The 269,579-nt window shown below is 49.3% G+C and overlaps 8 protein-coding genes across 20 annotated transcripts; 6 read left to right on the forward strand and 2 right to left on the reverse strand.

Annotated features, from left to right (window-relative positions):
• Positions 1–9,201: 9,201 nt before the first annotated feature.
• ADRB3 (adrenoceptor beta 3) lies at positions 9,202–13,140 on the forward strand. Its single transcript, XM_073325221.1, has 2 exons — positions 9,202–10,502; positions 13,107–13,140. Exons 1-2 carry the CDS (start codon positions 9,202–9,204, stop codon positions 13,138–13,140), a joined length of 1,335 nt encoding a protein of 444 aa, XP_073181322.1.
• A 9,138-nt stretch (positions 13,141–22,278) lies between these two features.
• Positions 22,279–28,231, forward strand: LOC140903444 (nucleoplasmin). Its single transcript, XM_073324743.1, has 5 exons — positions 22,279–22,345; positions 24,903–24,985; positions 25,575–25,694; positions 27,414–27,507; positions 28,125–28,231. The coding sequence occupies exons 1-5, from the start codon at positions 22,279–22,281 to the stop codon at positions 28,229–28,231; spliced, it is 471 nt and encodes a 156-aa protein (XP_073180844.1).
• Positions 28,232–30,520: 2,289 nt separating this feature from the next.
• GOT1L1 (glutamic-oxaloacetic transaminase 1 like 1) lies at positions 30,521–39,875 on the forward strand. The gene is made up of 9 exons (XM_073324745.1): positions 30,521–30,632; positions 31,953–32,134; positions 33,726–33,849; positions 34,499–34,611; positions 34,756–34,848; positions 34,955–35,105; positions 35,730–35,895; positions 36,757–36,899; positions 39,700–39,875. Exons 1-9 carry the CDS (start codon positions 30,521–30,523, stop codon positions 39,873–39,875), a joined length of 1,260 nt encoding a protein of 419 aa, XP_073180846.1.
• Positions 39,876–71,038: 31,163 nt separating this feature from the next.
• LOC140903595 (prolactin-releasing peptide receptor) lies at positions 71,039–85,912 on the forward strand. The gene is made up of 3 exons (XM_073325120.2): positions 71,039–71,149; positions 73,116–73,559; positions 83,899–85,912. Exons 2-3 carry the CDS (start codon positions 73,141–73,143, stop codon positions 84,530–84,532), a joined length of 1,053 nt encoding a protein of 350 aa, XP_073181221.1. The 5' UTR covers positions 71,039–71,149; positions 73,116–73,140; the 3' UTR covers positions 84,533–85,912.
• Positions 85,913–96,364: 10,452 nt separating this feature from the next.
• On the forward strand, positions 96,365–119,080 carry RAB11FIP1 (RAB11 family interacting protein 1). 3 transcript variants are annotated; one of them, XM_073324766.2, is made up of 6 exons: positions 96,365–96,784; positions 105,113–105,558; positions 106,792–107,632; positions 108,642–110,921; positions 112,325–112,430; positions 114,905–119,077. In XM_073324766.2, the coding sequence occupies exons 1-6, from the start codon at positions 96,420–96,422 to the stop codon at positions 115,118–115,120; spliced, it is 4,254 nt and encodes a 1,417-aa protein (XP_073180867.2). In that variant the 5' UTR covers positions 96,365–96,419; the 3' UTR covers positions 115,121–119,077. The 3 variants fall into 3 exon arrangements, with proteins under 3 accessions (XP_073180867.2, XP_073180869.2, XP_073180868.2); XM_073324768.2 differs by lacking the exon at positions 108,642–110,921 and having other exon boundaries at positions 114,905–119,041; XM_073324767.2 differs by lacking the exons at positions 96,365–96,784; positions 105,113–105,558 and adding an exon at positions 105,817–105,897 and having other exon boundaries at positions 114,905–119,080.
• Positions 119,081–123,160: 4,080 nt separating this feature from the next.
• On the forward strand, positions 123,161–143,460 carry BRF2 (BRF2 general transcription factor IIIB subunit). Of its 10 annotated transcripts, XM_073325428.2 has the most exons (10): positions 123,161–123,258; positions 123,534–123,696; positions 126,815–126,874; positions 127,234–127,555; positions 134,128–135,281; positions 136,559–136,631; positions 137,176–137,236; positions 138,322–139,874; positions 141,086–141,292; positions 142,660–143,460. In XM_073325428.2, the coding sequence occupies exons 2-5, from the start codon at positions 123,543–123,545 to the stop codon at positions 134,837–134,839; spliced, it is 1,248 nt and encodes a 415-aa protein (XP_073181529.1). In that variant the 5' UTR covers positions 123,161–123,258; positions 123,534–123,542; the 3' UTR covers positions 134,840–135,281; positions 136,559–136,631; positions 137,176–137,236; positions 138,322–139,874; positions 141,086–141,292; positions 142,660–143,460. The 10 variants fall into 10 exon arrangements, with proteins under 10 accessions (XP_073181529.1, XP_073181525.1, XP_073181526.1 ...); XM_073325424.2 differs by having other exon boundaries at positions 134,128–136,635; XM_073325425.2 differs by having other exon boundaries at positions 134,128–136,631.
• ADGRA2 (adhesion G protein-coupled receptor A2) lies at positions 136,235–240,802 on the reverse strand. 2 transcript variants are annotated; one of them, XM_073325421.2, is made up of 19 exons: positions 240,129–240,802; positions 194,613–194,684; positions 160,658–160,729; positions 160,188–160,259; positions 157,486–157,557; positions 156,864–157,027; positions 156,292–156,505; positions 155,499–155,663; positions 151,378–151,579; positions 150,465–150,614; positions 149,823–149,984; positions 149,439–149,639; positions 149,151–149,352; positions 148,427–148,635; positions 143,755–143,882; positions 141,611–141,734; positions 141,117–141,262; positions 140,450–140,539; positions 136,235–139,758 (listed from the first exon to the last, which is right to left on the reverse strand). In XM_073325421.2, the coding sequence occupies exons 1-19, from the start codon at positions 240,365–240,367 to the stop codon at positions 138,546–138,548; spliced, it is 3,897 nt and encodes a 1,298-aa protein (XP_073181522.2). In that variant the 5' UTR covers positions 240,368–240,802; the 3' UTR covers positions 136,235–138,545. The 2 variants fall into 2 exon arrangements, with proteins under 2 accessions (XP_073181522.2, XP_073181523.2); XM_073325422.2 differs by lacking the exon at positions 194,613–194,684 and having other exon boundaries at positions 240,129–240,801.
• A 10,945-nt stretch (positions 240,803–251,747) lies between these two features.
• PLPBP (pyridoxal phosphate binding protein) lies at positions 251,748–264,605 on the reverse strand. The gene is made up of 8 exons (XM_073324817.2): positions 264,478–264,605; positions 262,350–262,457; positions 261,270–261,305; positions 260,675–260,750; positions 257,963–258,097; positions 256,652–256,794; positions 254,351–254,449; positions 251,748–253,473 (listed from the first exon to the last, which is right to left on the reverse strand). Exons 1-8 carry the CDS (start codon positions 264,574–264,576, stop codon positions 253,336–253,338), a joined length of 834 nt encoding a protein of 277 aa, XP_073180918.2. The 5' UTR covers positions 264,577–264,605; the 3' UTR covers positions 251,748–253,335.
• Positions 264,606–269,579: the final 4,974 nt, after the last annotated feature.

A 269,579-nucleotide genomic window follows, 5' to 3' on the forward strand; every position in this document is an offset into this window, starting at 1 on the left:
GGTCTGTGGCTTTGTGCTGATGAAGTGGTTCTCAAAGGGTGAATGGCACGGCTACAGAAAGTCAAAGGTCAGCTGAAGGAATGACCTGCTCTGGTGTGCACAGCAAAATGCGCAGAGAGGAAAATACTAGTAGAGGTGGGCTGGTCTTGTGAATGACACTGTGCTGGGACTCAGGAGATCTGGGTTCAATTCTTCATTCCCCCACAGCTGCTTAGCTGCCTGTGAGCAAGTCACTTATTCTGTCTGCACCTTGCTTCCTGGGGATAACCATCCTTCGTCTCTATCACTTACTTAGCTTGTCGGCTCTTCAAGCACTGTCTCCTACAATGTGTTTGTACAGCACCACGCACAACGGGGTCCTGATCTCAGTTGGGTCCTCTGGGCGCTACTGTCATACAAACAAATGATGATAACTGGCCAGAACTGGCAGTGTGGATTTGAAGCGAGATCAGAGAACGTACAGTGGGGAAAAGACAGTCCCACCCTGCTGTGATGTGCCGGAGAAAACAAACTCTGGAAAGACCATGGCCAAGGCATTCTTGGGAGACTCAGACACAAGGGCTTGATCCGCTTTTGACCAATGCCTGGAAAAGAAAAACTCCTCAGATGCGAGATGTTTTGGGAGACATGGGAGAACTGCAGACTGAACTCTGAGGCTCTGTAATGGGGATGCTGGCAGCCCCTCAGCCAGCTGGCCCCACACCGTGGAATCTTTGGCTCCCATCTCAGCAAAATAGGAAACAAGTTTGGCTGAAATGCCTGTGGAGACGGTCGGTGTGATAAATGGGGCTATGAAGTGGAAGCATGTGGGAAGCTGCTTTCCGGGTACTTTTCAGCGCAGTCCCAGTGTAAAGCTCCCAGCTGAGGAACAGGACTTCCCTGTCCAACTATACAGGGCGATGCAGCTTTCTATACAGGTTTTGCTTTCAAATTGTTTGTAGTGAATTTTATGGAGCAGGGTGGATGGCCCTGGAGATAGAAGACCCTTGTATTCATAAAACAACATCAGCCAGGCAAGCTTGCCCCACTGTGCCCTGCTAATGTGCCTCCGTCCTGATATAGGGCATGTCTCCAAACACGGCAGTCACAGGGTGTGACTCAGCATGAGCAGACATAGCTAGCTTTGATCCATAGCATGGGTGCCGACAGCTGGGGAGCCAGGGTAGCTTAGGCTACCTGCCTGAGTATTTACCCAGGGTCCTAGGCGGCTTGGACAACCTTCACTTGTAGCCCATGTGGCCTCATCTTCTCAGCTGTTGGTGTACACGCTCCCTAGATCCAACGAGCTCAGGTACATCTACCCAGGCTGCAATCACCTATCTGATGGCAGTGTAGACAGACCCTTAGAGATGCCACCTCTGGAGTGAGAAGGGACTTCAGTCTCCATGGCCTGTTCAGTTCTCGGTCTCTTTGCAGTGACTGAAGAAAGGGTCCACTGTGGTGGAGTTGGACCCAGATCGCAAAGACGTTTCACGTAAGCCACTGAGTAGCATCAGACAGCAACATGGCTTGGGCACTGCCAACTGACCTGAACCGGTCACCGTCTCATGCTCAGTCCCCAGGGCCATGCAGCATCCTCTGCAGCTCATATGCATTGCTACTAGCAGGACAATGCCTTCTGTTCATTTCAGCCTATGGATTTTAGTGTCAATCATCAGCTGCAGCCTTAAAAGCATAAAATCACTAGACACTAAGTGGAACTTACAGACCTCTCATTATTCATTATAAGCCCCATTTTTTCAGAATTTCAGGTACATGCTTCTCACTAGCTCCAAGGCAGGTCTGTGCTAGCTAGTAACATACTTTATTGTGAAATTTCCAAGTATGCAGCTAGATGACTTCATCAAAGTGCTTTTATTAAATACAGAAAAGAAATTCCAAGTGATTATCTAGTCTAATCAGCCAAAACAGCAATGCTCTGTCAGTCCACTTCCATCTCTAAATGACAGGTTTCAGAGTAACAGCCGTGTTAGTCTGTATCCGCAAAAAGAACAGGAGTACTTGTGGCACCTTAGAGACTAACCAATTTATTTGAGCATGAGCTTTCGTGAGCTACAGCTCACTTCATCGGATGCATACCGTGGACGCAGTTTCCACGGTATGCATCCAATGAAGTGAGCTGTAGCTCACGAAAGCTCATGCTCAAATAAATTGGTTAGTCTCTAAGGTGCCACAAGTACTCCTGTTCTTTTTCCATCTCTAAAGTAATTTATGAAATGCGGGTACAAGGTAGAACTTTAGTTGCAACATTGATTGCTGTTTTTCAGCTATTTCTAGCCAAAAGGAACTTTGCAATGCATTTGGATGGCATCTTAGCCCATGAACATGCAATGTGAGCTACTTAGCTATGTAGCGACTGGATAATGATATCTAACAGTATTATCTCTTACACAGCCTGAGAGTCCCTGTGGGGAGCTTGGTAGAAACCCCTGTGGAGTGGAGCTCAGACCGCTAGTTAAGGGGAACCAGCTTCTACACTTTGGATATTATTTATACCTCTAGGCTCACATTAGTTTATTTCCAAAGATGGCAGGAGAGGCTGGGTTTCATGTGTACCTTCAGTATTTGCCTGAGCCTCTCAGACCAAGCATCTGCCTCTGCTTTTATCTCATGATTTACACTAAGATGAATGTCAAGCTCAAGATTGTTTTCCTGGATCCCATTTCATTGCTGGGTGGACACTCTCTGCCCAGAAGCACTCATTAAACTGTAAAATGAGCTGTGAATCCATTGCAGCCTCTCTTCCGTCTGACCTCTGAGATTCCTCTGTTAGCCCTGCAGAGGCAGTGTGTGGGGGAAGGCCCTTCAGACTCTAGTAACTGCACGGGACAGAGAATCCAAACTCAGGGCAGTGATTTGTTTGGAAAAACATTTCCAAAAGCATGGCACAAGATGTACCCCCCTCCACCACCCGCACCCGCTTCCACAGGCAGAGGGGAGCAAAGATTGGAGGGAGTGGGCAGCCGGGGCTCAGACACATACTCTCTCATCCCTAGATGCATGTCATGTAAGGTCAGGAGTTAAAATAGCAGGGCCCTGTAAACGAGGGCAGATTTCTGGGTGGAAATACACGTGGGAGTTAATGGTGCTTCCCACTGCTGTGAGGCCCTCTCTGCACCTTCTGAGAGCCTGGAAGGTCCAGAGGCAGCAGGGCTCAGCAAGGCAGCAACAGGAAAGGGCTGGGATCACAACACAGCCAGGGTTCAGCTCTACAAGCGGATGGAAACCCCTTCGTAGAGGGGAGAATGAGAAGGGGGCTCTGCAGGTGACCTTGTGGTACTGCTTCATTCGGTGCTGTGGCTCAAGCAACTTCTTTGCTTTCATAACTGACATGCCAAGCCCAGAGGTGCCGGGGCTATGAACTGCCAAGCTCAGAGGTGCCAGAGCTGAGCCCTGGCAAGTCCTGGCACAAATTAAGCACTGCCCTGTGGACCTTTTCCCTCTTGGGGGTGGGTTTCCCCAGGGTTGGGGTGACCAGACTCTGGGCTCTGTATTGCCAGGAGCTACTTTGATTATTTTCTTTTCCCCTCTGCCTCTCAAACCAAAAAAATAGAGTCTTTTACACTGTTTTTTCACTCCAGACAGGCCTACAAGGGTATTAAATGTTTATAAATCTGCCTGGATGGCAGCCAGTCCTGCACTGTGCCAAAGTCGCACATATGGGAGCATTCCTGACAATTGCAACAGAATTGAAATGTTGCATTAGTAAGTTACCAGGCTAAGCTATGAAACCAAGCATCGTCATTACGGGGTATAGGACGTGCCTGCCAGCCATCAGGCTACAGTCAGATGTGGCACATATGTTCTGATCAGCTTCATTTCTGATACATCCTCTCCCTGGGGGCTGAGAGAGAGTGGGATTCAAGGGGACAGGGAATCTGGGTTCTGCTTCTTGCTCTCCCATGCATTCTGTATGTGACCTTGGGCAAGTCATTCTTTTGTAGTGCATCAGGTTCTCCAGCTACAAGTCTGAGATGAAGATACCGACCCACCTGGGTAAAGTGGGTGAGACCCATTAGTGACAGGTGTTCCAGAAGCAGCAGTAGGATTCTGATTTCTCATGCAAATTATTTTATCTCTGTGAAGGATAAGGACAAATACACATTTTAAGTGGTAAAGATGAGCCACAGACTGTGCAGTTTGCATCTTTCTCTGCAGCTTGGAAAATATTATTTAACTGCTTCTCCCACACAGTATTTATACAGCCTACCTGAGAAAACCAATTCCATTTCATGACAACTTTTGAGGTTCCAAAACTTGTTTTTGTTTTGCACTGGAATGAGATGAGATCTTTAAAACGCTTTGCAAAATGGAATTGTGTTGACAAGGCCAGGTATTGGATTCGGGTCTCTCTCTTTCTCTCTCTCTCTGGCAGTGACTTGAGACTTCAGAAATCTTCTTGATGAAGAACTTTATGGAAACTGATACATCCTTCTGAAACATTTCAGCTTTGACAAAACAATATTTTTTTCTATGAAGAAATGTTTAGCCAGAAATGGTCCAACCAGCTCTAGTGTGTGCGTGCGTGCGTGTGTGTTTAAGAGGCTAACTGCTGTCATATTACAATGCTGAGATTATTATAATTAGTTGATTTGTATTACTGTGGTTCGCAGGAGCACCAGTCATGGATCAGGACCCCACTGTGCTGGGTGCTGTACCAACACAGAACAAAAACGGTCCCTGCCCCAAAGACTGTCCAATCTAAACATAAGACAAGAAACAACAACTGGATACAGACAGACAGGGGAGTGCAAGGAAGCCATGAGACAACAGCGATAGTACCCCTGTGTTGCATAGCAGATGGAGAAAGATTACACTGCAAGACATTAGGATCCAAAGCTTTTGTTCAGACTGAAACATCTGGTATTGAATACATACATACAAGAATACAGCCCAGACACACTCCATTTATCATGCGCTAATATTGCTAAAGAGGATCCACAATGAAGTCAGCATGCAGGCAGTTCCTGGGTTGATTTGTAGCTGGCTTTGGTCTCAAGTACCCCCAAGAGCTTTCGTGAGGATGCGTGTGCAACCCTCAAGGCAGCAATGTGCAAATGATGAGCTTATCTGGGTTCAGTGGGACTGGGGTTAGACCAGCCACAGATATTTGCTGACACCACAAGAAACAGTTTCCTTAATCCCATCCAAGCGGGGCCATCTCAAAGGGGACTGAAGAGCTCTGTGCAAAGAGACGTGGCTCAGCTACTAAAACGGAGCACAGGAGAAGGTGACCGTTTTAATGATACCGGGGGATGTTAACTCAAAGCGTGTGGGACCTGAGTCTGAAATCAGGACTAAGGATAGCTTTTATTATAGAGCACTCAAAATGTACCAGCATCTATGTTTTGCTGCTGTTGGGCTAAACAGAGGGAGGGTGAAATCACTGGCAGCAGGAAGTCACAGGAGAAAGCAAGCAGCCAGCATTAGCGCTGTGAGAATATGTCTGGGAACGTTTGTACAGATACAAAACGAGGGTTCCCTTTTGCAAACATTTTTTATTATTTAAATTACAGCACTAGTGCCTAGTGGCCACCACGTGAGAATAGGGCCCAGTTGTGTTGGGTGCTGCACAAACATGTAGTGACAAACAGTCCCTGCCCTGACGAACTCACCACACTCCAGATAGACACAGAATGGGAGGTGAAACAGAGGCACGGAGCCATAAAGTGAGTTGTCCCCAGTCACCCAGGTCAAATCCAGGAGTCAAATCCAAATCATAGACAATTAGGGTTGGAAGAGACCTCAGGAGGTCATCTAGTCCAACCCCCTGCTCAAAGCCGGACCAACCTCAACTAAATCTCCTGACTCCCATTCCAGTGTCTCATCCACTATACCAGATGCCTTCAGGTTTATTTCCAACAGGCATTCCTACAAGTGCTTTTGGTTTGCAGAGAGTAAACGTCTTCTGAACTTGTTCACCAGAATTGTTTGCACGTCTTCTTTGAAAATGCTTTGATTTCTCTCCTCCTATGTACATTTCATTTATCCAATCAGAAAGCAGAAGCAACTTGCTATGACTTAACTGGCCAAGCACAGCATGAATAATAAATCCAAGATTCAACTGAAGCAAATAATTTGAGAAAAAAACCCAAGGACTGACCAGTCAACCACACACCTCATTTGGAACTGCAAGGATGCAATCAAGCAGCAGCAGAGACCAAAAAAAAAAAGCAAATACAATACAGTACAGTACCGTGTTAAACATAAACTACTAAAACACAAGGTGAAAGTAGCATTTTTCTTCTGCATAGTGAAGTTTCAAAGCTGTATGAAGTCAACGTTCAGTTGTAAACTTTTGAAAGAAGAACTGTAACGTTGTGTGAACATTTCAGAGTTATGAACAACCTCCATTCCCAAGGGGTTTGTAACTCTGAGGTTCTACTGTACTTGTCCCAGCTGCCAAAGCATGAGCCCAGCAAGGGGCTTGCTTTGAGCAGCTCAGGCAGGCAAACAGAGCAATGTTCCTAGCAAATTAATACCCAAGTAAGTAATCTGTACCTGATAACAGCACTGAGATGCAGCATCCTTCAGCACAGGTCTTGTCAGAGAAGTCTGACATTTGGTGAGAGAAAACTCTCCAGATCCCCTGCTGGTGTAAGTCTCCAAGCCAGGGGTGCTCCATCAAAGTACAATGGCCATGGATCTAGCCCAGAGTGCCCGCAAACGGACTAGACCCTGGAGTGTCTGGTATCAGAAACAACAAAACTGAGAGAAATTCTGAGGCCAGGGACCAGATCCTCAGCTAATATAAATTATAGAACTACACCAATTTACCCCAGCTGGGGATCTGATAACATTCAGTTCTCTGAACTACACCCCAAAACCAGCCTCCGAAGGCTGGGTAGAATGCACCTTGCTGGGAGAAGAATCCAGGGGCTAGTGGGCCTCAGATGTTTCTTGCTTCTTATTTTTGGGTCTTTCCTGTTTTTGTGCTTCTGTTTCATTGAGTAGCTGGAGGTGCCAAGTAGCCAGCTCCTGCCCTGGTTGCAGTGGAGGTTTGGGGGTACAGCCTATGATGTCCATATCTTTGTCCCATCATAGTTACTGTGCACAGACTATGTGGGTAAGGGGATGGTTCCCAGCATCACAAGGTGAGCGCTCTCATACATCTGGGCCAGTATGGACCTGTGCTGAGATGGGAGATCCTGGGTTAGCAGGCCAGGGTAGGGTGGAGCCTGGAAAGGGATTGTGGAGAAGGGGGAGGGAAGCTCCAAAATGGCCCCAAAGCACTCACATAACTTTGGTACCGTCTCCATCAGCAGATGCTGTCTTTGGGTACACTATGGAGGGGAGGGATGCAGGATGCTCCTGATCCAAAGCACATTGGACTCAATGGAAAGCCCCTCCCCCATTGACTTGGTTGGGCTTTACATGAGAGCCAGAGAGTGCACAGTGGGGAAGACAAGGGTCCAGTCCTGCCGCCCTTGACTCAGGACCCCTGGTGACCTGCATCCCTGACTGCCAGGGGCACAGAGCTCCTGACCCTGCATGGGAACATCTGCACCAGAGGGAGCAGGTCTGCCGCGGGAACACATGGACACATTCCCGGGGGCGGTGGCCTCTGTACCCAGGGCCAGTCCCTGTGCGGGGAAGCGCCCGGGACAGGACATTTCCCGGGGCTGAGCAGTGTAGGAGCCGCCGCTGCCCGTCATGGAAATGAAGGAGCGTTTCGTGTCCTGCAAGGATAAAATATAAACGCAGACGCGTCTCTACCAGCCAGGGTCCCCCTTTATAACGCGGCCTGTGGGCTGGGAATACATCTCAGCGCAACTCGTGGAATAGTTTCATTCCTGCCAAGTGAAAAGCCCCCCACCCCTAGCAGAGAACCAAACGGCCCCCGCCCCGAGCCGGCCTCTGCCCCCTTCCCTTTACACACCTCGGAGGAACAACTCGCTCGCCCGCAGCGCCTCAGACGTGCGTAACGGGTGTAGTTTTGTCCCTGTCTCAGACCTTCCCCGCGAAGTTCTAGCTCCCGGCCAAGTCGGCAGAGGAAAGAGACTAATGGGCCCGTGTGTCCGCCAGTGGAGCTGGCAGTGCGTACCGGAGACCGTGTCCGTGTCCAAACGCCTTGTAAAGTGGGACGAGAGATGAGGCGCGATGCCATCTCTGTGCCCACAAGGCTATGTGTGAGAGTAGCTCCCTGGCTGCAGGGGAGACGGGAGAAAGAAAGAAAGACAAGGTTTCTTCCCATGCAATGAGAGAAGTGTCGCTCCTCGGGGAGCATTTGATGTCCCTGACTCCCACCTTTTCGAACCGATTTGTGTTCGATGGAGCGGGGAAGGAAATTGACACTTTCCGCGGACTGGAGGGGAATAAACGCCTCGAGCCAAATGCAGAAAAGTGTCGTTCTCGCTGGAGGCAAACGCGTCACCTCCATCCCAGTGTCTGTGCCTGGCATCCTTGGGTTGTTCCCTCTTCTCCACACGTGCTAATTGGGCGGACAAGGGGGAGCGTTCGTGTGTGTGTGTGTGTGTGGGGGGGGTGCGCCTGTGTGTTTGACCGGCAGACGGCTGCAGTTTATGTGATGGGCTTCAGCTTCAGGGGTAACCCCCCAGGAAGAGGGAGTTTGCTGTTTTGCAGCTGTTGTGCCGCTGGGCAGATCTGCCAGGCGCAAAGTGCCCGAGGGGAGAGCCTGCTCTTGTGCTGGGACACGGGTTCTTCTCCTGCCGGAAAGTGCCCTCTCTGCAATGGGCAAATAGCAGGGGGCTGTGGAGAGATGAAGGGACGCAGGAGAGTTAAATTCTCGGCCCCAGGAGAAGGTGCAGGGGAGCGGGAGGGGGAAATGTTGGGATCCAAGTATTTAAAATCCCCGCGGGGGCGGCAGAGAAAGGAGGGAAGGGAACAGACCCGGAAAGAGAGATGCAAAGGGGCGTGTTCCAGGCTGCTTTTCTTTTTTTCAGCGATCCTACGAGTGGGGCAGCTCAGCTGCGTCCTGTGCCTTTAAGGGCTCCTCCTCTGAGCAGTGCCACCGGGGTGTGTGTAGGGGGGGAGCCCATCCCCTGCGGCAGCCTTTCCAGGGCTCCCGGGGAGATGGCACAGGCTCAAGAAGCCGCTCACACGCCCTGTATGGAGCCGAAACTCCGAGCGCTGCGGGGAGTTTGCCCTTAAAAGCTGGCGCCCCGCGGAGCGCGCAAGGCGCGGAGACAGGGGCGCACGGAGAGGCGCGGGGAGAAGGGCGCACGGAGCTCCCCCGCCGAGATGGCTCCTTGGCCCCAGGGCAACGCCACCTCCTGGGGGGACGCCGCCACCAACTGCACGGGGGCCGCCAGCCTGAGCCAGCAGTGGGCCGTCGGGGCGGCCCTGAGCCTCACGGTGCTGGTGATCGCGGCCGGCAACCTGCTGGTGATCCTGGCCATCGCCAAGACGCCGCGCCTGCAGACCATGACCAACGTGTTCGTCACCTCGCTGGCCTGCGCCGACCTGATCATGGGCCTGCTGGTGGTGCCGCCGGGGGCCACCATTGTGCTGAGCGGCCACTGGCCCTACGGCACCACGGTGTGCGAGCTGTGGACCTCGCTGGACGTGCTGTGCGTCACGGCCAGCATCGAGACCCTGTGCGCCATCGCCGTGGACCGGTACCTGGCCATCACCTCGCCGCTGCAGTACGAGGCGCTGGTGACCAAGGGCCGGGCGCGGGCCGTGGTGTGCCTGGTCTGGGCCATCTCCGCCTTCGTCTCCTTCCTGCCCATCATGAACCACTGGTGGCGGGACGGGGCGGACGAGGACGCGCTGCGCTGCTACCAGAATCCGCGCTGCTGCGACTTCGTCACCAACATGCCCTACGCCATCCTCTCCTCCATCATCTCCTTCTACGTGCCGCTGCTGGTCATGCTCTTCGTCTACGCGCGGGTCTTCGCCGTGGCCAGCCGGCAGATCCGCCTCATCCAGCGGGACAAGGACCGCTTCCTCCCGGGGGCCCCCGGCGCCAAGGGCCCCCGCCGGAGGAGACCCTCCCGCCTCCTGGCCATGAGGGAGCACAAGGCGCTCAAGACCCTGGGCATCATCATGGGCACCTTCACCCTCTGCTGGCTGCCCTTCTTCGTGGCCAACATCGTCAAGGTCTTCTACAGGTCCCTCATCCCCGGCCAGGTCTTCCTCCTCCTCAACTGGCTGGGCTACGTCAACTCCGCCTTCAACCCCATCATCTACTGCCGCAGCCCCGACTTCAGGAGCGCCTTCAAGAGGCTGCTCTGCTGCCCCCGGAGCGCGGACCGCCGGCTGCACGCCGTCTCCAGGGACCTCCGCCGGTGCCCCTGCGCCTTCGCCTCCCAGGGGGCCGCCCCGGCGGGCAGCAAGCCGGTGGCGCAGGGGCAGCAGCCCGGGCAGGCGGGGGAGGAGGACGGGGGGACCAGCAGCAGCAGCAGCAGCCGCTCCAGTTGCAGGACTGAGGAGACCAACCTCTCCTACCGCCAAAGCAATGGGCATGGCAGCGCCCCGCGTCCCCTTAGGGAGGCCCAGCTGCAGGGCACCCAGACCACGCTCTGTCCGCAGCTGGAAGAGTAGGTACCAGAGCCTGCAAGGCGGGGAGGGGTTAGAGCTGGGCCAGGGCGAGCCCCTGGGTTCGCAGGAGGTCAGTGCAAAGTACTGGGGGCTGATACCTGGAGAAGGGCAGAAGGGTGGGGTTCAGCCAGAACGGGCTCCACTCCTGGAAGAGTTTAAGCCAGGGGTAGTCAGTGATTTTTTGTTACGGTCCAAATTTCTTGGTCAAGGTATAGTCAAGGTCCGGACTCCAGAGAAAATAAAAATAAACCCCAATGATAATACCTAAATAAAAAGATTCCGGCCTGTTCAAAAGCATCTGGTGGGTCCAGATTTGGCCTGTTGTCTGCCTGTTGCCTACCCCTGGTATAAGCAGTCACTCTGGCTGCAAAGCTGTGGTTGCAGAGGCTCCCCCCCTCCCAGACCAGTGCAGTGTCACTGGCTGATTTAAAGCAGGCTAAGATTTCCATTTCACACTGGGGATGCTTTTCCCTAGCTAATCCAAGTGTCTGCTCAGACAATGCAAACTGCAGGCTATCCAGGAGATTGTTTATCCATCGGTGGGGAAAGGGTGTTTTCTGCCAGCAATAGATGAGCTGGCAGAGATGCCTGGGCCAGCAACTGGTGCAGTTATAGTGACCTGGCTCTTTGGAAAGAGACATCTTGGGAAAACCACAGCTAAGTCCAGTTAGTCACTTCCAAATTTAATTTGGTATGGGAAATCCCTGACATTGGCTAATATCTGGAAGGGAATGAAGGCCAGATTTGTAAAGTTTTTAAAGGCATATGGTACCTAGTGGGCTTTTCAAAAGTACGTGTCTTTAAAAACTCAGCATTTAATCTATATTTCCCTGCTTCCAGTTTGATTTGCTTAGTCATTGTTTTTCAATCTAATATAATCTAATGTAGCCTAATTGTTTTGAGATTTCAAATGCCCTCATCCTATCTTAAAATTAGAGCTTTTGGGAGATTTATCAGGTAAATAAAATATCAGTGATAAACAGAAAAATGTGATGTTTTGTGTGTTTTCTAACAAGCTTTACTCAAAGTGAAGTTAGCTGTGTAAACATACAAAAATCAGAATTTTCCTTCATAAAGAACAGAAGAAATTGGAGTTTGGTTACTTTTATACATAAATAACATCCAGTAACATCTTGCGGAGAACAGGAACTTCGATTGTATCTTTGCTCAGTTCTGGAGCTGTCGCTGGAATAAGCTTTTAGTTTCACTCTGGTGTGATGGTTGTTTCTCACGTGTTTTCCAAAGCACCATGTTTTCTGGGGGTGCACTGCCAACCTAAGCTTGAATCCTGAATACCTCAGTCAGTCCATAAACATGGAGATCTCCCATTACAGCCGACTGGAGTCAGTAAGGACTATATAGAGTAATCAAAATCTACCTGTTTCTACCTACTAACATAATCCCATCACCACAGTATTTAAACTCTATTCACAGGCTAGCTATCCATTTCTGATCAGTGGTCTAAAAAGCCCAGGTGTTTTGAAAACATAAGCTCATAGGGATTGCTGACAATTAATAATTACTTCTATTATTTTTTATTATTAATACACTATTTATTTCCAGAACAAACCACGAAGTCCCAATTGAGTCCTAGAACTGGTTTAAAATACTTCCATGGGATTTTCTGGGAAACTTTTACTGGATTTGCAACATTTTGAAATTTCATCAAAATGTTTCAATTGTCAAATGTTTTCAAGCAGCTCTATGGACAGTCAACCTGCTCCCCACACACGCACACAACACTTGTCAATGAATTTTTTAATTAAAAAAAAATAGGGGAGAAGAGGGTTGTCGATCAGCAACAGAACTTTCAATGACATGTTTTGCCTGACTCAAAATTCAGGAAAAGTTGATTCCGCTATTTAGTCCTTAGTGAAGCAGAACTGCAGTTGGAGATCTCCCTGTGTAGGGACTGACTGAGGGCTTCAGGATTCTGTCTTGTCTTGGCACTGCACCATCAGAGAACGCAGCGCTTTGGGAAACACCTGAGAAATACAAGGCACCTGCTGGAAGACTTTGCACTGTGAATCAGACAACTGAAGTACACAAGGCAGCATTTCAAGGGCACAAAGGCATAGAGACACTGTGAGTGAAGAGATGAGTGAAGCCATAATGTACAGTCCTCCCAGAAGAAGTGAGTGTTAAGGAGGGATCAACCCATTACATACTCCCTGATTAATTTCTCATAGAAGCAGTCAGTTTCATGCATGGTACATGTGAGTAAAGCAGAGAGACTGTAGCTGTGATAGATTTAATAGGTGAGAGGAAGCTGAATGCTTGTTGGTGTGTCTGTTTTGGAGCACAAATCTGCGCAAAATGAAGCAGAGTTACTTTGAAGAACACATCACACCAGACACAATTTCTCAGGGTCTTCAAGACAGGGGTGAAGTCTTGGTCCCATTAAAATCAGTGGCTAAACTCCCACTGACTTCAGGATTCCACTCAGGTTCTTTTGCATCTTTAAGCAAATGACACGATGCATCATACTTGTTTGTCTGGCTATTCCCTTGTCGTGGCCATTATAAATATGTGCAAGTAAATAATAGAAATTAGCTGTATATGATCTCAATTATTAATTCATTGTCTTTTTTTTTTAAAAAAAGATTTACCTGCAATGAAGCAAAAGCAGGTCCTTGAGTGTGCTTGAAAGGGAAGGAAAAAGAGAAGAATGTAAGTATAGATTTTTAATCACCTGGAAAATTTTGTGATATTCCAGCTACTAACAGTGTCAAATTTTCCAAAGAGCTCAGAGCCAGATATCCAGGTGCTCAGCACCCGCACTCAGCATCAGGTTTTCAATAGAGCTCAGTACCAGACATACACCCAATGTGCTGAGTTCCTCTGAAAATCCAGTCACCAATTTAAGCTTTGTGAATGGAATTTTGCATCTTTAAACATGACTTAGACAAGGAAGCCACAGCCCTGAATTTCCTTTTGAAGTTGTTTATCCTAGTGAGGTATCATTCTAATCCACGATCACTGCTTTACACTTTCATGTGGAATTATCACACCATTATCTAATAATGCTTAGTACATAAAGATAAGGTGGGAGGGATATCTTAGTAGTTTGAGCATTGGCCTGCTAAACCCAGGGTTATGAGTTCAATCCTTGAGGGGGCCATTTAAGGATGGGGCAAAAATTGGGGATTGATCCTGCTTTGAGCAGGGGGTTAGACTAGATGATCTCCTGAGGTCCCTTCCTATCCTGATATTCTATGATAAGAGAGAAAATAAGAAAGGAGGGGAAAAAGCCTAGATGCTCAAAGGTATTTGGCTTCTTAACTTCACTGAAATCTGTGGAAGTTAGGAGCCTTAATACCTTCAAGGCTCTGGGCCAAAATTCTTTGGCACCCATTGGGATGGGAGGCACTGTAGAAGTGTTTGTTTCTGTAAATCAGTTTGGATGAAATGAGCACCGGGGATGGGGGAATATCTGGAGTTAACAGTTTGGGTATAGATAATGTCAAAAAATTACGATGCTTCTTTCTCCAAACTGCCTGAGTGTGTAAAATGGGGCTTCAGAACAGAATTCCCCAGGAGAGTGCTGGGACCTCTGCTTGTATTCCTGGCTGGAAACTAGGAAAAAACATCAGATCCAAACAATTCAGAACCTTTAAGATCATTCAGTCCAAATGTTACACTAATAGTTAAAGGTTCAGAGGGCTACTTATTTGATCATTATTGATTCCCTTGGCTCTCAGGAAAACCACCCCAAACTTTGCCCCAAAAGTGACCTGGAGGAGAAACTTTTCTGAGACTTGAAGAAATTTTCTTCCCTTTTTTGGTTGATTTGTTTGTGCTGCCCACTGTGTCTCCTGGTGTGTGTCTGGCCTGAGAGCAGAGATAGTGAAATGTCACCAGAATATAGAAAGGTATCTTGGCCCATCTGAAGTTGGGAAGTACCAGGAAGCTTTCAGGAAAAACCTGCTCCCATGACATTTCCAGAACAGAAGTGCAGAAACCAAGGTGCCAAGCCATTTGCAGTTTGCCCATCCCATCTTAGCAGCAGCTACAAGCCACCTCGGCTCACTGGAAGTGCAGGTTCCCATTGTGTCCGTACAGCTCTGCATGTTCCTGTCTATGGTATGGATCCTGATCCAACGAAGCACTTAAGCGCATGCTTAACTTTAAGCTTGTGAGTACTCCCAGTGATTGCTATGTTACTCTATGCATTACTAACACGCTCGCGTTACTATATTGTATATGCTTTTGCTTCCCCATGATGGATTTATTTGAACTTCAATGGGACTTAAGCATGGGCTTAAAGTCAAGCATGTGTTTAAGAGCTTTGTTATGTCAGGGCCTAGGATGCTGGCATCTTGAGAGTGGCTTTGATTATAGGTCATTTCTGTTCAGAATTCATTCACTATTTTCCTTTCTTCCAGGAATATGTCAAAGCCCTCAGCTGGGTTGTTGCTCTTGGCTTGTGTGCCAGCTACTATCCACCTGAAAAAAAGGAATCAGACATGTAAGGCCATAGTCTTTGAACTTTTGATGCTGACTCAGGTATTTTGAACGCACATACCTTCATTTCCTGCCTGTTTCTCCAGACTTGGACATAGCATAGAGGAAACTGTGCCTTGAAGAAAAGTGTTACACAGGGGAGGCAGCTCTTAAAACAATTTTTCCTGTATACACAGCAAATGTGTAGGAAAGAGGTGGCCTTTTGCTGTCATTAGTTGTTTTCAGTAAGAGCCCTTGACAAATGCTGGAATTATACCAGGGTCCCAGAGGGCTAAGCCTAGATCGCTTACTATGGTTTCAATATCTCTTGTGAGGGCTGGCTAGAGTCAGGTCTAGAAACAGCCCCAGCGCCTCTTGTGATGTGAAGTTGGACCCAGTGTAAGAGACCTCCCTCTCCAGGGCTAGGTAGCTGAATTCCAGTACTGCTCAGGACACTGGTTAGATGAAGAACTGACCGACCTAGATGTGAACAGTATGTGTAATCTCCAAAGATGCTACAAGGGAAGAAGGCATGAAGATGTTTCCTGTATAGATTGCAAGAGAAACTACTACCTCAGAAGCAGTACTTCAGAATGCAGCTGGAGTTTGACTTTGGTAGCCAGCCATGGATTCACATCGAACATGGCACTGAAAGTGCTGGGGTTTGGATACACTGGACCTGATTCTCCCCTGTGCTTTGTGCTGTCATTTACAACTATGTACCCTGGATGTAAAATGCTACCAAAGAAGAAGACACAGGTGTAAATGACTACACAAGGTGTAAGGCTGGGCAGAACCGGGCCCGGGATGCTGAGGTAATGGACTGTGTGAACATTTATTTGCCTAGATGCATTAACTTTGTGCATCAAATATGATTGAACCATTGATGGAACTTTTATTTTCCTTTCCTGATGCAAATGTTGCTGAAGATGCATGCACAGAACATAGCTGAATCCACTGCAGGGCCCAGGCGGAAGGGAAGAAAGGCCTGTCACAAACAAGAGACCTTTCCATAGTCTTCTCTCCAATTTCAATCTCCGAATCGCTGCCAGTTTGGGCAGAGTCAGAGCTGGAGCTGGGGAAACACATAGGGTCTGTCTACACAGCAATTACAAACCCACCGCTGACCCAGCCCAGCTGACCCAGCTCATGGGGCTTGGGCTAAGGGCTGTTTAATTGCTGTGTAGAAGATCAGGCTCAGACCAGAGCCCAGGCTCTAGGACCCTGCAAGGTGGGAGGGTCCCCGAACTAAGGCTGCAGCCAGAGCCCGAACGTCTACACCACAATTAAACAGCCCCTTAACCCAAGTCAGCTGGCACAGGCCAGCCAGGAGTTTTTAATTGCAGTGTAGACAGACCTTTTAAAGGCCTCAGTGCTACAGAGTGAGCCTGCAGTAATACGTTTAACAAATAGTAATGCAAACGAGAAAATTAGAGGAGGGGATGCGGGAAGTCATTGAATATTTAACCCCAGCTCCTCAAAGGTATTTAGGAGCCTAACTCCCAATAATTTCAATGGGAGTTGGGCACCTAAATATAGGATCTGTCCCTTAGCATCAGGAGAAAATAAGTTCTGAATGGGTGGGGATGCTGTGAGCACAGGAAGGATGTGGACAAAAATGCGAATTCAAGTATTTTAAACCATATTCTTATGTCACAAAGGAAACCGATTAGTAAATCAGATCGACTGTAGATGGTTAAAAAACACCAGCACTTTGCTACAACCAGCGCTGGAGGGGAAAGCAGCGTGGCGTTAGCATCAGGTTCGAAATGCCCAGACTTCCCAGAATGTCATGTGTGAATCTTGCAAGGGAGGTCTAGCCCTTCGCCTGCCAAAGGGGATACATAGAATTCCATGGAGGTCTTTTTAGATGACCCCTTACAAGACAAGATTCTCTTTGCTCTGCCTGGGCATAAAACTTCCCTTGGCACTTTTTGTGAGAGTCAGAGGTTGGCCAGACTCCCCCACCTCCTCCACCTGTGCAGTGTGATATGTACCTGTTGGCTATAGCCCTCCACCCCAGAGGCAGCTGCACTTGAGCTGTGTTGTGTATATACGGTTAGAAAAACATTTTAGGATTCTCCAGAATGAAAGGTATTATTCTTGCTAGTACACACTCAGCAATGGAGATAAACTTGGACAGGGAACAGCAGTCCAGCTAATCTCTGGACCCCTGAAACAACCCCACAATAAAGTGGTAACTACATTATGTTCTGTGCACCTGGGGCTGGACCCGGCCAGGCATGGAGCACCTGGGAGAGAGCACCTTGTAGGATTGGGCCAATAGGGCTCCACATATTACTCTTGGTTTCTGAGATGGGTCCTGCAATCTCTAAGGCTCAGATCCCCAAAGGGATTTAGTCACCTAACTTCTACTGAAACCAATGGGAGTTAGGAGCCTAAATACCTTTGTGGAGCTGGGCCTAAGGGCCTTTCTTTAGAGGCTTTGAGTGCCCACAACTCCCAGCCAGTTGAGTGGGAACTGCAGATACTCAGCACCTTTGAAAATCAGGGCAGCGGGGCCTATTCCAGCTCCCATGGAGGCCAACAGGTGCAGGCCCCGAGGCAGAAAAGCTGCACCCAAGCTCTATCTTCAGGCCCAAGCCCCAAACTGTGAGGGCAGATCTCTGAGAATAGCTGTACATATGCCAGCTGTGCCCCTGGATGTAAATCCAGTAGAACCTCAGAGTTATGAGCTCACTGGCCAACCACACACCCTCTTTGGAACTGATAGGACACAATCAGGGAGCAGCAGAGACAAAAAAAGCAAATACAGCACAGTACAGTGCTGTGTTAAATGTAAACTAAATGTTAAATGTAAAGCAGCATTTTACTTCTGCATAGTAAAGTTTCAAAGCTGTATGAAATCACTGTTCAGTTGTAAACTTTTGAAAGAACCACCATAACCTCCATTCCCGAGGTGTTCGTAACTCTGAGGTTCTACTGTACATGCCAAAATCACGGCGCTGAAAGGTCTGTAGTTCCTTGAAGCAGTAGCAGGGTATGCATTTGGGGTCTGAGTCTCACTCTGGCCATGGTACAACGCTGTAATCATGGAAAGGAGCCGGAGAGTGGCTAATTTATTCTCACTTGAAGGCTCCTTTACACTGCTGGAGTGGGGAAAAGTGGTCTTAGTGTAAATGAGAATCAAACCCTTGGAGTCCAGGCTGCATGATAGCTACATAGACACTGTACACATTATCCAGTGTAAATAGCATTATGTACAAATGTGCCCTTGTAGTTATGGTGGTGTGCATATACCCTGCTAGCTTGTTATATCTTTCTCCGGGATGTTTTTTGTTGTAAATATGATGGTGATTGTCATTTTCCCCCCATGTGAAATAAGCCTTCAAAAGTTCCCAACAGTCACTTGTAAATAAATATATATACACCTAAAACCCTGTGAGTATTGAGGTGTTTCTTTTGTACAGAAAGAACCGTCTGCGGTTCTTCTCAGAGCTGGCTTTGGAGCGGTCTACGCTTTGGGAACAATGTGGCTCCAATGGTTAGATTCCACTGAAGTAGCCCTATTTCTGTCTCCTAGGGTGGCTTCGCTGATACCAGATATGGGATTCAACAGGTAAGCAGAGAGATGGTGAGTACAGCGGTCCAGTGCAGAGGACACAAGTGCCAGCCCTGGAAAAGGGAGATTTTCCAAGGCACAAAGGGCAGTTCAACACCCAATTCTCAGGGCTGGTTTACACTGGGAATTGACAGTGGCATAACCACATCGTTCTGAGGTGAGAATTCATCCGTTGACCTAGCTACCACCTCTTGGGGAGGTGGAGTACCTATGCCAAGGGGAGAACCCCTCCAGTAGATAGTGTCTACACTGAAGCGTGACAGCAGTCCTGCTGTAGCATTTCAAGTGTAGACAAGCTTTCAGTGGGAACTGGGCACCTAATTCATTTATACCTTTGAAACCAGCTCCCCATTTTGCAGTAAAGGAGGGGCTTTCTCCAGGAACTCAGTGTTATTCAATGGAATTCACCCTTCAGGGCAGGCAGCCCCTTTTGGCCCAGAGAAATTTCCATGAGCAGTGGTTGCAACCCCAGGAGGCTCCGTAGTAAAGCAGTCTAGAGAGTTCCATGCTTTGCACTAGAGTGCAGCATGCTTGGGCTCATGTGAAATCAACAGAGCTGTGTGCATGGATGTACTTCCAGGCCATCCCATTTCCCATTTCCGTTTCCCATCAGGCTTTAAGATTTTGACAAGTGCTTAAACGTGTGCTGGAGACCCCAGATTAATACTTACTTTGCCTTCGTTAGCCAGGGTTGGTAGCGCAGACCCATAGAGCACGTGTGATCAGCACAACTTTAACAAACTGCTGGGCCAGGCCTGATGCTCTGGGTTTGACATCAGAGTTTTCCTTCTCCTGGGACCTCAGATCAGCCCAGGAACAATAAACACTTCCTATAGCTAGGAGAGAACAGGCAGTTATAACGATTTCCACAGCAACTGGAAGCAATGCCACAAACAAAAGATTATTTGAGACGTTAGATGGGGGGGAAAGCCTAAGGAGCAGATGTTGAATAGGCAAAAGAAACCTTGGCCAATGTGCATGGAAGTGGGGTAATAAGCTCGCTCCTACTGCTGGGGCCAAGATGAAAGGAGACCCTTATAAACAAAACTTGCCAAAAATCCTACAGCCTCCAACAATCAAAGCATGGAGAATTTGGAGTTACTGTGGGATTTGCTGTGGGATGAGCCTGCCCTGAAAAGCAATGAGCTTGTTAGCAGTAAAAATCCTCTTGCCATACAAATGTTCATAGCAATGAATAAAAAAGGGGAGAGAAATCCAAAGCAGAGGTGGGTACGGGTCAGTTCAGCAGGGAGGTTCTTTAGCATGCTGCTTCTAGCAAGCGTTCCGAAGGTATTAGCTGGACAATGCTGGTCATTCATGACATTGTTGGTAGCTTCCATGGGGCTGTATTTCACCTGGTCTCCATGTCCACCAAGGGTAGGTCAAGTAGCAATCGGCGTAATCTGCAGCAAAGGAGATTCAGGTTAGAGTTTAGGAAAAACTTGCTAACTCCAAAGATAATGAAGTGCTGGAATCAGTTACTGAGGGAGGTTGTGGAATCCCCATCACTGGAGGTTTTTAAGAACAGGTGAGACAGACACCTGTCAGGGATGGGCTAGGTATACTTGGTCCTGCCTCCATGCCGGAGGATGGATTAGGTAATCTCTTGAGGTCCCAGCCCTTCATCTTTATGCTTCTATAGTTAGTGCAGGCAGCTCAAAAAGCAACGTCTCCCCTTTTAAGAAAGCAATGCGGAGATTCCCAGCACCACCTACTGGCACAAGGGAAGAACACCACCACACCAAACCTGGGAGTTTTACTAGAGAACCAGCTGGACTGATCTGTGAATTTTAATGTGGATAATGAGCAGTGTTTGTTTTTAACTGTAATTGTTTGTTTCTTGGCATATTTTATTTTTAATATTTTGCAAGTGTGAAATTGGCAAACAACAAATACAAAGAATGGGAACAACAGGTTCAATTTTATTTTTAGTTTTAAGTTCAAACATTCAAATTCATCTGCTTTTCCCCCTTCAGTCAATTCAGTGCTTCTGCAGAGTTCCTGGGGTGTTATTCAGAATCACCTTTACTGACTCATTTAGAAACAGCTTCTAATAATTCATCCCAAAAACCTGATCATGAACTTCAGAATGTAAGAAACCTTACCACCTCTCTAAGGGCCTAATCCTCAGCTGGTGTCACTCCACTGAAACCAATGGAGTGATGCTGATTGACACCAGCTGAGGATCTGAACCTACCACAACTGCAACAATAAAACTTCTTAGCAAGCCCCAAGGATCAAACCAATGTCTCTGAGTTTCTGACCTCAGTATGGGGAGACTGAGGAAGCTCTTTAGAGACATGGGTGAAATCAATCACCCTGCAATGTGTGTCAGTTCTGTTTATTATTTATTATAATAGAGACATTCTAGATGTTTTAGAAGCTACTGCTATTGGGACCTGATCCCAAGCCCAAGGAAGTCAGTGGAAAGATTACCATTGACTTCAGTGGGTTTTGTGTCAGGCCCCTGTGTCATTGCAAACATTTATGCATATGCTTAACTTTATGTACTCTGAGAAGTTCCATTGACTTCAGTGGCTTTATGGGGGCAGCAGGGCTCGGGCAGGGGGCAGGCAAGATTCAGGCAAGCAACAATGCCAGATGTGGTGAGAGGTGCAGGCCCTAAGGCCCTCCCTGCTGCACTAGAGCAAGGAATGCTGGCGAGCGATGTATGATTAATTTCACCCACAGACAGGTGTGCTCACAGGGCGTGTGCCTTTCATCTGTATTTCCTGTCACTCTTCTACTTAGCTAGCTCCCCATCTCATCCACCCTTCATTTGTAATTGGCCCAGGACAGCCCAGTTCTTTTCCCCCCTTAGCTTAGGAGGGAGCTAATCTTGATTGCCACAAGTACTCCTTTTCTTTTTGCAAATCTTGATTGTGAGCATATTCATGGAGCAAGCTTTTTACAAACTTAGGGTTTAGAGAATGCTTTCCATCCTAATTCTGACTTAATGTCAGGGGATGAAATCCATGTGGTTATCTGTGTCTGATATTCTCAAATTGTCCTAGATTGTCTCTTCCTTTGGTAGTTGAACTCCCAGCACCTGACCTGGGCTCCCCCCCACCCCCCGGGTCAGTTAGAGTAATGTAGATTCAGTAGCTATGGCTAGCTCCATGCTGGGAGGGTATAAAGTCCAGTGTAAGTGCTGAGCCGTATTCTCGAGGCTTCAGAAATACTGGTAGGTTCTGGGCAGTTCAAATGAGTCCATGTTGAGAGAGTGATCCCAACCTCTTCTGTTAAATCTGTTGTCTTTAGTTCCCCTGAAGATCTCAATTACCAGTCTGGCCTGCGAAAGGGAGGAGTTGTTCTCTTCAGTGTCCTGACTTTTCAGATCTCCCTGCTTAATTCAGGTTTGTAAAATCATCATGAAAACTTTACTAGCCCAGGCAGAGCAAACTACTTGTTCCACCTGACCAAGGTGATTGGCGTGGGGAGAGGGAGGGATTTTGTTATTCGAAAAATATAAAATGGCAAGAATAGCATCTCAAGCTGAGTCTTTATTACAGACGCATGAGCAAACTACTCTTTAAAAACCCTCTAATATGGAAAAAATATCTCTGTAACGCTCCTCACTGGCTCAGTGACTTCAGTGCAATACAGGAAACTTGAAGAGCTTCAGTCGCTTATTTTTCTTCCTGCTCCTGCTCTTGGTTTGGTAACAAAAAGATGCATTTTGCCCGATCTGCCATGTTCATTCCTGTAGGTGCTATTTGGTGCCCAGGTGGAGTCCATTCTAGAGCAGAATGAGTTCATCTCTCCTGCTCCTGAGTCCGCGCTCTGAAGAAGAGAAACCCGTTGCTGTCTTGTGGGGTAAGGGTACAACTGCGAAGGGGTGAGCAAGATGACGTGTTCCCTGGGTTCACAGAGCTGTTTGTGTGCTGGTATCTGCCAGCAAAACGGGGGAGGAGTTGATGGGCAGCAGGTGGGGTCCCTTGTGAAGAGGTTGCAGAAATACTGCCACAGGATGATTTAATAAAAGGGGTGGGTGTGAATTTTCCCCGCCCTAAGGGCAGTGGATAATTTCCATCCAATGGCGTAGACTGCATTTCCCCCTTACCTCTTCCAAGTGGGGCCTGGGCCCTACCATGCCGCATTGTGATCAGAGCAGGACGTGCCTTCCCTGCTAGCCTCTGAGCAAACTACCCATCTGTGCTGAAGGAGAGCACCAGCCCCTGTGATTAGGCGTGAGCATTGCATATGCAGTCATGCTACAAATATAAGTTTCCCCCACCCCCGCATTTCCTTTCTTCAAGTCTCCAAGCAGTGCGCAATATTGGCTTGGTGGCTCTTGTTGACTTACTGCCTAAGTACGTGCTTAGCTGCTCCTTGAACTCTACTGGCCTCCTGAGGATTCAGTTTTAGCCCTGCCTTTAGCTGCTGTACAGTGCTTCTGGCATCTGCAGCACTTAGCTTCCCAGGATCAGTGCTGCTAACTTCATTCCAGCTTCTTAAATCCAGCCTTAAATCCTACTTGTTTTCTTTGGCTTGGGCTGAATGAAATGACAAAAACCAAAGCACTGGATACATGGTGTCCTCATTAAGGCACTGGATACATGGTGTCCTGCATGAGAGGAAAGTGATCAGGAACAGCCAGCATGGATTCACCAAGGGAAGGTCATGCCTGACTAATCTAATCGCCTTTTATGATGAGATTACTGGTTCTGTGGATGAAGGGAAAGCAGTGGATGTATTGTTTCTTGACTTTAGCAAAGCTTTTGACACGGTCTCCCATAGTATTCTTGTCAGCAAGTTAAGGAAGTATGGGCTGGATGAATGCACCATAAGGTGGGTAGAAAGCTGGCTAAATTGTCGGGCTCAACGGGTAGTGATCAATGGCTCCATGTCTAGTTGGCAGCCGGTATCAAGTGGAGTGCCCCAGGGGTCGGTCCTGGGGCCGGTTTTATTCAATATCTTCATAAATGATCTGGAGGATGGTGTGGATTGCACTCTCAGCAAATTTGCGGATGATACTAAACTGGGAGGAGTGGTAGATACGCTGGAGGGGAGGGATAGGATACAGAAGGACCTAGACCAATTGGAAGATTGGGCCAAAAGGAATCTGATGAGGTTCAATAAGGATAAGTGCAGGGTCCTGCACTTAGGACGGAAGAACCCAATGCACAGCTACAGACTAGGGACCGAATGGCTAGGCAGCAGTTCTGCAGAAAAGGACCTAGGGGTGACAGTGGACGAGAAGCTGGATATGAGTCAGCAGTGTGCCCTTGTTGCCAAGAAGGCCAATGGCATTTTGGGATGTATAAGTAGGGGCATAGCGAGCAGATCGAGGGACGTGATCGTTCCCCTCTATTCGACATTGGTGAGGCCTCATCTGGAGTACTGTGTCCAGTTTTGGGCCCCACACTTCAAGAAGGATGTGGATAAATTGGAGAGAGTCCAGCGAAGGGCAACAAAAATGATTAGGGGACTGGAACACATGAGTTATGAGGAGAGGCTGAGGGAGCTGGGATTGTTTAGCCTGCAGAAGAGAAGAATGAGGGGGGATTTGATAGCTGCTTTCAACTACCTGAAAGGGGGTTCCAAAGAGGATGGCTCTAGACTGTTCTCAATGGTAGCAGATGACAGAACGAGGAGTAATGGTCTCAAGTTGCAGTGGGGGAGGTTTAGATTGGATATTAGGAAAAACTTTTTCACTAAGAGGGTGGTGAAACACTGGAATGCGTTACCTAGGGAGGTGGTAGAATCTCCTTCCTTAGAGGTTTTTAAGGTCAGGCTTGACAAAGCCCTGGCTGGGATGATTTAACTGGGAATTGGTCCTGCTTTGAGCAGGGGGTTGGACTAGATGACCTTCTGGGGTCCCTTCCAACCCTGATATTCTATGATTCTATGATTCTATGATTAAGCTCTTGACTGGCGTATCTATGTATGAAGGTCCGTTAGGATTGCAACTGCTAGGGAGGGGAATACAAAGAGCTATTGACTCTTTCCAATACTCCAGCTTGTATTTTGCAAGTTGGGGTGTTGGGAATACAGCCCATAAGGAGTCAATAACCTTTCAGAGCAGAGTTAGAGGCGAACCTCACTCCGCACAACAAACCGTATTATGATAGGCTCCAGTCCAGCCAATCCACTGTGCTGGATGCAGGGATTCCTGGATGGATTTCTCTGGTCTGTGTTCTCTGGGAGGTCAGACTAGATTATCACAATTGTTCCTTCTGGCCTTAAAGTTTCTGCCCATGGGAAATGCCTGTCTATGTCTCTGACCTGTGGCATGTGTGTGTTCTGGGACTAGAGGGATTTCTTTGCTCTAGAATTTCCATTAGCAGCTGCAGTTTTTCTTCCTGTATCTTGCAGGGTTTGTTTGGGGGCAGTGATGCTCCCACAAATCCAGCTGTGTTTTTCCCAATAGGCTGTGAACTGAACACCAGCACCAGGAGGTGTGTGGTGATGGAAGAAGATGACTTCTTGGAACACCTGGTCTTACTGAAAACTGTAAGCCACGTAACTTGTCGGGGATCCCCTCTGACATTGGTTGAAATTCTCACCTTGGGTTACACTGGTGCCACTCTCTCATGCAGACGAGGCTTGAGGGTCAGTCTGAGAGGAGCAGTGCTGGGTGGGGAGCTCTGCTGATCTCTCAAGCATTCATGGCCTTGACCCCAAGCCCAGCAAAGGTGCCATGCTCTGAACACAGACTATGTTTTCCTTTCCTGGGTCTCTTCAGGTCAGGGTGAAAGCACTCTGGGGAGGGAGCAATCCTGGGGGAGACTTGCTCCCCCTGCCCAGGCAGAAGAGAGGGTTTCAGCCCCCAGGACTTTAATCAGCTCCGAAATCCCAAGCAAACATTTAAATAACACCTTTAAACGCTGCCTGGGTGTGGCCTGTGCTGTGGCATGTTGGAGGGGAACTGGCTCAGTGAATGTGGGGATTGCTGCCGGTTTTTGCTAGCTGGCAATGAGGGATGGCACTGACGCTGCTCAGGGCACACTGGACGGGCAGGGAGGCAGGCTGGCTGGCTGCATGGGGATTAGTCCACAGCAAACCCAGCTTCATGAGGATCCATTTCATTCCACTGCTGCAGATCTGTCTCAGTGCAGAGGCCGAGGATGAACCGCACGTGGTGGCAGTAGCTTCAAAAAACACCTACGGTGGCAACAGGCCAGTGCCCATCGCTTCACTGAGACTCTCTGTCCTACCCATGGTAACTCCTGGGGGAAACCTGCTGCATGAAGCCAAGAGATTGACACGACAATCCCCAGAACAATCTCTGCCCAGCAAGCAACTAATCTGGGGGAATTACAGTGTATGCACATGCCCTCTCGGATGAACGAGCGGATTGTTTCTCTCTCCTTTGCCTGGCATAGCATTCCACTGTACACATTATGGTCCGTTCAACCTCAGATGAAATGTTAACACCCCAGCTATAGTGACTGAGAGCCAGTGGGGCAGGTTAGCACTCAGGCTAGGAACCAGGTGCATCTCAGCTCTAATGGTGATTCTCTGTAGCCCTGGTCAAGTCACTTAGTCCACATTTGGGACAGAGCATCCTATGGGAGCTGCCACCTCTGAAAGTCAGCTCTCAGCAAGCTTTCCACATGTACAACACACAGAAGTTACTTGTCCCACAAAGTTGCTGTGCAGGTTAATTTGTGAATGCTCCTCTCCCATTGTGCAGACCAACATGCATGGCAGAGACGATCTATTATTGTTATGCAGGAGGTCAGACTAGAGGATCACAAATAGTCTCTTCTGGCCTTAGGATCTAAAACTGACCAGAGAGTAGAAAGACAGAAGTCCAGAGACAAATCAAAGCTTAAAATTAAAAAGCGCATCCCTGTAAATAGGACACAATCCGATCTTGACTAGAAACATCTGTTTTTGTTTTACTCAAGGACTCATTGATAGCGCTCGTCCTGATTTAACAAAGGACTGGGCTAACTTTCAAAAAGAGCAACTGTGCTCTTCTTTGGGGCTACCTCCCATCCCCTGGCCTGCTTCGCTTTTCTGGTCAGCCACTGAAATTGGATGTATTGTCTTTGGCTGGCTGGGTTGTATTTGTAAATTGCTAGAGATCTTCCCAGCTCATGATGGGAGTAAGGACCTATATACATTTTGCTGTCTAATGAGACCCATGTATGAAGCAGATGCTTGGAGCTAAGCACGGAGTTCAGTGAAAGGTAATACTGTCTTTGGAATTAAAACATCTCTGTGCGATAAGTTACTTGATTGTTTAGGAACTGCTCTGAACACACACCTGCTGCAAGCTGCCACCCATGGACCGGAGTCCTTATGCTAACGATTAGCTGAGACATGCACTGGAATTCAGAGAACACCTTCTAGTGCAGCTCCCCCTGCCAGGAGAAAAAGCAGGTCAGAAATCCCACGTCTTCCTGCTCTGCTCTCCATATCCGCCAGTGGCGAGTCAAATAAGTGTAACTTATCTGTCTTCTTATGAAGACAAAATTTAACACATCTACTAACTCAGCCAGGAAAACAAACTCTGAGCCTGATCCAGTCACCTGGCCATATCTGCAGGGTGCTGAAAGCATAGTCTCTGTGCTGTGCAGTTTGGCTGTGACTTGGCTGTGGCATCTGTGCATCCGCCGCATGCCATCCACACCTACTGTACTGTGTGTGTGTGTGGGGGGTGTCTGCCTCCAAACTTTGCCCTCGGTTACACCTGTGGGACCCCACTGATGTCAGTGCAGTTGTGGGTGTAACTGAGGGCAGAGCTTGGCTTGAGCATCAGCAGGTGCTTCTTAAAGAATGTGTAGTGACCGGGGGGTCCATGTAAAGTCCATCTGCTCTGGAATGCCCCCACCAGCTGGCTTTGCTTCAAGTTCACTGAGTCGCTCCCAAGCCAGATTTTCTTCTCAATATTTCAGTGATTCTGGATTTTTTTTTAATTGTTTTGTTTCAGATCAGTCTTGATGGCTTTGAATTTATCCCTCCTGTTGCCTTTGAATTAAAGTCTGGAACTGGGCCGGTTTATCTCAATGGACAACATCTGATCTGTGAGTAAAATTGGTCCTCCAAGTGCCGGCACTGCTTAAATGGAGGGAGTGTTTGTTTGTTTGGGGGGTCAAATCACAGCACTGGGAGCCAGGCCTCCTGGAATCTATTCGCACCTCTGACACTGACTTGTCTGTGGCCTTGAGCAAGTCACTGTGTCTCCCTGAGCTTCGCAATCTGCGACGAAGAGTGAAGAATGGCCTAGCAGAGGTGTTGAGACTTGATCTGTTCATCTTTATGAAGTGCTCTGGAGGTATTATAAAAGAGAAATGATCCATAAAAGTCTGCAGCTCTCCCCACTCCTCTGCTGCTATCCTCTTTCACTGGCTGTAGCTTTCCCTTTTCCTCTTCCTCCGCTGTCCATCTTCCTGGCACAGAAGTCTCGGTGTAGTTCCCTACAGGGGTGTGTGTGTGTGTGTGTTTACACAATGTATTTCTTGAGCTGCAAATTTGCAACCAAACCTAAGGCCTCCTTGTGTGCAAAATAGGGGATCCTCTACAATCACCTGCTTTTTGTGAATGACCTGAAGTAATTTGGCACAGCACCCTAAAGAAACAACGGACATTGGTGGTGGAGGTTTTTGTTGCCTGTAACGTTGCAATTCTCCCTTCTTTCCAGTGGAAGATGATGCCAAATGCGAAGCCAGAGGAGGATGGCTAGCAGAGGAGTCGTTATCTTTGGCGGTAGTGGAAGAAGATACAGTAACTAAATTTAATTCTAGCTGACTTCAATATGGTTTGTTTTGTATTTGGTGTAAATAAGAGGAAAAAATTAACAATCTCCCAGCTTTTCAAAGTAGTTTTAACCTCTTTCCAAGAACTTTCTTTTTGTTCTCATTCCAATCTGAGATACTCTGATCAACACTTTTTCTTTCTTTTTTTCATGCGACACTAAGGAGAAGCTGTAAATATCTTTGATTCCATGGACAGGTAATGAAAATGACACACCTCTGCTCCAGCAACAGCTTCTAATGTTGGGCAACAACATTGCTTTTAGATGGCTAACCTCTTTGGTCTCTTTCCTGTTAGGTCTCTGAAATGTTTGCTCCAGGTATAATGGTCCAGTCAAGCCCCTCTCCAGTGTGTTTAATGCCTTTCTACTATGGCAGCAATAGATCCATGGGTCAGGATGTGCCAGTGATTCGTGGAAATCTAGGACTGGGGAAGGGCCAACTAGGTTCCATCTAATACAGGATTATTCCTACAACACAGCTTCTCGTGCTGCGTCCAGTCCACTTCTTAACTATCCCAAATGACTGGGCTTCCAGCACTGGGCTTAGGAGGCATCTCGTTGTGGGGGGAACACTCTGCATTTCCCTTTAGTTTCATTTCCTTGCCTCCTAGTTGTTGCCCCTTCCTATGCCTTCGTACGCTCTAAACAGTGGGCCGCTGCTAGTCCCACCACTGGAACAGCTCCCCGGTTTGGAACGCTCCAGCTACTTTGTCCTACCAGTTGCAGGCTTCCTTTGGATGCTGGTTGGAATGTTAGACTCTCCAAAGCTCCCATTTATTCCTCAAAATAAGTGGCCGTCTTTCCAAAAGGACGCGGCAAAGCCAGCGTGTGTTGGGTGCTGAGCTCCTTCAGAAAATCTGGCCCTTCAATCAGGGCAGGTTCCAGGAGGAGGTGCGACAGGGTTAGGGAGGGTTAAAGAGCCCGGCATGACAGGAGGAACTCCTGCATTGGTCTGGGCAGGCACCTAATCCAATGGTCCTCTTCTGGCTCTCCCATTTTGGAGGGTGTGCAGCTGGAGGCATCATTGTCCTTCGCCTGCCTTGCTTCTGAGCTGGCTCGTGGCCCTGCTGCAGAGTGAGTTCTGCCTTAATGCTCTGCTTTCCTCCCAGGACAGGTCTGCTGAAGCTGTCCAGCCCCCTCCCGCAGTGTGTGTGGATTGTACCAGCAGGACTCTGCCCCTGGAAAACTTCAGACTCTAAGCCAGGCTGTACCGCCCTGGGATGGTTTATCTCTGCTGCGGTAAAACTGCTGCATCTCCTCCCCTCCAGTGGCCTCTTCTTTTACTCATTAAACTTCCTTTGTTCCCTAAATGGCTCTGTTCTGGAATGTGTCCAGCTGTGCACCCACCCAGCAACCTTTGCCTAGACCTTCCTTAATCAGCAGCGAGGAGACTGCCCCCTTCCACGACCCAGTGAGGAGGATGTGGGGACTGCGAGGAGGATGTGGGCACTAGGTGTGGTGGGGGTGGGGTAGAATCCTCCCTAAACTGCAAGAACTTCATATTGCATCTCCGCTAGGGTAGCAGGGGAAGCTGGGTCTAGCATTGTGACTTAAATGCAATGTCAATACTTCAGCTGCCTAATGCCTCTCCTCCAAGCTTGCGCTTTCTTTAATGTCTGCTTCCCCGTTCAGAATAGTCCCGAGGCCAGTGTGTGGCTGCTCACTTGAAAGGTGACAGAGCCTGTTCAAATCCCTTCTCCCCCACAGGAGAAGAGGGGACTTGAACTGGGGGGTCTCCCATTGCATGGGGGAGTGCCCTATTCACCATTCTAACAGTTATAGAGAGCCGTGCCTCCTCCCTCCCCTGGCTGTTTTGTGTGAACTTGTCTGAGGGCCCCAATGCGTGGGCCTCAGGTGGTCTCTGAGCTTGCCTGCTGGATTGGGCCCCTGCATGCCACATAGGCAGACGAACTCCCATCTTTCCTGGCTTGTGACTTGGGCTGGGGCTGGGGTGGGAGGCAGGAGTCTGGCGCCTAGCAGGCTGCAGCAGCGTGCATGCCCCAAGGAAAAAACACAGGTGCTGAGTGAGCTGAGGCAGCAGCTGAGCAGATCAGTGGATCACAGAGGTACCTAACGATGGGACTTCGGCACCAAGGCACCTTCCTGGATCGCACCCATTCTGCCTGGGCCCACTCGGAACAGCTGTTTCCTGGGCAACTCCTGTCCCAACATTCCATTGCCGGGCAGAGCCTGGGGTTCTCCTGGGGGCAGCTGAGTGACCCTTTGGGTGCAAGCGAAGGACCAGCGTGAAACCTGCAGGGTCCTCTTGCCGATGTTGGGCCATGGCCGCTCTCTCTCTCTTCCTTGATGTCCCGCTCATGAGGGAAGCGGACCGGCTCCTGGATGCCTACCAGGAGGATCCATCTCCAGACAAGGTGTACCTTGACCACTGGGGTAGGTCCTGCTGGTTGGCTGCCACACACTCTGGGCTGCAATCTTTTCCCCACTGGGCACAGAATGTCATCTGACTGCAGGGGAGCCTAAAACATGGGTCTGTGGTCAGCATTCACAGCACCACGCCTCTTCTAAGGGCATTGTAAATTCCGGCTTAAGGAGGCATAACCATGCTAGCTCTGATCAAGCTGCCATGCACAGCAGTGTGACTGGCAGCAGGGGTGAGCTGCCCCTCATCTCAGCTGGGGACATGCTTGGGGCAGCTAGTTCCTCATGCTGCTGTGGCCACATTCTCTTTTTAACACGTTAGCTTGAGAGCTAGGAATTACACCCCCAGCTTGCAGTGTAGACAGACCCTGAGTAAGATTTCTGGCTCTAACGGGCTGGAGCTAAGTCCTGCCATGGGAGTCTGGGTTTCTTTTCTCTCTGCTGTGGCTGGATCACATTTGCTTGCTTTACCGAACAGAGGGGTGAAATCCTGGCCCTGTTGAAATCAATGGGAGTTTTGCTGTTGACTTTAATGGGGTTCAGGATTTCATGCACAGTATATTAACAACCAAGGTGACAAAACCTCCCTGGGGGTGTCACCCTTCTGCCTGTGACACCATCACCAGCCATAATGACAATCAGGAGGAGGCATGAATTAAAATAGGCCCCAACTCATGCTCCTGCAGCTGTGCAGTACAGAGTGAAGTCAGCAGTGATGAAGCCCATGTACAGATGGGGCAGAGAGGCAGTGTAGGAAGGTGACTTCTTGTACAGCCCCTTGTCTGATTCCGGCCATGCTGTAAGGATTGCAAATGTCTCTGGCAGGTAGGGCAGTCACAAGTGGTTTTCTCTTGTTAAAGAAAAAGCCCCCTTAAAAATGCAATGAAATAAGTTATTGCTTGTAGACCTGCGGAGTCCTGCTAGTGAGGACCTGCTGCTGGTCATGTCTTTGGCTGTGGGTACCTTGTCCTGCTATCTCTGCAGTCACTGCCGGTTGCCACTAGTGCGATCAGGCATTAACCATTGTCCGAGGAGCCATGGATGCCTGTGCTCACAAACCCTGGTACCTGTGGGTTGGGGGTTGAGATTCTCTAGTGCATATGTGGGAAAAGGAGAAGCTGGAACTGCTGCTGTCTGGGTACCTTCTCGGCGGCTAAGCAAAGGCCACAAGTCTGCAGTGCTGCAGACATGCACCTCCCAGCAGCAGTCGGGTCATGTACAATTTTACTTAAAGGAAAGGATTTTTTAAAAAAAACTAGCAAACCGTGTGTGTCTGGGACAGTGAGGCACCTGTCACCCATGGACAGCTTGGCCCGCTCTTTCTTCTTGCAGACTGCCAGACTGAAACTGGCAAAGTATGGGTCTGCCCAACCGTGAGACAGATCCTGCTGCAGATCGCCAATGACCCAACCCTGGACCACGAGTACCTCCCAGTGCTTGGGTTCCCTGAGTTCACCAGGGCAGCTACCGAGCTGGCGCTTGGCAGGGAGAGCCGTGCTGTGATTGAGAACAGGGTATGGACTCTGCAAGCTGCTGCTGGATGCTGAAATCTTTGAGTTTGGAAAGACCCCCCACCCCACCCGCAAGAGAAACCACCCAGCTCTCCCCCACCCTCTACAGACAGGCAAACCCCATGGACCCCATGCCTTAAATCTTCTGAGCCCCTGCTCAGTACTTCTCATGGTAACTTATGATGACTTCATCAAGCCTCTCAGAAGCAGCCTGCCCCATCTAGCCCCATCCCCCCTCTGCTAGGGCCAGTCCACACACAGGTTTTTGTACCACTCTAAGTGTCAGTGAGTAACCACTATGGTTACAACCATACAGATCCCTAGAGTGGGTGCGGTTATACTGGGCAATGGCAGATCTGGCTGGAGCTACCATAGACCAGGGCAACAACTCCACCAGGGAGCATAGCCAGTTCCCGCCATTAGCTGCGTGCCTGTCTCTCAGACACCAGCCCCGGTAACCCAGATGCAATCCCTTTAATTCAACTGTTGGTTTCCTGATTCCTAAGCCCTTAGTCTAACCAACAGTCAAGTTGCCTCCAGGAAAATATCCACTGTGCTGTCATCTCCAGGCAGCTTTGCATGGACTTTAAAGACCCTGGGACTCTTTTTGTAAGACCTGGGGAGAGAGGAGTGCCAGTGTGCAGTTGGACAGAATGTCCACTATCTAACTGTGGTCTAGTTAGTTATTGTCCTGGAAGGCTGGCCTTCTGGTGGTGGTGCTGGCCTGGCCCTCGGGAGACCTGGGTTTGATTCCCAGCTCTGTTACAGACTACCTGTGAAAAGTTATTGCATCATTCTGTGCCTTAATTCCCCATCTGTAAAATAGGCCAATAATCCTTCGGTATCTGTGTTGACTGTAAGGTCTGCAGAGGCGGGTCTCTATCTCACGGTTTCTTGGTGTGTCACCTAGCACAATGGGGCTTTCAGGCACAACCAGACCAACATTGCTAAGGAAAAGGTCTCTGTGTTTCAATGGTGGGTAAAAATGATTATTCTGAGTTATCTACAGTTTTAAAAACACCTCTCCTAGACTCTAGGCTCATTGACACAACTGGAAAACCACAGTTTCCTACAAAACCAGTTCTGATTGGAAAATCTTCCTCCAACTGAGATGAAAAACAACATTGAAAATCATGGCAATTTTTGTGAAACTATTTCTCCCCCCCTCCTTTCTGCTGTCTGCATCCTTTGTGAGGGGTCCTCAGTGCAAGAGATGCTCTAAGGACAGAAGCTGCCAGCCAGGGTAGGGCTTTTCTGTCTAGTTTGGCTTCCTGGCGGAGGATGTACATTGTCCCTGTCGAATTGCAGAAGCATGGTCTATGTCCTGCATGAGGCGGTGGTAGGGTCCAGAGTAGGCTAGTTTGAATGCGTGGGACGGGGGCCCGTGTACAAAGGGATATTCTTCAAAGCCCTGCGCAGCACTGCATGCCCTCAGGTGGTGTCATTATAGCTTGTCTCTCGCAGATATTTCCAGTAATGCCTTGTTCTGGGGGGATCGTGTTCTAGTTTACTAGAGATGCAGCAGCCCTGAGACATTTGGTCTAACAGGCCGGTGATGTAATAGATGATGCTCTCTTGTCTCCATGTAAGTCAGGCAGGTGGTGTTCACACAGTAGGAGGGACGGGAGCTGTTCGAATTGGAGCCGAATTCCTCCAGCGCTGGTACAATAGAAGTAGCCCGAGTCCCATAGCAGTTTATATTGCCTTGCCGCAGTGGGGTAAGTCATGTATGCTTGAGCCCTGGTTCCAGTATTGCTCTATATGTGATACGTGGGACAGGCCAGTTCGGTAACAGGGTGAGCACAGGGTGGTCGTGTTACAAAGGAAAACCAAACGGCGTTTAACTGTGCAACAGCAGCTCTGAAACTCAACAGAAACTCTCAGCGTGTCTAACGATCTAACGACCAGGTGCAGCGAGGACAGTCCCATGCCTCGTTTAATGCTCGGCCTCTCTGCTGAGCCTGCTGGTGGTTGTAACCCCTGAGACACGGTGTGTAGCTCGGATGATCCCCAAGGGGCACTCCTCTCCCATCTGTTTTAAGCCTGGGAGCAGGCGATATTTTGGTGCGTACAGGAATCCTGCTCAGCACTAGGAATTTGGTTTGGGTTCCCCGCACTTTTCCCACAGCTATTGCTTTTCTCCGCCTTGCTCACCAGCAGTTTGAATGAAGTCCCTGGGGGTGTTAGCTCTTCACATGAGAACGACACTATGAAGAAATCACAGGGGCACCGCTGGGTCCCGGATAACAGCTTCTAACTCTTGGACTACAGTGAGCACCACGAGAGAGCTCATAAACTATTTCCAGGGCTAGTACCCAATCCTGTCCTCTACACCCCTGCTCACCTGCCCGGTTTATGTCCCCACAGACAGCCTCCGGTGTATATTCCAAGATGCCGGCTTTACAGAGATCCGGCCATACCATTACTGGGACACTGTGAGGCTGGCTGTAGCCATAGACGACTTCCTGGAGGTGCTGGAGGTATGAAGCTGGCTGGAGCTTTGCAGGTGCCTCTCGCCCTAAACCCAAGTCTAGTCACATCTCGCAGCTGCTCAGTGGCCGCCTGGCCTGACTACCAACAGCAGGCAGCCCATGCTGGCAGCTCAGGCTCTCTCTTGCTTTTAGAGTGCCCCGGACTGCTCCATAGTTTTGCTGCATGCTCCCGAGGAAACTGGCCTGACTCCCAAGCAGTGGGAAGAAGTTGCCAGGGTCATGCGGGTAAGTCTGAGAGCAGGGGCTTTTCTCCAGCTCCTGTTGCCACTGGCCCTGCCTACCACGCTGGACAAAGTCTCACTGTGTGCTCCGTTCCCCACTGTGTCCCCAGAGGAAGCGCCTCTTCCCCTTCTTTGACGTCCCAGCTCAGGGGCTGGCCTCCGGAGACCTGGACAGAGATGCCTGGGCTTTGCGACACTTTGTGGCCCAAGGGTTTGAGCTCTTCTGTGCCCAATCCTTCTCGAAAACCTTCGGCTTATACAGTGAGTCCTGGGCTCACAGCCGCACACGGGGGAGAGCCGGGATGGGAGGCGGAGGGGAAGCCTTGACTTTCTGAAGCAGGGTGTTTAATTTGGGCGGCTTCTCCCCGCCACTCTCCCCGTGTGGCCTCAGGTGCCTGCTAAGAGCTCTCTGAGGCCGGAGCTCAGGAATACAGGATGGTCCCGGCTGGCTCGCGTCTCCAGCCCCTCAGGGTGATGCCAGCAGGGGCTCCTGTGAGACAAGGGCCAGCCTGGTTCGGTTCTAAGGATGTGTCTACAATGCAGCCGGGAGGGTGAATGGCAGCGGATGGCGACATACCCCGGCTGGCTGAAGCCCGGGTAGTTGGGTACCTGCCCTAAGACAATGCTGGACCCCCGAACAGGCACTAGGGGTCGCTGCAGACAGTGGAAAGGACACCTGGAGTCTCAGAGAGCAAAACTGAATGAACGGGCCCCCTTCCCACAGCAGGGGTGGTGTGTGTGGGCTGGGGGACGGTCCACGGGCTGGAGGGGGCTGGGGCTGAGAAGGGCAGAGCCTAGGGTAGGGCTGGCTCTGGGGACAGGGAGGGGCCCTTTGCATGGGGGGGGCACGTCCTACCTGCCACGCTGCTCTTGTCACCTGGGCAGATGAGCGGGTGGGGAACCTGATCGTGGTGGTGAGGGACAAGGAGACGCTGCTGGGAATCCGCTCCCAGCTGCAGAAGCTAGTGATGGGGATGTGGTACACTCCTGCTAATTTGGGAGCCCGGGTCATCGCCACGGTGCTGAACAACCCAGCCCTGCTGAGCAAGTGGTAAGGGGGGGAGGGGGCGACTGCTGCACCAGGCCAGATAATCCACACGCAGTCCATGCTTTCCAGCAGGACACTAGGGTTACAGCCTTAGGCAGGCCCAGGGCCCCTTTCATTCTGGAGCAGCCTAAGGTGCTTTGCAAATTGCAGCCAGCTCTGGGGTGCGGGGGGAGGAGACACTGGGGGGAAAACCCCTCTAAGGGAATTCCTGACCTATATCATCCCCTCTGGCCAAGTATGGTGCTGATGAAATCTGCCTCAGTTTCCCCTTCACTCAGGCTCCCTTAAAAAGCCCACATAGTTCAGATATCCTGGGGTCCAGTTTATTACATCCTGCACAAAGTCTTTCAAAATAGAACTCATACTTTCATCCCAGTGCCCACCTGGGCAGCCCCTCCGCCCGGAGCGTCTGCCTTCCTTCCACCATCTCGTGCCTCAAGCCCGGCCTTCCCTGCTGGCACCTTCTCCCTGCTGCCACAAGGCCCTCCAGGGCCCTTCTTACTTCCTGCAGGGTCTGCAGGCAGATGCCCCCTCCTCTGCAGCTGTCTCTCCCTTTATAAGACCCAGGTGCCTTCCTTAAGCCCCATTGGGCTGCAGGTGATCAGTCTGGGTGCACTGAACCCTGCTTCCTTTCTTGCAGGGGCCAGTCACCCTGTGACAAACCCCTTCTGTGACTGAAAGGGCCAGTCTGCTGTCTACCCAGAGCAGCCAGGACCTGCCTCACCAGACCCGGACAGGTCGTGTGAGCTGGGGTTGGGGAATTCAGGAAGACACACACCCCCCGCCCCCGCCCAGCCCAGTGAAGCCATTAGCCCCTTGGAAGGGGAAGTCAGATCCCTGTAACCCTCCTGCTGCACCCTGCAGGAAGCAGAGTCTCCAGACACTGGCGGAGAGGATCATGCTGATCCGGGAGAAGCTGAAGGAGAAGCTGCGGATTCTGGGTACGCCTGGCTGCTGGGAGCACCTCACGGCCCAGTCAGGGACACGCAGCTTCACTGGGCTGCTCCGTAAGTACCCGCCTGCCCCTCCTCCCTGCCGCCAGAGTCCTGGGCAACTGGGTGAACCTTGCGCTCCTCCATTCCCTGCTGTGGCAGTGAGCCAGGGCGCTGGGAACGGCCTTTCATCCTCAGAGGCTGGGCAGCAGCCTGTCCTTGCTCCTGGTGGGGCATGAGTCAGTCCATCCTTTGCTCTTCTGTCACCTTTTCATTGCGGGTGTATGGGAGAGGTAGCACCTTTGAGTGATTTGAACTGCCGCACTCCCTGAGTGGTTCTTTTCCTCACTGGACACCCGGCTCTCACCTGTGGCTCCGAGGAGTTGTAAGCATGCGACAGCGGCCAGACCCCGGTAAACTGCCTTGGCGGGTGGGCTAAACCAGGGGAGGGTAACCAGCAGTGTGGAAACTGACAGTGATTTAGGGATTGCCCTCCCAAGCATACAAAGACTGTTCTGGTAGCCAAGGTGAAGGAGATTATATATTGGTCCAACGGCTTGAAAAGCAACATCCTGTGGAGGGCGAAATGGGGCACTGCAGAAGTCCTGGCTATCCACTGCAGCTAAAGCAGCCTCCAGCTCTAACAGTCTTTGTCCACTGAGCCACGCTTCATCAGCCGAGAGAATGGGATGGTCCCAGTGCAATGACTCTCCCATTTTAATTCACCTCACGTACACGTCATTCCTGCACATCTCTCTCCAAGAACAGCAATAAAACCAGATGATCTTGAGAAGGCTGCATTAAGTAGATCAGCCTGGCCACACACAGCACTCAGAGCTTTCCAAGCCTTTGAAGAGGACAGAAGTCACCAATTGTTAGCTGCAAGGGGAAAGCGTCTCACTTACGGCTACAGCTACCAAGACGCTCACCAATGACTTTGTCTGCCCGATCTGCTCACAAGCACGCGCGTCACGCTTTGGACTCCAGAATCCACAAAAAGAGAGAGCATGAAAACGTCGTCGTCGAACTGACGGACTACACAGATCCCTTCTGAGCTGAGCCCTTGGCTCTGCAGGGCTGGTATGAGCTGGGTGTGGGGATCCATGTTCATCATAGCCAGGCTTCAAATGTTGGGAGCTTCGGCATCCTGCTGTGGTCACTTGTCAGAGGCTCGTCAGGCTGGGGCCAGGAGTCCTGTGCTGGGCAGGGCAGGAGTCCAGGCACAAGAGCCTTTCTCGTGCTGGTACAATATTCCAAAGCCAGCTGGAAGCACGCAGCAGAGTTTAAAAGCCCTCCTCTCTCCAGGCACTTGTATGACCCCATCACCACAGTATCTGAGTGCCTCCCAACCTGTCATGTGTTTGTCCTCCCAGCCCCTCTGGGAGGCAAGGCAGTGCTGCCATCCCTATTACAGAAGGGAGCTGAGGCCCAGAGAGACTAAGTGACTTGCCCAGGGTCAAACATGAAATCTGTGGCAGAGCGGATAATTGGATCTGTGTCTTCTAAGTCCTAGGCTAATGCCCTAATCACTGGACAATCCTTCCCCATCTCTTCCCTCCAGGGCAGGACTAATGCATACCGGCAGGTGAGGGTCTGTGTGTGGGCGGGATTGTGCCTATGCTATGGTGCTCTTTGGGTAGAAGACTTCAACGCCCAGGGCTGTCTCCTCTTTTTGCTGCTGCTTATACTTAGTATTTCCCAAATACCTTCCAAAAGGAAACCTGCCTTCCTCAGTGTCCCCATCCGTAAACATGGGATAATACCACTGAACACCTGCCTTTGTAAAGCAGCCATCACCTCTCATCCAGCAGGGATGGGAGACTTCAGCATTCATTAATATTTGCAAAGCACTCCAAGGAAATGCGCTGCTGTTAGAGTGTGAGATCAGCCTGGCAGGGACTGTGTCTCTCCGTGTGTCTGGACAGCACCCAGCACCGGTGGGGCCTGATCCTGACAGGGGCAGGTGGGCACCCCTGCAGGACAAATGAATAACAAGCAAACATATGTGCTCACCATTATCATTGCTGTGTCGAAAAATCTTTGCTGTAGCCAGGAGGGCTTGCAGGGAGGGCCCTGCAGCCGGGGGGAAGCTGGGGAGAGGAGGGCTTTGGCCAAACCTCTACCCAGCCTTGGCTCTGGGTTTCAGCTGGCGCGAGTTCTTCAGGACAATGCCTGGTCTTGGTGGCTTCTCCCTACTCATGGCAGTGAGACCATGGCCGCTGCAGGGGGGCCTGGTGGAGACCAACCAAAACCCTCCCTAAGCAGGAAGAGACCCTCCAAAACATGGACCCTTCCAAACTGGTGCACATGGGAGACGTTTGGGGGTGGTGGCAGGGTAAAGCAGTGGTGTTACGCGATCCCTGGTGATACATAGCCAGGGCGTTTCGCCTGGCCTTTTCCCCCAGTAGAGATGACTGCTGGCTCAGCTGTCAGAGTGATGTTCCTTACTTGCTTATTGGCCGGGGACGCTTGCCAAAGGCTTCCAGCCCCCAAGGGGAGCGAAATCCCTAGGCTGGGATGGCTAGTGGCTAGGAAATACCTACGGAATGATTGGAGGGATGTGGCAGCATTGTTCCCTATTAGGTATATTGATTTCTCTACGTTTATTTCTCGCAGCTGACAGATAACACCGCTCAGAACTGATAGTGCGGCTAGTGCCTCGCATCTGCAATGACCCTGCCCAGACCCTCTCTCCATGACCTGGGAGGGAGGGCAGTATTTCTAGTCCCATTTAACGGAAAGGGAAACTGAGGCACTGGGACTTGCCTAGAACCCCTTGACTCCTGTCTCCCGGCCTGTTCTTAGATCACTCGGCCATACCCCAGCTCTGGGCTCGGGATCGTAGGTGACTAATGAGGCTTGTGTCTTCTGCTAGCGTCCCAGGTGGCTTTCCTAGAGAGGCACAAACACATCTATCTTCTCGGGAACGGCCAGGTCAGTGTCTGCAGCATCAACTCGCACAACCTGGATTACGTGGCCCAGGGCATCAACGAGGCCGTAAGCGGCAGGGCGGGCAGGGCGCAAGGCCTGAGCTGGGCAGAGATGGAGTGAGAGCGTCGTGCCTCACACAACCACGGTGGTTTTCGGTACTGTGGGTATTGAAGGCGCTTGGTGCACAGACAGCCCCGGGAGCACAGAGCGCTGACTGAATAAAGACAATAGGGAGAATATCGGCTCTTTGCCTTGTTCCAACCCTTCTGCCCCCGCCCCTCAGAGCACTTCCCAGGCATGAATACAGTGAGCGGCACGGGGGGACCAGAGGCACTGAGACGGGAAGTGACTTACCCAGCAGCTCAGTCCCAGGCCTGAGAAGAGAGCCCGGGCCCTGCACGCTGGGTCGGTGTGCGGGTGTAATGAGGGGCTGGTTTGTTACGACATCCCTCCTCTTGTGCTCGGGCTCCCTGGGCGGCTCTGCCCACCCGCACCTGAATAATTTTCTCCCTTCGTTCACTGCAGCCCCCCATGCTAATCCCCAAATCAAAAGGAATCTCTGCTTCCCCTGCCCAGTCAGCTGGCGAAGAGCACGGAGCCAGCCCTGTGATGAAAAGGTGGATGCACAGGAGAGGAGAGGGAATTCAGGCACTTCCAGCCACACTCCAAAGGGTAGCAATCCCTGCTGGACAGGGTTATTAGCCTTGAGGAATGTCTTTCTGGGAAGTGCCGATGCCTTGTGATTAGTGCAGGCAGCAGAGAGACCGGCTCCTCAGGAAGCTGCCTGGCCTCCCACCCAGGCCCCAGCTGTTCAGAGAGTGCGGCTGGATGGGTCCTCTTCCCTCGCTGAGGACTTGCGGGTGAGACCAGATGAGCCCTGAGAGCTGGCCTTTTCTGCAGACTCCTCAGCTGTACCCATGCCCTGCAGCAGGCGTTTTCATTAGCCCCCTCATCCAGCCTAAAGAGCGTCCCAGCGAGGGGGACAAACTCTCGCTGTAGGTGGGGTTTCTGATGACCCACTTGGCCAGGAGGTTGCTCTGTGAAAGAGTGCTCTCTGTCCCTTGCTAGCTAATGGTTGTGTCTCCCACCCATCGTCATAGAGCACGGCTCCAAGGAGGCTGAATGCCCCTCAGAGCCCGCCCTGAGCCATGGGTCCTCCAGCTCAGTGCTCAATAACCTCTCACCTTGGCGGGGCAAAGGCCCACGCTCCCCTAGCATGGATTATACCTGCTCTTCCTCTGCCTGTGTTCTGTGGCTTCAGCCTCCAGGAGCTGCTAGCCCAGCTCCCTCCACCAGCACAGAGCGTCTCTCACAAGCCCTGGGCAGAATATGCCACAAGAGAGATCAGTAGATTCAGATCGACCCCCTGAGCAGCAATCGAGAATTACCAGGCGCTGCTAATCAGGAAGCACCACTTGGAGAACGAAAAGCAAAGGATGCTCTGCTCCTCCCTGCTGTGTTTGCAATTAGACAAAACTGTCACTCAGCTTTTCAGGTTTCCAAAGCACCAGGCATCCCACCGGGAGCTGGTGTGCTGTGGGCATTCCCAGCCTGGCTCGGGGGCCCAGCCAGCTGCGTTGTTACTGTGGGTCTGTAACCATTCCCTGCACAGCTTCCCTCCCTCCACCCCAGAGCCCGGGGGTGAGGAATCCCGTCTGAGGCTGATTACATAGCCCTGCCTTTGGTTGTAATGGCTTCCGCTGAAGGTAATTTCAAGGCAACAAATTGCTTTGGCCTGAAGCCAGAGGATAAGTGGGGGAGAGACAGGGCAAGAGTGAGTGGCCCTGCCACCACACTGCACAAAGGCAAAGCCGGAGCCTCAAGTTGCTGCAATCTGCCTCCTGCTGAGGCGCAGGTCACTGGAGACTCCATCTGAGGAAAGGGAGGGCAGGAGTCACTCTAACTCCACAGTAAACTTCAGGGAACGCCTGGCTGGAATAGAGGTAAGGTCCTGTCGACATGAGAGGTAGAACCATGTTTCCAGCGTGCTCTGTAGCCCTTGGTGTGGCTGTATTTGTCAGGCAAGGGGACCACACGCTTCAGGTGCTGATGATCCAGAGCAGGTTAGGAGATGTCACGTCCTGCATCCCAGATCCGTTCTGTACTGAGGGCCATGGCTCTGTTCCTGTGTTCAGGACCCTATAGATCAAACACCAGCTGCTGCCTTTCCCCAGCTCCCATAAGAATAGCGGTTCTTTATGGGAAACATTTACATAATACAGGCTGAAATGCTCACTCAGCTGATGGGCCACAGCAAGACAACAGGAGCCCAAACAATGAAAAAGCCAGGAGGAGAGGGGAGAGATGAGGAATTAAAATTCATGAGTCCTGTGGCTGCCCAGAGCTGGACACGAAGAGGAGGATGAATGCCCCCTTGTGCCTCTGTTCTGGTTATGTCTATGCACAAGGACCATTACACCCCATTTCCCCCTAGCTTGTTATAGTATCAGTCCATCAGCCTTTATTGTGTGATGCACAGAGGAACGATACTTTCACCTTGGTTTCAGAAGCCTCCCTCCCAGATCTCTGCTCTGTCAGAGCCTTCCCGTCTGTACAGTCCTCAGCCTGCCCCCTTTGATCCATTAGGAGAAAAATATGTGCGATGAGTCACTTCGTTTGGATACGTGCAGGTGCATTAATGATCTGCCATGAGTAAGGTGAAGGTTTTGTTAGGGATAGTTTTAGTAACAGTCACGGACAGGGCACGGGCAATAATGAAAATTCATGGAAGCCCGTGACCTGTCTGTGACTTTTACTAAAAATACCCATGACAAAATGGGTAGCCTGGGGAGGGGGGAGCTCCAGGGTCCCCCTCTGCTGGTGGCTCCAAGCTTTGGGGGTCCCCCCACTTCCTGCAGCGGCCAGGAGCTCTGGGAATCCCCCCCCTGTGGTGGCCGGGAGCTGCAGGCGGCAGGGCACCCTGTAGCTCCCAGCCTGCGCTGGCTGAAGTCACGGATTCCATGACTTCCGTGACCTCTGGGACTAAATCGCAGCCTTAGCTATGATAACCCCTTGGGAGATGCTTTAGCTGATCTAGTTTCTCTTCTCTGCACTTGATGACTTCATAGGGGGAGGGACAGGCAGGACATAGTGGCCTTTAGAAACTGCATTCTGTGCCAGCAGGAGTCGTGTTGGTGCTTTAATTGCTGCCTGACAGATGTGCTGGGAAAAACTGCATCTCCAGTGCTGGCCCCTGACCCATGCTCATGCCCCAGTGGAATGGCCCGTGGTAGCTATTTATGCTCTGCTGATTGCTGGACTACCCAGCAGCCTGCTTGGTAGAGATGCAGTGGGAGCTCAGCCCCTCTGCAAGCCAGCTGCAAGGTGCCAGAGGATGCTGGCGCTGCCAAGTCAAAGGGGACAGCAGAACGAGGAAGCAAGATCATGGGGTTGCAGTACCAGCATGCTACTCAGAGATCTGCATCCAGTCCCCTGCACTGCTGCAGACTCCCCATGTGATCTCATGTCACCTCTCTGTGTCACTTTCTCCATCTGTACAATGGGGCTAATACTCCTAGTCTCTTGGGAGTGTTTGTGAGGCCAAAACCATATGTAGTTGAGAGTTGCCCAGATACTACAGTGATGGGGCTTCATCAGTCCTTAAAAGCCACAGCAGCTGCAGAGTTAATCAGAATGGGGCCACTTTAAAATGTTGTATCTACTATAAACTCATTTCAGCAATTAGGCTACAAACAATCCTGTTGACAATAATTTTGTTCCGAGACTAATTGCACTGACAATTTCGTGTTTATCTGAGCAAAATTAAGTTATGTTTCAGCACCATATGACAGGCAAGGGAAAAATATAGCGAAGGGGTCTTCCGAATGAGCAGTGACAAAAATAATGTAATTAAAGCTCCTACTTTAGAATAATTGCCTGAATCCATTAGACACATGATATTAGCAGCAACCCTTTAAAGAGGCACACTGAGTCCCCAGGCAGAGTGGGGATGGGATGAGGGCAGAGAGGCACTGAATATATTTTCTTGTAATCTCAGACTAAAATAAACTAAAACAAGCTAAATTCTCCTTTCATTTTCCAGTAATCCCTAATGAAAGGCAGGAGATGGAATCAGATCAACCTCATAATGGGTTCCTAATGGGCCAGAGTTGTGTACCGAGCACATGCAGGCCATAAATAGCCAGTGGTTGTGTTTGCTTTTCACAACTGCACGAAAGCAAGATCTGGGCATGCACTTTGCTCAAAGGGAAGACCCTCAACTACGCTACTCTGAGATTGAGTCCCTGGCTTCAGCACCTCTACTGCTCACCAGGGCTCCTTCGGCTGGATGCAAAGGAGCTGGGACCCCTGTTGGAGAATTCTCCTCTTGGCAGCTCTGCAACTAGCCGATGTTTGCAGAGATGCAGGGCAGTCTCTTAAAAACTAGGCAGCATTTATTAGGGATGCAGGATTTCGGGCCATTTTTTGGTTGGAATGGGAAAGCAAAGGCTACATATACATTTCTCACCTAACTCATCAGCATCGCACCCAGTGGGTAACAATGGAAAAGTGAATGGGGAAACTGAGTCACGTGTATACATTTCTTAAAAATAATACAGACATTTCCCATGTTCCCCACACACCCATGTGGTCTTATCACCCAGAATGCACCACAGCAATTTTGCAGCACTGCTTATGAGGGAGGGAGGGAGGGAATTCCTGCCTGATACCTGCAGTGAGGAGTGGATGCTGTGAAGTATGAGCTTTGACTGAATTTGAATGTTACTCATGGGTATTACACTATATATCCTGGTCTTGGGAGAGTATTAATACTTTGTCCTTCGAGCATGTCTTTCATCCTAGCATCAGAAATCACTTTACTAATGTTAATTACAAGTCTTGCAATCCGCCCTGCACTCCCTCTCCTCTTACTGAAGGTATCTATCCCCATCCACCCCATCTATCTATCTATCTATCTATCTATCTATCTATCTATCTATCTATCTATCCCCATCCACCCCATCTATCTATCTATCTATCCCCATCCACCCCCTCTATCTATCTATCTATCTATCTATCTATCTATCTATCTATCTATCTATCCCCATCCACCCCCTCTATCTATCTATCTATCTATCTATCTATCTATCTATCCCCATCCACCCCCTCTATCTATCTATCTATCTATCTATCTATCTATCTATCTATCTATCTATCTATCTATCTATCTATCTATCTATCTATCTATCTATCTATCCCCACTCACGCCCCTCGATCTACGGGTCTGTCAGTACAGGTATCACCCACCACTGAAATGCCACCGGAAAGCAACAGCCTTTTCGTACTGTTGTGTCCAGATAGACCCGCAGGGTGTATGTCGGGAGGTCGAATGTCGTTGCCAAAGATGGAATTTTGGAACGACCCAGTTCCTACGAACAGGGCTACCACCAGCTCTTTAAAGTGCTCCCCGGGCATCCATTTTACATTTCATCTGAGAGATGATCCCTATTCCGTCACAAGGCTTGTCTCAGTGGTTTCTCTTGGCACTAGTGTACACAGGATGTGTAGGTGCTGCCGAATATGGGTCCTTTCGTTACTCAGAGCCGCCTTTAACATCCTTGACTGGGCTTTAACAAAGCCTTGGAACAGTCAGTACTGGAGCTCATTAGAAGGCAAATAACAGTGTGCACAAACTGGCACATGGATGAAGTTACAGGGGTAAAAATAAAAATGAAAGGAGGAGGAAACTGGTAGCAACATTGCAACAAATAATTCATGTTGTGTTTGCCTCTGAGGCTGCTTCGCTGGTAACTAACCAGAGATGTGACTGGTTTTCCTCCACTGCGTATGCTGCCTTTCACCGAGGGTCAAACAACGCCCCTGTCCCAAGGGCACCTTCCCTGCCGCCCACATCATATGGAGATTCTGCTTTGGAGATGTGTCTGGGGGGAGAAATGGGGGCTTTCTCATCTCTCTGCAAATGAACCCATCTGAAATGCCTCCCCGGAGTGCTATGAATGAATACTAATATTTCAGCTGAAAGTTTCGGGAAACCAGAGCAAGCAACTTTCCATGTGAACTCGCTCCCGCTGTCCCCACTTCATTCCTGACGCCGCCAGCTGCATGTGGCTAAGGCAGGAGCGGGCAGAGGGCCCCTAGAGTCCTCCCCTGCGGCCTATGGACAGCCTTCACTTCAGAGACACAGCCCATGAGCCTACCCTCCTGCATGCGGGACCCCATCCGGACCCACTCGGCCGACTGCACAGCATGCGGGGACCTGCATGGCGCAGAGGCTGCTTCGAGCGCTAAGCTGCTCCCTGTTACGGCAATCACGCACTGACCACCCCACCCACCCCCCAGCGAGCTCACAGCACAGCCTGCCGTAGGGGGAAGGTCAGGTGGCCCTGGGCTGTGTCTGGTCCTCCCCCCCTCCCCCCGCCGCATCATGGTGAGCTCTGAACATCCTCGCTGTCTGTCTAGTGCCATCAGTGTGCACAAAGCCACAGAGAAGGGGTCTGTGTCCCTGCCCCAGAGCTGGCTGGCGAAATGCACCACTGTTTCAGTGCATCAGGCCCAGGACAGAAAACCAGAGGCACATGCTTTCCCAGCTGGATCTGGGTGCAGATGGAGGAGAAGGGCTCACTGGGGGCATGCCAGCTGGGCTAAGAAGGCACAAGGAGCGGGCAGAAGAGAAGCAGGGGTGGGTGCCGAGGGGGCCGGGGGTGAGGGCAGAGGGCAGTGCGTATGGTGAGTGTAGGAACTAAGCGGGTAGGGGCTTGAACCGGGCATGGGAGGAGCGAAGGGATCAGAGCAGGAGGGAGGATCACTGAGAAAGGCAGCAGCAAGGGGAGGGTCTGAACTCACGTGTCAATGCCAGGCAGTAGAAAGCTGTCTGTGGCCTTCTGAAAACAGAGCCCCCAACCCACGCCAGTCAGGCTTTTTCCTGCTGGCGGGGCTCCCTCCCCCCAGCCCCGTTTTGTTTTAACAGCTGGGAGAAAGCTGAAACGCCCGAAGAAGGAAGTCCCATAAGAACGGGCACACTGGGTCAGACCAAAGGTCCATCTAGCCCAAGATCCTGTCTTCCAACAGTGGCCAGTGCCAGGTGCCCCAGAGGGAAGGAACAGAACAGGGAATCGTCAAGTGATCCATCCCCTGTCGCCCATTCCCAGCTTCTGGCAAACAGGCTAGGGACACCATCCCTGCCCATCCTGGCTAATAGCCATTTATGGACCTATCCTCCATGAACTTAACTAGTTCTTTTTTTAACCCTGTTATAGTCTTGGCCTTCACAACCTCCTCTGGCAAGGAGTTCCACAGGTTGACTGTGCATTGTGTGAAAAAATACTTCCTTTTGTTTGTTTTAAACCTGCTGCCTATTCATTTCATTTGGTGACCCCTAGTTCTTGTGTTATGAGAAGGAGTAAATAACACTTCCTTATTTACTTTCTCCACTCCAGTCATGATTTTATAGATTCAGTTATATCCCCCCTTATTTGTCTGTTTTCCAACTGAAAAGTCCCAGTCTCATTAATCTCTCCTCATATGGAAGCCGTTCCATACCCCTAATAATTTTTCCCCTTTTCTGAAGCTTTTCCAATTCCAATATATCCTTTTTGAGATGAGGCGACCACATATGCATGCAGTATTCAAGATATGGGCATACCATGGATTTATACAGAGGCAATGTGATATTTTCTGTCTTATTCTCTATCCCTTTCTTGATGATTCCCAACATTCTGTTCACTTTTTTGATGGCCGCTGCACATTGAGTGGATGTTTTCACAGACATATACACAGTGACTCCAAGTTCTCTTTCTTGAGTGGCAACAGCTAATTAGACCCAATCATTTTATATCTATAGTTGGGATTTTGTTTTCCAATGAGCATTACTTTGCATTTATCAACACTGAATTTCATCTGCCATTTTGTTGCCCAGTAACTCAGTTCTGAGGGATCCTTTTGTAGCTCCTTGCAGTCTGTCTGGGACTTAACTGTCTTGAGTAGTTTTGTATCATCTGCAAATTTTTCCATCTCACTGTTTACTCCTTTTCCCAGATCATATATGGATATGTTGAAAAGGACTGGTCCCAGTACAGACCCCTTGGGGACACCACTATTTACCTCTCTCCATTCTGAAAATGGACCATTTATTTCTACCCTTTGCTTCCTAACTTTTAACCAGTTACCAATCCATGAGAGGACCTTCCTTCTTATCTCATAAAAGCTTATTTTGCTTAAAAGCCTTTGGTGAGGGACCTTGTCAAAGGCTTTCTGAAAATCTAAGTACACTTTATCCACTGGATCTCCCTTGTCCACATGCTTCTTGACCCCCTCAAAGAATTCTAGTAGATTGGTGAGGCATGATTTCCTTTTACAAAAACCATGTTGACTGTTCCTCAACAAATTATGTTAATCTATGTGTCTGACAATTGTGTTCTTTACTATAGGTTCAACCAGTTTGCTCGGTACTGAAGTCAGGCTTACCAGCCTGTAATTGCCAGGGTCACTTCTGGAGCCCTTTTAAAAAGTTGGTGTCACATTAGCTATCCTCCACTCATTGGGTACAGAAGCTGATTTAAATGATAGGTTACAGACGACAGTTAGTAGTCCTGCAATTCCACATTTGAGTTCCTTCAGAACTCTTGGGTGATACCATCTGGTCCTGGTGACTTATTACTGTTGAGTTTATCAATTTGTTCCAAAACCTCCTTTAATGACCTCCTCACAATATTAGGACAACTGATGCCTGGAAGGGTTCATCCAATGCAGCCCTTTGTGCTGGAAGATGAAATCACCCCCAGTCTCAGGAAGCACAGAGTGGGGAAATCCTGGAGGTAAAACTGTACAGACATGCATGCAAATGATATCTGTGAGATTTCAGTTACCTTGCTTGTGGCATTATCTATTTTCATTCCCTTAGCTAGTCTGTCTGGCTCTGGCTAACCTCTCCTCTCAATTGCCCTGGTAACCCAGAGGAGAGGCTAGTCTATCAAGTCCAATTCTGTTTTCACACCTGAGTAAATCAGGAGTAGCTCCATTAGAAACAGGGCATAAAACAGGAGACGTCCCACTGGCTGCACCTGGAGGGACTCCACATAGACACTGGCGTCAATGAGATTGGGATCTGACCCCAGGTCCCTGGCAGCTTGCCCATGATTGCTGGGCAAGGCAATACATTGGAGTTCCCCCTGCAACATTCTCAATACCCCTGGGGCCTGGCAGGGGGTCCTACACATGCTCACTGCACTTGTATAGACTGGGGCTGCCAACACGGAGACTGTGACCAGATGCAAAGACTCTGTCCAAAGGCTGGCAGGTGCCTCTGTAGCTGGAGAAAGACCACAGCTGAGGGCATTCAGGGCCGGGCCAGTTGTAGGGAATTAATCACACCTCCCCACACAGTACATAGGGTTGGTGTGGCAAGGGGGCTGGTTTGCTTGTAGGTAATAGCCTAGGGCTGTAGGTGCTGTTATTGCTCCATGCAGGAGTCACAGTGGCATTTTAACTGCTGCCTGCCCCTCTAGTACTGTCCTGTGCACCCGGTGGGCTCTGCTGGACGTGCTAGTGACCCAGTGGAACGGCCTATTTAGGTATTGAAGGTGTGTCCATTGCTGTGATGTTCTTAAGCCACTCTGGAGTTTGGCAGAAGTGAGCCAGTTTTCGTTTCAGAGTGGAAGCCGTGTTAGTCTGTAACAGCAAAAAGAATGTTAGTCTCTAAGGTGCCACAAGTACTCCTCGTTCCTACAATCCCCTCTTACAATCTGCCCTTCTTACAATCTGTTACACTCTCGTGCTGTGTCTTGTCTTCCATCTGTTTGTAAATTCTCTGTGTCTGGGGATGTTCCTGCTTGTGTGTTGGGGCAGCACCTAGTGCAAGGGGGCCGTGGTCCTGCCCAGTATCTCTGGGTGCTGTTGCTCTCTAAACGCAGACTGGCGGGGGGCTGATCTGAGACCTCCATGTAGGTTACTGAAATCTCATCAGAACTGGCTACCCTGACCAGCAGTAAAACCAGGGGATAAAGAGCCCTGAGTGATTTTGGCCTCTACAGAGTGATCAAAGACCGTAAATAAATCCACTTCCATGATGGGAGTTGGGACAGGTCAGACCTAAGCCAGTTTAATGATGGTTTTATCTCCCTGCTCTAAAGCTTCTGAGTGCATGGCAAAGGTTCTCTAATGGGCTGTGCGGGGCTGAAATGTACAGAGCCCTTAGTCCCCTTTTACTGTCTCTTCTGTAAACCTGGCCTGTCTCATCATGAGCTAATGACCCATAATTGTGTAGGACTGGCTCAGGCTGATTGCATAGATACTGAGGGATAATGCACGCTAGGTGGCTTCCGTCTCTGGAGCAACTCTACTGCAATCAGTCTAGGATTAGGCCAGTGGTGGCCTTACCCCACTGCTGCCCATTAACAATCTGGCCACTTTTCAGAGTAACAGCCGTGTTAGTCTGTATTCGCAAAAAGAAAAGGAGTACTTGTGGCACCTTAGAGACTAACCAATTTATTAGAGCATAAGCTTTCGTGAGCTACAGCTCACTTCATCAGATGCATATCGTGGAAACTGCAGCAGACTTTATATATACACAGAGAATATGAAACAATACCTCCTCCCACCCCACTGTCCTGCTGGTATTAAGCTATTAAGCCCCATAGTGAAGTGGATTCTGTGTAAACACGTGGGGGTGGGAGGGATCACCTGCTGTCAGGGCCATTCCAATTAAATAGTCCATCTAATGCTGTGTACAAAGTCTGGGGGGAAAACAGCACGTAGCTTCCATGTGGACACATTCCAGGGGAAGGCGAGGAGCCCAGCAGAATACAAAGCCTGGGAAGCACAGCAAATCTCCTGCATGGGTGGCATACTGGGCTCCCATTACTGACCTCTCCCTGGACCCAAATCCTCAGCTGTGCTGGAAAGCTGAATCTAATCACTCCATAGTCTAGGCAGTCTTTTTGTGCCAAAGGCGAGCATGGCTTTGTCTGGCATGAATGAGGACTGGCTGCTTGGAATGGAAAGCTTCAGGGTCAGCCATCACTGACCGAAGGGCTGGCACCAGAAGGCCAAGATATAGCAGAGTCAGACTGAGAGGTGTGGCTGTCTCTCAGAAACACCGGAGATAACGACCACCCTGGAGGAAGATGTTTCGTCATATGAAATGGCAAGAGGAAGGGAAGAGTGGGGAAATCCTGGTAAAAATGGGCTTCTCTTTTAAAAACACGGGGAAGTGAATGACTATCAGGGTTTTCTTCCTTGGTGGGGCTAGGAGTTCCCACCCAGGAGTGGTAGCATCTTGCTGGGACCTGATCAAAAATGACCTCATCTGTTTATTCTGCATGCCTAGCTTTGCTTCATCGTCTTCACCTGAGGTCCCCTTTACAGTCCTGTCTGGTCCAAGAAAATTTGAGTTTCCTGATGCAATTTACTCTTCTCCATTCCTCACCGCTGAGCTTGCTCAATCTAATGGAGAGGGAGAATGAGTCCGAGCCTGAGACCTGGGTTCTATTCCCTGCTCTGCCACAGAGTTCCTGTGTGACCCCAGGCAAGTCACTTAGTCTCTGTGCCCCAGTTCCCCTCTGTAAAATGAGGATAATAGCACTGTTCTGCCTCCTGGGGGTGTTGTGAGGATAAATACATTATAGATTGGGAGGTGCTCCAATACTGCAGTGATGGGGAGCCAGGTAAATACGATAGATAAATGGATGGATAACTTATACCGTGCATAGACCCTTTCCAACAGTCCCGGTTAATGAAAGAGCCAGCTGTTGGGGCTTAGGGGCCAGTGGAGGCTATAGGGCCGGTAGTAATTGGGACGATGTGCAGAACAGCCCTGTTCCGGTGCTGTGTTGCATGGCCTTGTAGAGCAAACTGGACAGTCTTGTGCTCTCAGGCTCTTGTGATCCCCAGCATGTGGCTGTTGTTTAAAAGTTGCCCTTCGACAGGTCTCCACAGGCTGCTCCCTGCTGAGTGGCCTGTGGGAAAAGACTTGGGGCCAGATGTTTAAAGGGCCTGTGGATTCTGGGAGACTTGCATGAAACAGCACAGGGCTGCTGCTCCACTCCAGCCAGCCTCTTTCTTCTTCAAGCGCTTGATAATTTACTATTTCAGCTAAATTGGTTCCGCAGATGCAGGGACAGGCATCCAGGAAGATGCTTTTCATGTTCTTTTTTTGTTCTCCAAAATTAGCATCTCTTTTGCTTTCCTGGACTCCTCACTCTAGTATTTACCAGCTTGTTTAAGATTGTGCAGTCTTATAAATGGGAATGAGAGTCAAACATTAGCAGTAATGAGTGGGGGGAAGACAGAAAGCTGCCGAACCACTTCAAGAGGGAGTTTTTACTATTTATGGATGTGCTGGAAAGGAAATAATCTTCCCTTTGGGCTAGCAAGTGGCTGCCACCTCTGCCCTTTGCAGGAAACCCTGTCTTCCAATATACATATCCCCATCCTAATGTGTATCATTTCACTCGCCCTTGAACTTCAGCTGCCTCTAGACTGGAACCTGGTTAACAGAACGCAGCAGTAAAGGATGGTAAGCAAAGGCGAAGAATGTATCCCATTGGCAACTGCAGGGGAAATTTAGGGAAACAGAATTTGGCAAAGAGACCAGTTAACATCCCTACCCCTCCTGAATGTACCAGGTGATCTGGAATAACCACTTGTGACCAGGGCTTTGGCTTCATGTCTCCTCTAACCAGTAGCATGGGTTCCCATCAGCAATGCGCCAGGGCATTGATTCCAAGCAACTCTCTAAATTTCCCAAGACTATTTCCCACAAAGCCTGGGCTTGCCTTGGCAGGCTCTGGGTTCTCTTCTAACCAGCCCTGCCTTCACTTGGCGTATGAGATCCCTTGGAGTCACTGCTCAATGCGGTAAGGATACAGCAGCATAGACCGGGATGTTCTGGGGACAAGTGGTTAAAAACCGAGATTAAGGGCCCGCTTGTGCTCTGGGTTACCCAGGTGTAAATTTAGAATCGCTCCATTGTCTTGCCTTGCATTTACGTAGGCATAACTGAGGAGAACTTGGCCCTGTTTCCATGATCTTTCTCAAAGATTATCCAGAGTCTCAAGTTACTCAGCTCTGGCAACCAGCTCTATTATAATCTACCCTAGCACCTGCTATTGTTCACCCATTATCTGGGAATCCCAAGAATCCCCTTCTGGCATCTGAAGCATTCTCCATGCAATGACTGGTGGAGTGTAACAGGAATCCCTGAGAGAGCTAGTGCTGGGGGTGTGGGACAGGTTGGAGAAGACTCCCAATAATAATTCCTCTGATAATGGTAACATCTATCATTTGCCTTCTGTGGTTCTAGCCGGGCCAGTGGTGCAGCGCTGAGTAGATCAGCATTTGCCATTCTTAAAAACCTGGTGCACTAAGAAAAGTAGCCCAAGGTGCCCCTGATATGGGCTGCCTTTGAGTTAGGCAATGAATCTGATTCAAATCAAATGCTCGGGGAGGTTCTATTTGTACAGCCCCAGACTCAGTCGTGCTCCTGTTAACATCAGTGGAAAAATCCCATTGAATTCAGTGGGATGGGAGCAGACTAGGGTGACCAGACAGCAAGTGTAAAAAATCGGGACGGGGTGTGGGGGGGTAATAGGTGCCTATATAAGACAAATATTGGGACTGTCCCTATAAAATTGGGACATCTGGTCACCCTAGAAAAAACCTTAATGAGTCTTTATTTCCTGAGTCCGCAACACAATGTTGCATGGGCCATTGCTCTGAAAACGAGCCATCATGTCCACTCTCTCCCCTCCACCTTCCCTCATGTGCCTGTCTGGGTACCAGGGTGTATGTTGTTTACCTGTGTGGGTGTGGTTGTGGTTGGATTTTAAGTTGCCATTTCACCTCTTTCAAGGGGGTGGGGGAATGAGCCACCCACACCTAGAGTGCTGCAGGCTGCTTCTCGCTGCCCGCAGCGGCAGAGCAAATACACAAACTGTGAGTCTCTCTTTGCCTCTCAGCTCCAGCTGTTGCCTGACTTACTGTGGTCCATCAGTCAGTTTGCACGCAACACACTCCTCTGCCTTGCACCCTGCCAACCACTCAGACTCTTTTCATATTATTTCCACGTAGCTACCACTTAAATGGGTTATAATTGCAGCAATTAACATAAGTGTTTAGTTACTCGTGAGAGGGACGTCATCTCATGTAATTAACCATTTGTTGCATCAGAGGAGCTGGGGCAATTCCCAGGAATTTCCATGCAAGAGGGTCTGACTGCGATGCTGCCTCCTTCAGTTTGCCAAGATACCCCTGTCACGGTTCCTCCCCCACTCTGAACTCTAGGGTACAGATGTGGGGACCTGCATGAAAACCTCCTAAGCTTATCTTTACCAGCTTAGGTCAAAACTTCCCCAAGGTACAAAATATTACACCTTGGACTGGCCGCTACCACCACCAAACTAATACTGGTTACTGGGGAAGAGCTGTTTGGATGCGTCCTTCCCCCCAAAATACTTCCCAAAACCTTGCACCCCACTTCCTGGACAAGGTTTGGTAAAAAGCCTCACCAATTTGCCTAGGTGACTACAGACCCAGACCCTTGGATCTTAAGAACACTGAACAATCCTCCCAACACTTGCACCCCCCCTTTTCTGGGAAATGTTGGATAAAAAGCCTCACCAATTTGCATAGGTGACCACAGACCCAAACCCTTGGATCTGAGAACAATGAAAAAAGCATTCAGTGTTTTACAGGAAGACTTTTAATAAAAAATAGAAGTAAATAGAAATAAAGAAATCCCCCCTGTAAAATCAGGATGGTAGATATCTTACAGGGTAATTAGATTCAAAAACATAGAGAACCCCTCTAGGCAAAACCTTAAGTTTCAAAAAAGATACACAGACAGAAATAGTTATTCTATTCAGCACAATTCTTTTCTCAGCCATTTAAAGAAATCATAATCTAACACATACCTAGCTAGATTACTTACTAAAAGTTCTAAGACTCCATTCCTGTTCTGTCCCTGGCCAAGACGACTACAGACAGACACAGACCCTTTGTTTCTCTCCCTCCTCCCAGCTTTTGAAAGTCTCTTGTCTCCTCATTGGTCACTTTGGTCAGGTGCCAGCGAGGTTACCTTTAGCTTCTTAACCCTTTACAGGTGAGAGGAGCTTTCCCCTGGCCAGGAGGGATTTCAAAGGGGTTTACCCTTCCCTTTATTTTTATGACAACCCCCCTGCTGTGTTCCCATGTAGCCCTGCCCGAGAGCAGAACTGAGCAGAGTTAAGCAGATAGGGTTGGAGTAGAACCGGGGGGGATTTTCATGCATTTTTCTGCCCCCACCAAAAATGCAGATTCACGTCAAGTTTGGCTAATAGTTTTGGCTGGGGAAAGAAAAAATGGGAAACATTTGACTCCTGTTTTAATGTAGATCCAGGGCAGGAGCCACAGAAATCAGAACAACTTCACACACCTCCAGCTCAGGGGGTTCATTGGATGTGTGGTAAGATTCATTCGGGTCCCATGCAGGGCCTTTGGGTTATTGGATGCTGAAGAGAAACTGGTAGTAGGGACATAGACTGTTAGGGAGACTGACTACTTCTCATACAGCCCCCTCCTCAGCGGGATGGGGAGGAGAACTCAGTGAGAGTGAATTTCCAGCCAACTGCCCTATCCTGGGGGCAGGTGTAACCACCCAGAACAGGCTGGGACATCAGACTCCAAGGCTGTCTGCTCACACTGGGGCCCCACAGTCCTGCTCATCGGGAGTCAAGATGACCCATTGGCTTCCCCAGCAGAAACCAGCCTTGGAGACCTGCCTTGGTGGGCACGGGGCTTTCCAGAGAAGTAACACTGGGTGTTATGGAAGATGCCTGAACCTCCAGACATGGGTGGTCTGGTGAAGGGGGATGCTATCACAAAGACGGCTCCCCCATTTTCCATGTAAAAGGGGTGCAGTCTGAACACAGAGGACCCCTCTTTGCATTTGAGTCAAGGGAAGATGATCAGGCCCTTAATTTTCCATCCGTTCGTTCTTTCTCAGACAAAACTCCTATTGGCTTCGCTAGGAGCAAGCCTACATTCTGGGGCTGGATACTAAGAAGCATTCCCATTTCCAACGCAGGTCTGGAGGCTTGGAAGTTCTGGAGAATTTGGAGAAGACGAAGAGACTTCCCTCTGCCTCTGCCCAGTCTGAGGCATGTGTCCCCATGAACAAGCCCATGGGGCTAACAAAACAAAATGTATCTGAATATTCGGCATCTGGTTTATTTCTGCACAAAGAGTTCCTGGAACAGGATTTGAAATAATCTCAACACCAATTATGTTTCTTGAAAGCTACAGCAGTCAGGTTTCTTGGAACTAGAAAGAAAGCCCACTAACCAGTTTTGGGCCCCACACTACAAGAAGGGTGTGGATAAATTGGAGAGAGTCCAGCGAAGGGCAAACAAAAATGATTAGGGGTCTGGAACACATGACTTATGAGGAGAGGCTGAGGGAGCTGGGATTGTTTAGCCTGCAGAAGAGAAGAATGAGGGGGGATTCGATAGCTGCTTTCAACTACCTGAAAGGGGGTTCCAAAGAGGATGGCTCTAGACTGTTCTCAATGGTAGCAGATGACAGAACGAGGAGTAATGGTCTCAAGTTGCAGTGGGGGAGGTTTAGATTGGAAATTAGGAAAAACATTTTCACTAAGAGGGTGGTGAAACACTGGAATGCGATACCTAGGGAGGTGGTAGAATCTCCTTCCTTAGAGGTTATTAAGGTCAGGCTTGACAAAGCCCTGGCTGGGATGATTTAACTGGGAATTGGTCCTGCTTCGAGCAGGGGGTTGGACTAGATGACCTTCTGGGGTCCCTTCCAACCCTGATATTCTATGATTCTATGATTCTAACCATTTCTTTACCTCTTTGAAATTCCTCCACTCTCTGCCCCCAGGAATACCCACTTTCAAGGGACTTCCTTTTTTTGGGCCTCTCTTGTTAATCCCTTCCCCAGTTTTCTCTTTGCACTTCTCCTCTTCCTCAATTTTCATCTGTTCCTTTTCGTTCAGTCTCTTGCCTTCTCTCACCACTAGGCACGATCCCCTTCTCCATCCCTGTGGTATTGCTACCCCAGGGGTTACCATAAAAACAGTTGATCACTCACTGTGTAGAGCCTTAGCATAATAGTTCGGGCAGACAGGAGGAAGTCCCAAACAAAAGCACTTTGCAAAAATAAAACCAATAGAACACTTTAGGCAACTGTCCTGGTACCAGTCAGGAAAACAGTCAACAAGAAATCATTGTGATTGAGAAACACTAAACACGTCAAAATGCAACAGAGAAGCAGCCATGGAATCAGGTCCTGATCTCAGCTCCTCCAGTGTACATAAGCTCTGCAGGCTCAGAAGTTTTCTCGGCACAATGGTTAGCTTCTGAGCCTGTGTTACCTGCAAGCTTCTGCCTTTTGCCCAGTGTGTTATTTCAGTGCAGACTGAAGAAGCATGTGAATGGACGTAACAAGATCAAAGCAGGAGAGCATTAAAGCTGCAACAGTGTGAGGCTCTGGTTACACACAGCCTGTGCTCACATTTAGACAAGGAAATCTGACTAAGCAATGTCCCATGGGGAGCTCCCTGTGGAGAAATTCCAGTCGTGAGGCCCTGACTATGAAGGGACGCAGTGTGTTAGTCATGTCTGACTTGGCTTGGAAATTAGCTCTCAATTAAACCTCTTAACTACCTCCGTTGTCACTGTGTTCTGCTCTCAGAGGAGACGTCTCAGAGTGGCTGTGTAAAGGGATGTGTGTAGCCTAATATGGAGACAGGGTCCCTGGCTGGCTCCGCTCGCTTTGAACCCTTTGAAGGGAGACTCCATGGCTGGGGATTCCCTGTGTGTGCCGAAGTCCCCAGTGAGAACAGAATTAGTGCAGCTGCCTTCTACGCTGCCACCCACAGCAGGCCCTGGTGTGGGGTGAGGGGATGCCCAGGGCTAGCTGGTGCATGTCAGAGGTCAGAAGGAAGTGCACAATATTCTGGCAGTCGTCAGCTGACCCCAGCCTTAGGCCATGCCCACATTCCTATCGTAATCCAAACCCTAGATTGAGTTAATCTGAACCCCCCAACCTTGAGCAGCTGCGGCAGGGCACTTTTAGTGTGCGTGGTAAGTGGTTCAGCCCAGGGAGGTAGTATGACATAGCTAGTGCGCTTTTCATTCACACTGCGTTTACAGGGCACCAACTTCCACTTGTAGACAAGCCCTGGGGAGACTCCCAGAGTGTGACACAGAAGTGGGGCAGCAGGGCAATTAGAAGGAATGGAGCTGAGTGGGCATGTTCCCCGTCCCCCTCGAGCTCACTCCCAAAGTGACCATACGTGTTCAAATGCTGAGGTGTCTACCTGCTGTTTCAGAATAAAGAACTCACATTACAAAATGATCGTAAAGATCAGTTAAGCCTTAACATTTCTCCTTCTCACACAGCAATTGCTATGTCAGATAAGCCACTAATGGGCTTTGTGTCTATATCCTGATGTGCTAGGCAGATAGCGAGCCAGGAATAGAACCCAGGAGTCCTGATGCTCCTGCTCCAACCAGTAACCCACAGTGCTGTGGATGGGGAAGGGGTTTGGTCCCCTGCTGAAGTTACATTTTCGCCAACCCCACGTGAGTGCTGGGGGGAGAACGCTCTGGGAGGGGAGATGCTTCTTCCCAACGGCTGGGCTGGGAGCTGCAGCAGCTATTTTTGGAAGCAGTGTACTGAGAGAAACAAAGGGCATTTGCACAGGGTTGTGATGAACAATGTCTGTATTGTGTGTCTCTGCGTCCATCATGCTGCATTACCAGCACAGTTAATTGGGGAAATAAGAGAGACACTCTCAAGGCCAGCTAAAACGCTGTTGTAAATGTCACACAAGTGGGCTGCACAATGGCCCCACGTACCGAGCAGTGCCCGCCATAGGATGAGTCATGAGCTGAGCAGACATCGAGCAGGTGAATTACAGGGCTGTGATGTTTGCAGGCAACCATAACTCACGTCACTGGGAGGCATTCTGGAACTGCTCCTCGGCTGGGTAGGGGCCGGCTGCAGAGCAGGGCATCCCCTCTCCTACGCTGGCAGCCCCTAGGGGTTCAGAACTGTAGTACACACGGGTAAAAGCAGCACAGCAAAGGCAGGTAAGCTGCCTTGCAATGCGATGCTTTGAAATAACTCCGGATTCATGGGACCCTCCAGACTATGACGAGGGGTTTGTTAGATCCCCTTTATTTGTTAGACCAGCACAGGCCGGGTGTCTTATTCAAAGTATTGTGGGCATCCATTTCTAGGCAGAGCTGGGGTAGCAGGCAACTGCCTGCTCTTGTGACAGAGACAAGGTGGGTGAGGATGGGTTATGTCTTTTATTGGACCAAATTCTGTTGGTGAGAGAGAAGCTTTTGTGCTTACACGGAGCTCTTCTTCAGAGGTATAACCATGAAAACCTGTCTCTCTCATGAGCAGAAGTTGGTTCAATAAAAGAGATTACCTCACCCACCTTGTTTCTCTAATAGCTTGGGACCAACATGACTACAACAACAGGACATACACCACGCTGATGGGACAGTCCCCCGGAGAGCTTTCTGCCTTGGGCGGTGTTAGGGAAAGAGAGAGGAGGAGTTGAAGAAGTTGGTGAGGGAAGGCTGGGTGATTACACTCTGGGCTCCCAGATGAGATGCTAAGCCCTCTGTCTGCATCTTCCCCTGAAGCAGCTGGAGCTAGCCCTTGTCAGAGAGAGATACCGGGCTAGCTGGAGCCCTGGTCTGATCCCCTGTGTTTGGCAGTTCCTGTGTAACAAATGCATGTTCTAGAGGGACACATTATCTTGATTGGGGGTCATCAACTCCTTCCAAAGGGCTCTTTATGTAATAATCAGGTCATTTATGGGGCATTTTATCTGAGGGCCTAGGAATAGGGATCCCTGTATTTTTCCCTTCCCCTGTGGCTGGAGAATTTTGTTGGTTTATAGTTCTGCTCCAGATGTATTCTTCTTTTCTCTTTGTTCTTGATGTCCCCAGTATGTATGGCTAGTAACAAAAAGCATCAAAGAATAGATTTCCATTTATGTAGTAGTTGGCTGAGGGGGAAACTAATGGCTTTTGGGAGGCACTGGCTAATCACTGCCAAACAAAACCTAGCAATTGCTGCAGAGGATGAATTGCCTGGAAGGAGGCTAGGACATTCATGTGAAAAGATGTGTTCTTTAAAAACAAGAGTGTACCGAGCTGCATTAGCAACTGGGCGAATGCATTGATGGATGCCTGAAAGGGACAGGAGTATTGCTGACTACGGAGTAATTAGCGAGCAGATCCCAGAACCTGGAGGATTTAATGTCTTTACAAAAAAATTAAGTCTTAAATTCTTAGTCCTAGAGTTTAAGGCCCAAAGTCACCTACCAGACCTACCTAGTTTGATGTCCTGCACATCACAGGCCACTGAAGCCCACTCCCTTTACCTCTGTATTGAACCCCCTCATCTGGATCAGATTTAGGCCAGTCTACGGGCACGGCAGCATAGCTGTATCAATGCGGGTCTGGGGACGATGCTGTATGCCAGCGGTAGGAGAGCGCTCTCCCGTCAACATACAAAACCCACCTCCGGAAGCGGCAGAAGCTATGTTGGTGGGCGAAGCTCTCCTGACGACAGCGCTGTGCTCACGAGCACATATGTTAGTTTCATTTAGGGCTCTGGTGTGGGGGTGGGGGGTATTCACATCCCTGAGCAACATAAATGATGCCAACGTAGGCTGTAGTGTAGACATAGCCTAACACATTACAGCCTTCAGAGGCGATACTATTGTATGGCACAGGCAGAGCGTTGCAGGGCCGGGGTGCACTGCTCTTTGCGTGCCCTGCAGTGGCAGAGAACTGATCTAGTGAGCTAGGCACAGAGGATGCGATCTTCTTTTAAGGGGGGTTCAAAGGTGCTGGCTCAACAGCCTCTGTCTACACACCAGGCAGCAGGAGCTGGGATGGCTGAAGCCACACACCCAGCCAATGTGGCTCAACCCAGATATGGAGCGATCATATAGTGGTGAGAGGAGAGGTCAGGCTCCATGGCCCATTTAGTTCTGGACCTGCCTGCTGACGCAGCCAGCAAGAAGGCCAGTTAGTGCAGGAGATAGAGAGATCCTCCCATAGAGTCATTCGTACTAGAAGGCCCTGGGAGATGAGTTTTTGACAGAAGAAACAAGCAGGCTCTGCTCCTCTTCAGTGTGGCTTGCACTGCAGGCCCTAAAAAAATAGATCAGTGAATTCTGGCTTGTCTCTTGGTCCCAGTTCCTTGGCCCATTGCCCAAAAGAGTTTGGGAGGAGGAGAGCGTCTTGAACTTCATGGCTTAGGCTGTGAACACACTACAGCTTATGTCAGTGTACGCTATATTGCTCAGCCGTGTGAATAACCCCCCAATGGATGTAAATTACACCAACCTAAGCGCTGGTGTGGCCAGCGCTGTGTCGGCAGGAGAGCGTCTCCCAATGACACAGCCACTGCCGCTCCCTGGGGGTGGATTAATTAAGTCAATGGAAGAGCTCTCTCCTGTCCGCTTAGAGCAGCTACACCACAGAGCTGACAGCGGACCAGCTGTACCGGTGCAGCCGTGCCACTGTAAACTCTCTAGTGTGGCTGTAGCCTAGGCCTTAGGACTCCTGGGCAGACATCACCTACTTTCCAGCTAGGGGGAGAAGCTGAATTAGCACCTTCGTAAAGTGTTTTCAGCTAGTCAGATAAAAAATCCACCCTGGGCTTGATTTTAAGTCCAGTGGGAAAGCTGCCACTGACTTCAACACCTGGAAAGATACTTGAACAATTATTAACCAATCAATTTGTAAGCAGCAAGGAGAGCATAGGGTTATAAGGAATAGTCAGCATGGATTTGTCAAGAACAAATCATGCCAAGCCAACCTTCTTTCCTTTTTTGACAGAATTACTGGCCTAGTGGATGGAGGGAAACAGCAGATGTGATACGCTTGATTTTAGGTTTCAGAGTAACAGCCGTGTTAGTCTGTCGTCGCAAAAAGAAAAGGAGGACTTGTGGCACCTTAGAGACTAACCAATTTATTTAAGCATAAGCTTTCGTGAGCTACAGCTCCGATGAAGTGAGCTGTAGCTCACGAAAGCTTATGCTCAAATAAATTGGTTAGTCTCTAAGGTGCCACAAGTACTCCTTTGCTTGATTTTAGGAAGTCTTTTGACACAGTTCCACATGACATTCTCTGAAGCAAAGTAGGGAAATGTGGTGATGACATTACTGTAGGGTGAGTGTACAACTGGTTGAAAGATCATATTCAAAAAGCAGTTATCCATGGTTTGCTGTCAAACTGGGAGGAGTATCTAAAGCGATCCCACAGGGGTCAGTCCAAGGTCTGACACTATTCAATATTTTCTTTACTGACTTGGATAATGCTTATAAAATGTGTGGATAACACCAAGCTGGGAGAGTTACAAGCACTTTGGAGGACAGGATTAGAATACAGAAGGGCCTTGAAAAATTAGAGAATTGGTCTGAAATCAACAAGATGAAATTCAATAAAAAGTGCAAATCAATAAAAATCTACAGAGGTGAGGCCTTGACTGGAGGACTGTGTCCAGTTCTGGCACCACACTTTAGGAAAGAGGTGGACAAACTGGAGAGAGCTCAGAAGAGAACAAAAACGATAAAAGGTTTAGAAAACCTGATCTATGAGAAAAGGTTTAAAAAACTGGGTGTGTGTAATCTTGAGAAAAAATGACTGAGGGGGACTTGATAAGTCTTTCAAATATTTAAGGGCTTTGATAAAGAGGATGGGGATCAATTGTTCTCAGTGTCCACTGAAGGTCAGACAGGAAGTAATGGGTTTAATCTATAGCGAGGGAGACTGAGGTCGGATATTAGGAAAGGTGTAAGGGTGGTTCAGCTCTGGAACAGGCTTCCAAGCTTGAAGTTGTAGATCCCCATCATTGGACGTTTTTTATGAACAGGCAGGACAAACCCCTGTCAGTGATGGTCTAGGTTTACTTGGTCCTGCCTCAGTGCTGGGGGCTGGATTTGATGACTTTTCAAGGGCCCTTCCAGGCCGACATTTCTCTGATACTGTGATTCTATAATAAGGAGAGTATTTTCCAGAATCTAGTTCTGATGGAGTAGCTAACCTCCCAGGAAACTGGAGTAAAGCTGGTAAATACATTTCTTTTGTTTTCTGAGGTGGGAATTAAAGATTGGGCTAATTAAAAACCTCACTGAATGCCACTTGCTCTGCTTGATACAGCAACTGCATGAAGACTGCTTACTGGGAGAGGGTTAAGCTGTACAAAGAAATCCAGGAAGAAAGGAAATGCAAAGCGGATTAAGACCAGTACAAATGAAAATAAGAATGGCCAGGCTGGGTCAGACCAATGGTCCAGCTAGCCCAGGGTCCTGTCTTCCGACAATAGCCAGTGCCAGGTGCTTCAGAGGGAGTGAACAGAATGGGACACTTTATCAAGGGATCCATCCCCTGTCACCCAGTCCCAACTTCTGGCAGTCAGAAGTTTAGGGACACCCAGAGCATGGGGTTGTGTCCCTGACCATCCTGGCTAATAGCCACTGATGGATCTATCCTCCAGGAGTTATCTAATTCTTTTTTGAACCCAGAGAGCCTGATTGCCCATTGCTTTCTTGTGTTGTCATTCACACCCTGTGCAGAGTGGGTGTGAAATGCTACCCGATCATATTTCTTCACTTGCTGACCTCAGTGGTGGTGTTTTCCACCCCCTCTGCACTGGTGGGAGTGACTGCAGAGGTGCAAGGCAGTGGAGTCATGAACAGGTGTTTGTGTTGCAGTCCCTGTGCGCTCCCTAAGTCACGTGCAGCAAGCACATGATGAAAGACTCATGAACACTGTGTGTTTTCCAGCAGATCAGCACAAAGTAGCTCAGCACAGATGTCCCTGTAAGTGAGGCATTAGAGGAACATTGCAAGGTTTAAAAGTCCCTGACCTGCATGCTGCCAGCTCTGATTGGAAGATATAGACTATAGGTCAAGACTCCGGCATGAAAAACAGGGGAGACAGGGTGTGCTTTATTCCTGGGGGTATGTGGGGGTGAGAGAACAGGACGCACAGGTTGAGACATGGGAGTGCCAGCATCTGCACTGGGGGTTTGCCCCCGGTGTAGCTACTCCTACGTCAAACTCCGTAATGCAGACACGCTTTTAAGCTCAGCATCAGCATCTTGCAATAAAACTCCCTAGAGCCCCACTGCGTCAGTTACTGCTGGGGGCTTATGACGTGAACAAGTTTGTTTTTACTCATTCAAGTTTTTCCAGTCTTTCCGATGGTGGCAAATGATTGTGTTTTGAGCTGGATTGACTCTGATTGTGCTGGGAGTTGTCGTGATGGCATTTGGGGGCTGATCTTATTCTGCTGCTCCTTTGTGTGTCTGCAAATACTTTTCTGGAATAAGCCTGGCCTTGAGAGGTGGCGATGCATTGGAGGAAATTACATGCTATGGTAGCCTCCTTCCTGGGGCGATGCAACAATTTGAAGCTCAGCCTCCTGGCCGGAAACTGGGTAATTAGTGCATTTGTGGTCTCTAATCTTCTACCCCACTGGTATTTTTAGATACATAAAGGTGCTCGGTGTTTACAAACCACATTCTTTTGTGACTCAGGCAGAGAGGTTGAAGGAGCAAGAGGGTTAAACAAATCCTCTAAATAAAATATCATTCAATACCACAGCCCTACTGTCCTGTCTTGCTAATGACCCAGTGAAACAGGAACGCTGTGATTGGAGCCGGTCAGGAAACTGAATGTGAAAATGTTGAGGCTTTGGAAAAATTTTCACCCTGAATTTTCAAAGCCAAACCCACGGCATTTTTCATGGAAGTGAAATTCTGCCATCTTTCATCTTGAAAACACTGACACATTCTGCAGTGATGTTTCCAAAATGAAAGATTCCCTGCCCCTGCCGGCAATACAGTCTCTGGGCCTCTGTTCTCCAGCTATAAAATAGTGATCCTTAAAACAATCCTTCCTTTTTCCACCCTTTGTCCAGCTTGTCTGTCTCACCTGGGAGGTCTTTGGGGCAGGGACTGTCTCTTACTGTGTGTATGTACAGTGCCTAGCACAACAGGGCACTGATGTCAGCCGTGGTCCCTAGACACCAATGGAATACAGTGATGAGAGTGAGAGCTGAAAACCCCCCTCCTCAGACTGCCTACCCTATTCCCCATGTCTCCTAGGGCTACTGGACCCCAGCTAGATGGGATTTTCTCTCATTTAACTCCCAGCCCTGCCGAAGGCACGTTAAGAGCCAAAAGAGGGGACCCAGACACACACCCTGTGCCATTGTTGATTTCTCAAGCCCTGGGCCCACTGGTTTTCTGTGTTCAAATCCTCCAGCTGATGTCCAGGTTTCTGACAAGCAGAGTTGCATCCACCCAGCCTGGCTTGGATCACATCATTGATTTAAAAAAAGAGACAAAACAAAGCTCTGTCTAGAAAAATTAATTAAAGGGTGAGACTTTACTCCCCAGTCTCACACTGACAGGAAAAGCAGGTAAATGAATAAGACGTAGTGCCGATCTAGCACCTTTATTCTCCATTAGTTAGCACTTGCAGGTTGCTCTGAACATTCACCATACCTCCTGGGACAACTATGACCCTAGTGCAGGTGACAGACCTGCCACCTTGGTCTGTGGAACCCAGTGCCAGGTGGAGTAAAACCACCCACTAACCTGCTCTGCATTCAGAGCTAAACACAAACCCTACCTCTTCGCCCAGGCCGGCCTGTAATAGCACCCACAGCTCACGCCAGCATTCCCACACTGCTGCATCCAATAAGCCTGAGCCTGCACCTTGCCAGTGAGGAAGGAAGGAAGAGAGGCCCCTGTTGGGTGGGTGGGTTGGTTTGTAACTCCTGGGAGGCACTCAGATACTAGGGTAACACCCAGGATGGCTGAATGGCTGGTGGTTGCATTTCTGTGGTGGGAGATAGACAGATGTCTCTATGGGGGATCGATGGATACGCACCCTGTGCGGTAGGTTTGTATTATTATGGGCTCTGGTCTACAGCTGTGTAAACTGGAGAGATGAAGTGGCTTTAACAGAGCTGGAACTGACTCAAAAGCACTCGTCTGCAAAGCTAATGCTAACAGGAGATTGTGCGATGGCAACACACCCTGGTAGGATCCAGTTACAGCCCTCCCCAGCTCAGAGCCCGCTCCACTTGTGGGATTAGAGATGAATGGACGGAAGCCCTTTGAGACGAGCTCCGTGCTTTGGGCCGCTCGCTGCACCTTTGGACTAGAGGAGATCTCAGGTGCCGCCAGCTCATTCTTTTTCTGCTTTCCCATGCCCTTGTTTAGGTGTTTGTGGAGTTCAAACAACGTCCTGCATGGCAGCACATCACAGATCACTTTGAGGTAACCATGGCAACAGGACAGTAATTAATAGAAGACACTCAATGCCATGGAAACAAAACTGCAACAAACAAAGCACGCTAGAAGGTGAGCTGGATGGCTCAGGGGATCTGAAAGGGCCCTGTAGCCTTAGGTTACCAGTTCAAATCTAGCCCAGGTGTGTAGCTCCTGGGTTTTAGCATCTGCTGGCTGCTTGGTGGCCTATGTGACATTGGGGAAGGCGGAACTGACCTCAGTTTGGTTCTTCGCAGAGACACGTTAGCAGGTGGCACTGACTGGTAGTCTTAGCTGAAGCCAAAGATTGAATGAGCCATGCAGAGGCGGGTCCCTCGCTCCAGGTCAGTCTGACTCAGCAGCATCTTCCACTCGATTTGCACCAGTGTAAATGACTACACAAGGTGCGGGGTAGTGGAGAATCGGGCTCTAGCTTTGGGTGACATCCTGTATGCACCATTCAGAGAGATTTCTTCTGTTTCTCCCCTAAGCCTTGTTTTCTCATTGACATAATGGCTGAGAGCTTTCAGCTGGATCATTTCCCAGTACTTAGGAGCTTCCAGGCTAGTGCATTAATGGCCTGCAGTGCAAAGAAAATGAATGTCTTCAGCATCACAGCCACGGTAGCTTCAATTCATAAATCCCAATGATTTGGGGAGGGACAGAAGAACTCAGTGAAGGCCAAACAGGTGTCCTTTGCCCCCCACATGCCAACCCCCAGGGCTGGGCATCTGGGGCCTGGAAAATGACACTTTTCACCCCAAGTGCAACAGGCTGTTTTCTTCTAGTGTTTGCCAGGGAGTGGAGCACTGATGAAAGGTGTTATGCTGAGCCCGGGTGACTGATGTGCCGTCCTCTAATCATCTGGGGTGAAATTCACCGCTGTGCACCACTGCAGCCCTATTTGGGGGAGGGGAGGGGAGAAGAAACATACTTCTTGGGCTGGACCCTCTGCAGAGGGGTGGATTTCTCCCCAGCACAGCAGGTGCAGCCTAGGCCGTGAAAGCTCATGCTTCCCCCACATCTCTCCCCTGACCAAGCCTCTCAGCCTTGATGGACCTGTAGGGCTAAAAGGGAAGTTCAGACTCCATGGCAACCCTGGAAACTGAATGGCTCCCTCTCTGTAGCCACAGGCTTTGAATCTCAGCCCTTACATAGCAATGAAGTGAACTGAAATCAATGGCTTCACTGCAGAACAGACTGGGCCTGCAGGGGCTCTCTCTTGGGTAGGTCAGGGGCTAGGGCTCATTCCACGCTTGGCCTCGCTGCTGAGACTGTCCATAAGGATTACTGCCAATTCGAGCCAACTGGGATGGAGGGTTTTGTGATGTGGCCAGCTCCCGGGAAGGAGTTAGACCAGTGGTGTTAGCCAAAACGTCTCAGCCCACTTGCAATTCAGTTCATTACAATTAACCTCCATAAATCCCCCTGCGGTTTCAATCTCATACGGGATTCCTCTCCACTTCCTCTCCACTTTTTGAGCAACGTTGCTGTGCACTCCGAGGACATGATCCGAAGCCTGTTGAAGGCAGTGGAAGCCTTTCAATTGACTTCAGTAGGCTTCAGATCATGTCCTTAAAACGGCTGCTGCACTCCACCTCAGAGGTGGCTGCATTTCAGGAGTGGGAGAGGCAGAGTGGAAAGGGCATTGCTCTCAGGCTTAGAAAACCCAGGTTTTCACAGACTCCCTGTGTGACCTAGGGCAAGTCTCTTAATCTACTCTGTGCCTCAGTTCCCATCTGTACAATGGGGATAATCACACTGCCTTACCTCACAGGGGTGTGGGCTCTGATACTAAGATGATAGGCAGATCTCCATATATATGTACAGCGTCTGTTTTCAGTCTGAGCTTGTAAAGTGCTTTAGGAAGTTGGGTTTGGTGAGAGGTGAAATTAATATAACTACTGTATTCTGTAGTGTATCTTTCTTGCAAACAGTAACCCCAAAGCACTTCACAAAGTTATATGTACAAGACAGCAGGCAGTAAATGGTGTCTCTTTTTTAATGAATAACCCAGTGGTTTAAAGACATTTGATGGTGACATTTTCACATGAGCAGGGAGTTCAAACACAAGTTTAATGCTGATGATACTCTATTTAACATAAAAGATGCTTTAGATATTTCTCCCAGGCTACCTTCAGCTTCCCCAGGGAGTCTGTGGATTCTGCACAACTGTGGGCCTCCGAGTGAGCGTCAGGCAGAGCCCACTTCCAGAATTAATCAGGAGAAATAGAGATGAAAGCCTGTGTATCCCACTGGCGTAGGGAGCAGAGTGGAGAAGGTACTCACATACTACAGACCTCCAGGCTCACTTCTATTGCTATCTGGCTTAGCAGTAATCAGGAAAAACTTATCCCCAGGGTCTCAGCTGTCAGAGTTCAGGCATCTGGCCTTCTTTGGAATCCAAGCTCATCTCTTTCATTATAGAGGGAAACTCTCCAAGAAAAGAGAACTATATTTTATGAAGTGGATACAATTTAGCCTGAGTGTGCGTAGTGTCGGGCTTCCATGGGAATGTCTGCTCAGATCTCAGTTGGGGAAGGGAGCTGCAGTGGGTCAGAGAGTCTGTCCCCTCGCATCAGGGAGAGATAACTATGAGAGTGATCAGTGTGACAGAATGGCGATTTCCTGTAATGCCCTGGACAAACCTTATTGAATCCAGTTAAACCCGACTGAATTAAGTGTAACTATCTTAGGAGATCATTGCATTAAAATGCAAATGTTTATGTGTTGTTGTGGGATTGTCCGTAACTTATCTACGAGACATGACGAATGTAAACCTTGGGAAGTGTTAGGAGCTTCAAAGGACTCTTTTGAACAATGGGCCAAGACAAGAATGATCTGTTAGTTGAGTAGGTTTCCTAGGAAATACTTGGGAGGAGGGGAATGCAAATGCCTGTCTCTAAACCTGATCTTTGGAAGCTTGTCCTGGGCAGGGGACTTTTGCCTACAACTTACCGATTTCCAGGATCAAAAGGCCCAAATGGCATAAAAAAGTAACTCTCAGATTCATGGGGTGCTTGTTCTGAACGTGTGACCACAGACAAAACCCATGGTGGGATTTGAAGGACTGTTCACCAGCCAGAACCCTTGTTGGAGTTGGGGTGGTGTCAAGTATTAGCATGGGTGTAGCTTCTTTTATTGCTTGAATGTATTTTCTCTGAACTGCTTTTCCCTTGAAAATAAATTTGCTTGCTTAGAAAGAGCTGTGTGGTAACTCTACTTTGGCAATTACACTGTTTTCGCCTCAAGGACAGTGAAGTAAAGCAGGCCAGTCTGATTTTGCTGGGAAATTCACAGTGCAGGCAGGGAACTGTGCAGCCTGGAAATACCCTGGTCAGAAGAGGGATGCATGTCTCTGCCCAAGAGAGGAGATGGCTGGGGAGCTGGAAGCCTGGGGGTGGAGGAGGAATACAGATGTAGGTGCCCAGAATTGTGACCATCAAATCCTCCAATTAATACCTGCCTAAAGCAATCAAAACAGATCACAATAAAGGACAGATGCTGTGTTCTTTTCTAAATACAAGTGGCTCATTACTGAGGTTTACATCAAATTACATGATGGCTCAGATGAACTGGGAATAAATTTAGTAGAAGATTCTATAGTCTCTTTGGTGTCGTTGATCAGGAATTCAAACAGTTGTTAATGAATACCCCCTGAATTAAACAAGCGATGGAAAGGAGATGCATTGTAAGAAAATAGTTATTATAAAGGGGCAGTGTCCTCACAGAGGCCAACCTCTTCAGTGTTGAGGCCCTGATTATCCAGCAGCAGCTGAGGTGGAGCGGGCACTGTGTACGCATGCCTGATGTACGCCCAACTCACCAAGAAGAAAGGAAACAGGGAGGCCAAAAGAAACGCTTTAAAGACACCCTCAAGATCAACATCAAGAGATGTGGCATCGACACCACGCACTGGGAGACAGCAGCCCAGGATAGGGATAACTGGTGAAGACTTGTCAGAGAGGGAACGTCCACTTCTGAGGAAAATCGCCTTGCCCTGGTCGCAGAAAAATGCCAGAAAAGAAAGAAAAGACAATGGTCAAGCAGCAATCTTGGCCCTGCCCTGTCTTCCAGCACAACCTGCAATGTCTGCCAACAAGCCTGTGGCTCAAGGATCAGACTCCCTCAGTCACCAAAGGACCCATGAAAAATAAAACCTGTGAAAGAGATCATTCTCGACCTCGAGGGATCACTGACAATGACACTGGATAACACCCATCCTCCCAAAGAATCGTCGTACACAGGGATCCTTTCACCCACCGCTGAAATGTGGCCACCTCTTGGGTGGAACATGATAGCTGAATTGAACACTCTGACTCTTGCAAAAAGCGCTTGCGAATGAGATTAAACATCAATTGTACTTATTTTATCAGCTGGTATTGGACTGATGAGGGCTTTGAACAATGCCACCAAAGGTTACGATACTGTCTAGAAACAGGGGTTGTCTCTTAGCTGCACCTTCAACCTTTGACTTTCTACCTGGAGCTTGTTCAGCACTTCACTGTTTTTTCATAGACATCATAGAGAAGAAGTGCTTAACTTAGAATGACAGAGGTCTAGGGCTCAAGCAATCAGGTGCTGGGGCTCAAGCAATTTTTGCACTTTCAAAACTGACATGGCAAGCCCAGAGATGCTGGGGCTATGAACTGCCAAGCCCAAAGGTTCCAGGGCTACGAACTGCCAAGTCCAGAGATGCTGGGGCTCTGTCCTGGTGAGCCCTGGCACAAATTGAGCCCTGCAGAGAAGGGCCATTGAGATGTAAGCAAAAAGGGCCTTTGACATCTCTGGGCTGAGGGCTCCAGCCTGGAATTTTCTCCTCCTCCAGCTTCAAAGAAGTTACTGCTAATTGACAGTTGTGGCAGAAGAGAATCAAGCTCCATATCCTCATTGCGGTTACAGGAAGGAGCGGAGAGAGGCAGCAGCCAGTGGGGGGAGTGAGAGGGTTGGAAGCATGGATCTCCGTAAGTTCGGCACACAGATATGAGCATAGTTGGAATACAGAGCCCCAAAGGATCAGAGAGCAGTCTGAATTCTCTTCCTCTCTCTGACACACAAACCCCTCCTGGAATTAACACAGCTCCTGAGTGCCCTTCCGCCCTGACTTTCCTCTGCACCAGGTCAGTAGAGAATGCAATGGTTTTCTTTTATCTGCATTTACAGAGGGAATATTCAGCCCAAATGGAGAAGCAGATTTTTCTTTTTCTTTTAAATGTACTGTATGCATAACCCAACTAGTGAGCAAGAAATGTGCCTAACTGGTTGGAACGGTTCTGTAGATAGATGCTACTGCATTGTAGAAGTTACTTATTTCCTGAAAACTGGTGTCTCATTGTAAACATGCCCTTAGCGTGGACAGCTGAGATGGTATTATTTTGCTGTTTAGTATCATCTCAGAAGAAGCAAGGACTCCTATACAAAATAATGTAAAGGAGGATTTTACATTCATTGTGTTGCTGAGACAGCTAGTTTCTTTCTACAATTCACATTTGGAAGCTCATTTGGGAGCAGAATGGAAAGGTTTGAGGATATGGCTGTGATGTAAAATGCATTACTTTGCTAGGGTTTCACAGAAATAATACTTTGAAATTGCCTTTCATAATATTTTGTTTATTTTGAAAGCATCTTCCATATGAACAGTGTCTCAAAATGCTCCCTGTATGGAAAAGTTCCATACAGTTGAATAAGGATAAAACCAACGGGGCTCAATAGAAATTAATCTAAAAATCTAGATTTAACAGAGTCTGCTAAGCTTTCTATAGGTTTTTGGAGTCATCCTATAGAATTCTATGGCAGGGATAGAATTCTTTATTCAGTTCTGTAAGATGTTTCCTAAAGTCTATAGAAAGTGTGTGATTTTTGTTCTATTAAATTAGATAAGACTTCACCGTAGGAGTTTACAGAGTGAAATAATAGCTGACAAAGATGGAAATGAAGGGGTTCAGGAAAGGAGAAATGGGCTACTTTACTAAAAAGCTCACTAACCCTCTTCCATAGAAAAATGGGAGATTAGGTGCTAGAATAGTGTTTTTCAGGTCAGACTGAAAAATAATTTGAGCTGCAACTCCCAATGCTTTGTGGGAAAGCATATATTTTAAGAACATAATAAAACCCGCTGGCTGTGGAATGCACTTGTGTGTACTCATTGTGAATAACAGCAGGAATCCATTCATTATCTCATACTTATGGAGAATTGAAGGGTCTCTGGAAATGAGTTGTATACACTCCTGAGTGATGTACAGCAGAAGTTCTCATGGTATCAGCTTCGCGGGCATGAGTACTGTGTCCTTGTGGCTCTGCACTGGCCAACCAAAACCCCCTGACAGACAAGGATAAGAAGGGACATGAATGGTGGAGGTGACTTGGAGGGATTTGTATTCCAAGACTGAATCTATTCTGTGTCCACCGATTTCTGTCTTTCTTTCAAATCCTAAATTTGGGGCCTGGCCCTCTCTTCTTAGAATTGTCCCCTTTATCAGGGGAGGGCTATTTATCTGAATCCCTCCTCTTCTAAACCTCAGTTTTTCCATCTTCTTTCCCAGGAATCTGTAGAACAAACCACTTCCCAGACCTTCCAGACAAGCCAGGAAAATTAAACGGGGGAAAATATTCTGAGGAAGTTTGAGACAAAGAAATCAGATTATAAGGAGGCTAAAGGGACAGGACTTGAGGGGAACCAAATTGGCCTCAGTATGAAGGCTAGATGCAGCTGGAGCACAAACATGAAGTAAAATTTGATGTACCACAAGGACATTTCAATTCAATTCTCAAGGTGTGTCCCGTGAATTACAGAACAGAGAGGAGAATCAGTGGGTAGCACCTGAATAACTGTTCACACAGGTATACTCAAACATAAATGGAAACTCTCTGCAAAGCTGAGAGACTGAATCAGGTTAACAGGTCACATTTGACCTCTCATGGATTGTTTGCTGCTCCAACCAAAAGAGATGCCCACAGAAGGACTCAATCATAAATGGCACATACACGGGTTGCTAACTATATCCATGAACTGAAAATGAATGGAATCATGGTTATGACCCTGTAATTAACGTCACTAATGCTGACCCCCTTCTGCTCTTGTCTAAGCTTGCTTCTCAGTTGACTTTGACTCATGGAACCAATTGGGAATTGGGACAAGCTCCCAACCAATGACAGCATCAATGAGATCGTCCTCAAGAACAGCTCCAATTCCAGCTCTCAGTTTACGGGAGTCCAGTTGATCCAGTCCTTCAAGCCCCTCATCATCCCCTGCTACGCCCTGGTGGTGCTGATCGGCATCTTCGGCAACTACCTTCTCCTCTATGTCATCTGTAGGACCAAGAAGATGCACAATGTCACCAACTTCTTCATCGGGAACTTGGCTTTCTCAGACATGCTGATGTGTGCGACATGTGTTCCTTTTACCCTGGCCTACGCCTTCAACCCACAGGGCTGGATCTTCGGGAAGTTCTTGTGTTATTTCGTGTTCCTGATGCAGCCTATGACAGTCTATGTGTCTGTCTTCACCCTCACAGCGATTGCTGTAGACAGGTAACTAGTTCCTAGCCAGCCCTTTGGAAATGATGATTTTCCTTTTTTAAAAAATTTGGGTGAGGGAATTATTTAGTAATTTTTTGGCCTCAAAAGAGCAAAATCTTTTCAATATCACTAAGAAATCTTTCAGAGTAGCAGCCATGTTAGTCTGTATCTGCAAAAAGAAAAGGAGTACTTGTGGCACCTTAGAGACTAACAAATTTATTTGAGCATAAGCTTTGGTGAGCTACAGCTCACTTCATTGGATGCATGCAGTTGAAAATACAGTGGAGAGATTTATATACACAGAGAACATGAAACAATGGGTGTTACCATACGCACTGTAACAAGAGTGATCAGGTAAGGTGAGCTATTACCAGCAGGAGAGTGGGGGTGGTGGTGGGGAACTGTTTGTAGTGATAATCAAGGTGGACCCTTTCCAGCAGTTGACAAGAACGTCTGAGGAACAATGGGGGGGGGGTGGAAATAAACATGGGGAAATAGTTTTACTTTGTGTAATGACACATCCACTCCCAGTCTCTATTTAAGCCTAAGTTAATTGTATCCAGTTTGCAAATTAATTCCAATTCAGCAGTCTCTCATTGGAGTCTGTTTTTGAAGTTTTTTTGTTGAAGAATTGCCACTTTTAGGTCTGTAATCGAGTGACCAAAGAGATTGAAGTGTTCTCCGACTAGTTTTTGAATGTTATAATTCTTGATGTCTGATTTGTGTCCATTTATTCTTTTACATAGAGACTGTCCAGTTTGGCCAGTGTACATGGCAGAGGGGCATTGCTGGCACATGATGGTAGATGTGCAGGTAAACGAGCCTCTGATAGTGTGGCTGATGTGATTAGGCCCTATGATGGTGTCCCCTGAATAGATATGTGGATACAGTTGGTAACAGGCTTTGTTGCAAGGATAGGTTCCTGGGTTAGTGTTTTTGTTGTGTGGTTGCTGGTGAGTATTTGCTTCAGGTTGCGGGGCTGTCTGTAAGCAAGGACTGGCCTGTCTCCCAAGATCTATGAGATTGATGGGTCGTCCTTCAGGTATTTGGCTTTTTATTGTACTGGGGCATGTGACACTTCGCAGTTTTGTGTGATTCACTGTGAAAAAGGATTTTCAGCAAAATGAAATTCCAAGTGTAAAAAATGTCTAGGTTTTTGCATAGAAAAAGGATCACTTTGGAGATGAGGGGGAACTGAAATTTTAATAATTTCAGTAATTAATTATAAATCTTATTACTTTCCCTTACATCACATTTTGCCTCTTCAAATGCACAAATATTAATGTGACAACCCTCACAGCACCCTAATGAGGATAGGCATGATTTATTATCCCCATCTTACAGATCAGGGAAACTGAGGCACAGGGTGGTGAAGGGACTGATTGATTTTGTTTTATTAATGTATCTGAATGGTGTTTATCAAATGCGCCTATTGACACCTCTAGGATCTATCACTGACTTGTCTCTAAAGTGCCACAAGTACTCCTTTTCTTTTTGCGAATACAGACTAACACGGCTGTTACTCTGAAACGTGACTTGTGAGAGACTGTGGGCAAATCAGAGGATCAGACTTTCAGCAGAGCTCAGGAACAGATTTGCAAGCACTTAGCACCCACAGCTGGAGACAGATTTTTAAAAGAACCCTCAGCTCCCACTGCAACACTTAAGTCCAGGTACTAAGAGACATCAGCACTGGCATGTTGAGTAGAGCTGTTCCAGGACAGGAATTCTGCTTCAAGAAGGATTTTGAGATGTCTAAATCTTGGCTCTGTTTCAAATTGGAAGAAAACCTGCAAATTTCAGAATGCTCTAGGAAGGAAAATTCCAGGAAAAAAAAGTTTCAGAGCAATCAAAATGTTTGGTGCCAATTTTTACTTTATTATTTTGTGTTACAATATACAATATAATACAAATAAAAAGATATTCAAAGCAAAAAGTTGTTTCAAAAATGAAAAATGAAAATGGTTGTTTTTCATTGCTGGGATTCATTCCCCCTCCCGCCAAACCAAATTTTGGTGCATACAACATGGTTTTGAGTTTGAGACAACTGCATTTTGCAAGGCAGTTCCACTGAAGTTCTTCCAACCAGCAGTAGTTCTCAGATCTTTTGTAAGCCTGGCCACTTGCAGGTGTCTAAGTTGGAGCTGGGCTCTTCTAGAATCTGATTCTAAATTGTTTTGTATAATGGGAATAACTATCCAGGGTGAGAGGCTTAGTGTTTGCAAAGCATCTGGGCACCTGTGAATGAGAGGTGCTAGAGAAATTATTACAGACACAGCCGGGAGTTCCTGTGTCTCAGTCAGAATTAATATTAATTTCCCTCCCTCTTATTATTTCCCTCCATTTCCTTTGCAGCAGCTGTTTCCTACAGTTCTCGTGGTCAATTCTGCTCACTCACTGTTAACTTTCAGCCCCATCGGCTCAGCTTACCCCGCTGAGACCATTTAAAGGATCAATATATTCCTGTAGGCCCCCTCCTTGGCCTGACTCCAGGCTCTGGGGATCTAGGCTGGGAAGGGGGATTGATAGTTGTGTAACACCCGGGTAACCAATGGGGAGCAACTCCGTAGTAGCCCCTGAATTCTCCTGTGTTCCGGGGCTGTGTTCTCCCTGAGAGGGCTGCAAAAAGGAGCAGGATCCTTATGTTCTCCCTTCTGCCACACAGGTGTGGAAAGGAGGGACACACTCTTGCCCACAGGGATCTGGACCCGCACTGCGGCTTTCTTCGCCCACAAAATGGGATTAAAGGGTGCTCAGCACTGTGTAAAATCAAGCCCTTAGGGCCAGATTTTCAGCAGAGATCACCACCTGTTCAGGCACCTAACGGAAGTGGATACGTTTGCCATTGAAAGCTATGGGAGTTGCTGGGGGCGGAGCACTTTTGATAATCTGGCCCTTAATGTGTATAGGCCAAATTCACAGTCCCTTCTGCAGTTTTTACTCCAACAGAAGTTAATTGGAGGCCTACCTGAATAAGGACTGAGTAAGAACCTCAGGCTTCGGCCCTAGGTTGGGTCAGGTATTTTTTTGCTCTCTCATTGCTTGATCTTGAGAGGCATTCAGTAGCACAATCGAGCCCAGATGAGGCAAGCACCTGGAATTAGATTCCCATTGATCACTTTCTTCTAACCCAGCTCAATTTCTTGAGGCTTCTCTTCATTTTCAAGTGCTTTTCTTTTGGTGCCTGTCAATTACCTCACTTACAATCCATGCTGTCTGGAGTCCCCTTCAGGGCAAGATTAATAAACGTCAGCCATCCAGCTCTTCAGATGTTTTCTGCTCACCAAAGCAAATCAGCTCTCACTCCTGACAGTTCCCAGGCAGCCTTCCCAGACTGCAGGCTGGAGACCATACTCAGAGTCATGAGAATCTGCCACACCAAACACAGTGCTAGCAGTCATTCAGCATCAAATCTAGCATGAATGCACATCCATGCCACAAAAGACTGAACATTTTAACAACTCAGAGCATCATCTCCTGCAGACGACAGCTTCTCTTGCTCTGAATTCTAGCACAGAACCCTAGAAACTAGAGTTGCCAATAGCCTAGTCGGTCCAGCTTCCGCTGCACAGTACAGAATTGCTCCTTTTAGTAGTTAACTGTAGTAGGAGGGGCTTGGATTCAAGCCATAGGACTAAGACTTTAGAGATCTGGCTGCAGTTCTGGCTCTGCTGCAATTCTGTGTGTCACCTGAGTCAAGTCACTTTCTCTGCCTGTGCCTCAGTTTCCCCTCTGTAAAAGGAAGTACCAACACTTTGCTCCCCCAAAGGGGTGCCGTAAGACTCTGTTCATTAAGGTATGTGAGGTGCTCAGATTCTGTGGTGATGGGTGTCACAGGAAACCAATCAATATTTATACCACTGTAGATCTTGAGTAACTTCGCTGCCGTCGGGGGAGTGAGACTAGTGTAAGTGAAAGAGCCACCAGGCTTGGAGTGACAGACAGACTGACAGTGGAGTAGTGCCTGATGCCCGCACTGGAAAAGAACAGGTCGGTGCTGCTGCAGTGAAAAGACCAACTGGAGAGGGTATCGTAGGGTATGTCTACACTGCAAATAAAGGGCATGTTCTTAACTTGGCTTAGCTAACTCAGGGTAAAATAGTAGTGAAGACACTGCAACTCGAGTTAGCAGCACAGGTTCAACCCTGCAGGCTTTCACTCGAGCTGCTAACCTAAGGTAAAAGCCGAGCTGCCATGTCTTTACTGCTACTTCAGCTCAAATGAGCTAACCCAAGGTAAGAACACACCTTTTCTGCCATGTAGATCTACTCTTAAAGTGCGACTGTTAGGGCCAGAGCCTCAGCTGGTGTAATCCATGTCGCTCCAGTGAAATCAGTGGAGTTAGGTTGATTTGAAGATCTGGCCTGAGATTTTTACATTCATTGAATCATCTCCTGCATGTCTATTCAACTGTGTATACGCGCAGGAGGAGATGATACATATGTCCTCCACTTTGTGTCTTGGGCGGCGCTGACATTGTCTGCACCATGCAAACAGCAGTAATAACTGATCATACCAACAAGGAGATTAGAAAGCGGGCAGCAGGGCAAATGGAAATTAATCCTCCTTAGAGGGATGCAACAAAACTAGTCTCAGGAGCAAGAAAGGCAGTATCTCCATGCTTCCCAGCGATATGTTCATTCACTGTTTGCTAAGCAGCTCTTTGCAGAGAGGTCCAGTCCACCACCTGGCAAATATAGCCTCATTCAGGAGAGAGGCTCAGTCCTGACCCACTCCCCACACACCCCGCTCTGTCCTTGCACCTCACCGCTAGCTGCAGCACCCGCTGCTTTTCCAGCACTGGCTTTCTGCTGAGCAGAAAATACCAGTGGTGCAGAATATCTATATATAGGGTCTAGGATGAGAAAGAAACAGCCCGTTTTCCCTTGTGTCAGGACTTGGATTTGAACCATAGTCTTTTGCTCTTTTCTGTTGTCTTCGGTGTGGGTTATAGCAAGCTTCTGACTTGGCTGGGAGAAGAGCTTGTTATTGAGGGCACTGACATGAAGTCACTGCAGAGCCCACTACACATACATCAAACTCTGCATTAAAAGGTGTCTTTCCACTCAGTGCTGTTGCTTGGTGTAAAAGTGGGAAGTCTATGTGACTTTAAAACCAGTGCAGCTTATGGCATGATAGTGACCTGATCAAACATCTCTACTGTGCCAAGACATGACTTTGTAAATCCAGTAACAAGCTTCTTACTTTCTTGGAGCTGGTGCAAACACCAGGTATGACAGATTGATCCAATGACAGAGCCTAGATCACTGCAAATAGCAATTCCATTTCCTTTCCTCCTTCTGCACTTTGTAGTGAAGTCCTGTGGCTTTGGCACTCATCAGGGCTGGAGAGATGCCATGGCATGGTGAAGATTAAACTAGTGTCATCATGCCAGAAGGTTCCAAATTGTGATGCAAACACAACAGGAATATGCTACTCAATCTCCTTCTCTTTGTGTGAGGCATATTTGTGCCCCATGCTTCTTTCCGATAGGCAGAGATCATAAAATGTTCCCCATGCTTGCAACTTGTAGCCTGCTGTGTTGCAAAATAAGCTAATTTCACATCTCTTCACCTGACCAGGAGGGCTAAGCAGCCAGCATGGGACTGGAAATGTATGTGTGTTTAGTTTGGGAGTGAACTTCCTATTGCTCTTGTTCTGATTTCAGTGCCACTAAATAGTGATGTCCTTGACTGCTGGGTCTGTAAAGCACTAGGTATCATTTCTGCTCATTTCAGGTTATTAATACCTTCTCATACAAATCTGTGCTAGACAAATTGTTCTGACCCCCAAATGGCAGGCACGATCCCTTCCTAAATGGAGACAGACATGGGATCTGGTTTGGGGCTTGTTTTTTTGGGCTTTGGGTTTTTTAACATTGTGTTTCCATAGTGATGTCACTTTTGTAGGGAAGGCTGCAGTCCCAGTGGGGAATGGAAAGAAATAGGCAGATTCCAAAACTAAGCCGCAGATACAAGGAGCATCTTTAATACAAACATGACTCAGACGCTGGCAGAACAAAACAGGTGCAGTGGAGGCAAAGCAAATTAGACGAACAAAGGGAAGATTTAGGCTGGACGAGCAGGAAAGAACTTTCTGACAGATCTCTTAGGAGGTAGGATGACCTGCCAAGGGGTGTGTTGGAAATCTGATTATGTGAGACTTAAATATACTTGGTAACTGTGTTGTTTGGTCTGATCCTGCATTTTCTGATGGGGGGCTGGACTAGTTATGTCCCAGTAAGGCTTTCCCATCTTGAATTTCTGTCACTCTATTCTTTGCATTTAGGGCTGGGCTGTTCCTCCATGTTAAAGGAGAATCTAGATGAAAGGAGCTACAGCATTCACAATCCCCTTTATAACTGCACACTTAGGGCTACGTGTTCAAGGACCCCTACTTTTAACTGCTCCCTTTCCTTCCCTAAAGCAGGGATTCTGCGGTTCCTTGCAAGGTATAGAAGGCACCACTAGTTTGGAATGGAAAATGTCATTATTGAAAATACCCTGCCTGCCTCTGCCTGCCATCTTAGATGTTTCTCAAGTTCCCATCACCGTAAGTCTTCTTGGCTGCCTATTATTTATCAACATAAGGCCTGATTCACCACTCTCTTATACATGTTTCATGCCAGTGTAACTTCACTAACTCCAGATGAGTCATGTCAGGGTGAAGCTAATGGAGTGGAGTGGTGAATCAGGCTCCTATTGTTCAATCAAACCTGGCCTCTGTGTTAATTTTCCTCCATCCAGTCTTTGGAGTTTGTGCACCTTCCCAGGAATTACGAAACCGGTCAGTACCCTTAAATTCAAAGGGTTGGTTAGGAAATTATGGTGGATCAGAAGGATTTAGCTAAAACACTTAGCTGCCCTTTCCAAAGGGACTCTTTCAGATAGGATGAGATTCTCCTATGTGCAAAGCGGCAGCACAAAGTCTATTCACCACCCCAGACCCACATGAGTCCTAAAATAAGTAGGACTTAGGTGGTTCACCGGCTTTGCACTGGCTTTCTGCATGGCTGGGAGTTGAGGAATTTCACACCCTTACATCCCTAAAGAGATGTATACGTTCTGTGAGAAACTGGTCATATCACAGCCCAACAGCATCCAGAATGAAATGGCCTTAAAATATTTACTCTGTGAATGGGGCAAGTCACAGAACCTTCAAATTCTGTGTCAAAGCATCACCTTTGCCAATGCAATGGTCAGGTACTGTTCAGTTCACAGGTCCCATTTACACTAGAATTAAAGAATTCTCTTGCACCTCTGAGAAGGGAATCAGGGGTAAGGCTCTGATCCTGCAAAGACAGGCTTGTGCTTCATCTCAATGAGCTACTTGTGTGTAAAGTTAAGCGGGAACGCACATCTCTTATAAGCCTAGGTCTAGCCTGAGCTTAGTTCTGTATATGGCTATCCCGCTTGTTTGATGGCACAGATTGATCAGAATCCTGGTTTTGGGAAGATCATGTGACAGATGCAAGCTTGCTTTCCTGTCTAGACAAAATAAATGATAAATTATAAAAAATATTAAATATCCATCACATGTAGGTTTATTGTCAGAGAGATCAGTTCAATTGCTATGCAAACTTCTGCTGAGGGTTTGTTTAATTTCAGATGCTCCTTTCCAGTCCCTATTTTCCATTATAATCTTGAATGTTTTGTGCAATCTAGTAATAAAATACAAGTAAAGGGAAAAGAAGGTCATAATAAAAATACAAATAATTTGAATAATATCTAATTGGGGCATTTATTACTAGCTGGAATATAGGCTGGGACACAGCTAGATAATTTCAACTCTCTGGCCCTGACACAAGGCACCACATAACCATGTGCCGAAAGTTGAGTGTGGGCTTAAGTCTCATTGACGTCAGTAGGACTTCAGCACATGTTTAAAGTTCAGCACATGCTTAAGGGCTGTCCTGAATCGAGATGCTTTCCCGAAAGTGAATGTCGATCAGTTACATAGGTTCAAACATCCAGGAGAAGAGTGAGGTACGGATACGTACATAGACAGACAGTCGGGGGCGGGGGGGGAGCTGAGTGTGAGTTAGTGCTGAATGCAGAACACCCAGTATGTGAAAGGTGCTACATAAAACCAGTTTAGTCACTTAAAATGGCTAGCAGGAGGCTCAGCTCTTACAAGTCTTTGACCATAAGAAATAGCGAGGAAATGAAAACAATGCATCTAGTGAAGGAGGAGAAAAGAGATTAATTAGGTGATTTTTTTTCATTTTAATCTTTTAAAAAATGTTGCCTGGAGCTCCCAAGTATGATTCAGAGTCACTTTACACAAAGGGCTGCCTGGGTGGTTGATCAGGAGCATTCTGAGGGGCCGGGTATTTCTGGAGACGACTGAAGGCACCTACGGTTTAACACAAGGCCTCAGGATGGGGAAAAGAAAAGCCGCTATTATTTCGTTCTTCCACAATAAAAGCTGTTCCTAGGGGTTAATTCTGTTGCTTTGCTTCTGCTGGGATAATTACAGCTCTTAGGGACTTCAGGCTTTTCTGAACTGGAAGGGTGTCATTTCCTGCAGATTTGGCACCTCATGTCAGGCCTCTTTGCTTAATTTAATGCAATCGAAATGTAATGCTAATGAAATAAGAAAAAGCAGCCATTAAATGTTTGACTAACTGGAAAACGACAGCTTTGGAACTGAAGGGAAACCTCTTTTGTCGCTTTTGTGCTCAGCCCTGGAATTTGCTCGTGCTGCTGCTTGGCTGACGGCTGCTGATTCCCCGTGGTTCTGTGGAGTTTTATCGATTAAGGTCTACCAGACGCTTTAGGGACTGTAACGAGTGGCACATACTGCAGAAGGTAGAACTAGAACAGAGCAAGAGCCCGTTGAGTCTGATAGCTTGTCTCTGATGGTTGTCAGTGCTGGATGCGTCAGGAGATGTAGTTCTCCCCAACTGAGCAGTACTATATACATATATATATTATGGCAGGAAATGGCTTTATTACACCATCAAGTGATCAGTTTAGACCCTGAAACCTGGCTGATAGTCCTTGTAATTTTACCTTAGCTAGTGCAAGTACTGGCAGATGCTGTTCTTACCACACTCACTCTTTACCTCAGTTATATACTGAGATGGTGAGTTCCAAAGGTTAACTAGGGAATGCATTAAGTACTCTTGCCTTTCATCGGTGGAGAAACTTAATGCTTTTTAAAATGTATTTTAATTTTTAACCTTCTAGTTTCAGCAAGTGCCTGTTTGTTCTTGTATCTCGGGATGAGGTAAATAGGAGAAGCCACCTGGGCATCTCTGTACCTTTTGATACCTGTCTCCTGTACTGACTGGCCTTTCCTTTTCCTCTGTCATTTCTCTAACCCAGGTAATGTCGATGAAGCTGATCAAATATACAGTAGACATAACTTTGTGGGACAGTGCCCCAGGACTCATTAACAATGATGGGAGCTGTGCCTCTAAAATCATACACCGGAAGATGGTCCTCTATAGTAGTCACCAGCAGAGGATGAAATCTTTCCATCAGTGACTCCACAGTTCAGTAGGGGTAGCGTTCTTTGTTCTCTTACAGATGGACTCCCTGTGCATTAATTGTGGGTGACGCACCATCCTGTGCAGTGGAGCCGGCCCAAGGCCTAGGCACCATGTGGGGCCCACTTGAGCTGTATCCAGAGGATTTCAGAGATGCATAGCACTAGCTGTCTGCTTGGAGAGGGCTTTGCCCTCTGAGGGGAAACATCAACCCCATACTGACCCTGAAACACCTGGACCAGGGGCTTGGGTGCAAATTAAGAGCAGAGTTATAGCTTTCAAAGGTGGGACAGAGAGAGAGTGCAGTTAAAACAGCATCTCCACTGTTGTAAATACATGAACACAAGGACAGCAGCAGAACGTGTGCACGTTAATGTAAAATGGTCTCTAGCGGCTAATGTAGGTAACTACGTTACTCAGTATACATCACTGTGGATGAGTCACCCTCTGGGACCATGGCAGGGGGATGTGTGGCTGGTAGTGACCACTCTCTCCATGCAGTTGGTCACTGGAGCATTTGTTTACTGCTCCTGCTCCACCCTCCTCTACCCATGGACCCAAATGCTAGTTTCAACGTCTGCCAGGTTCAGAGCAAACAATAAGATCTTCAAAGAGCAATGTGAGCTCAGCTTGATTCCGCCCCCAGCTCAGTCAGGAGGACCCCTCATGACCCCTCAGGGTGAGCTGCTAAGTTCCTATACATCGCTGAGGCCTTATTTGGGTCTTGATACGTGCACACACGCCGGAAACATGCCATGACTGGTGAGATATATGAGCTATAGGGATAATGCCATTCAGGAGAAAGCGGCAGTGGGAGCTGTGACTCACCACGCTCATTCCCTCTCCCTCTCTTTCCAGGTACTATGCCACGGTGCACCCACTGAAGAAGCGCATCTCGGTCACCACCTGTGTGTATGTGGTGGGTGGAATCTGGTTGCTGTCCTGCACGTTGGTGGCCCCCGCCATCGCCCACACATATCATGTGGAGTTCCAGAAGGAAGGATTTGCCATCTGTGAGGAGTTCTGGATGGAGAAGGAGAAGGAGCGCCTGGCCTATGCCTACAGCACCCTGATCATCACCTACATCCTGCCCCTCTCAGCTGTCTCCCTCGCGTACATCTGCATCACAGTCAAGCTGAAGAACCGCGTGGTGCCCGGTCACCCAACGCAAAGCCAGGCAGAGTTTGACCGGGTGAGGAAGAGGAAGATCTTCCGCCTCATCGTGCTGGTGGTGGCTGCCTTTGGGATCTGCTGGCTCCCCATCCATGTCTTCAACATCATTCGTGACATAGACATCAATCTCATCAACAAGCACTACTTCCTGCTCATCCAGCTGCTCTGCCACTGGTTCGCCATGAGCTCCTCCTGCTGCAACCCCTTCCTCTACGCCTGGCTGCATGACCGCTTCCGCAGCGAGCTGAAGAAGATGTTCACCTTCAAGCAGAAAATCATCCCCACCAATAACTGCGTAGCCGTGAGCGTGATGCTCTGAAACCCGGAATCTGGGTTCTCTGCTTTCTGATGGTCTCGCATTTCTCTCACTCTTTGCATCCCAAACTGAGACACACAAGAATCAGCACACCCACCTCCTGAAATGCAGGCTCCTCGCAGGTGGAAGGCTGTGACTATTTACGAGTTTAACAGCAGCCAACCATATTGCACGAGAGTTCTGGGACGTGAAGTGAATGATGCTGTATTCCACCGCAATTGCAATGGGAGTTTGGGATTTTAAATTACAGAATTACAATATGCCCCAGCTCTTGCAAAAAGTGCCACCAGGTCTTTGATGTGTGCAAATCATGGGGTCCTCGGGTTTCTGCTCATCTGCTCCAGCACCGTCATGTCCTTTAGAACGTGATGAAGCTCAGTACTGGCTCAGAGGAAAGAGCACAGGGTATCTCACACATCTGCATGGTCCCCAGATGTCACCCATCCAAGAACTGAACTTTAAGAACCAGAGTGCTTTTTTACCCAAAGCACGATCAGCCTGGGGAACACACCATCATAAGGCATCTTTGAAGTACAGACTATAGCAGATTTCAGAATAAGGATACCCAGAACACTAGACAGGACCAAAATATCAAAGGGATATACACCGTCATGCGTAAGCCAAGCACTAACTGCAGAGGGTCAGGAAGACATTTTCCCAGGGGCACTGTACTACATAACTGTCCATTGTGGGGCTTTACACTTTCCTCAGAACCTTCTAGTATTGTCCACTGTGGCAGACAAGATTGTGAACTAGTTGGATCTCAGGTCTGGTCCGGTCTGGCACTTCCTATGTTTGTACAGCCTGCTTGCCATGTTGGATATGATACCATCACAGCACAAAGCAGCATGACTTCAGGGCAATAGCCTGGGGAAAAGTGGATTTGTGTCTAATGGTGATGGGAGGGTGGGTATATGTGAACAAATACTGCACCATATTCAGCCCTGCATATATTGGTGCACAACCCCCACCTCTCCTGATTAAGTTAAATAGGAATTGAACTGCTCCTCCATTCAGTCAGGGTGAAAGACTGACTTATTGTGCATAGTTTCCTCTTTCTTTCTTTCTTTCTTTCTTTCTTTCTTTCTTTCTTTCTTTCTTTCTTTCTTTCTTTCTTTCTTTCTTTCTTTCTTTCTTTCTTTCTTTCTTTCTTTCTTTCTTTCTTTCTTTCTTTCTTTCTTTCTTTCAACAGAAGAATGATTTGGTTGGCCATGGGAGGGGCTGCTTAAGTCAAACAGAAGCTTGGGACAGTGAAGTATATGCACGAGTGTTTGGGGTTGCAATGTAACTTTGTCAAAGCATTCCTGTGTCTAATACAAAACTCTTTCTTGCATATCTCAGAATGAGGTTTGTTGGCTGGAATCTGTAATACTACAATAAATATAAAGGAATAACTACTTCAAGATTCCTCTCTCAAACACTGAGCTTAGAGGCGATTTTCTTTTCCAAAGTGCAGAAGCTGCAGCCCTGATGCCTGCTGGGAACAGAACTGCAGTGAGTGAGATCCTAGTGATGTGTAACTGACATGATTCGAATGATTTCATCCCTCACCTGCTGTTCGCTGAGCAGATGTGTTTGATGCCTAATAAAGCAGGGCCAGAGACTTGAGATTCTTTTTTCTCATGACCACTCCTTCAAAGAGAGGGTTGTTTTCATCCAGACATCAGTGGATCTGGATATGGGGGACGATGTTTCCCAATGGCTATAGAACAGGACTAACAGTTAGGACTCCTGGGTTCTGTTCCCACCTTTGCTGCTGTGTGGCCTTGGCCTAGTCACTGAACCTCTCTGGGCCTCAGATGTGGCTAATAAGTCTGCCCTAGCTCACAGGAGGGTTACATTGGGGAAATGAGTTTCCAGCTAAATGTCTATGCAATGAGTGAGGAAGGAGATGGTGTGTGTGTGTGTGTGTGTGAAAAGCCTCTTATGTAATCACTGTTCCATTTCTTTCTCACTCTTTCCCCCTCCTCTTCCTGTCCCTTTGGCCCAGGGCCCAGTGAGATTTAGCAGGTCCCTGACCCGGATTTCCCACCTGCCCACCTTCTCTCTGCTCCTAGCCACATTCAGAGGCCGGCCTGGAAAGGGTTTCACTACTTCACCGCATTGCCCCTCTCCAGCACTTAGTGCAGCTGTGGGATTTTGGGGCAGGGAGGTACATCGGTACCATGGGGATTTTGTGATTTTCTGGTGTGGCCTCTCTCCTTTCTGGAATCAGCTCTGATAATCCCCTCTGAAAAAGGGATGCAGCAGGCTGACGCTTATGTCACCCAGCCAAAGAGCACTGTCACCCAGCTACCTAACAGCTAATCACCTACCACCCATAAAAGACATACACTGGCCACAGAGAGCTCCCTGTTGAGGGACTCCACTTTAGCCCCTGCAATGCCAGGCCCAGTGGGCGCTCAGTAGCAGCACCCTGAGGTGCACTGCCCGGAGTGTCTTCTGTAGGGTTCCAAATGCGACCCTTTGTTGCCCCACTCTGTGTAACTTCAGGGGGAAGTCTGGGGAGATCAGTTGCAGATTTCTACAGTTGTGATGTGACAAAGGCAAGCCGATGTGGTGGCTGTGCTGTATGCATCTATTTTGATTGGATAAAAACATATGCAGAGTTGATGTGGCCCATAGGACCCTGACAAGATGCCACCATGGATCTCAGTGTCAGTCACGATTTGGGCAGACCAAATTCCTTCAGGCTTGTGCCAGCCTGTAGGATACTGGCAAGGATGCAGCAGAATTAGGGTGCCCAGACAGCAAATGTGAAAAATTGGGACAGGGGTGGAGGGTAATAGGAGCCGATATAAGAAAAAGACCCAAAAATTGGGACTGTCCCTGTAAAATCAAGACATCTGGTCACCCTAAGCAGAATCCATGTGTTTCTCACATATTTCATTTCCCATTTATGAAGAGGAGGAGGAAGCAGAAGAAAGAGGAGGGAGGGAGGAAAAGAAAGCCAAAGAAATTCTAAGTCTGAGCAGCAGAGAATGGAGAAGAGCCGAGTTCTTTGTGGAGAATTCAGTGCGGCTCTTTATTTGGCAAAGAATTGTTTAAAAATGCATCAATGAATCATTTTGCTTGAAAATGTCAGAGTAACTTCTAAAAGCCAGTCATTCCCCTTGGGATGTATTTTAAACAGTCTCGAGGGGGGAGAAGGGAATTTATTCTTAAAAGGGAACAAGTGCCAGAGGAACCGCAGCCTCGGAAAAGAGGAATGTGCCTCTTTTATCAGGAAGCAGGAAATGCTGGAGCCCATCTCCAGAGCTTAGCAGGAGAGGGTCCCACTCAGCTCTCCCTAGGCCCCATCCTATGAGGTGCTGCTGGCCTCTTGAGTGGTGCTGAGCACCTTCAGCTCCCACTTACATCAAGCGAGGGTGCTCAGCACCTCTCACGAGGGGCTTGCCACCTGGCAGAATCTGGCCCACTTTCTCCCTTTCTTCTCCAAATCTTTGCAGAAAACAGGATGGGGAGGAGGAGAATCTGACAGAGCATCAAAGCAATCACTCCCTCTTGAAACTCATTTTGTTGCTTAATAAATTCCAGTGATAGATAGGGAGCCGCCATGGGCTTTCTTAGTTCCTGAGCTCGAAAGTGACTGACATAGTTGCAGGAGGGAAAAGAGCTTCCTCCCCCCAGTGCCACAGCAACCCCATGCTCCGCCTGTTTCCCTCAACAAGGGGCACATGGGCATTTCTGCTCCCCATCCCTCTGCCCTCACTGACCATCACAGATTTTCTTGTGCATGTTCAGTTTTTCTTCTCTGGTCCCTACACGAATGTATAGCTAAAACCCCTGTGTATGTCCTTATCTCAATGATCTCTTGTAAACACTGCTCTGATTGCCTGGTAGAGGAGTTTAACTCATGACTCGTTATCAGAGGGGCAGCTGTGTTAGTCTGTATTCACAAAAACAACGAGGAGTCATCTCCATTCATCTGAAGAAGCGAGATTTTTACTCACAAAAGCTTATGCCCAAATAAATCTGTTAGTCTTTAAGGTGCCACCGGACTCCTCGTTGTTTTCATGACTCATTCAGACTCAGTGGGCACACAAAGTGGATTTCCTTCCGAAGGTACCAGCACTTCCTGAGCTGCGGTTTGATTTTGGAGAGCTCTCTCTTTGCCCCCTCATTGCACAGCCTGTCACGCTGGGGTGCCTGTTTGGTGGGGTTTTGAATACCTTTCACTCCCCAGTGAGAGCATTAGCAATCTAGGCAGGAGGGTGGCTGGGCTGCTCAGTGCTGAAAGCATGCTGGGCAAAATCGGGGCAGCTGCAGCTCTCTCTCTCTCTCCCAGAAAAATCTAGGCAGCCAGTGCTGGGGAGCCCGGGGATAAAAAAGGCCCTTTGCTGTGCGTCACATATTGCCTTCCGGAGCCTTTCTCCATATTGCAGCTTCTCTATTTCAGCAGCTCTTAAAGCACCCCTGGGTTTTCCACATGAAGTACTATAAAGCGGAGGTCTTATCCACACCTGTGTTGAAGCATATTACCTCGTTACTGCCAACCTCAACAGCAACTAAATCGCCGCCCAGCCTGGAGGGACTGCTCACATACCGTACTAGTATTTCACCTGTGGCTCCATCACTAGGTTATTGTTGTGCTCTGCTAGAACCATTGCCCAGAAATCCACTTGCTTTTTTTCCTCCCACTGTTAAGCTTTGTTTACTGCAGGGTTTAGAGCTTTATCCTGCATCAAATCTCTCCAGATCCTGCTGCAGCTCCGTGTTTGGAATGCATGAACATCTCTCTTTGCACCTAAGATGGTGTCTCTAGTGGGTAGGCCATTTGGACCTGTGAGGCCCCTCCTCATTTGTACTGACCACTGCTTTCCTTACTTTCGCATCAATTGCCTTGTGCATTTCATGTTCCAGCTAACTATGCACTGTATAAAGCAAACAATATCAGGCCTACTGATCCCTGCAGCTCTTCCAAATTTCCCTCAATCCTTCCTCAGGTGCATAGGAGATGAAATTTACTCCTGTCCAGAAGGCCCATCATGAGGCCTATACACCACTTAAACCTGTGAAAATGGTGCATAAACCTTGAACTGGCCCTTTGCATTGGGTGAATTTCACTCAGAAAGTCTCTTGAAAGCCCGTTAATTAGGCACTCACACCCCTAAATCCTACTCTCCCACCTGGGACATCAGCCTTTGTGCTGCTGTACTCTGCTCCTTTTCTAAATCCCAAGGAGACCGTGAGGGTTTCTTTGCCATTCTGTTTGTTACTTTGAATATGAAATCTGATCATTCATGATCTGAAGGAGAACATAAACTTCCTGCATGGTGGGAAAATTCACATACGTTGTCAAATTGAAAGAAGTTGCAAATGCTGGTAAAGACACAAAAATAATCCAAAAGGTCCCAGAGAGTTTGAAAATATGGGCACACAATGACAAAGTGAGATTCAGCTTGTAAACTGTATGCTAATGTATCTGGGAAGAAATATCTATAACCAAAGACAAGGCGGAGGAGGGGGATTCCACACCCGATCTGTGCATGCAGGGGACCGCCCCTAAAAACTCAGAGTCGACAGGGGCTATACATCTACCTAGAGAGACAGACAGACCATGTGCACATGGATTTCTCCCCCTCACACAGAAAGAGGAGCTGCCTGATCCCCTCAACTCCCTCCAGATACTCCATGGTTCCCGGGTAAGTAAGGAGGAGGTGTGGGCAGGTATGGGTGCTCAAGGCCAGGAGGCATTCACATCATCCCTGCCCGCCCTGTGGATCTTACCCAGACAAGATACTATAGCCTAGGGCTGTATTGTCTTTTCCATGGAATATTGCCTGTATTGTTCCCGGTATGCACGGTGTGGTATAGCAGACACGGAAGATACCCCTGGAAGTTAAAGTCTGATTGATTCATCCTTTTATCAAAAGTGGGACGGGGAGCAGCACAAGTGTTGTAGTTTCCTGGACCCTCGTTAAGACCTTCCCTTTCTTATCATTGTTATAATTTATATTATGGTAGCACCGATAGGCCCCAACCAATAGTGCTGGGTACTGAATAGACACATAGTAAGAGACAGTCCCTGCCCCAAAGAGCTTACAGGCTAAAAAGTCAAGATAATGTGGGAGAGAAAGGAAGGATTATTATCCGCATATTACAGATGAGGAACTGAGGCCCAGAGAGAGCAATTCACATGTCCAGGGTCACACAGGGAGTCTGTGGCAGAGCCAGGAACTGATGTCCTGAGTCCCAATCCAGTTCCTCAACCACAGAATTATCTTTCCTTCCTCACTAATATTGGTGTTAAATTAACCTGCTTCACCCCACAGCACATGGTTCCTTAAACCCTTGCACATTCTGGGACAGAGCTCCTCATTTTCTAGAGAGTTCTTCAGACTTTCTGATTTCCTGATCAGAGACTCTGGCTTGATGCTGCTCATCTTCATACCTTCTCCTGCTCTCAGGCTTCAATGGTGTCTGCTTGCCTCTTGGGCCACTAACTCCTCCTGGGCTGTCTCTTGCCCTGATCCAGCACCCATGATAATAAATGGAAAATTCCTATTGACTCCTATGGGGGTTGATGGGATCCAGTGTGCTGAGGAAAGCCTTATATCTTATTGCAGCCTAAGGAGAAATCTCCTGTTCCTTCATCAGCTTTTCTTGTCTTTAACACTTTCCTACCCTGCAGTCTTTCATGTCCTCCTCTGCCCTGCTTGGTCCAGCTGTTTTATACTTGGTTGCCTGCACATGGCTCTTCTTTAGCATTGTGCTTCTTGGTACAACATCACAGGCCTCATTTTTACAGCCTCTGCTATATGCATTACTACGTTACGTGTCCTGCAGTTGGCTGCTCATTCTTCCTCATTGTACATTTCCTCAGTCTGTCTTTGCCTGCATTTGTCATTCAGTCTTCCAATATTTATTCTGCTGAAATTCAGTGCATTTTCACTTTCATCCTTTGAGATCCCATTACTATATCACATTACTACAAAATTAACCAGATTACAGCCACTGAGCAAGGAGCAGCCCTGTCAAAAGGAAAAGACCTCTGCTGCCAATGATTTGTACATCTGTTTCCTCCAATTAGCTGATTACTGAACATCTGGAATTTATTGAAGTACACAGGTACAGAATTGGCTGCTACAACCCAGAAAGAGAGGGCAAAAAGGAAGGATACAAGAAAAGGCTTGTTATTTTTTCATTTACCTCATGCCAGTTCCTAAAGCAAAAAAATAAGCAATCAAACAAAAAACAACAGCAAACAAAAAAAATCAAATTCTAATAGTTCCGACATTTTTTAACAAAGGAGTTAATATGAACCACATATGGCAGAACGGGGTGCTGTTCTGAAGCCAAAGCCTGAGCAATTTAACTTTGTGGAGCCCTCTGTAGTGTGGGACCCCGGGCAATTGCCCTGCTTGCTATCCCCTATCACCAGCCCTGGCTTTTATATGCAGAAAAACAATTGTTGTGGCACAGGTGGGCCGTGGAGATTTTATAGCATATGTGCGTGCGTGTGTGTGTGTGTGGGGGGGAAGCTCAGAAAGAAAAAGCTTGAGAACCCCTGCTCTAGATAATGGTGTCTAATTGCAGTCGGTCAGCACTCTGAGAGCCCTCAAGCATGGCACTGTATATTGCAAGTGTTTGCAGCAACTCCGAAGAAAACACACACAGCTTATTCCCCATGGCAGCCCCTCCAACAACATGGAGACAATTTGTCATTAATACACTAGGACAATGGCATATGTGGGGCCAGATTATTGCACAGTTCCCACTTAGGCCCTTAAATAGAATCATATTTCCCAAAGTTCTCATCACTCAGCTCCTCCAATTGGAACACTGAGAGGCAGCTTTTCTAAAGGGATCAGCTCATTGGTGTACGTGTACATATGTGTGTGCTGGGGTGTATACACACACACACACACACACACGGTTTACATGCTGATGTGGTACAAAGGATTCATCAGTGTGAGTTTGGATGGAGTGCATAACTCACAACTCCAAGAAGGGAAGCCTTGAATGAATTGAGCAGCTTGTCCCAAATCTTCATCCCACTATCAGATATGGCACATGTGTAGGGCCCTACCAAATTCATGGCCATGAAAAACATGTCACGGACCGTGAAATCTGGTCTCCCCCTGTGAAATCTGGTGTTGTGTGCTTTTACTCTATACTATACAGATTTCACAGGGGAGACCAGCATTTCTCAAATTGGGGGTCCTGACCCAAAAGGGAGTTGCAGGGGGGGTCACCAGGTTATTTTAAGGGGGTCACAGTATTGCTACCCTTACTTTTGTGCTGCCTTCTGAGCTGGGAGGCTGGAGATTGGCGGCTGTTGGCTGGGCACCCAGCTCTGAAGGCAGCACCCCGCCAGCAGCAGGGCAGAAGTAAGGGTGGTGACAGCACACCATTCCACCCATACTTCTGCACTGCTGGCTTCAGAGCTGGGCAGCCGGAGAGCGGTGGCTGCTGACTGAGGGCCCAGCTCTGAAGGCAGCAGTGCAGAAGGATGCCAACACCTTACTGCCATCCTTACTTCTGTGCTGCTGCTGGGGTTAGAGTGTTTAACTTAAGTAGTTAAGACATATTTTAAGGCATCATTCAAGGCGAAGTGGCTCATTCCTCCAGTCACAGGGAGGAAAGGAAGGGGTGGGTGGGAGTGGGGAGGAGAATAGTGTTGTTAGTGGGTTATAGATGGTTGTAATAAGCATAAATCCAGTGTCACTATTCAGTCCATGATTTTTAGTATCTACTAAAGTTATGAATTTAAGCTCCCAGGTTCATCTTTTGAAAGTGTCGTATAGATTTCCTTTGAGATGAGGACTGATAGGTCAGATATAGAGTGATCGCTTTCCTGTTGAGTTCATTCGCTAGTGTGGTGATTGTATGGTTTCACCCACATAGTCACTCTTGGGGCATTTAGTCTCTCCAATGAGACAACACCTGCCTATAGCCTCCTCGGGCCATGAGATAAAGGACTTTAAAACTGACTTTTTTATGTATAAAGCACCTGTCATGGGCCCAAGAGTAACTCTTTTCCTCTGGGCTTTTGGGCTGGTATAAATATGGGGAGAAATCCCACATCTGGGGAGAAAAGGAGCAGCCATTTCTCCAGTAGGTTGACTTTGTTTGTTTTTTAAATAGCGGCTGTTTGATGCTGCTCGGGTGTTTGGAATGTTGGAATGAGTCAGGAGATTAGGGGGCAGAAGGCAGTGAGGCTGTCAAAGGTGTGATAAATTCAGGTTACATAGCTGTGCAATTTATCATCTGGCACAGCACGTGGTTGCTGCCTTCACATATGTGACTGTCTATTGTCAATTGTATATTGTGCGTCATTACACATTGGCCACCTAATATAAACTATATAAGTAGCAAGGGTCTAATCGCATTTGCTATAGCTAAGGTTGTAAAACACTTGCTACCATAACCCCATATTCATTTGATTATAAAGTGCTACAGCATTCAGCATTAAGCTGACCCCTTCCGTACTTGGTCTCAGCTATGATGGTAAATTTAATTTTTTTCCAAATGTGTGTTTATGATTTCAGTTCTGCATTCTATTTATGTCTGGTGTCACATGGAAAACACGACACTTGACTCATGGGTCACAGGCCTATTTGCATTAGGAGTGGCTCCTCGCATTCCTCTCTAACTGGTCACACAGGTCCCCAAAGGAAAATTATTGGAAGGCCTAATGATTTGGATGGCAATGTAAACACAAGCATTGAGGATAGAAGTTCCAGGATAAGGGAAGGAGAATCTCCAGGAAGTGTTAACATGAGTAATTAAGGGTGAGCTGCAACTAGACTGAGCTGTTTATTTTTGTGATGTATCAAGAATTCCTGAATTGCCTTTTCCCCTCAAAAAGCTGTTTTTTACAGAGTAATGTGGGTCATATCTATCCTGAAGGCCCCGATGGAGACTCAATGAAATGGTGATATCACAAGAGTCATGAGAGCAGCTGAAGCTTTGTCTATATTAGGGAAATGTTCTAAACATTTACTCCTGAATTGGCGTTAGCAACATCAGGAGCCTTAGTAAAGGTAGGTTTCAGAGTAGCAGCTGTGTTAGTCTGTATTTGCAAAAAGAAAAGGAGGACTTGTGGCACCTTAGAGACTAACCCATTTATTGGAGCATAAGCTTTCATGCACTACAGCATCCGATGCATCCGATGAAGTGAGCTGTAGCTCAGGAAAGCTTATGCTCCAATAAATGGGTTAGTCTCTAAGGTGGCACAAGTCCTCCTGTTCTTTTTTAGTAAAGGTAAAGTTCCTGTTTTTAATACTCTATTAATCTTCTCAGTGCAAGTCTCAGCGCACTCTATCTGTGAGCATGTGCAAGGAGTGACTACAGAGGGTTCTTATTGGGGAACTGATGTTAAGGAAACTGGTGAGATCATTGTGTACTCACTTGTGTAAATGAGTAACCTGTCTGATCCATTCCTCACATAAAAAGCACCACACCCTGAAAGCATTACACGGGTATGAGCCAAACACCGAAACTACAGAATGTAACAAAACCACCTTCTCCACCTTCTCATTCTTCTCTTCTCTATGAAGAACAAGGCGTCCTGGTGTAAAATTGTCAATTACTGAAAAGGGGAAGGGCAGAGACAAAAGCACATATTGAAGGAAAGAAGCTTATAGAAACCTGTCAATCTCATACGTCACACCTATATTTGCAGCTTTTTCTTGGATAAAACTAAGCAATCAGAAAGCATATTAGGACGTGCTGAGCATGAGAACCTGTTTGTGACTGATATAATCACAAAGCTCAAAGTTACAATACTGTACATGTGATTGTCCAGACATACTGCCAAATAAATGCCACCACCTCTCCCCTGGATATCCTGGCCACTTGTTCTATGACATGATGCTGTTCCCATAGGAATGGATTGAAGGGGGCAGTTGTGGGGTGGCTATTCATATGGCCGGGGCAGTTGGAGGATGGTTGACTTGGAGAGTGGCTATTTGAAGGGAGCAGTTGGGGGGTGGCTGTTCACATGGCCGGGGCAGTTGGGGGGCGGCTGATTGAAGGGGGCAGTTGGGGGGCGGCCGTTTGAAGGGGGCAGTTGGAGGGCGGCTGATTGAAGGGGCAGTTGGGGGGCGGCTGATTGAAGGGGGCAGTTGGAGGGCGGCCGTTTGAAGGGGGCAGTTGGGGGGTGGCTGTTTGAAGGGGGCAGTGGAGGGCGGCCGTTTGAAGGGGGTGGTTGGAGGGCGGCTGTTTGAAGGGGGCAGTTGGAGGGCGGCCGTTTGAAGGGGGCAGTTGGGGGGTGGCTGTTTGAAGGGGGCAGTGGAGGGCGACCGTTTGAAGGGGGTGGTTGGGGGGCGGCTGATTGAAGGGGGCAGTGGAGGGCGGCCGTTTGAAGGGGGCAGTTGGAGGGCGGCTGTTTGAAGGGGGCAGTTGGAGGGCGGCCGTTTGAAGGGGGCTCTTGGGGGGCGGCTGTTTGAAGGGGGCCGCTGCGGGGCGGCTGTTCTAACGGGACAGGGGTCCCTATGGTTATCGTTGCTGACTGGGGCAGTGGGGCCACAGGCCCTGCTGGGCAGGGCCATCCCCTGGCGCCAGGCGCGGCACCCACCCAGGCGAGCAGAGAGACAATGACAGCTGGGGGCGGCTGGCGGGGGCGGGTTTGAGCGGGGAGGCATGTCTACACTGGCAGCGCTTTAGCGTGCCTGGTGTGGCGGCGGCGGGGCACTGTCTACACTAGCGCCGGCGCAGACAAGCCGCGAGCCAGGCCGCGACTCCGGATCCCGCCTGGCCCCGCCCCCTTCCCGCTGGACACGCCCATTCCCCCCGCCTCACGGAGCCTTGCCCCGCCCGCTCCCCGCGCACCTGCCGCCCTGCCCCGCCCCTCCAGCCCCGCGAGCCAGCCCCGGCTCTCGCGAGCTTTGCGGCGAGCCCTCGCCGGCCGGGCCAGTGCCCGTCAGGCGGGCGGCGGGTCGGGATGTCGCTGTCGGGCTCCGCGCCGCGCTGGGCCCCCACCCATGTGCAGGTGACGGTGCTGCGGGCCCGGGGGCTGCGGCCCAAGGCCAAGGGGGCCGGCGGCGGCGGCGGCAGCGACGCCTACGCGCTGATGGCGCTGGGCAAGGAGAAGTTCGCCACCTCGGTGGCGGAGCGCTGCCTGGGCGCGCCCGTGTGGCGGGAGGAGGCCACCTTCGAGCTGCCGCCCCGCCGGCCCGGCCACGGCGGCGAGCCGGCCCTGCAGCTCACCGTGCTCCACCGCGCCCTGCTCGGCCTCGACAAGTTCCTGGGCCGGGCCGAGGTCAGCCTGGCCGAGCTGCAGGAGGAGGGCGGCCGCCGCAGCACCCGGTGAGTCCCGGGGGGGCTTGTTGTTTCCCGCCCCCCCCCGCTGCCTAGCTGGGGCGGAACGGGCTGGAAGCTCCAAGGCTGAGCCGAGCTCCGCGGGGGGGGGTCCCTGGCGAGGCGAGCTCGCCCAGGCTCGCCCAAGCCACCCACGGGGCCCCCGCCGAGCGGCGGGTTGCTCGGGCTTGTGGTCTGTCCTGTCTCCCGGTTGGTCTCTCTTGGGCTCAGGCAGTTTCTCTTGCTTCAGTGGGAGGAAGGGGGGCCTCTGCCATTCAAGCCCGTTCCCTCTTCCCTGGTCTCGGAAAGCCCGCAGTAGATCAGGACCGTTGGGTCGCGGGTGGGGTGCATCAGTTTCGTGGTGCAACACGTCGCATGTCAGCACGTTACCACAGTAAAGGGAGCGCCCACAGATGTGTGTGGGATGGAATCAAGCTGGGTTGGCAACCAGGGAGTGCCCTGTGGTAACAAGGAGTTCATTTGAGAAGTGGGGAAGCTGTCAATCAGCTGAAGTTTTAATGTGTGTTTGTGTGTAGACAAAGTTACAGCCGCGCTAGTCTGTATTCGCAAAAAGAACAGGAGGACTTGTGGCGCCTTAGAGACTAACCCATTTATTTGAGCATGAGCTTTCGTGAGCTGTAGCAAGTCCTCCTTTTCTTTTTGTGAATACAGACTAACACGGCTGTTACTCTGAAACCTGTGATAACAAGGAGTTCATTTGAGAAGTGGGGAAGCTGTAAATCAGCTGAAGTTTTAATGTGTGTTTCTGTGTAGACAAAAACAACGAGGAGTCCTTGTGGCACCTTCGAGACTAACAAATGTATGCCCAAATAAATGTGTTAGTCTCGAAGGTGCCACAAGGACTCCTCGTTGTTTTTGTGTACACGGACTAACACCGCTGCCCCTCTGAAACCTGTGTAGACAAAGCTGCTATTATTTCCATGGCAAACTTAATCTAAATTTTGCAGGTAGGTCCTTAGTTTCTGTGGCAGCTTAATTTAAAGTTTTAATAAAATAAATGAGAGAGAATATACCCAGTACAGCATCAAGGATATTAATTTTGGTAAATGTAACGTAGCCTGCATTGTCCTCACATTTTCAATTTTCAGTAGGAGAAACTTGTATTGGTCATGCATTGCAGAAGTTGTCAAGGTGGGGGGAAGCAAGTGGATTGTCAAGTGGGTGAAAGACAGATGAGGTGGTTGATAACTAGGAGGGAGTGGAAAGCAGTTTCAGATTGCAGGATAAACACTTGAGCAGGTGTTTCTGAGACAAATAATGTTGACAGTTAAATTGGATGTCATCATGAGGCTTCTAAAATAACATGCCATTGTGATGAATAGAACCAATTTACATATCTTAGTTATTTTACTGGAGACTTTGGGACAGTATCACTCTGCTTGTTGTTTTGTGTGTAATGTTTCTTCCATGAGGGTTAGAAAAACTTTTTTTTTTTTTTTTTAACTTAAAGCTTTGGGAGCACAATAGGTCAATTCAGGAAATGACAAAAATGTAGGATTGTTTGAAGGAGAATGATTTTTTTTTTTAAATGGCATTCTGGGATTTGCTATTCAGTTTCAAGTACTTTTCATCAGATATTCTCAGTTTACAAATGGGAGGATATTTTTCTGACTCCTAGTCCTGCAGAATCAGACAGGTTCTTTTTTGTGCATTATCACTGGCAAGGAAGATTCTGTGAGTCAAATTATGCTATTAAACACCTTACTGCAAAACAATGTATACATTAGTGTGTTTACAGTTAATTTCCTTTCCTTGCAAGCGGAAACAGCGTCTCTGTGTCCCTTTTATTTTGAGCGCCCAACACAGTTTGGACCCTATGGGTTGGATCATATCCTTTTATAAAAATAACTGCAGGAGGGGAAATGGGAGGATGAACACTGGAGTTTACAACAGGAGTGAAGATTTAAGTTTTTTAATGTTAGTGTGTTTTAGGTGTGTGCTTATTAAATTATATGTATTTGAAAGGTGGAGTTTATGTTCTGATTTTAGTGTCTTTGGTTTTATACACTCTGGATGTCTTTAATATTATACTACTCTTAAGGCATCATTGCTTCAAAGAGATTATTTGCTTCTGATTTTGCAAGCTGTATTAAGAACTATGCACTGACTTATTGGAAGTGTTTTTAGTAGGGTCAGGCATATTAAAGGTGAGCTAAAAGGCGTGTTTATTACCATAGTTGTTGTTCTCAACTGAAAACTTATTTACATACGAATAATATTTGCACTACAACAGAAAGATCTAGTCAAATGAGTTTGAGATCTTCACTTGCTGCACTACTGTACCCTTCTGCTACTGGGAAGGAAATGACATTAGTAATAAGCTGACTTCAAGATTAGTTTGACAGTTCTCTTCTCTATATGTTTCATACTAGTGAAAATAAAACTTTCCAATGAAAAATATGAACTTGCATATAAACTTCTAGTGCAGGAAAGTACAACTTTATGATAAAAAATACAATCAATGGGAATCTATTTTAGCAGGCTTTGTCTTATTTTTTAACTATACCAGCTATACCTGTTCTTGTTGTTTTCAGCATGAAGGGATAGTTTTGTCCTCACGCAAAGTATAGTAATTTTAAATATATATTGTTTTATTTGGATTCATAAAAATGTATACAGAAGCTTTGAAAACCCTAACAATACTTAAACTTATAATAACCATAACTGTCAATCAGCTTTAAAAACAAATGTACAAATTAATTGAATAAGTCATTCAAGATCACAGTTTAATTAAATGTAGTTTGCTTAGGGGGCTAACTTGTTATAGCATAGCCCCCTAGGAAAACTACTTGTTTTGTTTGTCTTGAAGTATGAGGCCTGAACTAATGACCATCGGTGTATGGTAATTCAAATAAAGGGATTTTTTTAAAGGATTGTATCTACATTCCTTTGAGGAGGAAATCATTGACAAGGTCATCTAAGTAGATAATCTTTAAGACTTTTTTTTTAATTAAAACTGTAGTTGAGTCTTGATAGCACAGTCTTTTCTAAAGCTCCTGTGCAAGTATTTCAGTACAGACAAACTTAAGTTCGCTGGTGCTGTTGTACATATACATGAGTCAGAATAGCATGTTCACAGAAGCTGTGTTGGTTACCTGTAGCAAAGTCTGACTACTTGTGTTACCAAAAAAAAAATCCTTTTCCTTTGAAAAGATGAAACTGTCTTATTGATTCAGTTTTGGGGTCAGTCTTTTGCTAGTCATATCTGGAGGAGACTAGGATTGCGTTTTATAGGTTAGTCAATGTCCATTTTTTAACCTTTTTTCTATTGTGGAGGCAGTAATGGCTTGGAGTAGGATATGGGTTAGAGGGAAGTTTTCAGTGTTTACTTCTGTTTTGAGATACACTTGTTTTTTGTATATAAATCTTTAAAAAGAAACAGTAACAGTTCACACTGAGAACAGTGAAGTCACCCAAGAATATTTAGCAAGTTTGTAAAGGCCTCTTGTTTAGGTGAAGAATGAAAGTACTGTACAATGCAAGTCATAAACACTCTTGTTCTTAATAAATAAATACCCTTGAAGGATATAATTTCCTGGAATAGTAGCTAATTCAGTAAAGTGTTGGTTTCCATTAACTGTGCAATAGAAATTGTATGAAGTTAAAGATTTTTCCTGCTAGCTTTGTACAGCTATCAACATTGCTTTTTCGTATTTGCTGTTTTAATGTAAATGCTCTTGGCTGCTCTGAAATTAGCAAGATTCTGGTTTCTACTGTGAGACTATTCTTAATGGAATAACAGTGTGAGGCTAACATACACTCTAACCATATTATAGACTAATGCTTGTCAATGAGCTATTTTAACTCACTGGGGTAGATCAGCTAGGTAATCTCACGAGGGCAAGTTTGATCTTTACCTTCACAGAAGTGATAGATTTGGCAGCACTGGCTTCTTGTAAATTGATTATGCCCATGTAAAGCCTCCTCCTAAAGGACTCACAGCCATGAATGCTGGGTTTAATGTGGAGTTAGTTTTCTTCCAGGGACTAATTTTTTTTAAAATGATTATGGGGTGAAATCAGGCTTACAGGAGCATTAGCACCAACTTGGCCCATAAGCAAACACTCATTGGTTCTTGACAAAGCTGTGTAGCGCTCTGTTGTGTCGAAGAGCTCTCAAACACACATTTTTCATTAGATATTTAACTGTTTTTTTAAAATGCATTGGAAAAGATGGCATATGGCAGATGTTTATAGCCTATCATAGGAAACGTGTCAAGTTTTAAATATTTATTATTTTGGACTTTAAAAGCTCTTCAGCCATCCAGGTTCAGTATGCAGGAAACTTACTCCACTAGTGGTGTACGATTCTTCCAGGTTTGCTTTTATCCAAAGATCTGAAGAAAATTAAGGAAAAACCTAGTAATGCCTCTTGGAAAAGGTAGTTTTGTCAATAACTGTTTTCATATCTTGTTTCATGCATTGAAACTTCCTTGTCATTGGGCTGTTGGCTATTGGATTTACTTTAAATTTTGTTGAAGAGGCTATAATAAAATAACCCACTATTTTCATTTGAAGTTTTTCTTCTAACCCTCCCACTTAGGCTATGTCTACACTATGGACCTTACAGCAGCATGACTTTACTGCTGCCATGGTGCCACTGTACGGCCTCCTGTGCCATTGCTCTGTGCTGGCTGGGAGAGAGAGAGCTCTCTGGTTGGCATAATCAAATCACCCCTAATGAGCGGCAGTAGCTATGTCAGCAGGAGAGCGTTTCCCACCGACATAGCGCTGTCCACAATGCTGCTTTCGTCAGGGTGGTTTGTTTTGTTTAATGCCCCTAACCAGCAAAAATGCTACTGTAGATGTAGCCTTAGTTACAGTATGCAGAATATATACAAACTTGGCACTGACGGCTGACATGCACATTGTTCGCTAATTAGTCTGTGGGGAAGGTGCCTACAGTTTGTTGCACAATATTGCAGAGATTGTGTACTTAAGTTAATAAAAGTTGCATTCCTTGAATATTTAAAGCTTTTTTGTTTGAAAACATTCAACTGGGACCATTTTATTAAAAGGGCTATGCAAAATTTACAGGATAAGCTCACTGATATACATTTGGAGCCAGAAAATACGTAAGAACATTCCTTGAATTAAACACACTTTTAAGTCACAAGAATGGCCAGTGGCTTTTTACATTTAAATGCAAAATATATTCATTTTTATACTTTATTGTCTAAGGTTTGATGAGTGGAACTTATTCAACTCACATTCTCTGATACTCCAATGAGAACGGTCGACATTTCCAGTGTAGGTTTCATTTTAGGGATTTTGTAATTTGGCTGTTAGTCCTAGGCTGACACTTGGAAGACAATTGCTTTAATAAAACTTGAACTCAAGTTTTATCACCCCTTTCTCTTGAATGCATTTCTTCAGGAGAGCTTTTGATGTTTGTCTGAAAGTGGAAACTCATTTTAGGGTCAACTATCCGAAATAGTTTTGAAACCAACATTATTTCTGTTCATCCCCAATGTGTAGCCATGCAAAAACGGGCAGTAAGGCATTTTCATGTTTCATGCTTTTCATTCCTCTTGTGATAGAGTACTTCTATTAGTTTGCTTTAATTTAGTAGTTAAGCTGTAAGGGAAAATCCCAGCTCCTTTCCTCTTATAGTTTGTATGGCAACTTCCACCTTCTCTGTGTGTGTGTGTGTGTGTGTGTGTGTATGTATATATATATATAATCTTCTTACTATATGTTCCATTCTATGCATCCGATGAAGTGGGCTGTAGCTCGCGAAAGCTTATGCTGTAATAAATTTGTTAGTCTCTAAGGTGCCACAAGTCCTCCTGTTCTTTTTGCGGATACAGACTAACACGGCTGCTACTCTGAAACCTGTCAGTTCTGAGGGGTCAGCAGATATACAGCTCCTAGTGATTGGCAAGAAACTATGCATGGTGCATGATGCCAGTAAATACCTAGTTTCAGAGTTGCAGCCATGTTAGTCTACTCTTTGTGCCAACAAGATTGAAATGTCATCAAGTAGTACACCTTGCCTGGTAATTGAACAAGTTTAATAGTCTAACATAAAGAGCCTGCAGTGTTTAAAACTGTAATTTCAGAAACAGATAAAGGGTTCAAAATATAAGTGCAGAAGTCCTGTCTCTAAAGAATCTTGCTTTTGGTACCTTGATTCTGAATCAGTATTGTATTAACAGACTAAAGTAAATAGAAACATCCAACAATAAGATGCTTGATTCCGAAGAGGAAATTATAGGCGTTTTCCCTCTGTTGTTCAGGAGCTTCTATATTTGAAAAGTATTGAAATACTTACTGAACAGAGACTTGGAAAGAAAGGTATGGGGGAGTATGGAGAGTGCCATAACTGAACTATTTCAGGTGTAAGTGTGTAACTGAATCTCTACAGTTCGTTCTGTTGCACTGGTGCCTTTTCTGGCATACCTGCTTCTCCTTTTAACCTCTGGAAGTTTCAGGACGCAGAAACAAAGTATAAAGTTTGGGAAACCAAAGTGAAATGTTACTTTACCCTTCCTCATTTAATTAATTTTAGTTAATGACTCTCATCAGTGCTTTAATATTGTCTCCTTGAGAAACTGTTGGCCCTCTGGAATTCCTTTATCCCTTAGTTTTGTTTTGTTTTTCCCCATGGGACCTTGCCTACCAGTTCTGAGTTTAAAGTCTTCTCTTTTGAAGTCCATGGTCCTTATTCTGCTGCTCACTATTTCCTTTCCTTAGAATCATGAAATTGATCATTTCACCCAGATTGCCTTCCACCTGCAGATTCACAACCTATTGGTCATAGTCAAGTCTAGAAGGGCTGCCCCCTGTTTATTTCTTTCACTTTCTGAAACAATAAATTGTCTCCAATATATTCCAAGAATTTATTGAACATTTTGTGTTGTCAGATTACTTTTCCAATAGATGTCTGGGTAGCTAAAGTTCCCCCATTACTATCAGGTCTTGTGTTTTGGATATTTGTTTGTTCTAGAAATGCCTCTTCCACCTCCTCTTCCTGATTTGGTGGTCTGCAGTAGAGTTCTACGGTGAGATCATCCCTATTTTTCTCCCTTTTTGTCTTTACCCAGAAACTTTCATCTGGTCTGCCCAGGGTGGATTTGATTTAAATCAAATTGATTTAAATTACTAGTCAGGAAGATTCGATTTAATCATGGATTTCTACATAAATGTGCATTCTTGTTGGTTTTTATAACCTTAATATATATTCTTCACAACTCAGAGATAGATGAAGGTTTCATTTTTAGAAGGTACACACTACACATTTTTAAAGTGATTTATTTTGAAAACTTTTCAGATTAGTTTTACAGGTATATCAGAAAATGAATGATTGATTATTTCATTTACCAAAGGTAATTGAAGCAGATGTTTATGAAGTCACTGGGAGGTGAACTATCTCCAGTTCAACAGGTTAATCATTAATATTTGGAGGATTTTCCTGCCATGCTGTATTAGGAGGAGAACATTACCAGACAGACATTTAAATTGTTTTATTTAACTATTTCTCGCCTTATATATAATTTATTTAAAAACATTTTTGCTGTTAACAAGCATGTTATCTCCGGAGACACGAATCCATAGTTTGAGAACTGCAAAACTAAGCAGCTCTGATGGCATCTTCTACTGAGTCCCATTGGGTAGTTAAAAAGATTAGCCTAAATCTATTCAGAAGCGCCTGGAACCACATAAGATTGGGTCCCTAATCCATGAACTATTGGAACTCATTTACAAAATTTTTCTTAAACATTACATGAATATAATGTCTCATACTATAAAATTAGAATTTATAATCCCTATTCCATGATGAGAGATCTTTGAGCTATAAAGTATCATAATTAAAACTTTCTTTAGATAGGCTTTTCCTCAAAAAGCATTTTATCCAAAAAATCCAATTTAAATAAAAAAATCTAATTTTTTTTAAAAACAAAATCATTGATTTTTATCCACCCTGGGTCTGCCTCACCGCCGTCTGGATCTTGGAACAAGTGTATATATTCTTGATGTGAAATGCAGCACCTCCTCCCCTTTTACCCTGCCAGTCCTTCCTGAAGAAGCTGTGCCACTCCTGCTATACCTATATTCCTGTCATGGGCCTTATCCCACCAAGTCTCTGATGCCAGTTAAATCATGGTACATGAAAAAAGTTATTTTAGCAGGGATGCCAAGGAAATGACCTCACCTCTGCCCACAGTAAGCTCTCTGATCCTTGTCTAAACATGAAGTAGTTTTCCCAGCTAGGGAGTCTGTTTTCTCCTTTTTCCCTCTGCCATATTTTTCTGTGGCTTGCATTAACCAGAGTTTGTTTTCAAAGCTTCTGTAACATTTTGACTTTCTTTTGCAGGTGGTATACACTTCACTCCAAACCAGGCAAGAAGGAAAAAGAGAGAGGAGAGATTGAGGTGGATATTCAATTCATGAGGAGCAACATGACAGCCAGCATGTTTGATTTATCCATGAAAGACAAGTCCCGGTCTCCATTTGGCAAGCTGAAAGGCAAACTCAAAGGAAAGCGGGCCAATGGACTGCCTGACACAGCATCAGCCATCATTCCCAGCATAACTCACTCACCAGCTGATAGTGAAGAGGAGTCCTCTGAGAAAGAAAAGAAAAAATCCAAGATCAAAACCCTGTTTTCTAAACCTGGTTTGCAGAAAACCTCCCTCTCCCAGTCCATGTCAGTTTTACCTGCTTTTCAGCCAGTGACGGAGAAAGTTAGGCTTAAACCTGGTGACTTTCAGTCAAATTGGGGGGAAGATGATGATAAGTCCTTTCCTCCAAATTCAGAAAGTGAGTATTTCCTCTCACAATATTATACTTTATTACTATCTTAAATCTTTGCTCAAAAGAGCGCTTGATTTTGATACAGTAGATCAATTTATTGACAGAATATTAGCAAAGATTCCACCCATTATTCTTATGAAAAAGAAAATGACAAAGTATTTGAAGATGTTGGCTAAAATAAGCATTAAAGCACTGTTGGTAGTACATTTGTAGGTGGGTGATCAGATGCAATTTTCTTTTATTGTATGCATTTTGTTAAAACAGTAGAGCTGACCGGGAATTTTCCGATGAAATGCTCTGCCTGATTCGGAGTGGGGTCTTGAACCTGGGTGTCTGACATCCTAGGTGAGTGCCATAGCTACCAGGCTTTTGGCTAGTCTGCTGGTATGGGTGCACGTCTCTTTGCACTCCAAAAAAAAAAAAAAAAAGTTGTTTGTTTTGAATGCAGAATGAGACCAAATATCAAATCCTTAATTTTTTGTGAAATAGAGTTCTTGTTTTCTGGCCAACACCACAAAACAGGACTATTGTAGCTGTATGTTCACAGATCCATTGAAAAAAATTTAAGAAGAATTTGTCTGAGACCATTCTTTGTATTGCTGGAGCCATTTTGGATGAAATAGAATACTTCTTCCTTGTGATCTGCCACTTACTGTGTGACTGTCATAGAAAATTGCCTCCTGCGTACATGCCATGCCATCCCCCCGCCCCCCGAAAAAAAACAAACCTCAAAAACATAAACAACCCAAACACCTGTACAGCAGAGGTTTCCAAACTGTGAGGCCCGGGACTTTTGATGGGGTGCAGCAGGGCCTGGGGTGGCGGGAAGAAAGCGGCAGCAGCCCCTCCCTGTCCCCAGCTATGCTCTGGTCCTTCCCGCAGCTGTGTTCCTGGCCCCACACCTGGCCCTGCCCACACTCTCAGCCCTGTGGGGCCTTCCCCCCCCTTTCCCCTCCCACACAGCTGCAGTCCCAGCCTCGGTTCCCTTTCCCTTGTCCGCATCCCCTGGCTTTGTGGGGGACATGGCACAGACTGGGTAGGGTGGGCCCAACCCACAAAAGTTTGGGGACCACTGCTCTACAGGGTGATATTCCTGCTTTAGATAAATTTTCTGTATCTCTAAACATAATTTTTCCATTGTCATGAGTAATCATTGAGTCTTTCAGCACTTTACACTGTAATATTGACTGTCACCAGGAAATATGTTTTTCATAGCTTTAATGTCTCATTTTTTTTCAGAGGCCTTTGGAAACAAAGCTGAAGATAACTCACTACATGTTCCTGTACTCATGGCTCATAAGAGAACAGCAAGTGCAGACAATAAGCAACTAAACGAGATAACCTCCAGCAACACCAAGAAAGACGGGCTCTCCTTATTCAGTGGCCTTAAATCCAAAAATGATCTCACACCCCGATCCAATGTGTGCATCAATGGTAATCATGTTTATCAGAAGGAAAGTGAAACAAAAAAGGAAACCATGTCAAAGGACAACACTCCTTCCTCTTCCCCTCAGACATTCAGGAAAAACCAGCCCTCTGAATCAGAAGAAAACTTGTCTTCCAAATCCAGTAACGAACATGAAAAGACAGGAAGAGTGTCTCCTAGCAGAGGTTTATCTGGGTCTCCCTCACTGGAGTCCTTTAAGTCTATGACCCTACCATCATACAAACTGCTTAGCGGTGGAGATTTACTGGGAAATAGTCCTTCACTGAGTTTAGAAACTGCAAAAGAAGAAACTAAAGAGGACAAAAAACAAGAGAACAAGAAGTCTTTATTGTCTCTAGTCACAGGAAGAAAGGAAGTAGTGAAAAACAATGATGTAGAAAACATGTCTGACATGACTTTGAAGGAGAGAGAAGCCAAACTTCTTGAAGAAAAGAAGAATGAAAAAGACGTAAAACCTGTTGAAATCCCTAAGGACTACAACCAAGAAAGTACTCCGAAAAACAGCAACACAGCAGATGTCCCCAGAAACAAGAAATCACATAACCCCTTTGATGAATCGCTTATGGATGAACAGAAACCAGAAAAGTCTGCAGCCTCTGCAAGGACAATCCAAACCAAAGCTGTCAAACCCAGGTTAGTCTTGTTTTATTTCAGTTTCAGATTCTGATATAAAGCACTGCAGACATATGGCCAGACTGGCCCACTTCCTGCCACAAGGTAACATTTCTGTAACTGTTGCCCTTTACAGCATCTCTTGTGAGGGACTCATTTGTGTTTTACCACTAGATGAAAGTTTAACCAGTTACACACTTATTAAGATTATTGGTATAAATATTAACTTTTACTTCCATTCTTAACCAATTTAACTTCATATATGTGTCGATGCACTAACATAATGGTTTTTCGTGCCTGTTATCTTTTCAGATAGTATGAAGTAATTTATTCCGTGTTGTTCTATTAATCCATAACAAAAACTAACAATATTCTCCTGCCTTACTAAGTTTGGAAGTGTGTAGAAGGGCTGAAATATCACCTTTAATCAAGCCTATTGCTCTCCACTATAATTCTTGCTGTGGCTTGAAGAATGGCAAATCTTGGAACACATCTGCTTTTGGCATCATTCAGTTTCATGAAGTAGATTCTGGGGTTGTATGTGAGACTTTTTTCAGAAATTCTGCTCTGTGACTTACATATATGAAAGAAGTGTGGCCTTACTAACAAATGTCCTGAGCTGTCTGTCTTTAACACTAGATCTTCAATTACATTTATGTTTAAACGCCTTGTGTGTAAATGAAACATCTTAAGCTATTATGCTATTAGTACTTATGTCTTGGATGCAAAAGAAATTATGTACAATTGCTTTAAAAGTAGACATCACCCTAGTAAACTTTGATTTGCATGTAGCAAACTTTACAACATAAGTTTTTTGCATCACAAGTATTGGTATTGCATAGAAAATATTTAAACATAAAATGTTTCAAGCTTGTTTTATTGGTCCATTAAACTCTTAAGTCCTTGCAGTTCCTTATACATCATTAGTATGTTGCAAATTTTGTGAAATCTACCTTTAGAACTTGTCTTTGTCTCTCTCTCTCACATGTTGCATCTGCAACTGACACGCAAGTTTTTGTCCCTTTTACAGATTGGGAGTGTCTTCAGAGGATGAAACCGAAGCCACGCTTCCTACTTCTGTGCCTGATTCCTTTCCTGTTTTCCTTTCTGCACATCAGTCTAGTAATGACAATAACCCTTTCACTTCTAAAGTGGGACAAAAATTTAAAGCACAAAACTCTGGTAGCCCTCTTCCTCCATCTCTCATTTCTGGACAATGTTCTAATGACAATAATCCTTTCATTTCTGACTGGGGACAGGAATCCAAAGCACAAGACTCTAAAAGCTTCATTAGTCCTCTCTTGTATTTCCCCCATCCTCCTGCAACTCTGGGGCATATTTCTTCTCATCTCCTTTCTACTCATTCTATTGACAATAACCCTTTTGTGTCTAAACTGGGACAGGAATCAAAAGTGCAAGACCTCAAAAGCTTTACTAATCCTCCCTCTTTCTCCCTTCCTTCTGCTGTTTCTAGCAAAAGCAGTTGTTCCTTTGTAATAAACTTTGCTGATTCGGAGCATCCTGCTTTTGTTTCTTCAGAGGAGTCTCAAAATGAAAGTTTGACTAATGATACAAATACTGTGTCAAATTCTCTGGGGTCACTGTCTGAGTCTTCTCCTCTACCTGTGTATGAAAGAGTTGGGCAGACGCCAAAGAAACAATGTGATGCCAAAGAGGTACAGATAGTATCACCGCATAACAAAAATAACAGAGGCTTTAAGAAATCGGTGACCTTTCATCTTGATGAGTTGGAAAATACTGATTCCAGCGGAAATCATGCTGAGGCTTTAGACAAAGAGCCACGTGAGAGATGGCATCCTGATCAACGTGAAGAAATGTTCACCACTGATCCAACTGTAATAGAAAAGAGACAAGGGTTTGCCTCTGTGCTGGGTATGGAGTGCTACCCTTCATCTAAACTCTGTGATGAAAGTAGGAATTCTGTTCGGAACAATGAGAGCACTGTTCAGGGTGATGTTGAAACCAGCAATACAAGTGCTGAAACCTGGATGAAAGATAGCAAAGAACTAACTTCACTCTCCAAGTCTAATCATAGCCTTTCACCTGGGAATGCTGTGGTACAGCCATCTTCTGCTGAAAGCAAATTAAACGAGGAGCAAGAACTATGTAGTGGAAAGAAAATTAAGCATTCACTCAAAATGGAAGAATTTGGGCTCACATTAGAGTCCAAGGTAACTCATGCCATCAAAAGTGACTCTTCAGTTCAAGTAGAGCTGCCAAAACCCACCCCAGGAGTTCACACATTGCTCCCTAAGGACCTTAACAAGTCAGAGGATGTTACTGAACTCAGTCCTCTATTTGCAAAGCCAAAGCCTATCCGAAGAAATGCTGTAAAACTAAATAAGCGTGCACCTGTTTCTCTGACTGGTAGACTGAAAGATGAAGAGCTGCTTACTTCATCTGACAGCACAATGTCTGAGTCTGAATTTGTGTTTCATAGAGAGAATCCCATGAACCCACATGAAAACCCAGCATGTGACAGCTTATTAAAAACAGCCACTCTGTCAACTACACATCATCTTGACAGAGATGATAGCAATAATGGACACCTAAAACACAAAATTTATGGTCATGATGATTCATTATTTGACTCTGGAACAGACCTTAAGTCTGCCATTCCAATTACTGGAGATCAGAGTCGAACACATGTTGGCCTTCCAGTTATTCCAGAAGTAGGATCAGATGATGAGCTTCTAGAGAACTATCAAAAGAACAATGAAATGACTGCAATTTATAGAAGTTTTCCAAATACTGAAAATCAGTGTGTAGATTCATTGTCTGTCACTGAGGAAGAAAAGCTCAGTTCAGATATGAGCTCTACTGATAGAGCAAGTATATTGCTTCAGAAGGGAGAAGGTGGCCCTTCTAAATCATCCAAACTAAATTCAGTAGTAGACATTCATAGTGCAAGCAGCAAGACTAGTGAGTCAGGTTTAGATATGCTGTCTTATCCTAGTGAGCATGGATGTGTTGTTGAGGAACAGGAACCAAAGGAATCTGGCAGTATTAAGGAAAGTAGGAAGAGTGATTTTTTTGAGCCCTCTGAAAAGTCTGTTTCTTTTACCTCCCTCTCCAGTTCTTCCCAACTCTCCCCTTCCTCTAGTTCCCTCCAATCTGGCACTTGCAACAGTAGTAGAGCAGAATCAGTGAAAAAGCCACCAGCAGAGAGCTTCAATCATAAAGTCGAAAATGCTGGCAAGAAGAAGGTGCTTCAGGCATGGGTTTCACCCTCTGAGACACTTCCCAATCAAACACAGCAGAGTGGTGGAAGTGTGTCTGTTAAGCACAGGTGAGAATATGGGGAAATTCGTAGAAAATGTCTGTGTTGTACAAGACATCATTTTTTCTGCTGCAGAAATATCACAATAGTTTTTTCATTTTGATGGGATTTCATACAATCTGAACTTGGTCTGACTTTTGGACCCTGTCTGAGTCCTATACCATACCAGTGTAAGACCACCAAAACTTTGATTAGCAAAAAATCAGTGATTGCACCAAACAGAACTGTGCACCCAAAAACTTAGAGTGAGCGGTGGCAATGCTTTGTGCAGATCTAACTGCACAAGACTAGAAGTCACAAGACTTCTGTCATTTATGGCAAGTTGTTTATATTAGGGAACTCATTGGTCAGATATGGATTTATGCTTTTTGAATAATGCTACTTTAATACTACAGATATTCCGGTGTCAACAGCTGGATTTGGTAAACTGCATTGTGATCTCTAGCTTTTCAGAAATGAGGAAATACAATCAAAGGCAGTACTGAGAACTGTGTTGTTCCCTTAACTAGTAGAGTAAAGATTTCTAAGTATTAAAATGTACTACAGACAGACTTACTTCATGTGACTAATAGGCCTGACTCCCAGATGATCAACATGCTTTTGGACGTCCAGAGCTGTTCACAGCTCCAACTGACTGGCACCCCATTATAGTCTGAGGTGCAAATTGGAGCTGTCTTTTCCTGTGAAACTCTGCTGGCCTCAGAACTGCTTTATCTGTCTCACGTATTGTAGAGCTCCACAGTAGGAACTGCAGGGAATTACTGTTCAGAAATTGATTGAAACGCAGTTGGGTAACTTACTTCCACTTTTTAAAATTGCCATTATAAATGGGTCTAGAGAACACAAGATTATGTCTAGGCATCTAGTGTGCCTTATGCCAGAATTAGTCCATTTAGAGAAGACGGAATAAATCTGCTGCCCAAGAGGATATTTGGTATGTAGACTTCTAATGAAGATAATGTGGGAAAATTATGTAGAATCTAACTCTTATAGTAATTTGTGTATAGTTTAAAAACAAAAACAAACCCACAACCAAACAAAAACTAAGCACTCATGAATATAGTGTAAGCACCTCATGTAACCAACTTCTGTTATGTGATGATTCCAGTTACCATGATACTGTTTCTTTTTTTGTTTGTTTTTTGAATGCAATAAAAATAAGTCATCAGAACAGTGTGTGTGTGTGCACGCGTACGTACATATGTACGTACACACACCCAATGGAAGACTATAACTGGAGGTAGAACTCTGTCCTGGAACTGAATTTCTCGTACCTTGAGGTGTATAAGGAAATTCATTAATTTCCCTCATATTCAGTCTTACTGGATTTAGAAACCTGTTGAATGCTTTGCTTGTGATAGGATATCTAGATGTTAAGGAACTGCCTAAACAAGGTGCGGCTTTTGTTTCAGACCTCATCCTGTGAAGCCAATGAACACCACAGCAAATAAGTTGCAGACTAAAAATTTGACCACAACCGCAAAAATGGATGAAAACTGGACTGAGAGCAATAGAAAGGTATGAAAGAAATTGAAACTTGGGTTGTAGCTTCATAATGGTTACTGTAAACTTCATAGCTTCCAGGGCACTCAGTGTGAACTTGCCTACTCAGGGTAACTTACATTTTTTGGCTCTGACACTCAAGTGATATCTGTCAAAGGATTTCCTTATTTTCTCTATTTCCCAGCACTGGGAGGAAGAAATTGAATTCACTTTTTGTTCTTATTCAGTGCAAAAAGAGGCTCCTGATGGGGTCTCCCAAGGAACTGTGGCTGTACTACTAGAGGAAACCCAGAAGTGCTCTTTGGTTCCCCACTAGATGGGTAGGTTGATGGGGAGGCTTGGTTGTGAGCCAGGAAGATGACTAGTAGGAGTGCCTGGGTGGAGGGTGACAAGTAAATATGCTACTTTGTAGGCAATCCTTGCTGTCTCCAATGTGTGGGGTATGGCCACTGTAGCCTGGAGTCTGCTTACACCGTACTTACTCGAGGTGGTTGTGGGCAGGTAGTCACTATCTGCTGCACTGGTGATCTTCCTTTCAGCAGAGACTAGTGGGATGACCATCACCTTGTAACTTGCTGCATCGGCAGCTTCCATGATTAAGAACTTCCTCCACAGTCTGAAAGCCCAAATGCCCATTTGTTAACGCAGGAGAATGTTGCCTCAAAAAAGTAGGTCATATTTCTAGACGTGCATGGCTAAAAGCTTTCACCTTCTTTCTCTTCCCCTCAAATCTCTGAGAAGTATTGTCTGAGTGTTTGCATAAGTTCTGATCTCTGAGGCACCATTAGATAAGAGGTCTGTAAAATGAGAGCAAACCATGTTCTGAGAAAATTCAGAATTCCAGGCACACACTGGCTTGTAATGTAGGATTCCTCATCTTAAGGAGTGTCTGCATGCCTGCGTGCCCTACCCCAAATGGCAGTGAATCTCAGAGCCTGGTTCAGCTGACCTGGACTTATGCCGCAGTGCTGAAAATAGGCATGTAGCCATTACTGCTCTGGCTCTGAGACTTCTAAGTAAATGGCCACAAAAGAAAAATGTGACTGAAAAGTTGAATTTTTTCACTTAAACTCAGGTGTGCTGTCCTTCAGAGTCTACAGAAGCCTGTTTTCTTAAACATCTGTTGTTTCCAGACCACACCTTAGCTGTACAAATACAAAACTGTTCCCTGTCGTGCCACTGAGATACAGCTATGAATAAGTCTGCTGTACAATGAGTATTTTGTACTAAAGTAATATTTGTGCTAATGCTACGTTTATTTTTGCTGCAATAAAAAGGCAGCATAACCGGTTACTTAGCCACGGTTACTAGAAATCATCCCTACCCAGCGCTTAAACCAGCAAACGTCATTTTAATGTTAAGAATAACTCTCCAGCAATGTATTGCTAATTTGTCAAAATAGAAAATGATGGTAACTGTCTTTTTAAAATTTCAGTCTCGCGGTCGTCAAGTACATTCACTGCTGTTTAACCTGAGCTTGAATCTCACTTTATTCAGTATATTGTAACTTGTGGTTCTGTAGCTCTTTCAGTGCTAGTATTACATGAGGAATTTTTTATGCAAGTCTTTAGGCCATTGATGTCCTGGGGTCATAACTCATCCGTCCTTTGTTACGGACTCAAATTTATCCTTAAACCCCATGCAAACCTGGCATTCACACATAACTGTAAATTGCTGACAAATATAGAGCCATAAACTTGAGGCTATGGAAAACTCTACCAAATTTTGTCTCCATTGTGAGTCTTACTTCCCCTTAGAATAGATGCCCTGGGCTTCCTAAATCTTACAGTATCAAATATTCTTGTGCCATAAAAGTGCAGTACTTAAATATTTTTCCTGTTACTTTCCTTTCCACATAATCTATTGTTATAAAGCTCCACCTTTCCACATTTTGGAAGTGCATGAATATCTGCCAATAATGATAACTTTGCTGTCATTTCTAGCTGCCATTGCTAAGTGCCCTAACAGATGTCTCTCTTGCAATAGCAGTTGCATTTGTATCACTTTACCATACTGGTTTGGTCTTGCAGCTTTTCCCTGTCATTGCTGATGTTGCAAGCCTGGCAGGTTTTGTCCCTGGGGAACTTGCTTTTCCTGTTCACTGAAGTAGTAATGACTAATAAATCCTGTCAAGTATCAGAGGGGTAGCTGTGTTGGTCTGGATCTGTAAAAGCAGCAAAGAGTCCTGTGGCACCTTATAGACTAACAGACATATTGGAGCATAAAAAGCTTATGCTCCAATACGTCTGTTAGTCTATAAGGTGCCACAGGACTCTTTGCCGCTAATAAATCCTGAAATGCCAGTTGTGTGAAACTTTTAACAAGATGTAAAGTACAGTAATTTCTTTGAAGAGCAATACTGTTTTGGTAACAAATATCCCTGGAATTCTTCAGCCTTCCCTGAATACAAAGATCATTAGGCAGTCTTCTCAGATTACTGTAAAACACTTATTTCTGCACTGACCCTGTCTGTCCTCTCTCTCCAAAAGAAATATGATCCTTCGGACCCTGCCTATGCTTATGCTCAGTTAACACATGATGAGCTGATCCAGCTGGTGTTGAGACAGAAGGATACCATTACAAAGAGAGATCTCCAGGTGCGGGAGCTAGAAAACTACATTGATAACTTGCTTGTCAGAGTCATGGAAGAAACTCCCAACATTCTTCGGGCTCCATCTCCAAAAAATATGGCTGGAAGGATGTAAAACCTCTGCCAGTAAATCTGAATAAAGGATTGGACTCCCATCTTGTTACTCAAACTTCACAGGTAGATAATGTGAAGTTGCTGATGTTCTGGTATCTGTTGCCTACAAAAAAAAAAAAAAAAAAAAAAAAAGTGTCACCTTTCTGTGTCTCTCGCAAAAAGTTGATTCCACTTATCTGGAGACTAGTTAATAATTATACCAGGTCTAGAATACATAAGCCAAAAATACAGTAGTCAGAAGTCTTCCACCTTTCTTTCTGGTACACTGTAAATATTTTACCGCCACCTGGGAGGCATTGTTAAAGAATGTAATCAGAGGCCTGAGATTCATGTGGCTGTGAATGTTTTTGAAGCCATTTTTCTCAGTGAGGCACTGGTGGTTGTTGGCTTCTGAGCTTCTTTATTTTATTAGTATTGGGAGTTTAGATTAACGGTTGGTGTTTTAAAAACTGAACCATTATTTCTCAGACTCAGAACAACAGTTGTTCGTAATTCTGAGACTTAAGTTGTAGTGCAATATAAGCCATCACATACACTAATTCAAGGATTTGATTGCTTTGTTCAAATAATTATATTACAGAAGTTGAAATGCACTCCAGAAAGAGGTTTGGTAACCATAAGTTGCCTTATTGTAAAAAATGTAATGCCCTTTAAACGTGCTATAAAATTGGAGGGCCTTTAAATCTGATTTAAATGTGATTGTACTAATGAAGTGTCTACATCTCATTTTGGGAAGGGAAGCGCAAAGCCTGTATAAACCTAGTGTTGAAAAATTTCAAAGCAGTGCTCTGAGCAGGCTCTTATGGCTGCTTTAATATAGCAAAAATCAAACAAAGATACAATTGCCATTCGACTACAAGATTAAAGAACAGTTACGAATTTTAGATGATACAGTGATCTGAATTGGGAGCTGTTTTGTTTCATAGCCATCATATTCCTGATTTGAAGGTTCTTGTTCAAACTAGGGGGCACACAACTCCCATACAGTTTACTTGGTATCCTGTATAAACATGTATGCACCCGTTTCCTTTGTGGTGTACATGCTTAGTTTGTTTATATTGCTATGCACAGCAAGTCGTGAAGATTTTTCTATTGTGCCACTGAAGATCATAGCTTTTTAAACATGCTGTATTTGGGAAACTAGGACTTACAGTATGGAACGGCTGTCCCAGTTGATTCATATGGAACATCTAAACTGTATATATCTATATGTGGATAAAGTAAAAGGCACATGTGACCTGGTTCTCTTAGTAAAGGAGCATTCAAATGGTGGCTTTTAAAAATGTCTGGTTTCCAGTAATAAGATTTGTGGTTGAGAATGTTGGAACAGGTTTTATTTTAAATGTAGTCAGAAGACATCGTGCTGCTATTTTGCAAGATAAATCAGATATCTCTGTCTGAATCTTTTTTGCCTTTGTCTGCTGTAGCTGTGCAGTTTGCCATGGGACAGGCATTTCCCATTTATATCTGATAGCAAACAGCAAGACACTCGCAAACAATCATTTTAGGAGGCTTACTTTAAATCATTCTTTTAGGATAGTGTTGATAGGAATTGTCAGTAAAACTCAGCACTTTGATGGAAAGTTGTGATTGGATTCAGCATTACTTTACATCCACATTTAATGTTGGGGCTGATGTGTGGCAAGCTCTCAATTTTAACAGCTCTGTGCTCACAGCTCTCAAATTGACTTCTTGAAGGCACAGTGAGGTTCAGTGATACAATATTATAGTACTTTGGATAATCTGTTTTTAACATCTAGCATGTATTGTGAAGCAAAAAAATAAAAAATAAAACAAACTCTACCCTTTATGAAGGTGAAAGGGTCCATTAACTCTTCCCTAAAGTTCTGAGTGATAATTTCACCTATAGTTTAGGAGGGCACAGTTTCTCACAGTATTCTTTTCATTAAAGCACTTTAATGAGAGGTGAGACAAGTTGAATTTCCTCTTAGCCTTTTAAAAGTCTATTGCCTTATATTTAATATTTTCATAAAACACTGGAGACCACTGCAAACTTCTCAGATATTGTTTTTTCTGTAGCGAAGCATAATTTAATCTATTTACATAGAAGAAATCAATGTTTACTGGAATTGTATATAAATATATATGCTGTTAAGTGCATTTGTTACTTTGTGATTGGTTATGTGATTACAAAAGTGTAGACAAAACTTCACTGCCCTATCATACAACTTTCCTTCAACGAAAGCCATAAATGAAATAATTCATAATACTATGAATGAAAGGTTAAGGTGTAATGTTCCTTTCTAGGACCACAGGTACATAGTAGCAATGAGTGGTTGAGCAGATGACTTCAGTTAAGGGGTAAGTTTCAATGTCCCAGATCCCATGAATGGAGTGGCTTATACTGAATTTTTTAGCAGGATCTCTAGATCTTGTTTTTTTTTTTTTATTTATATATATATAATTTTTTTTTAATTTGCATGGAACCAGCTATCTTCCACTGAAAATGACTGACTGCTGCTTGTGCCTTGAAATAGTGAGGAAGATGAAACGTTAATTTCGGTTGCCTCTATCCTCCTTGATGTTTCTATGGAGAGGAATTGTTGCCTGCGCCTCCCTAAAAATTTTTTTGCCTTCAGGACTTGATTCCATAGCTTATCAACAGCTTTCTGGTTGTATGAGAACTGTGGAGATCTCTATTCTTTAGTGCCTTTGAGCAGTAGCTAAACAGTCTGAATTCGAAAGTGGTGGTGTTATAATGGTTGGACTTGCTTTTATATTCAGAACTAATCTAAATGAATCCAATGATATGAAGTGATTTTTACTAGCCTCATTTTAAATGGCTGCCTGTCTGCTCTGGAGTTAATGTACTACATCACCACGAGCAGCTGAAGCCATTGTTTGTAATGCTGCACCTACTGCTTGAGGAATAAATACTTCACAAAAATGTTTTCATCCTTAACAAAAGGTATTCTTATCTTGGGAAAACTTAAACCCTATGGTTTAAATATTTGCTGATAACATTCCACTTAAGGTTATGACATTCTACTTCCAAGATGGGACTATAGAATTTTGATAGGGTTTTTTTCTTTTTGGTCATCTTTTATACCAGTTAAACTTGGAGTCTGTCTGTTGGACAAAAGTTTAGCTGGCTGTTCTTACACAATGAGGCTTGATCTCTTGGTTGCACCTGGTAAGTCTCATTTATTGGTGAGATTTGGGCACTGCCAGGAGAGAGTGGTCCTTTACAGGCCACACTTCTACTTCATTAGCTGTGAAAATGTTGCACACTCTTATTGCACCTCAAATTTTTTTATTGGCAATGCTGTTTTTGAAGTGTTTTGACATAGAAGGACTGGAATTTTTAAGAAAGGTACTTATGAGATTAAAGCTTGTTTGTCAAGCCCCTGTACAGTTGCTTAATGAATGTTTAATATTAAAGGATCCAAATGTATTTTTATGTTTATATTTTCTGCTGTTTGGGTACTTTTTTTCTTTTTGGTTTTTAAAAATGACTTTCACTCTTATGGAACACTAAAATAAAACTTTTCAATTCAGTGCTTGTTTGAACACACTTGTTTTTCACTAGACTGGAAGTGCTAGAAAATGTACAAGACCGAATGGAGAGAACTCCATGTAATGGACAAATCGCTAATTTATTTACATAGAAGAAATATATATAATCTGGGGAACTTTCTGCAGTGGCCCTGTAGAGAAAATTGCATTAGCTTTCTCAGCAGTTCCTAAAGCTCATATGGCAAAATCATTTTATGCCTTATGTGATTGCAGTGGGCCAGTCTCCTGCAGTTAAAGCTCAATGGCTGAAGTGAGAGAAACTGGGAATATAGATAACTTAATGTCAAAGTATAAAGCAAGCAGGTGAAACTGGCTTACAGTTAAAGACATATGTTTGTGTGTTACAAAAAGAAAGAGGTGTTGAAGGTTTAATGTGGCATCTCAAGGCAATTCTGATTCATGGGCCTATGGCCCTCAAGCTTTGGCTGCCAGATCATATTTTCCTCAAGTTCATGCAGTGATTCTTTGCTCAGCAAAATACCAGCATTTGATAGTTGTCCGCAGAGGATTTTTGATGTTCACTTGAGGGGGGACATGAGGGTGGTCTCTCTTTTCCAGGTCATGCAGCAGTACTGTGATAAGTTCTCAAAATTGAGATTTTTTTTTAAACTGGTGAAGGGAGCTGGTCTGAGGTTCCTCAAGACTGGAATCCACTGCTGAACAAGTGCAACACGGCCAGCGGCAGCACAGACTTCCTGTGCTCTGTTCTCCTGGCACTGGGCCCCAATTCTCTTCTATAGACCTGAGAAGGGAGTTACATCTTCAAGGCATTTTCAGTGATTGGCTGAGTCTGTCAACTAAGGGTCTAGTTATGATTTTATGATGCGGACCTCTTCACGGGGAATTGCACAGGTTGCTAATTTTACAGAAGCTGAGAGTAACCGCTTTAGGTCACAGCAACCTGGGCTAGATATAGACAAGTAAACTACAACTGTAGCCATTATGCTACCCTCTGACACCCGCTACAATGAAACTTGATGATGATCTTCCTTCTGTTTATTATTTGTATACCTGCTCCTCTCTGGGGGAGGACTTAAAAAAATGCTGTGGGTGTTGGCTCATGGGTCCCTGTGATCTAGTAAATCCAGCTTTCTGATTGGCAGAAAGTAAGTAGAAAAGAGAGACTTTGGGCTTGTCTACACTGGCACTTTACAGTGCTGCAACTTTCTTGCTCAGGGGTGTGAACCCCTCCCCCCCCCCCCCCCCCCCCGGGCATGGCAAGTTTCAGTGCTGTAAAGTTCCAGTGTAGGCAGTGCACCAGTGCCAGGAGCCATTCCCCTTGTGGAGGTGGGGCTTTTCTTAGCGTGCTGGGAGAGCGCTCTCCCAGTGCTATGCTGCGACCCCACAGCCACGTTAAAGCACTTTCATGTTGCTAGCGAAGACTAGCCCTTTGTCACACAAACGTTGCTGCTGCCTGTCCCGCTCCTACTTTGGGATTTGCTAGAGGGGTGGGAGCTGTCTCTAGCTGCATTGAATCCATGGTGTAAACGCCCTGTGGGATGGGAAGTCAGATCAACAAGTTCGGCAGCATGTGAAGACTGAGCTTATTTACATGATAGAGAAACGTATGAAAGTTATTGCCCAAAGCATTCCATTAGAACTAGGGTAGTAAGGATGTCAGTCCTTCAGGAGCACTTCAACTGCATGAATGTTTAAATCCCCTTCATTCTTTGTTCAGTATATCTGGGCAGCAAGGACAAGTTGGGAGAATAATCAGTTTTCCTTTGTCTGTGTCAGACCACTTTGGCCTAAAATGTGTTTGCCTTGTCAGCAGAACTTGCATGCCACCTTAATGCTTTTCTCTGCCTTCACTCTGAGGCACTGTTTCCTTCAAGGGATGGATCAAACTAGCTATTAAGGTCCTTCTGCTTTCAGTCTGAATGGTTCCCTCCTCTTCCAGGGCCATCAGCAGTAATGCTCTGGGGAAACTTACAAGCCAGCATTGAATAGAAATTACCTGGTACTTTCAAGCACTTCATCCTTGTGTATAGCTCTAATGAGGCATTGTAGAGACTTGGAAGAAAGCTAATCAGATGCCTATCATCTTGCTGCAGGTGTTTCCACCTGGCCTTCACTGGAGAAGGTAAATTACAGCTGATTGGCTACATCCTGGGAAGCAGGGCTTCTGTTTTTAGTTTTATCTTAATCGTCATACTCTGTCAGACCACTGGCTCATCTACTTTGATACCTTCTGGTCAATGCTTGAAGCCTCACAAAAACCTCTGTTGCCAATGAGCTTGGCTAACTGGGAAACTGCTGTGGCCTGGTAAGCAACTTTCCACCTCTCCCGAGCTCCACTTCCATGCAAGCACCAGGCTGGCTTATTCTCTGAAACATGAGGACTGGTTACCCATAGCTGTATCAGTGCTCATAATTGCTCTTATTAGAGTCCTCTGACATTGCTCATGGAAAGCCAAACAGAGTTCCAGTGGTGGCTGGTTGGTTTCCTAAGGGTTTTCTTGCCTGTTAATTTTTCTGCCATTATTTGTTTAGCAATATCTTTAGGAAGGCTTTCTTCATTGGTACGTTATTCAGGCTATATCTACACTACACAGCTTTTAGCGAGCAACATGGCTGTGTTGCTACAGCCGTGCTGCTAAAAATCATGCAGTATAGCTGCTGTTTGTCGGCTCTCCTGCCGAAAAAACTTTCACTCCCAACGAGGGGTATTTGCGTTGTCGTTAGGAGAGTGCTGCTGACAACACGCTGTTCATACTGGTGCTTTTTGTGGCAAAACTTGCTTTTTGTCTTTTGAGGGGGGAGGACACCTTTGAAAGACAAAACTTTTTGTCGTTCAATTGCCAGTGTAGACATAGCCTCAGTCTAGACTCATGCATGAGATTCAGATGCCAAATGACTTGCACACTTTGAGCTGAATGCTATTGTCATGGCACATCATTGACAATGTCTTTTTACAAGTATCACCTCTTTGTATTATTAAACATCAAGCCTGTCTGATTTCTCACTCGCTTTGGGGCTCTTTGAAATTGCCAAATCTTCAGTGCTATATGGGCCTGTTACACTTCTCCTCCAAGTTGATTGGGACTAAGTTTGTTTTTCTGCAGTCTTTCTTGTAGGGGCCAGAATGGCTACTGTGTTTCATAGTGCCCTTCAGTCCGCCCTGAATAAATGTATTAAGTCCCAGTATAGGATCTTCAGGGCCTTCTGAATAAAAAGAGGCAAGTGCTACCAACTGCCTTAGACTAACACTTGACTCTCAATCTCTGGAAGACTTTCAGCTGATATGAAATAGTTCATATCTTTCTGTTTGCAGCAGGTCCCCGTTAGTGATAACGAATGCTTAGCCATTAACCATTAATCCTCTCTTCCATCCAGTGAGGCAAATGCGTGTAATCCATATTTTGAGGCAGAGTCAAAGTGACGTGCCCAGAGCTACACAGTCAATTTAGCCAGAATGCAGGAATTCAGTAGCTTCTAATCCATGTCCTTGGATGACTAAACAGTGTGTGCTGGATAACATATGGACTGTATATGTACCTTGTGTTCTTGTGCTGCTTCTACTAGTGCATGCTCAGACTGTGTGCTGGCATTTTTAATTACACTTTTAACTTTATAAGGGTTGGTTTTCATCCCTCACTGGGAGAGGCAGTGTGTGACCCACTACAGAACACTTTACTAAGTGTTACTAAAGCTAGCTTGAAATTGGTTCACAAGGTCAGGAGCTGTGAGCTACAGTTCAGAGCAGTGGTTCTCAAACCCTCCCCCCATAAATTAAAAACACTTTTTATATATATTTAACACCCTTATAAATGCTGGCGGCAAAGCGGGGTGTGGGGGGGAGGCTGACAGCTCGTGACCCCCAGTTTGAGAACCCCTGGTTTAGAGCCAGGGTCTGGTCATGGCTGTGGGGTTCCCTTCTTGTGACTTCACTCACGTCCCTTTACTATTCCTCTGCTGCAAGGACTATGCATCCAGGGCTAGGAGTTGAGTTGCTACCTTCCGTGTCTGAGCTGCAGCTGCAAAGCGCGGGGGCCGCCTGCTGGGCCACACGCCAGGGGCCAGACAGGCCCCTAGTTCCGTCTACTTTGCTCCCTGTCCCGTACGGTCATACCGCTGCGCCCCTTTAGGGTCCTCGCCGATAGCGCCAAGGGGGTGGGGGGAGACGGCTCAAGGCTTAACGGGTTAGTTGCATGGTGTCGATTTTCTGCAGCAAGCCCTGTGCAAGGCTTGGGGACGGAAGGCGGCGGGGGCCTATTGCAAGGGGAGCCCCAGCCTGGGGCAGCCTGCCTGCAAGCGATCTGTCACGGGTCGAGGTGGGAAGACGGACAGGCGCCCTGGCCTCTGGGTGCCCCGGGCCGGCTCCTTGCCCACCCCTTTGTCCCAGCGCCGCACCCACACCAGGGCACCGCTGCCTCCCCTTCGGCCGCCGCCCAGGGGCAGGGCGGAACGTGCCGGCGGGGGTGCTGCCCCTACTCGGACGCAGCAGTTCGACGGACCGGATGTGACGGAGGCGACAGGGCTCTCTCCGCGGCCAGCGTGGGCAGGGTGCAGCGATCTAAAGTCCCCCCCCCCCCCCCCCCGCGGCCGTGCGCAGGCGACTACTTCCGTTTGCGGGGGCGGCGGCCCGGGCCCGCGGGCGAGGTGAGTGTCTGGGGGGGCCCCTAGGGCAGAGCCGGGCCGGGGAGCCAGGGGGGCGGGGCGTTGTGAGCACAGAGCCGGCGGGGGGGGGGCTGCAGGGGAGCGAGGTGTTGATCTTGGGGCGGGGGGGGGCACTGAAGAGGGGGGGGGGCTGCCCTCTCCCGATTTGTAAAAAGCGGTTCAGGTGGGAAACTTGACGCCCCCTTTGCAGCCTTGACTCGAACAGCTGGGCCCTGCTGAAGGGAGAGTTCAGGGTCTGTCTCCATTCGTTCTTGCAGGTTTGCAAGATGTCGGGCCAGAGAAAATGCCCTGATTGTGGCTCCTGTGAGATTGTGGAGGACGCACATTATGCTCAGAGCCAACTGGTGTGTGCTGACTGTGGGTTTATCCTCACCGAGGGGCTCTTGACCACCACTTTCCAAGATGAAGAACATTTACAAGGTCAAACAAAGGCTGGTTTTAGTTTGCATACATATGTAAAAATCCGCAGGGCTGTTGTGTAAATGGCATGCAAAGCCATGAGGTCAGGGAGGCAGAGATTTCAAACAAACAACCCCCCCCCCCCAAAAAAAAACCCCTACAAAACTCTGAGTAATGGGTAATATTTTAAATAAAAATTTTTTTATTCTAAAAACGGTGCAAAAAAAAAGGAGAGAAATTGCTGTTTTAAACTTTACAAAGGCAGCAAGAATAGCAGGCCCAGACAGATCTCTTCGCCAATGATTCTTCCCCCAAATCAGAGAGATCATAAATTTGACTCCCTTCCCCCAGCTGTATTACAAACTACTATTCCTAATTATGAGAGTTTCTGCAGATTTATCTTGCTTCTGTAGTCCTGGTTTTAACTTATTTCTCCAGCGTACAGAGATTGCTTTGGCTGTCTGCAGTAACATTCGACTACCTGTTCATGTAAAAATGCCAAAATATAAAATTGTGAATTTTTTAAAAACATGAGAATCGAGGAATCCATGACCTTTTGAGGGAACATAATCATGATATAGCAGCAGTGAAACCTGCACTTGACTCTTATGAATAGGGGCCATGAAAATCACATCATGGACTGTGAAATCTGGTGCTGTGTGCTTTTACTTTATATTATACAGGTTTCACAGGGGAGACCAGCATTTCTGAAATTGGGGGTCCTGACCCAAAAAGGAGTTGCAGGGGGGTTGCAAGGTTATTTTAGGGGTTTGCAGTATTACTACCCTTACTTCTGCGCTGCCTTCAGAGGCGGGTGGCTGGAGAGCAGCGACTGTTGGTCGGGCACCCAGTTGTGAAGGCAGCGCCCCACCAGCAGCAGCACAGAAGAAAGGGTGGCAATGCCATGCCATCTTTACTTGCAGCTGCCGAGCTCTGAAGGAGCAGTACTGCAACCCCCTCTATGACAGCCTTGCGATGCCCCCGTTCCGCTGGTGTTATCTGGACCGGTGATCTGCTAGATCTCTCCAATCCTTGACTCTGGGAGCTGGCCTTATCCTGCTCCGCTGTGGGAACCCCACGCCCAGGCTGTTCACACGCAGCCTCTAGCATATAAGCTGCTCCCAGCTACGTGAGTGTGCACTTTTGGCCAGCCGCTGCTTGGATTGTGCAACCGAATGACACTAGCCAATATCTCCGGTCCCAGACACAACCCTAGGAACCTCCGTCTTGCAGTGTCCAGTTATGCCTGCTGGACGCTGCAAGCTTATATGAGTTCGTCAATTTAACAAAGGAATTTATTTGTACCAGGCTTGTTATCCCAAGGGGAGTCTCTGACATGCTTCAAACCAAACGCACTGCTTCAGCTAGAATAAACAAACATTTATTAACTACAAAAGATAGATTTTAAGTGATTATAAGTCAAAGCACAAGAAGTCAAATTTGGTCAAATGAAATAAAAGCAAAACACACTGTAATCTGATTTTAAATCTTTCAGTGCCCTTACAAACTTAGATGCTTCTCATCACAGGCTGGCTGGTTGCCCTTCAGCCAGCCTCTCCCCTTTGATCAGTGCTTCAGTCGCGTGGTGGTGGTGGTGGTGTCTGTAGATGGAGGTAGAAGAGAGAGGAAAAGCATGGCTGACATCTCTCCCTTTTATCATGTTTTTTCTTCCCTCTTGGCTTTGTGCCCCCCCCCCCCCCCCAGTCAGGTGAATATTACCTTATCGTAGTCCCAAAATGACCAAGGGAAGGGGGGTGACTCACTCGAGAGTCCAGCAGATCCTTTGCTGCTTCCTAGGCCAGTGTCCTTTGTTCCTGTGAGGCTGGGCTGGGTTTATCCCATACATGCCCTGATGAGGTGTTAACTGCCCCTCTGCTCCTGGAGAGTTTTGCCTGGTCTTGTTTTAAGCCATGAGGACACATTTTCAGCCTCATAACTATATACATGAAATTACAACCTATAACATTAGTATACCAACAATGCTCAGTGAATCATGAGCCCTTCTAAAGACACCCAACATGACAAACTTTGCATTGGATACCACACAATCCTATTATAAGGATGAACATGGGGGTGCAGGGTGTTCCCCTGAGGTACAGAACATCACAACCATACCATGCCATCTTTACTTTTGCCCTGCTGCTGCCCGGCTTTGAAGGAACAGAACCACAACCCCCTCTACAATAACGTTGCGACACCCCCCCACAACTCCTTTTTGGATCAGGACCCCATCAATTACAATACTGTGAAATTTCATTTAAATAGCTGAAATCATGAAATTTAATATTTTTAAAATCCTATGACCGTGAAATTGACCAAAATGGACTGTGAATTTGGTAGGGCCCTACTTATGAGACACTGATAGGTTAAAAATCACACATTTTAAAAAACAAACATAAAAACAAACTTTCTTGCCTGTGGTGCAAATAGAACCTTGGATGAATTCTTAAAAAAAAATCTTTAACTTTTAGTAAGCTGCTTTGTTTGGTTTGCAGATGAAAATACACTAATCAGTTTCATTTTCTGGCTCTCATGCTGAAGTGAATACTGTGATGTTTGTATTGCGCAGGCTGCAGATTATTCTTCTAAAAATAGTTTTACTAGGGATTTAAATATGTCCTGGAAGCATTTATATTTGGCTTAAAGGTTTTGTATGTATCTGTGTAGCTCTCCTTTCCCCCTCTCTCCAAGGCTGAGGAATCCATGACCCACATCAGTTATGGTAGAGGGTCTCAAACTTGAAGATCTGGTGTACCAGACCTAAAGCTCAGAAGTTCTTGGTACACCACTTTCATAAATGTAGTCACTGTAATTATAATAGCTCTATCAGACTACATCCTTTGCTGGCAATCTGTAGAGAATCAAAGAATTGAATGGCCAATGAGAACTGAACACCATTCACCCTAGAGGGTGAGGGAGGGTCTCTTTTTAGTTCAGGATTGAAGCAAATGGCATGAGGCATGCTTGAGAGAGCCTGCACTGTTATTGTCTGTGCTGCTGGTACCTGTTCTGTGGGTATAAAGAGAATTAGCAGCCTTGGAAACTGAAATCTGGTGTCTTTAATAGCACCAATCATAGACCTCCCCGTCCACTCCACCCCTGAAAGTGGCTGCTTTGCCTGATGCTTGTTTTTTTCCAGAAGTGACGTATTCACGGAGTACTGGCCAGAATGAGCAGCTGAGCCGCTGTAAGCTACGAGGTGAGAGCTTTTTTTAATTATTCTTTTCTTGCAACACTAAGACTCTGCATGACACTCTGGCCTAGAAGAGACTACAGTTCAGATTGTACAATCTGTTCCTCATACCCTTAATTTTTCTGAAAACCACAGGGAGCCTCTAACTTTTCACAAGTGACTAGTTCTGAGCCCAGGGGATCCTTCAGGAAAATCTTCCCAGCTGCATGAAGAGAAATGGCCAAAAGTTGCCATGGGCAGTTGATCAGGCTTAAGTTGCCACACTGCCAAATTGCTCCCACTTGGCGTTGGCTGAGTGTTTGCTGCACTGTGGTTAAAGAAACATTTTGTGCAAATGTTAAAAGCATCATGGTGTTTTCCCACAGGGATCAAGCGTGTCCAGGATCTCTGCAAAGTCCTCTATCTCCCAGCTGTGTTTGAAGAGACAGCCCTGTCCTATTTCCAGCGAGCAATTGAACACCCTTCCTTCCACTTAGTCAGCTTGGAGAAGAAGGAGATTCTGGTAGGCTGCTGTGTCTTTGTCACGTGCCGGCAGCGCAACTGGCCCCTGACCATGGGTACGATCTGCTCCCTGCTCTACGCAGACAAGGAGTTGTTTGCCAGCGTCTACCTGTGCCTCCTGAAAGAGCTTGAACTGGATGTGCCAGCCCTGAGCCTGACAGATCTGGTGAAAACACACCTTAACAGGTAATGTAACTGTCGGACACCATTCATAATAGAGGACCCAAATGATATAGGCATAACTAAAACACAGCCGACCGTGGGGTGGAAGACTACTACCCTGGAATGGGGGTAGCTTTGGCCAGAACATCTAGGCAAAGCTTTGTGCCTTGGGATCTTTAATGTCCATACATGGCAGAAGGTACTTCTGTTCTAGAGCCCTGTCTGAAAGGCCCATGTTCAGTTTATCTGATTCAGAACAATGAAGAGCTGTTTTGATCCTCCTGAGATTTAAACTTATGGTCATGGTGTTTCACAACTGGAGCTTTGCTCCTCTAAGTAATGTGAATATATCCATGTGTTCTTGTGTTGACTGGGGAGTGAGATACAAACTAAAGCTGCCTCCTGTTTTGCCCCAGACTAACCACTCCTTTGGTGATGTGAGAGAGATGGGAGGCTCTAAGATACTTGTTAATTGCAGCCAGGGCATGGGAAGCCAACTCTCAGGTGGCTTTTCTGATCCCAGAGTGCTGGGGGAGGCCAGTTGGTTGTGTTTTGTACCGTGCCTGTCAGGATGGGGGTCCTGGTCAATGACTGGTGCTCCTGGGGGCTATGGTAATATAAATAAATAATAATAATAAACCTCTTTGGGCACTAAATCTGTAACCCCTTTTGTGCCACTGCTAGTTAGCTTACAATTAAGCAGACTATATTCTGCTTCTGTAACCTATAGTATATAATTCCACCTGGATATACTGTGTGTCAGGGCAGGGAACCTTGTATAGTGTTAATGTTCTTAAACAGCTGCCACATTCTACCAGACTGCATTTCAGTGTCAACTGAAGCAATCCTTATGTGTTTGCTTGCAAAGTACTGTGGGATGAAGTACTATAAAAATGCCACTTGTGAGGCAGAGTTGTCTTGTGATTAGAGCAGGGGACATGCCAGGTGCCTGGACTTGTGTTTATTCCCAACTCTGTTGTTGACTCAGTGTGTCACCTGGGTGTGGAGAGACTTTACCTGTCTGCCTCCATTTTTCCATATGTAAAAAGGGCCAGTGCTCACCTAACTCCTAGGTGTGTTTGGTCATGCACTGAATGGGCTACAAGGCTTTTAGTGCCATTACTGTAAGAAAAGTGACTAAGTATAAATATCACCTCTGTTTTTAACAGATTTGCTCCCTGTGTAGCTGGTTATTGGCTCATCTGGTTTAATTAGGGTAGCTCTGTTCTGTTTGTACTGCTGTTAGTGAGCAAGCTGGGTTCTACTGGCCACAATAAAATTATCAAACTACATTCCAGTTAGAGAATTTTTTAATATTGGAGATGTAGAAGCTAGAAAGCCCAATCTTGAGTGTCAGAGCGCAGGGGAAATTCGCAATGCTGGCAATTAGAAAAGCCAGAAGTATTAACAAACAAGATATTTAAGTCTTTTCTCTTTTATCTCTAAAAAAGTGTGCTGTCACTCTTTAATCCCTCTGCTTTTTGTTGTCTCTCATCTCATAGATAGGCCTGTAACCAGAGCTGATCCAGAGACTAGGAGGGCGTGTTGTCTTCCAGGTGCTAAGATACAGGATGTGGGCCTGAGGTTGAAAAGGGTTCTAAAGGGAGCAGGAAAGAATCCCCTAATTATCCTTCATGTGGGAACAAATGATATGGCTAGATTCTCGCTGGAAAGTATTAAGGGAAACTATGCTAGGCTGGGGAAGACGCTTAAGGAAATTGAGGCTCAGGTGATCTTTAGTGGGATTCTGCCTGTTCCTAGAGAAGGGCAACAAAGGTGTGACAAGATTATGACTATTAACACATGGCTTAGGCAGTGGTGCTATAAGGAGGGCTTTGGGATGTGTGGCCACTGGGAGGCATTCATGGACAGAGGACAGTTCTCTTGGGATGGACTTCATCTGAGTAGGGAAGGAAATAGACTTCTAGGATGGAGGCTGGCACAACTGATTGAGAGCTTTAAACTAGGAATTTGGGGGAGATGGTTGGGAGATGTCCAGGTAATCTCCACGCTGGATTTTAGCATTGAGAGGATACAGCCGTGGGTAGGAGGAAGGGCAGTGTAGATACCAGTCTAATAGGTTATAGAACGTGAGCGAGGCCAAACAGCAGGAATGAAGAGGTTTGTACACCAATGCGCGGAGCCTGGGTAACAAAATGGAGGAACTAGAGCGACTGGTGCAGGAAGTGAAACCGGATATTCTAGGGAGAACAGAAACAGGGTGGAACAGTCGTCGTGACTGGACTACGGGTATTGAAGGGCATGTGCTGTTTAGGAAAGACAGAAATAAAGGCAAAGGTGGTGGAGTAGCACTGTATATCAATGATGAGGTAGAATGTAAAGAAATAAGAAGCGATGAAATGGATATGACTGAGTCCGTCTGGGCAAAAATTACATTGGGGAAGAAAACTATTCGAGCCTCCCCTGGGACATTGCTTGGGGTGTGCTATAGACCGCCGGGATCTAATTTGGATATGGATAGAGCCCTTTTTAATGTTTTTAATAAAGTAAATACTAATGGAAACTGTGTGATCATGGGAGACTTTAACTTCCCAGAAATAGACTGGAAGACGAGTGCTAGTAATAATAATAGGGCTCAGATTTTCCTAGATGCGACAGCTGATGGATTCTTTCATCAAGTAGTTGCTGAACTGATTAGAGGGGATGCCATTTTAGATTTGGTTTTGGTGAGTAGTGAGGACCTCATAGAAGAAATGGTTGTAGGGGATAATCTTGGCTCAAGTGATCATGAGCTAATTCAGTTCAAACTGAACAGAAGGATTAACAAAAATAAATCTGCAACTAGGGTTTTTGATTTCAAAAGGGCTGACTTTCAAAAATTAAGGAAATTAGTTAGGGTTTAAGAATTTAAGAATTTAGGGAAGTGGATTGGACTGAAGAATTTATGGATCTAAAGGTAGAGGAGGCCTGGGATTATTTTAAATCAAAGCTGCAGAAGCTGTCGGAAGTCTGCATCCCAAGAAAGGGGAAAAAATTCATAGGCAGGAGTTGTAGACCAAGCTGGATGAGCAAGCGTCTCAGAGAGGTGATTAAGAAAAAGCAGAAATCATACAGGGAGTGGAAGAAGGGCGGGATCAGCAAGGGAAAGCTACCTTATTGAGGTCAGAACATGTAGGGATAAAGTGAGACAGGCTAAAAGTCAAGTAGAGTTGGACCTTGCAAAGGGAATTAAAACCAATAGTAAAAGGTTCTATAGCCATATAAATAAGAAGAAAACAAAGAAAGAAGAAGTGGGACCACTAAACACTGAGGATGGAGTGGAGGTCAAGGATAATCTAGGCATGGCCCAATATCTAAACAAATACTTTGCCTCAGTCTTTAATAAGACTAAAGAGGATCTTAGGGATAATGGTAGCATGACAAATGGGAATGAGGATATGGAGGTAGACATTACCATATTTGAGGTAGAAGCGAAACTCAAACAGCTTAATGGTTCTAAATCAGGGGGCCCAGATAATCATCCAAGAATATTAAAGGAATTGGCACATGAAATTGCAAGCCCATTAGCAAGAATTTTTAATGAATCTGTAAACTCAGGGGTTGTACCGTATGATGGGAGAATTGCTAACATAGTTCCTATTTTTAAGAAAGGGGAAAAAAAGTGATCCAGGTAACTATAGGCCTGTTAGTTTGACATCTGTAGTATGCAAGGTCTTGGAAAAAATTTTGAAGGAGAAGGTAGTTAAGGACATTGAAGTCAATGGTAAATGGGACAAAATACAACATGGTTTTACAAGGTAGATCGTGCCAAACCAACCTGATCTCCTTCTTTGAGAAAGTAACAGATTTTTTAGACAAAGGAAACGCAGAGGATCTAATTTACCTAGATTTCAGTAAGGCGTTTGATGCCTTGCCGTACCGTACCATGGGGAATTATTCGTTAAATTGGATAAGATGGGGATCAATAGGAAAATTGAAAGGTGGATAATGAATTGGTTAAAGGGGAGACTACAACGGGTCCTACTGAAAGGTGAACTGTCAGGCTGGAGGGAGGTTACCAGTGGAGTTCCTCAAGGATCGGTTTTGGGACCAATCTTATTTAATCTTTTTATTACTGACCTCGGCACAAAAAGTGGGAGTGTGCTAATAAATTTTGCGGATGATACAAAGCTGGGAGGTATTGCCAATTTAGAGAACGACAGGGATATCCTACAGAAGGATCTGGATGACCTTGTAAACTGGAGTAATAGTAATAGGATGAAATTTAATAGTGAGAAGTGTAAGGTCATGCATTTAGGGATTAATAACAAGAATTTTAGTTATAAGCTAGGGACACATCAATTAGAAGTAACGGAGGAGGAAAAGGACCTTGGGAGTCTTGGTTGATCATAGGATGACTATGAGCCACCAATGTGATATGGTCATGAAAAAAGCTAATGCGGTCTTGGGATGCATCAGGAGAGGTATTTCCAGTAGAGATAAGGAGGTTTTAGTACTGTTATACAAGGCACTGGTGAGACCTCACCTGGAATACTGTGTGCAGTTCTGGTCTCCCATGTTTTTAAGAAGGATGAATTCAAACTGGAACAGGTACAGAGAAGGGCTACTAGGATGATCTGAGGAATGGAAAACTTGTCTTATGAAAGGAGACTCAAGGAGCTTGGCTTGTTTAGCCTAACTAAAAGAAGGTTGAGGGGAGATATGATTGCTCTCTATAAATATATCAGAGGGATAAATACCAGAGAGGGAGGGGAATTATTTAAGCTCAATACCAATGTGGACACAAGAACAAATGGATATAAACTGGCCACCAGGAAATTTAGACTAGAAATTAGATGAAGGTTTCTAACCATCAGAGGAGTGAAGTTTTGGAATAGCCTTCTAAGGGAAGCAGTGGGGGCAAAAGACCTATCTGGCTTTAAGATTAAACTCGATAAGTTTATGGAGGAGAAGGTATGATGGGATAACATGGTTTTGGTAATTAAATATTCATGGTAAATAGGCCCAATGGCCTGTGATGGGATATTAGATGGGGTGGGATCCGAGTTACCCAGGAAAGAATTTTCTGTAGTATCTGGCGGATGAATCTTGCCCATATGCTCAGGGTTTAGCTGATCGCCATATTTGGGGTCGGGGAGGAATTTTCCTGCAGGGCAGATTGGAAGAGGCCTTGGAGGTTTTTCGCCTTCCTCTGTAGCATGGGTCACTTGCTGGAGGATTCTCTGCTCCCTGAAGTCTTTAAACTACGATTTGGGGACTTCAATAGCACAGATATAGGTGTGAGGTTTTTTGCAGGAGTGGTGGGTGAAATTCTGTGGCCTGCGTTGAGCAGGAGGTCAGATTAGATGATCATAATGGTCCCTTCTGACCTAAATATCTATGAATCTCCCTCTTTGTGTCTTTCACTCACACATACTGTATACCTTCTGCACTGTAAATTCGTTGTTTTTTGCCCTTTGCCATGGTATCTCAGTGCCTTCCGAAATGTTGTAGGTGAGTGACAAATTCAGACTAGAAATTAGATTCACGTTTTTAACAGTGAGGGTAATTAACCAGTGGAAAAATGTTGTCAAGGATTGTGATGGATTCTCCATCACTGGCAATTTTTAAATTCATGTTGGATGATTTTTAAAGCATCTGCTCTAATACAAACTGAACTAATTCAGGGTAGTCCTGTGATGTGTTAAACAAGAGGTCAGACTAGAAAAAGACCTTCTGGCCTTGTAATCTGAGTGGTCTAAACAGCCATGAGATTTATTGCTTCTCTCCTGTTGTCTCGAGGCTCATAGGATTGTCTAGCATTTCACTTCTTTCTTCTTGCCCTCTCTCCCTGTTTCTGAGGACCGGTGGTGTAGTCCTTACTCACCTACAGCAGAAAATGAATGTGTGGAAAGCCTGTCAGAGGTCTGCATTTCTCCTGGAAGGCCTAGGCAGCTGTTGGCACTGTACATGTCAATAATAACCTGTGTAAACCAAGCAAATTGGTTGGGGAGCCACCCAAGGCCGTTTGAGGCCCTTTGCACAGAGGACTACACTTCGATGTGTGTGTTGCACATTGGAAGCCTCAGACAGTGCTGTGGCCATGTAATATCTAGGGGCCTACCAGATTCACAGCCCTGAAAAACACGTCACAGACTGTGAAATCAGATCTTCCCCAGGAAATCTAGCTATTGGAGGGGAGTGGGAGAGGCAGGGCTGGGGGTGCCCCAGTTGGGGGCTCCTAGCTGTTCGTCTGGGCTGGGGAGGGATCAGACCCTCCCCGGGCTGCAGGAAGCTGCACGGCTATGCTGAAGGCAGTGCAGAAATGAGGGTGGCAATCCTGCAACCCTCTCTTCCCGCCCCTCCCCAACAGCTTTGCAACCCCCCACAACCTCCTTTTGGGTCAGGATCCCCACAGTTACAACACCATGAAATTTCAGATGTAAACATCTGAAGACCTGAAACTGACCAATTAAAAAACCCTTTGGCCATGAAATTGATCAGAATGGACTATTAATTTGGTAGGGCCCCAGTAATACCTGATCTGATACCTCCCCTGCCCTTGCAGCATGATGGACTTAATGATCTAATGGTTTCCTTCTCTCTCTGATACCCAGTGCAATGATATAAGTAATGGGCTCTCTTTGCTCTCTCAGTTTCAAGCTGTTCCAGAGTTCAGCCAGCATCCCTACTAAATTTGCTGAGGACAAGGAAAAGATGGTTGCCCGAACAATCCAGATTGTGGAGCTGGCCAGTGAGACGTGGCTGGTGACAGGCCGGCATCCCGTTCCCATCGTCACTGCTGCGGCCTACCTTGCGTGGCAGTCGCTGCAGCCTGTGGGGCGCCTGACATGCACCTTCCCTCGCTTCTGTAAGCTGGCGGGCACGGACCTACCCCCACCGGCCCACCTGCGGCTGAAGGAGCTTAACGACATCCTCCTGAGAATGGCCTCCCAGCTGGCCTGGCTGCGTGTGCTCAATGTGGACAAAAAGACTGTGGTGAAACACATTGGGGACCTGCTCCAGCACCGACACTTCCTGCTGAGAAGCTCCTTTAGCTCAGGAGACACTGGGGATCAAAGTGCCACAGCTGCAGGTGATGGCTCTGAGTGTTCACCACAAGCTGAAGGGGGCTCGACCCAAGCGGAGGGCAGCCAGCCCGGGGGCAAACAGAAATGCAGCAGTGTACAGAGGCCTTTGCTGCCACCATGCCTTATAAACCCCAGGAAGAGACTTCGAACAGTAGCTCTGAGCCCTTCAGACCAGGCTATCACTGGAGATGAGGCCATTTCGGACAGCGAAATAGAGCAATACCTGCGGAGCCAGGAGGAGATGCAGGAGCTCAGCAAGGCCCAGGCCTGGCACTGAACTGAGCTCCCAAGAGCAGCATGGACAGAGGAACTAGGAACTGACCAACTGAAGTAAAGGTATGAAATCTGCAGCACAGCTGTCTGTGTTGCACTGCTAGCAGACATTCTTCCCACTGGAGAAATAGGATAATGGGGTCTCTCAAGCGTTCCATGCTATGGGAAGGAGTTGTAAGTAAATGACGACATGCTCTCCTAGTTCTGCTGGGGCAGAAAATTAAAATACCAGAATGACTTGCTAAATGAGACTTTCCTAGGGGAACTCTTTGATTTGTTAAAAATAGTCATCACAGCTGCCAGAAATGCTTTCAGGATCTTCTCTTACCAATTTAGTTAGTTATTTTGTTGAAATCCAGATGTTCTCCAGCATCGTCCCGGTGCAGCCCTTACAAGTGAGTCTAACTTGTCTGTGTTCTGATCGAAGGTGGTGGCAGTAAGTGTGGGTAAGTAATTCTATTTTGCCTGTCAATAGAAGCATTCAGGTTTCTTGCCATTGTAGCTGGGTATGACCCTTCCAGCTTGACAAAAAGGCTGTTAATCTGTGTGGTTTTGGTTAGGACTAATCCCTTTGCATTCCCTGCACTAAGATGTAGGATTATTTGAATGAGGAGGGCCCTTGAATAGGGCAGCCAGCTCATTTCTCAAGGCTGCTCAGCGGCACACAAACCTTCTATGAATTCTTATAGAGCAAAGTCAGGGTTAGGCATCCACCTTTGGAAGTGCGGAGGAGAGAGAGAGTACGTTTTTCCAGTCTAAAACAGCGTAACGCTTGGTTCATTTGAGTTCCTTCCAGCGAAGTGCGACCCTGCCGTTTTGTTCCACTAGAGCTCAGCTGCATTGTTTGTGATTTACTAGACCTGCCGCTTCCATTGGCTGTTCAGGCTTTTTTCAAAATGCAGTGCCTGTTTCCCTTGGTGAGCAATAAACTCCCTGTTTGGGCATCACGCTACAAGATCTAAGTCTTGGGGCCACTGCCCTGGGGACAGATAGTGGGTTGGGTTGGATTGGATATCAGAGACATCCCTAATAATACTGTTGGGAAGCTAGCGTTGCCCTCTGCCTAATAAGGAAAACAGTTCTGACCTTGGCTGTTAAATTTATTATGTGAAGCTGCTGGAATTTTGAATCCTTTCTTTGTATGATTATGGCACCATTTGTTGATATCTAAGTACAGCCAAATTCAATAAAAGAAATGACCTTGCTGTGCTGAAAGGTCAGTCTTTGTATTAGGGACTAAGGGCCTAAAACAAGCAACGTCACTTCTCAGTAGATTTGCAAATCTTTAATATATTAAAACAAAACATATCTGCTAGAAACATTCGGTTTATATAAAAAAAATGCAACCCAACCCTTTAAACACATTTTCTTTGGCACTTTTCCCCTGCTCCCTCCCCCATGTATATTGCAAGAAGCTCTGTTGATATGTCATTTGCTTGTAATGTAAACAGACAAAATAAGTGTAATACAAAGCTTTTATAATACTGTCACAGTGCAGCAAGCATATAACAAGTTCAGCATCAGATTCAAACTGTATTAAATACAAAGCACAAGTAATTAGGGGGAGTCTAACAAGGCTGGGGGGTAGTAGCACTGCTGGGTAAGCCCATTGGTCTTTCAGCAATAGCGGGGGTTCAGCATGGAGAGGAAGAAATAAAGGAAAAATCTTTTAAGTGCTTTATAATCCATTAACTCCGGCATCTTTCCACCCCAAATCTCTTAGAAATGGTGTGGACACGAGTGCTGGCTCCATGCATGCCTTCTAGCACTTCAGTCTGTAACTAACCCCTGGGGAGGTAGGTAAGTGTTGATACCCATGTTTACAGGGGCCCAGAGGTGGTGACTTGCTTTCAGTCTGTATCAGAGCTGGGCTTAGAGTGCAGGAGGTTCCTGGCTTTAGTCCTGTGTCCCACTCTTCTCCTCCTCTGATTTCAAGTGGGACAAAAGCAGCCAAACTAGCAGGAGAACAACTAAGAAACTGGGTCTCCCTGCTGACTATAGGAACAAGGCTAAAATTCTCTTCTCAGCTGACCTCTGGTCAAAACTCCTTTTGAAAGGCAAACGGGAATGAGTGCCAAACAGCAGGACAGAGGAGAATTCTAAGGGCTGTTTCTTTCTTCATCCACTGGTTAGGGTATGAAATTACTGGGGGTTTGAATACCCAGTTCAATGCCTCACAGGCTACAGCTGCTGTTTTCTCCTCGTTACTTCTCACTGTGTTTCTTTAGTGATAGGCACATGTGGTGGAATTGGCAGCAAATCTCAGCTCATGCTAACAAAACAGGAACATGAAACTTTTATTGCTGGGCACTATTTTGAATAGAAACTTCCTTTTTTTAGGAGACATTTTTACTGAAGGCTCCTTTTCAACACCAGGCTCTGGGACCTGTCTGTATTTATGGTAAGAAGCTGCTTTATATTTTACACTAGAAAAAAGGTACTTGACTTTTTGTATTGGAAAAACAAGTACCAGCCCTTTTAAAAATTTTGTAGGAAGGCTGAGTTATATAGACACTTAACTCCTTCAGTTTTTCTCTGTGTGGCCTGAACAATTGCCCTACTAGTTAACAAGGTTCTTTTCACTTAATAATAGAACCAGCTCTAGACTGGGCAGACTCTGAATTATCTATTTACATTAATTTAGTTTTGCTCTTGCAGCAAAACATTTTTGAACATGCTAAATGGGATTTAAGGGCAAGTATCGATATCTGTACCTCTGCCCAACTCCTTGGCTCCCTTTTGAGTGGCTAGCACTCCCGCCACACAAGGCATGAAAAGCTTTCACAGTGAGTGTAACATACATAAAAAATAATGCCGCTGCTGTTTCATTGATGGAAGCCCTTTTGCCTAGCATGGGTCTTTAACCCAGCTCAAGAGCAGTTTTCCTGCAGTGATTTTAGTGTCTGTCATATGCAGACAATTTACTTTGCTTGGAGCTTTTTCTTATCTTACCTCTTGTTCATTTTTAACTATGGCTTTTACTTTGGTAGCTCAGTAACCCATAGGGCTAAATATACATTTAAGAACAGTCAGATCAAATACTTGTAATTTCAGTCTCTCTTTCTGAAAATGTGTTTTGGTAAGGATGAAACAGACATCTTGACTGCAGTGTCTTTGCATGAAGGAGCTAGTTCTGGTCTCCTAACCAACACTGGATGGCAAAAGTGAGTTCTTGCCAAAACTCCTAAGGGGAGACTCACCGCTCATAGAACACTGAGGCACTTCCATCAGTTACCAGTCAGTCTATACATATATACATACAATAATATAGATTTGAAAAATAAACCTTCTGTATATTTATAAAATAGCATTTAGAATCAGTCTTATGTGACATGCAGAAGTGATTAAAATAAGATTGCTCCTCAGCAGCCTGAACTGCAGTGATTGTCTTTCACCTTAAGATCTTAGTACTCCTGTGTCCTCTGCCCACTGAGAATTAGAGGAAGCTTGTTGATGTACTGTGCTCTGACTCTTTCTCCATTCCAGCACCCAGGTGGAACAAGACCCACTGTTACCTGCTGATTGACAGAGAAATTAAAACATTCTGGACAGTACCACCCAGGCTCCTGACTCTGTTTGAAGGTTACATTCGACCTGCCAGAAGATGCTTTCAGTTAGCAGTGCCATTCCCCATGCCCTGCCAATGGCTGAGCGAGCTGCTCCGTTGCCTGAGGAGTAGGATACTGTAGCTGCCCGGGCCCTTCAGCCCTCTAGACGGTCGTTTCGCTCTTCCAGAGGCCAGTCTTCATGCCAGCCATGCTCTCTGCACTGGTGAGGTTTATATCGTACTTACTGCCTTTCAGCCCCCCATTCTGGTTGGCCATGTTAAGCGGGTAGGATCGCCGCTTAGTCTCTTTCTCAATGGTGTGGGCCTGTTTGAGGTTATCCCTGCTAGTGCTTCTCCTCTGAGCTCTGCTGAAGTCCGGAACCCGATGGTTGCTGCTACCACCATCGCTCCCTTCAGACTGGGTCAGAGCAGCATCCCCCTCCTGCACTGCTGCTACCCTGGCTCCGATGCGGCTGTTGTTCAGGGGGCTGTTTCGGCTGCTGTGGTGGCTCCCGCTCTCGCTGGAGGGGTGATCTGAAGAAGGCCCCCGCAGCACCTTCAAGCGGTGGTGCTTCCCCTCCCGGTACTGCTTAGTTCTGCTCTTGTGGTTCCTGCGCCCATGTACGTTGTTAGCATACCTGGCCGCGCTGGCGTTCTTATTGTTGGCCGTCTCCATCTCTTCGTAGCAGGCTGGCCGTGGGGGGGGGCAGCTCTCTGCCTGGTTCTGAGCCACCTGCAGGTTGGTGAGCTTGCAGTGGCCCACGGTGGAGTTGGTGCTGCTGGGTGAGGAAGAGGACTTGATGGAATGAGCCACCTCGGGGTTGCAGCCGATGAAGATCTGTGAGCCCTCCTCTGCGGCCATGCCTGGGTGGACATACGCTTGCATGGGCAGCGCATTCCTGTAGGATGGGCAGCAGGCAAACCAGGAGTTCTGCACGTCTCGCCGCCGGGCACAGTGGTGGATGAAGATAAAGAGCCCCAGTGCTACAGCTGTTAAGCCATAGAGGCAGCTGAAGAGGACATTCAGGTACCAGCGCTGGGACACGGCCATGGCCCCAAACGTCCACAGCGCCACGTACAAGAAATGGGTGATCAGCAGGACCCAGAACTGCACCTTCAATGAGTAGACGCCATCCACATCAGCACTGTGTGTCCCAGAGTGAAGGGTGACGGAAATGGAGCCTGAGTCTGTCAAGAGGTTGCTGCTGCCACCCAACCTTGGGGGGGACTCGAGGGGCACTGGAGGGTCTTTTTGGTTCCTTGACTGGCACCAGAGGTTAACCCCAGTGCACAGGAAGTAAATCCAAGTGATGAGCAAAATGAAAGCCACAGGAACGTAGAAAGCCCCAAGGCTTGGTCTCCACACCAGCCAGCAGCTGTAGGGGAGAGAAGAGCTTAAGAGTCTGCCTTGGTTCTGCCAATGCTCCATCTAGTCATCAACATCCTGATGGTCAGCCTGTGAATATATCCAGGACTGGGACACCATTCACAGGTAAGGAAACACATCCAGAGCTGGGATTAATATGGGTTTCTAGATTCCTTCTGTAAGCACTGCCCAAGGCTTGTGCATTGTTCAGAAACAGCATCAGCAGTCACTAAGGAATGGGGGTGTTAGATAAAAAGCTTACAAGGGCATTTCCCCTTCACTGGCATGGGCACTAATAGAACATAATTCTCTGCTGTAGGTGCTCGCTGTCACCTTTGCAAACAAAACATACTTGTCTGGTTTCTTGGCAGATTAAATTCAAACCCCAAACCATTTCATTGGGTTGGATCATGGCATGGAAAGATCCTGAACTTTCCTGCAGCCCTTTCCTATTGGTGCATGCTGTTGCAAAGGTGGGGTGGGAAGCCATTCTCTAGCAGCCTGAGGTAACATTCAGGTGCTCTTGCAGGATATGCAAGAGCCCAAGTAACAAATTCTGACCTGGCCTTGAAATAAGAGAGTGGATTGGGGGTTTTAGCTGCAACACCAGGCTGCAGAGGCTGTCCAGGTCCCCCCTCCTCACTTGAGGCTAAGCACTGGTGACTGAAGGAGGAACAAGTCACTGCTCCTGTTGCACTTACTAGGGGTTGTTATCCTGGTAATTGTGGGTATTGACAGCCGCTGTGATCCCACAGATGATGAGGGGGATCCCGCCAGCAATCAGGTAGAATCTGTAACATGAACAAAAGCCATTGTTATCCCACTGTCCCCAGGGAATGTGCCTGTTGTCTAATCATTCTCAGCCCTTCACTTGCTTGTAACTTCCTAAATCTCGTGTCTTGGGGGAAGTTTGAACAACTCTGAGATGGAGGATCTGGGGAGAGAACCACACTTTCCTCTCCTTACGAAGAGGTGGCACCCTTTAAAATAACAGTAATAGTGACAATAGGGTTGGGGCTAGAAAGCGTAAATTGAGGGAAATTGCCCAGCCAGAGGAGCAATGAAAACTGGCTTGAAAAGAAGTGTCTGGATTAGGTAACCCTAAGCACACAAAGAAAAGGAGTACTTGCTCACGCTCTAATAAATTGGTTAGTCTCTAAAATGCCACAAGTCCTCCTTTTCGCGGATACAGACTAACATGGCTGCTACTCTGAAACCTAAGCACACAGCTACAATGCATGTGCATGTCCAGTAGGCAAAGGCTCCCCATGCTAGAGCTAGCTGACAACGTCAGCGCTTTCTCCTGAGCATGTCTTTCTGCTTTCACTTCAACCTAGTCATAGCTGCATCAAAGAGAAACGGCTGTACCGTAGCATGGGCCGAGGGGCTGGCTGGGGCACGTCCCCTTCCGGCTGCTGCGGTGCCTTCCACGTCACCTCCTTGTAGATGACTCTGGCCTTCACTGCCATCCACAGAAGAGTGGATAAGGAGGAGTAGTGCAAAATGATGCCAACCTACAGGGCCAGAGGATACAAAGCAGTCAGGTAAGAAGACATAGGAGTTGGATTCAGGCACTAATAAATTACTGTTACAATGGCTGGCTGCTGGGAACTTAGGCCTGCTCTGCTAAATGCATTGCAGCTGCTGCTGCTCTTTTTCTCTTCCTTCTGTGTTTCTAATGTGCTCAGCACCGAAGGAAGCAATCACTTCTGCCCAGGGCCTCTCAGACATGGATGCTGCCAGTTGGGACACACCAGGTAGTGGTCTGTCATGGAGCCTCCAGGACTAACGTTCCCCACTTTGAACATAGGCCTGCTTTCCCTAGGGCTGTCCAAAGCTGGTCTGGACCCAGCTGTACTTACTGCTTGGCAGACAATCATGTAGTTGGTCAGAGTGATGCCTCCTGCAAACACAGCCGATGTCATGGCGATGTAGAAACAGAGGTTAAGCAGTATGTGCCAGCACTTCCGGGAGATATGAATGGTGCTGAAAGAGAGGCGCACAGCGGTGCTGATTAGCTGCTGTCTTGGAGGGGTTAAATTCACCACTACCAGGCTGTGTGTTCTGAAAGGCCCTTCTCGCAAACAGATGAGGCAGGGTTGTAGCCTTCCCAAATACTGAGCATTTACCTGAATTATAACAGTACTAGGTGCCTCGGAGAGAGGAGTCAACAACAGCAGCATTGTACCCAGTAACCCCGGAATAGTTGCTGTAAGAGAAGCTTTCACAGTCTCTTTGGAATTGTTTTACTAAGACTGTCAGAGTGTTCATCTTTTTAATAATAAACCCTAAGTTGTGGTGTGTTTCTATAACTGAAGGCACAGGATGTAGGGATTTATTGACATAGTCAGCTAAATGGTAGTGTATTCCAACACTGCATAAAAGCAAGCTCCCAAAGAAGGGCAGTAGAATAAGCGTGAAGAGGTGATGTTAAGTAAAGCCAGCTCTGCATGCAAGGACTGAGCTGAGACCTAGATAAAGAAGCTTCCAGCTCTGCCTGTCCAGGTAGGTGCTACCCAGGACAGACCAATACTGGGATTTACAGTGTCAGATTTTCAAAAACTTTTAAAGCAGTTTAGGTGCCTATGTCTAACCAATGTGCAATCCTCATTTACACCTTTAAGCATGCACATAACTATTTTGAGCTCCTGTAATTTGTAGGAGAAAAGATAATAGCTGGACTCCCACCTCTTGAACTCTGCATGTGCAGTTGGTCTGGTGTTAGAAAAAACTCCAGACTTTACATGTGAGGCTTCTTAAAAGCCAAGCCATGATGCTAGTGTGTTAATAGTAAAGAATATTACTTGAATTAAACCATATTGGATTCCTTAACCTGCAAGGTGTTAGCAAGAAATACAAAGGGTAAAAGGTGTGGCTCTCCAGTTGCTGATCAGTTTGGGCTTTATTGTAGGAAACTTGAGGCAAGGGAGCCTGAAGGATTTTAAGCACCCTCAAGAGGAGAATTTGCTGATTCCTGAGAGGACAAGAAGCAGACCGAGAAGAGAGCTGGAGAACTTGCCCACAGGCCAACCATGGCAGGGTGATGGGTAATAGTACAGACTTCCAAAAAGCAGAGTAGAAATGGGCAGGCTGCACTGAACGCTACACACCTCTGGTGGCTAGACTTTTATATCCTACTCCTAGGTGTATTTTGTGGAGGGAAGGAGCACCTCAGGGCTCCCCCTTGTGCTGGGCACTCTACACCAGGGGCCAGATTGTCCCTGCTCCTGCCAACTTACTGAAGTCAAGGGTGGGAGAAAGGATTGTTGTAAAATAGGGATCAAATTCATCCTAAGGCTGTGGCCCCTAAAATCTTATTTGCATAAGGAAAACATGCTCCAATCCATAAACCAATACTGATCCTAGAGACCAACTGGAATAGAATCCATAGTGAGGCAGACAAACCCATTTGCTGTAACTACAGCATTTATAGTTAAGGCTACCATTTTTCATGGCAGGGATTGGACAGTGCCTCTCAGGTTTAGTCAGGAGGGGATCAAATTAATGACCACCAAGCACAGCCTGTTCTCCATACCAAAATCAACACCGTAGTTAGACCAGCAAGTCAGTCTCTGGTACCCTTAGTTTGATTTTTAATTAAAACAGGATTGCTGATGCTAATGTATGGATCTGTGTGGTAACCACTCTACCATGGAAAGATGGGTGCATTACTGTGCAGTGGGGAACAATAAAGTGGAATTTGTTTGACTGACTCTGGTGTCCTCTGTCATGAAACAGGAGCCCAGCAGGTTCTCAGTCCACTAAAAACACCTTGGAGCAAAGTCTCCAAGATAGATTTGACAGGAAGTGCCTTAAGCCCTGCTGTGGCTGCTGGCTAGTGCCTCAACATGTCTGAAAAAAACCCAAGCTGATGGACAGGTCCCTCATTCCACCAAGGGCCAGAGGGTATTGATCAACCTTTCAGCCCCAAACCACTGACGTGCAGCCACTTCTGAGGTGAAAGTGGCAGCTGGTTAACAGAGTACAGCATCATGTCCCCGCTCACCTGTGGTTAATGATGTAAGTGATGATGGTGGTGAACAAGCACAGCAGCAGGAGGGCAGTGCAGGTGTAAAGAACAGGATGCAGAACCTCAGCTGGGCCTGGTGCCTCACTGGGGAAATTGCTGAGTTCCTAGTTACAAAAACAAAATTCGTTTCACATCTATATCTGGCTCCTCCCAGACTAGGGGGCTGCTGGTAAGCTGGCTAAGTCAAGACTGCCATGCCAGGGCCACTGGGGATTGCTGCTGCCACAGCCTGTGCATGAGCGGACAATGACTGTTACTCTCCCGGCCAGCTGGAAGGGGTGACGGGGGAGCAGCTAACAGGAGTTTGGCAAGGGAGTTTACAGGGGGAGTGTGAGCAGGGGCAAGATACACCTACCATTCTTTGCACTTAAAGGTCAAAACACCGCTTGATAAAAACAAAGCACCAACAAGGGAACAAGCTTCAGGAGTAAAAAGAGAATGCAGGCAGAAGTCCAGCAACAGAGTGGGAGCTACCCAGTTTATTGCACTCAATGCAGCATGTATGCATTCAGTGCAAGGAGCTCCTGGCCCTCAGAGACCGGGTACAGACTTTGGAGACCAGAGAGGTACATAGATAAGACTTTCTGGGATCCAGTAGAATGGTCCCACCCTCAGTCTCTGTGCTGTTGAAGAGCATGAAAGCCTCAAGGAAGGAGAACATCCAACTGGAGCAGAGGGAAACAATCCCATAGTTGGGACCCTCCTCCCAGATGATGATGATGTGGTATTCTCTCGCACTGAGGATACTTCTCGGGGGGAGGTAACTCCAGTTATTAGGAAGAGACAGGCATTAGTAATGGGCAATTTGATCATTAGAAACAGATAGCTGGGTTTGTGATGACCGGGAGAACCGCACGGTGACTTGCCTGCCTGGTGTGAAGGTTGCAAATCTCTCGAGACATCTAGACAGACTTATGTACAGTGCTGGGGATGAGCCGCTGGTCGTGGTACATGTAGGTACCAATGATGTAGGGAAGGACAGGAGAGAGATCCTGGAGGTCAAATGTAGGCTGCTAGGTAAGAGACTGAAGTCCAGGCCCTCCATGGTACCATTCTGTGAAATGCTCCCAGTTTCACACGCAGGGCCAGTCAGACAGGCAGGATCTCAATGTGTGGATGAGGCGATGGTGTCGGGAGGAGGGGTTTAGATTTATTAGGAACTGAGGAAAGGAGGAGCCTATACAGGAAGGATGGGCTCCACCTAAACCAAAACGGAACCAGATTGCTGGTGCTTAAAATTAAAAACGTCGTAGAGCAATTTTTAAACTAAGGGCAGGGGGAAAGCCGACAGGTACGGAGGAGCACGTCGTTTGGACAGAGACATCCCTTAAGGGAGGATCTATAAATGGAGATTCCCTGTGTCCTAATAAGTAGAAGAGGATGGAAGATGGATGGAAGGTAGGATCTGATGAGAAACAGTCAAATTAAAAAAAAAGTCCCATTCAATTACATCATGTAATGGCAGGCAGCTAAAAAGTGACAAGTTTTTAAAATACTTCTGTACCAGTGCTGGGAGTCTAAATAATAAGATGGGTGAACGTGAGTGCCTTGTATTAAATGAGGACATTGATAGAACAGGCATCACAGACACTTGGTGGAATGAGGATAATCCACGGGACACAGTAATACCAGGGTACAAAATATATCAGAAGGACAGAACAGGTCGTGTTGGTGGGGGAGGGGCACTATATGTGAAAGAAAGCGTAGACTCAAATGAAGTAAATTGTACTATAGAATCTCTATGGATAGTAATTCCATGCTTGAAAAATAAGACTATAGCAGTAGGGCTATATTACAGACCACCTGACCAGGATGGTGTTGGTGACTCTGAAATGCTCAGGGAGATTAGAGAGGCTATTAAAATAAAAAACTCAATAATAATAATGTGGGATTTCAACTATCCCCATATTGACTGGGTACATGTCACCTCAGGACGGGATGCAGAGATAAAGTTTCTCGACACCTTAAATGGCTGCTTCTCGGAGCTGCTAGTCCTGGAACCCACAAGGGGAGAGGCAATTCTTGATTTAAGTGGAGCACAGGATCAGGTCCAAGAGGTGACTATAGCTGGACCACTTGGTAAAAGTGACCATAATATAATTAAATTTAACATCCCTGTGGCCAGGAAAACTCCACAGCGGCCCAACACGGTAGCATTTAATTTCAGAAAGGGGAACTACACAAAAGTGAGGAGGCTAGTGAAATTAAAAGGTAGAGCACCAAAAGTAAAATCCCTGCAAGCTGCATGGAAACTTTTTAAAGGCACCATAATAGAGGCTCAACTTAAAAGTATACCCCAAATTAAAAAACAGTTTTTTTAAAAAAGCCACCATAATCTCCATTTATAGATCCTCCCTTAAGGGATGTGTCTGTCCAAACCAAATGCTCCTCCATACCGTCGGCTTTGGTTAAACACCGTGGGTAAACAACAATGTAAAAGAAGCAGTGAGAGGCAAAAAGGCATCCTTTAAAAAGTGGAAGATAAATCCTAATGAGGAAAATAGAAAAGAGCATAAACTCTGGCAAATGAAGTATAAAAATATAATTAGAAAGACCAAAAAAGAATTTGAGGAACAGCTCGCCAAAGACTCCAAAAGTAATAGCAAATTTTTTTTTAAATACATTAGAAGCAGGAAGCCTGTTAAACAAACAGTGGGGCCACTGGATGATCGAGATGCTGAAGGAGAACTCAAAGATGATAAGGCCACTGCGGAGAAACTAAATGAATTCTTTGCATCGGTCTTCACTGTTGAGGCTGTGAGGGAGATTCCCAAACCTGAGCCATTCTTTTTGGGTGACAGATCTGAGGAACTGTCCCAAATTGAGGTGTCAGAGGTGGTTTTGGAACAAACTGATAAACTCCAGGACCTGATGGTATTCGCTCAAATGTGAAATTGCAGGACTACTAACTGTCATCTGTAACCTATCATTTAAATCAACTTCTGTGCCAAATGACTGCAGGATAGCTAATGTGATGCCAATTTTTAAGAAGGGCTCCAGAGCTGACCCTGGCAACTGCAGGCCAGTAAGCCTCACTTCAGTACCGGGCAAACTGGTTGAAACTATCGTAAAGAACAAAATTGTCAGACACATAGATTAACATAATTTGTTGGGAAATAGTCAACATCGTTTTGTAAAGGGAAATCATGCCTCACCAATCTACTAGAATTATTTGAGGGGGTCAACAAGCATGTGGACAAAGGAGATCCAGTGAATATAGTGTATTTAGATTTTCAGAAAGCCTTTGACAAGGTCCCTCACCAAAGGCTCTTAAGCAAAATAAGCTGCCAAGGGATAAGAGGGAAGGTTCTCTCATGGATTGGTAACTAGTTAAAAGATAGGAAACAAAGGGTAGGAATGAATGGTAAGTTTTCAGAATGGAGAGAGATAAATAGTGGTGTCCCCCAGGTATTTGTACTGGGACCAGTCCTATTTAACATATTCATAAATGGTCTGGAAAAAGGGGTAAACAGTGAGGTGGCAAAATTTGTGGATGATACAAAACTACTCAAGATAGTTAAATCCCAGGCAGACTGCGAAGAGCTACTAAAGGATCTCACAAAACTGGGTGACCGGGCAACAAAATGGCAGATGAAATTTAATGTTGATAAATGCAAAGTGATGCACACTGGAAAACATAATCCCAACTATACATATAAAATGATGGGGTCTAAATTAGCTGTTGCCACTCAAGAAAGAGAACTTAGAGTCATTGTGGAGAGTTCTCTGAAATCATCCACTCAATGTCCCGCAGCAGTCAAAAAAGCAAACAGACTGTTGGGAATCATTAAGAAAGGGATAGATAATAAGACAGAAAAATATCATATTGCCTCTATATAAATCCATGGGATGCCTACATCTTGAATACTGGGACAGATGTGTTTGCCCCATCTCAAAAAAGATATATTGGACTTGGAAAAGGTTCGGAAAAGGATAACAAAAATGATTAGGGGTATGGAACAGCTTCTGTGTAAGGAGAGATTAATAAGACTGGGACTTTTCAGCTTGGAAAAGAGGCGACTAAGGGTGGATATGATAGAGTTCTATAAAATCATGAGTGGTATAGAGAAAGTCAATAAGAAAGCGTTATTTACTCCTTCTCATAATACAAGAACAAGGGGCCACCAAATGAAATTAATAGGTAGCAGTTTTAAAACAAACAAAAGGAAGTATTTTTTCCACACAATGCACAGTCAACCTCTGGAACTCCTTGCCAGAGGGTGTTGTGAAGGCAATACTACAACGGGGTTCAAAAGGGAGCTAGATAGATTCATGGAGGACAGTTCCATCAATGGCTATTAGCCAGGATGGGCAGGAATGGTGTCCTTAGCCTCTGTTTCCCAGAAGCTGGGATTGGGTGACAGGGCATGGATCACTTGATGATTACCTGTCTGTTCATTCCCTTTGGGCACCTGCCATTGGCCACTGTCAGAGGACAGGATACTGGGCTAGATGGACCTTTGGTCTGACCCAGTGTGGCCGTTCTTATGAGAGGGGGTAGGACAAATCCAGGGCAAACATGGTGTGATGCTTTGGAGCCACTGTGTGACGAGGAGAGAGCAGTTGCCTCTCCCCCCCCCAAAATAACACCCCTAGTCTACTTCAGGAGGCCAGAGTCTCCCCTCCCTCTCCTGCCGCCCCTCCTTACCATGAGCACTGCAAAGTTGTTCAGGTGCCGGCCGAACAGGGTGGTGATGTTGGGCTCTTGGTGGGCCAGCTGACAGCCCTCGGCGCTCCAGCCCCCGTAGCCCCCCAGCACCTCGAAGTTCCAGTGGGCAGGCATGGGGTCGGCCCCTTCCCTGAAGTGGCGCAGTGAGACAGTGATGGGTTCGGTGAGGTTACTGACCCCACAGCCATCTGGGGAGGGAAGGGGAGGAGAACGGCTGAGCAGATGCACTGCATGGGCTCATCCCTCACTCCACGCCCTGCTGTCCAGGGCCCAGGCAGGGTCAGACCTGGGGTAGTCTGCTCTGCAGCTGCCTCCTGGGACCTGGCTGAGCAACACCCTACCTGACGCACAAGGGGAGAGTAAAGCAGCAGCAACCAATGTGGAGTGGAAGGCAGGCCCATGGCCTCTGCATGCTGCCACCACCGTGCCCCACCAGACCCCCATGGGCAGGGGGGAGGCCAGCTGCCCATCTGGAAGGAAAGTTTGGCCAGCAGGGGCCCCTACGGCTTCACATCTGGGTCAGAGACAACCCACCACATGGGTCTGCGCTGCTGAGAGCCACACGGCCCCTGGGGAGGAGGACGTGGGCTCCAGTGACCCGGTGATAGCCTCTCGTAGCCCCCCGACACTGCACCCCCGAGCAGGGCAGGCTGTGCAGAGCCCAGGGCAATGGCCCTGTCCCCCGTGCAGCAGTGCCCCTTACGTGTCCCGGCGTAGATCACGGGGGTGGCCACGCTGCGGCGCTTGCCGTTGTCGGCCAGGCGGGAGGAGTTGCCAGTGCTGCGGAAGAGCTTGCCGTTCCGGAACACCAGGAACTGGACCTTGCAGGCCTGGGGCAGGGAGAGCGGGGCCGAGGCGGAGAACAGGCTGGGGGGCAGCTGGATAGAGGCCAGAGCGATGCTGTTCTGAGGGGACAGGGAGCAACAGGTTAGTAGGTCCCAGACAGCGCAGCTCTCAGGCCCTGCCCCTCCCCATCGCCACCCCCCAGTACCTTGATGTGGAAGTTGGCCAGCGAGATGTTGGGCTGGCCCGTGGTGCACCTGAACTTCAGCTGCTGGTCAGCCAGGGGCTCAGCCTCCTGCTCCGGCAGCGACGGGCGCCCGCCGTCTTGCTTCTGGAAGGCCGTGCAGCTCAGCCCCGTGTAGCTCTCCGGCTTAATCAAGTAGGCCTCGAAGGCGATGTTCCTCGAGTTCTGCCGAGGGTGCAAAGCAGCCAGGGAGTTAGCAGGGCACCCACCACAAGGAGCCTAGCAGCCTTGGAGGCAGAGGCCAGGCCACTCTCACCCAGCGCCCCTCAGTGCTGACCCCCAGCCCCCTGCTATTCCAACCCTGAGCTCCCTCCAGTCCTGCCCAGCTCCCCAGCCCTGGGGCCCTACCACGGCCACATGCTGCGAGTTGCTGCTGAGCACGTAGCCTGCGATCTTCTCCATGGAGCGGACGATGCTGGTGCAGGCCTTGTCCTTGATCTGAGCCATCCACAGGATGTGGTCGTCCACCAGCATCATGTTACTTGCCATCTCCACCATGACGTCCGGGAGCTGGAGGGGAGCAGGGGGGTGGTCATCGTGGGCTCTGACACACCCAGCCCCAGGGATTCAAGGAAGATTCCCCAGGGGCGTCTGGAGCATGGGACGGTCCCTCCACCTGTGTGCCCCAGCCTCCCTCTTGGGGTGGTGACGTCAGCCTGTCTCGGGGTGGGTGTGAGGGCCAGCGGGGGCCTGCAGAGAGGCCTAGAAGGGGGCTGGGGGGGAGGGAGATACTCCGCCTGGCTGGAGGACAGTGACTGCTCTGGGCAGGGGCTCACGTGCTGGAGGATGAGAACACCTGAAGCACTCGACCCCCAGGCTGGGCTCTGCTCACAGACACCTTGGCACTGGGACGAGGAGCTGAGCGCTCACGGACAGCACCACGTGGGGGGAGAAGAGGGAGAACTGGGGCAGGCGAGGCTGGGTGCGGAAGGGGAGGAGTGTGCAGAGAGGGCTCGTGACAGGGAGCTGGGGCAGGGGAGGAAGCCCTACCTGCTTGATCTGGTCCACGTAGGCAATGAACTTCTCGATCATCTGGGCCACATAGATGACGTCCATCATGTCGGAGAAGTTGGCAGCCTCAGCTGTGTACACACGCAGCTGGTGCGCCAGCGTCAGGGCATTGGAGGCATTGATGGGCATCTGCAGAGGCGACGGGGGAGTCACCAGCCGGGTCAATACCCCCCTCCTGATAGCCCAGCTCAACAATGCCAGGGAGCTGGGGCAGGGACTGCCTCAGAGATGCCCTGATCTACAGAAGGGTCACTGAACGGCACGCAGGGCTACAGCCGCAGCCTGCAGCTGGCACAGCTGTACCATGGTCACACTCGCCTGGAAACATGACAGGCGGACAGGCAGGCAAACGCATACTGCAGACAGACAGGCAGGCAGAGGGATGCAGGCTGCAGACAGACAGACAGGCTGGTAAGTAGACAGATGCACATTGAAGATACCTAGAGAGACAGGAAGGCAAAACACATACCGCAGACAGAGGGATGCAGGCTGCAAATGAATGGACAGACAGGCTGGCAGGCAGGCAGATGCACACTGCAGATGGACAGAGAAGCAAGCAGAGGGATGAAGCTGCAGACGGACAGACAGAGATGCATGCAGGCAGATGCATACCGCAGACAGGCAAGCAAGCAGAGGGATGCAGGCTGCAGATGGACAGGCAGGCAGACAGATGCACACTGCAGATGGCTAGAGAGAAAGGCAGACAAAACGCATATCGCAGACAGACAGGCAGAGGGATGCAGGCTGCAAATGGACAGACAAATGCACACTGTAGATGGAAAGAGAAGCAAGCAGAGGGATGAACACTGCAAATGCATACTGCAGACAGCCAGGCCAGATGGGCGAAGAGGAAACCTTTTCCTTCCCTTCATCTCAGCCAGGCCCCACTCACCAGCACAAAGGTGTAGAGCACGCGGGTGATGTCGTTGGTGTACAGGCAGTGCGAGTAGTCGCCCTCCTCCCAGCGCCCCATGCGGTCGCAGCCCCGCGACGCCTGCTTCTCTGCCACGGGGCCCCCGTTCACGGCCAGCGAGGTGAAGGGGTACTGCAGGCAGGACTGGTAGGCAGTGATGCCGGCCAAGGTGCGAGGCCACCTAGATGAAAAGGGGAGACACACAGTGAGAATGTGCCCGGCCTGCACGGCCACTTTGGGGCCCCGGGCAGGCCCCCAGACACCATCACCCTCTCCCCACAGCATCTTCCGTTCTCTTACCTGCCGCCCTTGCAATAGGAAGGATCCCCATCCCCAAATCGTCCCCTTTCAGTCCCTCCTGGAAACGCTTTGCCACAGAGCGGGCAGGTCCTGCACCAGGGACTGGTCCAGCTGCTGTCCCACTAACACCTCCCCACCCCGGTTTGTGTGTTAATTCATCCCGCGCAGGCTGCCCAAATCCTGGGTTGGGAGCTGGGGCAGTCTCTGTTCTCGGGGTGCCTAGCACTATGGGGCCTTGATCCCCAGCCCTGGTCAGTAGGCCCTACAATAATAATAAAGGGTAACCGAGGAGCCTTGGACCCTGTACCATGCGCTTCGGAGCACTGTAAAGAATGACATTGAAAATAACAACAGCTGCAGCACCTGCCTCCTCCAAGCACCTTCTGCTCCGGCCTTCCAGGCTGCCTGACAGGAGAAGGGACTTGCCCAGAGGCCAGTGGCAATGCCAGCAAGGGAACCCCAGAGCCCTGACTCCCAGCCCGCTCTGTCTGTCAGTCCCAGGCCCGCAGCACTCACCACTAGGCATGTATGGAAGCAGGTTAAATCTAAGCAGGCAGGTGGATCCTGCAGGGTGGGGTTCGCTGAGTGGGAAACTGCTCGGCTGAGCTATTTTCCCAATAGGGGACACAGAAATGGGGGATTTTTGCTGCATTCTCCAGCGTGCACGTTCCTAGGCTGGCCAGCCTCTCGGGATTACGGAAGGGACGAGAGCCTTAGCCAAGAAGGTGCTGCCCTGCCCCAGCAACCAGGATGTTATTACTGGGCCACAGAAGCTCCCCTCCCGCCTCAGGGTGTCCTACTGAGCATGTGGGCAGGGGCAGCATGGCCTCCTGCTGCCCAGATTATCCCCTCTTGAGACTGACAGAGGGGTCCAGACCCCAGGGCTCGCAGGATGACACCTTCCCCCAGCCCAGAGCTGGGAGACAGGCTCTACACAGACCATTGGAGCCCAGACAGAAAGAGTGGGGGCAGGTGGGTGAGGGACAGGCAGCCGGGAGCTGGGGGGCCACAGGCAGGCAGGAGCTGGTGGGGGAGGGCCAGAGGCAGGCCAATTTCCATTTCCTGAATGACAAAAGGCAAACAGTGCCTAGCCCTCCTGCAGCACACTGAGTCAGCACCGTGGCTGGGCTAGGCTGTAATTAGCCCCGCTCCCCTGCCGCGGCCCTGGGAACCCACCACCAGCCTCAAGGGAGCACGAGACCGGGAAAACTATGACAGTGGGGGAGAAATGCAAACCGGCTGTGCAGAGCTGGTTGCACGGAGCCTGCCTGGGGCTCTCCCAGCACACAGCAGGGCTGCTGGCAGGCTCCCAGTGGAATGGTCCCTCCCCTGGGGCACTCAGGGCCCCTCCAGGGATGGGCTGACAGCAGAGGCTTGGCAGCTGCTGGGAACAGCACAGGCTCAATGCCGGAGGTGGGTTAGTAAGGGTGGAAGGGGCCAGCCAAGAACCCAGAGGACTGGCAACCCTGTCATCATCTAGCCCGTCTGCTGGGAACTGGACAGACCAGCCCCAGACTCAGCTCGCCGATGGCCAAAACCAGCCAGCGAGCACCCCATCTGGTACGTTAAGAAGCACCATTTCCTCGCGGCTCTACTGGGTCAATTGCCCACGAACCAGGCGGGTGCAGACAGCAAGGAAGCTCTGCTGGCACGGAGCGGGGGAGCAGGCATGCGTCCGTGCATGGGGGGTGGGGGGAACACATCCACGGTGTGCACTGGGGGGATCCCAAGGGGGATCAGGGAAAAGCTTTCCAGCTGCATGCAGGGCATGACAAAGAGAAAGACTTCAGACAATCCACAGAGCAGCTGAGATTTTTATGGGGTAATTTATTTCCCTCCCTGGAAATCTCGGCCCAGCTGTTTCAACATCTCATTTCTGAGCCACTCCCTGCTCACCCGCTACCACCACAACTAGATTATGGGAGGGGGGCCCATGGAGGTCACATGCCTTCCCCCAGTCCCATCATGAGACCCAATGGCTGGAATGAAGCTGATAAGAGGGCTGCAGTTTACTGAGTCAAAGGGCTCGTCTGCATGGGGAGATTGACTAGAACAGCTGTTCTGGCATGGACATGCTCTCCCTGACTAGGAGGGCCCACCTGGGGGCTAGTCCCAAAGAGCTGTTGGGCATTAAATTCACACCATAGCTTATTCTGGAATCAATCCCCCGAGTAGGCCTGATCCTGGCTAGAGCTGGCAGCACGGATGGGGTGGGCTGCTTTGCCTGAGCCCTTCGTGCCCCTCAGTGCCCCAGTGCCCAAAACCACCCTGCCCGTGTCCCTCTGTCCTCAGCAGGATGGACCCCATATGCCTAGCAGCTCTCTCACATCCTGGTAATGCAACTGGACCCCTGAATCCTCCCCACTCCTTGGCAGCCTGCTGCCCTTGTACCCCCTGTATGCCCCCATGGGCACCAGCCACCTCTGCATCCCTGTGAACCTTCTGGCAGCCCATATCCCCCCTTCTTGCAGTCCCAGTACCCCGCACTGCAGCCCATTTCACTCTCAGGCCCCAAGCCACCCCTGTATCCCCACCATGTGCCTCTCCCCCAAGCCTGCCTATATCCCCCAGGTCTCCAGTTGCCCTGTACCCCACTGTATCACTCCCTGGCAGCCTTCATCCCCCTATACCCTCCCCACCCCACCCCCAGCAGCCCCATCCCCCAGACTGCTGGCCACCTCTGTATCCCCCCCAACCCACGGCAGCAAGTAAACCCCCGAGACCCTCTGTGCCCGAGGCCTGCAGGGGAGTTCCCGCGGCAGAATGCCAATTTCCCCAGCTATCCAATTCCATACCCAGCGTGGAATGGAGGGGGCGGGGCGTGCATGGGGTCCTGCTAATCTAAGCCATATTTACTGTACCAGTAATTTATATTCCATGAAGGCCCCGCCGAGGTTACAGTGGGCTCCCAAAGCCTTTCGTCTCTTGCCAGAGAAATTCCAACACCTCTGCTTCTGGAGCCCGTCTGCGCTGCCAGCATGGGAAGCCTTTCAAAGAAGCCTCCCTATCAATGGCTGCCTAATCACTGCCAGACGCCGGGTCACCTGCGGGACTGAGCCTTCAGCACCCCCCTGCGCCTGCAGCCTGAGGAGTGGAGGAGCCAGCGGAAAAGCCCAGACACCCCCACGCCCGCTGCGCTGCCTCCTGGCCCCCCGCCTCCCACAGGGCGGCGTTTGCAGCGTTACTCGCATGCTCTGTCTGGAGTTAGGGGCGCTGGGGGACTCTGCAAACAGACACCAGCTATCAACCCGGAGGGCAGGACTGGTGCTGCTGGGCCCCTGCTGAGCCCTGCAGGGGGCAGGGAGGGATCTCCAGCCACACCCCACCCCATAGTGCAGTTTTCCACCCCTCTCAGAAGCAGGAGGTGTCGGAGGCTGGGCTGGAGGGACCCGGGGACTGGGCTCGTAGGGCAAACTGTGGGTGCTATCCCCTTTTCCCGCATGCCCTCCAACCCTCCCAGTCAGCCCAGCTCTTCATCCTGATGGAGGAAGGCGGAGGGAACTCCCCCGATGCCCCCAGGGTTACGGGGGCAGCTGGCGAAAGGGACCCCTCCACACTGCAGCTGGCCCAGCAACCCGGTACCCACAGCAGCCCCACAGGGAAACCCAGTGCCCCTTGTGCCAGCAACACGGAGCCCTCCTGGGGGCGCTCACCACACACCGATTGCAGCAGGAAACGTGAAGAGGCTGCTCCTACCCCAGGCCCTTTCCCCCACGGGTGACTGAGCCGTGGGCACGGGGCAGTGACCGGGAGGTGCTGCTGGGGCGCGGGCGTCGGGGTGCAGCAGCCCCAGTTCTGACCTGAAGTCCCCACGGTTGTTGGTGACCCTCTCGGCTGGGCAGTATGAGGCCGATGTCTCCAGCACCACAATCTCCACCTTCTTGCTGACGTTGCCCTGGGAGGTGGAGACGGCGCATTCCCACTCGCCGTTGGCAGAGACGTGGATGTTGGAGAGGATGAGCTCGCTGGGGGTAGGAGGGAGGGAAGACGACAAGGCAAATGCTCACATCTGAGAAGCCAGGAGGGCAGCAGTGCTCACTGACAGGCCTGGCACTGCCCTAGGCCCCATGGAGAGACAGGCAGAGCCGTGTCTGCATCCATACGCACGGCGAACCCATTGGCGAGACATCTCCCCAGGGCTAACCCAGTGCTTTTCTGCAGCCCCTTTCCCTTGCAGGTGGGGGCCCAAAGCAAGGCCCAGGGATCATTTCAAATGCCACCACAAGGCAGCCACCTCTGGGCAGGAGATGGCAGCTGGCAAGAAAACATGGTCATTTGGCACATACATAAAGAGCTGGGATTTATAAAGGAACCTAGGGGAACTAGGCACCCAAATCCCAGCCCCCACCCCAGGTGAAGCAAAGCGTCATGCACCCAGGTGAGACTTAGTCAGGAATCCCAGCTTTCGCGGGCTCAGTTTCAGCAGGAGCTGTCAAGGTCCAGAGCGATCCCTGGCCAGGGCTGAGCTGAGCTTTCGGGAACCCGGCCCCTGCCCAGAGTAGCTTGGCACATGGGCTGCACTGCGGAGCATCCTTCCCCAGTGCCTACAACTTGCTGCCCAGCACCCCGGGCAGGATGGAGCCTGCTCCATACCTGGTGATGAAGGTGCAGTCGTGGATGAGGCTCTCCTCCAGGATGATGCCAGTCTGCTTGTCCCCCTCCACCAGCACCCGGTTGTGGTACCACCGAATGCGGGTGCTGCTGTCCAGGTAGGTGGCTGTGCACTGGAAGGGCAAGCGGTCGCCCTGGAACACCACCTGGCGCAGCGAAGGGATCAGGTGGTGGGTGTGCAGCTCCGGAGTGCCCACTGCAGGAAAGGGCCGAGATACCTGGGTGAGCCACCTCATCCCCCGGTGGGGCGGGGAGCCCCCTCCGGCTGTGCCCGGTCCCCTGGGTCGCTCATGACCAGAGGCCCCGTGGGTCATGATCCACAGGCAGGGGGTGGTCTCAGTCCCATCCCTAGCCAGACTGGTGTCCACGCCACAGAAACCACCAGCCCGGCTGGCACTAGCTGACTCCCTACTGGGCCCACAGTGAGCTGAGGGGGTTGTCCAGGGCCTTGGCAGTCAGAAGCCTGACGGACAGCTTAGGGGCTGGCCCTCAGACACTCAGCGCTGCCCACCCCCTGCCCCCTGCGAGCGGTGCTCAAGGCCAGGCTGCCTCACCACACTGCAGCTGGCTCTCCTGGATGCTCCTCAGTGGCTTGGCTTGCAGGGGGCTGGGGTATATGCACAGCGTCTTGTCGGAGATCTGAGCCGAGCGGTTCCTGGACCAGGGCAGCGTCCAGCGCAGGTTGCAGTCGCACGTCAGGTACTCGGTGGCAAAGTCACTGGAAGAGGCAAAGTGAAAGGACTGGAGTCAGGGATGGCCGAGGCCCCACAGAGATGGGGGTCAGCAGAATGAGCCCAGCTGCTGCCAGGACCACCCCTCGCATGCGTCAGTGGCTGGGGCGTGCTGGGCACGAGGGTCTGGGCTGGAACAGGTAACAGCTTGAGGCCTGTCCACCCCACACTCACTGCAGGAGGCCAGAGTGGCACAGGAGCAGCACACAGAGGGTGTACCGTCGTGGCAGGACATGGGCAGCTGCGCATACTGTTGTCCCCGTGCCAGTCTGCACACACGTGTAACTGCCAGAGCACTGTGAGCACACCACATCCTCAGGGCACCGGGCGTGAGCGCACATCTCTCGCTCAGCTCCCTGCTGGCCAGGGCGACTCTTCCGGCACGGAGGCAGGGTGGGTGAGGGGGGCCATGCGACACACCCTTTCCTCTCAGCGAAATACTCACACGACTTTCAGAGATGGCAGCTCGTCAAAGACGCCAGGCTGGAGGCTGGAGAAAATATTCCCTGACATGTTCCTGTGGGAGGAGACAAGAACCGGGCTGGAGGTGGCAGAGGTTTGGCGGATGCGCTCTGACCTGCTGGGCAAACGCACCGAGCCAAGTCCCAGGGCAAACATCTCTTGGCGCAGAGCCAGGGGAGGAAACGGGCATTTCCAGACACTGCAGAACCTGCTCTCCCAACGCTTCTGCCTCGGGCCCCCCTGGGGCGGGAAAGCTCCTGGCTCCAGGGAGCAGGTGACAGCTTTCGCCTCATCTGCTAAGACTGCTGAACTGGGACCTTAGAGAGAGAGGGACGGGGAGCTCTGTGCTCATATAGCACGTGGCCCATTGTGGGGCTACCAGACACAAGTAACAATAAACACCCTGCCAGAAGGACTCCATAGATCATCTCCTGTGTATCTCAGGCCAAAGAATTCGCCCCAGCTCACCCTGTATGGAGCCCATTCAGCCTCACCTCACAACTCCCTCTGTGAGGGGGCGACCACCATTACCCCATGTTACAGATGGGAAACTGAGGCACAGAGCAGGGACACAGTCTGTGGCAGGCCCAGAAATAGAAGCCAAGGGCCTATCTCACCACAAGTGTTCTGGGGGCCCGATGACATGCAGGAAGTGCTGAGTATCTGCCCTCTGAAAATCAGGGCCCTTTAGGTCTCGATTTTGGGGGCCCAAAACCACTAGTCACTTTGGAAAATGTAAGGCCAGAAGTCTTGACGCCCAGTCCCCAGCTTTAGTGACAAGGCAATACTTTCCCCAAGTGCTGGGACGAGAACCCAGGAGTCTTGGGGCTCACTTACTCCCTCTCGCTTTACGAACTCTCTCCACACCCTCACATCATGGATTATACAGAGATATACACTGAAAACTCAGGGCAAACGTTTGCTTTTTTGCTTTAATCTAATTCCCCCCAGAATCTCTCCAGCCACTTCAGTCCCTCTCAGCTTTTGTTCTCTGGCTTAGCCCCACTCTCCACCCCCTCCCCTGGCCTGGTTTTATGGAGAAAAGCGAAAACAAGAGGCCTGGCCCCGTTTGCCACTATGTCTTGGGGTTTTAAAGCTCACTTTGATCAAGAATGCACACAATCGCCAAGCAGCACTTAATGAGCTCCCCACACAGGTGGGGACAGAGGAGCCCACACGACAGGCTGAGCAGCAAGGGCCTTTAATGAGCTCCGTGCTGAGCGCTACCTTCGCCTGGCAGACAGACCATTCAGCCATCGTCACACACAATCTCCAGCAGGAGCTGCTCTGAAGTGTCCGCCCCCAGGAGCTAAGTCATGCTGTGCTTGCGACCCACAGAGAAATGGAGCCACTGTGCAGTCAGCCAGCTGGGCAGGCTGAGGGGGAGGCTGGGAGCAGCCCGTGGGGTCTGGCTGAGGGGCAGGGTCTCTCCTCCTTTCTTCCCCACAATCTAGACTCTCGCCCATGTGTCTAATCCAAGAGGCTGAAGATCAGAGATGACAGCACCCTGGGTGGGCGTGTATCCCTGTGACCCCCTTGATGCCATCTGGCAGAGGGCATAGAGGGTGCACAGAGTTTTATAGGGATCCCCGGGTCAGTTATACGCACAATAATTCATTGAAGGGGGCATGTGAGGTCTCTAGAGAGAGCCAGTAACACACTGGCCACCACAGCCCTGGCAAAAGGATAAGGGGACGCTAACAGTTACGCAGTTACGGACCTATCCTGGAAATGACGTTCGTAAGGTCTGTGAGTTAAAGCTGGGCACCGGAGGTGACAGCTGTTCCTTCCTAACAAGCAGGAGGTGCTTATCTGTCAGATGCAAATCGAGCACAGTATACTTCCCAATGGACCCCTCTCTGCCTCCTGAGCCACCAGCTAATCGCAATTCAGAAACCAATGGGAGCTCGCACAATCTACAGGAAGGAACCTTGGGAGGGCGTCCGATTCCTGAACAAAGATCAAAGGGTTGTTTTGATCTCTCTGGGGTTGCACAGGGACACCCTGGTAATGTCACCCAGGAAGTAAGCAGTGGGCTTGCTTCACAAACAGAAGATTCTAGCCAAGTCTGGCTGTTATACGCTGGAAGGATGTTGAGTGAGCGTTTCCTCTTCTGGCATAACAACATTCTATCAGTTAAGTTGAGGCTCTCGCAGGCATGTCATGAGTCTAGTGTATATGTAACCCTTTGTTTCCAACATCTCGGCTTGCTATCACTGGCATCTCTGCTCCTCGTTAAATAAACTTGTACTGGCTCCTTCTGTAAACAAATCTAAGTGCTGAGTGTGAAGCAGAGCTGTAGTCTCGGGTGTAACTGATAAGGTGGGAACAGCAGGGCTGGTAATTTGGTGAGTGCCCAGTGGAACAGGGGCTGGACATGGCTGGGAGACGCTCAGGGGACTTGGGCGCTGGAGTGTGTCTATTGCTAAGCTCTGGCTGGTGGAGGCTTGGCTGTCCCATGCTAAGGGCGGGTGGTAGCGAGATGGGGTGGCAGGAGAGGCTAGACTTTGCTCCATCCCTTGCTAGCAGAGAGGAGGGAGTAGGGTCCTGCTGCCAGGTGGGAAGGGGAACGAGGGCGAGAGCGGCAGGGCAAGCATGGGGATCCTGCTCCGCAACAGCCAAAAGCCCCTGGCCAGCCTCTGTCCTCCAGGGAGCCCCTCCCACGGGCCCCCCCCGGGTACTTACAGCCGGAGGAGGCTGGCGAGTCCCTGGAAGACGCTGGCACTGAGGCAGCCGATGCGGTTGTTGGAGAGGTCTCTGGAAACAAGCAGAGGGGACGTAAGAGCGGCGTGAGCGCTGGAAGACAGCCCCGCACTGGGGCAGCCGGCTGTGCCTTGCTGCGGGGAGCCTCTGGTGCTGCAGGGAGCAGTGCTGGAGAAATGAATCGACTGGCAGGATTCAGGACTCAGAGCGCGCCTAGCCCTGCCGCAGGAGCTCAGCACCTGCCTGGTGTCTGGGGCGAAGCCGCAGGACAGGTAGCTCCCGGAGTCAGGCTGTTTCAAAGCCCAGGTTGGGGGCGCCGAGAGGGGACTCTGCCTGGATGGGGTCTGGTCTGTGCATTGGCCCCCGCCCACGAGCCAGCGCTGCTGCGGACGGAGGGGCGCGGCAGGCTCGACTCTCCCAGAATAGCGAGCAAGGGGCCCAGGGCCACTTACAGGCGCTTCAGCTCCGAGAGGCCAAGGAATGCGCCGGGCTGGATCGTGCTGATCAAGTTGTTCTTGAGGTCCCTGGAGAAAGAGAGAGAGAAAATAAATAGAAAGGAAGCCAGTGGCTGGCAGGAGGCTCCGTATCCTAGTGGAAGGCAGAGCAGCCTAGAACAGTGCTCCTGGCAGATCACTCCCCACACGTGGTGTTGTGGTGTTGACCCAGCTCAGGGGAGCCCAGACTGGGTGCAAACAGCCCTGGAAGGTCCCTGGGACAGGCAGCCACGGCACCAACTGGCAAACACCCGGTACGCCTAGCCTGTGCCACGGACCAAGGCCGGGCTGCCTGGAGGGGCCTTCTCCTCATCCTCCACTTGCCCAAGGGGAGTGGAATGATGCACTGACGCCAGCAATGGCTTCATCCATTCACCTGCTCTGTGATGGGAAAAGAACTTCCAGAGATGCCCCAGGCTGCTGAAAAATGGGGCTGGGACATCAGTGCCCTGCGTGCTGGCACCTCTTGTGAGGCGGGCACCTGTCCACTAGGAACTGGACTGGCACCCCCTTCACCCGATTCACACTGGGGCCGCCACCAGCCCCCGATGGGAATGTTCGAATCCCACCGCTCTGCACTGCGGTCCCATGACTGTCCGGAACGAGGGCAGCACTGGGGAGGCCCCTTGCCACTCCCAGCAGCCAAGCACGTATCTCGTATCTCGACCAGCAAGTGGCCAGGCTGGAAGGGAGGAGTTGGCAAGGACATTCCTCCCAGGCGGGGGAAGAAGAAATCCTGGCCCAGGTGGATCCCGCGCCATGTAGGATGGGCAGGTCTGAGAGAGTCAACAGGGTTGAAATAACCTGGACTCCTCTGGTGCCTCTTTCTACAGCCAGCCCCATTCTCCAGCGTGGGCATCAGGACCCTCGCGGCTCCACTGCACCGCACTAGGAGCCTGCAAGCCATTCACAGGCAGCCTCCCGGGTGCAGCAGAACACCTACCGCCTTCCCACCAGCAGCGGGCAGCTGCGAGCGAACACTGTAAGTTGGGGCCTCGACAGCAAACTGCCCCAAACTACAGCAGCATGGGCACCGGCCTGGCAAGGCGCATAAACCTCTTGGGGACACAGCCACACGGGGAGAAGGGCCAGGAAGTGCGAGGCTTAACGCGGGGTTTGCAAAGTGCTTTGAGATCCTGCATGGCTGGGGCAGCAGAAAGGGACCCTATTGTTGTCCCTGCTGCGGGTTTAGATTCCCCAGCCTATCAGAGCCAGGAGTTGCCAGGGCTGAGACATGCTGGGCAGGAACCTCATTAGCAGCCTTCAGTTCAATCTCTCTCTAATTATCTCTCAGAAGGGAACAGGGAGCGAGGCTGGAAAGTGTTACAGCTCCCTGCTGGGCGGCTGGTTGGAAGGAGGGGAAGATGCCAGGCCTCGCTCTGTGCTCACGAGCGCTCGCAGACTTGGCAGCGGACAAGGGTCTGCCCAGCAGCCCCTCATTGGCTGAGCTTGCCACGTGTGCGTGTTCGGTGTCCCCATGTGTTCAACAGTCCAGGGCGTCCTTCCAGACAGGTGGCGGAACGTGCATCCCAGGACGAGCTGACGGTTCGCCACGTCCCCAGAGCCAGCGCGCGGTGTCGCCGGGAGCCCATGGGGCTCCATTCCACGCTGCTTGTCCTACTCCGCTGAGTGACTGAGAAACCCCAAGAGCCAGGAGCAGCAAAACATGGCCAGGGTGCTGTCATGGAAGTGATGTCAGGACTGTATAGGATCCCACAGAGGATGGCACCCTTCCTCCTGGACGCGGGAGGCACCCTCCACAATCCTGGAGCAGAACCAGCATGCCCCATTCAGGGACATTCCCATGACTGGGGAGATAAGTTGGAGGAGCAAGGCTGGATCCAGATCCAAGCACACCTAGGGTTTGGTGGGCTCAGGGTGGGTCTTTCTCTAACAATGTCAGATTGAATCAGCAGTGCAGCCACCATGGAGTTTCAGCATATTCCTTTCCATGAGGCTGGCAACAATCCAAGTCTCTGCCTGTATCTGCAGATCAACAATTCACCCCCCTTTGCTTTTACACATGGGGACTGATTTATTACCCGTAGGCCATCCCCCAGGAACCCAGCCTGGCAGAGGCAGACATTGGATAGGGGAGGTGATGCTTGGGTCAGATGCCTAAGCCCCAGAGGTTGCTTTCCCATTAAACTCTGCTTCAAAGAGTCCTTGGAGCTGCCCGGGGTCGGTTATGGTTCTGCAGCCTGTTAAGAACCCTTGGATTTTAGATTTCTCTTTGCTTTCTAGCCCTAGGCCCCTCCCTGCTCAGAAACGACTGCTTCTCCTCCCTGCTCTCTGCTTAGACAACTACATGAGAGAGACGCACACTCCAGCCCACCCAATGTGCGTCTGGTGGGTTGGCTGCAGCACGGCCTGCTCCATCTGCATGGCGCTAAAGAGGACAGCAAAGGTAAAGCCACCCTGGGAAAACCCACCTGCATTTTTGTGCAAGGCCCCTCCTGGACAACGCCAGCAATGTCTCAGCTAAGAGTCTATGGGCTGAATCCCACAGCAGGCCAGCTGCTGCTGAAGATGTGCCTGCCTAGCTCGATATGGCCAGAAACTGGCTACGAGTCTTTTGTCACTGGCACCATTTAACATTGGTTCATATGGACATATGTATGCGTGAGCACGCTGCATACAAGTATAATTTTAATAGTCCTTTAAATGATCCTTTTAAAAACTGCTATGTGCTTGCACTAGGGGTACTCAGTAACAACACTTAGCTAGAAAGTGCTTTACTCAAAACTGGGCAAGTATCACTACTTCCTGTCTACAAAGTGGGAAACTAAGGCGCGGGGCAATTAAGGCCGGAGAAGGTCTCAGCCTCAAGTCTAGGCCAGAGTTTCAAAACTACCCAGCACCCCACCGCTCCTGCTGTGATTCTCACGTCCATATTTTCAAAAGAACTCAGCACTCAACATACTGAACAGAGTAGAAAAACAGGCCATAAGTGACTTGCCCAACGTCACAGCCCTTCGCCGCCTCCTTCCCACCAGGGAGCCTTCTCTAGCGTGCTCCCCACGCACACATGGGCTCGAAGAAGGGAATGTCTTTCTGAGCCAGGGAATGTCAACAGAAGGAAACAGCTTAATCCCCTGTGCTCTGAAACTGGGGCCTTCCATATGCCACCTGGAGAACACTACCAGGCTAGCTCCATACCCCAGCATTCAGAGCCGTGCTATGCCCCACAGACACTCCCCACTGCCCTCGTAGTGAGATGGGCCTGGGGCCTTCAGTAACATGAAGCTGTCGACCACCTATTTGTACCAAATCTGTTTGCCACAGTTGCAGGGAAAGGGGGCTGTCCCTTCTGCACCAGGGGTCCCATTTCCTGCCCTGAGCCCTCTCAGAGTAACCTTACCGGACGGATCACATTTCTTATAATTGCATAATTTATGTCCCATGAGAATCCTGCAGTCTCTCTGCTCCCTCTCCCCTCCCCGGCAGCCCTCTAACGACCCCAAGTCTCGAGGCCCAAACGGTGCATCGGAAACATTCCGCACAGCTTTGCCCCCCCGCCCCCGAATCCAGAGCTCTGGCCAAGCCACCAATTCGGGTAATTCTATCCTACCTATGGAACTTCTTCTGCAGTGTCAGCTGGATACGGGATCCTTCTTCCCCTCCCGTCCTGTGCTAATGCCTGGCTTGTGTGTTGTTATATCAGTGGCTGTGTTCCACCCAAGAAGCAGCTGCATGCCAGTGACGCAGTTTCCGTAGCTTGTTTTGAGATGGAGGGCACGATAGAGACTCATGAGTCTCTTGTTACTGCCACCAGGCTGGAGAGGGGAGAAATTCCTTGAGGAGACTCCAGTTTGAAGCAGCTACCCTGTTGCAGAGGAAGAGACCCTGCTGCTTACCCCCATGGACCATGCGGACACGGGACATGCATTTTGTTGGTCCCCAGAACCCAAACCTGCCCAAGTAGTTTAGCTTTAACGGGTTGAACCAGTTTCCATTTTACTGCCTCTTCCATTAAACTTCTGCCCACCTCAGCTTACAAACATCCCTCTGCCTCCAGACTTTGCCTGGCGGGCCCCTGAGTGGAGACATCTCTGCTCTCCGGCCTGGGGAGACAGCCAGAGAGAAAACGACGCTTTATTCCCATTACAACCAACCTCATGCCTGGAGAATTCACTCGAGTAAACTGGACTGCGAGCCCCCCTGACCCAGGGCCAGCACAGACACGCTCTTCCCAGCAAGGGGAGGGAAATCGGACACCCTGCCTGCTGCCACTGGCTGCCCGGCAAAGAGCAGCCAAAAGAAACTCTGCACAACTCCCTCAGCAGCATCATTCGGCCCTCTGGAGAGGCTGGGAAGTTCTTCAGCCAGGATGGCTCTGGAGCTGTGCTAATGACGCATCTGGTGCATCCCACCTAGCACCGCGGACGGGCTGGGAAAATCCCCTGGTCTGGCCCCAATGCCGCTGCTTCAGAGACACGGTCACCTCCTCCCAGCATGCACTGAGAAATGTGTACCTCTCTCCACGCTGTACTACTGGGACCAGACCCTGTGCCCCTCCTGCCCCCTAGGAATTCCCCGTGGTGCAGGCAGTGCCTCAAAGCATCTCCTGCCCCTCACTCTGACCGAGCACCCAGCCCATCTTTGGGGTCAGCAGACAGACCCTTTCCATGTCCCAGGCAGTGAGGGTCCAGAGCGTAGGGCACTGAATGGGGACTCAGGAGACCTGGGCTGTGTTCCCAGCTCTGCCACTGATCTGCTGGGTGACCTTGGCCAAGTTACTTCCCTTCTCGGTGCCTCTGGCTCCCCTCCCACTCTCTGCCTGTCTTTTCTCTGCAGATGATAGGCTCTTTGGGGCAAGGGCTGCATGGACAATGCCTCACATCTCCAGCCCCAATCCCAGTTGGGCCTCTTGGTGCTCTGCCGTACAGGTAAGTAAATAATAATCTCCTCGTCCGGGGGCACTGACAGTGATGAATCGCCAGCGTCAGTCTCCAGCTGCAATCGTCTTTCACAAACACCGGTTCCTTGGCCGAGGAAAGGAAGAGAAAGTTAAAAGAAGAGTTCCGTAAAGCGCGATCGGAACTGAGCTAAACACTGCCAGGAGCCAGTCCCCTGTCATGGGGCACTTGAACGCCCGGGGCACCATCTCTCATCTCTCTTGAACGCCCGGGGCACCGTCCCAGCATTTCTCCCAAGTCACCGTCTCTGTTCTGCTGGCCATTTCTATTTTGATTGATTGATTGATGCTCTTCATTAGCATGCTGGACATTGTGTCATCCCTTCACTCAACACCCTCCTACCAAGGCTCCAGGGGTCACCATGGACAAGCAACTGAGTGTGAGCAACCAGCCCGATGCCGCGGCTAACAGGGCTTGTGCGATCCTTGGATGTATAAAAAGAAGGGCGCGGTGAGCAGGGAAGTGATTTTACCTCTGCACACGGCGGTGGTGAGACCAATATGGTGCCCAGGTCTCGTGCCCACGTTTTTAAAAAGATGCTGAAAATTGGAGAGAGTGCAGCCAAGAGCCACACAAACGAGTCGAGGGCTGGAGAAAATGGAGAAGACGGAGAGGTGACTTGACTTCAGTGTCCAAGCACCTTCATAAGGAAAAAATCCTGACTACAAAGAGCTCTTTGATCTAGCAGAAAGAGGAACAACAAGACCCAATGGCAGGACGCTGAAGCCAGACAAATTTATATGAGAAATTAGGCACACATTTTTTAACAGTGAGGTTGATTAGCCATTGGAAGTGGTGGATTCTCTCTCTCTTGATCTCATCAAACCAAGACTGGCTGCCTTTCTGGAGATCTGCTTCAGCCAAACACAACTTACTGGACTCAATACAGGGGTAACTGCCTGGGTGGAATTTAATGGCCTGTGACATACAGGAGGTCAGGCTGCAACTCGATGAATCTATGGTTACTAGGACTCTGGCTTCTTTGTACCACAGCCAGAAGGTGAAATCTCTCTCACCCGGGCCACTAGTCATCATCCCTCTGGAGCCAAGAAATGTGAGTGTAGTGAGATCTGAGGGCCCAAGTCACCCTGGACACGATCCCGCTCCTCCCTGTATGCACAGTGCCAGAGCACATCCTGGTTCTGCCTTTCCCCGCAGCTGAGCTCTTCCTCTGCAGATGGAACGTGCTTCTTGTCCTGCAACCTCCCTCCACTGCTGGAACCGGAATAACCACTGGCCTTGGCAATCATTTCAAAAAAATAAAAGAGAGAGACCCAAGTCCATAAAACTAATAAACCAATAGAAATGCCCTGAGGAACCGAGACAAGAGGAGCCTCTTAGTAATGAGGCTGGATGAGTTCTGTGGTTTCAACTGTGGGGAGCCAAGAAAAGGGTTTTATTTAATTGCAGTGAGATAAGGAACAAGTCAAAGCAAAGGAAGCAGCTAACAAAGGAGCCAGTGTTGAGGGCCCTGTGCCTTGCTCAACCTATGCTGCGTAACCAGGGAATACATTGTGCTTCGGGGCTCATACCCCTCTACCACACCTGGTCTCTCCTGCTGGTTTCCCCGTAGGAGCCTCAGACCCCAGGACAGTCAGTGAGGGAGGGAACAGGGGTATTCCCAGTGCGGCTTCCATCTTGCAGGCATAGTGCAGTGAGTGTCTGGTTCTGGGAGGGCTCTGGTACCTGCAGCTCTCTCTAGTTTCAAGAGGATCTCTCCAAATAGGCCCAATCCTGGGAGAGGCAAGGCAATCGCAGGGGAACCACCAAGTCAGCAGTGGGGTATCAGGGCTGGCCTTGCTCCAGATGGAGTCAGTAGGGGTTTAGAAGGAGCAGGCCCCTTGACTGCAAGCTCTGCTGGGAAGGGAACCTGTGCTGGGCACAGTCTGTTTAGCACCACGTGCTATTACAGTGACATACGTACATACATAGGGTGAGTTACCCAGTAAACACAAGCTCCTGCCTAGGGCAGATTCACACCTTTGGAGCACAGGGTCAGGATTTGACTTGAGCTGACCTAGACCCAATGTACCTAGCAACTCCCCAGCTCCACTGAGCAGGGTCAGCACAACCACCAAGGGGAGAAGGAAACACTCTTTTGCAGGGTCTCTGGAATTAGATGTCATATTACATGGAGCATCGAACAACTGGCCTACAAATTAATCGGGGGCTCATTTTAGAGGGTGCATCGTTCACAGTATCTACAGACACACACAGATTTTAAGGCCAAAAGGGACCATTTGTATCATCTAGTCTGACCTCCTGCCTAATGCAGGCCAGAGAGCCTCACGCAGCCATCCTCACGTCCAGCCCGTAACCTGTGGGTGAGCGAGCCATGTAGGCAAAGTGCTTTTTGTCCCACAAATATTCAGAACAAGCAGGCTGCAAAGGTCCCGTTAAAAGGCAAATCGTGTCACAGCCTGAAGTGTGAAGCCACTCTGTGATATTCTCCTGCCTGCTGGATAAATCTATTTCTTAGGCACTAGCTCTGGAGAGGGAAAAGGCAGAAGATTCGCAAAGACTACAACAGAAAATTCCTGCCTATGGGCCAAGTTGTTTCTGGAGATGCCTTATCCCAGGCACCAGAGGCATGTGATAACAGCACACAGCCATTGTCAACACGCTCTCAAAAGGCCTTTGTTCTTCGCCAAGCTTGGAGGAAACTCATTCGGTTTATTAGCTTGATTGTAGCATGTATCTAATCACAGCTGCAGAGCAATAGCAGGCTTGCGCCAAAGTCGAAGACTGAGGGATACGCATACAGCAGTGAAGAGGGCAACCCCCCCCCCCCCCACACACACACCCTCAGACACAGGCATGGAAAGATTAAATTACGATCAGTAAATGTCCCTGTCAATTTCTCTTTCCAGTGCCACCCAAGTAACTACAAAGCCGTCTTCCTCATTAATAACCAGCTTTTACTGAGAGGGGAAATCAAACACACATGCAGCTGGCCTTAAAGACAGCACAGAGCTGGTAATATAAGCCCAGCTCGGACCCTGAGTATGGACTCTGCCCTCTAGCTGCCTCTGAAGCCCACGCTGCACTGTCTTCACTAGTCCTGTTACCTGCAGTAGCTGGATTCCAGCTAGCTCCGGTCGGCTAACCTGTGCACAACTTCAGCTGTGTAGACAGAGCCAAAAGAGAAGTAAGGGAGGGAAGGGCTGCGGCCAGGAGAAAGGGCGATCCCAAATGCCACGAGGAAATGGCTCCTTTACCAAAGCTCGGCAAGCTGAATTTATGGTGCAGCGCCGTCTCAGCACATCCGGCCAGGGCTGCTGGGGAACTGTTTAAGGAGCTGAAGCACTCGGAAGAAGGAATAAAATCCAGATTTTATCAGTAGGTTTTTTTCCTACTTCAAAAACAAAAAAAAAAACCAAAATAAAATAAACCCTTAAAATGTGAAGGGGTGGAGGTGGGGGACCCTGACTCCAACCCTTCCAGCCAAAGCGAGCAGAAAGCAGACATCTCTGAAGGGCTTTTGTTTCCTCCCCAGGCTGATAATTCCCTTTAACCTCTCGGGTCTGGAAGCAGCATTTTTCCAAGCTCTCAGCTGCTGTGAGCTGGGGAGGGCAAAGTTAAGGGGGGAGTGGACGTGCTGCTTGTTTTTTCTTCTGGGATCTCAAACGGAGGCCACCCCCTCTGCATATACAGCAATCTCCTGGGCTGTGCTCTTGCCCCTCTCATCAACCGGCTACGATATGGGGAAGTGCCCCCCGCTGGGACATAATGCCAGCTTACAGTCTGTCCACCCCAAGAGTTTACAGAGTGTTAACAGGCAGTTCCAACATTCCTGTCCTCTTCCTCTTCGCTGCCTGTCCAATTACCGGATGGTGTTGTGGTGGGCTCTTACGCAGGCTGCCATGTGTCACCCTAGAGGTGGCTGCATTCAAGTAGAGAATGGGGCAGGAGACGAGTGCGACCTTTTTTGTTGTTTTGTTTTACGATAAAGTTAATCAAACTTTTTCAAACTTCAAACAGGATCTATTTCGCTCCTAAGTTTATCTAGATGGGCAAGAGAACAAACCACACCATCTGCCCTTCTCTAGCATTTTCCCTCCAGGATCTCAAAGTGCCAGGCCAGCCTCAGAGCCTCCTTGAAACGTTTGGTGTCATTTCCCCCCATTTTACAGATAGGGAAGCTGAGGCAGAGAGAGAAGGGGAAGGGGATCTCTGGGGGGCATTGCTGGGAAATAGACCCAGAAGCAGAAAGGTTGAGTTTGTTTTGGCTTTTGGGAGTACCACATTTTGGATTTAAGCCGTGACCTAATGCAACAAGATACTCAAAGGAACCACCTTGTGAAAGCAGCCAGGACCTCCTATCACCCTGGTGGGGAGATCTGGTCACAGACAAGCAGTTCGGACTGCAGCCCCAAACTACTCCTGCCGCAGTGACCACCTAGCACAGAACAAATGCTGCTGGCCACACAGAGAGCCGCTGCTAAGCCAGATGTAAGAAGCAGCAGACACAGAGGGTCTAGAGATCAACCACACAGTATTATGGGGGCAGACGGGTGCCGTTGTGAAGCAGGTGGTATGTCAGGACAGACCTCAAGAGCACTGGTTAGAGGTGCTAAGTGCCCTCTTCCTTGCGCCTGACTCTCTGGCCTCGAGCACACGACAGGAAACTTCTCTAGTGTAAGTGGAAACATTCACCTGGAGCAGAGTACACCCGCGTGCGACAGAGCGGGAGCTCCTGGCGGAGTGGTGACAAGGGGGAAAAGCTCCCCCACAGTATAGCTGCTCATACGAGTCAGTCAGCACGTGAGGGCCAGTGTGCCTGGCAGTGCGAATACCGCAATGGGATAATCAAGGCACAGTCTTACTCTCCACCCGAGTTTCCCACCCCTAATTCAGGGCTTCTCAGCTTTTCCCAGACCATGGCCCCATCTTACAAGAGAAAATGAGTCTCCCATCAGGGCACACACACACACACACACACACACACACACTCTCTCTCTCTCTCTCTCGTTTCCCCCCGCCCCCTCTCCCCAAGGACAGAGCCTTGGGTGGGCTCTGTACAGTCTTGAGGACAATTGTCTAGTTGTTTTAAACAGCATCAAGGCTTACTTTTTGGTTAGACCATAAAAACGTCCCGCCTGGAATGCAGCTATCTTGCTTCGGATTCCAGGAGAGCAAATTTTGATGGTGATTTTCGTTTTTATAATGGGGGCATCCATTTCGCAGGGCCAGAGACCCAAGAACTCAGTTAACACAGGGGCTCTCAATCACGCCCCTGATGACTATGATGACCTGAGCGGAATCAGAATCAGAGAGGATCGCAAGGCCCGATGTAAAGAGCTGCACAGGCCAAGCCATTTGCAGCACACAAGCGTGAGGGGTTCTACAAAATCCAGCAACTACGCTACGTATTCCTGAGTGCCATCTACTGGCACCTTGTCTATTAACTAACTATTGACATACACACAATATAGTGCAGTCCTGTAACAGGCAAAAGTCTCCATATCTCGTTAGCAAACATAACACGGAGGGTTGGATTGCTTTGGGTAACTGAAGACGCCGTGGCACGTTTATTTAGCAACAGTTGGGTCATAAGACCCTGTGCCCTGACCAACCTCCAACGCCGGTAAGAACATTCGGCAGCCCTAAGTTCCCTCTGCCGATTCAGTCAGACACCGTTCTTTGCTTCCTCTTCTATACCGTTACAGTGTGCCCTCTCAGAGGTGGCTGCCTGTCAGTGGTGAGCTGAGTAATCCTGATAATCCGTTATTCCCTAGGTGGGTTCCTGCGTTTGTAAGTAGTTGTGCAGCCCGGCATGAAAGGCTCGGGATAACCAAAGCACAGTCTTACTCTCCACCCGAGTTTCCCACACCCCTCTGCACAGCAGTTCCTAGAACAGCTAACTCCCAGGTATCGCCAAGCAATGGGCACCCCGCAAGCCACGCATTGCTTGGTGGTTTTGCCATGTACATTGCTAGCCCCTGGCAGTAGTCCTAAGGCCGCCAAACCCAGTTCCCTTGGGATTGTAGGCAGCAATTTAATCGCTAGCTACACAGATGTAAAAACAGTGACTTTTCCATGCAGACTGCAGACCCCCTTCCTTTCCAGGGACCTTACTTCCTCAGGTCTGAAGAGGGCCAAGAATCATGGGCCAAAATTCAGATTATGAAAATATTTCATGACGCATCACAGGATGACCTCATCTCTGCACACACTCTGCCCTGCCAACAAAAACAACATAACCCATGTTTGGTTTCCCAAGTTCTTTCCAGAGGAAGCTGGAGTCAAGAGGAGCAGCACCATGAGATCTAGGATTTTTATTAACTCTTGACTGACCACTGCTAAGCATGCCAATTCTATGTAGATTGCAGCAAATCATAAAGGAGATCGCTGCACCGGAAGCAAACTAAAATATCAAATGATACACTGTTCCCTGGAAATAAGGCCTGAATATGCTGTTTCTACCAGGCTGCTGGGTGAAAGGGTGTGCAGTCAGCCTGTTTATCTGGGGATCTAACCCTGTTGCCTAGGCTTGAGTTGACTCATCTGGAAATTACCCCCAATGGTTCCTTGGCATCCTAAATAAAGCAAGCCAGTGGCCCAAGTCCAGCTCCCATTTGACAAGACCATCACAGCTGGCACCAAGTGACCACGCAGAAGGCGACTTCAGCCAAGACACCAAGGATTTGATGGCCATGGAGATGAAGCTCTCTCTCACACACTCTAGGAAGGGCTTCCTGCAGAGAGCAGTGTGTAGGGGAGGTTTGCCCTGCTGCATCTGCTTTGTGGACAAGAGGACAACCTTCATCCTTCAGGGCTGGGAACCTGGCACCTTCCATGAACATGAACATGTGGGTTGAGCAGGAAAAGCCCAGCATACCCAATGCTCCCCATCAGCAAGGTGCCATCACAAAGCCTCGAAGCACACACTCAATTTTAACCACACAGCTAGCCCCATTGAAGTCAGCGGGATTATTCACGTGCTACCCTGACTGTGGCCCTACCAACCAATGAATATGCAAAGAGTCCTACATTTGGCAGGTGAAAACCAACCTAGGAAGGTTTCTCACTATGAGAGCTTTTGAAGAGAATGGGACAAAATGACACTGAATAAGAACAGGCTCAAAAGCTCATCACAGATGCCAGAAGGAAAGCAGCGTTAATGCAGATAAAGCCACATCCCATACCTATCTGGACAAGGTCAATCTGCTGATTCCACAGGGCTTTTCCACTGGGAAGGCTACTGGAGATGGAGGAAGCACAAAGGAAATGATCAGTGGGATTCTGCTACGTATCAGGGCTCCAAGCAGCTGCTTTGGGCTTGACCATCTCTGTGTACTTTGTCACTTGTCACTTTGCCTGGGGGTCCCCATCTCTCACACAGTTGGCCCCATTTATATTTTCTCCTCGTGCATTTCACACATAACAAGCGGGTGTCAGTGGTACCCAGTCTCACCAATGAACAGGAAACAAACTCTCTCTAATCCCATAATGCTCATTAACCCTTCATTGCCTGAAAGACCATCAATCTTGGGCCAAAGAGGAGGTGGAGGGATGGAGGAGAGGGAGGTCAGAAGGAACGACACTCCACCCAATCGTGCACAGCATTGCAAGAACTAGCTAAGCACAAGACGTGGGTTTTCACCTTCCTCTGAAGCATCAGGCAACAGCCACTGGTAGGGAAAGGAGACTGGACTAGATGGACCAGTGATGTGATCCATCACAGCAGAGCCTTGGGCCCTTGAAACCCTGCACATTCCCTATGGAAATTCACATGGATCTACAAAGGGGAATTCTCCCTTTAGCTCATAACAGGCTCTTCCACGCCCCTGGGCTTCCAACAGTTCACTGGGCAGGCTGGGAAACAGGAGCCCAGCATCCCCTTGCCCCTGCTCACCATTCCTAACCAGACCCACGTCCCGGCTTCAGAAGGGACAGTCGCAGACTGGAGTGTACGTTCAGCTCATGTTTTCCTTCAGGTCTCTCTTCAAAGCTGTCTCCTCTCCCCCCCTTCTTTTAACAGCTGCTGCTCCCTGCTAGTTTTGTCCTGCGTCCATTTAACACTCATCTACTGACAACTCCGTCTGGCATTAAGCGTAGTGCTGGGTGTCCAATCCAAACAGAACAACTGCACTTCAGGAAGGGGAAAAACGCCTCGCAAACGTAGTTCGTTGCCTGGCTGTGCGGTCAGCAAACGCTCCAGTTCATGAGTCCCAGGTTAATAGGCGCAGAGCATTTGCTCCCTCTCCAAGCCCCTACCTTTTCTTAGCCTCCCTGGGCTTTCAGCTCACTTTTACATGGTCTGGATGAGCACAGAGCAAAGTTCTGACCTTTTTACAGCCTGGCTTTACTAGGTGCAAACAACCAAGTGGAACCGGTAGCACTCCTGAGCTCCGAGCAGCCTGTGCAGTTCAGTAGCTTTCCTGCCAATCTCCACCTTTCCCCTCTGACAGGTTGGGCCCCGGGGGAGAAAGCGAATCAGAGCTGTCCTCTACCAGCAGCTAAAGAATAGCTGTAATACGGTCACCTTTTGCAAGGTTACAGGCCTGGGTCAGGCAGGGTTTCCTTTGAAACATCCCCTGTTCCAGCCCTTGAGAACGCTAGAAACGCTCATCTCAGAGTGGGATCTTGGCTTGAAGGGTTTCCAGCTGGGAAGGGTTCTTTGCTTTTAAAATTTCCTTAATGATATTATTGGATCTGGGGTGGAAAGTTAGCTACAGGTCAGCAATCGTTACTAATTCCACAGGCTTCTTTCATTGCACACTGGTACATAAGGCTCCTGTCACCCACTGCTCAAGTCTCTAGGGTGGAACACAAGGCATTTTAACAGCACACAGCAGTATTACGCAGTAGTTTAGGACAGGAAATGAATACACTGATCTCAGCCACAGTACCAAGTCCAGCTGAGTCTGCAGGGAGCTGGAATCAAGGTCAGGACATCAGAGTCAACAGCTCTCCTCTTTAAATCAAGTGCGGTGGGAGCATTAATGACCCAAAAGGGGTCACCTTTGTTTTCAGATCAGGCAAAGCGCCCCCTTATGCCACGTTGTGGGCACTTGGTTCAGCACAGAGCGGAAGAGGAAAAATATCTCCAGCTGAGCCAACAACTGGGATTTTTATTTCCTTGTGGGTCACACAGTAATCGAGGATTTACAATGGGACTTTCACCATGGACTTCAAGGGGGAGCAGGCTGGGCGGAGGGCTGCAGCTCAGAAGGAAGAGACGCAGAGGCCCAAGGTGGAGCAGGCTGGGCCTGGAGGTGACAGGGAGGCAGATGCCCAAGATGAATCAGGCTGGGGCTGCTGGTGGTGGGGGAGCAGACGGGGACCAGAGGGCACAACCCTTCAAACACAACCAGCCTTCAACCCAAAGGGAGCCTGAGTGACCCAAGGAACCACCTTCCACAGCCATGTGCGGCACTAGGCAGGACCCCTCTGGCCTTGGCTTCTGCCAGCAAGAGCCTGGTCCCCAGTGCAGCAGGCAGGGACAGATGAAGGCACAGACCGCGCCCCGCAAGCAGCGCCCTGCTCTTGGAAGCCTCTGTTTCGATACGCTGCAGTTTTCCCTTCTGAAAAATGCTCATCTCTCACTGGGGCTCTGGCTGGGTTTGGGAAACAACATGGCGTGTGAACGGCTTCCCAGTGCTCTCTGAACCCCCATGCATGGTGGAGCTAGGGGAGACGTGCCGCATGCCAAACCCGCCATCTGCATGTTATCAGGGAGGCAAAGAGTTACAGCGAGTGATGTGTGCGTCGACGCTGCCTCCTGTTTGCACCTCTTCACTCAAAACTCATTTCCTCTCCTGCCACCAACTGCTAGGATTCCCAGCCTCTGAGTGCAGAGGCCCTGCACTGCACTGGAGAGAGGAGCCATCGTTCCCACCACCGCCAGCCAGGGACCGCCGTGGGCAGGGCAGCGGCCAAGGGAGAACAACTGCAAATGGCAAGCAGGATGGTACCCAGATCTGGGAGCCTTGTGCCTCACAGTGAATCCAGGCGGCATGCCCCTCACTCATTGTCCCTGCACAGGGAACTGCTGCTTCTCTGTATCTGCGAGTCGCATCATTTACAACCATCCCTAAAAACATATACTTCAAAACCACTGACCAGAGACCCCTCCTTGGCCAAGCAGAGGGCACCAATGCACACTGTATCCAGGTGAACAGGGGGTGCTGAAGGAACAGCTCCGGCTCACCTGGCTGCAGGCCGGGTAGGTTCGTCAGTGCAGGCTCTGGGAGCTCAGCAGCCCTGCCCTTAGATCATCTCCCCACCCCACCCCCTAAAACCACATTCCGAAACACAGCCCGAAACCTGGACTCTCCTACGGCCCATCCACATCTCCTGGGATTGGGGAGCTGGGCTGGGACCCTCCCAGGAGCAGGCTTCCCCCTCCTGGCTGGCCTGGGAATCCCTCTCTCACAGCACACAGGAGAGCACCGGCTGCCGGCAAGGGGGAAGGCACATGTATCTAGCCATCAGCATTCCTTGTGATTCCAGACGCGTCACAGAAATTGATGGGCCAGACCAGGGGCCGTCAACTACTATCATCATTGTATTGCCCTTCCATTGGGGTGCCCAGTCAGGGGCCAGGATCCCACTGTACTAGCCCTGTACAAACACAGAACAAAGAGTCCCTGTCCCACAGAGCTTCCAGTCTGGGGAGAGGAGAAGAGAAAACAGAAAGACACATGCAGACGGGGAAGCACAGGGAACAGAGAGACAATGCTGGTCAGCACAACGGGCAGTGGTCTCAGAGCACCAGCAGCCTGACTTGTCACGTTTTTTGGAGGCATCGCAGCAAGCGTCCAGTCCCATGTCCTGCCCATGAGCACAGCCAGTACCAGCTGCTGCTAAGCAAGGCGCAAGGCCCTCATAGTGAGCAGTCCCGAAATACCCTGCTCAGGGTGGGCAGGGCTTCCCCAGCAACTACTGGTGAAGCAGAAGGGTCTCCGTCCCTCCCTTGCAATAAGGAACATCCAGGTGATGTTCCAGGGGAGAGCAGTCCTAAGCTTCAAGGCCCCCCTGCTAGACTCCCTTGGGCAGAACCCTCTCAGGGGCTCTCCTTGAGCACACTTTTTACGAGTCAGCGAAAACCATCTGAAGCTGGAGTTCAGCAGGACGGGCGAACTCTCAGTGAATCCCTTTCAAGCAAGGAGAAATCGCAGTGTGCTCGCCCTGCTTCGGGACAGTTCCTTGGATACAGACCAAAGACTTCCATAGCCTGAATGTAAACAGCCAGAGATAATATAAACTCTCCATTCCGCGCCCCTTCCAAGTTCATCCAGCGTTCCCTTGGGACAGCTGGGTCCCTGGGACTTTAACCCAACATTCCACCACTAACATAAACAAGCGACAATGGAAGCAGCAGAAGCGAATACCACAGGCTTTATCCCACTCAGCCCCGGCTTCCTGACTTGCTGGGCATGCTAAGGATGCAGGCAGGCATTTGGGGTTTTTAAAATACAATGCATTATCCTGCTAATGACACAAAGCAGGAACCGGGCTCTAAACTGCATTCGGAGAGAGCTGGGGGAAGGTAAGGAAAGGGCTGAATGCCTCCTGCAGAACTGCTCACCCAGCTGGAGGGAGACCCAGCTGGGGTAAACTGGCACGTTCGACTTGGACGGGGTAGCTTGATTCACTTCAGTGCAGCTATGACAACAAAAGAGATTCAAGTCCAGGACCTCCACAGTAGCATCCTCCACTTCCAGTTCCACACACAGGGCCACGTAGACAGGCAGACCTGCACTGTCTCTATGAGTGAATGGGACAATGGTGCTCAGAGGAGGGAGTTAGGTTTATTAGGAACTGGGGAACCTTTTGGGAAAGGAGGAGCCTATACAGGTAGGATGAGCTCCACCTAAACCAAAGTGGAACCAGATTCCTGGCTTGTAAAATTAACAAGGTCATAGACGAGTTTTTAAACTAAGGGCTGAGGGAAAGCCGACAGGTACGGAGGAGTACAAGGTTCGAACACAGACATCCCTTAGGGGAGGATATTTTTAAAAGGGATCCTAATAAAGAGGAGAGGATAGATGTTGATCAAGTACAGCCAGAAACTGAAGAGAACCAGTCAGTTGAAAAAGAGTCTCATTCAATTACACCACATAAAGACAGACAACAAAATATTGACAAATTTTGTAAGTGCTTGTATACAAATGCTAGAAGTCTAAATACTAAGATGGGGGAACTTGAGTGCCTGGTATTAAATGAGGGTATTGATAGAACAGGCATCACAGACACTTGGGGGAATGAGGATAATCCACGGGACATGGTAATACCAGGGTACAAAATATACTGGAATGACAGAGCAGGTCAGGCTGGTGGGGAAGTGGGCACTAGATGGGAAAGAAAGCATAGAGTCAAATATAGCAACAATCTTAAATGAATCAAACTGTACCACAGAATCTCTATAGATAGAAATTCCAGGCTTGAATAATAAGAATATAGCAGTAGAAATATACTACCGACCACCTGACCAGGATGGTAAGGTGATTGTGAAATGCTCAGGGAGATCAGAGAGGCTACAAAAACAGATAATGGGGGACTTCAATATCCCCATACTGACTGTGAATGTGTCACCAGAGGATGGGAGGCAGAGAGAACATTTCTAGGCTCCATTAACGACGGCTTCTTGGAGCAGCTAGTCCTGGAACCCACAAGGAGAGAGGCAATTCCTGGTTTAGTCCTAAGTGGCCCACAGGATCTGGGCCAATAGGTGAATACAGCTGAAACAGTCTGATACTAGGAACCATAGTGTAATTAAATTCAACATCCTTGTAGGGGAGAAAATACCACAGAAACCCACCATAGTAGCACTCACCTTTAAAAAGGTGAACCACACAAAAATGAGGAGACCAGTTAAACGGAAATTAAAAGGAACAGTCACAAAAGTGAAATGCCTGCAAGCTCCATGGAAACTTTCTAAAAACACCTTAATAGCGCTTCATACTAAACGTATACCCCCAAATAAAAAAAAATAAAACAGTAAGAGGACCAAAAAATACCACAACAACAGAGTAAAAGAGGCAGTTAGAGACAAAAAGACATAATTTAAACATTCGAAGTCAAATCCTGCTGAGAAAAATAGAAAGGAGCATAAACTCTGGCAAGTCAAGCCTAAAAATATAATTAGCAGGCCAAAGAAGAATTTGAAGAGCAACTAGCAAAAGACACAAAAACTAACTGCAAAATTTCTTTTAAGTACATCAGAACCAGGAATCCTGTCAAACAATTAGTGAGGCCACTGGGCGATGGAGGTGCTAAATGAGTACTCAAGGAACACAAGGCCATTGCAGAGATGCTAAATGAATTATATGCATTGATCTTCACTGCAGAGGATGTGAGGGAGATTCTCAGCCATGAGCCATTCTTTTGAGGTGACAAATCTGAGGAGCTATCCCAGATTGACGGGTCAGTAGAGGAGGTTATGGAACAAACTGATAAATGAAACAGTAATAAGTCACCAGGACCAGATGGTATGAAATTGCAGAACTCAAATATGAAATATGAACTCAATATGAAATTGCAGAAATACTAACTGCGGTATGTAACTATCACTTAAATCAGCCTCAATACCAGATGACTGGTGGATAGCTAACGTGACGCCAATTTTTAAAAAAGGATCCACTCGCGATCCTGGCAATTACAGGCCAGAAAACCTAAGGTTAGTACCAGGGAACCTGGTTGAAACTACAGTGAAGAACAGAATTATCAGACATAGATGAACACAATACATTGGAGAAGAGTCAACACGTCTTTTGTAAAAGGACATCATACCTCATCAATCTATTAGAATTTTTTGAGGGAGTCTACAAATATGCGGACAAGGGTGATCCAGTGGATATAGTGTACTTAGACAGGTTTCAGAGTAGCAGCTGTGTTAGTCTGTATCTGCAAAAAGAAAAGGAGGACTTGTGGCACTTTAGAGACTAATAAATTTATTTGAGCATAAGTTTTTGTGAGCTACTGCTCACTTCATTCAGTAGATGAATATTCAGTGGATTAATCTAATATGGATTAAGGCCTTGTCTTCCCACAAACTTGATCTGGTTTCATTAAACAGAGTGAGTTAGACAGGTGCAAACCCTTCTGTGGGCTCTCCTGCACCAGTTTCACAGGGGCTTATATTTCAGTTTAGCTTAAACCTGGTGCTCCTGGTAGGCTTAAGTTAAATGGAAATAAGCCTGGTCTAAACTGAAATGGGAGTGTTCACATAGAGTCTCTTGCATCCATTTAACTAAACCAGTTTAAAAATCGTGCTTCAGGTTAAAATTGGTGCAACTGTGTGTGGAGATCAACCCTAAACATCACTAAGCCCCCTCCCCACAAAATGGCCCTTCTAAAAGGGCTGCCAACCCTCCAGGATTGTCCTGGAGTCTACAGGAACTAAAGATTATGCCATGTAATGAAACTTCCAGGAATACATCCAACCAGAATTGGCAACCTTACCTTCTAAGTGCTTTCTGATGTGATCAAACAGCCATAAAGATTTAACTGCTGTTAAACGTACATGGCCTACGGTTTCCCCGGGTACCTCAGTGGGCACATAGGGTTGCTGGGGTTTCAGAAAGGCTGTTCTTTCCTGCCCCAAATAGCTGTCGCACAGGAAGCTGCAATCTGCGCTCCCCCTCGGCCATCCATACGGGGTTAATGAGGAAAATCCTTTGTCCCGTCTGATTTTGCAGGCGAGCTCACTGTTGCCGTGGGCTGTGCAGAGACATTATCCAGACAGAGCCCATGTGTTTACATCTGCCTTGGAAAGTCTCCATGTTAGAGCAGTCAGCCAACGGGGGGCTGGAGCCCTCCACCGGGGCCAGAGACAGGCCCAGCCTGGAATCAGGGCTTGTCTCTGAGGAAGCTCCGTTGCGGAGCGCCAGGTCAGGCCAGGCTGCGGGGTTGTTTGCATCACTCTCTCAGGGGAGGCCAAGCAGAACCTTAGGCAAGTGCAGTGTGTGGTTCTCTCATCAGGATACATTTTTCATTAAGTCACTTCCTTTCCCAGCCGGCCAGAGCCTCCACTCTCTTGCAGATTTACGATAAGGCTCTTCTCTCTCCACGACTTTTGTTTGGCTTAGTGTTTCCTCCAGTCCAAAGATTTTCCCTCCTCCCTGCACAAATCAGCCCCCTGTTGATATTTGACAGAAGTAAGCGCAGTGAGCAGCATGTCGCCATGTGCTAATGAAGGCTCCCCAGCCTCTCACAGCCTTCATTTTCACCCTCTGCACAGGTCCAGCCCCTCCTCTCAGCCTCCAGCCCCTCCCACTCCCTATGCCCCCCTCCTTTGTCTTTCCTCCACCTCACTTTCAGGTCCCAGGTATAAAGGTGCACACTGGAAACTGCTTTCCGCTTCCCATGCTGCTGCAGTGACAACAGGAGAGGAGATCCGTGGGTGATGCACACATGGGGCAACACAAAAACAGGCCCCCACCCAAAGTCCACTCACAAAACTGGGCCAAATTCACCTGTGTGTGACTGAGGGAGCAGCACCAAGGAAGAATGCAGCTCAAGGCTATAACCCATCAGAACACACGGCCCCCGAATGCCCTCATTAATTGCTATCAACACTGGACTTGCTCTTTTAGGAGTTGCTTTTGCTCTTTTAGGCATCATTGAAATACACGGGGCACGCACATCCACGCCACACAAGCCAACCGAAGAGAGCACCAGGCTTGCAGAAAGCTGCCCACCCATCGGAACTTAGAGCAAGCTGAGTTAGACATACAGAAATGGAGACAAGGTCTGAGGCTGCTTGGAACTGGTGAACCTTTCCTGTGCCCCCAAGGACAGAGGTACTGGATGGCCTGACCAGAGCAGGCCCACACGGGGCAGAAGGCAAGGGGACGATGTCGCTCAGTGTCCCTAGGAATTCAGATTTTGTCCCAATGAAAAAATGTAATGGCCGACGGAGCTTAAAGAGGGACTTGCACACTAGGTCAGACAGCTTCTTTAGAGAACCATGGGAACAATTTACCAAGGGTGGTGGTGGACTCCTCTATCACTGAATTTTTAAATCAAGATGGGCCGTTTTTCTGAAAGCTCTGTCCTAGGAATTATGTTGGGGAGGTTCTATGGCCTGTGTTGTGCAGGAGGCCAGACTAGCTGATCACAACGGTCTCGTCTGGCTTTGAGAATCTATGAATCCCTTCTTAGCCACAAGCCACCTTCTCTCGTCCCCTGGTGCCGCTGCTGCAGGAACCTGGCTGTAAACACGAGATTAAGCAATCGCATAATCCTGCAGCAGTAGCAGACCTGCTCATAAGGGCATGTGCGCATAGCAGCTTAGGCCGAGACTAGACTGGCAGCTTTTGCTGGCATAGCAAGGTCAGTTAGGGGTGTGATGTTTTGCCGACATAGCTGTACCAGCAAGAGCCGCAGAGCAGACCCATTTATACCAGCAAAAAAGTGCTTTTGCCGATAGAGTTTATTTTGCTGGGGAATTGGCATGAGCCTGATCAGCAATAGGACCTTTTACAGGCACACCCTGTGTCTGCACTAAGGATAGCCATGTGGCAAAACATTTAAGCATAGACAAGGCCTTGGAAAGTTCTATGCCTGCTCTCTTGCTCAGGTTTCTGTGCCAACATTTCAGAGCCCGCCTGCCTCTGTGCTGCAGGAAATCTGCCCCCGGCTGCTTTCTTAGCTCGCTCCAAGCGTCGGAATCTGAGAGATGGCAAATAGAGAAACCGGTTCATATTTTCCCTCTCCTGCCCAGCAGTATTTGTGCAGCACATTAGTTCCTGTAAGAGGATTTCTCAGACCTTCCCGGCTCTTTCATGTAAGGAAAGTTAATACCGCTTTCAGCCGGAGCAAACTGCCAGCCAGTGTTTACAGAGTATGGGATTGATTTACCATGAAAGCTACTTTTCTCTCTGACTCCAGGCAACGTTACACCAGAGCCTTTCAGGGCTGGAGTAAACTAATGTGTTTCAGCTCCTCAGCAGCCGCCTGCCTCTCTCCCTCTCTGAATTTCCACACATGGGGCCTAAAATAATCAAGGGAGGTGGCCGTGATCTGAACACAGGCTCTCAGTACTCCTGCCAGGTATAGCACTGGGCTGCTTTCTAAGACTTCCTTTAGACTCCACCACATCCCACAGGGCAGAATGATATGGAAACAGGTCTGTGCTGTCTCAGCAGCACCCTGCGCTACGTTCCCCGGGGGGGGGGGGACTGGGGAAGACAGTGACCATTTCAGCCTCATTTCCCCCCACTGCACCCCCATCTTCAGCCTCGACAGTTTTAACCCAGAGCAGAAGGGAAAGCTGCACACATGGCTGGTGCATTTCCTGAAGACAGGGTAGGAGTCCAGTTATCTGCCGGATCTGAAGAGCTGGTATCCACACTAGTCCACTTGTGCTTTGAGCTCCCAACCAGGAGCCAGCAGAGACCCACCGAGGTTTGCAATAGAGTCACCCTGGCATTTGGATGGCATTGTACCTGCTCACCCTGAGGCTGCATTTGGCCCCATTCAACACCATCCCCCTGCAAGAGCTAGCACTGCATGGGGAAAGAGCAGATTGCCCAAAGAGCAAAGAGCAGATTGCCCAGTAGGAGGCAATCATCAGGTGTCTGAACTCAGATGTATCCACCCAGTGCTCTTTAGGGTGCAGGCCACCATCTCCAATACCAGTAGACAGAGGATAAAGTTAATTCCAATGCAGAAAGACCGTAACCCCCTCTCCCCTAGGGTAGCAAAGAACTGGGATCAATGCACTTAGTGTAGATTAGAACCAGCAGGGTCACGTAGCAGCCTGAGTCACGGCAGAGGTCCCCAGGAGCTAATTTCCAGCACTCAGGGATGCTCAGTGCCCTCTCCCTGTCATCCCTATGAACACAGAGCCAGTGCTCTGCCTCAGCATCCGCTCAGCTCACGGCAAGTGCTACCATTGCTGGCAAAGAGGAGCAAGCAGCTCCCGGCCACATGCGCACACAGGCTACTCTGCTTTCAGCAGGCAGGGGGATGGCTGGTGTGACTCCTTGAAAAACACAGCTATTATAAGCCAGCAGCTGGTCTCTAACCTGCAGGCCGTGAAGAGTGGGTGCTCTCTATGGCACATCTGGGTGGTCCCTGAAGCTGGGGAAGCATCTCTCAGTCTGCAGGCAGCGACAGTGGTTGGAGCCTGGCCCAGGACTCTAAGAGGACTGGGGAGGCTTTTTGACTCTCAACTCCAAAAGAACGAAGCCTCTTTCAGTTCCAGGTGCAGTTGCTTCCTGTCCACCTCTGGTGTAAATCCAGCCAGGATGAAACCCGTTTGGGGTGCCAGACACTGGAGAGGGAGCCAACGCTGCTCAGGACAGGGCCCAAGTGCAAAGTGGCCTGGAGGGGAGATCTGGTGCTAATCAACACAAAGCCCAACAGCCACAGACAGACCAAAGCAGCCTGGATACAGAACGGGGCAGATGCGAACAAGCAGCCACCCCTGTGTTTCAGTTCCCTGAATCCCTCCCTCGTCCCCTTTTCATAGAGCCATGCCCATGTGCGGCCGTGTGGAATGGGCCAACAGGAGACCTATGACGACAGACGTGGCTCATGACAGGGAAATCTGTGAGACCCACCGCGGTGCAGCATTTCAGCAGAGCACAGGCAGAAACACCTGGGTTTGCTGCAGCAGAACCGGACCTACCTTTTGTTCACCAGATGCTTTCATCTGGTGCAGGGGCCCGGAGAACTCGACCCCTCAGCGCTAGCCCCTGCCACGTACAGCGACGGCACAGGGGAATCTGTGCTCTCTGTTGCAGGGGCATGGAGTCCTGCATGACACCGAGAAGCTGTAGGACAAGGATGGCAGAGCCTTATGCTATCACCTTGTCAAGCGTGGTGACACGCAGCACGCTCCTGGGGAATTCTGGGAGGCCCCTCTGATAGGAGTGTGGTGCTAAGTACTTGCCCTGGCTCCATCTCGGGGCACAAGGCCATCTGCATTACCAGGATGGAGAGACAAACCAGGACACAGCATGCTCCTTTCACTAACCTCCTGCCACAGCACCCCGCACTGAGAGCCGACTCCTCCCCCGATCGCCCCCAGTGTATCCTCCCCAGCCATCTGGTTACTATCAGCTGACACTCATTTACAAGTGCTGTGTGAGAGTTCGCAAGCCATGGCTCTCAATCAGAAATTTAACCTCTTTCCTGGCATGCAGACGTGTTCCAGCCCTCGCCCCCCGAAACCTGCTCGTGCTCCAGAGGCCAGATTCCTTCAGAGAGAAGGGAGCCAGACCTGTGCAGCCTGGGAACTCACAGAATACAGAGCAATTCTGGCTCAATATTTGCCTGGCTTTCTCCTGAGGGCTCTGTGAGCCAGCAGGCAGAGGCCAAGCAGGGCCAAACGGCTTGGAGTTGAAACTAGAAACATTCAGACCAAACGTGAAGGGCAAAATGTTCAATGTGGAGATCACAGGATGAGGTTCTCTAGCCTGGATAAAGCAGGGAGTCCGACTGGATGATTCGAATGGTCCTTTGGGCTGGAGGCCAAAATTCTAACATGTCGGTGGCTGAATCCAGATGCCTAAATCCAACTTGGGATCCTGCTGGTTACCCTGTGCAGGGCTCTGCTAACTTCAGCCAGGCTCTCTGCAAACGCAGGGGAAACTGGGGCCTGATTTTCCGAGCTGCCACGCCATGAAAGTCAAAGGGAACCGCTGTGCCCACCACAAAATTCCAGCTTTTTTCTTCTATCTACCTACCTTTCACCATTGTGGCTGAGCGCCGTCAGGTCATTAGGAGAGGTGTCGTCATACAAAGGGGGCGCTGAGAGGTGGCAGATTAAGTGACTTGCCCAAGGTCCCACAGGAAGTCTGTGGCCGAGCCAGGAATTTAATTCTGGTCTCTTGAGCCCCCATCCAGTGTCCTGGCCCCTAGCCACTCCTTTTGCCCCATGCCTAAGTGTGGATTTAGGAGCTGAATTTTGGACTTCAACGTTGAAAAGTTCTGGCCTGAATTTCTGTATGTGATAAAAGCACAAGTGATATTTATGAAGCATAGATTTTTCTATTCAAAAATAAATTAAAAGCAGCATCTGGTGGCCTGAAGGATCCAAAGTGCTTCAGAAAATTTACGAACTGCTATACCAACTAGGGACACACAAGGCGATGCTTTATTGCTCATTGAACCACAGCCACATGCTGGACGGTACACAAGCGCTGTTCAACAGCACCAGTTTAGGACAGGAAGTGAAGAGTGTTGTATCTGACCATGAAGCTGCTGGGGGACTTTAGGTCAGCAGCATGTAACTACTCAAGCTGGAATCAGGCAAGGACATACACAGTACTAATCACCAGAACCAGGGGTTAGCATGTTAAAGTAAAAAGAAAAGGAGTACTTGTGGCACCTTAGAGACTAACCAATTTATTTGAGCATAAGCTTTCGTGAGCTACAGCTCACGTCATCGGATGCAAAGTAGGCAATTAGCAAATGGGAAGTGCCATTTAGACAGTCAAATAAAAAGCCCCTCTCTAGTCACTCCCTTTGCTGATCCAGCCATAAGAGGTTATTAGTAGTTACAAGGCCCCGGGAAGCCACACAACAGAACTCGGAGCTCCAGCCTCACAATTCCCAGTTTTAGCCCCCAAACAATCTGCCCTCTCTGGCTTTACCTGTTTTAAACAGAGGGCTTAAATGCAGACTATCCCGCATAGCTCACCACTCACTTCCAGACACGTTCAGAGCAGCGGATCACTATTGCTGAGCACCGCGGCATTTTGATTGAAACCATTCCCAGTAAATCTAAACCAGATCATTCCTCTGGAAGCAAAAGCATGCTGAGTATTAACGGATACCAGCGACAACATGGGCTCTGCACCCAGGCTGATTAACCACCACTCCCCACTGCAGCCAGACCCCTGGCCTCTCCTGCTGCAGCACAGGGGATGCTCCTGTCTCCCTGAATTACATTCCTGGGAAGCTCCCGTCTGTATATGAGCCGTCACGTAAACTGGGTGGAACACAAGGCCTGCACATCTCCATGGCTCAGCTCAGACCCAACCTGAAGGCTTATTTACTTGGGCACTTCAAATGTGTGCTTTAGCTTTGAGTCTCTTCCATGTGAGCTGCCTATAAAGCTCCCTGGGATGTTTGCACTGAAGAGCCCTACAGGGTCTGCATTGATGGACTGCTGATGTTCTGGAAATGAACAAGAGTCTGTCCTCCTCGTTGCTTCTTTGCTGCAACGCCCAACGTTGCACTTGGATCCGTCTCTGCTAGCTACACTCAACCCAAATATATACTTAATCAAATCCACAGCACAGTCTAGGGGCAGGGGCTTCTCAGTACAATGCAGAGGCAGGTGCAATGCTCCTGGACTTGGCGCCGAGAGGCTCTCCGCCTGCAACTCCTAAGCGAAGAGCGCAAGAAACTATTCGCTGTAGCGTGCCAGCCAAATGCCAGAGTTAGCCAAGTATGTTGGACACAGCCCAGATGGTCGGGGCACACTGTTCAGAAAGCAGTAGAGTTGCTGTGACATTAAAATGAAACCACAGGGTAAAAGCATCACAGCTTTACTCCTCTCTCCAGGGTGCACATTTCATTTTGTTAATTAAACCCCTGAAAGTGCTGGAAAGACTAAGGCCCTAACATAACAACTGCTCTGGCAGGTCAACGGGGCGTCCCCTCCCTAGCCCATCGCAGAGGGAGGTGCAAGAAACCCCATTATGGAGTAACTTACCCTCAGGGGACGCGTCTTCCGAAATCCCATCAGTTACTGGAGGGTTCATCCCGGGGAGGGTTGATGTAGCAAGGCCAGATTCCCGTGGAATCAATGTAGGAGACACAAACGTGGTCTAACAGTTACTTATCAGGAAGACCAGGATACAGGGCTCCTGGGTTCTTGTCTCTGGGTTGGACACAGTCAATGGGAGGCATGATGCTCCTACATCCCGCAGGTGGAATTGGGAGGGTTAATTTATGCCTGGCTCCATCACACCGGCAAGCATCTTCTCGCACCCAACCACGGCACCCGAGATTCAGATTCTGGGGGACTCCTGCGGTACACACAGCCTGTGCCTTTACAGGGGGAAAGGCCCCAGATTAATTTGCCCCACAGAGAGTCAGGAGCTGGCTGTTTGCTTCATCTTTAAACTGAACTAGTCAACCCGTTTGTGAGGAATCAGAACAGCCCTACCCTGCCGAGCCACGGCATCATCAATGCACCACGGCCACAATTCAGAGAAAGCCCAATTCCCCATCACTGCTCAGCTGAGACACTCTGCACTGTCCGAAGGGGACACCCCTTTCTCTCCAGGTCACAAGCTCAGATCCAGCCAGGTCCGAAAGCCATTCCCACCGGGTGGCTGTTAATGCGCCTGAGCTAAATGAGTCTGGACTGGGACCCAACAAACAACGGGCATCTCCAACACACAAGGGAAATGTGACACATGCACCTGGGGGCTTCCCAGCGCAGGTTAGATTGCTGGGAAAGGACAGTTCCAAGCTGATCTGTTTCTAATGAGCACGGCGACCCCGGCTGCATTCCAGGCCCGCCGAGACTCATTAATCTCATGACGTCACTGCAAATCATTAGAGAGGCTGAGCTGAAATCCCAGAGCACTGGGCATCTCCAGGGCACCCACTCTGTGCCTGCCTGACGCACAGATAACAAGCAGCACATGGCCTATGCTCAGGCGATGGCAGGCAAGACAGACACGAGAGACCACAGCTCCATCCAGAGGGGTCTGAGTCATGGCTGCCCCGGGCTGTTCATCAGAACGATGACCATACAACCCAACAGCCAGAGATGCCAAGGCATGCTAGAAACTATACATCTACAAGGGTCAGTCACTGGCCAGGAAAATGCAGGGATGGATTGTGACAACTGCACTCCCGTGCTGTGCTGTTTCTCAGTCACAACAGATGGGCTGGATAGGGCATGTGCATTTAAATGGCACCCCCGCTCCAAGATTTCCTTGCAGCTCCTCACCCCTGTATTCCTGCTGCCATCAGCTGGACACTTTCCCATAGGAAGAGGCACAAGGCTGATGGGTAGGAGGGGGAGTGGGACCAGGCCAGCAAACTCAGCCTTCTCTAGGAAACAAATCCTGGGTTTTATTGCCTGGTAAATGCAGAGAAAGGGGAGCAACTCCCATCCCTGCTAACTCCCCAGACCTCGTCCTGTCCCTGCACACACACATCATACCACTGCGGACAGCCAAAGGGAGATCCAGGATGGGATGGGCCTTGCAGGTGCTCAGCACCTCTGAAAAAAACAGGGTGCACGTTTCCACAGAGAAACACCAGCAGCCAGTCCTCCTTGGGCACTGGCACTGTGGGGACAGCCACCTGCTCCCCTCCCCGTCCCTCCCCCGTCCAGCTATCGAGGGCAGGGGTTCACCGTGTTATCTCTGCAGCTCCAAATCAAGCCAATGAAAAACAATAACATCCCTTGTCAAGGACAATTACTTTCCGAAGAGCACGCTGCGCTATTCACTGGAGTGAGTGGCAATCGGGGGGAGGGAGTGCGTGCTCGGGAGGGCGGGGGGGACGCTAAAGAGGGAGCAGCCCACCCCCCACCTGATGGCTCTGGGCTCCCAGCGTGATTTGAACATTCCAGAGGTGACCAGGAGGTTAATGCCGCCCTGCGCACACTGGGATCAGGACGTACTGTTTGTTCAGGGCTACGAGAAGAATGAGACTTTAAAGAGATTTTCAGCACCCAGGGGTCCAACCCAATTAGACAAGAGTTTTTCAGATTTGTATGCAAAGGGGCGGGAGGGTGGAAGAAAAGGCAGGAACTCAGAAGTAAAGTTCAAGGATTGTGTGGAACAAACATGGAGGCTGTTGACACAGGAAATCCAATCTCCTACAAGAGGGTATATTTTCAGACCATCCTTGGCTGTGATTCCTCCCCCACTGAATGTGTTGCTTAAGGATTCAGATCCATAAAGTAAATTTTTAAACATATTCCAGGCTGTTTTCTACCCTTATGGGCGCATGACTCCCCTCCCATTAATGAGAGCTTCGCGCCAGGATCAAGGGGAGGATACGACCCGACACTTTGAAAAAAAGTGGGGAAGGAGAATAAAACAATTTCGGATTAAAGGGACAGCGACAAATAATTTAGGCCCCAAATTTAGAGTGTAGTTAAAAAAAACAACTGGGCAAAGCTAAATATTAACAGGGGATTTCCTGGTTTGTTTGTTTGTTTGTTTTTAAAAAGCAGTTCATTGTAAAGAACGTTTGGACAAACTTCCCCTAAAGTGTTTGCAACCCAAACATCACAGCATCATGCTACGCTAGCACATGGCGTCGGAAAAGGAAACTGACTCCACAGAAAGTTGCTTGCCGTGCTGAGGTAGCCATGCTGGTCCCAGGATATGAGCGAGACAAGGAAGGGGAGGGAATATCTTTTATTGGACTAACTTCTGTTGGTGGAAGGTACAAGCTTCCAAATGACAGAGTTTCTAGTCCCTGTTTTCACTGGCCAAGGTGAGTGACGTGCTGAAATCAAGCGCAGTGGTGAGGAGGAGAGAATTCTTTCCATGGTAACGATCTCAGGCTCAGGTGTTAGTCACACAGATCAGGACATCTGGCTTTCACCAGTACATTTGTAGGAGGCTTCCCAAAGCAGACTAGGGGATTCAGGCACATCTTTTCCCTTAACTTTAACAGAAGGAATGTAACCAAAGCCCCTAGGCTGCACTGACAATTTCAGCCGCAGCTTTGAATCTGGCAAATGTCCCATCCAGACACACTGGAGACAGGCTCAGAAAAATGGCACTGCCATTAGGTCTAAAGCCTGTAGCCCAGGCCACGCCAAAAGATGCACGCTATTCGTGTAACTTGTTGGTTTGCTTAGAGTAGCACTTCCACTGGGCCAGGTGCATTGCACCGTTCAAGGGGCAGTCCCTGCCCGCCCTCGACAAGGAAGACACGATACCAAGACCAGAATTCGCACACCCACACGTGGGGCTGGATGAGCTCCGCAGGTTGGGTGAACGTTGGCTGCTGAGCTCTGCTGAAAATCTGGCCCCAGTTGCAGGTGCAGAGCACTGGGAAACGTGGCCTCAAGTCCTTTCGGAAATATGGCCCTCAAAAAGGAGAGTATAAACACATGTGCCAGGGACACACGTATATGCAAATGTACCGGAAACAGCTGGAAGCCCCCCACCAATCTCTCAGTTTCCTGCTCAGGCTGCAGCCAGCGCATGCTATGGAAGGTTTCTGCCGGGAAAGGCAAGCTTTGCTAGCTGCAGTCACACGACAGCCCTGCCTGCTTCCCAGCATGTCACATACATTCCAGAAGCTCCATCCTGACGGAGCAGCTGGGATCTGCTATTGGCTTAGGCAGGTGCATGCCATGTAACGAGACCATGGTTCACGTTAATAAATGCTTCCTGAGTTGGAGCTAATGAAACCCAGGCTTCTGCCAGGCCTGGCTCTCCACGAGGAGTAACCAGCAGCACCAGAGCAGAGCTCCCAAGCCTGCTAGGCCATGCCACTTCACCTCCACTACGGGGACACACTCTTCACCAGACCCACTGTTCAGTGGCCTCTGTGAATGGGAATCATACCAGCTGCTTCACTGGCTGCAGGGAGCGTGAGCCTTCTCCCCCACTTCCTCCTGAATCCCCCACCCCCAGTGTTCTCAGCCCCACCCTTATAGCCCCTCACTCTCCATTAGCAGAACACACCCTGCCTCTCCCAGCCTCTTCCATCGCCTAGCATCTCTGGGAGGCTGCTCAGGCAACCTTCGGATCATGCCGGACACTCCCTTTCACCCAACATTGGAACGTGGGACCCGGCACTTACAGGGGTCTGTTCAGCCCTTTTCCTCGACAGCCCGGTCGATGGAGTCACAGATACCTGCAGGGCCAGGTGTGCCGAAGGAAAATAGCCCCACTTAGAGCCTGCCTATTGCCCGTGTAGCTCGGAGCACTTTGCCAAGGCAGGTGGCTATCAGTATGCCCAGACCAGAGGAGAAATGGGGCCACACAGACAGTTTTCCAATTCAGAAGCCTAAAATCGGGCACCTCAGTCCTTCCCGCGGCCCCTCAGTACAAGTGACCTGACACGCTGAGCGCTCACTCTCCCAGCCTCCCCCCCGAAGTCAGCGGAGACCATGGGTGCTGCTCAGCACCTCTTTGCACTCGGCCGCGCGACCCCCAGACAAGCGCTCTCACGGCCCCAGTTCCCTGCATGGCTATGAAGCTTTAAGACAGCCACACGCCTCCCTCCCAGCCGGCAAGTCATTAGCAGCCTTGGTGAGTGCTGCAGAGGGGACTCGGAAGCCCAGCGTGAATGGGGTATTTGTGTGCACTCCTCACCAGCTGCACAGGGACTCAATGCATGTCGCTCGGGCCTGACACAGTACAGTAGAGCTCTCTTCTCTTTCCTCCTCCACGTGCCCTCTCTTCTCGCCACCCCCAGGACACAGCTCTGCTACCTGCACGGCGTTGTTTAGCTTGCAGAAAGAGCAGACCCAAACCAGGCCTTGCAGAAGCTTTTCTTTTAGAAGCTTGCAGGGCGGATGGGTGTGCGGCAGATAGTGCAGCAGGCAGGGACAGCAGGTGTGCCATGTGGTGGTTAGGGGAGGGGTTGCAGGAATTGACACCTGGTTCAGGGCTTTGTTTTTAAGCCAAATAACCTACATTGCCCAGCAAGAGACATTTGCAAGAGCCCAGACCCCACCTCCCCAGTCCCACTGCCACAGTCCGGGCACTGTTTAGTTACCCCTCCTTGCTCTCCATTACGCATTTGCACAGAAGCTAGGGAATGCCTCGGTCTTACAGACAGTACCAATTCCTGGCTGTGCTGCGACCAGCGCTGGGAAGGTACGTGGGCCTGGTGGCTTAGAGTAGGGACAAGTTGCTTAGCCTAGCCTGCCACAATTTCCCTATCCGTAAAACAGCAGTGAGAACGCTGGCTTCGCAATGGGGCTAGTTACCGTCTGTAGATCACAGAGCTCCTTGGACAAAAGCAGCAAGGGCGCATCACCGTCAACTTTCGTATCAGTCGAACTGCTCCTCCTGCTGATTCCCCAAGTGACAGCAGAACCCTCTTCCATATACGTTATACACACCCACCCTTACACCAGAGAACTCTGGACTGGCCAGAGAGCACGTCAGACATACCCCTGTAGTACATTTCATTCCCACAGGACCTCAAGGCACATGGATCTAACACCTTAGAGAAATGCAATCTCCTCTGGGGTGGGGAGTGACAGCCAACAAACTCACTGCAGTAAGAGCGAAGAAAAACATTGGCCACACATGGCGTGGCCAAGCCCTGTTTTCATACCTGTGCTGTGGGATCCTGAACACTCTCCTGGCAAGGAGCTGCAAGGGGAGCCGGTCCCACAGTAACATGAATGTAAAAAGAGGGCCCTGACATCACTAAGTGCTTTTCTCCTCCGGACGAGGGATTGGATGACTCAAGCCTTGTTGTTTCCCCTTTTAGAGGCGCTGCAGCCCAGCTTCCCAGCAGGGATGGAGACACAACATCTTTATCTCCATCATCCCCCCCCAGAGAGCATTCAGTCCAGGTCTCGGGGAGCACGGCGCAGATCCTCATCCACGGGACAGCCATTTACAGCCCCGCTGTGGTCTAGCTCCACCAGCTACTGTCTCGTCAGAGCCAGCTGGGGAACCTCAGCTCCCCCCCGGGACATGGCGCACAGGCTCCACTTACAGTGTCACTCAGTACATCAAGCCAGAGACCCCGATTCACGGCTGGAATGCAGGAGTCCCTCAGAAAGGCAGCGTCTGGGAACAAAACCCCCTCAGTGTGCGGACCCCTCTCCTACAGACCTACAAATCCATATGGGGGCCATAAATCCCACCAGAGAGATGCCTTTCACAGAGAGATAAGAACGCTGACTTTGTTCGAGGGACAATGTCGCTTTTCATATGGGACCCCACAAATCAATGCCCCCTCAGACGCTTCCAGCCCAAACGTGGCTTTCCAATGAGCGTCTGAAGTGAAACTCATTTCCTGGAGTCCCCGAGAGAACCTCTCCCTTCACTCCCCAAGACCATTTCTTTCTTCTGACACCCTCCATGCTGCGCCAGAGCGGCTGCATTCTCCACCCGAATTGTTCATTTTCCACATCCCAGGGCAGGGCTGCAAACACTGCCGGGGGGAGTCCTGAGTAAGAGCATGGGGATTTTGGGCTGGTTGAAGGTGAGAGCCTGACAGCCAAGAAGCAACACAAAACTTCCTCACTCCTTCCTGTCTCCCTCACACATGCACACCCTTTGGTGACCTTGGGCACCCAACTTGAGAAGTCTTCAGGGAATCTGATTCTCAGTAAGTGCTGAGCATCCAGCCTCTGAAAATCCGGCCCCTTCAAGGCATCTCAAAGGTGGGTGCCACCCTCTAGACACTTTGGAAAAGTTCAGCCGATGTTCCTCACACCTGCCCTGGCGAGACCGCCCGTCGAGGACAGCGGGACACCCCATCTCCTTGGCCTGAGGCTGCGAGCCGAGGGGCAGTGTGAGCCAACTGAGGTGCTAGAGTTTGCAGGGCGAATGCTGGCCCGTGGGGAATTGGACTCAGACCCTCCCGACTTGGATCACACAGCCCACCACCGTGGGGATAGGGGGATCATTTTTGGTCTACAGGCTGGGCTTTAACCAGCACCCTAGAGAGGAAAGACTCTGCCCTTCGGCCAATCATCCCCACAGCCATCCCGGGCAAAGTGATTTTAGGACACCGAACAAGCCAGGGATAGCACGGCAAGCTCAGATGCACCCATTTTCACGTAGAGGAAGACACAGGCCGAATGCCTCACCTGTTGACACACATCAGCTGCTCCCCCATGCTCCCATCAGCCAGTGCTGTGGAGTTCTAAGTGCCATTTCCCCCATATTTATAGCAACAATGAAAAGCAGGTTACACTGGGCTGTGTATTTAATTTCGTTACCAAAACCCCTCCAACACCAAGCCGTTCCCCCTCCCCCATTTCCCTTCATAGCAGCAAAAAAAATCTCCCTTCCCCCCTCCATGCCCATTTAATTTTTGCTCTGCTTTGGTCACTAATTTCCCAATCCCTCATTAGGAGCCCAGAGCTGCTCAGAGCTCACAATGGCCCGCCTGGCACTTACAGCTTCTCGAGAGCACGCAGTCCGAAGAAAGAGCCATTCTTCAGCGCTGTTATCTTGTTGTTACTCAAAAGCCTGTGGGGGGAAAAGAAAGGGGGAAAGGGGGGTTATTCAACCTGAGGTAAAGCAGCAGCAAGTGCCTGAACAACCGGCTGGGGCTGGGTGTGTGGTCCGGAGGGGGCAGCTTCGTTAGCCACAGTCAGATGCGGGGGAACAAACTGGAGATACCACAACGTACGTGCTGAGACGTCACAGCTTTGTCACGTTCACAGCCAGGAGGGACCATTCGATCATCTAGTCTGACCTCCTGTCTCACACAGTCCTATACGAATAGTTACGGCCCGTTAGCGGCTCTCCTCAGCAGCGCCCCAGCTCCTCAAAACGGCAACAGTGCCATCGTGCAGGGAGACAGGAGTCTGAGGGAAGGGGGGGGCAGGGGTGTAGGAGCGTTGCGTGTGATGAGACAGCCAAAGCGAGCTAGCGGGGGGCGAGGACAGGCAGTGGGGTGAGCCAGAGCGAGCTAGTGTGGGGCGAGGAGAGGCAGTGGGGTGAGCCAGTGGCACGAAGAGGGATTCAGACTCTGTCTCCCACCCGGCAAGGCGGTGGGGCAGGGAAGCAGCAGCTCTTTCCGAGGGGGTTGAATGGGGAAGTGGGGCTGGTGTGCTGGGACCAGGGGGCTATCCCACTTACGGGAGCAGTGTGGAAGGGGGCGAAGGTGGGAGTGGAAGGAGGAGACACATGGGGTGGAGACGCTGGCCCTGCTGGCAGCATAAAGCGTGGGTCGGGGTGGGATAGGAAATGGCATCTGACAACCCCTGGGAGACCCCTACCTGACAGGTGTATGGGGGGAGCACAGGATAGGAAGCAGGGTCTGAACGGCCAGGTGAAGGCGCACACCCGGGGCCAGTGGGAATGTGGCGAGGGCCATTGGGCGGGCGAGAAGGGGGCCTTAGCAGCTGCGGCCTGGCAGGGTCAGAGGGCAGTGAGGTGGGACCCAAAGGGGCCAACGAGAAGGCAATTGGAGCACTGGCGTGAGAGGAGCTTAGGGCTGAACAGAAGGCATGGGGGCCTCAGTGTGTTCTGGAGCAGGAGGCAGCAGCCTGGCTGTGTCAGGAGGCGGCTGAGGGGTCCCCTGAGGTTGCAGGGAAGGGGCACTAGGCTCGGGAGCCTGCCAAGCCCACATGTCACACACTTCTCATTAAACAACAGAGGAAACCAATGCTTGGGACTGTCCAAGTGCATGAGCATCCTCCACCACAAGCAGCTCCTGGAGACCAGGGAACACGCCGCTGGCTGGAGGGGCTGCCACCGGCTGGGTTGGTCATGAGACTCCCGCTCACTCCTTACTCGCCTACTTTCCTGCCTTCGTCCCCAACCCTGCTGGCAGCCCTCAGAACCCACAAATCCCTCCACGGTCTCGACGCTCTAAGGACCTGACTACGGATCACCGTGGTCACAGCCATCCCAGCGGCTGCCGTTGCTACGAGAATTACAACATCGCTCCAGCAAGTAGCGTAGAAGGGGCCATGAAACAGGTTAGGGCCCTGAGGCTGCCCAAGCTGGGATCAGCCTTGGACGCGGTTCAGAAACACCCCACAATTTGGAGATTACATGTCTCGCACTCCTGACAGGCCGCTGCTAGACTTGTCTTTACCGGGGATAGACCAGGAATGGAGTCTTAGAACTTTTAGTAAGTAATCTAGCTAGGTATGTGTTAGATTATGATTTCTTTAAATGGCTGAGAAAAGAATTGTGCTGAATAGAATAACTATTTCTGTCTGTGTATCTTTTTTGTAACTTAAGGTTTTGCCTAGAGGGGTTCTCTATGTTTTTGAATCTAATTACCCTGTAAGATATCTACCATCCTGATTTTACAGGGGGGATTTCTTTATTTCTATTTACTTCTATTTTTTATTAAAAGTCTTCTTGTAAAACACTGAATGCTTTTTCATTGTTCTCAGATCCAAGGGTTTGGGTCTGTGGTCACCTATGCAAATTGGTGAGGCTTTTTATCCAACATTTCCCAGGAAAGGGGGGGTGCAAGTGTTGGGAGGATTGTTCATTGTTCTTAAGATCCAAGGGTTTGGGTCTGTAGTCACCTAGGCAAATTGGTGAGGCTTTTTACCAAACCTTGTCCAGGAAGTGGGGTGCAAGGTTTGGTAAAAAGCCTCACCAATTTGCCTAGGTGACTGGAACGGCTCTCGGACTCAGCTGTTCCCTGTTCCTCTCCCCACTTCCCTCACTCCCATACCAGCCCTGGCTCTGTCTCCCTGCCTGGGGGCCGCAAGGCTCAGAAAGCCGTGTTCTGCAGGTTGGGGAGCCACTTGGCGGTAACGGCTTTGTCCCCTCAGCTTGTCCCTGAGCGGGGCTCCAAGTCAGGGTTCCAGCAGCTCCCAGGGGCAGACCCTTTCAAGCCGCTCCGCTCCGACTCTTTATCCCAAAGTAAACAGTTTAGCTGACCACAAAGGGGGCCCTCGGTCCTGCTCAGGCTGAGGAGCGGAAGCCAGCCTGGGTGAAAGGAGAGGAGGGGAAAGGAACACGCACCCACCAATTCAGCTAGCAGCTCATTAACGCTCTTTCGAGGCAATTAGCACTTAGAGATGCAGCCTTCTGCCAAAAGAGCCAGCAGTCAGCCACTGTGCTTTTAACTGCCTCAGCACTGAGGGTGCCCTCCCCTCGCCAGCTGCTCCAGTCTCCTTCGCCCTTTCAAGAGACCCATGGGGGCGAGATTTCCACCCACCACAATCAGACAGTCCCTCTGTGTGGCAAGCCCTATAACTACAAAGAGGCCTCTCCAGAGGAAGCAGCAGAATGTCATCAGCTGGGACCTTTCAGAGTGGCCTGGAGAAGAGGCCCAAGGCAGCAGCTCTGCACCAGCCCCTGGGGAGGAAGGGAAACGGGGCTGGTGTTTTCCAATGCATAGATCTCTGTTCCGCAGGAGGGAATAGGAGAGCGGGGCAGGGGGAGAGAAAGGAGAGAGGCTTAGCTGGGAAACCACAGGCAGACACAAGCCAGCAGGACCTGAACCCCCCACATGCCTGGAGCAGAGAGAACAGGGAGACCCTGAGCAGTTGTAGCAGCTGATGGCTTGATCAACTCAGGCTTTGCACAGTGATGGCGGCTGCTGCACGAGGTGTTTGCAGCCCTGTTCTCTGCTGCAGGCAACAGTAAGGAAAGGAAGCTGCAGGAGGAAAAGTCTCTCTGTCGCAAGCTCTCCTGGGAATGACAGGTTGGGAGAAAAGGACGGTTAAGGAATGCCCCCCCAGTGAAAACTCTGGATCTCCCACCTCATCAGTCGTGTTGCCTATCCCAGCGGCCAGAAGCTGCCCAGAGGGGAGGCTCTATGGCTGTGGCTCTCAACCTTTCCAGACTGCTGCAACCTTTTAGGAATCTGATTTGTCCTGCCTACCCCCAAGTTTGACCTCCCTTAAAAACGACTTGCCTACAAAATCAGACATAAAACGACAAAGGTGTCTCAGCTCACTATTACTGAACAATTGCTGACTTTCTCCTTTTTACCGTATAATTACAAAATAAATAGATTGGAATATAACTATTGTCCTTACATTGCAGCGTATAGTATACAGAGCTGCACAAACCAGTCATTGTCTGTATGAAATTTTAGCTTGTCCTGACTTTCCCAGTGCTTTCTATGTCGCCTGTTGTAAAACTAGGCAAATACCTAGCTGAGTTGATGGACCCCCTGGAAGAGCTCTGCGTACCCCCAGGGGTACACGTGCCCCCTGGGTGAGAACCATGGCTCTACAGTGTCTGAGGAGGACACTTCAGCCCTGTTAGCCCCATAGTGAGGCCTCAAGCCACAACCTGCCACCACGGACCGTCCAGGAGGTGGAAATTTCCTTCTGGGTGAGATGGCTGCAATTAGGAATCAAGCAAGGAGTGTGGCTAGGGGAGCAGTCTGGGAGAGGGACGCTCCCAGCTGGCCCCAGCACCGCAGCAAGGAGAAGCTGGGCTGCCCCACAGGATAGCCGCGAGAAACAAGCTGCTGAGCCGGACACCACACGTGGGGGCCTGTGCAGTGTTCCCCACTTCGCCCTCCTCAGGCTGCTCACAGGCCTGCCCTGCCCCTCTGGCAAAGGCTCTCTGACATGGTATCACAGGCCCCCCATGCAGACGGGCATCCTCTTGGCTCTCAGAGCCCTGACTCGCCTGCTGCTGCTTGAGACATCTGCAGCCCATCAGAGGGGGAAACCTAACCCTATAAAACCAGAGGGGGCTGATGGCTGGGAGGGGCAGCAGGCATGGAGCATGTCAGGTCTCACACCATTAACTAGGCCTGCTCCAGCACACCAGCCAGCCAGCCCCGAAGGCCGGAGGGATACACGCAGCTGGTCAGGTCTAACAGAGGATACCCTGTTTGGGTTCCAGTGTGGGGTGGTAGGTGACAACCAGCATCAACAACTAGGTGACAGTAGCATCAACTTCCTAGACACCACCGTCAGCAAGGGTGCTGCACACAACTATATACAAGAAACCCACAGATCACCACTCCTACCTCCACAGATCCAGTAACCCCCAAACACACCAAGAAATCGGTTATCTACAGCCAGGCACTCAGAGACCCCAGAACAGGCTCCAAGGAGAAAGTCTGGGATACACACTTTATCACACATAAAACCGTCTTCATCAGACAAGGACACTCCACCAGAGACATAGATCACATCATGGAGCAGGCCACCCAAATACCCCAAGAGAACCCGCTTCAATACAGAAATCGCCAAACAGCAAGCCAACGCATGCACATGCCAAACTGGAGTCACCCCACAATCCTGTTCGTGTACTCCAGGGGCTTGTCATGCCCTGGGCGCTCCCTGCTGCCTAGCACAGACCCTGTCTAAGTGCTCTCGGGCCAGGACAATGCTTTCCATGCTTTCTGCGAAGCCCGGAGCACACATGGGACACAAACTAACAGCAAATACTGCACCTAGTGTGCTACAAAACACGCAGAGTTCAAGTCCTTTTCCTAGAGGGCTGATGCTTGGCCAAACAAGAAACACGGGATACCCGTTTGGGAGCAGGGAAAGCAAGGAAGTGCCCTTGGGTGGGAGGCCAGTGCAGAAGGGGTTAAAGGGAGCGGGGAAGACGTTTGACACATGGGAAGTGGAAGGATGTTCCCCAGCACAAAGGTAAACAAATATCTTGCTGCTTGGAGACAAACAGCTTGCACCTGACGCAGTATAAAGGTTGCCTGTATTTGGGAGGGAGCCGAGAAGGGATTCTTCAGCCAAGTCTTGCACTTGCTCGAGAAGGTAAGCAAAATAATTTGACATTTCTTCTGTACAGCAAGGGGGAAAAAATTCCTCGCTTGGAACTACTGGAGGGCTGCTCGTTTTTGGGGTGCTCATGCAGATCAGTGGGGATCTGCATCAGATCTACACCGGCCAGGCTGCTCCCAACTCCCCAGGCTCCATTCCAGCCTTGGTCCTGGAGGAGCCTCACTGGCTACCCACAATGATGCCTACCTAATTTTTCCTGTACATCAACTCCTGCCCCAGCTGTCATGTGGAACACGGACAGGAGCAGACCAGCTCAGGCCTTGGCCACACAAGAAAGCCCTGGGCATTTCTCAGCTCACTACATGCTTCACACAGCAACCCAAGGAGCTCACAATCCTTCACGATTCATCAGCCTCCCGTAACAGAGTCCCTGCCTCCAGCAGCAGCCAGGTGTGCCCCACACAGAGATGTCTGCGTGCCATGGGGAGGCACGACTCTCTGCAGCGCCAAACGGGGGCCAGAGCTAGCAGACTGACAGCTGTCTTTGAGGAGGGGCTAATAAAACAGACCGATGTATTCCGTTACGGTCACACGCAGGCATGAGGCAGCCAAACTGACTGGCTAACGGTAGTATCTCGAGCTGACCCGAGTGCCTAAAGGGCTTGAACGAGTTCACCCTCCCACTCCAGTGGTGGACGTCCTCACCCCGCAAAACAGAGCCCAGAAAGATTTAAGCAACTCCCCCCGTTCACTCCCCTCACACAGCAGGTCTGTGGCACCCAGAACCGTGGAGAATGCATGCTGGGAATCCAACTCCGATCCTATGTAACCCTGAACAAGGTCGCTGGCTTCCAGGCAGCTGAAACAGCCGGGGCAGGACCTGCTCTGTCTGGTCGAGGAGGTGGAGGGCAGCAGAGGAAGTGGGGGACAATTAGCTGTTTAGGAAAAGCACTGCAGGGCAGCAGCAGGCAGGGTCAGGGTTATTGCTGGGGGAGTGGATAATGGGAGCATACAGAGCCTCCGCGGGCTAGAAACGCCACTCTCCTGTCACCGCGGTAACAGAGCTATAGCCCCTTTCCCCTCCTTCCTCTGGCCACATCCCAAAGCTGGGGAGATGGGAAGAGCAGAATGGGGTTGTTTTTCATCGCGGTTCCCTCCTTTCAGAGGGTCCCCTCCTGGAACGCGCCTGGCCCCTCCCTGCCTTCCACCCCATGCCACAAGGCTCCCAGAAACGTGCTCCAGCGTAGAGCCCATGTTCCGCCCCACCCCGGTGCCTGCCCATCCCAGGGCTCTCCAGTGGGGCTGGGAGTTAGGGCTCCTGGGGTCTACGCCGAGCTCTGCCACACACTCGTTACACAGTTCTGGGCAAGTCACTTCACCACTCTGTGCCTCAGTTTGCCCATCTGCAACCTAGAGGTAATGCTCACCTGTGCGCCAAGCCCTTAAAGTGCCGAGTGCCTGGAAAGGATAGCGTTCAGCACCCCTCATTAGGATTGGGCCCCAGCCTCCCAGGGTTGTTTATGTTCAGTTCATTTATTGCTCATAAAGCGCTTTGAGTCTCTGCTGATACATGCAGAGAAGGGCCTGCTCTTGCTGTAAGGGCAGTTCCACAACAGTCATAGGCTTGGGAGGACAGACGAGGGATTCTGGGGAGAGGGGGAGCCACACTAATTTGAGCTAAAAGGAAGCCTTATTTAAGAAGTGCTGTGAGGGAGGGTGGGACTAGGAACACAGATGGCAGGGAGATGCTCACAGAGGGAAAGCAACCAGGGAACTCCTCTTTACCCTGTCTCATAACACAGGAATGAGGGGCAGTCAATGGTACAGAAAGGCAGCAGATTGAAACATGATAAAAGGAATACATTTACAGACGGCACAGAGCTATCCTGTGGAACTCACTGCCACAGGATGCCATGGAGACTGAATTTATCAGGCTTCAAAATGGGACTAGACATTTATATGAATAACAGAATATCCAGCAATATCATAATACGTATAAAACATAAACAGGAACCTGGGAAGGGCTACAAACCCTCCTGCTACAAGGCACATTCTACGCGAACTAATGAGGGTTAGGAGGAAACTTCTCTGGGACAGGTTTTCCCATCAGTGAGACTGCAGGGTTTCTTCCTCTGAAGCATCTGGCGTCGGCACAGCAGACGACTGTGTTCCTAAAAGGTAGCTCTACGCCTGTCAGAAATACAGGGATCGGACATGCAATCAGTAACGGGCCTAGAGGGTTTCCACCACACACTAAAGAAACACAGAAGACGAAACTATGTACTTTCCCAGTGAGCTGGTCTGCGTGTGAGCACACATGCTTTAACAGCAAAGGGAAAAAATACTTCACTGTGGATTGGGAAAGCACCCTGGAGAGGCTCAGTTACTAAAGGCGTGGGGGCGGGGGGGGGGAGCTTATTGATGTTTGAAGTCGGTGCTGTTTATATAAAGGCTGTTTCTCCAGCTTGGCTGAATGGCTGCTGTGTGTGTGCTGGAGGCAGAGACCAGGGCAAAGGCCCCATTAGTTCCCCCTAAGAAAACCCAGCATGTATGTGGATGTCTCCAGATTTTGTTTGGGTTTCTCCAGCCCATTTACTAGGCAGAGGTTTGTCGGGAACTAGCAAGGCCTCTCTTCCCACCAGTCTATCTTCTGGCCAGCAAGGCCTCTTAACAAATAAATGAAAAATAAATACAGAGGGGAACATTTCAGAACCAACCAGAAAGGCATATATACATATGGACATATACACACTCCCCCCCTACATGAGCATGTGAGGGGGTCAACAAACATGTGGACAAGAGTGATCCAGTGGATATAGTGTACTTGGACTTTCAGAAAGCCTTTGACAAGGCTCCTCCCCAACAGCTCTTCAGCAAAGTAAGCTGTCATGGGATCAGAGGGAAGGACCGCTCATGGATCAGCAACTGGTTAAAACAGGGAACAAAGGGTAGAAATAAATGGTCAGCTTTCACAGTGGAGAGAGGTAAATAGTGGGGTCCCCCAGGGATCTGTCCTGGGACCTGTGCTGTTCAACATATTCATAAATTATCTGAAAAGGAGGTAAACAGTGAGAGGGCAAAATTTGCACACAATACAAAATTACTCAAGATAGTTAAGTCCGAAGCTAACCCTGAAGAGCGACAAAAGGATGTCACAAAACTGGTTAACCGGGCAACAAAATGGCAGACGAAATTCCACATTGATAAATGCAACATAATGCATGTTGGAAAACAATCCCAACTATACATACAAAATGATGGGGTCTAAATAAGCTGTTACCACCCAAGAAAGAGATCTTGGAGTCATTGTGGATGGTTCTTGGAAAACATCCAGTCAATGTGAGGAGGCAGTTGAAAAAGCGAACAGAATGTTAGGAACCATTAGGAAAGGGATAGACAATAAGACAGTAAGTAGCATACTGCCACTATATAAACCCATGGTACGCCCAGACCTCGAATACGGCATGCAGTTCTGGGGGTCCTGTCTCAAAAAAAGATTTATTGGAATCTGAAAAAGTACAGAGAAGGGCAACAAAAATGATGAAGGGGATGGAACAGCTTCCCTATGAGGAAAGATTGAAAAGTTTGGGACTGTCTGGCTTGGAAAAAAGATGGCTACGGAGAGATGTGATCTGAGTAGGTTGGAAGACGGATGCATACCCAAGGACATGCTATACGGGGAGCTCTCAGAGGGAACAAAAACAACAGGATGTCCCAAGCTTCACTAGATAAACACAGGCAAGTGAGATATGAAGGAATTTGGAATTGATCCTGACCGATGGGAAATCTTGGAAAGTGATTGTAAAAACTGGTGCCATTGTCTCCATCAGGGCATCAAAGTCCGTGACAGGAGCTGGCTCCTACAGCTTGAAGAGAAAAGAGCCCATAGGAAGCAAGCAGCTCCCAACCAAGAAACATACATTTGTAATAACTGGCAAAGATCACACAAATCTCAGATTGGTCTATTCAGTCACATGAGACATTGCAAACCATCTACGTCATAGGCTGCAATTCCCACCGTCTCTTGCAGATGAAAGGATGTCAACAACAAGCTATAAAATCATGAATGGTATAGAGAAAGTGACCAGGAAGTGTTATTTACTCCTTCATATAACATGAGAACCAGGGGTCACCTAGTGAAATTAATAAGCAGCAGGTTTAAAACAAACATAAGGAAGTTCTTCATCAACCTGTCGAACTCACTGCTAGGGGATGTTGTGAATGTCAAAAAAGAATTAGATAAATTCCTGGAGGATAGGCCCATCAATGGCTATTCGCCAAGATGGCCAGGGATACAACCCCATGTTCTAGGTGTCCCTAGCCTCTGAACAGCAAAAGCTGGAATTGGACGACGGGATGGATCACTTGATGATTCCCTGTTCTGTTCATTCCCTCTGAAGCACCTGCATTGGCCACTGTCGGAAGACAGGATACTGGGCTAGATGGACCATTGGTCTGACCCAGTATGGCCGTTCTTGCAAGTGTACGCATGTGTGCTCTGACTACTGCTTGCTATACCAATCACAATGGTCTCCCTCTTATCTGGTGCTCCACCCCATCTGTTGCAGCTTTAGTTACCTCTCACCAAGTACTTAGATGGGAAGCTTTTTGGGGCAGGGAGCATCGTTCCGTTATATGTTCGTACAGCGCCTAGCACAATAAGACCCCAATCACTGGTTGGGGCCTCTAGGCTCTACTGCAATACAAATTACAATTCATACACAGACACACCCACCCATGCTGGCCTGTGGTATTACCGCCCTCCCGGGTCAGACTTTCTGCTCCGTGGCCAGCCTCTGGGCATTTCTCTAGCGGCCCCCGTAGCTCTCAGCTTCTAAACGCATGGACATTTCCCTGCAGTTGACTCTCTCTCCCTCTGGAGTGGCCACCCTGAGTTATGAATACATTTAAACCCCTCTGCCGAGGGTACAAGCAGCCCCTGAAGAACAAGGAGACCCAAATAGGCTCAGGGAAGGAGAATCTCAGGGTTTCCAAATGCAAACATCATACAGTGGACTCCAAGGGGCTGGAGCCAGGAGACCTCCGGGGGCCATCACTCAGGATGGGAGCAGTGCCAGCTTTCTGCTTCTAACTCCCAGTCAATTAGCAGCTGCCCCACCCCACAGCAATGCCCATCACCCGCCCGCTCACTCTTCCCCTTCCCCCCACCCGTTTCCCTTTTGTAAGCAATTAGGGAGCGGCTGGCCTGAGTGAGATGCTGGGCAGTATCCTGTGTTAATGAGGGGCTGCCACTGGGCACTGCTGCGTCCGAAGAGCCTCGGGACCCCACTGGAGGAGGGGACAGGAAATGACAAGCAGCCCTGCTAGCCTTCAAATTGCTTCCACAAGTCAAAGGCTTGAGAAACCGCAGCAGGCTGGGATTCCAGGCCTGCCACGTCTCACCATTTCCTCCCCGGCGTGCCGGCCCTGGAGAGGCCCCAGGCAAAAAGTCATCAGCAGAAATATGCACACGCAGGGAAAGCTCTGGTTTTACTGGACTCCAGTTAGCCGAACCCGCTGGGCTGAGCCCTGCCCTTCGTCAAAGGGCCCACGCTGCACAGCCAGCTCTGCAGACCCCATGGCTATAAAAGGGGCCTTGCTCCAGCTAGCGCAGCTCCTTTCCGGCAGGCTGAGCTGCAGAGGCAGCCGGCATCTACCCTGGCCTGGGACCAAGACTCTGCAGAGCCTGGCATCTGGCTCCTCTGCTTTAACCACCTGAGGATTCCCCCTGCCCACCGGTCTGCCAAAGCGTCTGTCTCCCCCAGCAGAAGATCTACGAACCCAAACTCTGACCAGCCCTGAGCAAACACTCCAGCAATGCTCAGCGAAAGGCAACGTCAACTGGAACGGTTTGAAACTGACCACTTATTAAAAGACAGGCCCCTGTCCAGAACCAGCCACTGTGACAAACATCTGCCGATGGTTTGCACTTATGCCTCATAGAAAAGTGTCTCTAGGACTCAAGGGTCCCAGGTCTAGATTATTCCAGGAGATTTTAATTCCAACAGCAGCTGCTTTCACAACCCAACTCAATTCTTATCTGAGGGGGTTCCCTCTCCTTACCCCACCTTCTGTCCCTAACAATAGGATCTAAGGAGGTTTCCTTCTAAAGCAGGGACCAAGGCAGAAGAAGCCTTGTGCAGAATTACATATGCATGCAAGAGTCACAACTTCCTATGTCAGGTCAGCCCTGCGCCGACTGGCCCATGGCAATGCAGCTCAGCCAGTCACAGTGTGTATTTCCAGTGGGAGTCTGGTTATTTCTCAGCTATAGCATTTTGCTTCCAATGTGCTAGGAGCAACCGAAAGGAGAAACGCTCACACACAGAACCCCAAGCATGCGGATCCTATGTAATCACAGCGGAAATGTACTTGGGATTGCCAGGGATCCCAGCTGGAGGGCACAGTCTGCATCTACTTCCACGAGCCCCAGCGGCTGGTGGCGAATAGCACCTTCAAACTAGCACCATGTGTCCGTAGGAAACGTGCCCTGAGGAAAGCATCGGCTCCCACAGAGGGCAGGTTCCTCGGCCTGCCCAGACCATCACGTACCCTCTGGAACACAGAGCAGATTCCAGCCCAGCCCTCTTCTGCTCACCAGCCAGTGGTCTGCAGAGCGCCACAACCGAACAGAGACTCACAAGCCTCTGACTGCTGTGGGACTGCCCTTACAAGCTGGTAAAATCCCCACTCTCCTCATCCAGCGATTGCTCTTAATGACCTGGGGGGAGCGGAGTGCCTGTGAAAGGGAAGGAACTCAGAGAACTACAGCAAGACAGTGCTATCAAGTGCTGGCGCTCTCCAACTCAGACCCGCAGCCCCGCCGCTATTCCTGTCCTGCCCTCCACAACCTCAGCTATGCCATCACACCTCACTCCCCACCCGCAGCCCCTCGGCTCCCCCCCAGCACTCCACTGAACTGTGCTGATGCTCCTCAAACCTCACCTGCATTCTCCCCTGCTATTTCAAGCCAGGGCCTCACCCCCCAGCTCCACCGAGGTACCTCAGTCCTCATCACCAGCACTTCCTGCTAGTCCAGTCCTGCCCTTACCCAGTCACTCTCATGCTAACCGACCTGCAGCCCCTTTGTTATTTCAACACTGACCCGCCACCCGACTATTTCCATCCCCCCTCCCAGCCCCAGACACTCCCAGTCCTTCCATGGTTGTGTGTTGTGGACTAGCCTCTGCTAGGGACAAAGCTGATAAATCTAACTCCTCTTCCTCTGTTACCTGAGCAGAGCCTGTCTCCGGAGGCAAAAGGCCAGGGAGCTTGCCCCACTGAATGCACAAACAAACCTGATGTATTTGGGGAACTAAATGAACAAATGGGGAGAGAAAAGAAGAAAGGCCTGGAGCCTGGTGAAAAGTCTGGTTTCCCTGGAAAGCAAACAGCAGTCTCTCGAGGTCTCCCAACAAAAGGCGTTGAAAGTGAAGGATCCACTTTCTCCTGTTTAAGCGGCAAAGAGTCGTGTGGCACCTTATAGACTAACAGACATTTTGAAGCATGAGCTTTCGTAGGTGAATACCCACTTCAGTGCATGCATGTACCTGTTTCTCCTGTTTGTTTGCCTGAGCAGATTGAAAGGTCTGTACAGCACCAGAGGGCATTAGGAGGAGTCCACTTCCAGCCCCTTGCCTGCTCTGGGACATCCAAGGGGCTCCTAGGGTAGGGATAACCCTCCAAATCCCATACAACCTCTTGAGCCTTGATAACCAGCCTAACCAGAGACAGCAAGTACCTGACATCTCACCAGGTGGCCTGTTCTCCCAGGATCCCCTATGCAATTTTTCAGGCCAACGAGCCACAGAGAAACTTCACAACTTGCGGGGAGCTTCTCTGACCCTTTGAAGGGTCCCCCCTTGCTACCCACAAGCCCTGCTCGTGAGCGCCAGCTTGTGCAAGGCAGAAAAACAAGGCTGATAGTGTGCTCTGCACTGTCACGAGGTGCCGAAGAGGAGGTTTGGAGCAAGGAAGGTCCGGAAAGCTCACACCCTGGTTTACTAACAGCAGCCAGTGGTGCTGAATCGGAGCAGGAAACACGGTGATGGCATAGCTCAGCAAGACTGACTCCCCTGCACTTCTCAGGGCTCTGCCACACCATCACCACCCACAACTGTGCACTAATCTCTGCTAGAACGGTGCCTTCACCACCCCTCTTAGGAGCCTTGTGTTCTGCACCCAACTGTTCCAGCTGTTAGGACCCTGTTCTTAATAGCAATGCCTAGATGCAACTGTATCCATTTCCCAGCTCCCCTCCATTCAGATTGTTATGCAGGAGGCGTTCACAGACTGCGGTTCTGTTCCCCTCTCAAAACCCTCCTGTTCGCAGTCTCCTCTCAGACCCTTGCCCCCTCCTGTGGTTCCACCACACCCTCCCTAAGCTATACACATCCCTCCAGGTGTGGCCACAGCAGGGCTGTGCAGAGCCAGAGTGTAATTATTCCCCTCTCCCACACACACAGCCCTCTGAGGGTAGCACAGAGTATGCAGTATAAACCGGCTAGGGTTTGGGGCGAGGGGCTCTTTAAAAGGGGGCCTTGACTATCTTTTAAAACATCAATTATAAAACCCCCACCCTTTTCCCCCTGGCGCAGCACTTCCTCAGACAAACAGCAGTGGGGAACGGGACACCGCAAGAGGTTGCATCTGCAACGCAGCCACACGCTGCATTGGTGAGGTGTGAGAGCTCGCTGACAAGAGAATTCAGGCAACTTTCAGAAGGTAATGTCCTCCCAGACCTTGCCAAGCAGGCCGCGGGGGGCTGCGAAAGCCGTGTACTGCGTCCTGGAGTCGGAGGGACTCAAGCCACGAAACCAAGGAACGCAGAACCCAGACAGGCAGGAGACTTCGCCATGCACATAGATACACCAACATTTATTCAATATATTCCACTTTGCACACACGTCGTATCTAAAAACCCACTTGGCGTGCTACCTACATACATGAAACACACAAGCCATCCCACATCTGTGGTCTTGGCTTAAGCGAACAGGTCAAAATACATGGGGAGGGGAGGTGTGGTCCTGCCATTTTCCTGTCCTGGCTGACCCAGAGCAGCCCGAGACTGTTGTGAGAAAAGCTTAATGCTAGGGAGATTTCCCTGCAAAGCTAAAGCATTCCAGAGAGCTGGAAGCCCCCCGGGTTCTAACTCTGCTGCAGAGACAGCCCCTCCATGAGCCCTTGGAGCATCTGCCAGCACCGTAAATATTCATTAGCTCTGTTTTTTAATTAGCAAACTAATACTAAGAGGGATGGGGCGCAGACTCTGTCCTTAATTATGCAGCTGTGGACGCCCTCAGCGGAGTGGCTGACTGACTGACACTGGTGTAAATATGGTCAGAATCTGGCTCCTGACATTCAAGCAGTCAATGGGATATCTTCCCAGCTCCCAAAGTACATCACATGGCTGCCCCTTCACCAACACATCACCCACAGCTCTCCTGCCTGGGATCCTCCAGTCTCTTGCATGGGGCCAGCAGGAGCAGAGCAGCCAAGAGGTCTCCTCCGTCTCAAGCGTGTGAGATCTGGCAGGGGAAGCTTGCTTTGTTCTCTTGACCCTGGGACCATGCAACTTTCTGCCACGCCATAAAATCCCCTCCTTAAAAGGCAAGGAACTCATGGGCCAAGATGAAATCAGCCTCCCATGTGATCTGCAGTCAGGCTCCACCACAAGGAATCCAAGTCCTGATGGCCCGGAAAAGGGATGCGAGATCCCACCCCGCCGCACACATGCACGCCCCCCCGCCCCACGGCTATTCAGAATTACTTTGGAGGGTTTCTCCTTGGTGGGGAGAGCCCCCAGGGCATCATGCCCACAGCACAATTTTAATCAGTTGTGAAAGGACCCTGCGAGTCCTGGCCACACCCAAGAAACTAGGACACACGGCCCCTTCGGAGTCAGCCAGCCCAACTGGGGTGGAACGGTGAGTGAGGCGAGTGGGTGGGGTTGTGCTCACAGCCACACGGCCCGGGAACCTGGAGAACAGGTGGGAGACTCAATGGAGGAATTCTCTGGCCTGTGCTATGAAAGAGGCCAGGCTAGCGTGCTCCCTTCTGGCCCTAAAGTCCATGAGCCCTTTGCAGTGGCAACCAGGGTGAGTCCTGATCCAAACCTGCTCTCCCATCACAGCTCGAGGGACCCAGGAGTCCCCAGATCCTCCTGCTAACAGCTCCCTTTCCGTTGTTCTTTCCACACCTGCAGCATCCTCCCGCTCCCCCCCAGTCTCCCCGATCTCCCTTCATGTAGCTGCACCATGCTGGCATATATTCATTGCCCTCTCGGGAGCTGGTGCTTGAGGTTTCACCCTGGAATGGAAGCTCCTCAGGATGGTGACTGCATCTGAAGTGTCCAGTGCCAGGTACTTGTTCTTAAATAGCACCCTGAAGATCCTGCATCCCCCTTCAGAATCATCCTTACTTTCACGTAGCTTTTGCAAGGGCATTTCCCTACTTTATTTCCTGAAAGACCATCCATCTTCATTTCTTCTCCCCAAAGTTTTCCTCTCAGTGGGCCAGGCTCTCTACAGCACCTTATTCACAGATTTCAAGGACAGAAGGGACCTGACCTCTCACATATCACAGACCAGAGGATTTTGTCCAGAAATTCCTGCATCGAGCCCACAACTCCTGGCTGAACTAAAGCGTAGCTCTGAGAGACATCGCTCCAGGTGACTGAGAATGGACCAGTTACCTCAGTCCGTTGTCCCAAAGGAGAACTGCCTTTACTGCTAAATGTTTGTGCCTTATTTCTAGGCTCAGTTTTTCTAATGCACTCGATCTCATTCGGCTTGCGTGCACTAAGTTAAAGAATCTTCTCTCAGAAATCTTCTCCCTGCGTAGGTACTTACAGCCCACGATCCAGTCACCTTTTTACCTTCCCTCGGGTCAGCTAAATAAAATAAGCTGAGTTAGTCTCTCCCCAGTCATTGCCCATAACATTCTGCATTTCTCCCGCACCTCCTCACGGAGGGGCCTCACGGAGGGGCTTGAGAAAGGTTCATGTGTCTATTTCCTCGGAGTTTTGTTGCTCTACAATACAGGAGCACTGATCCAATGCTAGGAGGGACTGGCCAAACTTTTAACAGCACACACACAAACAAACCGGCCCCAGGACGCCCTACAGCAACAAAAACCCTGCCCGCTACCAGCCCTGCCCCTCACCCATCTCCTTACGGGGGTGGGAGAGAAAAATCAGTAGGACCATGTCCTGAAGCTTAACAAACTCAGGCTGCTACAGATCCGGGGGAAGGGGAGCAAGCTCCAAAGGCTGAGAGACCTGGCACAGGACACTCTCCCAGGCACCCCCTCTCTTTCCTCAGAGGGATTTCTGCTCAGGCACCTCCGCTGGGTTGCTAACACAGTGCATCACGGGGACGGAGGGAGGGAGGTCCCACTCACCATCTAGGACTTTATACCTCAAAGCCAGGATTTCCAATGACACTGCTACCCCCCTCCGCCCCGTAGGGAGGGCAGGGTTAGCATAAGAGCTGGCTGTTTGTCCTGGAGCCAGCCCTGGCAAAGAGAATACAAAAGCGGCAAGCCCCACGTTTCTAGCATCCTGCTCTCTTCTCCCTCAGGAAAATATTAAAACTGTTTAATAAGAAACTTGTCGTGTCGAACTCCGAAACGGCTCCCCAGGTCACAGTGCCACGTTCCAGCACACCAGGCCCAGGTGGCAAATGCTCCCGGGGCAGCCGTGCTCAGCAGGCCCCGGGAACGGCGAGGTGCCATGAAAGAAACAACCCTAGAAGTCACGCATAGGTCGCGAACGTCGGAGCTATGACAAACGCTCAGCCTTAACCGTTACAGATGGCAAATCGGAGGCACAGAGAGCGGAAAGGACTTGCTCAGGCTCACAGTGAGCCAGCAGCAAACCCAGGCTTCTTGCATCATAGCACCCTGCTAAGTGTTAGATGCCACTCACTCCATGGCGCCTCAGAGAACTAGATCACAGACAGAGAGCTCAAAAGGCCGGTTCAGACCCATCCTGCAGTATTACAGGAGCTCCCTGCTCCACATCTCCCACTGTGCCCAGCTCAGACTGGCCCAACAGCATCACAGCAGCTCCCTGTATTTCTTCTCAATATGAGCAGGGAGTAGCAGCTTGGCTAGCTGGGCAGATTATTCCTAAGGACATGTAGGCGGCCTCTGGATCTTCTCCTGAACTCCAGCTGGTGCAACAGGGTAACCCTGGGCCTCTCGTCTCTCCCTGACTGCCACCATGTCTAACTTAATGAGTCAATAACGATTCCGCCTCCAGCCCCAGACCCATTGCTAATGATGTCTGGCCATCCAGGCCTATCAAGGCAGTGCAGCTGAGCTGTCTGAAGAGCTAACCATGTCCAAAGGTAGGAGCCTGTCAGAGCTCTCTGTAGCCACAGAAACTCTCCCACCTCTCCCTGCCCATCCAGAGATGGAGGATAGCCGGTAGGGCTCTGAAGTGGCAATCTGAAGGCTGCGGCTCCAGAACACCTCATACTTGAGAGACCCTTAATGGAGAGGGGAGGAATAGAGGCAGTAGCTGGAACGCCTTTTACCGGAGGCTTCAAAGACCCCAGCGCCAAGCGCAACCAATGCAATTAACCCTCCGAGCTGCATCTCCTGCTCTGCACAGTGACCGCTCCGGTCTATCTCATTCTGCCTTTCTGCAGAGGGGTGCAAAGTAAGGGGGCTATTATAAACCCTGTTTGACAGATGGGGAAACTGAGGCAGGGAGGGGAAGGAACTTGTCCAGAGCTCTTACACCAGTATGTAATAGAAGCTGGAAATCTTGACTGCCATTACTCTAGCAATTAGACCACACCCCCAGCCACTGAGCTGGTAAAAGGACCCCGGAGTCTCGACCAACAGTGCCTTGCTCTAACCACTGGGGAGGAAGGAGCTCCTTAACTTTGCACAAGCATCTGAACCCCTTGTGCAAGGCCACCTGCTGATGAGCAAGGTCCTTTTCTAGCTGCGCTTCGACTGCTGCCCTCCATTCTCTCCCCTCCCCAGCCTGCATCTGGGCTGAGTGCTCCAGGGCCAGAACCAAGATACCATTCCTGCTATCAGCTGTGTTTTCTCCAGCAAAAAATAAATCCACCAGGGGACCACTTATGAGGCCAAAGAGTCAAGTAGTGAAAGAGACTCCAGATAATAGGCCCTATGAGTAATTACCAGCATCCTGCTTGCTGCATTACAAAGAGGTCAGCCCAGACATGTCTTCACAGAGTCCAAAGCTGTGGGCACCCGCTTTGAGTTCGTCTAAAATAACCCTCTGCTCTCTAGCCAGAATAGAGCTTTCGAACATCTGCTGCTCAGGGCTGGACTTTCATGAAACTGATGAGATGTTGGCGTGTATTTAAAAGGGAAACTATCAAAATAAAAATAAAAGTTGGTTTAAAAAGCGATCGACAATGAAGTGCTCTCTCTGAAACAAGCAAACCCCCCAACCGCCCTCACGAGGCGGTTACCATGGGACGGGCTTCCCACGGTCCCTTCCACTGCATTCAGGTTGGGGAGGCTGGATTTACGCCCCGCTCAGGGTCCGTTTTAGAGTAGGTTGAACTTCTTCATATAGATTCTTTTTTTAATTAAAAAAATGGGTCTTTGGCCACAATGAGAATGTGCGCCTCCCTCCGCTACTCCTTAAAATCTCTTTCAATCTGAGAAGAAAAGGTTTAAAGACGAGAAAAAAGGGCTCCCGCCGCCCCCCACAAAAATGTAAAATACTATATTTGAAATACACTTTCTATTTTCCAACCAGCTCTCTCCGGCTTTGACTTCCTTTTTCAGCCCTCATGCACTAGCAGGGTGCAGTTGTGTTTGGGTAGCCTACACTATCAAATTTTAAAAGATTAACTTTCTTTTTAAAAAATGTGATATGTGAAAACATTTTCATTAATTCCGGGCTAACTCCTGTTGCCCTGGTTCGGTTTCATTTGGCAGGCAAATTCCCACCCAAGTCAATGGAAGTTTTGTTTGCCTACGGAGTAAGTGAAAGCTGAAAGAGGACTTCAAGATTTGAACAAGTGGGGCCCCGATTCAGGAAATCACTTAAACATGTGCTTATAATAATTAAGCAGGTGTTGAAACGCTGCCCTGTATCAGGTTTGAGATTCCTACTGTAATGCGACTTTAAATTCTGGGCCTAGCCTAAGCCGGCAGCACCCTTGTAAATGAGTCCATTTTTGGTGAGATCATATAGATTACTCCAGAGAAAATACACTACTGTCCAGGGAAGTTCCAAAAGCCCAGGTATCTCCATTCTTTGCCATGAGAAAACGACACCCCCTCTCCCCTCCAACAGCAAAAAGCTGCGGTAGACACAACCACTGCAATCTCAGTTAAGCTAGTGATCAACAGTTGGGAAACTAATGTGCTTGCAAAACTTTTACTCTGAATTCACAGACCCAGGCAGGCAGACTTTCCGTGAGCCACAAGCACAAAGTGCTTATGAACTCTATCACGAGACAGCAGATTCCTCTGGGATGGAGACTGGAGTGTCTGCAAATGCTCATGGAAACTCCACTGTTAATGAGCATCAGGAAGAATGTATTTCTGCTTTTTCTGAGCTCTGCCTCTCTCTGTAAAAGGAGAGCCTCATCGACTGTTTATGTGCACAAACATGAACTTAAGAATCGCCACCCCAGAAAGGAGCAACGCTCCATTCAAGTGCGGTTCCTCCCCGAGACAGCGGCCAATGCTAGATGCTTTAGAGCAGGGGTTTTCAACCTTTTGTCATTTGCGGACCCCTAAAAAAATATGAATGGAGACAGAAATCTTAGACATTGTCTGCTGACACAGGTTGAAAACCTCTGCTTTAGGGTAAGGTGCAGAGACAGCCTAACACACTGTGTATGGAGGATGGACTTTCTTCCTGACCCCAGCTGGTGATCAGCTCACACCCTCCTGCATGAGGTGCGACAAGCCTCACAATTCTCCCTTGCTATTGGGAGCGCAGCGACTGTTCTTATTCACAGCAATGTGTCAGCCTTTTCCAAACAAGGTATTTGCTTCGGTCTCTGAGATACAAATAATATTATGTTGTAACATGGCACCTTGCCTCCAAGGAACTCAAAGCACTTTACAATCTCTAGGCAACAGCCTTTCTTCTGAGGCCCCGAGGACACACGGCAAGTCAGCAGCAGAGCTGGGGTCTCCACTAGTTCCTGTCCCTTCCCAATGTTAACAAAGTATTTATTGGTGTTAAAAATTACTTAGCACCACTTATAAGCCTAACCCACCTAGTGTTCAGACCCCGACAGGAGTCATTTGCCTTGGTCTTACGAGGCAAACAGATTTACAGTACATTTGTATGAAACCACTGGGAAGCTGAATAGCAAAGGCCAAAACGTATTTGCCAAGGACGGCTGCGTAACTCCCAGGTCTGGTTTTCACCCCCAATGCGCAGTGCTCAGAGAGATCTGCCAAGGGGCAGCTGCGCACAATGCATGTCATAACGTAGACCCTCGAGGCAGGAGCCAGGCTGCGTTGCGAGGATTCGTCCCCATCACCCTCTCCCACAGAAGTGGGAAGCAGCCTAACACCCTTCAAGGGGCAAGGGTGGAGAATGCCTGTGCAATTCATCCCCTGCCCGGTGCAGTTTTCTCAGCTAACTGGCCGCACATGGGTCCCATGCAGCAAGAGGGGCATTAGAGGCTTTGGCTGCCATTAGAGGCGCAGTTCACTGGCTGGTTTTCTCCTGGTCGACATCCGCCTCCTGGAGAAGACAGGGTGTACTCAGTCCTCGCTGCTCTAGGACATATGCTCTGCTAACCATCAGAACAGAGGTATCAGCAGAGCAAGACTCCTCCACCCCTCTACACCCATGCATCTAGGACCGCACCTGGTGGGACCTGCCTGTAGGGTGACAGGGGAGTTCAGTCTCTGTGGCTTCCCTCCCTGGGTTGCCCCCAGAGACAGGAGTTCAGTGCTGGCAGGGACCGTACTTTCTGTGAGGGGCACACGAGTCCCACTGGGAACGGGGCAGAGAGCCACCAGGGGCCGCTGACCAGCCAGCAGACAGGGTCCAGTCTGCAGTCACTGCTGATCCAGCCCAGGTGACCGCTGGCACATGACCAACTGTGCACAAGCAAGGATCTTCCAGTAGCAAGTTGCTGCCCTTGGGAGCTGATGAAAGTACGTCCCGCACTCGAGCTGAAATTCAGTAGGCAGAATTTTCCGAGTCCCAGACATTTGTGCAGTTTCCTCCAGTGAAGTCACAATCCAACCAAATCTGGTTACAGTACGAGGTACCTCCAGATGCCCAACTTGAATCCTGAAACCCCACCCAAGACAGGGGCCCTACTCCCCCAGGGCGAAAGGCTGCTTCTCCAGAGGCAGGAGCTAAGTTGACACCCAGTGTCATGCTCCGGCCTGCTGGGCAATGGTTTCTTGTTACTGCCTGGGAAACTCTGCAGCAAGCACCCCAGTGCAACAAGGAACCTTTTCACGCCACCTGCCACAGCCCCAGTGGATTGCACCGAGCAAATATTTGAAAATAAAATGAGACGGGGATAAAAGCTCCCTCCCACACTTGCCCTCCCCCTCTGGCTTCTAGAAAAGCAAGGAGGGGGGACAGCTATTGGTGGCCCCTCTGTGAGGCAATGTGGCTAAGGGAAGCAGTGTGGCCTAGTGGACAGAGCACTGGACTGGGACATGGGAGACCTTCGTTCTATTCCCACTTCTGCTGCTGCTCTGCTGGATGACCCACTTTACCTCGCTGTGCCTCAGTTTCACCATCTGGAGAATGGGAATTATGCTGCTGGCCCCCTTTGTAAAGTACTTGGAGATCTACAGATGAAATGTAAAGCTATATATTGTTATTATTGTTAATGGAGATGCAGTAGCCTTCTCCCTAGCCTCACCATGGTCACCAATTTCACTGGTGACTCCAGTAACCAGGGGAGTCTCCGTTTCCCCCAGGGGAAAGGGCATGAGAAGGGCAGAGCTTGGAATCTACCTGTCAGACAGCAAATGTCTGGTATGCAAACCTTGTTCCACTGAAGTCAATGGGAAAACTCCCATCACCTTTGAGGGGGTCTGCGATTTCACCCCAGGCATTCTGCAGGTGGCTCCCTGGGCCCAGGAACAGCAGAACCGGAGTGAGAAGATGGCATAAGCAAAGGAAGTGCCCTTGTGCAGAGGCAGTGGGAAAACCTGGAGTACATTTAGTGGACTTGTTCTGGCCATCATCAGTGCAGTGTGTGAGCCCTTAGAACTGATGCCCGTGAAAGCAATCATCCAAATAGAACTGAGCATGTGCTAAATATGAGCTAAAACTAAGCAGTGCGTGGAGTGAAGGAGTCAGCACAGTGCAAAACCAACACTTTGTTTTAAACAAAAGGAAGTTTGGCTGGACCTCATCCCTGGGATCTGAGCAGATTATCAGGGGTTATTAGCCATTGCCGGTGACTTGACCACCAGAAATCTAGACAAAGAAAAGCACCAAGAAGCTGCATCAGGTACTTCATCCCAAATCTGCATGGGAGAGATGCACAAGCCACATCTGCAGGGACTGAGAGGAGCTCTGGAGTGTCAGCCACCTCCCTGCAGGAGTTCGAGCCTTAATTTCCCTCTGCACAAAAATAAAAAAACTTACAACTCTCACAATAGCACTTTGCAATCAGTGAAGTCTTTCACCAGAGGAGCTCAAATAGGCACATGCCATAAAGCTTCATTAAGCCATGCGAACCCCGCTGCCTCCTCCGGCAAGCAGGGGAAGGATTTATTGTCTCCATTTCCCAGATGAGGGAACTAAGGCACAGCCCAGCTAAGGAGCTTGCCCACAGGTCAGCAGTGAGTCGAGGCAGACCCAGGAACAGAAACCAGGAATCCTGATTCCCAGCCCCCTACTCCAAGCAGTAGGCTACACAATACTCCCTTCTAGACAACAAAAAAAAGGCTCCCATTCACCTTCCGAGTGGAAGAGAAAAGCCTTTTGGGAGGGGAAGAAACCTATTCCCCTTCCCACAAAGCATTCTACACACACAGGAACGGGCGGGAGGAGAGACACATTACCCCAGCCAATGGAGTCCGAACCGCAGCATTGGAGAAGCATTTCCTTTGGGATCACAGACCCAATTAACTCAGGCGACGTCTTCCTCTAACTGCCTTTAGAGGCAGCAGCTGCCTGGCGGATTCTCCCAAGGAAGCTCCCTTCAGAAACAGGTCTGTGTTGTATCTGGTCCCTGAACTGATGGGGTAACTAGCCATCAGGCAGAGAGTGAACGGCATCTAAAAAGGGTCCTGGAGTCTCAAACTTGCCTGCATCCGATAAAGTGAGCTGTAGCTCACGAAAGCTCATGCTCAAATAAATGGGTTAGTCGCTAAGGTGCCCCAAGTCCTCCTGTTCTTTTTGCAGATACAGACCAACACGGCTGCTCCTCTGAAACTTACAAATGTGAGTCCCAAGTCCATTCCCCCCCCTTTGCCCCTCCTGTAACCACACGGCAGGGAGTTCGGTGTTCGGGCTGTTCCCGAGGAAACCCCTCTGAGAGCAGGGCCTCTCCTGGACTCACCAGCCCATCCGAGCGGGACGGTCCACATTACACCCAAACAGCATCAAGCGTCTAACTCCACCCCACTGAAACCAGGAACCAGCGCCAAACCCCAGAATGAAAAGTGGGTGATAGTGCCAATCGGTGCTACCCTGCCCGATGCAACGAGAGACGGGGCGAACTCTGCTCTCAGCGACAGCACGCCTGCAGCTACCCCCGCGTGCGATGCCGTCCTCTGTCTATGTAACGCACACATGCCGTACACGCATGTGGATTGTATGCATTCCCACGTATCTGCACACAGCGTCTGGGAGAGGAGTCACGGGGCCCGACAGGCATGTGGGCAGCAGGGATCCAGGCCCTGCCTCTCTCTCCGCTCCAGAGATGCATCCCAGCTGGGCCTGGAGGGAGGTGTGCCATCCTCTGCATGCAGTCTCAGCGGGAGGAGAGCGAGCAGAGCCTCTCGCCTCAAGAGTCTCCAGGCCAAAAAACCCGCCACGGGACTGTGCGGCCGGGGATTCCATTGCATTGACACAATGGGAATCTCTCCCCCACAAAGCCACTCGGTCTGCCAGAGGCAGCTGTGGATTCGGAATTCGTCTTGGAAGCAAAGCATTCATGTGCTTTCTGACAGATAGATTTTAAGGCCAGAAAGGAACACTGTGATCATTGGCTCTGAGCTGCTGCATAACACAGGCCAGAGAATGCCACCCAGTCACTCCTGCAAACCGTCATCTTCACTGCATGGATGGGGAACTGAGGCCCAAGAGATGTTGGGTGGGATGCTTTGGGGTAGATCTTTAGGCCCAGGAGAAGATGGGTGGGTTGCTGAGGGGCAGATCTTTCAGTGGGTCTGCTGCGCTCCTAACTCACTGGGGCAATTTTGAAAATTCCACCCGAAGTGACTTGCTCAAGTTCCCCAAGGAGTCTGTGGCAGAGCTGGGAACTGAACCCCCATCTCCTGAGTCCTGCCCAAGGCCTTCACCCCAGGACCACCCTTCGTCTCATTACCCCAACCCTGCCCAGCTCCCCCAGCCACCCGCCCCCGAAGAAATCACTGCCTCCATCCCAGTGTGGTGGAAACGCCGGAGCTAAAAACCCGGCATCCACCCTTAAAGAGACTCACTCTCCTACTCTCACTGAGGATGTGTCGCTTTGCCTTTATCCCTTCCCCCAAGCATGCAGGAGTGAAATCAGGAAGGCCAAATCACACCTGGAGTTGCAGCTAGCAAGAGATGTTAAGAGTAACAAGAAGGGTTTCTTCAGGTATGTTAGCAACAAGAAGAAAGTCAAGGAAAGTGTGGGCCCCTTACTGAATGAGGGAGGCAACCTAGTGACAGGGGATGTGGAAAAAGCTAATGTACTCAATGCTTTTTTTGCCTCTGTCTTCACAAACAAGGTCAGCTCCCAGACTATTGCACTGGGCAGCACAGCATGGGGAGGAGGTGACCAGCCCTCTGTGGAGAAAGAAGTGGTTCGGGACTATTTAGAAAAGCTGGATGAGCACAAGTCCATGGGGCCGGATGCGCTGCATCCAAGAGTGCTAAAGGAGTTGGCAGATGTGATTGCAGAGCCATTGGCCATTATCTTTGAAAACTCCTGGCGATCGGGGGAAGTCCCGGACGACTGGAAAAAGGATAATGTAGTGCCCATCTTTAAAAAAGGGAAGGAGGAGGATCCTGGGAACTACAGGCCAGTCAGCCTCACCTCAGTCCCTGCAAAAATCATGGAGCAGGTCCTCAAGGAATCCATTCTGAAGCACTTAGAGGAGAGGAAAGTGATCAGGAACAGTCAGCATGGATTCACCAAGGACAAGTCATGCCTGACTAATCTAATTGTCTTCTATGACGAGATAATTGGCTCAGTGGATGAGGGGAAAGCGGTGGATGTGTTGTTCCTTGACTTTAGCAAAGCTTTTGACACGGTCTCCCACAGTATTCTTGCCAGCAAGTTAAAGAAGTATGGGCTGGATGAATGGACTATAAGGTGGATAGAAAGTTGGCTAGATTGTCGGGCTCAACGGGTAATGATCAATGGCTCCTTGTCTAGTTGGCAGCCGGTATCAAGTGGAGTGCCCCAAGGGTCGGTCCTCGGGCCGGTTTTGCTCAATATCTTCATTAACGATCTGGAGGATGGTGTGGATTGCACCCTCAGAAGTTTGCAGATGACACTAAATTGGGAGGAGAGGTAGATACGCTGGAGGGTAAGGATAGGATACAGAGGGCCCTAGACAAATTAGAGGATTGGGCCAAAAGAAATCTGATGAGGTTCAACAAGAACAAGTGCAGAGTCCTGCACTTAGGACGGAAGAATCCAATGCACCGCTACAGGATAGGGACCAAATGGCTTGGCAGCAGTTCTGCAGAAAAGGACCTAGGGGCTAAAGTGGACGAGAAGCTGGATATGAGTCAACAGTGTGCCCTTGTTGCCAAGAAGGCCAATGGCATTTTGGGCTGTATAAGTAGGGCATTGCCAGCAGATCGAGGGACATGATCATTCCCCTCTAGTCGACATTGGTGAGGCCTCATCTGGAGTAGTGTGTTCAGTTTTGGGCCCCACACTACAAGAAGGATGTGGAAAAATTGGAGAGAGTCCAGCGAAGGGTAACAAAGATGATTAGGGGACTGGGACTGGAATAGACTTATGAGGAGAGGCTGAGGGAACTGGGATTGTTTAGTCTACGGAAGAGAAGAATGAGGGGGGATTTGATAGCTGTTTTCAACTACCTGAAAAGGGGTTCCAGAGAGGATGGATCTAGACTGTTCTCAGTGGTAGCAGATGACAGAACGAGGAGTAATGGTCTCAAGTTGCAGTGGGGGAGGTTTAGGTTGGATATTAGGAAAAACTTTTTCCCTAGGATCGTGGTGAAACACTGGAATGCGTTACCTAGGGAGGTGGTAGAATCTCCTTCCTTAGAAGTTTTTCAGGTCAGGCTTGACAAAGCCCTGGCTGGGATGATTTAGTTGGGGATTGGTCCTGCTTTGAGCAGGGGGTTGGACTAGATGACCTCCTGAGGTCCCTTCCAACCCTGATATTCTATGATTCTATGAAAAAGCCTCCTGCTGCCATTTACCCACGAGAGCTCGGGCCTGGATCACAAAGGCAGAACAGGGTCCGGGCACCAAGTGTTAGGGGGAAGGTCAGCCTGACTCCTCCTACCTTGCCTGTACTACCCCCTTCTCACTGGCCTGTCCCCACCTTGACAAGGGAGACACAAGCCCTGGCACAGAACTGGTTGCTGCGTCTACTAGGCAGTTACCAGATAGGACAGCAGGGACCTTGCCCCCTGGGCGCATGGAGTCAGCACTCTCCTGATGTGCAGGACAAGGCTGCTGTGGGGTGCGCTGTGCCCTGGGCCATGCTTCCCTTGGCAGGTCTGGAGGGGCCAGATGGGAGGGAAGGTCCCAGGCCAGCCCACTCCATACAGAATTGGGTGCTGCTGAAAAATGAAACCACACTTTGTATGCATGGCTGCAGGGCCTCATTTGACTGGGCTCCTGCCTTCTCTTTCCAGACCCTTTCCTGTTATTGACTCTTTTAGTTGTTTATTTACTTAGGACTCCCCCCCCACCCCAGGTTTGGCTCCATAATGAAGCAGAGAGCAGGACAGTCAACTGATTCCAAAGCCTCCTTGCCCTGTCAGTACCGTCCCCTCTCCAAGGTGGGGACAAGCTGTGGATAACCACCCAATAACCGCGGCACTCAGTGCAAACTCCAGAGCAAGCTGAGGAGGGACATGGGTATTGGCAGAGGAGACTTCCGAGACTGAAACATCCAGGAAGCTTCAGCAAGGGAAGCGACTTCCCCCCTCCCCGTTTCCCTCCCTGCATTCCTCTCCCCGGCTGTGCAGCCTCGTCCCAGAGCCCCTCTCCTCCCAGCTGGCTGCATCTGCTCCTCACATACACACACGCTTGGCAGACCATGAAAGAAGCACGGTCCTCCTCCGGAGCAGGGACTCTGCTTTGGCTCGGGATGTCACGGGGACCCTCAGAGCAGGGAGTGCCGGAAGCTACCCAACCAAACGTTAACTCACGAGATTCCAACTTACACGGCCTTTTGCTAAATACGTTCACACTTTAATCTCCTGTGCAGGGGGAGTGGGAAAGGACCAAGACACTCTGCTCAGACAGGACAAGGGAACGAAACTATTAATGCTTTGGAGTCTGCAGACAGAGCAGCATCACAAGGGAGGCACTGCAGCTCCAGCTGTCCTGATGCTGGACACCCGAAAAGCCAAGCCACCCTCTATCATGAGAGGCAGCGTGGTCCAGTGGCCAGGAGACTGGGCTGGGAGTCAGGAGACGTGGGCTCTGTCCCCAGCTCAGCCACTCATCTACTGTGCGACTATGAGCAAGGCCTGGCCCCTTTGTACCTCAGTTTCCCCTCCCACCCCATGTTGGTCTTGTCCATTCAGACTGTAAACTCTTCAGGGCAGGAACTATGTGTCTGTTCAGCGCCCAGCATAAGGGGCCCGGGTCTCAGCGGGGCCTCTTGGCATGAATACAATGTGAATACCACCTCACACCACCATAAGCATGACAAAATGTAGCATTTAACACAGTAGGTGGGTGGGATGGCTTCTCATTCCCTGCTCTTGCCACTCCACCCTGGGAACATGCTGCAGCCGCACTATACACTTTAATTGGCTAATTGAGCAAGGGCTGGAAAAGTCTCATTGGACAATGCGGGGATTAGGAATTAAAGCATGGAGTCAGATGGAAATAACTGGCAGCAGCCCAGTGGCAGGCGGGCTCAGGGCACTGGGCAGACAACACCGTCCATGGAGAGTCGCACTGAGGAGCACTAGGCACAGATGTAGCAGCTGTCAAGGATTCCTCTGAGCCCAGAGAGCTTCGGCTTTTGTACAACACTTGACGCCCCCTAATGCGGAGCGTGTTTGGGGTTGTGTCAAAACCCTGTCGTGCAGAGTCTCCGAGAGGTTCCAGGGGTTTGAAGCTAATAGGACTTAATTGCTGGGTGCAGAGGCCTGCCGCAGCACTGTAGAGTCACCGCTGAGTGTCAACACGGGGGGATTTTTTTTAAATCACGAAAGAGGAGCCAAAAGCGAAAGGACCAGGTTGTTTTCTCAAGCCCGCTAGAATCCACTTGGATAAACAACGGCTCCAGAAACAGAGCGGCTAAAACAATAAACTTTCTACGACCCCCACCAAAAAAGGAGGTGGCGAGATGCTAGCCCCCCTCGGTCAGAGCGCGGTCGGCAGGATGGAGACATGCAGCAGAAAGGCAAATACCATCAGATGGGAGCTCTGTAATAGAGGGGGAGGATTTATGCTTTGCTTTCTAAGTGCATTAATTTAAAGCACATGGATCGAGAGCTGATGCGTTACGGGCCACTCCCGGGGGGGAGGGGAGAACTCATCGGTTTGCACTGAACAGTCTAAACGCGGGTTTCATGTGGGTGAAAGGTGCTAGATTACAAGCCACAGGAAGCAGCAGTGGTATCCCCCCCGCACACTGACTCCTCTGGGCCTACCCCCTGACCGGGACAGATGATCTCTGCTGGTGGGCCACAGGGGAGCCCTGTCTCCAGGGCACATTCCTTCCTGAGTCTCTCTCTGCAGAAACGGGCCAATGCTGCCAACTGCAGGTTGGCCTTTATGATCCGAAATGGGTGGAAAGCCATTACATCCATCTCAGAAGCCAGAGGTCACTAGGGTTTAGACTTGAACTAGTGACCCAATGCCGAAAAACCACCGCGCCCCACTCTGGGTCCCCTTGTCCCACTGACCTCATCGTGAACAGGGCAGACAAAGAAATCCAGTGACCAAGTGGCACCCCCTGACCTTACCTCCCAGCCAGCTCCCCCCTTTGTTTTCACACGCTCAGGGGCTCTTCCCTTCGCTGCGACATGCCCAGGGCGTTGTCTTGAGGCTCACGTCAAAGCAGGCTATTTTGGAGGGCTGAAAATTATTGTTTCAACACTTGCTTTTGTTAGAACAGGAAAAATAAAATCCCAGAGAGAGTGTGAAATGGCCAGCACGGCGCAGGCCGTCAGACCTCCACGACACATCAGATACCAAGCTGGGGGGAAGGGCTTCCTGCGCCAGCAGAGAATTGGCACGCTGCTGTGACGTTTCCAGTATTGCCAAAACAATCAGAAGATTGGCTGAAAAAACAGGAGATTTTTTTTTTAAAACAATACAGATTGGGGGCTTATTTGCCTTCAGGATTTACCTTTTCCGGCTTTTCACCACAACCAAGAAAGCCAGAAAGTTACTTTAAAAGAGAGAGAGAGAAGAAAGTTGAGATTCTCATGTAATCACCTGACTCCAGGAGATGGGGCTTTAAGAAAAGCCACCAAATATCACAAAACTCGCTATCAAACAAGGACAGCAGGCAGCACGGGGTATCCAACCATGCTCAGAGCCCCGGCAGAGTCGCCCCGCTGGGAGGATGCATGGCTCCATACTCAAGTCTGTCACTTTATAAAACATGCCAGGAAGCAGAGAGTAGAGCAGAGAACCCTGAGTCAGGACTCCTGGGTTCTTCTCCCTCAACAGGCTTGCTGTGTGCTCTTGGGGAGATCACCTTACCGCTAGGGCTCAGTCCCCTCTCTCACAGTAAAGCCCTTGGACAGCCTGAGATGCTAAGGGTACCATATTACATGTTACATATTATGTTATTACATAATTACATGTTTAAGCCCTCTGTGCTCTTACAATGCCTGTCTGCCCTGCTTGACCCCTGCATTACAAACAGAGCCAGGGCTGACCCCATGTCACATCATAACACCGTCTTGTTCTTGCCTGTGAGGAAAACACGACCTTACAGACGCCCACTGCAGCCCAGCAAGTAACCAGCAGCTAAGAGGGGCCGAGGTATTTCCCCACCCCTGCAGCGCTCGCCTACATGTTGTGCCTCCCATTCAGGGAAAGGTGCTCCGGATGTGCCCAGTCTGGGAGAGGAAGGCAAACAGGTTTTATGTGGCAAGCAGGTTTACACCAGGCTCAGGGCTAGGTGCCCTGGACGACTCATTCCTCAGACGAAAGCAGTAACGCATGGCGCTGGGGCAGCTCCTAGAGCAAGAGGGTGGGAAAGGGGGAACCTAGACGGTCTCATCAACAGACCCTATAAAATCTGGATCAGTGGCCATGTCATTTATGCCCCCAGAAGGAGGAAGAGTTGAAATGAAGGTGAGGAACAAGGAGAAAACAAAGGAGAAGAGTAGGGGAAGCAGGGATGTGAACGGCCTGGAGCTTTCACCATGCCGACGGCTCTCAGGCCCCCCTGCCCTCCCTGAGCCATCCCTCACACGCCACTTTGCAGAGCACTCCTGCAGAAAGCTCCCCACGGAGCTGGTGCCGACGGCTGGATCAGGCACGAAACTCTCGGCAAGCTCCCAGTGCTGGGGAAGGATAAGTGGATGCTAATTTTTATTGCACAACCGGTTCTGTGCTCGGAGCATGGGCCACGTTCCTCTGCCTTGCCTCCCACTCTGCCCCTATGGCCCATGCTGTGCTGCTCTCAGATTCCCTTCCCCCGCTCCACTGCTGGCAAAGGATTGGGACCAGCCGGCAGGCAGGCAGCCACCTCACCTGCCCAACACCTGACTACGACAACAGCCCTCCGTTTTGAGCACTGTGCTCAGAGAGGAGTGAAAAAAGAGCACCCCTCCAGGGCATGCCTTCCTGTTTAACTGCCACCCGTTTCAAAAAGCAAACCACCTCCCGGTTCAGAGAGGAATAAAACCATGTGCAGGAAAGTCCCACATGTGCGTAGAACCGAGGGATGCTTGCAGAGACGTGCGGAGAGGGCGTAGATCTCTCTAGGAACGGATGGCAGCTAAGTGCTGTCTGAGTAATTGGCCTGGCTTGCGCTCCACCCCATCATTGACCTGTCCTGGGTGCCTGAGGCTTGCCAGGCCTGGCTGGCAGCAACAGGTGTCCGGAGCAACCTATGGAGCCCCCTTGCTTGGCCTTAACGTCACAGTAATTTACTGCCTTTGCCACACAAACCTGGAGCACAAAGCACCAGCTGCCAGCTCACATTTCAGGAGCTCAGACAGAGCCACAGCAGATCTTGGGAGAGGGGAGGAGAGCACCACAGCAAAGCCAGCTGCCCTCTGCAGCTGTCCCCAGAAACTCCTAACAGGATGGAACAGAGGCAGGGCCCAGGGCTCAAGCTGCGCATTTCAGGGTGGTTTAGGAACAGCCCTGGTGCAGCTGTTGTCAGAGGGATGAGGTCGTTTCTAAATTATGTGGGTCACAGCAGTAAAATAAGGAAAAGCCAATATTTTCAGCCAAAGTGGATCAAAGTAGAGCTCATGGTGATTGGCAAGAAATCCACTAGCTACACAAGCCCCGAACTCAAGAGGTGTGAGAAGACTATCGGGGTGCCGCTCAATCTCTTACAGCTGGCTGCTGCAAGGCTCGTTATTGACCACATGTTCCCCAGCGCATGACCTCATGACCAAACACCAAACGTCCCATGAAATGAGCCTGCCACCGCTTCCTTGGGAGGCTCTTCCCCAGCCTGATGCATGAACCCTTCCTCCCATCGCTCCCAAGCTCCTGCATCCCAGATGTTCCTCCCCTCACCAGCTGGCATCGCGCTTTGGGGCGAGCCACGCACAGGGACCGACAGCAAACGCAACATGACCCGGGCAGGGCGTCGCTCCGTGAGAGAGGGCAGCCGCAGAGGCATTCGCTCCGTCGGATGGACAATGAACAAATGGATACAAGACGCTGCTGGAACGGGGCGAGCCGGCTCCCCTTTTCAATCCAGCCGAGGGACGACGCAATCGATTCCAGCTACCGGGATTTCATTGACGGATACAGAACAAACGATTCAGCCCTTTCCAGCAGCTGCTCCAGCCCAAGTGCAGTGCCTGTGCACCCACCTCTCCTTCAGGGGAGCAGGAGGCAGGTCCTCCTCCCCCCCGGACCACACCCCAGGGGGCAGCTGATGATTTCCTGGCCCAGCCTCCTCTTGGCGGGCTAGCGCTCACGTCCCAGATACCTGGCAGCGGCAGTCAGCCGAGAGCCCAAGCCGCCGCCTGAGGCGCTGGGGGAGGTGGCCAGGTTGAAATACGGTGCAGAGAGAGCGGGGCTGGCCTACCCCCGCAGCACACTAACCACGGCCTGCGCAGTGGTTTGGTTTCCGACACCTCTCGTTTTCAACCCCTGTTCAGGTGCCAGCACCCACTGATGGGCCCAGCAGCAGTGTAAGCCCCTGTGGCCCAAGCTGGCCCTTTCTGGTCAACCGCAGCACAAGGTGGGGCCCCCCAGCACTCCCCCACCCCCGGACCTAGGCACGTCACACCGTAAGGGCACAGCTCGAAGGGGCTAGGAGGGGCAGAGGAAACCCCAGGCCCGCATCCATTCGGAGCTCCACTGCATGCTGCAAAGCAGAATGCTCCCTCCGCATGCCAGGCCTGCCAGCTGCCGCAGTGAGAAGCTGGACTACAGTCCAGCACAGCCTGGCAGCTCCTACAGAACACGGGCATTGCTCAGCCCTCCCGGGGAACCCCACAGCCCGCTCTGCGGGAACCAGGGTGCACCAGGACTTCGGCACGCCCGCTGGGGGGCGAACACAAGGCTGGGAGGCTACAGGCTTTACCTCCCTTGGAACGCTTTGCAGATGCTCACTTCCGCCAGCCAGTCATGCTCACACTCAGGGATGATCAGGAACACATGGGGAAGGAGCAGCTGCTCTGGGGCGAAAGTCAACATCCTCCCAATGCTTGGGTGGGAGGGGAACTTTCCACTGAGCACCCACACACGCACCCATCACTCGTGGGGTCTATTCCCGGCTCAGCCGCTGACCAGCTGTGAGTCCATGGGTGAGTCACTTCCTCTCCCCATCTGCAGAACAGGAACAGCAGCACTGACTTACCTTGGTGAAGCACGGAGATCTCTCTTCCATACTTATCTGATTTACAATGTATTTATCCTCACAACACTCCTGTGAGGTAGAACAGTGCCATTTCCCCCATTCCACAGAGGGGAAACGGTGGCACACAGAGGCTAAATGTTCTTTACTGGGAAAATTGGTTGAAACTATAGTACTGAAACAGCCTGTAGCTGCCAGGATTGCCTCTGAAGCATGTTTTAAAAATTGTCATTATATTAGCTATCTGCTAGTCATCGGGTACAGAGGTGGTTCAGCTGTATTCACCTTTGGACGGATCCTGTGGGCCACTTAGGACTAAATCAAGAATTCTCTCTCCCCTTGTGGTTTCCAGGACTAGCTGCTCCAAGAAGCAGTCATTAACGGTGTCTAGAAATTTTATCTCTGTATCCCGTTCTGAGGTGACACGTTCCCAGTCAACATAGTGATAGCTGAAATCCCCCATTATAGTTGAGGTTTTTGTTTTTGTAGCTTCTCTGATCTCCCTGAGCATTTCACAATCACAGTTAGCATCTTGGTCAGGTGATCAATAGTATATTCGTACGGCTACACTCTTATTGTTCAGGTATGGAATTTCTGTCCATAGAGATTCGATGGTACTGTGTGAGTCATTTAAGATTTTTATTGTATTTGACTCTATGCTTTCTTTCCCACAGCGCGACTTACTCTATCATTCCCATATATTTTGTACCCTGGTATTACTGTGTCCCATTTGATATTAATCATTCCACCAAGTGTCTGCGATGCCTGTCATATCTATATCCTCATTTAATACCAGGCACTCAAGGTCACCCATCTTAGTATTTAGACTTCTAGCATTTGTATATAAGCACTTATTATATTTGTCAATATTTAATTGTCTGCCTTCATGTGATGTAATTGAATGGAACTTTTTTTCATCTGACTGTTTCTCTTCAGTTCCTATCAGTACTTTATCAACGTGCATCCTCCCCTCTTTACTAGGATACAGAGTATCCCTGTTAATAAATCCTCCCCTAAGGGATGTCTCTGTCTGAACCATATTGCTCCTCTCGGCTCTCCCACAGCCCTTAGCATCGGCGTAGGGACTTGAACCCACGTCTCCCAAGTGCTAGGCTAACATCCTAAGCACTGGACCATCCTTCTTCAGATCCTCTGGTGACAGACTGCTGTATGGTCTGTAATCATACAATGGGTCTGTGTCTCAGCCTGTCTCAGAGGGCCAGAGGAGAGCTCAGTTTCCATGGTTCGTTGATTCTTCATCGCCACTGGCAAACCTGCCAACCAGAGGGCCAATTAGTGCCAGCTGTGGTGGCATTCTCTGGGAGAAGGGCCGAGACCCACCAAAGTGGTTTCACACAGGCACAAAGGAGCCATCAGATGGGAACAGCTTGCAGTCACTATCAGCTTGGGCCAGACTCAGACCAGAACAACTAGGCAGGAAAATGACTCTCTGAGGACTTCTGTGGAGGAGAACTCTGTGCAGCCCCAGCCCTGGCCAGCATGAGCCTAACAGCTTGCACTCAAACCCTTTGGCAGAGTGGTTACATGTCCCGGAGATCAGAGCCGCTCAGCGACCCCATCTCGAGCAGAAAGTCTCTGCTATATGGGGACTACGGGATGAGTGTGAGAGGAACCACTGAGGTTCATCTCAGAGAGGGGTCAAGGTAATTGCTGGCCAAGGCATTTCCTAACAAAATGGAAGCTTGTTCAAATACACGTACAGTACCCCTCCTCTAAAGGCCGGCCTCCCTCACACCCACCTCAAAGGGACCTAACAACTTTGGCCTGCTCCACAGACGTGTCCTCTTTACACCTCGGGCAGGTACTGGAGGTTGAGGCGGAAGCCGGCAGAATGAGCCCTCATGTCCACATGTGCTCTACCGTGCAATCTTCTTAGTTCCAGTTCCCTAGCCTAGCCATGATTAAATCAGCATGCGAGCCGCCAGAGTCTCTCTGCCTTTGGGAGACCATTTTTTCAAAGAGAAGAAGGGGGTGGGGGGAAGCTGCCACAACTGCAGCCCAATCAATAACAAATAAGAGGCTGAAAAGGGTTTCAGCAAGAAACCATCTGCGAGGCCCAGGATAAACAAGACTCAGCGAGGGCAGTTCAAGTAGAACTGGAAATTGGTCATAAGTCGAAACCCTATATTCCCCCAGACAGTATGCAATTTTGGTGCAATCAAGCTGTGCGCATAAATGAGGCCTGCTCTAGAATTCCACATCTGGAAGAGGTTTGGACTCCTGCGTGTGTAACAGCAGGGTTGGCTATGGCCTAACACGGCTATCTGTGTCTTGTTAAGAATACAGTACTTTTTCCATTAGGCTATTAGCACAGAGGTCATTCCGAGGGGGTTGGAATTAAAACCTTGTTAATACAGGTCTGAAAGAGTCCCGTCACCTCGCAGTGCCTTTGGACGAACATCAAAAGTGACACGAGAGGCAGAACTGCATTCTCTCTTCACCCACACACCGCCAGATGGGGCGATGCGAGGCCAGACTGAACGGAACCCCATGTAAGGATGTGCTGGACTTTATAACAGAGCAGCGGCATTCACACAATAAACTATGGTTGCAAAAGAGGAGCCATTAGAAGCTCAGTTTTGGATACACAAATATATCAGTCTCAAGTCTGGTTGCTCAGGCCTGTGGCTGAGGTAGAAGGTTGAGGGCTCCTGGATGATCTCACTCACAAAACCCACGAAGAGTCTTCTCAGGCATCTTCACTACCACGTATCAGAAAGGGCAGGGAGGAGAGAGAGAAACTCTGCTTCACTGGGCTCACCTGCTTCGAATCTAATGCACAGGAGCTAAATTGTGAAACCAGGTCTTTATTTCAAAAGGTATCGACATTTGCAATAGTAACGCGGGCATGGACCATCCTGAGCAGACAAGTGATTTCCCCAGAGAAGTGGTGGGAAACCCACAACTTGGGCCACTTAAAATAAGTGACCCACACAGGAAGAATGCACTTTAGGGAACCCTCCAGCCCTGTCCCTAAGGAAAGGAAAACAGTCTGGCGAGCCTCGGGTGTTTCTTCCATTACTAATCCACAGTGCTGCAGCTTGGATAATGGCCCTTTGTGCCAACCAGCGTAGCTGTAAAAGCCCCCAAACAAGCCACAGACCAGCTCCTATGGCACGTATAAACCCGTATCTGTGAACCAATGCATGCGTGTTTGCAAGGGCGGGTGAGAGACATACATAAACAAGTGCAAACTGGCAACTTTTGTTCAAGCTGCACTAGGATATTAGTGGCCTAATCCCCCTTTGCACACTTCCCCCCGCACGTGAGCATGCCTGCCCCTGGGTCGTGGGCGCTAGAGAAGAGCATCGGCAGAGGCAGGTTTCCAATGATTGTACGCTGAAGAAATTGCTTTTTTTGCAATAACAAAGCACAAAGGTTCTAACCAGTGCCAACAACACCCCATACCTGCAGCTGTTCCATTTCCTTAGCAATTGCCTCCAGGTGACGGAGTTGCTTTGGCAAGAGGACGGAGCCAAGCCATACAGAATGTCGTGCTAAGACAGCTGTGGCTATTTAAGACTTGACCCTGCGAGATACTGAGCAACTTCAACTTCCACAGCCTTCAATGGGACTGGAAGGTGCTGGGCACCTGGCAGGTTCAAGCCCTTAGCCGTGCGGCTCCCCTGGAGTTGCAATGCTGTGTGGAGCTTCTCAGGCACAAGGTGAGGACTTCAATCGAATGGCAGAGCAGATAATCCCCAGCACTCAGCATCCCCAGTTCTCTGCACATCAGGCCTCTTCCTTTGCCAGAGATGCTCCACCACATGGAATTCATTTCTGTAGTTAAACATCTGCTGGCATTTCACTGGTTTTGCTTCTATCTATCTGCGTAGCACCAATCCCCATGCGGGGAGCTGGATGGAGAGAAAACGAGCTGTACTTTCTCTAAACAGAAGGCTTTCCATGAGGATCCACCATGCATCACAGACATGGCAGGAAAACACAAAACATGGATTCTGATCCTCTCATCCAAGTCACTCATGCCACTATGGAAAGAGAGCCCAAAGCATTGCAGGCTGCGTAGACTGGGGTTTAATCCATGGAGGTCAACCCTCTAGCACCTGATGGAAGGCTTTAGAGGTGGCTCTGCCTCTGTGCCTGGTTCTCTCTAACCCCAGCCTCTATTACTGGATACATTCATATGAAACCAGGATCTTGGATGCACCAGCTCTTCGCTGCTACTTATTTTCCCCATGCCTTCCCTCTGGCTGCGGCGGGGAGAACTGTAATACCAGCAAGGAGTCTCACTTGAGGGGTGAATAAGCAGCCGCAACTGCTGAGGCTCTGAAGCCACAAAGATCTTTGCTCTATCCAACACCCCTAGTGGTTTAAAAGAAAAAAGAGGGAGAAACTCAAAACTCAAACCATCGGGGCTCTTACAACATAGCAGGGCCATGTTCTGCCTGTGGGTCACCCACAGGCATGGGTGCTCCCCACTCTGGCTGCAGCTCAAACATTCTGGTCTCCCCCAGCCTCCGCAGGCAGACAGAACAGCAGAGGAGCAGTTCACGGTGGGTCAGGGAGCGTGCTCCATGTGTTTTAGCACGTACTGCCCTGGCCAGGGCCCATGCACCCCTGTGCCATACTAGTTACATCACTTTCTGGCAGGAATAACTTGCCTGGGCACAGAAGCCAGCCAGAATTAGGGCTGGTTGTTCAGGCCTAACGCGTTCGTGTATTCTGGCCAGACCTGAAGACGACCAGAATTAGGGCCCTACTTTTAAGTGCCAAGTGTTATTATTATTGTTCTAAACAAAATGTACCCAAACATTTCCCACGAAGAATCAGCTGCTCTACAACTTTATCTAAAGAGTCTCTCCTGGGGAGTTACTCAGGAGCTTTGCCCAGAGATCTTCCCCCGTCAGATCCTTCGGAATGGGTTTGAACTGCAACTGTTTTGTCAGCAGTAGCACTCATTGAGAAATAGATGTTATTCACGTTGCTTAACGCCGGACTGGAAGGTGTTCAGCTATGACAGTGATGAGAGCGGCGTGAGTACCTACAGAGAACGCAACGCCCAGTGACTCTCAAGGGCCAACTGATGCTTTCCTACTTTAAACCCGACGGAAGACCAAGCCACTACGGCCTCGTAATCTAAAGGGGCTGCTCATCAGCTAAAAGCCTCTGGTTTTGATTTTTCCATCTGGAAAAGGTTTAGAATAAATCACGTTTAGTGTTGGACACTAAAGTCTGGGGTCACTGAATATTTGTAGCTTTCTGCCTGTGTTTGTCAGTTTCATGTCAGGTTTGAGTGGTGCCCCCTTAATGTTCATTGTATGGTCAATCAGGCTTTGCTACTTTGCAGTGCCTGCTGTCTCTATATGACCCTATCAGCAAATGAGCTTCTCCTTCCAAGAGCCAAATTACTGAAAATTGGTAATACCTAGCAATGTTAAATCAGTGAAAGACAGGCTTCAAAATGCCCATTTTGCTTTCACCGTCCCCGCCGCTCAGTGCGGTTTGGTTCTTTCCTCCTATATAGCATTTCAGCAGCAGCTAATGAAGTCCTTTAGCCACACACCCAAGCCCCAGTTCAACAAGGCATTAAAGCATGTGCTTGTGTGTTTTACTGAATAAGACTGCACTACTGAATCAGGGCCCCAGTGCACATTTGGAAGAGGCAGGGATGTAAACTGAAAAAATAATAAAATAAAAAGCAGTTTTCTCTGGGAAGTGAGAAAAGTGATCAGATGTCTTAACAGAATTTCTAAGCTATGTATGGTGGTAATTAAAGGAGAGAGTGGATTACACATGGCAGGTATCACTGTTAATTATGAAATTCACTGGTTTTATTGTTTTGGGACTATTTACAGGGGTATTATTGTAGTTACATCTTTAGTGTTGTCTTTGTGGGAAGATTTTCACATTGCCAAAATAGGTTATTCCTATATATGTACACATACAAGCAGGCGCACCCACTGGCCAAGATTTCCAAAAAGGACTAGAGAATCTGGATGCTTCATTTTTCAAGGACCCAGCTTGAGATCTCTGAAAGGGACCTGATTTTCAGAAAGCGCTGAACACCCACACTCTGAGAATTAGCCAAGTATGCCAGTGCACAGGCTAAAACAGGGCCGGGGGGATAAAACGCGCTTTATGAACAGAACCCCAAACGTGTCAGGCACCAGAGCACCAGGCTTGCTTGCTAGAGTAACCCCACCCTTTCTGAACTTGAATGATCCACACTGCCACTGCATGCACGTCAAGGCTTTAAAAACAAATTTCCTTCTTTTGTCATTAAAAAACCCAACAAACTGTTAAGCACACCACCACCAAATACTAACAGTCTTAAAAAAAAACTGATGCAAGAGTAAATCCAAACCAGAGTTAAACACAGAACACGAACATTGCCTGGCTTTTTAAAAATTGCTCCACTGCCTATGTGCTGGAGCTCAGAAAACATGCCCCAGTCCTACAAACACTTATGCAAGTGCTTGACTTTATGCACTGCAAATAGTCCTGTTGACTTTAATAGGACAATTCACAATGTACAGAATGAAGCACACACCTAAGTCTCTGCAAGATCAGGGACTCAACCCATATGCTTAACATCACACCCTGCGGGCAGTCCCAGTGAACCCTGCTTACTGCATGTATGGCTAAGCAAGTGCAAAAGCCTTTGCAGGATCAGGGTCTAAATAAGCATAAAGTAGTATTAACTGCCTCAAATGACAAAGTGGGGTTCCGAGGACTTTTAAGACAATTTCAACTGCGAGACCTCGTCTGTGTACACAAGCCACTGAAAATCAAGTGTTACAATGAAAAGACAGACGGAACTTTTAAAACTTTCCCTACTTTACATTGCCAGATCAAACTGAGGGGAGGGGAGCTATTTTAAGAAAGGTGTGCGTTATTATTTCCAGTGGAAACAGTTGTTTTCAAACAAAAGCTCTCTGTGTAAAGCCCCAGATGTTGCCAAAGGAAAAGGTGGAAATGAAATTGACTATAAACCAAAGTGAAACTGATTTTCAGGCCTGGTCTGCACTAGGAACTTTTGCCAATACAGCCCAGTAGGAAACAGGACCCATCCTGATTCAAGGCCCACTGAAATCAATGGGCCTTTTTCCACTAGCTTCAGTGGGCTCTGGATCAGGCCCACAAAGAGAATTTTTTACAGTCATGACCTCACCTATCCAGCCACTTCCATTCTTCCAGTCTTCTTAAAGACTATGACTGATACGAACAGGTCTGAGACTGGATGGACCTTATTCTGGTGAGTGGTGCTAATGAAGTCAGTGGAACTATTGGCCTAAGCACAGGCTGCGAGACTGGGCCCAACAAGTGCACCAAGAATGGCACGTTTGGAAGCCGCCAGGTCCAAGACGCAGTTGGAGCCTGAGTTGCTGCCCGTGGGTTTTCTATCCTCCCTGCATGGAGCCTTCTTCCAGGTCACAGATGTTCTAGGAACGGCCCCCCACACCCTGGCTGTGCTTATGCTCGTTTCCCACCGGTGCACTCAGACCCCATGGCGGCTAGAACACTGACAGTACCTTGCCCGCACCAGCTTCCACTGTCACCCCCGGGGCACAGCTGCGACGATGGGAGACCCTAGGAAATTAAGTCTTGTTCTGTACAGACAAGGTCGGTGTGTGCAAGGCTCCAACACACAGCCTCCTCCATTCACCTCACCTCCATTGCAAGTGAGCCCTGGTCCCGCAACAGAAGTCATCATCATCCCAGTCATGTGCCTGAACTCTCAGCCCCACCCCTCCACCCCCGCCTCCCCAGGGCAGGGGCCTGGCCTGATCATTATGTGGTTTGGAAACGGTGCCTGCTTACAGCCCTCAAACAAACAAACACACACACACACTTCCCACCGTCCCTCTGGCCAGGGAGTGCTGGGCCCTGGATTCCAACAGCCCAGCGGAGTTTACACACAGGGAAAGAGTCTGGCATAAGGGAAGCAAAGTGACTGGAGGAAAAAAGAGAGATGTATGTGAGAGTGCTGGGGGGGCAAGTGGAGGGGCTGGCAGGAGAACTTTAGGGGTGTTGGGAGCAGTCACCGGGTGGCACTGGGTAGGGTGTTGGGGGAATGCAGAAATGCACAGGGGTAGACAGGGAAGTCATTTTGGGTGTGTATGGGGCAGGTAGGGAGAATCAGGGTGGGTGCTGGGGGCAGACAGGAGAGATTGATGGCTGGGGATGGTGGGTGCTGGGGGGCAGGTAGAGAGGGGCACACTGGATGTGGGGTTGGCAACGGGAGTCATTCTGAGTGCATAGGGAGCAGGTATGGGGGGCATCATGCTGGGAGCAGGCAGGAGTACAGACAGTGAGTGCGGGAGGGACCAGCAGAAGGGGGGCAGTGGGTGCTGGACAAGGCAGCAGGAACCAGTGGCTGTTAGGGGTACGGACAGTGGGTGCTGGGAGATCAGCAGATGGGGGGGGCAGTGGGTGCTGGACAGGGTGGCAGGAACCAGGGGCTGTTAGGGGTACGGACGGCGGGTGAGGGCAGTGGGTGCTAGAGGGGCAAGAGGGGGGGGACAGTGTGTGCTGGAGGGGGCAGCAGGAACCAGGGGCTGGAGGGGGCAGCAGGAACCAGGGGCTGGAGGGGGCAGCAGGAACCAGGGGCTGGAGGGGGCCGGTCGATGGCCGCTGGGGGGGGCAGCAGGAACCAGGGGCTGTTGGGGTCTGGTCGGTGGCCGCTGGGGGGGGGCAGCAGGAACCAGGGGCTGTTGGGGTCCGGTCGGTGGCCGCTGGGGGGGGGCAGCAGGAACCAGGGGCTGTTGGGGTCCGGTCGGTGGCCGCTGGGGGGGGGCAGCAAGAACCAGGGGCTGTTGGGGTCCGGTCGGTGGCCGCTGGGGGGGGCAGCAGGAACCAGGGGTTGGAGGGGGCAGCAGGAACCAGGGGCTGTTGGGGTCCGGTCGGTGGCCGCTGGGGGGGGCAGCAAGAACCAGGGGCTGTTGGGGTCCGGTCGGTGGCCGCTGGGGGGGGCAGCAGGAACCAGGGGTTGGAGGGGGCAGCAGGAACCAGGGGCTGTTGGGGTCCGGTCGGTGGCCGCTGGGGGGGGGCAGCAAGAACCAGGGGCTGTTGGGGTCCGGTCGGTGGCCGCTGGGGGGGGCAGCAGGAACCAGGGGTTGGAGGGGGCAGCAGGAACCAGGGGCTGTTGGGGTCCGGTCGGTGGCCGCTGGGGGGGGCAGCAGGAACCAGGGGCTGTTGGGGTCCGGCCGGTGGCCGCTGCGGGGGGCAGCAGGAACCAGGGGCTGTTGGGGTCCGGTCGGTGGCCGCTGGGGGGGGCAGCAAGAACCAGGGGCTGTTGGGGTCCGGTCGGTGGCCGCTGGGGGGGGCAGCAGGAACCAGGGGTTGGAGGGGGCAGCAGGAACCAGGGGCTGTTGGGGTCCGGTCGGTGGCCGCTGGGGGGGGGCAGCAAGAACCAGGGGCTGTTGGGGTCCGGTCGGTGGCCGCTGGGGGGGGCAGCAGGAACCAGGGGTTGGAGGGGGCAGCAGGAACCAGGGGCTGTTGGGGTCCGGTCGGTGGCCGCTGGGGGGGGCAGCAGGAACCAGGGGCTGTTGGGGTCCGGTCGGTGGCCGCTGCGGGGGGCAGCAGGAACCAGGGGCTGTTGGGGTCCGGTCGGTGGCCGCTGGGGGGGGGCAGCAGGAACCAGGGGCTGTTGGGGTCCAGTCGGTGGCCGCTGGGGGGGCAGCAGGAACCAGGGGCTGTTGGGGTCCAGTCGGTGGCCGCTGGGGGGGGGCAGCAGGAACCAGGGGCTGTTGGGGTCCGGTCGGTGGCCGCTGGGGGAGGCAGCAGGAACCAGGGGCTGTTGGGGTCCGGTCGGTGGCCGTTGGGGGGGGCAGCAGGAACCAGGGGCTGTTGGGGTCCGGTCGGTGGCCGCTGGGGGGGGCAGCAGGAACCAGGGGCTGTTGGGGTCCGGTCGGTGGCCGCTGGGGGGGGGCAGCAGGAACCAGGGGCTGTTGGGGTCCGGTCGGTGGCCGCTGGGGGGGGGCAGTAGGAACCAGGGGCTGTTGGGGTCCGGTCGGTGGCCGCTGGGGGGGGCAGTAGGAACCAGGGGCTGTTGGGGTCCGGTCGGTGGCCGCTGGGGGGGGCAGCAGGAACCAGGGGCTGGAGGGGGCAGCAGGAACCAGGGGCTGGAGGGGTCCGGTCGGTGGCCGCTGGGGGGGGGCAGCAGGAACCAGGGGCTGTTGGGGTCCGGTCGGTGGCCGCTGGGGGGGGGGCAGCAGGAACCAGGGGCTGTTGGGGTCCGGTCGGTGGCCGCTGGGGGAGGCAGCAGGAACCAGGGGCTGTTGGGGTCCGGTCGGTGGCCGCTGGGGGGGGGGCAGCAGGAACCAGGGGCTGTTGGGGTCCGGTCGGTGGCCGCTGGGGGGGGCAGCAGGAACCAGGGGCTGGAGGGGGCAGCAGGAACCAGGGGCTGGAGGGGTCCGGTCGGTGGCCGCTGGGGGGGGCAGTAGGAACCAGGGGCTGTTGGGGTCCGGTCGGTGGCCGCTGGGGGGGGCAGCAGGAACCAGGGGCTGGAGGGGGCAGCAGGAACCAGGGGCTGGAGGGGTCCGGTCGGTGGCCGCTGGGGGAGGCAGCAGGAACCAGGGGCTGTTGGGGTCCGGTCGGTGGCTGCTGGGGGGGGCAGCAGGAACCAGGGGCTGTTGGGGTCCAGTCGGTGGCCGCTGGGGGGGGCAGCAGGAACCAGGGGCTGTTGGGGTCCAGTCGGTGGCCGCTGGGGGGGGCAGCAGGAACCAGGGGCTGTTGGGGTCCGGTCGGTGGCCGCTGGGGGGGGCAGCAGGAACCAGGGGCTGTTGGGGTCCGGTCGGTGGCCGCTGGGGGGGGCAGCAGGAACCAGGGGCTGGAGGGGGCAGCAGGAACCAGGGGCTGTTGGGGTCCGGTCGGTGGCCGCTGGGGGGGGGCAGCAGGAACCAGGGGCTGTTGGGGTCCGGTCGGTGGCCGCTGGGGGAGGCAGCAGGAACCAGGGGCTGTTGGGGTCCGGTCGGTGGCCGCTGGGGGAGGCAGCAGGAACCAGGGGCTGTTGGGGTCCGGTCGGTGGCCGCTGGGGGAGGCAGCAGGAACCAGGGGCTGTTGGGGTCCGGTCGGTGGCCGCTGGGGGTGGGCAGCAGGAACCAGGGGCTGTTGGGGTCCAGTCGGTGGCCGCTGGGGGGGGGGCAGCAGGAACCAGGGGCTGTTGGGGTCCAGTCGGTGGCCGCTGGGGGGGGCAGCAGGAACCAGGGGCTGTTGGGGTCCAGTCGGTGGCCGCTGGGGGAGGCAGCAGGAACCAGGGGCTGTTGGGGTCCGGTCGGTGGCCGCTGGGGGGGGGGCAGCAGGAACCAGGGGCTGTTGGGGTCCGGTCGGTGGCCGCTGGGGGGGGGGCAGCAGGAACCAGGGGCTGTTGGGGTCCGGTCGGTGGCCGCTGGGGGGGGGCAGCAGGAACCAGGGGCTGTTGGGGTCCGGTCGGTGGCCGCTGGGGGAGGCAGCAGGAACCAGGGGCTGTTGGGGTCCGGTCGGTGGCCGCTGGGGGGGGGGCAGCAGGAACCAGGGGCTGTTGGGGTCCGGTCGGTGGCCGCTGTGGGGGGCAGCAGGAACCAGGGGCTGGAGGGGGCAGCAGGAACCAGGGGCTGTTGGGGTCCGGTCGGTGGCCGCTGGGGGGGGGCAGCAGGAACCAGGGGCTGTTGGGGTCCGGTCGGTGGCCGCTGGGGGGGGGCAGCAGGAACCAGGGGCTGTTGGGGTCCGGTCGGTGGCCGCTGGGGGGGGGCAGCAGGAACCAGGGGCTGTTGGGGTCCGGTCGGTGGCCGCTGGGGGGGGGCAGCAGGAACCAGGGGCTGTTGGGGTCCGGTCGGTGGCCGCTGGGGGGGGGGGCAGCAGGAACCAGGGGCTGTTGGGTGCCGGGGGACGGGGGGTCCCGGCAGCTGGGGCTCGGGGCTGTCTCTGCCCCGGCGCAGCGCCCCAAGCGCCCTGCCCCGCGCCCGCGCCGAGCGCTCGCTACTCACAGGCTGACCGTGGCGTTGGGCAGCAGGCGCGGGTCGGGCGGCTCCAGCAGCTCCTGGTCGCTGCAAATCACCTTCCTGCGGGCCGCGCCGGGCAGGCCCGGCCCCTTGGGCCGCTCCCCCACGCACTTGCAGCGCGGGGTCTGCGCGGGGCAGCTGCGGGCGCCCCCCGCGCACAGCCAGGCGGCCAGGCAGAGCAGCCCGGCCGCGCAGCGCATCCCACGGGGCGGCCCCGAGCCCATCAGCCCATCCTCGCCGGGCGCCCCCGAGCCACGAGACGCCGCCCCCGGCCGGGGCTCCGCTGGAGGAAGGGCCGGCCCTGGGCGCACAGGGGTGCGGGCACCCTACAGCCAGGTCCCGGGGGCAGCCATGCGCAGGGTCCCGGCTCCTTCCCAGGGGCTCTCCGCCCTCACACCCCCCCGGAGCCGCCCCGGCGCCCGGCTGCCTCCCGCGACTGCCCGGTGCCCTGCGCTGCCCGCGGCATGGTCGGGTGGGACGGGGGGGTCCGCGGCTGCCGGCGGCGAAGCGTCCGGCTGCTGCGCTCTGGATGGGACCTAGCGGTTTCTGCGGCTGCCGCTCGGGTCCCACCCCCGCTCCGCCAGGCCCGGCTGCGGGGCCCTAGCGCCTCCCCGCTCCCAGCCCGGCCCCTGCGCGCCCGGGGCCCCCCAACTTCCGCGCGCCCCCTCAGCCGCCGGGCTCCGCACTCGCCCCTGGGTCCCGTGCGCGGCCCCCTCCAAACCTGCGGGGTTCATGCGCTGCGCACCAGCGCTCCCCGACCGCGTGCGCCCCCTTCCAAATCTCGGGGCCCCTGGCGCTTCCTTCCCCCGCGGCACCCGCCCTCCCCGTGCTCTTACCCGGAGTCCCCGACGCCCTGCTCCCCCGCCCAGCCCCACTGAGCTGCGAGGGGCCTGCAGACGGTGCCCCCCGCCCCGAGTGCCTGGAGGGAGGGTCTGTGGAGAGGTAGAGGGAACCTTTCCCCCAGGCCCTGTGCCGGGACGCAGCCCTTGGGCGGTGTATAATCCCCCCAGCCAAACCTGCCCCTACTCTGAGTCCAAACCCAGGAGTGAGCACCCTCACCAGTGCCGTGGCTGCTGGGGCTGGTTGTTCCGAGCTGGAGCCAGGACAGTTTCCCCTTGGAGGAGGCATTCTGTATCTGCCAAGTTTGGGGAGGGCATCTGATCCTGTACAGTGACCACAGGGCCAGGACAGTTTGTCCACCCTGTAGCATTTGCTGTGGACCACTATTGGAGACTGGAGATCAGATGAGCCACATCCTGGCACAGCACCTGGCAGGTTACCACCTAGCAAGGTGGAGAGCCCATCCCTCCCAGGAGACAGAAGAGCTGAGCCAATAGGCCACAACTCAGTGACAGCACAGCCTTCCAGGACCCTGGGGTAGCCATGGGTTGAGCTGAAGATGAATGATGTAGTTTGTGATAGGGGCTGGAGTGTGAAGGAGGCGTGGGTGGCACCAAAGATTCAGGCAATCCCCCTTATTGGGCTATTTTACCAGCCTGTTCCCGTTCACTCCCACAGGTCCAAGTCCTGTAACACAGCCATTCCCACCCCCTTCTGTCTGGCGTCACACCCAGCCCGACACACCTTATCCAGCAGGTTCCCTTTTCCTGCTTCACTCCCATTTTCCTCCTCAGGACTGTTTTCTAGCTGCAGGCCCACGTGGCTCAGAGGTTGCTGGAGTGCCCAACACCTAGAGAGTCAGATCATCTGTCTGTGTCTTTATCCAGACTGAAATGGAGTGAAGCCCCAGCACCCATAATCTGCATGAACATCCTGTTGCTATTCTTCACAGGTACTGCAGTAACACCTGTGAGGCCCAGTCAGGGGCCAGGACCCCATTGTGCTCGGTGCTGTACAAACACAGGACAAAAGTAATGGTGCATGTGCACTGAAGGCAGTATAGTGAAGGCTTGCACTTCTTGCCCTCTGTCTCACCCCTGCACAATAAATAGGGATCAAAAGAGGGCAATGCAATCTTGAAGAACCCCAGCATGAGAGAGCAGGGAGTCAGGGCTGTGGAAAGATGTGCGTACACCTGACTTCTCCCAGGGACCACTAATTCCTCCTGAAGGAGGGAGAAATATTATTCCTCCCTTTCCATACATAGATCTCTGTAGTGGGTCATTTGAAGAGCAGCTCACTGCACTGGTGTGTTCCAGCTCATCGGGAATGGCAAGAAGCCAGTGGAACAGGCAGAGGGACACAGAAAGCACTCAGCACCTTTCAGACTTAGCCCCTAATCTCTCTTAGTTTCCTCATCTGTAAAATGGAGATATTGACCTACCTCACTGGGGACAGTCATTCTAAATTAATAGCAGGAGTTAGGTCAATGTAAAGTGTTACTATAACGAACCTGCAGGACTGGAACAGAATGCAAGCACAGCTGAACGCACTGAAAGGGGCAAAGAGCAGCTGCAGGTCCCCAGCACATCAAGAGCCATTACCTCAGGGAGGCAGAACTGGGGGAGGGAATGATTGCTGTAGAACTGGGTTTCACAGTGAACCCACCTCTTTAACAGGAGATGTTGCAAGGGGCCCCAAGCCTTTCTTCTTGTCTGCTTTCAGCACCTAGCTAGGTGCTAGTGAACTCTAGCACAAGAGACCAGGGAGGTCCAACCAGTTATACCCTCCTTGGAAACCAACATCCTATTTGTCCCCCATTCAATTGACAACAGCACTACTAGGACTTAATTGGTGTTCACCCTAGCCAGGCTGGGAGGGGTTATTCTAATATGGCACACGAACACCATTCCCTCCTGAAGCGAGCAGAGCTCAGGCAGGGCTAATGAGCGCACCCTGGATCCTGAGGCTAGGAGAGGTTTTATGAAGGGTCAGTCAAGCTGCATCATGTATTGCAAATCGGTATAGCCCTGTGCTTAGCTGACCAGCATCCAGCCTGGTGCCTGGGGCCCAGCCTGCATGCCAAGGGGAGTTTGAAAGTCTCCTCACTAGCCAATCCGTTTTTAAGGTTTCATGATAAAGGCTCAAAACTAGAAAACAGCACGGACCAGGCTTTACCTCATTGAGGAGTCAGCTCTTGGGATTGGAGCTTGTGGTTGCCAGGACTCCTAACCGGAACTTTAAGCCTTCCTCTCCAGGGAGTGACTATCACACCAGGAGGCAACTTAAACTGGGCCCACCACGTACTTGGTGCAAATGAGCTTTTCAAAAACATTGACACTCACAGATGCGTTTCCACCTATGTCAGCTTCTATTAGAAACAGCCACAAAAAGGAGACACAGACACACACTCCCTTATTGCAGGTGAACCCCAAATTGAAGGGTCTCAGAGTTGCATCAGTAAAACTGACCGAACAAGAAGGGAAACTGACAGTTTTACACAAAATTTGCCTTTTCTGGAAAATCTAGCCCTAGAGGATTAAAGTTCTTTCACTCCTAACCTACAGTGTTGCTAGTAGCAGGGGGAAGGTATTTTGCTCCTTTGCAACATGATTTAAAGAGACAAGGTCCCTGGGAATTTCAAAAAACTACCAACCAAAGCGGACTAGGGCTCAGTCCCGCAAACCCTGTCATGCACCACGCTTACTGCCATGGATGTCAGCAGGCCACTCAGGGTAGTACTTGGAAGTTCAAACCCTAAGTAAACAAGTATTTGAATTAGGGTACTAAAGTGTTTGAAAAAGCCAAAATACAGGTCTGTTGAAGCTAGCAGCAGGCCTGACTGGGTCCATCATCTTACAAATAGCAATTAGTGCTCAGTTGCAATATATCCCACCAGGGAAATGGCCTAATGCATTGCTACTAATTTACCCAAGGAAATTAAGGGAACTCCAACAAAGACTCAGTGAGAACGTTTATGCATTGTCCATAGTTCGATGGGTAGCAGTGGGTGGCCTAGCCCTTCAGGACTAGGCTCTCACCCATTGATTTATTCTGGGTTGCCTTAATGACCTGTTTCACTTCTGTTTCACTTCACTTCACTTTTCACTTGGGCTGCCTGGACTAATACATACTGAGCACTGCCCTGGATCCAGCGCCAGCCCATAATTGAGTCACTCTGCCTTTTCTTTTCAAGGGCGATGTGTCTGACCCAGCAGGGAGAAGGGGCCCTCGAAAACATGGCATTAATCGTGCGTTCCTCATGAGTGGACAGGAATGGGCTTGGTGAGGTTTTTGAGCCCTGGAGGATATTGGTCAGGGCTGGCAGCATTCTGTGGCTAATCAGAGCTCTGGAGTGGTCTCTGGAGCACATTGAAGCAATCATGCCCCTGCACACGCCTTCAGCATTTCAGCCTCCTATAAAGTTACCTCCAAACAGTCAACCCTCATCCAAACCAAACCAATAACAAATGTGAAATATCCAGGGACACCACCACTAGAGGAGAACTGTTCAAACAGTGCTTCCCAGCTGATCTGAGCTTCACCTATAAGTTCTTTCAGCTATTTCCAAGCCCCTCTAAACTCTTTCCCAGACAAACACCCAGCCTGCTCCATTCTGAATCACTATCCTGCTAAGCCAAACAATGGGGTAACTTATTTGATGCTATAACTGCATCGGAGCCTGAGTGTCAGAGGTACGGTAACCCTCTCCACTCCCAACCTCAAAAAAGCAGAAGTCTCCAAATTCTGCTCATTTGGGTCCAACAAAAAAAAAAAACCCACTCTTTTACATTGGCTTTCACTGAGGAAATCTGCTATCCATGAAACAAACAAGTCCCATTTTGCTTCCACTGATGAAATCTGCAATAGGCTCCTGCCCCTGGTTAGCTCATCATGAATTTTGACCCTCACCCTGTGTAGCTAAGGCATTTAACCTGTCTGAAGCTTTCATTGATTCTATTAGGCAGGTCAAATGACAGGTCAAGAAAGTGAGCGTTACATCTGTCAACAGGTGCAATTTGCACTGTGCTGGGGGCTTATTTGTCAGAAGGGCTACATCCAAACCACTCATTTTTACAAGACTGGTTTTCACATGCTGCAAAAACAAGCACTGGTGAGATTTCCAGCCCTCCATGCTCAGCCTACCACCAGGGCTTCCTCTAAGGATGTATGGCTCTCACTAGTAGCAGAGCATCCTCCAAGGGCATATGGATTTACCCTCACAGCCCCCATTACTCAGCTGGAGAACTGGGTCCCAGAGAGGTTAAGTGACTTGCACAGTGTCACAAAGGAAGTCTACGGCTGAACAGGAACTTGAACCCAGGGCTCCCAAGAATGTCCCGGCCAGAGTGAGAATGAAAATCAATTAAGAAGTTAACCACATTTTTTTGCAGCTTTCTAAAGAGGTCAGGATGGAGTGCCCCACGGAGCGAGACCAATCCACGCACCATCCCCTAACAACACTTGTTCACAAGGGGAGAGCACACATGGAGACCATACCTGTGAGAGGGGCATCACTCTCTGGAGGGTAGCAACACAGAGGCATTCTGCATGGAAGCCCTAAGCTGTGCAAAGGGGAGATCTCACACACTCACAGCTTCTTTCTTTTAACCACCCCAAGGATGAAGCTCCATGTAGAACGGCTAGCAGGGATTGAGTGACAATGACTACAGCCCAACTGCCCCTCTACAGCTGCTCATGAGCCAACCAGCAGAGTGTAGAGCCAGGTGCTTGCTCCAAAGAGCAAGTTCTCACTGGACACTGCAGGCACAGATGCAGAGCAGCACTTGTTAATCCTAGGTGCAGAACTGAAACAGGTCACAACACAGCGAACGGGCTTGACTCGGCAACCAGGCTTGGAAAAGGCAGCAAGTCTGACTCCCTAGTAGGGGAACTTCCCAGACAGAGTGTTTGAAAGAAGCTGCAGACAGTCTCCTAATCACAGAAGAGGTACAGCACAGGCAGCTGCTGTGGAAATTTCTCCAGTACCAACATGCTTCTACCCACAGAGAGACCCTCTGAGTAGACATGAGCACCATGAGGATGAGCACAAAAACCCCAGGAGAATGGAGAGCTCAGTCTGCAAGGCCACGTTGCTGAGAAGGATCAATGGAGTGGACAAGGCACAAAGAAGGGCAACAAAAATTATTAGAGGAATGGAACAGCTTCCATACAAGGAGAGATTAAGATGACTGGGACTGTTCAACTTAAAAAAGAGATGACTCAGGGGTCTATAAAATCATGACTGGTGTGGAGAGAGTGAAGAGGGAAAGTTATTTACCCCTCTATATAAACACACGAACCAGGGGTCACCCAATGACATTAACAGGCAGCAGATTTAAAACCCAAGGAAGTACTACTTCACACACCACACAGTCAACCTGTGCAACTCGTTGCCCGGAGATGCTGTGAAGGCCAAAAGTATAACAGGGTTCAAAAAAGAATTAGATATGTTCCTGGAGGATAGGTCTATTAGCCAAGATAGTCAGGGATGGAACCCCAGGCTCTGGGTGTTCCTAGCCTCTGACTGCCAGAAGCTAGGAATGGACGACTGGATGGATCACTTGATAATTACTCTTGTTGTTCTTTCCTTCTAAAGCATGATCTGGCACCAGCCACTGGGCTAGCTGGACCATCAGTCTGACCCCCCATGTTCATTCTTATGTAAGTGGTAATCAGGGAGGCAGCTGTTGTATTGGGGATACCTATTGTTTTCAGGTCAGTCACTACAAAAACTAGCTGCCATCTTCTCATAGCACTCTAACCCTATGCTAGGACACCCTCCAGTGCTGGATGAGCCTCTCCTAGATGTTTCCCCACAGATAGTGCTGGCACAGGTTTAGCTACATCCACATTTGTGCCTCTCTTTCCTCTAGAGAGATTCTAAACTTATCCATAGGTCGTGACTGGCCTGAAGGCACACAGGCAGAAACTAAAGCCAGGTCTCCTCCTCCTCAGTCCTTCCTGCCCTCAAAAGAAACAATACAGCTTGCTTTTCCTCTGGACGCGATCCCTCCCGAGCATCACAGGAAGACTCTATACTGCATTGCATGATGCCAAATGGGGAACAGATAACTTTCATGTCTCTCCAAGTCTCCCAGCAGCCCCAACCTATTGAAAGCTAGAGCCAGCACTGATCACTTCTCCGTGCATCTGTCAAATAGGGTCACACATTGATTTCATTTCACAGATTGGCAGGAAGTTCAAACTTGAAGCCAAGTACTTAGCAACACACAAGATATCATCTGAAACAAACAAACCTGACTTAGCAGCAGGAGGAGGGAGGGGGAGGACAGTGTCTGAACAGACTGGATTCCTCCTAACTAGGTAATTGAAGCCTGCAAAGCTCCGTGGTTTCAAAAGCTGCCGTTAGAGTAGGAGGCTGCTCATTTAGTATCGATATTTATCTAAATATAGCTTTAGCATGGAGTCTTTCCTCACCCACTGCTATGAAAAGAGCAGCAGCACATGATTCTAGCCTAGAATAATCCACCTTTTTATTTCTTTTGGAGATAGCCAAGTCTAGCCCGAGACGGTCTCGCAATCCCCACAGAATAATTCCACCATGACAGACAGGGAGTCTGACTCATGCTCCTTCACGGCTCCCCTGGCTGACAACTGCTTTGGAGTGCTGGGAGAAGGGTCTGTCTGTTTGTACAGGAGAGGGATCATGGGGGTGTCTCAGCTTCTCCAAGGCAGGGAGAGAGCCTGGAGGGTCTATAGTTGACACAGAGTCCAAGGTTAATGTGAAATCTGAATAAATCTTGGAGATGTGTATTGCCGAGTGGGAGTTGTATATGCTATATGGATAGGACTTTAATACAAAGCTACATTACGAAATGGCCAGTTTTGTAGTGTTCGCTCAGGCTTCCCTACCCAAAACCTAGTTTTTAAAAGTTATATCTACAGTGGCATATAGGATCTGATCCAAGAGGTGAATAGAGCTGAATCATTTGGTAATAGCAACTATAACGTAATTAAATTTAACATCCTTGTAGGGGGCAAAATACCAAAGAAGCTCACCACAGTAGCACTTAACTTCAAAACTGAGAACTACAAAAAATGGGGAGGCTGGTTAAATGGAACAGTCACAAGAGTGAAATGCCTGCAAGCGGGCAAAAATAAAAGAGCCCCATCGTAGCTAAACAGAATAAAGAGGCGGTGAGACACAAAAATACATCCTTTAAAAACTGGAAGTCAAATTCTACTGAAGAAAATAGAAAGGAGCATAAACTCTGGCAAGTCAAGTGTAAAAGTAGAATTATGCAGGCGGAAAAAAAAAACCTATTCTGAAAAGCAACTAGAAAAAGACACAAACTAAGAGCAATAAATTTTCTAAGCACATCAGAAGCAGGAAACCTGCCAATTAGGTGGGGCACTGGACAATCGAGGTGCTAAAGGAACACTCAAGGAAGACAAGGCCCTTGCGGCGATGCTAAATGAACTCTTTGCATCAGTCTACATTGCAGAGGACGTGAGGGAGATTCCAACACAAGAGCCATTCTTTTGAGGTGTCCCAGATTGAGGGGTGAGTAGGTGGCGGTTTTGGAACAAATTAATCAATGAACCAGTAATAAGTCACCAGGACCAGACAGTATTCACCCAAGAGTTCTGAATTAATTCAAACTACTAACTGTAGTCTGTAACCTATCACTTAAATCAGCCTCTGTACCAGATGACTGGCAGATAGTTAGTGTAATGACAATTTAAAAAAAAAAAAAAAACTCCAGAGGAGACCCCGGCAATTACAGGCCAGTAAGCCTAACTTCAGTACCAGGCAAACTGGTTGAAATTATAGTAAAGAACAGAATTATCAGACAGAGAGGAACACAGTATTTTGGAGAAGAGTCAACATGGCTTTTGTAAAGGGAAATTGTGCCTCATTAATCTATTAGACTTTGATTGGGTCAAACAAACATGTGGACAAGGGTGATCTAGTGGATGTAGAGTACTTAGACTTTCAAGAAGCCTCTGACAAGGTCTCTCACCAAAGGCTCTTAAGCAAAGTCAGCAGTCATGGGGTCAGAGGAAGGTCCTCTCATGGATCAGGAACTGGTTAAAAGACAGGGAACAAAGGTAGGAATAAATGGTGAAATTTCAGAATGGAGACAGGGAAATAGTGGGGTCTCCCAAGGATCTGTCCTGGGAACTGTGCTGTTCAACATATCAAACGATCTGGAAAACAGGTAAACAGTAAAGTGGCAAAGTTTGCAGACAATACAAAATTACTGAAGATTGTTAAGTCCACAGCTGACTGCAAAGCGTTACAAAGGGAACTCACAAAACTGGTGACTGGGCAACAAACTGGCAGATGGAATTCAGCGTTGACAAGTGCAAAGTAAGGCACATTGGAAAACATCATCCCAACTACACCTGCAAAATGGTGGGGTCTAAATTAGCGGTTACCACTCACAAAAGAGATTTGAGTCAACTGGATAGTTCTCTGAAAACAGCCGCTTAATGTGCGGTGGCCGTCAAAACCATTAGGAAGGGGGTAGAAAAGACGACATAAAACATCATAAGGTCACTAAATCCATGGTACACCCATCCCTTGAATACTGCCTGCAGTTCTGGTCACCCCATCTCAAGAAAATATATTCGAATTGGGAAAAGTACAGAGAAGGGCAACACAAATGATGAGGGGGATGGAACCACTTCCGTATGAGGAGAGATTAAAAAGACTGGGACTGTTCAGCTTGGAAAAGGGGGGACTAATGCGGGGGACAGGATACAGGTCTATAAAATCATAACTGGGGTGAAGAAAGCGAAAGTGCTATTTACACCTTCACACAACACAAGAACTGAAGGACACCCACTGGAAGTAACAGGCCGCAAGTTTAAAACAAACGTAAGTACTTCTTCACGCTTTTCATACGGGAGGGGGAACCCATCCGACCCCAAGACGAAGCCTTCATTGGCTGAGATTATTCTTTCAAGGCAAGTTCTGACAGTGATAATGCCCCTAGAAGAGGGAATTGGAGTGGCAGCAAACTAGGGAAGTGCCTTTATTTTAATAGATGTAAATAAAGCTCATGTTGCAGGGAGATGAGGTGCCATGGGGTTACTAACAGGCCAGGGAACCTTTCATCACAAGGATTTGACTCCATTCCAGTGACCAGCGGTTAGCATCTGGCAGGTGGCCTCTGTAAAATGAGTGGGTGTCTAAGCCCACTCCTCCCTGGACAGGGAGAACCACCACATTTGGCACCCTTGCTGCCAGCCTCAGAATGGCCCAAGGAGACCAAATTCCCGCTTTGGGGGAGGATAGCCTTCTACTGGCAGGGTGTGCATGAAGCTGGCACTGGTGCTGCCCATCAAACCTGCAGCGGAGACAGAAGGCTCCTGGGTTGTCAGTGACACCTTGCACCACCACAAAAAGTTGTGCACGAAAATGCATGCTGGAAGCGGGGGGAGGGGGAGAGGAGATGCAGGAGAGTGAAGCGGCTGCCCAGCTGGGGAACAGACGCTAGCAGCGCCATGCTTTCCCCATTAATGCCTTGTCATGTTGGCACTCCCTCCTCCACAACCAGTGATCACAATGGCCTAGTTCCTCCCTCTAGGCTGCCCTCAATACCACTCCTTAGATCGGCAGGGCGGGAGAGTCGCGGCAGGAAGTCAAAGTGCATCTCTAATGCTGCATACCTCCTCACATCAGCTGTGGCCATACTTCACTGAAGGCCAGCGGCAGATCCTGCTATTTGAGTCCTAGGCATCTCTTTGGTGCTGCTGCCGAGTGCAAATCGACACACACACACACAGACTTGGAAACCAAACGTTCACTGGTGACCTAGTTTGTTATTTAAATGCCGCTCTCCAGAATTCAAAGTCCACTGCATTAACCCACTAACCCAATAGGTTCCTGCAGTACTATGGCCCTGGCACCTACCTTCCAGTCTAGATCATTCCTTGCCTCATTAAGACCCACTAGCATCCAGTTTCCACTCAGGAAGCGAGTGGAGAAGATGGGAGAGAAGGGAAAGCAGGTGGGCTTCATGGAGGGAATATGAGCTAAGGAAGAAACAGATTCACAGCTGAGTCCATCATCATTTAGTCCCGTTCTTCTGTGGTCCAGAAAGCATACTGAAGATAAGGGCTTGTTTGACATATAAAAATACAAATAGCCCAAACTCGTTATTGCTGTAGAGATCAGGGTGGAAAAGCACCATGTAGGCCAGGAGATTGTGTTGGCTCACCTGACAACCAGCTATCAAGGAATAAATCTGTAGTGATAGTCATTCTACCATCTTCCTTTTTATTTTTTGGGGTGGGAGGTGGGGAATCATTGGCTAATGCTCTCTAGAATTTCTTCTCTGTTTCCCTTGCTTCAGGCCTGTTCCTTGCTTGGGTACTTCCTGCTCTGTCCCAGCCTCCTTGTGGCTGGAGAGCACAAAACACTTCCATACCTCTAGCTAGCGATTTTAGCCTATGATTATTATGGACGTATCTGTACCCCACAGCCAAGAGGTACGAATATGGCTCTTAAACCAGCTCTACAGAATTGGGGGGCAGTGCCACCCAGAGGCACAGTGAGAGAACTGCTCCCCTCATTTTGGACGCTCTACAGTCTCGGTTTATTTTCTCCTCTGATCAAGAAGCCCTTCCTCTTATGCAGGCAAGCAGGCCCTTTGCTTCAGCTGTCATTCAAAGCAACCCCCTCCTCCAAGACAAGCCAGTCTCACTGAACATCACCTGCATAACATGGGGCTGTCCTGCATAGCAACTGTCCCGCCGTGTTCATCCAAAACATAAAATCATAGACTAAGGTCAGAAGGGACCATTATCTTTAATAGCTTTGTGATTGGCACAGATGGTATTCAAATTCACAATGGTTTTATTAACATACTATATCAAACACCACCCTCTGCAGCTCTGACAAGGGCCGTTCGGACTGCATGCAGTGTTGAAGCTATGGAACATGACAGGTTGATTCAAGAGGGTGTTCTTTTCAGTTACATTTAGAAGATAAAACCCACGGCTGATTTAACCAAACACGTGCACACACAGAAGCCTTTTGCCATGAAAAGCAGGTATTGCTACTGGTGACGAAGGTTTCCTCATTCTGGCAACAGACAAGACCCTGAAGCCGATTGTCAAAATGCGAGTTACAAAACAGATCTGCTGTAAACATGGTCAGTGAAACTCTGTGCTGCAAGAGGGATGAAAGTTTATATCCAAGCCTGGATGAAACAAGTACCTCCTTCTTGCTTTTAGAAAAAGCAGAGGCCAAGGCCAATGAATAAGTGAATTTAAAGATCTGGGAACTATATTACAGCATCTGTGCAGTGGCAATATGACTGATTTCATGTACATCTGGATGCAATGGGGTAATAATACTTTGCATTTCTGCAGCACCTTTCCTCCAAGGGTTTCAAACACATTACAAACAAGCAAGCCTCACAATCCCCCATGTGAGGTAGGTCAGTATTATTATGCCCATTTTACAGATGGGGAAACTGAGGCACAGAGTGGTTAAGTGGCTTGCCTAAGATCACATAGCAAGCCAATGGCAGAGCCAGGAGTCTGAGACAGTTCCCTGCTCTAGCTAGTAGGGCACACTGCAACTGGACTTATTGGGTAGTATGTAAGTAACTCAACACTTTACAAGGGGAAAAGGTTAAAGGCTTAAAAGCAGCCTACAAAGACAGGAGATATGTCACCAGTGGTAAGAGTTAGCAATGCCAGTCTGGAGAGGACAAATACAACCTCTGGCCAGCCAGCACACTCGCACCTTTCAAATTACGTGCCAAAAGCAGAGTGCCATTGACTTACAGTAGCAACTGTGTTCTTTATTCACTCATCAGTTCATTGGAATGGATATATTCTCTTCAGTGTCAATACTGTTAAGTGTTATCGATATGTCTCTACAAAGTAGCTTCTACCTACACATATGGTAGCTATTGAGCCATGTACTCTCTCACTCAAGATGAGTGGATATTTAGAGATGCCTCTGACAAAATTAAAACTGGCTAACCAGAAGTTAGTCCTCCATCAGGTAAACCACTCCTCATATTAAAAATATAATCACGGAGACTGCTGGAGACGCCTGTTGCTCGTTAATAACTCAATTCTAGTGCTTAATCAGTTTATCCAACATAGTTATCCAAGAGTGATTGTTCTTAAAAGTAGCTAAGATGCCAAGTGATTTTCAATCACAAATTTTCTTGTTGTTTGCAGGTAAAAAAAATCCAGTTTCTACTCACATACAGTAATCGTTATAGGTTCTGAGACCTCTGGTCTATTACCAGGTATTTCCCCTCACTGGCATGACAAGCTGTCACTATGGAAGGAGATGAAAGTGCATAGTTAAGTTTCCCTGGTGTCCTGTAGTTTAGAACATCTTTCCTCTTTCTATTTAGTGCTCTTGCACAGCCAAGGTCTCCACTTTGCTTTTAGTGTCACTGAGGGCCTTGGCATTGGCTGGTTTGTTGGAGTAGTCCCGCTCTCCAAAAATAACGCTTCCAATCCGGACATTTGTGGATCCAACCTCAATCTGGAGAGAGAAGAGGGAACAAGACAGCCCTCAGACGCCGTGGCTCAATACAAAGTTGTCCCACAGACCATTAACCCTATCTGTAACCCAGCTTGGGGCTTAATCAGTAGCACACACAAGAATGCATGTGTCCTCTATTCCCACATGCAATCTCTGCCCCACATTTGGGCTTCAAAGTGCCCTTTTGATCATTTACTCCAGTTATAAGCCATCGCGCAAAAGGTATCCACCAGTGGAACAAGTTAGCCCTATTCCCATGCTGACAGCAGATCCCAGAACAGAACTGCCGGAGTTTACTAGTCCTGTGCTTGCCTGCTTTATAACAAAAGAGAGGAAGGATGGCCCAGTGTTTAGGGTGCTAGCCTGGGACCCGGGAACCCCGGGTTCAGATGCCCTGTGAGAGCTTGGGCAAGTCACTTAGGCTTTGTGCCTCTGTTCCCCACTGTACAATGGGGATAATAGCACTGCCCTGCCGCACAAGGGTGTTGGGAGGAGAAATACATTAATGATTGGGAGGGGCTCAGACAGCCCAGAGATGAGGTCCATGTAGGTACCTTAGATACACAGGTTGTGTCCTTAACAGAATCAGTGCTCAGAGTCACACTAATGTGGAAGTCACTGGAGCAAGCCTTACTCTGGAAAGGGTCATGACAAACAGGAGAAGCTATCAAACAGATCAACGATGACCTAGTTCTAAGATGACAATTCAGATCAGTCTCAGTTAAGGAGACTTAGCTTCAGAATCTCAGTGCAGGATGGGCTGCAAGGTCTGGCTGTTGGATCCCTGGCCTGTGCTGTCACTATCCCTAGAGGGAGGTGGCATTGGTGGGATGACTGCTACCTTAGATCTTGGGTGGCCAAAGGAAATCAGACTTACTGCATGTTGATAGTCTGTGGACATGCCCATACTCAGCTCAACTTTCTCAATGGGGATATTTAGCTTTTCGCATATGTCCTGTCGCAAGGATATCAAAACCTGAGAGAGGAAACAAGGGGAGGATTACACATTGCTCAGCAGTTACACTGTAAAGCATTCAGTGTGTCCTGGAACAAGCTTTAGGCTATCTTTTGGAGATTCCCTCCATCTGGCTGCAGTTCCCATTCTCCCTGTTCTCAAGGACTCATGCCTGTTTTTAAGATACCTCGTGAGCTTTTGAAAATTTACAATGCAGCTTATCTGTAGGCCACATTAGTGACAATACACACATCCTCTCAAGGGACTGAGTGTCACAGCAGTGTGCCTGGAGCAGATCTGCTAATTCGGAGCAGCGATAGGACCTTACGCTACTTGGCCTCAGACACAGGCCCCTCAAAGCAGAAAACAGCGAAAGCAAGATGAGGTTGAAGCTTTGCCTGAAGGCAGATCTGTCTGATCAGGCGATTCAGTGCATTTCCTCAGCAATCTTCACAAGACGGGTGCCTATGAATGTCCTGGATACAGCCTCAAGAGAGGACTGGTGGGATATGCAAAGGACCAGGCTGTTCTAAGTTATACTTCCTTGTAAATCAGACAAAGTTAATTGACACCTTTGCACCTCCAGGGATAAGGGTGCATCAGCATTTCCAAATCCTGTGGTCAAGGTGAAGCTGTGCTAGCCTGCATTTTAGAACTAGGAGTCAGGAACTCCCACGTTCTCATCCCAGTGCTGATACCGATGGCCTCTGCAGCCACGCACAAGTCATGAACCTCTAGGTCACTCCGTTTCTCTTTATGGAATAGGGGACAATACCATTTACCTACCTCAGAGTGGACTCAGGATATTGTCTTCAAAGTGCTGTGCAAACCAAGAATGCTCTAGAAATGCCAAGTATTAAGGAGTGAACACTGGAGTAAGCTGAAGACTATTTTCATTTGGAGCCTTACTGTCATACTTTTAACACAAGCTCTTTAGAGCAGGGACCATCCGTGTCAGGTTAATACATCGCCTACCAGATAGGAGCTTATCCCTGACCGAAGTCTTTAAACACTAACGCAATGAAGACACCAACCAACAATTCACTTCCTTCCAATACCCAGGAAAGGTCTGTAGAACACTTCGTTAGTTACCACACGCAAATGACACTGGCAGAAGCTACACTTACGCAGTTACGGGCGTTTTCTGTAGCGTAATTAAATGAGAGTTTGTTAGAGAGGTTAACTACTTGTTCCGATACAAGGTGTGACCTGCGGAACCCAGCAGCCTCCTCCTGATCCTGACAAGGCCTGGTCTACACCGAAAACGGAGATCGACTTTGCAAAGTCCCTCAGGGGTTTGAGAGGGTCACACTTCTGGAGAGGGGTGGATTTACTTCCCACTCCATCACTGCAGCGTTTGCACTACAGCATTGCCACGGTAGCACCTCGAGTACAGGTGTGCGAAAACTCTTTGCAGGATAAGGTTGTGAGCACATGGTGGGGCGGCCCTTTGAGGGAGCTGGGCTTGGCTGCAACTGTGTCTAATCATGCATTGCCCAGGCCAGGAATCAGGCGTAGCCTGCAGATCACCTGGTCTTCAGATGAAAGGCCAGCAAGCAGCTCAGTTAGGAGAGAACTCTTCAGGAGATGCAGGGACTTGGGAAAGGACCTGAAAGGGGGCTCTCCCCACCAGCTAAGTGGAAGACTTTGCTGGAGACACCTCCTGTCTAGACAGGGCAGAGGCAGAAGCCCTCTGAGGAAGAGGCCTGAGGAGACGCCATGTAGCCAGATCTGGGGATCTGTTCTGGTTTTGAAAATTAAACCCATCCCTGAAGAAAGGGACTGAAATTCTACGGCTGTTGGGAGTTCTGACACCATGGCCGGGGAGCTGGTCGCACTGACTTACGTTCTTACAGTAGCGTGACTATCTTCCAGCATGCCTTTCTGAAGTCAGCCTTTTAAACTGGAAGAACTAACAACAGTAGCCCTTAATTAGCTGTTTTGTAACTGGATGCTGCACCTCTCTCATCCTGCTGCTATGTACCTGTTTCCTTGCCTCATTGTGGAAGAGATGGCATAGTCTCAGTCAGTTGGGTTCATGGTAGCTGTACTTCCCCTTACAAGTAGTGTGGTGGTTGTCTGTTTAGCTGTCCTCCACAAGCCCTAGCCAGGATTACTGCCAGAAGGGCTAAACTGTGGTCCCAGGCATTGGGAATCTTACCACTGATTTCCAGTGAATCCAGCCACTGATTTCCAGTGAATCCAAAGATTTGGAAGTCTTACCTGGAAGTCAGGATTTGGTCCCTTACTGAGGTCATGTCCAAAGCTGCCAATTGTCATCAGACCCACAAACTCCAGGCTTGGACACTCCTTGATTATATGCTCCACTGTTCCCACTATTTCTCCAGGTGGGAGTCCATGCTTACCTGAAAAAGAAGGCATATACCGCAATGGTGAAACAGCAACACACCGTCAAACTCCATATCGAGTTCCCTGCTCAGGGCCAGAGGCTGCCTAGAGATGGTTTTCATTTTGTTGTAACTTAGCCCACCAAATATCTATGGCCTACAGCAGTATCAAACCAGACACAGGCTCTCCCAAATGGAGCACAGAGTGGTACAGCCACCTGCAGCCCCTCAAGAGCTGTGGAGCATCGGGGGTGGTCTAGTGGTTTTAGAGCACTGAAAAGTCTCCTATGCATTCTCCTTAGCACTGCTACTTTGGACACTTTGACCACTAGCTTCACCTGATGTAGGAGCAGCACCCAAGAGGTCTGCAATACAAAAAAAAAAAAAAAATCTATGTTAAAAGAAAATCAATCTTGAAAGAAATGGTGACAGTGCCCCGCTTACTCTGTTCTCTGCAACCGCTCCTCTGTGCTTTCAAATATGAGCCCTTGTCTACACTTAAGTTTTGCTGGTATAACTACACTGGCAAACCCTCCTGGTGTAGACATGCAGTTATACCACAAAAAGAGTGCCTTTCCAGTATAGCTTATTCTGGGTCAGTGAGTGAAATACGGCAAACTGGCAAAAGCACTTTGTGCTGTTAAAACAGCCTCTATGCCAGGGCTTTTGCCTGTGCAGGTGTGTTCTTAAAACAAAACAAAAAACCCCAGCGGACTATAGCTATGCTGGTAAAAACTTAAGTGGAGACCTGGACTAAAAATGCATGTGTGTCTTGTCACATATCTGCTTGATTTCTGTTAGGCAAGCGAGGCTCCCACCCATGGCCCCATATTTCCAATGGCATTTGAAACAAACATTTTGTTTGCTGCATAATTGAGGCCTGGCCAATGCGAGGAATAGCATTTACTGCTCTGGTGATGCCAGCAAAGGACACCCAAGCCTGGCTTTTCCTGTTTTCTTGCAGGATTTACTGCCTCCCCAATTTCTCACTGATAATGGAGGTTTTTTTTAACTGAGCTATTCAGACTGGAAAGAGAGACTCCATTTTAAAACACTGAAGGCAGGTTGAATTTCAGACCTAGAGTAGCTCTAGAAATACACAAATCAGTCTAACCCAGCTACATCATACCCATCAATAGTGCTAACAGAACATGAAGGTCATTAGCTCAAGTGTCCAACCACTTACTATCTTCTCCACTTGTGTTAACTTGCACCATGATTTTTAACCTCTGCGATGACCCTTTTTTCTGCCACGAGCTGTTCATTTTGTCTGCCAGTTTCACAGAATCCACTGTTTCCACCATAAACAGATTGGGGACAGCTAAGGAGAAATAAAGCAGATTTGAGGGCACTTCTGTTGGCAAAAGCACAAACAACTGTAGCTGGAACACTGTCTGCCTCAACTGGCAATAGCCTCTTGTTAACTGTCGCCAGGATCTCCCAAGTCTCAGTCCTGGATCCAATACATTTGCCTTGGGCAAGTCTCTTCACCTCTGGATCTCAGTTTCCCCATCCATAAAATGAACACTACCGACCTCCCTCACAAGGGCTGCGAGGATTAGTTTGTGGTTGTACAGCACATTGAGAACATACAGCACTGTAGGAACTAAATGCAAAATGGCACCCAGCTTCTTGATACCAACAGAAGTGGAAGATATGGAGAGAGAAATTTTGGGTGCAAACCAAATGAAATAGTTGAAAATCTCTGTCAAGGAAAGAAATGGATTGAAAGAGGATTTAACCTGTAACAGTGCTTTCTAAAACTTTAAAGCTGCAGATGTCTCATGCAGTGCAGGAAGTGTTTAGCTTAAAGTTCTGTTTAGACCCCTTGAGCTTACTGTATTTTTCTTGCCTTGCTCTTTCTTACCAAGGCCATTTGCACGAGGAACATGGTGGTGGATCTTTGGATCATCTGCTCCTGCTGTTTACTCCCCACTTGAAGTCATAAGCCCCTCTCTGTGAAGCAGCAGGGGCAGAGGAACTAACATGCAGACAGGCATCAGTAAGAGAGACAGAGAAACAGAATGATCTTGTCACCAGGTTTCCACAAGGCTTCAATCATTCTTTAGTGCCATACACCAAAGACAGACTTTAGACTTTGCATAGCAAGTTCAGTGTGCTACAGTGTGCATTTGCCATGGAACACAGATTATTGTACCCAATTTAGCAGATGGTGGCAATTCAGCTTGACCCCTTGCTACAAATGGTACATACCAAAATATCCCTCAGTTGTGAGACATCTTCTCCCCACTCTTATAAGAGGTCACAGTGACCCAGCACAGAGAGAGCTTGGGCTGTAGAAGAGCTAAGTAAACATCAAAAATACCCTGGAATCAATGAAATACTATTCTGTATTGGATTCAAGAATTGCCAGATAGGATTGGACCATAGCCTCATCCCAGCTCAGTAGCCTGTCTCCCACAGTAGCCAGTGTCAGCTGCAACAAACCCACAGTGGGTAGGTATGAGAGAGTCTACTCCAAGAAATTTCCTCCTCACCCAATAGAAGTTGGTGCACGCCCAAGAGGTTTTACAGCCCTTCCAATACTTATAGGTGGGTCTGCAAAAGCCCTAGTGTAGACGCAGTGATACCCAAAGAGGAGTGTTTTTTCTGATCTAGGCCTTCTCTACACTACAGAGTTTTGTCGACAAAATAGTGGAGGTGTACACATTGAAATGCTCCTCCCGCCGATGTAACTCCCCTGCTATGCGGACATAATAAAACCACCTCAATAAGGGGTGCAGGGCTTATGTCCGTGTAGTTAGGGCAATGCAGTCTTACATGGGCTATTGGCTGACATTCTTGTGAATTTCATGGCTCCACTGGAGCCATGAAATTGACAAGAAAGCTACCTCAAAGCTGGGCGGCTGCCCAGTCTCCACTCCAAGCCAGACTGCCACCCAGGCTCCCAGCTTGGGCTGCCGCCTGGGCTCCCCACTCCTCACCGGGAGCCCTGCCGTCCCCCGGCACTGTGGCAGCCGGCCGAACTCCAGGCGTGGATCTCCCCACCAAAGGCGAGAAGCCCCAGGTGGCTGGCCTCCCATCCACAGTCGGGAGCTGGAAGGCGAGAAGCCCCCGGGGCAGCTGGACTCCTGGTGTGGAGCCGAAAGCCCTGGAGTTCTCAGCCCCCCACACTGCCCCTCTTCAGTTGGTGGAAGCACTCATGGTGAGGACGTGCACCACCGACAGAAGGAGAGTAGCATGGACAGCAGCCACCACAGTAATTACTGCAGTGGCTGTAAGTTGACCTAACATAGGTCGACTTATCTTTGTAGTGTGGACATAGCCATAGCTTATTTTGTTGGGAACCTGGTAATAGATATATCGGAAGAAGAACTCATTGGTACGTATGAACCGACTATACACTAGGCAGGTTTGCTGTATAGCTATACCAGCCAACACTTTCTAGTATAGCCAAGGCCTCATTTATGCACTTTTGAAAGTTTTACCTTTAAAGCTCAGAATAGCCCCATTATCCAAGCAAGCGTCTAGTCTTTTTTTAATCCTGCTAGGCTCTTGGTCTTTGATGTCTTGTGGAAATGAGTTCCACAGGCTGCTTTTTATTTTAGTGTATGTGAAAATTCACAAACACAAAAGCAGTTCTCTCTTGCAGCCAGAGGCAAATATCAGACACACCAAAGTCATATGCCCCCAATGAAGGGGTCCCTGCCTCCTGTGCAACAAAGGTATCACAGAGCCATTTTGAATGGCCTCCAGCCAGCAGTGGACTATGGGAAAGGATAACAGCAGACAGAAGTAAAAGTAAAACATGAAGCCAGGACCATGCTTTCTTGGCCTGTAATCAACTGCACTAATGGGTTAATCAAGCAAGTTATGACACTGGAAGAACTTGTTGCTCTGGTACACTGAGCATAAAGAAGTTAAATTAAAAGTTTACCAATCAGTTTGTTGACATTGCTCTTCTGCAGATGGCCTATAAAATGCCATTTAATCTCTGGACATGAAGACATAATCTGAGAACAGAGGAAGAGAATTAATCGAGTTTGAACTGCAATTTTTTCACCAGCCAAAAAGCATTTGGGGCTGAAAAAAAACAAACAAGCCAGACACCTCTTTCTATAACATACTGAGGGAAGTTTGGCTCAGACAGTGCTTCTGGTGCTAGTGAGGTTGGTTCCTGTGGGGAGGACTAAGGGAATAGAATGTTATGCAAAATGTGAGCAAAAAGCTAACTGTAAAACAATGTTGTTTTTCAAAAGCAAGTCATTATCCCTGGTCTTTAAAACCTGAGAACAGCCTGTATCTGCTGTTGCAGAGATCATTACTGGCAATGCAGGGTCCATATGCAAGCCTCACGACTAATTGTGCTCATTGACAGGAGCTTCAAGAGTTCTGATAAATAGGCCTGAAACTAAGGATACTCCCACCCTCCACCTTGATTCCTTAAAGCATCGATGGAATGTCTGCATAATTGTAAAGATACTTTGGGGGTGACGGGGAGACTATATAAAAAAACCCAACAGTATACTTACTTTGGAGTCTGATGCCTTTTCTAGCAATTCTTGAACCTGAGTGAATTAAAGACATTCTCTTGTTAAAACTACATCAGGCAGTTCTCCATTTTCTGCTGGAAGAGCAGAGGTGTCCCAGGAACGCTGGTTGTGGCACAGTACACCGTACAGCTGTATCAGCAAATACACAACTACGGACTTTCCAAGGAGTGCGTATGGGGATGATGGTGAGATGGGGACTGCTCTCCCCTCTGTAGCACCCAGTAATGCTAATGGATGTAATACATTGGCATCACGAGCAGAACGTGCTACGTGGAGTATAACAGACACGCACTACTCTGCTGAGAGTCTGGCATTTGGTAGAAGAGGACTCTGAAGTTAGGCAGTGCACTTTTACTTCTACTGCACTTTGAACAGCATTCAGATACAGGGCACTTTTTCTCACTACTTTACCAAGAATGAACATCTGGATTTTTTCCCCCCCTCCTCTACCTGGCCATAAGCTAGCATCCTTGTGCACAGGAGGTCAGCTAACAGTGCTGTTATTTGGTACAGAAATATCAAAGTTTCTAGCACTGCTTGTAGCTCTCCCTTCTTGACACCGCTGCCTGAGGTTTAATTGCAAAAACAGAGCAGGATGTAAGCAAAGGAGCTAGCCATGAAATACTGCAGCCCAGGGTTATGGCTTGCTGGGTAAAATACCCAGTTACTCCCCTTTCCATTATGCCCTGTTGTCTAGGATGGAACTATAGCATTTGTCAAGAAATTAGAAGACAAGAATTCATACAGTGGTGGTTAACCAACCTTAAAATAAAGATAAATGCTCCAGTCCACAAAAGAAAACCTAAATGTGGATTCGAAGCAGAGTCCGCTTTTACTAGTCATCCAGGGGCTAAAGCTTAAGGGCTCACCACAAGAGAGAATGCTTGTCAGACAGTTTCTAAAAGGCATGCTGTAGTTCAAGATCAACTTCTTGGGCCAGCAGGAATTCAGTGGATGCAATTCTACGGCCTATACCATGCAGCATGATGGACTAAATCCCAACAGTCTCATCTGGCCTTAAAGCCTATGAAATAATGGAAGAAAGGTGGGGGCACTTACATAGTTTTCTCCAAAACTGCGTTGCCCTTGATTGTAGGCCTCTATAACCATGTCTGCAGGTTTGGTTTTACTGACAGCCACGAGTCGAGGCTGTACAGCAGGGAGACCCTGTCAAAGGAAGCAGTTGTGAGAAGTCAGTGGCATGAATACCAGGACCAAACCTCAAGTTTGCTCCTCAGTTGAGAGGGCTATTCAAAATCTAGTGAAGTTATCCTCATGGCCAGCTACTTAAAAGAACAGCCTCTTCTCTCTCCAAAAGCCTGTAGTCTAGAGCAACCTGCTCTGTAGTGCAGGAGGTGCCACAATATGCCACTAAGGAGAAGAATTTAATAACTGTCTTGAGGAGGGTCTCTTCCACTTGCAGTCATAAGGGCCATGCTGGCGAGATGCTTCAAGGGCTTATCTACACATGAAAGACAGATGGAATAAGATAGGGTATGAATTTAAAGCAGAGTAACTATTCCTGATTAACTCTAGGTGACTGCTCTTATTCCAACATGGAATAAACTAATCTGGAATAAAGCACTCTTATTCCAGAATAAGAGCATCCACAGATGGACTCAGTCAGAAATAGCACCCTATGTAGACAAGGTCCAGCAATCTTAACTGACAATTTGGCCACATCTACACTGAGAAAGAGCATCATGTTAGAAGATGTGTTAACTTAGGGTTTATTGTGACTTTGCACCTCATGTAGACAAGGACAATGTTTTCTCAAAAACTACTAAACCAGTTGCAGTTAACCCTCTGCTGCTCCTAAGCATAGCTACAACCAGCTAGCATGTCATTAACCACATCTGTCCTCGTCCATATGAAGTACAAAATCATGTCAGTTAATATGTTCGTTAACTTTCCAACACAACGTTGTTTCCCCAGTGGTATGGCCTTACAGAAACTTTTGACACGCTCTTTTTACAGCTAATTCCCTACAAACGTTTCTTGACTTCTTACTGCCCAGTCGGGCGTAAACTTCAGGAGAGTGAGAAATCCTCAGTATAGAAAAAGCAGGGCCTTCTTTCAAGCTCTACATTAGGCCACTCAAGCAGCCAGAGCTGGACTGAAGAGGACAGCTGGGAGAAATGTATCTGGGTGCTTACATTAGTTACGCTACCAGAATCCCTCAGGGACGGCAAAAATTCCCTGATTTTTCCTTCCCTTAGATACAACACAAAAATACAAGGGCTGGGATAATCCCTCCTGGCACTTATGCTTTTAGAAGTGGGAGACAGAGAGGGACGATTAGTAGCGCAGTGCCGGGGGTGGGATATTTTCAGAAGGCGACACGGGGTGGAGGAGCACGTCTTGGGGACGGAAGAAGGACAGCAGCCCCTAAAGCAGCGGGGGCGCGCTCTGGATAGGTGTAGGAGACCCCCCCCACACACACACACGTGGGGCTCCTAGAATTGGGGGGAACAATAAAAGCCGATTTCAACTGAAAGGAGGAAAGAGAAAACCCAGCCAACTCGGGGGAGGGGGAGAGACGCTCTGCAGCCGCCTAACCAACCCCCGTTTGCCCTCCCCACCTTAAACACACTCCTTCCCCAACCCCCCCCCCCCAGCCAGCCCCAACCCCCCCCTTTCACTCCTTAGCACCCGCCTCCCAGAAACTCACCCTACCACACAGAGCCAGCTTGGGGGGGCGGGGGGATTGGGGGCGGGAGAAGAGAAAGAGGCCCTGCTCCCCCTCAGTGCTGGGGGGCCCAGCGGGAAGGGCAGCCAGGGGGCCCATAGGGCGGGGGACCCCCCGGTGCTGGGGGGGGGGCCCATAGGGCGGGGGACCCCCCGGTGCTGGGGGGGGGGCCCATAGGGCGGGGGACCCCCCGGTGCTGGGGGGGGGCCATAGGGCGGGGGACCCCGGTGCTGGGGGGGGGCGGGGGACCCATAGGGCGGGGGACCCCGGTGCTGGGGGGGGCCCATAGGGCGGGGGACCCCCCGGTGCTGGGGGGGGGCCATAGGGCGGGGGACCCCGGTGCTGGGGGGGGGCCATAGGGCGGGGGACCCCGGTGCTGGGGGGGGGCGGGGGACCCATAGGGCGGGGGACCCCGGTGCTGGGGGGGGCCCATAGGGCGGGGGACCCCGGTGCTGGGGGGGGGGGGAGTGTGAATCAAGCGGCCCCACCCCCTCTCACCTGGGGCCGCCTGGCCGCCGCCTGCTGCACCCGCTCCGTGACCGCCCGGAGCGCCGGGCCCAACCCTGCGCCCGCTGCCATCCCGGCTCTCCCCCACATCCCCCGCAGAGCAGCCGCTCCCAGCCCCACTTCCGCCACGCACGCCCCGCCCCCTCATATCAGCCAATCGGCGCGCGCCATCCGACCCACCCGGCCAATGGCCGCGGGAGGTGGGGCCAGGGAAGCGAGGCTGCGCCCTGAGACTGGCCGCGCGCGGCGGCCATTTCGGAAAGGTCAGCAGGGCTCAGCGCCGCCCAGGAGTGGCCGTGCACCCTGCAAAGCGGGGCTGGCCCGGTGCGGGGGTGCGTGTCGTGCCCCGGGCGCATTGCACGGACGACAGGCAGCTGCGGGCAGGGACCAAGTATGGGATTGCTAATTGCCATTGCTTATCCCTGTGATGCCATTAACAATCATAAGGAAGCTAGTGTTCCTAGAGAGGCATCATCAATTAACCTTTAAGTACATTGACAATAATAATTAACAATACACAGACAGTATTCTGGCCTGTTCAGGTTGTTACAGGGCTCTCCTGAGCAGCTTCCAGTAGTGCTCAGCTGGCCTCTGTTACTTGTGATTCTTTCTGCCTCCCTTCCCCTTAAGGAGCAAATTCTTGTATCATTTAATATATTACATCGACACTGTGCTTTGTGTTTATGTCAGCAAAAAAGCAAGGGCAAAGATGCGTGGTGAGGGTCTCCCACCTCTCTAGTGAATGCTCTAACCCTGCACGAAAGGAGCCTTCTTGCTCACTCTGGCCCAAAGTACACTTAGCTATTTATACACAGGGGCCCAGTGTCAACAGGAGACCCCGCTGTAGGCTCTGGTTTATTCAAGTGGGGCTTGATTCGCTAATGTTTTTTATATAACACTCCCAAATAGGAGTTGCTACCTTTGAAAGTTTATCTTTTCAGAGACAATTTGTTTTTGTAATAACCTTATGATGCAGCATGATCACACGATGATGCAGAACAAGTTTGAACAAGGAATGGGAAAATCCACAGAGCATGGGATTTCATGAAATATTTTATTCTCTTAGTTAAAACCCATTTACTTTTCATGGAATATTACATTTAAAAATGTGGGACATTCAACTAAATGTATGGTTGAGCTACACAGACTAAGATTCTTGCTGGAAAGATGTTTTTGCCCTGCGATGATTAGGGGAATACATTTCTTTTTTAACTCATGCAGTAATCCAGAGGCAAATAACTGTTTAAGGCCAAAGGTTTGGAGTTCCAGCCTACGTAATAATAGAACAGAATTTTTAAAAAGCACCACAGAGAAGAGCATAGAGAAAAAAGAAAAAAACACCTGAGGCTGCATGAGAAATACAGGGTTTATCCATGACTCCAAGAGAGGAAACACCCTACGTTTTCCACACGTAAACATTTAAACCATGACTTCTCCTTTATTTCAAAAGGAATGTTGTTCAGACAAATTCCCATTTGTTAACATCTTCACTGCTCTACGGTAACAAGACATTTTCCACATGAATGTTGCCATATCCTAAAGCAGTGATTACCTCAATGTAGATGAAATTCACTCCTGTGCAGTTCAAGACCTATGCATCATGTAAGGGTTTAAGCGGTACATAAGGGTGAATTCGCAATTGCAGGACTGCAGAAGAATGAATGGTTTATGATGTACAAGGCAGAAGATAATCCAGAGTTAGCTCATTTCCAACCACAGAATCTTTATTGCTGGTGCTGATGCAATGGGCAGAAAGCACAGCTGGATTTTCAGATCTAGGTAGAACTTGCAGCGTGGACAATAAGAGAAGCTGTCATGTGAGCAAATTTGATCTGGAATAACAGAATCATGAAACCCCATGATGGCATTGTTAGAGTTGCTTTTCCAACTCTAATCAGACACCACTTGTTGAATGAAGCCACTTCACTGTCCTACAGGCTCTGCACCACAGAACCACCTGGGAATTACTGAATGATGTCAACAAAGTGAGCTCTGGCCCTCTTCTATACACAAGAGAGGAGTTTGACAGGGCACTGGAAAAGGCCTGCTCTTCACTGGAAAAAGGTTTTGGTTTCCGGCTCCTTTTATCTGCACAGATATATCTAATATAATCCCTCTCTCAAAAGCATGGCAGCATTGTGTAACAGAAAATATTTATCCACTGACTTCATATGGAACCACATGCAACAAGAGAGAGTTAGTGATGCTAAACTCAGAGACAAAATCCTCAGAGGCTGATTTCATCTTTATTCCCCAGAAAACACACACTCTCAGTGGCTGGAAGACTGTAACTCCGGTCAAAAAGGATCCAAAGAGCACAGTTTTGCAAACTTCTGAGCACAAAACTGGACAGGAATAGAGACAGCAGAATCATAGGAGAGGCAGCTGCGCATGTGGAGGTTCTGTGGCAAATGACACAAGGACATCCATTTGGGCCCACTTTCTTGAGAGCACCCGTACCATTTAACAGCCAATTAATATGTATTTTTGAAAATGAGGAATGGGGTAAACAGGAAGCTAAATCTTCCTTTGCCAGGTCTCTCCCTTCAGTCCCTGCTGCATTAAATGAGAACTGTAAATGCTGGAGAGCTCAGACAGGCGTTTTTATTGAGAAGGAAAGCTATGGCCTGGGCAGTAAGCCCTGGCTAGGACCCAGCTATTTGTGTTGGCTTCAGTGCTTATGGTTAATTTCTTTTTATTTTGCTTTACTTTACTCCTTTAACTCGTTTTATTTGTTTGCCCTTTCTCCCCCTCCTTACCTAATTCTCTAAGAATCATGTCCAAGTTTGGCACTGATCTCTGCTCTCCTGACTCCTCTCCACGCGTAGGATCCACAAAAAGACTTAGGCACTGCAACGCTGAGCATCACGGCACCTAACTTAGGAATGTAGAAAATCACAGGAACAACACTGGGTGTAGGTGCTTATCTCACAAAACCGAGTTAGGCAGCTAGGCTGCCTCTACAATGAATGGGGGGAGAGAGCATCTAAGAATGCGATCCACACAAGCCAGCATGGGAACAGCCTAAGCCAGCCAGCACACCGCTCTCTCCCGTTAGCAACCCATGAGCAGGAACCAGCCCAACTCCAGGCTGACAGGTAGGAAACCCCTGTTCAAATCCAGAAAGAGGAATTGAACCTGGGTCTCCCACATCCCAGGTGAGTGCTGCTGATTACTACTTGTTCTACCTGCAGTAGACATGGAGAACAATTGGTCACTGTCCTCTTTATAACAACCCTTAACGTATCTGAAGACTTTTCAGGTCCTCCACAGCCTTCTTTTCCCAAGACTAAACATGTGTTGTTGTTTTTAAGCCTTTCCTCATAGGTCAGGTTTTCTAAACCTTTATCATTTTTGTTGCTCTTCTCTGGACTCTCTCCAATTTGTCCACATCTTCCCTAAAGTGTGCTGTCCAGAACTGGACACAGCACTCCAGCTGAGGCATCCCTGGTGCAATTACCCCGTGTCTGACATACAATACTCCTGTTACAACACCCCAGCGTATTACCAGTTGCAAAAAAGGCTGGCTCTCATCCAATTTGTGATCCACTATCAGCCCCCGATCATTGTCAGCAGTATGACCACACCTAGCCAGTTATTGCCCATTTTGTAGACGGGGGTGTGCGGTGGGTCTCACGATTTGTTGTTCCTTACTGCAGACCAATTTAGAAACCAAGCAGCACGTTATGCAAGACAAGGTCTTGCCTAAATCAGTCACAGCCACTAATTATTGCATGAGGGCCTTTTCTTTCATCCAGCCCAGGCGTATAACTGTTTTAAATGGCCTAGCTCATGTTTTGCATTCGTGACTCAGAAAAATTACAGCAAATTGAGCTATTTGGTTGCTTGGTTACTCCTCTGTTCTGACAGGAAGCTGAGGAGAGAAAAGGTACCTTAGCTTTAATTAATTCAGGGTGGCTGACTCATCCTATTGTAGACTATGGGGTCTAACAATACCTGGCTCTTACAGAGCGCTTTGATACGTTCACCCACCACAGTGCTTTCCAGAGGACAGTATCATTAGCCCTTTTTACAGACAGGACACTGAGAATGTTATTTCTTATTGTTAAAAGACTGAGGACTGGAGGGCCTAGAGGTATTCACAATGGGACACTGCCCTTTCAACTACACCCAGCCGTGTCCAGCCATTGCCATCAGAGGCTTTTTTGGAAGGAGCTGCAGGACTCAGTCTAGCCTCTTGACGTCCACATCACAAAACTTCTTTTGGCCTCTTTCTGGGCAGTCCCAGCAAAGAAGGGCAGGACTGCATGGTCCACAGAGACTGAGCCCCCCCTTTGGTTAGGAGCAGCTGCTCTAGAGCACAGCCTAAGGTACTGAAAAAAGTTATGAACTGCACACTTAGTTCACTAAGCCTCCCTGTCTCCAAAGCTTTCCAGGCCCCAATGTCTGTTCCATGTATCCGATTTGAGCGAGTGATGAAGCTTCACAGCGCAAGGACTTAGGGCTGGAGCCATCCACAGCACTGCTGAAACAATACCAGTCGCACATTCTAGTTGGAACTGATAAGGGAGCCTAAAAGGGTTTCCATCCAGGAATTAGATACTAGGCTCCTGTAACAATCATAGAATCATAGAATATCAGGGTTGGAAGGGACCCCAGAAGGTCATCTAGTCCAACCCCCTGCTCAAAGCAGGACCAATCCCCAACTAAATCATCCCAGCCAGGGCTTTGTCAAGCCTGACCTTAAAAACCTCTAAGGAAGGAGATTCTACCACCTCCCTAGGTAACGCATTCCAGTGTTTCACCACCCTCGTAGTGAAAAAGTTTTTCCTAATATCCAATCTAAACCTCCCCCACTGCAACTTGAGACCATTACTCCTCGTTCTGTCATCTGCTACCATTGAGAACAGTCTAGAGCCATCCTCTTTGGAACCCCCTTTCAGGTAGTTGAAAGCAGCTATCAAATCCCCCCTCATTCTTCTCTTCTGCAGGCTAAACAATCCCAGCTCCCTCAGCCTCTCCTCATAACTCATGTGTTCCAGTCCCCTAATCATTTTTGTTGCCCTTCGCTGGACTCTCTCCAATTTATCCACATCCTTCTTGAAGTGTGGGGCCCAAAACTGGACACAGTA

Source organism: Lepidochelys kempii, chromosome 26 (assembly GCF_965140285.1).
Source record: "Lepidochelys kempii isolate rLepKem1 chromosome 26, rLepKem1.hap1, whole genome shotgun sequence".
Classification (NCBI taxonomy): domain Eukaryota; kingdom Metazoa; phylum Chordata; order Testudines; family Cheloniidae; genus Lepidochelys; species Lepidochelys kempii.

Bases quoted from the DNA above. Each gene is read 5' to 3' on its own strand.
- ADRB3 (XM_073325221.1), top strand. From the start codon at position 9,202: ATGGCTCCTTGGCCCCAGGGCAACGCCACCTCCTGGGGGGACGCCGCC. The intron at 10,503-13,106 runs GTAGGTACCAGA...TTTTAAAAAAAG, and splicing joins CTCTGTCCGCAGCTGGAAGA to ATTTACCTGCAATGAAGCAA.
- LOC140903444 (XM_073324743.1), top strand. From the start codon at position 22,279: ATGAGTTCATCTCTCCTGCTCCTGAGTCCGCGCTCTGAAGAAGAGAAA. The intron at 24,986-25,574 runs GTAAGCCACGTA...CCACTGCTGCAG, and splicing joins ACCTGGTCTTACTGAAAACT to ATCTGTCTCAGTGCAGAGGC. The intron at 27,508-28,124 runs GTGAGTAAAATT...CCTTCTTTCCAG, and splicing joins CAATGGACAACATCTGATCT to TGGAAGATGATGCCAAATGC.
- GOT1L1 (XM_073324745.1), top strand. From the start codon at position 30,521: ATGGCCGCTCTCTCTCTCTTCCTTGATGTCCCGCTCATGAGGGAAGCG. The intron at 34,612-34,755 runs GTATGAAGCTGG...TCTTGCTTTTAG, and splicing joins ACTTCCTGGAGGTGCTGGAG to AGTGCCCCGGACTGCTCCAT. The intron at 35,896-36,756 runs GTAAGGGGGGGA...TGCACCCTGCAG, and splicing joins CCAGCCCTGCTGAGCAAGTG to GAAGCAGAGTCTCCAGACAC.
- LOC140903595 (XM_073325120.2), top strand. From the start codon at position 73,141: ATGGAACCAATTGGGAATTGGGACAAGCTCCCAACCAATGACAGCATC. The intron at 73,560-83,898 runs GTAACTAGTTCC...CTCTCTTTCCAG, and splicing joins ACAGCGATTGCTGTAGACAG to GTACTATGCCACGGTGCACC.
- RAB11FIP1 (XM_073324766.2), top strand. From the start codon at position 96,420: ATGTCGCTGTCGGGCTCCGCGCCGCGCTGGGCCCCCACCCATGTGCAG. The intron at 96,785-105,112 runs GTGAGTCCCGGG...TTTCTTTTGCAG, and splicing joins GGCGGCCGCCGCAGCACCCG to GTGGTATACACTTCACTCCA. The intron at 112,431-114,904 runs GTATGAAAGAAA...TCTCTCCAAAAG, and splicing joins GGACTGAGAGCAATAGAAAG to AAATATGATCCTTCGGACCC.
- BRF2 (XM_073325423.2), top strand. From the start codon at position 123,543: ATGTCGGGCCAGAGAAAATGCCCTGATTGTGGCTCCTGTGAGATTGTG. The intron at 126,875-127,233 runs GTGAGAGCTTTT...GTTTTCCCACAG, and splicing joins GAGCCGCTGTAAGCTACGAG to GGATCAAGCGTGTCCAGGAT. The intron at 127,556-134,127 runs GTAATGTAACTG...TTGCTCTCTCAG, and splicing joins GTGAAAACACACCTTAACAG to TTTCAAGCTGTTCCAGAGTT.
- ADGRA2 (XM_073325421.2), bottom strand. From the start codon at position 240,367: ATGGGCTCGGGGCCGCCCCGTGGGATGCGCTGCGCGGCCGGGCTGCTC. The intron at 194,685-240,128 runs GTGAGTAGCGAG...TTCCCCCCACAG, and splicing joins CCCAACGCCACGGTCAGCCT to GCTTTTGAGTAACAACAAGA. The intron at 155,664-156,291 runs GTATGGAGCAGG...TCCTACCCCCAG, and splicing joins GACTGCACCTTCATCACCAG to CGAGCTCATCCTCTCCAACA.
- PLPBP (XM_073324817.2), bottom strand. From the start codon at position 264,576: ATGTGGGGGAGAGCCGGGATGGCAGCGGGCGCAGGGTTGGGCCCGGCG. The intron at 261,306-262,349 runs GTAAGTGCCCCC...TAATTCACTCAG, and splicing joins GCAGTTTTGGAGAAAACTAT to GTTCAAGAATTGCTAGAAAA. The intron at 253,474-254,350 runs GTAAGTCTGATT...TTCTCTCTCCAG, and splicing joins CCACAGACTATCAACATGCA to ATTGAGGTTGGATCCACAAA.